The sequence below is a fragment of the Simochromis diagramma genome, unplaced genomic scaffold (genome assembly GCF_900408965.1).
Source record: "Simochromis diagramma unplaced genomic scaffold, fSimDia1.1 OVJJ01000421.1, whole genome shotgun sequence".
Taxonomy (NCBI): Eukaryota; Metazoa; Chordata; class Actinopteri; order Cichliformes; family Cichlidae; genus Simochromis; species Simochromis diagramma.
The window spans coordinates 10,267,817-10,503,081 of NW_024387250.1; the positions used below are offsets into that span (position 1 = coordinate 10,267,817).

At 39.6% G+C, this 235,265-nt stretch overlaps 6 protein-coding genes across 20 annotated transcripts; 1 reads left to right on the forward strand and 5 right to left on the reverse strand.

The window, feature by feature from the left end:
- Positions 1 to 364: 364 nt before the first annotated feature.
- Positions 365 to 18,037, reverse strand: wapla (WAPL cohesin release factor a). 2 transcript variants are annotated; one of them, XM_040001460.1, is made up of 20 exons: positions 17,672 to 18,037; positions 16,643 to 17,056; positions 15,773 to 16,481; positions 14,394 to 14,692; positions 14,066 to 14,196; positions 12,821 to 12,916; positions 11,430 to 11,591; positions 10,743 to 10,879; positions 9,207 to 9,318; positions 8,243 to 8,473; positions 7,623 to 7,734; positions 7,402 to 7,499; positions 7,022 to 7,098; positions 6,379 to 6,554; positions 5,936 to 6,051; positions 5,601 to 5,816; positions 4,701 to 4,902; positions 3,065 to 3,153; positions 2,855 to 2,950; positions 365 to 1,875 (listed from the first exon to the last, which is right to left on the reverse strand). In XM_040001460.1, exons 2-20 carry the CDS (start codon positions 17,028 to 17,030, stop codon positions 1,810 to 1,812), a joined length of 3,513 nt encoding a protein of 1,170 aa, XP_039857394.1. In that variant the 5' UTR covers positions 17,031 to 17,056; positions 17,672 to 18,037; the 3' UTR covers positions 365 to 1,809. The 2 variants fall into 2 exon arrangements, with proteins under 2 accessions (XP_039857394.1, XP_039857393.1); XM_040001459.1 differs by having other exon boundaries at positions 14,066 to 14,199.
- A 3,169-nt stretch (positions 18,038 to 21,206) lies between these two features.
- Positions 21,207 to 51,951, reverse strand: LOC120714827 (serine protease HTRA1A-like). Its single transcript, XM_040001330.1, has 9 exons — positions 49,195 to 51,951; positions 39,760 to 39,859; positions 38,981 to 39,185; positions 25,991 to 26,185; positions 25,870 to 25,902; positions 25,675 to 25,789; positions 23,773 to 23,836; positions 23,539 to 23,634; positions 21,207 to 21,899 (listed from the first exon to the last, which is right to left on the reverse strand). The coding sequence occupies exons 1-9, from the start codon at positions 49,652 to 49,654 to the stop codon at positions 21,731 to 21,733; spliced, it is 1,437 nt and encodes a 478-aa protein (XP_039857264.1). The 5' UTR covers positions 49,655 to 51,951; the 3' UTR covers positions 21,207 to 21,730.
- Positions 51,952 to 52,576: 625 nt separating this feature from the next.
- LOC120714825 (pleckstrin homology domain-containing family A member 1-like) lies at positions 52,577 to 72,786 on the reverse strand. 9 transcript variants are annotated; one of them, XM_040001326.1, is made up of 15 exons: positions 72,655 to 72,785; positions 69,836 to 69,914; positions 66,303 to 66,534; positions 65,169 to 65,225; positions 65,015 to 65,060; positions 61,938 to 62,035; positions 61,463 to 61,594; positions 59,727 to 59,867; positions 59,333 to 59,401; positions 58,704 to 58,768; positions 58,506 to 58,569; positions 58,213 to 58,302; positions 57,023 to 57,096; positions 56,167 to 56,241; positions 54,304 to 54,657 (listed from the first exon to the last, which is right to left on the reverse strand). In XM_040001326.1, the coding sequence occupies exons 3-15, from the start codon at positions 66,441 to 66,443 to the stop codon at positions 54,426 to 54,428; spliced, it is 1,284 nt and encodes a 427-aa protein (XP_039857260.1). In that variant the 5' UTR covers positions 66,444 to 66,534; positions 69,836 to 69,914; positions 72,655 to 72,785; the 3' UTR covers positions 54,304 to 54,425. The 9 variants fall into 9 exon arrangements, 7 of the variants coding, with proteins under 7 accessions (XP_039857257.1, XP_039857260.1, XP_039857261.1 ...); XM_040001327.1 differs by having other exon boundaries at positions 69,832 to 69,914; XM_040001325.1 differs by lacking the exon at positions 69,836 to 69,914 and having other exon boundaries at positions 72,655 to 72,786.
- A 1,509-nt stretch (positions 72,787 to 74,295) lies between these two features.
- phactr2 (phosphatase and actin regulator 2) lies at positions 74,296 to 120,873 on the forward strand. 5 transcript variants are annotated; one of them, XM_040001333.1, is made up of 13 exons: positions 91,845 to 91,857; positions 94,141 to 94,312; positions 103,918 to 104,103; positions 104,948 to 105,022; positions 105,265 to 105,405; positions 110,157 to 110,694; positions 110,912 to 111,093; positions 111,858 to 112,014; positions 112,380 to 112,435; positions 113,843 to 113,904; positions 114,215 to 114,352; positions 115,802 to 115,878; positions 118,586 to 120,873. In XM_040001333.1, exons 2-13 carry the CDS (start codon positions 94,270 to 94,272, stop codon positions 118,599 to 118,601), a joined length of 1,671 nt encoding a protein of 556 aa, XP_039857267.1. In that variant the 5' UTR covers positions 91,845 to 91,857; positions 94,141 to 94,269; the 3' UTR covers positions 118,602 to 120,873. The 5 variants fall into 5 exon arrangements, with proteins under 5 accessions (XP_039857265.1, XP_039857269.1, XP_039857267.1 ...); XM_040001334.1 differs by having other exon boundaries at positions 91,851 to 91,857; positions 94,264 to 94,312; XM_040001331.1 differs by lacking the exons at positions 91,845 to 91,857; positions 94,141 to 94,312 and adding an exon at positions 74,296 to 74,556.
- Positions 120,874 to 130,706: 9,833 nt separating this feature from the next.
- Positions 130,707 to 132,827, reverse strand: sf3b5 (splicing factor 3b, subunit 5). Its single transcript, XM_040001735.1, has 2 exons — positions 132,699 to 132,827; positions 130,707 to 131,342 (listed from the first exon to the last, which is right to left on the reverse strand). The coding sequence occupies exon 2, from the start codon at positions 131,314 to 131,316 to the stop codon at positions 131,056 to 131,058; it is 261 nt and encodes an 86-aa protein (XP_039857669.1). The 5' UTR covers positions 131,317 to 131,342; positions 132,699 to 132,827; the 3' UTR covers positions 130,707 to 131,055.
- An 11,889-nt stretch (positions 132,828 to 144,716) lies between these two features.
- oprm1 (opioid receptor, mu 1) lies at positions 144,717 to 186,639 on the reverse strand. Of its 2 annotated transcripts, XM_040001548.1 has the most exons (6): positions 185,931 to 186,638; positions 155,235 to 155,587; positions 152,012 to 152,187; positions 150,991 to 151,169; positions 150,594 to 150,777; positions 144,717 to 148,412 (listed from the first exon to the last, which is right to left on the reverse strand). In XM_040001548.1, the coding sequence occupies exons 1-6, from the start codon at positions 186,170 to 186,172 to the stop codon at positions 148,407 to 148,409; spliced, it is 1,140 nt and encodes a 379-aa protein (XP_039857482.1). In that variant the 5' UTR covers positions 186,173 to 186,638; the 3' UTR covers positions 144,717 to 148,406. The 2 variants fall into 2 exon arrangements, with proteins under 2 accessions (XP_039857482.1, XP_039857481.1); XM_040001547.1 differs by having other exon boundaries at positions 144,717 to 150,777; positions 185,931 to 186,639.
- Between the last annotated feature and the right edge of the window lie 48,626 nt (positions 186,640 to 235,265).

The following is a 235,265-nucleotide window of genomic DNA, read 5'->3' on the forward strand; positions in this document are numbered from 1 at the left end:
CGTTTCTCATTACGTCGTAGCTACTCGGTGCTTGCTTGGAAGTTTAGGGGTTTTTTTCGCTGTAAAAAAGTTTTCTTCCCACGCACGATGGACGCTAATGTTTTTGTCACTTTTTATGGAATTAAACTCAAAGTAAGGTCAGTACTTCCACGCTTTAAACGCTGCACGCTCATACTCTCTCTGCACTCGATATATGATCCATTGTTGATCTGCACACAGCTGTTGTCACGAACGTCGCACTCGCTTACGTCACTGTCATGAGACATTCTCGCAAAAAATCTTTAGTAACGCAGTAACGCAGCGTTCCTACGGGAAAGTAACGGTAATCTAATTACCGTTTTTGCAATAGTAATCCCTTATTTACTCGTTACTCGAAAAAAGTAATCGGATTACAGTAACGCGTTACTTGTTACTTGTAACGCGTTACTGCCCATCTCTGCCCCTAACCCCATCCCACTTAAGTTGATCAACATGTGCATAATATTTTAGTGATTGATGTTTAAAAACTACAATCTAAGCATAAATTTAGCCACTCATAGATGTGCTGTGCCCAGCCACACAGCTGTATCACAAGGGGTGGATTATAATGAGCCGATGTTGGACACAACTGGGATCTCATTACGTAGGCTTTGCATTTTACACAAGAGGAGAACGCATTAAATTAAATACATTAAAAATAACTTCATTACAAACATAAAGGAAGCACAACAATCATAATTTTGAGTAATCCATCACGTTATACCAGTGAGTTTAAATGCATACTCTAATTACACACGGCTGAATTAAATGAACTTTAAATAATCTAAACAAACTAAAATGTGAGCAAACAGACAACGGCTGAGAAGAATTCTAACTTTCAGAAAAGCTCGTAATTTTCCGAGTGCCGTCACCAGTCAAATAACGGACATCCTATTAAAAGTCAGTATGTCACGCAGTCCTGATTTCTTTAACAGTAACTCATAATTTTGGTAGAGAAATGCCCTCAAGGCAAAAAGAAAAATCTAAAAATATAATGAGCCAAAGCCTACAAAAATCAAGCTCGCAAAAATTACTCGGCACAAAATGAAAAGCTTAGAAAATAAGCTAGAAATTCGATTTCCCTTAAACATTCAAGCCAATTGCAAATGTGTAAGTCAATGGGATTTTGCATTCAAAAAACATTCCATACAGGTTTTACGTACAGAGACATCATTCAAACGTCTGTGAAAATGATTTCATGCTAATCTATGATTTCACCCTTGGCTTGGACGTGGACACGCACAGAAGAAAATGTAATGATCCATAAAATTTGATTCAGTGGTTCACACTCCAGCTAAGCAGCCAGAACTCAAGACCCGGCAGCAAACGGGAGACTCCTCCTCAGTGGCCTGCTACCGTCACACATCTCGGGACGATGTGTGAAGACGTCTGCTTCGTTTAACTTTCCGCGGATTACGGGGATGTAGCCTCGCGTCTGCCCGATTCTCACCTGAGGATGAATCTGGATCTGACTCTAAATGGGCTGTTAGCCGAGTGGAACTGAAGTTGTCTGCATGTCTGTCAGCTAGCAGGGCTTTGGTTCGGGTTGTGCTCCAGACAGGGAGTGAAACTTGTGTATATCTGTATGCGTGTGTTTACGCACATGTCAGCGTATGCCTTTTTTCCTCAGAGTTTAGAGTGATCGCAACATCTGCTGATCAGGTGAAGTCAAGAGAATGCTGCTAAGACTCCAATGGCCCCTTGTGGCTTCTAATGGGTAGTGGAGAACAAGAGTAACCTGGAAACCGTTTAATGTGCAGTCGGAGTAAGAGCTCGATAGTTTGCTGTCTGTTAACAGTGCTCCAGGTAGTCGATGACCCGTGAGATGGACTTCTGTCCTGTGGTGCCCATTGCACACTGTGTGGAGACAGAACAGGAAAAACAAAAACAAGTGCGTGAGGATGCCAACAACTTTACTTGTGAGGTCTCGATGCAAACACTGATGATAACAGGATGCTTCTGTTCAAAGGGGATGTTTATGAAACAGATGGTTCCAATCTTCAGCTCTGACAGGATGTGTCACAATCAAAGCTGCTGCAAAACACACATCTGTGGCGTGGTAGTGCTAGCATCACAGGAATCCTTGAATTATTTGAAAATTATGTTTTGCAAATTTTATCATTTCAATTATGCCTCTTGGACATAAAAAAATATTGAATTGTTAATAATCTGTTGAATACATTTAGTATTATAAAGAAGTAGTACTTCATAAAAGCCAAGTGCTACTATAAGCTTTTTATTTTTTGGAAGATGAGCAACAATCAGAAAGGCTTTCATTTATTCATCTTTCAAATGTTTTGAATTCCTAAGTCATTTCATTAATAAACAGAAATAAAGGCTCAGCATTTCACTCACGTTCTAGGGGGTTCTGAAAGGAGCTGAACTGAGCTATAGAAAAACTGCAATTATTTGAAACTAAAAGGGAAAATGTGGTATTGTACAGAATTACTGGGCCTCAAGAATGTTTATTTCATCCAAGCCACTTCACTGCACAAAAATGTGCTTTTGCTCAATGGGTCCAATTAAACGGCTTTTTGTATCTTCAGTTTAATTTGCCTGAAGCCAAGGATTGCATCAACACTGAGAGGCGTTAGGAGGAGGGGGGAAAAAAAAAAAAGGACGAAGACCTTCAGTGTCAGTATTTTCACTACACTGTCACTAAAATATAAGTATTTTTTGTTTGTTTGTTTTTTTAAGAAAAACACTTTGATTTGTTGAGCCTGTATAATTCATCATGTATTTGCATAACTGTAGATCATTTTAAACTTCGTCAATCTCAACATGCATCATCACGTAACACTGATAACAGAGGGCTGATCTGGATAGTCACACTCACAGTGAGGTTCATGAAGCTCAAGAACTTCTTCAGCATTTCTGTCATGATGGAGAAATCTCCTTTAGGTAGATTTTCTCTCACAGTAGTCACATTAATCTGAGGATGGCAAAAAAAAAGGAAGTGAGCAACAACACATATTACAGATTTTTTTAAATTATTTTTTTAAAGATATGGACAAAACAAAATGTATAAATCTGCACCGGTTCTTACCTGGCTGCCCTGACAGAGGCAGCCCAGCAGCAGGGCTGTGTATGAAGCAACAATGCTGTCCTCCATATGCTTGCCTGCGTGCTGCAGAGCTGCAGTAAGCACAAAGGAGAAAGACAAGGTTTCCCAATATATATTTAGCTGTAATTCACTGATCAGCTCACCCAACACTTCTACACAGCATTAAAAACAATGAGTCCATGATGTTCACAAAAGTAACATTAACTCCTGTTTTACAGTGCTCATGGAGGTCACATTCAAAGGACTAGCAAATACTAAAGAACAAAGGTTTGTATTTCGCAACCTAAACTTCAATGGAGCTGCAAAAACTAATCAACTGTAACAATAGCTGGACACAGGTTTCATTATTCATTAGCAAAGCCTGTTATGATGCAAAGCATGCGCTGTGGCAGAAACTAACGACGCAGCTGAGAAAAGCATCAAGGCTAAAGCTAAACAGATTAAAGTGTAGAAGTCAATTTGCCAAAAATCATGGCAGCACTCTACATCAAAGCCTGAGAAGAACATTGAAGGCAAAACAACAAGAGCTGTTGATCTTGCATGACAAACTGACACAACATCACTCAATGACCAGAGAAAGTATGGTGGAGACTTGTAACAATCCCCCCCCCCAGCTATACTTATGGGGTTTCCATGTTATTTTCAATAAAAATCATTGTTTTGTTTTTTTAAATGGCATAAATAAATAAAAACTAAGAGCAAGCATTATGCTTGTCCAAGCAAAATTATGTGTTATATTCAGGCTTTTATAAACAAGCTTAACTTGTGAAGACAGCACTTTGATCTGTGGTTTTAATAGTCTTGCAGATAAGAAAACAAAAAACACCCTCTGTCAATTTTCTTTTCTTTAACATTTTCTTTTCTTTGGAAAAAAAAAAGTCATGCAGCGAGATAAAATTCTACCAAAGACACAGACAGAGAATAATCAATGACATATTTTTAAAATATTGGGTGGATGTGGGTGTGCCGGGTGGGGAAAACCCCACTCGGCACACCCACACACGTCAATAGGGGTGCGACCTGGCCATCCTAACCCATAGTAATTTAAAGATCAGGAATCTACGAGTTCAAAAAAAGAAAAAGTTTTCTGCATGTCGATCTAGAAGTTTTAAAACTTTGGGAAACATTAAAAAGAAAAACTGGAAATGTCATCTCAAAGGAAACTCTGCCCTTCCTTTGTCTGCACAATTTCTTACACAGCTTATACACAAAACTCAGAATTTTAAGATGAATGGATTAATAAATGAAATTATTCCCGTTATGGATAAATGTTGTGAATCTACCCCCCCCCCTCCCTTACCCCCAATCATTTGGTGTGTAAAATTCAGCGAGAATGTCATTTGAAAAGCCAGAACTAAGCAATGTTGGATAAATTAGTTTTAAAAACATGTCTTTGTTATTGAAGACAAGTGTGGTCTCCCTTAATATCCTTATTAGAGATTTGGTTACTGAATTCTTAATAGGGATATTTTTCAAAGCTTTACAGTTACTGGTATCTTCATCCTTATTGCAGATATTATTAACTCATGCTTAAATTGAGTCAGCATTTATTTGGATTGTAATTTTACTCAAAGCTACAAACAGCTCCTCTTATATGCACAAACCCCAAAATATCTACCTTTATTTAGGTCCAACTCTTCATCCTCCTCCTCTTTCTTCTCAGGTTGGCTGTCATTTGTTTCGGATGCCACCCACTGGATCTCTCCTGATGTCTCTTGCCACTCTCCGCTTTGGTCTAGTGCCGGTTTGGGGGCCTCACTGATGAGGTCGTCAGTCTTTGCCTCAGCCAGGATGGCAGCACGCTCCCTCTCAAGGAAGAGCTGGGATTCCAGGGGAAATAAACAGATGTGAACTCCAAACACAAGCCAAAAAAACAGGAGCCAAGTAACACAGCAAATTTTTCATAATTCAAAGGGAATAAAAGAGTGGCAGTTTAGCTTGACAGCAAAGGTATTTCATCTTGGCAAAGTTAGGAAGAAAATAGGCATGCCAAATACTGTGAAACTAGCCTGTAATACTTGGGCATGAAAAGTAATTTTGAGGTTAATTGCCATTTTTTTCTTTAAAAGTTTCCAGACTTTTTGAAAATCTGCAAGAACTCTGGCTGAAGTGACATTGATTAAAAAAGAAAAACCTAAATAAAAACCTAATTTCGAAATTTTAATCCACAAACAAGCAAGCATTTACTTACACTTGCTTATTACTTAATACTGTGAGCAAACATAGAGGTGTGCATTTAAAGCAGTGAAGAGATGTTTAACACTCCCGAGAAAGATGTGTTACCAGGTAAATGAGTGGTTCACGTGTTCTATGATACAGACAAAAGAAATTGCAACACAACACCCAATCACTTTGTTTCTGCTTAAATTAAGAATAGGAAAGATGTATTCAGCTCTTTAAACTGTATTAAACTATTGTTTTGTGGGAGTTTGGTTTGTTTTTTTAAACAAAAAGACAAAAGAGAGCCACATCCAGTGACTGATAAATATTGATGTATGAGTTCTGGCACAGTTCCTACCTTCACCAGGGCAGCCAAAGCACCACAGGACTTGGGCTTGTCAGCCGTATCTGCCTGAGTCTCAGCTGACTCTGCCAATGTGTCAGATTGCGTTGGGTCAGCAGGCTGCATGAGGCTGTCTTCCAGACAGGTGTCGTCGACATTGTACTCCATGTCCACCAGACAGTGGCGGTTTCTGGAGCTGTACTCCACAAGGTTAATTAGTAGACCCAGACCCTGGTATACACCACAGAATACACAAATGAGAGATTCGCATACATACATAAACTTACCAAACAGTGTGTCAGCAACTGTGCCGTTGCGAAGATGTTTTCTGTTGTTGAAGAGAACCTTACCAGCACACGCACGTCAAATCGCTGCTCCTGGGGGATGTAGCGTGGGACTTGAAGGACACAATTTAGAGCAGTCACTATTAGCTGATCCTGTTCACCCGTCTTAGTGCTTCCCCACTCTGTAGACAAAAATAACCTTATTATTAACCTCTGCTCACACACGTCAACATGATTCCCTGCTAAGCACCTGAATATTATAGCTCACGGTACAGACTATAATCATACAAGATACAACTGAATTCTAGCTGACCACATTAACACGAATATATTCATTTTGTACAGAAGTACACAATGAGCCATTTCATCTTTGTATATTTATAGAACTACAATCCAAACAAAAAAACTACAGTAAATTGAGTTTTTGCAGTTTTCCATAAATAGCATAAGAAAAGAAAAAGGAAATTATAATTAATAATATTTTTCTTTAAGGTTATTAATGAGAATACCATTGTCATGGGTAAGGTTGAGCAGCACTCCAATAACAGCCCTCATACAGTCCTCCACCGCCTTTCCCACATTTGTGAAGCTGCAGTGAGGCAGTGCAGCACCCGATGAAGACAGAGAGGTGTTGTTTAATGCCCTGCTGTACCGCTGGATCATATCCTCACAGTATCGCAAAGCTCTGATAAAAGTAAGAAAAAGATATTGTTGACAGAAAGTAAAAAGTGACATAACAGAAATAAAGAAAAATATTAAAAGTGCAGAGTGGAAAGATAATCCTAAATGCAGAAAGTGCAATGAGCTTGAGCACAATTGATCTTCGATATACTGTGTTCATGAATGCAAACTATGAAGAATCCATGGTTAAAACTAAGATCTAACTTTTGCTATCAATTTTAGAAACCACAGACCTGGTTACCAGTGTGGTTACCTTTATCCAAATCTATTATCCTAGGATTATTTTTATTTGCCCTAATGTTGTTTTTGATGGGCATGAGAAGCTTTAGAATTGCCCCGAGGTGATGAGTAAAATGATCTTACAAAAAGTAAAAGAGACAAAGTGAAAAGGACCTGTCGTCACGATAGCCACTGTGTCCCAGTATGTCTGTAGACAGTCAATAATAGCTGTAAGCAGTAGCTGGTGCTCACCTGGCAGAGGAGACAATAAGCTGAGAGTCTTTGTAGGCAATCAAGTAACTCTGATTTTCAGGGTTCTGCACTGTAACCTGTTGGCAGGAGATGAAAGAGAAATGAAATCAATAGAGGGAAAAAGTACACCAAGAACCTTGAAAACAAGACAAGAAACACAAAATTAAGGGAGACCCTTTATGTTTGGCTCAGAAAGCTGAATGGCATTTTAAGATATAGCTGATAAAGACACATTCAGTGCTTTAAGCAGAGGCATTTAATCGGGTAACAAAAGTCACCAGCCAATTCACAGCTTAGTACTCAATTACTGTTGTCCTTGAGGCTCACTCTAGTGTGACTTTGGTGCAAGAGAGAATCCAACTTGACAGAACTGTACTTACACTTTCAAGCACTCTCAGACACCTCTCAGCCCCCCATAAAGATGCTACAAGGTTCTCCTTGTCATCCTCTTGGCTCAGGTTGTCAACACACTCTTTCACTGTGGCAATGCAACACACACGACATGTGGCAATTACAAACCGTGACAAACAAAATCGTTGCACAGGTATACACATATGCACTGTACAGCATGGCTTTGAGCACATTAGTATCCAACACCCACCTTTGTCAACAATATGGTCCAGGCCTCCCAGTAGCCGGAGCTCCTCTTTGAACCAATCACCAGCTCTCTTGGAGGTTAACGACAGAAGTGTCTCCATGGCAAGGTGCCCTGTCTGCAGGGATAGAGGACAGAAGCATGTTTAAAAAAAAAAACATCACTGGAATTTTATGTATGCTTGTATTACAAACCCACTATTGTAAAAGTCATCTACACTAAAACACACATTTTCCCCCCTAATTAAGCTTGATAAGAAGAAATATAAACCAGTTCACCAAGAAAACATTACTAGGTAGTAAAGCATATGTAATATTAATGCTGTCATGTTATCAAATCAGCAACTTTTCTGACTGAAATATTGTCGATCAGTTGTGACAGGTCAAAACTGACAGCTGAGCTGCAGTAAGATTAGTGTATTTGCATGCAGAAGGGGAGTGCATACAAAGAGGTCAGACTGACATATTATATTTTTATGAAAAACCTTTCCATTAAAGTAGTTTAAAAATGTACGTAGTGTTGCTTATTCAATAAATATATGAACAAGAGACTGTGGTTACTGATTAAATCCAAGATTCACCAGTTATGTGATGATGTTATGATTTCTTTATTGATGGACAACCTACCGTGATGTTTTCTAAGTCAAGGTGCTTGTTGTGCACAGTCTCGCACAGTTTCCTGATCTTCTCTTTGACCTTTGCCATCTCCTTTGCTGTGAGCTGATCCTGGTGACCCGAGTAGTCCTGGTCTAGTTCCAGCAGCTTGATCATTAGCTCCAGACATGCCCTGTCCAGATCCATGTTAAGACGATCCCGGCTCAAAATGTACATCAGTGCAGCCGTGCACAGAGCGAGGTTCTGATAAAATGACAGATCAGGTTTTACAAAGGGGTGCAGGCAGTGTAGATCATATGGAGAAAGCTCTGGATCAGTAAGAAAAAGCTTATTGTGTGTCACTTTCACTACATAGTTCTCAAAATTACAAAATTTATACTTAGATATATATAAAAACAACATGAGTTGATTCAAAGTGCTATTCAGTCAAGGATTACAACCAGAATACAAAGAATATGGTAAAAACAGCAGAAAAACAGAAAATACACACAAAAGAAATAAATAAAATAAAGATTAAGACAAACTGACATCAAAAAAGGTCCATCCGATCAAAAATACTGCCATATCATAAAAACATAATACCCACCACAAGCTCTTCGCTTATTTAAAGGAAAGACTAATATATTTTAAGACACTACATTAAAAACAGAAAACCTACTTGTTGAGCAAAAAATAAAATCGCAAACCTATTTATACGTGTGCATATCTAACCCTGGGATGTCATTTGAATAACTACTGAGGTCTCCTTGCACTCTTCTTGCATTTTGATAATTTAATACCAAAGAAACAGGGCTCGTGATTCAACACTTCATCTTAGATGGAAAAGTAATGGTTCATGTCACAAAATAAATTGTGAAAGCACAAGTTATTCAAACATTGTATTACCATCTGTCAAAACTTCAAGGGAGATGATAGAAAGAGATTCTAGCAGGAGGTGACAAAAAAATAATTAAATAAAAACAAAACTTTGACTGACCGGGTGTTGTGGAGCATCGTTGAGCATTTTGAAGACCTGTGCGACTTTTCCTCTTGCCCTCAGGTGCATCCTGAAACTGGGCATGGCACACCGTGTGGCCAGGCTGATTATACTGGAGAAATGAGGGAGGAAAGTGGAGAATAGAGGGAATGTTAAAGATAGATTTATGACAATGAAATCAGCCTACTTTTAAATTAAAATGTCACAAATGGCAAACTAAAGAAATATAGGGAAAGATTTAAAGACTAAGGCTTCAATGTTGTCCATGCTATGCATCAATCCAATGTTCTAATGGTATAAAACAACAACAGCCTGACTTTGGCTTTCTGCTGATGCACAGTATGGATCCAATGCAAGCATTAAATTATTAAGCTGTTTTTCTCAGTGTGAGAAAGAGACTGGGAATGATTCTTTTATGTGTAAGGAAATGTCAGTGTTGACTTAAACATCACCTTTTTAATTCTGTAACTTCATATATCACAAATAAAAAATGTCCAATTTATTCAATAGGTAGCAATAAGTAAAAACAAATAAATACAAAAAAAGACTATAGGACAAAAAAAAAAAATACAATGTAAAACTAATTTAGTTTATAATTATATTTAATTATAATTTATTATCATCATCATCATCATCATCATCATCATCATCATCATCATCATCATCTCAACTCATTATGACAGTTATTTGAAGCTCTTCAGTCATTACTTGACCAGTTTGATGTACAACATTGTAAACATACAGTGAAAACTTGTTGGGGTCCCAGGTGTGAGACACCTTCAAAAGTGCTAATGTTTTACATATATTAGCCCAGACATAATGTAAATATAGGATTGGGTGTGGTGTATCGCCACACATTAACTACCTGTACTGCATTTCTAGTTTCAATTATGAATAAAATCACTTAAATCCTATGAAAACATTGGATAAGAAGTGTGATTTACATCATAGTTTCAATGTTTTAACTAAATGTGATTTTGTTATCACATTTAGTTAATCAGTGACACATGATCAATAATTATTTTTCATGGTTTCAATGAGAGAGCAATACTGTGAAAATGAACGCAGAACAATATTAGTTTAATCTTGGATTTTTTTTTTTTATTATTCATAAACGCTGCAAGTGAAAAATCACAATTGGAAGTAAAATGTGATTAACAGGCTGAGGCACAACGGTGGAAGGGAGGCGAGCAAATGCAAAGGGACAGAAATGATTGAGAACTTTAGCTACACATGAAGTCTCTGGGCTGGAGTGCAATTCAATTAAAATTGATCATCTGTGCTTGTTTTTAAAGTATTAACTCTGCGTTTTCTACCTCCTACTACTTTGTTGCAAGAATAATAACTTACTTTATGAATTTTGGTTTTAGGTACTTTTATGAAATATTAACTGGCATATGCTTGTACCAGTCACTGAACTTTGTAAACTAAGTAACATTTAGCAAGTCACAACAAAGAAATTAAAATCAGACCAAATATAGAAATGTTCCTCTACAACACAACAAAGAAAAATTCCCAGCTGGTTATTAAACTTACCTAAGGCATCTTGTGTTGAGCGGCTGACTACTCTTGAGCCCCGTCTCCAGGTACTCAAAATCATCTGTGAACTCTTGATTCTCTCCAAACTCCACCACATCGTTGAAGTGTTTCACATGCTGCACCACAGTATACAGCTGGTAGAAGGGAAATGGGGTTAATTGTAGCTAATTGAGAAGCACTGCATCTGTCCAGACCCTCAAATTGCTCACACACACACAGCAAATTGCTCACATTTCTAAATTCCTCTATTGGTTTCACAGCCAGCAAAAGCTTCAGGTCAGTATGATCAGCAGTTGACACTGTATGTATATCTATATCAGCAGTCACACTGTGAGGGGGCTCAGCACGACACAGGATGGAGGACCTGGGTTTATAACAGAATCAGTGTGTGGTGACAGCTTAGTGTAGCTGAAGCCATTTAACCTCAGGGGATCTGTGGCTAACAGCCTGATCTGGGGCCAGAAGGCCCATCTGTAAATGACACAAGCTGTATGGGAGTAGCACTGGCACACATCAAATGAATGCCAACCCTTCACTGGCTGAGTGTTTAAAAAGGAAGGGGGGAAAAAGGGGGGCTAGGGGTAATTCATACTGGCAAGCAAACAAAATGTGAAGTAAAAACTGATCAGAAAGATTTATCTAACAACTGCTGTTACTCAGCAAATCTGTGTAACCTGGACTCACCTCCTTGTCTTCTTTTCTGCATTTGAGTGCTGTGACAATATCCTGGTTGAGTCGTGTGGGGATGGTCTCTGACTTAATGACTTTGGGTGGCGGTGGAGGAGCTTTGAACAAGCCGTCATCTTTATGGGAGTTGCTGTCCTTGCTGCTGCTCGATAAAATAGCCTAAGGACAAAAAAGAAGCTGAGAAACGGGGCTCATACCAAAGCAACAAAATCTGTTTAATGACATGTCCACAAGATTTACCACAGCTGAACAGTCTGTTAACCACACAAGTCTTTAATAAGTGCTGTTAACAGATGTCAGACGAGGTAGTGCAAAGTTAACAATAACTTTTAAATCCCAGTTGCCAGACTCTGATTAGCTAGTCTCTAAACAAACATTATTTCCATTGGGGTAATTCAATACAAAACATACAAGCAAACTTCACTTGCCTGGAAAAGTAATTTCACTTGAACAGCAATACTAATTAGAGCAATTAATACAGAAATTGTTGACTACTAAGAGACCAGTAAACAGTATCCTAATATGTGGACATTAAGAACACAAACACAAATAAATGGCGCTAGTTAATAGCATTTGCTTTACATAATAACCCAGTAATAGTGTTTACCCTCTCTGTGCAAAATGAATGTATACACCCTAATGAGAACTTTAAACATACAAATACACCCTTTACTCACAATGACAGATTTACATTTTTGTTCCAGTTCCTGACAAGTAAACCAAGCAGTAACCTTGCTGAAAAATTAAGACGAGGGAAAAAACTGTGGCTTCTCTTATAGCAATTTGAGTTTGGCTCCAAAATTAATCAATGTGTGATTGACTTGTGGTATTTTAAAATGCCTAGCTTCAGCCATGAAAAGAACACCTGGCACAAAGAACAGATTTAGTCTACATAGCCAACTTCCTCCCCCATAAGATCTGATTTTTTAATAGCTCACATTGACATTTTATTATAGCTTAAAACTGAAAGGCGTGCTAACATTAGCTACAGTGGATTTTGTGCAATACTTTACCTCCAGTACTCAACTGGACTAGACTGAACTTTTGAAGCATTTTTAATGTACTTATCTGATGAGTAATATGGCTTGCCAGGTGGCACAGCCCATCCGAAAAGTTTGATATTCAGTTTCAGTGACTGAAATTCAAGTATTATAATTCTGTTAATAAGCAGATACCTGTGTTTGTGCTTTGCTAGGATCAGCTGATGATTTAGCACCCCACCAACTGGCCTAAATATGGTCTCTACATCAACAAAGTCAACATACCAGCAGCTAAAACACAAATATCATGGCTTCAAAATGCAGGTTTAAGAAGCTAATAGATGATGCCACATTCTGTCCATCTTTTACTAACAGTCTACAGTCTACAGGCAAAATACAGTATCTTACTGGAGCAGTCTGAGATCGAGAGACTGGAGGCACAGGCATTTCTTCAGGTTCGGGCTGGTTCCAGTGGCGAGCATTGTACACAGCTTTAGCAGGAGACTGAAACACAGCAAGAACTTAAAAATTAGTCAGTTAACTAAACGGATACACATATTTAGTGATTACTAACGGCTAGCATAAGAAAATACTGATGGTGCTTTCAGATTGGTGCATTTCAGTGATGACAGTTTAAAAAAAATAAATTAAAAAAAATTACAACAACAACCTATATGCCAATATTTTATTCTCTAAAGAATACCACGTTCTAGCTGTAAATGAGCAGAACTGAACCCATAAACACTGCATGCTGAAGTCATGTTGATAGACTAAGACAACAGCAGCCTCAGTGTAGAACACAACAGTCCCCAAGCAGCACAAAACATTTCCTGAAAATGACAGATTGTGAAACTCAATTATATCGTACAAAGACAATGTAGGAAGTTTTGCTGAGGATGTAGAAAGAATAACTACACAGAATTAGTAAGACAGACTACAAATAACCCAAAGCCACTTCAAAACATGATCTAGATAAAGAGAGAAAATGTGGGCATTACACAAAACAGCACAGCATTACAAATCAAAGCAGAGTTATGAGAAAATATGTGCCTGATGAAGAGGTAATATCCAAATCCCCTTCAAAGTGGAAACCCATGCATGCTACTGAACGCACATTTATGGGATTCAAATGAGACTGCTGTCAAAAGTTATCACAGTTCAATGCCTTAAGTCTCCGACTGTAGTTCTAACCTGCATCACTGCTGAATCACAGAATTGGATTACATAAAATGACAACCATATAAATTTAGTTTTCAGTCGAGCCTCTTACCCGCCCACTTGCTCTATTTTTCTCTGATGCTCTCCTCACTCTCGTTATCTCAGGCTATTTTCAGACAAGCTGGGCATTCTGTTATGTAAATGTCATCTAAACATCAATAAGCCAAGACGTGTCAGACCTGCTTTAAACCCTGGTCAGGAGTAAGGTCATCAAAAGTGCTAGATGACTTGTACTGAGACACTTAGATTGATCCGACTGCAGTTAAAAGGTTTGTGCCTATCCCTCGTCTATGCAGTTAAAAAAAAAAAAAAAAAGAAAGAAAAAAAGTCTCATGGGCAAATATTCAAAGACACTGGATGGCACAGGACAAAGAAAACATTTGGTTGAAAGCGAGCCAAGAAACACACGGCCAATTTTAAAACATGCTCAAATACCTTTTTGGGTCCACTGAAAATCTTTTTCAGTCCACTGCCAACGTCCTTGGATTTGTCACTTGGCTTCCCTGAGCGTGCTTTCTGGCCCTCGGTGCCACCAGGACTTGAGTCATCGGAAAAGTCAAAGGCATCTGCTGGATAAACCAGATTGTTGATGATTAAAAGGAAAAAAAGCATGAGTTTGTAAATAGGTGGAATATTAACCAAAGTGGGTCATCCAAGCACTTCTAATTTAAAGAGAGGTTTGAAGTTTATGTCGTTACATTGGATCATGCAATAAAATGACAATTACACCAACACCAGATCTGTTTTTAAGGACTGCTTTTACCTGTATTACTGCTAGCATGACTGTCTTGAGAGTCACTGGTATGAGGGCTATCCACGCTGGAGCTCAAAGCAGCTAAGGCTGCGGCTGCCTTCCTGGCCTTCTTTTCTTTGGCTTGGGAGCTCTCATCATCACTGTCACTCTCACTCAGGTCATCAAAGCCAAAGTACTTGATCTTGTAGCTACTCTTGCCAGCTTCTGAACCCTCCTCCCCCTCCTGGTCCTCTTTGTCCTCAAAGCCAAAGAACTCTAGCTTGGTCTCGGTCTTGGTCTTCTTGGTCTTTGTCTGTGTGGGTCTGAACCTACAAACAAGAAGAATATTTTTTTTTTTAGATTATTTTGTTTTGAAGTATTGCGCCTTATGGGATTTTTCAAAGGAGATAGAAACTGAAGCAGGACAAAGAAAAAACTCTTTTGTAGAAACAAAGAAAAGAAAATGGGATGTCAAAGTGGGTGCCTAAAATTACTTAGCTGAGTGAATAGAAAGCTTTTTTGTCAATAAATGTTACTGTTTAGAGGTATCTAAAAAACTGTAGACTTTACAATATAGAACAAACACTAATGCACGTTTCTCCAAATAGTTGATGTCAATAGTTTCGTTTAAAAATAATTCTTATCAAGTTAATTCCATATAAATGGCTGACATGAGATGAGATCACACACAATGACACAGACAGAGCACACATTTTTGCCACCATCTGCCATTTTGACTTGTTAGAGGGGATTTAACATTAATCTAACAAACTAAAGGTTCACTCCCTGCTGCCTCTCTTGCCACTGGTGATTCAATCTGACCTGCCTCTCAAAAGCAATGAAATGAAAGCGCAAGAACATATCAAACTTCAAAGTATGACCCAAAACTTTGAATTTTAAAGCCAGGGACACATCAAGGTAAAGCACATTCTTTCAGAGCAAAAGTCTGGCCAATACTGTATAACAATACGATACATGAAAGCATAATCTAAGTGCCAATGAAATCCTTATTAAACCTGAACTTCAGTAGCGTCTGCACTTTGTTCCTCAGAATATGAATGAATGACATTTTTATAAGACCCAGTACTAGTGAGAGATGAAGCAAAGTGTGTATGAGCACACAATGAAGTAAGATATAAGGTAGTATGTATTATTATATTTAAATTACTAACCTACCACATGATGGCTGCCTTATGGTATCGTGTATACACGGTAATAAATATTTAACCTGAAAATATTTACTACAAAAACAAAATCTTGAATGACACAAGAAAATATACTCAAGTCACCCATCCATGTAATTAGCAATGGTGGATAGGCTACAATTGTTTAAATAAGAATTCAGAACATAGTATTTTGAGAATTCTCCCTGCAATGTGGCTTTTAAGACACAGAACTATCAGCCTTACCTAGTAGGTTTGGGTGGTGGTGCATCTGATTTCTTCTTCATCTGCCCTGCTTCTCCAAGGTCAGCTGGGGGAGCGAGGCTGACCAGTTCGTCAATGCTCCGCTCCATTGAGTCCTGGATGGTGACATTGCACACTGACAGGCAGGAAGGGTGGAGAACCGTGTAGTCCCGTACCCTCCCACCACCCCTTCCCACAGGCTTGGCTGCTGTTTTAGCACTGGCAGCAGTACTACTTGCACCAGCAGAAAGGGCACTGTTGGGCTTATCTTGGGCACTTGCACCATCAGTGGACTTGTTGGTGTTACTTTCTGCAAGTTCAGACGATGATTTGTCAGGACGGCCTGGCCGCTGGTATTTTTTGCAATTTGAGGCCCTCAGGGTAAATGGGGAAGGGGGAATGTTGTCCACTGGCTCTGGTGGGGCCTCCGCTGAAGGCTCCACCTCTGCACCTTTCATTTCATCTGACAGCAAGCCATCACAAGAAGATGAGGATTGGAAGTCCCTGCTACCACCTGGCACATCAGTGAACAGTTTAACAGATGTGTCTATATTAGGAGAGGAGGAGGTGGACCTCTGGGAGAAGTTCTGATCATCAGAGAGGACTGTGCTTGACAAAGAGGTCCCCCATGCAGGTTTCTGGCTGCTCTGTGATTCACTTTTGTACCACGGCTGGTTATTTTTACCTACTTTCTCCTCTGTTTTTTGTTTGCCTTTGAACAAAAGAGAAGATAAATGCAGGTTTGTTTAAACAAAAGACAGGAACTACTATGCTTCTATAATAGTTAGAAATCACTGTAAAACTTAAATAAGCAGGTTAAAATAAATTTGGATAAGGAGTTTAAAAAAATGCATGGAAAAACTGAAAACTTACTCGTGAATGTGGCTGTTGAACATGCAGAGGACTGTGCATAAGTCACAACAGCAGCTGTCCCAGTGCTTTGCACTGTGGTGGTCTTCGTCACCTCCCCTTCAGCAACTTTTGCCTGCGACACGTTGTGGGAGGTTACAGTCTTGGACTCTTCATCACTGTCAAAGCCAAACGGGTCTTCCTCACTATCACTGTCCTCAAGCCTGGGCCTTTTGGGGACCTCAGAAACGTCAGGTTTTAACAAAGGCCGTTTGGCTCCGAGCTGAGCCTTGTAGGTGGTCTCCCCCCATTTGGTGGTCAGAGTGGGCTTTTTATTGGAAAAGACCTCCTCAAATTTCGAGTTAGCCTCCCCACCTTTGCGGTTGTACGTTTTGCCGAATCTGGATGTCATGTTGGCTGCTCTATGTTACATATTCCCTGTGAACAGCAGCAGAGACAATAAAACATTTACTATACCAATAGATCATCAAGAACATTATAACCTGCGCACTTAAATTGATACGAATGACTTAGCAAAGGAGTGTTTAAAAAACATAAAACAAAAACAGGCTGTAATCGTCATGAGTGGTTTGGGGAATGTTATTTATATTAATCCGGCTAAGTTATGTTTCAGCTGTTAGATGGTATCGCACAAAGTTAGCATAGCTAGCTCAAGCGGTATAGCTTTCCAAACCATCATCGGTAAATGTGAGCAACACGACAGAAAGCTTGAACGATTTAGAGCAACTTTAATACAATTTGAAACTCTTTACCTATCAGCACATACTGACAGGACAGCTAAGTGCTGTGTTAACTCTAGCGCAGTCAGCCCCTGTTTCTAAAGTTAACTACTATAAAGTTAGCCACTAGCCATTAGCTTAATATGGCTAACTATGCTAACGTAAGTCTGTTTACATTTCTCACCTGGCTGCCTCAAATGTCGGAAACCTTGCGTTTGAAACAAGTTTTAGTCTTTTGACGTAATGGTCTGAATGGAAATACTATGGTGCAGAAATCGTCCGTAATTACAAATGAGTAATAATGCAGTGTTACCTTTTAACTCCAGCGAAAGGCTAACCGTCCGCTTGTTTTTTAGCCAGCCGGCTAGGCCTGATTTCCCACTCGCACACAAATCAAGCGGGTAAAGTCCGCTCAGCAGAGTACAAACACCATTACAAAGACATCTCTATTCCGAATATGTCCACGCAGCGATGCTTATCAACACAGAAATGCGTACTTAACGCATCGGTGCCTGTAACAGTCTATATATGGTAGATAATCCGGACTTTTTGCATTTTGTAGTGCTACGGACGGCCATTAAAATATCCCCTCCCTCCTCGATGCTTGGCAAGACCCTCATGTAGAGGGCTGGTCGAAGGCAATCGACCAACCAGCAACAGGAAAGGTTTCCTGTGCGTTGAGACTTTGTGAGCAAACGCGACTTCGATTGGTTTAAAAATTAAACCAAAACAAACAATAGGGGGCGCAAGAGGACCACATTAGTTGGGTTGAACTTGAAGACGTGCCAAAGAGAAGCTAAATGAACGGCCGTGATCAGCATTAGGTCTATCCATAGACCTTCTTTGGGAAAGAACAGATGCAATATTAAAAAATGGTCACTCAATATTTGCATCGGTCCACTCAATTTATACATTTGTGAACAGCTTAAAGGGTCTAATTAACGAATCTAATCTTCTTCTAATGAAACCCTTTACACATGCAATACTGTGTAAATTCCACCTCTCATTTATATTTGTGTGTTTTTCCATGCAAGTATGTTTTACTACATTAGCAGTGAGTTTGGATTGTTTTTATGCTGCAAAATTAAACAGTTATTTTTCATTAAACAGATGCTTTTCAGTATTGCAAGGCAGGTCTGCATTCATATTGTGATACATTTTGACAAGATCATTAACACCGCCGGGTTGCTGTGTCTGGTCTTTGCATATATATTGTTTCCTATTTCTTAAGGACATGACTTTCAGTTACTGTTCATTTAATGTAGGCAGTTTTTAGGCCAGCCATTTCTTTTGTCCTCCACTTATCCAGCTTTATCAATTTTTTAGGACACCCTTGACACCATGTTGAGGTATGCCAAGTTTTCAGCAAATAGCTCTTTGAAAATGAACGTTTTGGTTCAAAAATACAGTTTTATGTCTGTTGAACTGAGTTATCTTTCACAATTTTTAAAGGTTCTATAAAAAAAAGTGAAACAAAAGATGTTTTTGTGACCCGTTGCTCGCAACAAAACGCCCAAAGTTACAGTTTAAAATTATGTCTTGGCAAAATTGTCTAATATATGAAGATAAACACTGGCTGTTCCCTGCCCTTTTATGTTTGAAAGACCTTCAAATAGCCTGAAGAACTCATGAAGAAAAGAGTAGTGGCTCGAGACTTTTGCACAGCACTGCTGAGCCTTTTTAATTTTATTTTTTGCACCCAAATGTAAAAGTTCGTTGTGTTGAGGATGTGTTTTAATGGGGCCACTTGCAATTATGTCTCAAACAAAAAGGCACATGATGGCTACACACACTTAGACTTAAGTGAGAAAATTAAAAAATATATATTTGAAAGAGCCAATGCTTTAATCCAGGAAAAACAATCTTCTGTAATTACTTCAAATTAGGATACTTAAGGTAATACATCCAAACAAGAAGAATTCTAATTTTCACAGTATTTTTATCTTGATTTTCATATCAGACACATGGAAGAGTGTTATGTTACTTAAATTCTTCTAGTTGTTTTCTTAGCATAACATAATATCTTACACGATCAATATAAATGTTGTTGTATGCTGCCAAATCTGATTGTTCTATACCCAGTGGAGGGAATTTTTAAACACATCCAACATACTGTAAACAGAAATCATGTATATATCACCCACGCTGGCACTAGCCTGGGGCACAGATGGTGTCAAATGAATACATAGTTTGTTCCAACAGCCTGGGTCTTCAGGGCCAAGTGGTCCCAACTGTATCAACACTGAACTGAGCATTACTCATCCAGAACAAACCTCACAACATCTCCTTAAAAGCATGAAAATCTTTTGTGGAAATGGCTGGCCTCAGTTCAGAAACAGCAAGACACTAATTTCCCACAGGATCCGCCTGAAATGTTTGAATTTCAGATGGATCTCATCCATTTCACTTAATGAAAAAAGTAAATAACACAAATAGTGTTAATATAATATTGTGATTGGGAAACAGCTGTCACACTAATTAATCTCCTGATATAAACTATAAACTGTCAACATAATACACTGACATATTTTTTAGTTTATCAGAGGATTCATAGACCACAATTAGCCAAATGTTTAGTCACTTTGTTTCTGTGATTATTTTTGTAACATTTGGACAAACATAACATGGTTGATCATTAAGAGGCTGATAGATGAAACCTAATCACAGTTAAACATACAAACATTTGTATGTATTTGGGCCAGAAAAGAGACAGTCAGTCCACATCAAAAGCCCAGAGGTGGTGAGGTAATACGACCATGCCCTGTTTGACTGATGGTTCTGAGCTCAGGTCTTGGCACTCTGGCAGTCATGACTTCATTAACGAGCAAACTTTACAGCTCATTCAAATGCACCGTATGTATTCTGTAACCTCTGGATGTTTTGCAGTCTTGGAGCAAGTGAGTCACAAACCTGTGGCATCGCCAAGTGAAATGCAGACATTGAATTTCAATGCTGAGTGTAACATCTGTCCAAAATGTTCACAGCAAAGTTGGATTTTTAAACTAGAACGACAGACTGCAACACCGAGACAAATCCATGAGATGGCAGCAACACTGCTTAGTGCTTATAAATGTATTATATGTCATTATCAAATGTATTAAAATGTCCATTATGTCATTTAAATAATGTTTAATTACGTTATACACCTTTGGGCTACTTGACATTTGAAAGCATGACTTTGTAATATAGCTTCCATGTGCTTTGTGTAAATGGAAAATTGGGCAGTTGGCGAGATAAAGCTCCACTAGCTATTGGACACATGGTCTGCAATTTAAAAGTAAAAACTAGGAAGCCGACCACTGCATGACAAAATATGTTCCACTGTCATTTAGACTTACTCGTAAAGCTGTTGAAGTGCAATTTTATCTTCTAATACATGCAGCATAATAGATGGTGCGTTTGAATTTTTGGTCAAAGACTTTGTTTTGTATAGCTTGAAGCTGCAGTTGCAGGTCTCATGAGGTTTACTTCACTATATGTGGTAAACAAAAATCTCCACCAAAACATTAAATGTATTTATGCGAGCCCCACATCTGTGACCACTGCATCATGGGTCGGATCTCAGTTTGGCTCGCACTCCTGTCTCTGAGGTCAGTCTGTGGAGACCCTGTCCCAACAATCACACCAGACCACTATCAAGCCCATATGAAGGCAATAAAAGCAAATTTAAACCAGATCCCAACAGGCTCTATGTCCCTCTTTCTGTGTGCATATGCACGAGAGAAATTAGTTACTGATTACTTTTTTCAAGTAACTTGACCAACACTGTTTATGTGTGTATTAAACTGAATGAAAAAGAGCTGGAAAGAGCATTTTTTAAAAGGCAGTAAGCAGAGTGTCAAAGCAAATGGAGGTAAAAAACCTTTATTTTCTTCTCCAGTATACATCACATAAACAACAAAGTATTTCTACAGTACTTTAAAAAAAAGGGGGGAGTTTAGAAAACAACAATTTTACAAATATGATTTGCTCAGCAAGTCGCTTAAAATTGCTTCAAATTTCAGTCAGCCTGACTGAGCAACAGTCCATTAAAAAAAAAACAACAACAACAACAACAACAAAACAAGAAAGCAGGTGAAAACACTATGCCAAAGACTATTTTTTTAAGGTTTAAGAACACACAGTAGTAGCTTTGATCAAAGCATTAAAGTCTAAACATGAGAACACACAGGGAAAACAAAGTACAGCGCTGCTTTTAAAGCATCCGTACAGTCATTCCTATCAAGGCAATGCCAGAATTTTCCTGGATGTGAGGCACCACCGGCCTTTGGCCACAGGGAGAGGGCGCGCCAGTAAAAACCCCCTCCGATATAAGGTCCACTGGTGATAAGTAAAAGCTAGCTCCAGCAACTGTGGTGTGATTTCTGGAGGGTCAAGGGTCAATTTCAATGGGAACAACAGTGAGGATGGCGTCTTCATTGCCACGGCGCACAACCACTTTTAAGGTGTCATCTCTCTTGATGGCGGCGCTGACATCGGTTGCTGTTGAAATCCTGTGGCCGTTGATCGAGATGATGACATCATGCTCTTTGAGTCCAGCGCTGGAGGACAGAAGAAGAAAGGATGATTGAGGGGTTCATAAATGGAAAAACATGTGCGAATAGGATGATCTTTGTTTTCTGAGCCCGGCTATTCTAGTTGAGTTTTATGACATCAAGGCACAGTTTTAGCCTCTGAGGAGGTGTACAGATGTTTATCAAGTCCAGCTGTTCCATGTCACCTTCTATCACTGTATACACTATTTTTTTGTATGTTGATTAACAGAGCACAAAATACTGTAAAATCATAGGAACGTAGGAAATAAAAATGTCAGTCCACTGGTTTTATCCTATTGTTAATAAATCCCATACCAATCACTGAACTGATTGTTATTCTTTATTTCCACATATATGAACTGAAGCTTATATTTGGTCATCCTCCACTGTGTTACATTTTAAGAAAATCTGTGATGTTTTTAAATGAATTAAGCTATTAAAGTAATCTGAATGATCAAATGAAATAAATGTTCATGGGTGTAGATGCCTTAACACATTGGTGGTTTAGTTTTATGACAATTTATACATCTTCTTATGTAATTTAACTATAGTTCCCTCTTTAGATTTCAGTGGAAAGAAAATATAGAGGTGAAATACTCTTCATTTTATATAGCCATAATCAGCTATTGGTAGGATTGTTTCCAGGTCTGTGAGCCTCTATATCAACATCTGTTGACAAAAATAAAAACACACTGACTAAAAGAACACTTCCAATGTAAAAAACAAACTAGTAAAATGGGGATCACGCACAGACTGAGGCAGTAACCAGCAGTGATATCAAAAGCAGACTCTTAAAACAACCGCTTAATCATAGCCACATGTAAACATAGACCACCACACCTTCACTTGCAACAGCATCAATTAACGGAGCTGAAACTGGGATTTCAGTGCACTCGGTCGCCACAGAAACAATCCCTTCCCTACAGAAGAATCAAGATTCCAAAGTCCATAAACCAATATAACACAGAGTGAGATCAAAAGTGAAAAAAGCAGAGCCTAGAAAAAACAAAACAGAGAATATAAAAGGAACCACAGAAATGTTATAATGCAAAAGGGTGGGTTATTTAAGCAATGAGTAAACACTGATGAAACCTTGTAGGACAGACCACTATATAGTGGGATGGGTGAGCAGGCGCAGGAAAACCACAGTTCAGCTACTAACCTCCCTGCATGAGGTTTGAAGGAAATAGCTGACCTCAGCGTCTCCCGCGCCCTACTCTGCTGAGTTGTGGTGGTGGCTGATTGGAGTGGGCCGCAATTGTGGGAGGAGGGGGATATTTTAGAGGGCCAAGCACTCTAGACATGCTAGAGTGAGCCATTAATTCACATCCTAGTAGGACAGCTATGTAGGAAGCTCTGGGCATGTGTGCAACCTCTTGATGGTTAAACTAGGAAAAGAAAATTAAGAAAGGAAATGAAATATACTATCTATTTGCATTTCGAGAGGCGAGCAGGGGCTGCGTGGAGAGTGATGAGAGTCTTGTGTGAATTTAGTGCAGATGTATTGTATTACGAGCCAAAGACAATATCCCATAGCTAGAGTCAGATAGAACCTCCATTTGCACTTCACTGAGATCCATAAAGTTACAATCAAGTTAGCTTCTACAGAGCCAGTGTCTTTGGAAACTTATAATATATTGCTTACATTGCAGCTGGTGTCTTTGCAATGACCTCCATAACATAAGCTCCCGAGGTGATGTCAGGGAAGTCGCGGAGTCGAGTCTTCAGCTCTTTGGCTAGCCTAATGGTAGGGGAAAAAAGGAGAGAGTTAAACACAAAATTCTGCAATTCCCTGTGACCTGGGTATAATACAATGTTTCATTTATTGCATTCTGGGGATTGAACACTATGGCTATGTACATAAAAGTGTGCAACTTACCCTGGAGTGAGAGTCATCATCCTCACACCAATATACTTCTTCTTTGCTTCTGTTCTCCCTAAGGCTGGACATAGAATATTCAGTTATCTTCTAACCTCATATTAGGAACCATATTGGAACATCCCCCTTCCCCAATGCGCGCGCGCACGCACACACTCTAACAGTTCTGTTATAACCATTTGTATGTGCACTCCTGTGATTTCACCATAGTGATCAAACATTTCGAGGATCATCACTGGTGATGGGAGTTGGGTCTCTAGCTACAAACCAGAGACCAAACAGCACTTTTCTGTGTTGGAGTCTGCAGTTTCATTGCCCAAAGGCAGTGCTTTAGTAAAGGAATATGACCAGGGGAATCCTCATCATTTTTTCAAGCATTCAATGGGATGTGCACTGTGAATTCAGCTCGACCTCGAGGCTAAGACTGTCAAGTTGGAGTTATACTGCAACATCCTGGGGCCTCAGAGGGGAAACAAAGTGGCAGGGACTTTCCCAAAACTGTAGCATATGCACTTTATTGAAAAGACAGCACGTTTTCAGAAGGACTGAGACAATCTTCACCTTTCACCAGCCCTACTTGAGCCATATTTAGCTCCCAGTGTCTTTGTCCCTTTCATCCAACTAGAAGGTTCACTGTTTTTGACAAAGTGAGGGACAGCCAGCATACATTACAAGTGAGTGTCACAACAGGACTTCTAGAGAGCGATTCAAACGTAGCCGAATCTGTGAACAATCTCAAAGGGTATAAAGAAAATAAGAAATGCAGGTTTTGCGCTGTGAAATATGTTTCGAATCTTTGTTTGAGATCCTTTTCTCAGTACATCATTTAGAAAACCCGTGAGTAGCTTTCTGTTCTGGTTCACTGGTTTTACTTAGCGGAGGCATTAGTCATTTGTGTAACAAACAATTACATGAACTCACTTGTCCACCTCAGAATTGGTTCAGGGTATTGCATTCTCAAGGCAGTGGCCTCAGAACAGCATATGCTCAATACTGTCATCAGTGCCACCATGCTGCACCTGTGACCAAGGCAGGGATGCTGGCATGGTGGATGCTGGCATGCATGTCTGAGTTATTGCTGCAGCCTTGCATCTCCATATGAGCATCAACTCTGATCTGATTGGTCTTTCTGGAAATCTGGACAGAGATGCTGAGATAAGCTGTCCACCCTGCTAGTAGAACAATAGTAGAACAATGTCTGACACTGACACAGTAGTGCAGGACTTTCTGGATCAGGAGGATATTCATGCACTTTCTTGGCAAGCATTTAGTCCTGATATGTCTCCTACTAAACATGTCTGAGACAGGCTGGGTCTTCATGTCCACTGCACAGCTGCAGGCTGCACACATCCGGGAAAGGTGAACAATTTCTCAACAGCTTATCAGGATACTTTTGCAGTCAGGCTACTGCTGTCAGAGGAATAGCTGTATTATCAAATGTACTTACTATATATGTATTATAGTGCTGGTCTATAAAAGCTTTTGAAAACACCAACTTGCATTTTCCTTTTTGATTTGCATGGATCAGGTGAAGTCTGCTTTATATAGGTAAGTTTCTGAATTTCATTTCTTATGAAACACTACTCAATGAAAAGGGCAAAAAGCATAAAATAAAAACAAACAAACTAATATGCACTGGCACAGATTTTTCTTTTTAGTTTATTGTAATGTCAAAATTCTATTAGGTAATGCTGGGCATGGATTCTCATAGCTCTAAATATAGTGAACATATCGCAAGAGATCACACAAAGATGAAAACGAAAAAAACTCCTGAACTAGTGAGCTGAATTATAGCTCATTTAACTGAGATCACGGTCCAGCTCTCTTGGCTTCTATACTAAAAGTGATTGAAGAGAGCCAGTAAAATGAGAACATTAATAATGTGTCAGTGAGAGCTCATACCTCTGGACTGCCTGTCGTATGACTCGGCCAGGAACTGTCGAATCTTGTCCGAGGGTATGGCAAAGGAGATGCCCGCTGTCACCTTCAGCGTGTTAATCCCAATCACTTCACCATCCTATGCCAGTAAACCTCAACTCAGTGACTGTAAATGGTGAATTGTAGAAGCATAAAAACATATATATAATTCTGGCTTACCAGATTGACCAGAGGCCCTCCAGAGTTGCCGTACTGTGAACCAAAAAAGTAAATAACTTATCTGTAGTAATCCGAGAAAAGAAATTCAGTGAGAAATGACAATTCAGCTTTATTTATTTACGTTGATGATGGCATCAGTTTGAATGTAGTCCATGTCAGAGTTGCGAAGGCCTAGCTCTCTGCCCCCTCGCTGAGTAGTGCTAACAATTCCTGTAGTAACCGTATTCTGGAGGGAAAATGGGCTGCCAATAGCAACCACAAACTCTCCTGGCCTCAAATCTGATGAACGGCCCAGCAGAAGTACAGGAAGCTTGGTCTGCAAGTGGGACACAGAGGGTCAGTATGTTTATATTTGGAATCCAAGGCTTGCAGGTAAAGAAAGCATTTCTTTAGCATTGATAGGATAGGGTTTAGAGGCGCAATGTCAGCTCAACAGTATGGTCTGCAAACTAGTCCACTCATGTCTCAGAATAATTTGCATTCCTTTTAGTGATTACCTGACTTTATGGCCAAATATGCTGCAAAATCTAATAACACTTCCATCACCTTTTGTGTTTTGTGCTAATATGCGTATTAGCATTTTAGCAGCAAATGTAAACATGCTAACGTTTCTGTCCAGTCTCTCTGCGCAATAAGCTTACTGTAGAGTTATAGTCTTGAACCCCCCTCCCCCCAACACACACACACAGACACACACACACAGATATTTTTCTAGCCATTTGACAGACTCCATAAAAGGAATAGGGAATCATTTGTGAAACTAGCATCTACATTTAGCCTACGCTACTCTGTCATCTGCTATTTTTAACTTTTATCTTTGCATCTTTTCAGTTACAAGTTATGCACAGAATAACAGAAAACAAAACAAGTGATGCAGTTAAACTTATTCAGCTATTCTTATACTAACTTAATGCATTCACTTTAAAACTAAACTATATTTTCTTTGCTCCCTCAACATCCTCCAAGTAAAGTTGAGTAATATGTAAAAAAGTAACTCTGAAAGAAAATCACAAGTTCAGTGTTGCTTCATTTGCAGTCGCTCTGCTGAGCATTTCTCGTGATCAGGTGTTTTATAAGTGGACAGCAGAAAAAGAATTACAGCTAAACTGCAAGTCTTCTAAACATAACCCACTCAATGCAGCATGGTCCCGCTCCCACACAAAAACAATTACCACTTTAAAACCACAGGGGGAAGGGAAATTTATGCCAAACAACCTAAAATACTGATAATCACGATGAAAGGGTTATTTGAAAGGGTTATTCTCGGCTGAGAAATGATTCCTAATGGCAAATGTGTGCCAACAGACCACAGATGCTGGAAAATGGATAGATATTACAGTCAATAATGAGTACCTTAAGCTATGGTTGGGCCTGTTACACTGGGTGGTAGAAACCAGGCTGCTGAGTGCTTGCCTCAGACACCGAAAGAATATATTTATCCATCCACAGTGACAATTTCCTTCTTTATATGAAATCATCTCTGCTGGATAGTCCATAGTCAAAGCATATGTAATGCCACATCCACATGGGTCTGTATACAGTTGTACCCAATAACCTGCAGGGAGGCAACTTTCTTAGAGGGGAAAAAAGTACCTATCCCAAGAGTTCCTCTTGTGAATCCATTTTGTTTACTCAGGGTTATAAATAGGTGGCGTAGGAGGGTGAATGTTCACAGGGACAGTAGCACATCTTAGTGTACACAGACAAAGGGATCATGTAGGAAGCAATTTGCAAAATTATATCATTCCCAGCACTATATCGGGGATACCTAACTGCTAACGCATGCAAACACTTTCTCTGCATCGATGCATGTTTGCAGATGTAGATTAAATAAAGACATGCGACTCATAAGCGAATTGAAATGCATTTAGAAAACTGAGCTGCAGTGAAAATGTCAGAGACAAATCTTTTCAGAGATACCGTGTTAAAGCTTTCTGTAAATGATCTCAGTGCTCATGGTGAAGTTATTATTAGAACATGACAAAGATAGTGAGGATGAGAACCTTTCAATCTTACCTCACATGCTGACAGAGACACAGATATAGAAATACAAACACAACTACTATAAATGTCGCAGGATTAGTTCCCAATTAGTGTGAGTTTGTTTCAACATTGTAGGGTTTGTTACAAAAAAATATGGCAACACGCACAAGCTACATAACTGTACGCACAATCCAGCAAACAAGCATTTGGCATGCACAGGCACATACAGAAAGACACCTGACACAGGAGTAGCAGTCTGTTTAATCACTCCAGCTCCCCCCTCCCGTCACACTCCATGTGAGATAAGAGTATAACCAGATGGAGACAGGAAGAAAAAGAAACACACATGCTGCGGAGAGAGAGAGAGGACATCAGGTGGATTCAAGTCCCTGCCAAGGCATTTACCCACTGCCTGTCACCATGATTCTGATAACAGTTAGTGATACTGGTTGTGTCATGGTGACTGTTGCTACCTTACCACCTGATCTGACTTTATTAAATGCAAGCAGTTTGCGGCTTAAAAGTTTCTACCTAACCCTGGGTCTCACACACACTCGTGCAAAAATCACACTGCATTCACAAAAAGCATGCACATGCAGGGCAAAATGCAGAAGTTGGCTGACATGCAAACAGCACCTAGGTGAGAGGGCAGAGCAAACACAGAGCGAGTGGACTCCCCAAAGTTTCGAGAGACCCCTAGCTTACATATCACTTACTAATTGTTACTAGTCAGCAATCTGGAATCACTTGTGGAAAATCATCTCGCCATGTGAGTCCGCCTCGTCTGACCACCCAAGTGACTCACCGTGCTATTTCAAATGCACTGGTACTTTACCCAAAGACACTATAGCCGCACTTAAAGGAAAGAGACAAGGTGAAAGAAGGGAACAACAAACACCACAAACCACAGGAAGAGAGTCTGAGAATGTGAGACGAAAGAGTGAATCAAAGTTACGTCAGGAGCCAGCTTATTACCCCCAAAAATATTTTTGGCTTAAGATGTAGAAAGAAAAAAAACGACAGCCACGGTAACATTTATAGAACAAAAAAAAAAAAGAAAAAAGTCTGATCTGATGAGGTCTATGAGGATAGATTTTTTTTTTCTTCTTAAATAAAGGGCTCTTGTTTTGTTAGGCTTGAGACTGTTTCATTACCTCATATTATGGCAATGATGCCATAGATTATCCTCTCTTTTCTTGCCCAAAAGAATCTGTGTTTTCCACATTCTTGAGTGTTTAGATAATAGAGAGAAGTGGGTCATCAGATTGAGGAAAGGAGATTTAAACAGCTTTGTTTATGTTACCCAAAGAGGCAGCTGTAAGCGACACATTACTGAGAAAAATTCAAAGCTTTCGTAAAATCTGTTGTCGCCTAGCAGAGTATTTGTTCAACCGCCTGCACACAGAGAGGTTTGGCGAAAGGACAGTGAGAAGAATATGCTGGTTGACAACCCCACAGAAAGACTTGAAAATAGCTGTAGAGTTGCTATAAAGGGATGTATCAATGTTTGATGTTAAAGCTTGGGTCGTTTGGAGCCTCATTTAAAAGCCATTACACTAACTACCTTTTTATGACTAGACCAGGTGCAAACTTTAACTCCAGGCAAACTAAGATGGACTGAGGCTTAATAGTGTCTAAGGCACATGTGGACACACATATAATCACTCAGAGAAAGGGAGGAGGTCGCCTAAGCGTGAACCCTCACAAACTGAAGTCTGTAAATTAAATCCCACACACCTGGCACTGCTTAGATATACAGCTAGACCACGTCAAAATACACATATTCAGAAACAGAAGCTGGGGTTGGGTCAGTGCATGACCTGAACTGTATTAAAGCTCATATGCAGTCACATGGCCTCTAATGTTTCCTTCATGCAGGTGTCTTCAAAGCAAGGTGGGCATATTTTACAAAGCTCTACTTTACAAAATTCGTAAGTACACTAAGGTATAGGGTTTTACTTGCTGAACTTGCCCTCGAGGTTGTGCTGATGCAGTTAAAAATGTGGCAGGATTCAGCATGCTCATGCAGTACATAACATCAAATAATGGAATAAGAAGATCATGCTCAGGAGACTGAAAGAGGCTATGCTGACTGTGTTTGTGTGCTTGTGAGCCTGAGCGGTTGCACGGTGTACAATGGTGTACAATGGACTCATTTACATGAATGATAGCACAAGTACAAAATAAGTAAATAGGTAATTACTTCACTATTTATAATTTGAGAAAATTTTGTAGAAGAATGTAAAGTCACAATCAGCACATAAAATAGGCATTTCCCACTTTGTAGGTGTCCACGTCACACTGGGTGAAACCATATCCTTGCTGACACCAGTGCGGAAACCACTCCACTATAGGTTCCATATGTTCTTGAGAATAAGAGCAAACATATGTCTGCGAGATCTGGACACATTTCACTCTGTAGCATGAACGCTTACGAGCACTAAAGGACATCTCAGTTCTGGCTAGACACCGCAAAACTTCGAACTGTGCAAATCACAGTGATGAGAGCAGAGGAGGTCTAGTGGGTTCGTTTGCTCCAGGGGAGAGATCGGACAGCATAATATGGTTCATTTCTCTTTTACTTGAAGTATTTACATGGCGCTCAAGATGTTTCTGTTCTTTTAAGGCTGGTAGCTACTTTGGGGTTGAGCCAACCTCTTGGCCAGTATGTGCTGGAATATGCCATACTTGTGCTGACCCTGAGTATAACAGGAGATATAAAAAATGGATCAAGTCCTCAAGCTTCATTTTTTTAACCATCTATCTGCCCCTAACATTCTCCCTGACCCTTTCCACATTTTCCGACACCGTGTCCGTGTTGTTACTGTTATGGCTCGGGTGCCAGTTTTGCCTTTTGTCTTTGGAGAAGCAATCTACATTTTGATTAGATCGACAAGCAACATTATATAGCATTATGTATCAAAAGCTGGGGTAAAAAAGACAGGAAAAAAATCATGGCAAAAAGAATCTGCAGGTCATTGGCAAATTAACTACGATGGCACCTCCCAGAGCCACTGACATCAGTGTTTCCAACTTTGGGCTCACCCGTTTGATGGTAACGTGCAGGTGCTAGCAGTGCATGGAAATGGTTCCAATGAAAAAGAGGTCACTTTACTTCCTGTTTGCCTTTCATGCCAATTATTAGACCTATTAAAAGCCAATAAATAAAAGCCAGGAAAAACTAGCTAAAGGTAATGTGTCATCTATCCAGATTAAGAACCAAACAGTTATACCTAGATATATGATGCCTTAGCCTAATTTTGTACTGGATTTGAGATATCTGTCCCCGATAATGCAATAAATATGAGTGGTGTTTACATTTTGGAGCCTATAACTGTGCACTTTTAAAACATTTTTTTTCTGGTTCAGAGAGGGCCTTTGTCAGGTGACAACACAAATCAGCACAATCAATCTGACATTACATGTTACATCTCTGTGTTAGTGGAGAGAACCGAAAGCTATGCATTTTCCTACAATTTCGGGCTTCTTATTAATTGCCTGATATGTCTGAGGAAATGAAACTAACAAAACTTGTAAAAAAGATTCAAAATGCAATCTGTAGATTCATTTGTTTCCCGGAAGATGTGTCACTGCTGATTTATGAATGTAAAAACTCTAATTACACTTAAACATAAGTAGCGAGTGTGCTTGGTTTCAGAGCAGGGTTTTAAACAGGGCCAAAAGCCTGTGTCCTTGTTTATATGCCACTGGAGCAAATGTGACTTTTTAAAAAAAAAAATCTGAGTGGACTAACCTTAAAACACGGGTTCACTCAGCTGCCTTTAAAATAGCTTGCAGTTGTCTCATACTTACATAGCTGAAGATGCATCATACCTTGTGTCATTAGGGAAACAATAAAGGTTATTGATAATCAGCACTGAGTCAAATATGCCGGTAAATCCCGTGGGAAAGGCTGTTGCCAAGAAAACAATTACATATCAAAAAAGTAGGCCAAGACAATGAGTGTCAACACCCAGTCGGGTAAAACTATGTGTGTCTATGTGTCCATTTTCCTTGGCTCTTTTCCCATACTACTGCATCTTTAGGCCTGGGAACCTTTTTGGTTACAGAGGAGAGAGATGAAGGAGAATAGATAGCTCAGGAAGGGAGGAGGAAGTGATTAATTTCCTTTTTGCCTGTCTCCAAAGGCGACACACAGTGTCTTTCCACTGGCACTCCACGTCCCCGCAGTGAGCTGTCTTACACCCATGTGGACAAATGCGGACTCATACACTTTCATAATGGTTTGAATAACTGCTTTTGTCTATCACCTCTGTTAATTGAGGGATTTCAAATGAAATGTGGGCATCTTCTGCAGAAATATTTACCCAGTGTTACTAATATAAACAGACAAAATAAACAGATCAGTGCAGGCTGCTTTATGGACATTCACATAACACAGACACAGATGCACACAAAATCCAGCCCTGTCCAAACCAACACCAGGCAAATTTCCCAGAGAGACTGGTTAAAAATGTTGATCGCCAGTAAAAACAGTTCTATTGTTGCATGAGAACACATGGAGAATAAAAGACTTGTTTTACCACAATACAGCACTTGTAAAGCTGAGAAAAAGTTAATGACTGATTAACTTTGAATCTTTTTGAGTCATCTTATCTTCAAAAAGCTTTTTTTCACCCATTCTAGGATTTACACTTACAGTGATATTGATGGCACATTTATAGCTCAGCATTTAGCCTCTCGGTGATTTCAGATGTAAGTGGGCAAAAGCAGATTTTAATTTAGTATGCAGGGGTCAGTTTGCACTATCTAAAATCATGGCTGCTTGCTCTGTTGCCTACAAATAATACAAAATGCGATGGCCAGATTCAGCTACTTTGTTCACTTCTCTGGAGGCAGTGGCCTATTTTTCAAGGCCTAGGATATCCAGATAGGGGATAATGAATATCCCACCAAGACTTTCTATTTCATGCCCTCGCCATTGTTAACAATTGCAGTTTAAATTTTAATATACCTGAACAAAAAGCTCAATCACTTTCACAATATCTTTAGAAGATGACTATCATTGAAATTAAGGTAGAGTTCGGTAATTTTAACATTTTGTCCTCACTATTCCACCCCCTACGCAAATCACTACCTTATCGTGGTGGAGGGGTTCGTGTGCCCCAGGGATCCCAGGGACTATGTTGTCCAGGGGCTTCTGCCCCCTGGTAGAGTCTCCCATGGCAAATTGATCCTGGGTGAGGGACCAGACAAAGAGCAATTCAGAACACCCCCATGAGTAGAACACCAAGGGAACAGTTCACCCTGCTCGGGATAGGGTTACCAGGGCCCCAGCCTGGAGCCAGGGCTAGGGAGCGTCTGTTGGCCAGGCCTTAGTCCATGGGGCCCGGTCAGGCACAGCCCGAAAAAGGGACATGGGCCCATCCTCCTGCCGGGCCATCACCCACAGGAGGAGACGTAGGGGTTGGGCGCATTGTGTGGTGGCTGGCGGCCAGGAGCGGATGCCCTGGCAGACCGATCCCCAGCTACCAAGACTGGCAATAGGAACATGGAATGTCACCTCTCTGGTGGGGAAGGAGCCTGAGTGCATGAGGTTGGGAGGTACCAGCTAGATATAGTCGGGCTCACCTCAACGCATGGCTTGGGCTCTGGAACCAGTCTTCTGGAGAGGGACTGGACTCTGTCTCAATCTGGAGTTGCCCCTGGTGAGAGGCGGCGGGCTGGGGTAGGTATCCTAGTAACCCCTTGGCTTGCTGCCTGTATGTTGGGGTTTCTCCCAGTGGACGAGAGTTTGTTCCCTGCGCCTTCGGGTCAGGTGCTCTACCTGCACTGTGTATAGTGTGGGTGGAGTGCTGCTGACTTTGACTGAGAAAATTGTTGGGCGGTGGAAGGAATACTTCAAGGACCTCCTTAAACCCACTGGCACATCTTCTGTGGAGGAAGCAGAGTCTGGGGGCGAGGGGGATGATCGGCCAATCTCCGGGGGCGAGGTCACTGAGGCAGTTAAACAATGCCTTGGTGGCAGAGCCCCTGGGGGGGGATGAGGTCTGCCCTGAGTTCCTGAAGGCTCTGGATGTTGTTGGGCTGTCCTGGTTGACACGCCTCTCCAATGTTGAGTGGAGATCAGGGGCGGTACCTCTGGGAATGAGAATCAGGACCTACAAATCTGAGGCCATGGTCCTCAGCTGGAAAAGGTTGGAGTGCCCACTCTGGGTCAGGGACGAGTTCCTGCCCCAATGGATGGATGGATGGATGGATGTTCCTAACACACACATCACACACCACAGCCTTCCTGTGGTCAAGTAGAGCTCTTGCACTGGATTACTATACAGAGCTGCAGTCTTAAGGGACTTTGAAGTAAAGAGGTAAGAGGCTTTTTAGCTGCAGAGTCAAAGATAATGCATGGCAGTACATTTGCATTTTATTAAAGCAACCAAATCACTTTTTAATAACTGCTCAGGATTAAGCCATAAACTGAAACATTAAAAAATATGACATACTGCACGGGACATTTGGAACATTTTGAAGTTCTTCCGAGGCAGTCTGTGGGGCTCTCTATCAGCCTAAGTAAACAAATGTCCAACAGGCTTTGGAATCACTTACAGGTACAAGTGAACAGGGGTCTGAAAGACTTAAAAACCTGAAGCTTGATGGGCTCCATCACGCGCATCACACAGTGCAATCATTAACCTATTAGCTCACAAAGTCCTTCAGACATGTGGATCCATTTTCCAGGCCTTGGCCACATCACCCTCTCATTCTCTGTCCCTCTTGCTTTCTCTTTCCCCCCATACTCTCTACACAGGAACAAGTGAGCACAGCACTTTTTCCCCCTCTTTCCGTCCCCCTCTGAAGTTCCAGCTGCTGTAGACAGACTAATGTGTTCCCCAGAGCTGAGGGGCAGACCACAGCCCCAGGAACAGACTGGGCCCTGCTACCAATAAACTCTAGTTTCGCATAGAAAAAGAGAGAGAAAGAAAAGAGAAGAGATTCATTATACAGTCAGGGAAAACTTAACTTTAAACTTTTTCACTCATAAACAATTGTACCATTGTGGAGTTTTATTGATTATTTTTGGCTGCTTCTATACTGCTGACATTGTAAACAATTAGCTTTTATTTAACTGGAAGAACACTATTGGGGCTGGTAAGCAAAGGCAAATGATGACTGATGGAGGGGACGATGGAAGACTTTCAGCAACAAAATAGCTGAAAACTGACCTCTGTAGCTTTAAAAAATTAAAATCCCTCAAATCTTTCTGAACACAAAAAATAGAAAGCTTAAACAAGAGAATATTTGCTTTTTCTTACTTACTCTGAAAATGAATATGATATAGAAATAGCCAACATCACTTTTTGTTGATTTATTCATAGACAGTGAATAGGCATTGAATGAATCATTCTCTGCCAAATTCAGCTATTAACATCTTCAAAACTAAAAGTGTCATTTTAATGATATGGATTACAGACTGTATATAAAAGATGGATGTAGCTTTTGGATCTGAAAGTCAAACCATTCCTAACGTCCCTTTAAATCCTATTTTTAATAGCCACCAGTGGATGATCCTCTAGTTACAAAAATGTGTGCTTTCAGAGGAGTCTAGGGGAAAACGATCCTTTGGCTACTTAGTCTGTGAGCACAGACTCACCTTTACAGTAAAATGTAGTATAAAGCAGGATGTTCAACAGTATGAGTGGGAAGTCTTTGGTTTCATGGTCAGAACTGCCCCTTTACTCATAACATCCAGTTTGAAAACACTAAGATGCTGATGGTTAAGTTGCTGTGCTGGAGGCTTCACTAACCTTTGGCTACTATCACGATGGCTTATTTGAAGTCTTCCTATTCATACCTCAGATTTTATGTTGACATTACTCTGTCGTCTAAAACTGTGGTAATAAAAGAAGACTATTATGAAGTTGAAATATGTGGTTATTACACTTTAGGTGCTATAATTAAACAACCCGAGGTAATTATTCTGCATGGTTTTAATGTCCCTTTTAATGCAAACCAACTTTGCTTGCCCTCCCGCCCTCACATTATAACAGACTCATCGTCTAATTTTCCATCTAATAACTCTCACTAGTTCCACACACTAAGTTCTGCACATTAACAGAAATCCGAGTTCCAAATGAAAATCTAAATAATGGTGCCTTTGCAAAGTGACCACAGGTCTTCTGGGGCTTCATCGCTGACACATGGTCTGGATAACTCATTCTGGCTTCATATAAAACAAACACTTCATACTCATAGTGTTGAATGTCTTGAATTACAGCAAACCTACTCAAATTACCTGCTTCTTATTTTGCAGGCAATTTTTAGTAAAGCAGGTTTGTTGTTTATCAAGAAAAAGTCTGATGCATCGAAATGTTTCAAATGCATGTGCAGTGAAAGGTTTCTATGATGATGAAGATTCTTAAACGGCCTATATCTTTATGTTACTACATGTTATAAGTACCAGTCATTCCTGAATCTGCACAGCCACTGACCATGTGCTGCAAACAAACAGGGGAAATCCCCCTCAATAAAGACCAGACTGACTGTCATCAACAGACTGAACAGGTTTTATCATAGAATGAACAAACACAAAGCACATGTCACTGCTCTTTTCTGCACTCCTTGCTCACATTGTGGACCGAACAAAACCTGAATGCTTCAACCTCTTCAGACTTAAGGGTGGTTGGGGGGGTCTTTGTAACACACCTCACTCTGCAATCGTGACCAACTTTTCAGCTGTGTCACAGAGCCATGAGAGTGAGCTCCCTAATGCAGCTCTGCTATGATTCGCAGTCAATAGGCCGTGGCTCTCTGCCACACATTCCTTCACATGACTGGCTGTGATTAACATGCAACGTGGATCCCTCTGGTCCAGTAGACAGACAAAAACGCAGACAGATAGGGACATTGAGAGAACTGGAGAGAAAATGCAACAAACATATGTGCTACAAAGCAATGCGTTTTCCTTTAAATATCAACACCGTCCATAGATTTTTACCTGCCAGGAATAAGTGAGTGTCTCTGCAAATTGGTTGTGAAACGAGCATTGTAGTATCTGTTAGTTGTTTTTGCAGCTTGTTGTGTATGAACACTAACAAGATCTGGACTGACTGCAAGCCAGCTGTGTTTTAAAGACCCATCTGGTTGCACCTGCATGCTCACTTTGCTTCACTTGCACTCTGAGTACTAGGCTAAATTTGGAACACTGTCATTCCAGACTTGAATCGCCAAACCAACAAAATAGTTTTTTAACAGCAGTTTAACGGGAGAATTACAAAACCGTGAGTTAATATTTTTATTCTGTTGTGCTGGCTGTGACTTCAGAAAGCTTGGTCAAAAATACCTTTGCAGACTTTTTCACTTCAACTAACTCAGGACTCTTTGGATAAATGCTTATTTGTCAAGCCTTAATTTGGCCAAATGAACTCAGTACAGTACTCAGTGAAACCAATTCAGAGACTTGTACATACATGGCAATAGACACACAATGGTATGTCTGTAATTTTGTAAAAGCTGTTTCCCTTTACAGTCACTGCAGTATGGGACTAGATAAACAGATGTGGTGGGACATTTATGTACAGTCATCAAGGGCATGGAAAACATGCTAATATAATGGTGGAATAATTGTACAGCATTTTAAAAAACAAGAATTGGTTCAGATTTTATCACTACAGTCAAAAGTCAAATATATACATACATACATTTACTTAAATCATTTAATAAGTGACTCTGAAGGTTCTGAAGGATCTATTAACTTGAAAAGTTAAAGAAAAGGCCAAGGTCTACTAACTTCTCAGTGATCATGATTCATTGCAGCTGGTAGTTTGTCTTTGTCAGGATAAAAAGGATTTGTTTGACTCAATGATCAATGCTGACCAATACTCAGAACAAAAAAAAAAGAAAAAGAACAATGGGAGAGTCCAACGAATTCAGCAAAGATGTAAGAAGACGAATTGTAGCTTTACACAAGTTATGAAGGTGTCTTGGAGCCATTTCTAAAATACTGGATATTCAAAGATCATCAGTTCAAACAAATGTATAAGTTAATCAGAATTGTGACAACTTTGCCAAAGTCTGCAAGAAGAGCCAAAGTGTCACCCTCAGATGAGAGAAAATTGGTTAAAATGCTTAAAAACAACCCAGGAAATACCAAGACACAAGCCTGCCATGAACTGGAAACTACTGCAACACCAGCTTTACTGTACATAGAAAAGAAAGTTTTACACCACCATGGATCAATAGGGGGCTGACCAGGAAAGAAGGCCCTGCAACAACAGTAAGCATGACTAAAATTTGCAGCTGCCAACATGCACTAACCACATGTCTTCTAGAGAAACGTTTTACAGTCAGACGAGACAAAGACTGATATTTGGCCACAGCAGCAAGAGAACAAGAGGTGAAACTTGCTAAGGGAAATTAACCACATATTAATAGGGGTGTTTGTATATAGTTGAGCCTGTATAATTCTGACCCTGTGTGGATCACATAAAATCCCAAATAAATTCAAACTTGTGCACCAAATTTAAAGTCATTAAACATGTACATGTACAGTCATTGCACCCTGCAAAACAGATAGTTCAAAGAAATCATTAAAAACTTACCATGAAATTTTAGAAAATACTTCTATAGCTGAAAATTAGATATTGTTAGAAGTTCAATAACACCCTCATGTCTGCATGCTAGCTAAGAATAAAAGCCAAAAGGCAATTAGCTTAGATGCGCATAAAGACTGTCAGAGAAATACTGAAAGCATACCTTTGTCTCGTCTGTTTAATCAGTACATAAATAGAAATGTCAAATAACTATAAACAAGTAGTTAAATGCTCATATTATTTCTTGGCGAACAGAAGCCAAGTGCATGCCTGCTTTGAGTCTCTACTGCCAAGTCTTTACACTGAAAACAAAGCTAATCAGCACATCTGGCTCTTGCTTAATGTTTAATGTAGACAGATGTATGGTCTTATTGATCTTCTTATCTCACTCTTGGCAGGAAAGTGAATGAGGACTATTTCCAGTATTTAAAACTATTCCTTTTATGGTGTGCTTGCTTAGATACGAAGCAAGAAAAACAAAAGCGAACAAAAAATTAATGGTGTTCACTGAGAACACCTCTAACTACCACATCTTCTAAATTTTGCAAGATTTCTAGAAGTCTGACACTTTAACTAACCGGTGCGTCGATCTTAATGAGGGCGATGTCTGATTTCTCATCCACGTCTTTGATTTTGGCATCATAGGAGGCGCCGCTCTTTAGCTCCACTTTCACTCTGTGTTTATTGGCCACCACGTGGGCATTGGTCACAATTTGGCCATCTTCAGACACAACAAAACCAGAACCACTGGCCACTGCCACTTCACGCTTGGAATAAGTCATCCTGTGGAGGGAAGAAAGGGAGACATTAGGAAAGAGTAGGAAAAGGTTAGACTACTGGTATTCTTTCCTCTCCCCTTTAACAGTTTTTCCAGAATAGTAAAATAAAGCAGTACATGGTGTAATAGAAGTGTTAAATGCAAACCAAAAGTATGTATACTATATATATATATATATATAAACAGTAAGAAGGTGAGTATATAAAGCTAAGCTGGAGAGATGAATAAAACAAGAGACAGATCTAAGTGAAACAACGATGGATGAAGGAGAGACAGAAATCTGAAAATCAGAGGGTTTTGACCTTCAAAAAAAACCACTTCACAAGTGATGGTGACAGACAGAAGAGAGATGAGACAGATGAAGAATCAAAGTGTCAAAGAACAAGAAGCAGAGATTAAAAAGCACAAAAATCTGGTCGGATGATTTTTAAAAAGAAGATGAAAGACTAAACTTGAGAATAAGGTGCTCTACCAACTGGTGCAGTGTGTTTAAGTACACAGGTAGGTTGTAAATTCTAGGGTTTTTCGGTCTGCCCCTCCCCAGCACCGAGCACAGACACACAGGTACGCGGCTCATACTTGCGGTAAAGTTCAATGTGAACCACAGACGGAGCAATTTTCTCCACCACGTCGGCAATGAAGTTGTATTTGTGCCTCGGGCTGTCTGGATTGTCTTGAGCTGGAAATACATCATGCACACACAAATACACAAATAGGATGTCAGCCTGGTAAAAACAAACAAAAGATGCATGGAAATACTGCATGATGGAAGAGCTGTGTGAGGATAGAGAACCAACACATTAAACTACCCTTCATCATAACACATCTGGGAAAAGAACAGATGACAGTTCATCTGCGGTTGAGACTGTCTAGGTCTAGGTCTGACACACATGTACTCACTCATTTACAGAGTCTGGTAATAAACCTTACAAATAAACACTTCACACTGACATTTACCCTTATCTTACCCCATGGTTAAGGGTGAAAACAGAGCAGTTCTAAAACCATCCGCAGCTCTTTTGTCAAGTATAACACACAGACAGTGTGACACTGTATGTTAAGGGACTGCCAAATTCACTGAATCACCCATCCAGCTTTGGTAAGTCAGGAAATGCTGACTGACTTACCTGCTCATTAAATCCTACTCAAATGACAGTTTAAGCAAGGCTATGAATCAAGACGTCCCCAACCTTTCCCTCTTTGCTTTTCATCCTTCCATCCATAAGCTGTTATTTTGCCACGTACTTTGAACTATTTTGTCTCACAAGAACAATTTTCAGTCATTACTTTCTCCTAGATGACAGAAATTGCAAAAGTATAATCCCCTGGATATCAGTGATTGCACTGAAGGGTAAAGGAACAACAAAGAGACACTTGAGTTGCAGTTAAGCTAACACCAGCATTTAATGAGCATCGTGCTGCTGTATGGAACACCATTAAAAAGTACAGTCCACAAACATTTGACAAACTGCAGGAAGTAAATTCTTCTGCATGTGGTTGAAGTCTTGGTGGTCGCAGTGAAGCACCAAAATTTGTTTAGCGGGAGTTTGTTAGCTGTGAAAGTGTTCTGTTAGCTAGCAACCGTCATTATAAACTGAAGATAAAAGATGGATACAGATCAGTTCTGTATCTGAAAAGCAACGCCAATTCAGAAGTGACTTAAACCAGATCTCTTTCTAGTGGACTGTTGCAGTGGGCCACACTGAAAAGTTAATGAAGACATAAAATTAACAATGAGCAGAACTGAGTTTAACTTATCGGAGAGGCCCTTCACTACAGCTCACAACAGTTTCTCATGAGGCCCCTTGGAAAAACTAATTACCAACCCCTGCTGGAAGAAGTCATAAGGAAAATTACTTGGATTAACACTTTCCTGATGAGTATGTGGTTTCCATGTTGGACCCACCCCTTCCAGCACTTCCAGTTCTAAAAGCTAAAATGCTCAGACACTTCACAATGGTAGCTCAGGAAAAAGTGGGCCTTGGTTATAAACTGTTATGTTTTTAACTGAATCATAAACACAGAAAGATGCATGCATGCACACCTGCGACAAGAAGCTCACAGTAGTAGTGATTCTGGTAATATTGTCCTCCCACTTTCCCTCAGCTGAGCTGTAATGTAATTCAAATTCCTTTACACTGGATGTAGACAGAAAACAGTTCTACATGAATTTACTTGCAGTAAGGTTTATGGATTTTTTGCTCATATTATTAAATATTAACAACGGCAGTAAGGTCATGCTTTTTGGAAAGAGACACTGTTGTTGAGTTAAGCACAAGGAATATCATTTATTTCTAATAAATTAAAGTGAGGCGCCAATATGTCCGAAACTGGACACCAAAACAGTCTAGATGAATGAACAGTGCTACAGTCCGGAGGAAAACATATAAAGTACATTTGGGAGTGAAAATTCCTTCAAGATAAACCCTTTGAGCATCATGAATGTTTTCCAAATCAATAATTTTACTAGAAATTTTTTGAGTTGTGGAGTTTTTCACCTCACGGATTTATGTACTGAAATCCATTTCAGTCCTGCTAATAATTGTCAAGCTATTTCTCTAAAAAAATTCAGATGCCCACCTCATAATGTAATGAAAGGACAAACGAGGGGCTCACCAAAGTTAGCAGGTTTCTGGGCATCTGGCGATTAAGATTGCCTGTGCAGAATTTTACTATAATCCATCAAATGCTTGATGATTATTTCTGGGTATACGGTGTACCAAATGCTATTCTTAGAGCTAAAAGCCACTGGAAGAAAAAAGAAAACCAAGTTGCTCATAAATAAATGTAACCACTTTTTTTTCCCCAACCCCGACATATATTTTCCTGAACTTTAAATCAAGTATTAAACATTATAAAGGCCAAACAACCTTCGTGCAATAGTATGAAGAAAAGATGGAAATGTTGGAGTAATTTCCTCCCTGCTAGCTTCAAACCCGGGGGGTTTCGTGGTCAGCTCTGATAGGATTACTGTGAGAGAAAGCAGGGCCCGGGGTCCAGAATCTGTGTTGTTTCTGGAGTGCACAAACAGGCTCCCAGTCTCTTCCACTTCACCATGTTATAATGAGTGAGGCCTCCTTGCACACATGCGGAAACCAGGAACACTCTGCTGCCACTACAATGCCAGTGTGATGATAGCAGACTTATAGGCCTAGTGGTGGTGATTTGGTAGAGACGGGATGTCATGAATCAGCCATTTTCTCCTGAGTTATATAGTGAGATAGATCATTACATTGCTCAACTGAGCTTACAGCTGAAGCTTAGAAAGACTTTACTGTTGGAAAATTAAGTTGACTTATGAGAGAAACTGAAAAGAAGCGTCTAGATGCCAAAATGTGACTGATTCATCTTGATATGTGGCGAGAAAGTGGGATTTAAAGGCTTCTGATCACTGTCTCATCTAAGTATTGCTCACGAAAAACCTCTCCATCTGCTGAACTGCTGCTATAGTAAGATGGGATCTGTGATTGCAAGGTAATTTTCTAAACAGCTTATGTGTGTGTGACATTTATACATTTAATTAGAGTCATTATAAGGAAAGAAAAGAGGACATGCTTTTGATGGTGTGAGAAGTGGTGCGTTCAACTTCTTTTGAAAATGGGCTTGTTTAGGGTGTCACAGAGTACATTATAATAGACTCAGAAACTGCATGCAGTTTCAAAATAACTGCATGCAAATTTAATGAGCATAATTTGCCCGCAGGAGCTATTTGGAGATTACCTAAAGGCAATCATTTAGAAGCTAATGTAAAAGTAAGCTGTAGGTCACTAATAAACAAGGCAAATGGCTTTTTAGTTCAAAAAGCAGATTGAACTAGAAATCCAAGTAACGTAGCGTTTTTCCTCATAGGCGACAAAACCAACATAAACACATATAATAGGCATATAATAACAGAATGACCAATAATAGACTGAAAAGCATTTTTCATGCAGATTGATCATATAGAGATATATACTCACTTGCCACTTTATTAGGTATACCTGTTTAAGTACTTGTTAATGCAAATATCTAACCAGTCGGTCACATATCACGTGCACATGGTGATACCAGCTGAAAGTAATTCAACTTGAATATAAAAATGGGGGGGGGGGGGGATTTAAGAGACTTTGTATGTGGCATAGTCATTGTCATCAAATGGAGTGGTCTGTTTATTTCAGAAACTGCAGAATCTGCTGGGAAAAAAGAAAAAGAAAAAATCCAGTTCTCTGGATGAAAACATCTTGTTGATGGCAAAGCACAGAGAATGGCCGGACTACTTTGAGCTGATAGGTAAGTCAACAATAACTCAAATAGCCACTTACTACAAACAGAGTATGCAGAAGAGCATCTCTGAATGCACAGCACATTGAACCTTGATGTAGCAGATGGACTAGAGCAACAGAAGACCACACCGGGTGCCACTCCTGTCAGCTAAGAACAGGAAACTTGAGTCTACGGTTCAAATTGGGTCTTCAAAATTGGACACTGAAAATTGGAAAAATGTTTCCTTATCCGATGACATGTGATTTCAACATGTGGATGGTAGGGTCAGAATTTGGTGTAAATACCATGAAATCATGGATCTACCCTGCTTTCTATCAGTAGTTCAGGCTGATGATGTAATGGTGTGGGGGATATTTTCTAGACACACTTTGGCCCCCTTCATACCAAGGGGGCATTGTTTAATTGCCACACACTATTTGAGTATTACTGCTGACTATGTCCAGCCCTTTATGCCCACAGTGTACCCATTTTTGTTCCGGGCGCTTCCGGCGGGATAATATGCCATGTCACAAAGCTCAAATCACTTCAAAGTGACTTCTTGAACATGACAATGAGTTCACTGTACTCAAATGGCCTCCACAGTCACTAGATCTCAGTCCAATAGAGCACCTTCGCAATGTGATGCAACATTATTGATGTGCAGCCTACAAATATGCAGCAACTATGTGATGCCATAAACCGAGGAATGTTTACAGCACCTTGTTGAGTCTGTGCCACAAAGAGTTTAGGCAGTTCTGAAAGCAAAATGAGGCCCAAACTTGTACTAACAAGTGTAATAAAGTGGCTGGTGACTATATCTGTGTGCACCAAAGACGCATAAACAACTTTATAGAAAGTAAACTGGAAGTGGAGTATTTCACACTTGGTAAATTAAGAAGCGATATATTTGGTGTAACAGCAAGTACACACTCTTGTTACTCCGACTCACCCTGTCAGACACTTAGTCTAATTGCTTCGGTTTATAGGAAAGCATTAGCAGAAATAACTACTGACTATAAAAGTAGTATGATAATATGATAAACAGTAATACTGTAAATGTTAATGATTAGCAGCACACCACAAAATATCACTTGAGTTTCAGGGCAGTGGCAGACTGAGACTTATGAACAGTCTTGTCAATATCACAGACATTACGCTGCTATTCAGCAGATATTTTGGAGATGGCACTTAAGGTAAAAGTAGGGATGGGTCAAGTGAGTTGCATGTAATATAGAGTGGATGTGGTGTTTAGATTTTTAAGCAGTCCAAAAACAAAATTGTTCTTATGTGGGAGGGTGGCATTCCTACTAAGCAGTAACTTATCCTGACAGAGAAGCGTATACACACTCTCACCACACAATTTAAATGATATACTGACATAAAAACAGTAATAAACCTGCTTTAAGTTTCTGTGACCTGATGAAGTTAAGATTTCACCCATATGCAAGACATATTGAGAAGTGTGGTAACTGCTAATGAAAGCCTCATAATATTTAAGTATCTATTAACAATAATCAGATGTCGGAAAGAGTTTTTTGGAGTCAGTTCAAGCATTAAATGTGGGGAAAACCATTCAAAAACAACATTTATTAAAAGGAACCTAATTTAAAAGTACTCTCCCCTCCCAACATACACACTCAAAGCCCCCCCTAACCTCACAATCCCATATATCCATTACCCCTCCCCACTCAACACACGAGCTACAGGTCAGGGTGTCTTTTCTTCTTCAGCTTTCCCATGCATAGGACCCTTCGTTTTATTGGTTCCTGCAGACTAAAAGACGATTTGTGTTCTCCCAAGAAAAAACCTTAAGAAATGAAAAAACATAGATGTGAACAAAGTGGATTCAGTCCAGCTGGAATTAAGCTAATGCACTAGCAAATCTTTCAGATATGTTAAGAAGGAGGGGCAAAGGAAAGGATCGTTATCAGCATGGACATCCGGTCGGAATGCAAAGAACACAGCCATCAGTTATTCTCCGGAATTTTAGGTTTGTTTTCCTTTAGATCAAAGGGTATAAGCTCTGAAAGAGCCAAAATAAGTTTAGAGTAAATCATTAACTTAAAGATAGAAATGCTTAATAAATTAACTCTTTTCACTCCACATTAGCATGAGAATAGTGAGGGGAAGGGTGTATAGCCCGTATACAAGGTGTGCCAGGTGGAATAGAGGATTAAAGGAACCAGTCAGTGAAAAGAAAGTAAGGTCAGCAAGTAAAGCTACGTCAAATGGGCTGTTGTCAAAGGACAGTACTGATTGTTTTTAAAAAAAGCAAATAAAATGTAAATAGTATGGCCCCTCTTTGGCCTTAAAAAGTATGGCAAGTATGCGCCTTAGTGCATATGTTATTATAAAATTACTTCCAGTAGGTCATTGATTTTGGCTCGCTGTACTTCTTCAATGATTCAGAACATATGAGCTTGCTACAGTGTTAAGACCATGAATCATTTTGTTTCGATGGGGCTTTTTTCCCAGTTATGAAAGCATACAGTTGAGCTTTGCCGCTGTTTATAATACTACAATGACACACAGTGAGTCATTTGAAACAGCTGCCAGAGTGATTATAATTAACCCAATTTTTCCATTCCCAATATTGATTCAATTTACCCTATTTTAATCCAGTGAACTTAATTTTTTCCATTGTGAACTCCATCTAAGGTTGAAAGCACATAATGCAACCAGAAACACTCACACTGAGTTAGTAACAGGGCAGTTAGAGCAGCATGGAGAACCCATTCAAAACCATGTCCCATTTTATTGTTAGAAAATGATGTATGTCGATCAGTACAGCAGCTGCAAGAGCAGGTTTTAACCCTTTAAAAGATATTAAACCAATGCAATATTCAGTACAGTGTTTAATAACACTTATCGTGGCCCATAGACAAGAATGGAGGTACAGCAATTTGGTGTGGTGCAAAAGCATTACATTTCTCTAATTAGTGCAATTTAGGCAATTCGGACATACACAAATGTGCTTATGTTGCGGTCAGTATTAGATGACATTAAAAAGAGGCTGAGCACGGAAGAGGCTGCAGCAAATATAGTTTAGCAGAGAGAGGAATGAAGGAAGCAGGAGAATTACAGACATCAAACAGGAAAAAGAACAGATGAGCAAAGCAGACAGGCAGACATTCAGAACCAAAAGCAGACACTGACAAGTAGAACAACAAAAACAAGTCACGTGCATGTGCCCAAAAATGATGTTTTAACATCATGAGTGGCTGAAACAAGTTGCCGAAGAATGTGCGTATTCAGCAGATGTCACTCGCTGGAGTCACAGAGTACATTCTGTCTGCAACATCAGCTCTGAATTACCCATATGGAAAAGATATATATAAATCTTATAAAGTTTTTATCTGTCTTGTATGGAACTTGTATGAGAAGCATACAAGAGTGAAAACACATATAAGATCCCTTGAAAACTTATATAATGAAACTTGTATGTTTTGTTACTTACAAAAAAAAATATGAAAGTAATGAGGAAGTGGCCAATTCAGGAGGTAAAATCATGTAAGCCTTATATGATTTATATATGATTTACTCATGAAAGTGGCCACTTTCATGAGTAAATCATATATGTTTTTACTATTTCTTTTCCATATAGGGTAAAGAGCAGCACAAACTGTGTCGGGTTTTCAACTGGATTAAAGTCTAAACAGATTATAAGAAAGTCAGGCTCATCTTCACGTTCACACCTTCATGCAACCCCTCCATAGTTCTGGTTCACAGTTTGAGAGGCACCAAGTGATTCAGTTCTGATCTCCAATACTCTTCAGCAATTTTCCTGTCAGTCTGTGTCACATTAGTGCTTTTAAACTGCCAAAAAGTTTTTTTTCCTGCACTTTAATTAAAAAAATAAATAGATAATTTTTAACAACTATGACATCAAGGTCACAGTCAAATTTTGGCCTAGTTTTTTCTTTCTTTTCTCCCCAAAATGAGCTACGCCTTTACTGTCCAGACACGAAATGACATCATGCAACTGCGCTCACATGTTTTTTCTTAACATGAGGCCAGGTTGCGGTGTATTTCAAGGCACTCAGAGGGGTTTAAGTTTCTTTTCAGTGTCAGCTCTTGACATTCTGAGTCAACAGACCTGTTCACAATTTATGTTAAAGTTGACATTTCTTTTTAAAATATGTGCTTCTGTTACAGTCTTAGTCAGCACCAGCCTGGACAGGGACAAATCTAATGCACGAAATAAAATGCAACTTCCAGCTATGGAAATTCTCACAGGGTGTCTTGGAAAATCAATAGCACTCACCACAGTCTTGCTCAGTTTCAGACATGGTTAGCTGCTCGGGAATGACTTAACCATTTAAGCTGCTTACATGACTGACAAACAAATGTGGCGATGCAGTCTGCCCTTCCACTGTGCCCACATGGTTTTTGATGTACATGTACAACTTTCCCGAAAATATGGGTTGCTAATTTTGTGTTTTCCTCAATGTCTCCTGCCTGTTTTAAACAGTCTTCAACAGAGGTGGAATTTTGGCTTTGAATCAGTGCCAGGAATTCCTTCATGTGACTGTTAAGTGTGATTTATGAGTGACAACACAGACCAGGAGTGAAAGACACTTCCACACTCAAAAAGAGAAGAGAGGAAGAAGCTGGGGTGGTGGTGGGGGGCTGTGGCAGGGTGGATTCAGTAAGTTTCCAAGCCTTGAGGTAAGTTATAGATCTTTGATGCAACAGGTGTTGAATGTTGTCCTTTGTGTGTTTTTAAGTGCACATATGTTGCCAAATCTGAGGGGGGAAAAAGTACGTACACAGTAACAGTAAAAACCGTAAAGGACACAATGTTTTTACCACCTGCAGCCTCACTAGTGATCGTTTTTTCATTCCTGGATGTTTTATGTCATGCATAAATTGTAAACAATTACACTACTAATGATGATATATGACTCATTGATTCATTTTGTACAGAATGTGCATTCTCATTTGGACTGTGCTGTTTCACAGAGCAGCAGATGCAAAGAGTGAAGTCTCATTATAAGTGAGCTTCACTGATTAACACGAAATACCTGTCACATGACACTATGACAAAATGCAGGTCCATACTGAAACATTTCCATTTATCATTATCAATATATCTCCAGTTATATTTAATAGCAGTTTATATCATACATATCAGGTTTTGACATTCCATTCTATTCAGCTAATGCACATATTTCAGGCAAAGACCACATGGCATAAAGGAATCAACCAGATTATAGTCATGTGACTGCTGGTCATGCATGCCAGAGTAATCCTAAGGTTCACATCAAGCTTTATAACAGGGCATAACTCGTGGCTTCATTCAGCCATGGGGGGGGGAGAGAAAACAAAACAAAAGAAAAGCCCTCTCTGATCAAGTCTAATTGTAATGCAGGATCAAGGGCTGCACTTGAATGGCTGCTCTTGTGGTTCCAGACACATGGGGATTGTGTGCCACTGAATGCAGCGCTGAGCTACAACATCTGTGCGACCTTGAGACAATAAATGCCCAGTGAGGAATGATGGGATCACGTTCAATAACAAGTTGTAAATAATTAAGGTAAAACGGCCAAAAAAATTACACCTTGTTACAGAAAATGTGCAACGATTGGTTTCAGCTGCAAAACTAATGTTTTTGGCTCACAACGCTCAAAAGAGAGTAGCCTATTCATGATTCTTGACACTATACTGTAATCAATTAACTTTAAACGTCGGATCTACTCCCTCCTATTTATTATCAATATCTCAGTGTGTTTTGGGTTAAGGGTGTCTTGATCAAAACAGTGTGAGTTCTACCTTTCCCGCAGGCTCCCCGCTGAATGAAAAGAACAGGTGGCTGTTGCAATTTCTGCGCCCGTCGACTGACCCTCTTCAGCTCGCAGATATTCCGGTAGGACACCCCATCGCTTCCACAAACCGCTTCGGTGGTTTTGCACACGCAAATCCCACTCTTGCTTCTCCTCCTCACCGTCACAGTGTATGCAATCCCGCCGGAGACCGAGCACTCCAGCTCCTCTCCGCACACTGGGTCGCCGAGCTTCCCACTGCCGCCGCAGGCTTCGCCTTCACCGGAGGCGCACACCGGGCAGCAGTGGCAGGCGTCGAGGGTTTGTCCTGTCGGACAGTCCGCTGGTAGCCGAGGACACATCGACTTATCACACCGGGAAGGACATCCGACAACATAACGGCTGGAGATTTGCGCATCCGCCGGCACGGCTGCAAAGGCTACGATTGCGCATAACAGCAACCAAAACATGTTTCAGACTGAAAAAGAAGCTCCCCCAAAAATTCACCAGAAACTTTTAAAGAGTTCCAAAAGGTCGCTCTGTGCTAGCAGTGTTATGGGATGACAGAGCTCAGTGCTGAGGGGGGAGTCATCCCAGCTGGAGAGGCATTTAACAGAAACTCCACTGCGTAACCAATTACGCGATTTTACGTTTTTGCTGGCACCGCATCAAACATGCAACTCACTTTCTAGATAATAACAACAAGCAGGGTGATTGGTGGCTTTACGTGACGTACTGAATCGGAAGAGTTAAATTACTGACATGTCTCCAAAAGCGTGAAGATAAATAATCAGAGGAAAGAGCAGAAAATTGCCATGACTGGTGGGAGGAAGTGATTTAAAATATATTAGTTTTATTTCAGCCTATTACAAAACTTTAAATATCAAGGTCAACTTGAAAACAAGCAAGAATATTGAGAATATCGAGACTATTTTAGTCCACCAGTGTTTCCTGTCGATGACTGATGAAATGAATAATAGCAGAATAAGGATGCATGTAGCCCAGATGTTTTACGCTATACAGCCTTCCACACATCCAGCGTCACTATTTCCTTATGCTGTAGTTATTTATTTTCCTGTTCTAATGCTTCCTTGTGAGTCACTCCTGGCACCCGCACAAGCCTCATGGCTAATTAAAAAAAATCAGTGGTGGAACAATAATTGCGTGGATTGTGGGTTTTATGCGTTCATGTACACTTAATAAACAGCCAACTTTGCTCCAGTTGGAAGACTGCATGAGGACACAACTTATCTAGGCCTGTTTATCATGATGCAGGGTTAAGCACCCAGCAAGTAGGGGCATAACAAGTCTAGTACAGGTATCCAAATAAAGAATGCACTCAATTCAAGAGCAATCAACATCGTTTTGTACAACTAATCACTCAAAATATTTGTAAACATCAACTCTTGACACATTTCCAGCATCAGAGTAGCACATTTTAATTTTGGCAAACAGCAAACCGTTGTTAGATTAAGATGTCTGTGGTGAGCTGTAAGAGTCCAGTAAACTCTATAAATCAGCCTCATAAAATACCCAACACAGTTTGATAGACTGTGTTAAGACAGGCTTGTTTTTTCTCTTTATTATGTGCCTCTTGGTTTAAATGTGGTCGACAAATACAGCAGAATATTTCTCCATGCCCCTGCTTGGGACCCTGTGGTGTGCTGGGGCTCAGGAAACCCAAATCTCTTGTATCTTTGGGGCAATTAGAAGGGGGGCATAACGGAAACAGACTGGACTCTTGTATAGCACAGGAAACAGAGTCTACAATGTAGACTGTAACCCAGAGCTGATGTTAAGAGTTAAATGACAGGGTTCATTCATTTTTTTTTCGCAGAAAAAACAAAAACAAAAAAAAACAGAGCTGAAGCTGAACGCTCTTTAATTTCAGTCCAAGACAACACACATTGTTGGCTGAAGCAAAAACGGCCGAAACCCACGCAACATCATCAGCTCCATTATGTGGCACTACGTAGGCGCGAAACGGTGGGAAAACTTGCAGATGAAAGCAACCTCATTTATAAGGAACACCCATCCTCCAGCCGAGGACAGTGAACGTAGCCAATGATGGACGCCACTGAGGTCTGTGTGATCTTGCCTCCCAAGTTTGTCCAGGCTGTGAGTGAGGCCATTGAAGGACCAAAATGGAGCTGTACTTCCACATCTGAAGCCACACCAAAGTCTGGCATCCTCCAATGAGCATAGGAGTTATGGTATATATGGAATATCAAAGAGCTGTACATCCAAGCTCATACTTAAACACACCAGCTAATTATAAATGATTTTGCTTCTTCCAATGACACCATCCACATGTACCGTAAAATGTCCACACATACAGCATTCACAATTAACTGCACACATAGAGACGAAGCCCCTGAATATGCCACAACTCATTATCCAGCTGATTAAAGAGGCTTTAAATATTCAGTCCACACGTACCATATCAAGCTCAAGGCTGAATATGTAAGGAGCACCTCATTAAGAGATGACAAACGATACTCATACATACGCTTTATCATCGATGTTGGAGTGGAAATACTTGCTCCATGTACACCGACTGTTCTACAGTTGTTGGCTTACTTGTACAGTTTCCATTTATACTTTTGCTCCTCGATGAAGATGATTGCCTCTTTTTACTCAGCTGTAGTGTAGATTAGGTTTTATCATCAAGCCGTGAGGAAGAATTTAAATATCACGCACAATTTCAAATTCAACTTTAACTAGCAAATAGGAAAGGCCCACCTTAGTCAGATATAACGACAAATGGATTTTATAGAATTATAACAAAATAAAGTTGAATTATTTTTGCAATAGTTCTGATACTTTGTGTATTTATATTTTATTATATAAATTGTTAATGCAGGGCTTTTATATGGAGTGTGGAGTTGATGGCTTTTATTCAAGGATCCAAAAATGGTCAGTTTCTTATTTATTGTAATTATTTTGATGGCTTGTTCTGGTTGAGGCTAATATTTCTGTAAACATGGAATTAGGGGAAGCTCACAGACACACCCTCTTTTGTTAATGTGGCTTTTTGCATGCTTCTTACACGATTCTTGTTATGATTCTTGGCTGGGTCTGTGCTGAAACATCTGTTTCATGCTTCTCGTGTGTGGTGCTTTGCACTCCATCAACTGAAACCTTTGCAGTCATCCGTGATGAAAACATAACTGGTGGTTTATAGAGCACAGGAATGTTTTCAATGACAAAGTGAAGATTTTTCTCTTGCCACAAGAGGGCAGAGGAAACTCTCTGCAATCACATCAAACACTCAAATCAAACTGTGGATGCTGCCAAAAGTTTCTCTCTTTGCAGACTTTGTAAACCTCTTATATTCCACCAGACTCATCATGCTCTCCTGGATAAAGATAAGCACAATACTGAAACATGAGCACATTTTCAGTGTTTATTTCTTTCAAGTCATCCACATAATAAATAGAGACAATTCAAACCAATTACACTAGACTGAAAAGAGGGTGAAATAGCTTGGCTTTGCTAGGCTCTAATGCGGCAGGCACTTAAAAAAGATTAGTGTGTATTATTTAGAAGGATTACAGTGGAACTTTTTTTTTTTTTTTTTTTAAATAACACCATGAGGCAGCTTCCTGCTACTAGGCTGTCAACACAAAAGTGAAGAGGAACAGGACATGCCTAAAAGCATATAAAAAATAAATCTGTTTCTAGTCTGCAAACACGCAACAACCAAAACATCTGTAGATTAGAAAAAAATAATACAATTTTAGGTATTATTAAAACCTTAGCATGCAACATAAGTGGCTGAGCTTGAATACTTTTTCTGTTAAACTATGAATTAAAACGTATGCACTTGATCAATTCAGTATTATCTTCAAACTAGTAAACACAGGTTTAAGCAAATAATGTCTTTCAGGACCGAGCTAGAGCTCACTCTGCCATATTGTTGTTGCTTTTCTTTTTAAATCAATATTAATTACAAAATGCATAGAAGCATAGTCCTCATCGTCTTCTTGTTCACTTGCTACTTTAAGCCGTCATCAAGACTCCAATAATACAGAGAAACTATGATTCACCAGAAAGAGTGACTTGGGTTGTGACATGGTGCACACGCTGTGAAAGCTTTCAGTTTTTCTTTTTTCATCTGCACGGCACTTTGACTTTACTACCACAAGTGGATTATTGGTTAAAACTATTTACTGTCGTAGTAGTAGTAGTAGTAGTAGTACACAGAAGACTACTTTATTTTGTCAGTAACATCAACTCAATCAACCAAAACGTTGTTGAGGAAACAGTTGCAAAAAGAACAGACCTTAACCCTCCCCGTATATTTAAAAACAGATTCAAGTCAGTGGCTTGGCCACTGTAAAAAAAAAAAAAAAAAAAAGACTAAATACATTTCACCTTGCATAATTACACACATCGGATTGTACATAACTATTTCCATTTTTTATATATATATATATATATTTTTTTTTAAGTCTAGCCCAGTCCAGAATTGTCGACTTTTAATTTGCATTAAAGTGAGGATTTGATCTCTGACTTGGCCTGCTCCAAAAAATAAACACTGGCGATAGTACACAAATCCAGTGTTACAATAATGAGTATGAATGGATCACACAGTTTAGTACAAGTAGATCTGAGAGGTGACAAAATGCCAGTCCTCACTTTGAACACTCTTTTCAGATGTGAGGAATTAGCTAGCACCCTTAAAAGCTCCCTTATTTTCTTGGCACAAAGTGGTTTGCAAAATTCCTCAACACTTAAATGCTTTTAACACCTCTTTATGCCTGTACAGATTAAAATAAAGCTGTTATTGAGTGCTAATTGACACAAGTTAAGTAGAAGGTGTAAATTAACTCTTGGTAAATAATAACATCATTTGAACTATGACAGCAGGCGGGAAGGGGGGGGGGGGGGGGGCGGGGGGGGTAGAGCCTGGGTTGACTTTGGCACAAGAGTGCAGTTCAGAGGTGAGCCAACTTGTTTCTCCTGTACACCGATGGAGTAGTTCCAAAGAGTTTGTGACAGAGCTTTGACTGGGGAAAAAAAATTAATGTTGCTCACAGGATTTCTTCTTTATCTGAGGATCTCAGTCAACTTCCGCTTGACTTTTAATGTCCAGTTAAACGGGTTAGACCTCACTCACTGGCAGAACAGCATCCTCTAGGTTCAGGGGTGTTTCAGGCATGTGGGGCTCAAAGCTGCTCCGCCGGCGCCACGGTGACTCCTCAGAGCTGGCGACGTTGGTCACGGGAGCGTCGCAGGTCACTTTGCCAGGCGTGTTTCCTGCAGGGACAGGCGTGCTGGCGTGTGGCTGTGACTGGGGCGTGGCAGCAGGCTCATGAAGTGCTCGCTGTCCCACGCCAGACTGTGAGCGTGTGCCGCACGTGACAGCACTCCCCCACTCTGGGTAGCATGGTGGCACTGCAGATATGGGCGAGCGAGGGACGGGGGGACCCGTGGGGGTGCGGTAGAAAGTGGAACGGCTGCCGTGTTCCTGCAGCAGAAAAAGCACGAGGAAAGAAAGAGCAAGAATGAAGGAGACAAGAGGAGTTGTTGTTAGTGAGATGAGTCAAATCCTGACATGTGTACTTCATGTGAGAAGAGCCAAAGTTAGTTACAGACTTGGAATTAGCGCCCGCATTTGAGGCCTGATGCAGCTTGAAGTTGTAGGTGCTCAAGAATGAAGCATTGCTAGAGTATGGAGATGACGGCAGTAGGAGTGGTAGCAGTAGAAGTAGAGGTAGCAGGAAAAGTAGTGTCAGGAGGTTTTAGTTTTGGTAGTCTCAATAGGTTGCAGTAGAAGTTCAAACAGAGTGCAGTGGTTGGTTGTTGCTCATTATTTCACAGCTTTTCAGATTTCAATCTCTGAGAAAAAAAAAGATGTATCAGAAGAAAGAAAAAAAAACTCAGTACAGGTAGGGAAAAAAAAGGGTTAGGCAGCAGGAGGTGAAATGTAGGTTAGACAAACACTCTGCAATGCTCTGTAATGCACCAAAATGTGCACATGAAAGCACCACCTTTATGGCTGTATATTTTTAAACATAGCCTCTTCACCAAGATGCTTATTCACGGTAACACCATATGACATTGCAGGCCTGTGCAACTTCCTAACTATCACTTACGCGTCACAAAATTTAAGAGTAAAATTGTAGCACAAACATGACAGAAAACCACAGTAAGCGTCACAAGTGTATTAAAAGTTCTTTTTTTGTTCTCGTCGTTGAATCCAAATGTCCAAAATCAAGCTCATGTCGAAATTTAGCGGACAGTGGGAGGGGAAAGATTAGACAATCTAACAGTATGAAGGGTTGGGAAAACCCAAACCTTTACTGCAGTGCCAGTTGTCATCCATTGTAGGCATTTAAAGCTAACCTGCTCTAAATTTGACTTTTTTTTTTTTTTTTTGTTAAGAGTCGAGCCCAACCGAAACAGGATATTAAAGCCTGATGTTTTGTGATTTAAAAATTCAATATAGCCGCCGATATTTTCTTTTCATTCAGACACACAAAACAAACACTATTTATTCTTTTATGTGTCATTATTTATGATTACATACCAACATAATAAAACAAGATTATTTTTAAACGGCATCATTGCAACAAGTGTTGGTTGACCTGTGTTTGTGTGAATCCGCTTTGCCTACTGGGAAGTTGCAGAGTGCCTTCTGGTGGACAAACTATGTCACAACACGCCACAGTTGAAGGGTGTTTCCTTCTGTCCCTTTATTACTTCCCTTGTTTTCATCAACAGTCACAAATGCCAATACTGATATATCAACAAATAGCTAATATAGGCCAATATATCAGCCCAACCGATAGCTGTTTAAGAAAAAAGCCCCAACATGTCACTATGAAAACTGAGTTTGTGACTCTGGACCTGTGGATTCAGCTTTGGTGAGTTGTTGTTACACATTCACAACATTCAGAGATGTGCTTTCGGAAGTCAAGATGAAAACAAGGATTTTGTTGTATGGGAACATATGAGAAAGATAAAATAAACATACAGGCAGCGAACAGGAGGGAGGAGAAGAGACAAGCAGGATGTCACACATCTAAGACAGGTACACAGCTGCAGCAGACTGCAGAGATAACAGAGCACGGAGGGAAGAGAAACAGAAGGTGTGAAAGATGCAGTAATAAAGACACAGATACAATTAGGATTAAACTATTCATAGCTAAGCTGGTCAGACAGTTCATGCAGTCAGAGCATATTTGTGCATGAATACTTCCAACTTTGCACTGAAATGTCATCAGCAACAAAGAAAACATAAGAAAGCTGTGGATGAAGATGAAGGCTGCAGGGCCTTGTGATGGTCAGTTTAGAGTCATTTTGTACTGTGGCAGAAAAAAACCCCTTCATTTTTAGCATTTGAAAGACTTGAAGTATGCTTGATTTGCACTGCCATGCCTGTGACAACAGCCATCACATGCAAGAGAAGCAAGCACACCTCGACTCTTAAAACACCTGACGCACAAATTGCATCCCTTTAGCTGCAAATATTCTAAATGCAAAACCCCTAAACGTTATGCTAAGCTTGATATCAGAGAGCTGCAAAACAAAACAAACAATAAAAAAAAAGCAAAGGAGATTGAGGGGTGAAGATAAGCAGCGAGAATGAGGATGTGAAGGGAGGAGGAGCAGTTGTTGGGTAATCACAGCCATACGTAGGGTGTGGTTGGTTCAAAGCAACAAAAAAGAAAAAAGAAAAGCGCATCAGATGTGCAGTCGGATCTGATCTGTTCCCCTTCGTCCACAAACAAAAGGACCAGCCAATAAGTGAAAAAAAAAAAAAGTATTAAAAAGCTGAACCCAGAGCTTAAAAAAGGGGGAGGGAGTGGGATTTAGACGAGCTGACATACGTGCTGCTGCACTCCCCGATTCGGGACGTATACCTCTGTATACAAGGGTTCGACAGCCGTCTGGCCTGCCGCATCTGCAACAACACAGTGCAAAGCAGGATTAGAGCAGATGGGCCATCTGCCCACTGGGAAAGGAGAAGAAGAGGTGGAAAGAATGTGAAAGGAAGAAAGGGAGAAACGGATCGAGAAAAGAGGCACAGGGAAGGAAAGACAAGCTAGAGAGAAAGACACAGAAGGCAAGAAAGGAAACCACAGAGAAACAGACGCTTGCGGATAATGACTTCAGTCTAACCAAAAGGGCCCAAATGTGGCAGAGGCTGGTTTTCATCTGCAGTGAGGACAATGGAAGTGGTTTATTTCACTGCTCACCTACCGGGTCAAGCTGCTCGACTCCCTGCACGTAGACTTCTGAAAAGTAACTAATGCTCAACAAGTGGTGACAGCTGGTTATCCATTACCCACTTTAGCTAAATCAGTTCAGGGGCAACCCAATGGGACTGGAACTAAGTGGTAGCCATGAACTTCAGTGTCCACAGTTTGTTTCCAACTGAAGACTTTTTGCATGCCATCAGTCTCTCTATCGCTCTCACTTTGATGCAAATACATTTAAAGAAAATTATTTCAAAAAAGTAGTATTAAAAATAAAAATCAATCCTGTTTGTAGGTGGTAATGAAGAGGCTTGAGGAACATTCAGAACCGTTTTGAGCAAAGTTCAAGCTATAATTTGCCCCCCCGATTATAAACATCACAATCCCCTTTACAGGTCCATAGCTCAGGAGTTAGAAATTACAAGTCTATGTCATTCTGTACTATGCAACTACAACACAATATTGTTAAAATACTATTATAGGATGAACCAATGTCATGCGGAAAAAACGGCACAGCCAATTCTCCTATTATGCATTTGTTTACAAAGAAGTAAAAGAAAAAAAAGAAAAAGATTGCCACTGAAATTGCGTGAGGACGTGTAAGAATAAGAAAAAACAAGCGGCACAAGTGAAACAACACACAAATCAACCATATCATCTTGACTACTACAAACCACGTCACTCAGTAAGTCTCCCACTCTACTCATGCAAGTAAAATTCAGGGCTGACGTTACTTTCGATGTTAAACTTTAATCTAATTGCAGTGACTTATGTTCCCTCCCACGGTGGATTTGTGTTGTACCGTAGTAGAAGATACTTACCGTGGCAGCTGACCTCCCAGGGCCCCGCTGGGCCACAATGGCCCCCGACACAGCCTTGATCCAGCTGTGCATCTCCTCTGGACTGTCCGCCTAGTGGAGACAGACATGAAAAGAGGCAGAACGGAATGAAGGAAAGAATGAGAACATAAGGAGTGGAAATCAGGATCAGAAGTGGCGGGAAGGGTAACATGTAGTTGGTAAAGATGCAGACAGACAAGACTGAATACCAGATTCATCAACATTAGTAAGCACTCACGTCTGAGCCATTCTTTTCATCACAGAGAGTCGCATACCTGTATGTAAAACGTCCTTGACGTGGTGACAACTTCAAATAGATTATCTCTCATCATAATGTCACTACAATGAAGCAAAAAAAAAAAAACAGGATCAAATTGATCTCATCTCTATCTTTATCAGAAAAGGTAAGCACAAACCACCGAGACAAAGACATTTTTCTGTACAATGGAAAAATGTTGGGACTTGTTAGATACCTCTGCTTGCACTCCTGGACTTTGTGAACTTCTTTTAGTGGGATCATTCTGAGAGGCTCTTTCTCCTAAAAACAAAGAATTAACTTTTCATAACACAGGACAAATATTATTTATAATGCATTCACATTTAAAATGCTGTATCTAATGGGATAGCTAGAAAAGGTGCAGAGTTTCTGGTTCACAGGGGAAGAAGGAGGTTAACTTTCCAAGAAGTAGCAAACTGCAAACACTAATGGTTGCAACTTTCTTGACACAGCACTTTGATACAGCAGACAGAGAGTCTGTGTCCTTGAGGCCTGTTGATAGCCAAATAGACAGATAAAGTTGTCAAATAAGGGCAGACCTAGACAAGGACAGGGTAAGGGACGTACAGTATTATCCAGAGGACAGTCTGTGTGTGTGTGTGTGTGTGTGTGTGTGCAAGTAAGAAAACCCGGAGGGAAGAAGGCATGATCGGACATGTACAGTGAAGGCATTGAATTCCACAGGCTATGAATAAAGCATGTTGGAACTCGGGGTTGTGTTTGCAGATACTTCCCCCTCGGATTCTGGAGGAAAATCAAATGTGTGTGTACTACAAATCTAAACATTCCATAAAAGCTTCATGTAACTTAATCACAGTTAATTACCAAATCTGACTTAAAGTAACTCATTGAATTCTCTTCGAGAAGAAAATATCGCCGTTTCCAGTTCCTCATCTGGGGAGAAAAAAAAAAGAAAAAAAAAAAAGATTCAGATTACAGAAGCACATCTTTTTATACTTCTTACACATTTTACTTTACTGTTGGGTCTTTCTAAAAGTATAGAATTGTACACATAGGAGGAGCTGAATTTTCTTAGATTATCATTATATTAATTGTAATGGAGCTTACCTACTTTATTTTTTAATTGGGTCCCTGAGCAGAACTACTGCACAGGGGAACCCATCTGAACACCAACACAAGGACAAATTAAATTAACTAATTTTAAGCAAAAAAAAAAAAAATAACCAAAAACAGTGTCAGTGGTTGTGTCAGTGCTCACCACAGCTCCTTGCTTGACGCAGTAGCCTGACTTGATGACATTGTGGTCCTGAGCTGGCCTCCCCAGGAAGTAAGGCAGCTGGCTGTGTGAACGCTGCATGGCCTCACGCTCAGCTCTATCTGCGCCATCGCCTCCTTCGTGCTGGAGGGTGAAGGACATAAAATAATGTCAATTTGAAGTTCATTGTGAAAAGCAAACACCACAAATTGCCACTTTGGATTCTGTGATGACAAACGATCAGAAAATGATCCTAGTTAACTGAATTTTGAGGAAAAAGACATTGGTCAAGAAATAAAAATATTCACCAGTCACTTTGTTAGGTACACCTGTTCAACTGTTAACACTCATATCTAATCAGGCAGTAACATGGCAGCATGCATTTAGTCCTGAAGACACGGTCAAATTGAGCATCAGATTTAAGTAACTTTGAACGTGGCTTTGACAGGCTGGTCTGAGTGTTTTAGAAAGTGCTTATTTACTGAGATTTTCCCACACAACCACCTCTATAGGGTTTACATAGAATGATCAGAAAAGAGAAAATATCCAGTGAGTGACATTTCTCAGAGGACAATGGCCAGAGTGCCTGGAGCTGATAGGAAGGCAACAGTAAATTAAATAACCACTTGTTACAACCAAGGCCTGCTGTGAATACTTAGCTCATCTAACCATAAAGCAGGTGTGCTAAAGCAGCAGAAGTAGTCATGGATTCATCCCATTTTACATCAATGATCCAGGATGCTTCTGGCGGTGTAATGGTGTGGGTGATATTTTATTGCCCCATTTTGGGTTCCAGCATTTTCATATCACAGCCTACCTGAGTATTTTGGCTGACCATGTCCATCCCTTTATCTTTTAATGGTTACTTCTAAGATAACATTTTTTGAATATGCCAACGAGTTCACTGTACTCAAATCAACTCCAAAGTCCCCAAATCACAATCCAACAGAGCACCCTTGGGATGTGGTGGAATGGGAGATTCGTATCACGGATGTGTAGCAGACAAATCTGCATCTTTGATCCTATCACGTCAATGAAAACCTATGAGGAATGTTTCCAGCACCATGTTAAATCTCTAACACAAAGAATTAAAGCAGTTTTGAAGGTAAAAGGGCATCTAAAGTTGTACTAGCATGGTGTATTTGGTGACCTGACTGGTGAGTGCATAATCACTGTTAAAAAAACAACAACCTGTGATTAACATTACGACGACTGTTGCACAGATATTAAGATACAGCAGTAGTTTCAACATCAGAAATTAAGGATCATTTCCTTTATCAATAAATTATGGATTAAAGTAGTTATCAAATGTTATTAATCATTTATTGGTTCAACAATAGTTTTGCACTTTAGAACATAGAGATATCAGTTTCTCCAAGATCAAAGTGAGGTCTTTAAATTGGTCGATTTATCTGACAGGTTAAAACTGTAGAAAAACTGTTCTGTGTTTGAAGCAGAAAATTTCACACGTTTGAGAGCCTGAACGCAGCTCTCTTTGGGCACTTTTGCTAGGTGAAAACTAATGATCTAACAGTTGGAAATAGCTTGACTAAATCATTCTAACAGATACAATATAAAAGCAGCATTTTGGGAATAGTCTAGTTTAAAAACAAATTTACACATTTTCTTTTGAAGGATTTCCCAAAGGTGGGATAAATAAAGTACATGTTATCATATGTATACATGCAAATGTAATCAAATACAATATGTGGTTCACTGCATTCACGGGTAAAGTTTACCTGTGTTTGGGTGACTATGGGCACTCCTCCAATTATCTCAGTCTTATAGGAGACTTGTTTTTTGGGCCCTGCAACATCTGGCAAAGCCTTTTGGTTCTCTGAGTTCTGCTGGCCATCAGACAACTTTGGAACCTTAAAAACAAACAAACACATACACACACACAAAAGCTTTAGGTATAAATAGCCTCTTTTTTACAAACTTCAAGCCAAGCCTAATGAAACTTTATGCATGCAAACTCTGACAAGCCTTTTATCCCCATTTCCCCTCCACATGCCCAAAACTTCATTGTCCTTTATCCCAGAACTCTGTACAAAGCAGCATCCTGTTAGTCATGCTCTGACTAACTTCCATCTAGTTCCTTGAAAGAGGAAGAAATAAAAGTTTTTCCAAGTGATAAAACATAAACCAGAAAGAGCAGATTAGAAAAGCTGAATCTGGGATGGGTGTGTGTGTGTCTTTTGTTTATCATCTCACAGTGATCTTGGTGGCTTTATTGAGAGCGTTGACCCAGTCGACAAGGTCCTGCTGATCATTGGCCTGCAGGAAGAACTTCCTCATCCCAGCATTGATGACTTACAGGTGACAAAAAAAGAGCATTGGGAGCAAAAGAAAAAGTGAAAGTAGATTCTTCTGTCACAATCAGGCTACAATACACCCTCTGAATTACAAACAAATACACATACAAAGACATATTACATACAAAGACATATTGAAGTGTGTTTTCAGCCCTTTCTTGTATCAGTGTCAGGACACATCCACCGCCACAGATTTCTCTGGAAGTGGAAAACAACTGAGCCAAGGGACTCTCCCACACACACCCAGCAGCATTTTCTCTGCATGGCGATGATGACCCAGCTAGACTCAGCTGTCTCCGTCTGCCACCACCTACCCACGTCTAACCATGAGGGGGGGTACCAACAACCAAATATTCTCACACGGTTTTACAGCCATGAACATGAGAAAACTGCATTTCAATCATGAAGAAATTTTTGGGTCAAATGCTGATTAGCTATGGATCAGGATTTAGATGCTGAAAGAACTAAAGTCTCTTTTCTCTCTGGCTTTGCCATAAATCCTTCAGTTCTGCAGCTCAAACCGTCCCTGTGTCTCCTCTATTTCCTTCTGACACCATAGCAATAAATTACATTAAAGCTGGCCTGGTAAATCAGGCGGGGGAGAGCTGTGAAAGGCAAAAGGCAAACTCTGTGGCACAATGAAGATCATTCTTCCCCGTTCTGTGTATTTATTCCAGATCTTGGACACCTCAATACACTGTTCCACTACTTTCCTGCAAAATAATTCTGTCTATCTGGCCTCAAGCAGATGACCAGGAGGAAATTGTCCAACAGTCTTGAGCTAAAATCTGTCCACTGTTTGTGGGAGTGGTAAACTACTTGGCAGTAGTGGAATTGTAGTGGTATCTTTGGCGCTGGAATGAAATCTGGGAGAAGGGGTATCAGATCTGACTCATAGTTACACATAACAAAACAATGCATGCTGCTGGGAAATGCAGACAAAAGCCAAAGTTCACACAGTTGCTCTTAATCTTTCTCCATCGCATATGAGCTGCAAACAAAAGTCTGTTTGAGTTTTTTTAAACTATAAATTAAATGTCAACATTGCTTCACCCTATATCATGCCTTGGCTTGCTGGACACAGGAAAAGGGGAGGAGCACGATTCATGGATATCAGACAAAATTTAAAAATAGCTTCTCACGTCTGCGAATCAGGTTCTCATTAGGATGTCGGCATCCTGTCATAACTTCAACAAGGCAACTGCTGTGTACACAGCCAGATATACACATGCAGTGTGAACATATTGTCACACACTAGTATTTCCTGCTATTGAACTGGACAGATGAAGACTTAGGCTAGTAAACAAACACTGCGATGAAGGTTTACTCTTAAAAAATAAATACATCTGACAGTAGTTAATAGTTTTTATTAAATATTTTTTCCCCATCTTGGCCACATGAGGTAAGAAGACAAGTACAAATAGGGCTCTATGTATTTCTTTGTTGAAGGACATTGCAAAGAGGACATCAAACAATATTAAAAAGCTATCAACACCCCATAAATTATACCCAATCCAGGTAAAATACAAAGATTATATAATTCACTCATACAAAATGAGTGTCCTTATTACCCTTTTATTTTAACATATAAAATTAATTATCATATACCATTACCAGAAGTGTTCATATTACACAAAGTTTCAATTAATAAGATCAACGTATGGAGAAGTAAAAGCTCAGGCTACAGACTGCTCTATACGCTCATTTTCAGTTTCTTTTGTGGAGTTATTCCAAACAGGGTCATCTCAGTCACTAAACTGAGCACTGAAGCCCCCACACATTCACTGTTAAAACCTTCTGCCTGCAAGAGGCAGCCAATCAGCTTGCTTAAAGGAAGGATGGCTTTAAAGCAAAAGGATAGAAATGGAATAACTCTGGAGTTGTACGGAGGCCCAGAATTAGACAAATAAAGAATATTTTGTACTATAAATCATGCAAAACAACTCTAGTCTTCTTCTTTCCGCTGCTGCATATTCACAAGGGGTCGCCACAGCGGATGGATCCACATTTTTGATTTGGCACAGATGTTTACGCTGGATGCCCTTCCTAACACAACCCTCCCAGGGATTTCTAGACAAACGTGTTACCCACTACACTAGCTGCTAAAGCTACTCTTGTCAAGTCAAAAAATAAAACTATGGAGTTGGAAAAGAGCACAGGAGGTCCATTTTAAAGATAGTAAGTAAGAAAGTTCTTGTATAAGAGTCAGTTTTCTAATCACAGGGACCCACAAGCACAGAGTAATGCGACTCATTTCTAAAGACTGCAGAATCAATGTGCATCAAGATTAGCTAACAACGCACCAGAAGAAGACACCAGCAACTTATGCCTTTATAAAATGTTTTACTTATTGTAGTCAGCAATAGGTAATGCCCCAGGATATCCTTATTAACTAGTAGGTGAGAAGAATGAGATAAAACCTTAGCAATACACAAAAGACTGTTTTAAAATAGGACAGATAATAAATTCTACTTATAGAATAGTTCAACGTGGTCAAAAAAAACCCAGGCCATTAACTGCTGGAGCATCGTGCATTTTTCTACATTAACAAACCACGCAACGCTGAACAATGCTGCTTGATCAGTGGTGGAAAAAACCTGAGAAAAGCTGTGCTTGACCATGTTGAGAGAGCAGACAAGGACAAAAAATAGTCCTCCCTTAGGTTATATTAAGGGTATCCAGCTTAGTCAACATGTGGTTAAACTCACCATCATTGCTCATGTTTTCAAAGCAGTTCAGACATTTGTCAAGTTGTATTATTATAAAGACGCAAGATGTTTTCCTGTTTAGTATGAATAATACTATGAATCATATTATCCAAGGCTCATTAGTGACATCATTGGAAAATGTGTTCAAAATAATATTTGAAATGCAAGATGTTAAAAACAAGAGTGAAGTCTTCTGTCAAAAACGTATGCTTTTATTATGCTAATATCCTGACTGGAAGAACAGATTTGATGACGTGCATTTTCTTACCGAAGCAGAATTCTGCTTTAGGCCTCAGCTTGGTGGCATCGCTGACCTAAATAAGAACAAATCCCACAGACGTTAGTGTTCAAGCTCAACTAAAAAAAAAGTGAAGTCTTCCAATTGTATATAACCTTGTAGCTCCTTTGATGATCTAGCTTACCTTAGAGATGTATGTGAGCTTGAGGGAACCAACACAGACTGTACCAACAGGCAAGTTCTGTGGGAGAAGGTGGAAAAGAAAAATACTTGCAATAAAAAGGAAGCTCAAGCTAATGATGCAATTACGCAATACAATACACAATACAAGTGCCAGTAAGGCGGGCCTTTAGCCGTAGAAGATCAAATGTGATCTGGTCTGGGGGTGAAGTTCTGCAAAGCCAGTCGATATTATAGAGTAAGTACAGCATGTGTTGGCTGCACTCCATCCAGTTAATGTCAGTGCCTTCCTGTGTTTCTGAAACTGGGAGATCCAGATTTAACGTCATTAAAATTTAACTTTTTTCAATCTATAAAAAGAAAGAGACTTATTCAATTATTTACAATTTTTTTCCTGCTCTACATCATTTATGAATACTTGATGTAACAGGGCACTTAACAAATACAGCAAATCTAAATCAGATTATGTGCCAACAGAGGACATATTACACTATATAAAAAGTGACACTATGGGGCACAGAGTAGACACTGATGGCCAACCACTACGGTCAGTGCAAATATTACTGTAGTCTCTTTGGGCCCCTCTCAACAACATGAGTACATTCTATTCCCTATTTAAATGGATGAATACCTGCAGCCTGCATGACTGCTGCAAAACACACCAACCTCAAAACATGCTGATACTGATGCTGCACATGCGTGCTGGTTAACATCAGTTAGGCTTGCGCTGGGCATGTGTGAGCCACACAGCTTCTGCTGCAGGTAAGAAAAGCACCAAACACACCTCCAGCTACAAGTTACTCCCCTGTGTTGCAGTCCACAGACAGCCCTTTCTGACATGATTTACAGGAGTGTCTGCCAATAGTTACAACACAGACACCGCATTAGAACTGAGATCCTCCTTTGTCTGTAAAATGTGCTTTCCAAGCATGTTAGAATATAATTTTTAAAAAACATAATTTATAGAGGCGGCTCTGCTATCAGTGGCTCACAGTCAAGATACACCTGCATGAAAGCTAATCATCTATATGATAACTAAAATTTGCAGCATGTAGTTTCCCAGTTTGCCTGTACGGTTGCCCTGAGGACACCCTCCAGTAAAGCTAAGAGCTAAGCTAACACATCTCTGTGTCTTTACCTGTGGGTTGTCCATGTACCACACCAAGCTTCCCTGTTGTGTGTCCAGTATGAAGTAACGGCGCAGGAACTTGCCGCTGTTCTCATTCTCTTCGATGTCCAGAAAGCCACAGATGCGGTTCTGTCGGTCCACGTAAGGCATCGCGCCACCGGGACATTCCCTGGCCCGCTTAGGCCGGGAAGGGAGAGAGAGGAGCGGGAGAAGAGAAGGGAAAAGCGGGACGGAGGAATTCCTTAAGGACACATTGAAAAGAGAGGAAAGAAAAATGAGTGAAGAGGGTGCGTGGTGAATGGGGAATTTTAAGTTTTCTTTGTGCAGAGTCTTGCTCTCCCTTTCTTTTGCTGTCTTCATCTACTGCATCTATGGTGTCTCTGCCACCTGGATCTCACTAGGCTACAACCAGTGAGGGGATCATGTGACACAAACCACAACCCCGCCTTTATCCTTTTATATCAGCCTCACCCGCTCTCTCTTCCTCTTTTTTCCCCCTGTAAAACATACTCGACACTGTCACTCTCTCTTCCACCCAGCCTAGCTTGCCCCCCACCCCTTATCCCTCTTCCCTTGGTGTCTCTCTTTTCTCACTTTCTCAGTCATCTCCTCCCAAATTCTCTCTCATCCGATTTGGCAAGCCTCTGGCCAACCCCTTCTATCCCCTCCCTTCAACCCGCCTCCCTGCCTCCGCAGCTAAGCACCGCTTGAGTATTGCCAAAAAATACCAGTGAGCTCAGTCATGTTCGACACAAAGGAGAGACGAGAGGAAAAAAAAAAGAAAAAAAAAAGAAAAAAAAAACACCTAAAGGACCCACACAGGAGAGAGTGTGCAATATTTAACCTGCTGAGTGCTGCCACATCCCTGCTGCTCTCCTTTAATGAACTGAAAAGTAAATGTTTAGACCAACACGTCTGAATGTGCGCATCTCAATGTCGGCACTCGCGTGGGTGAGTGCAGTGTTACTGTGGGGATATTGTCACATTAGCCTGTTTAAGCTGCTGTCTTTCTGAACCAATCCTACAATATGTGAGATGAGTCTGTGGAAGGCCGAGATAAAGGCGCTCTTTTTCCAGAACATTATGAGCACTGTGTGGGTGGATGAGGGCAAGGAGGGGACAAAAGGCCCGCTTGTTGTGCATGGAGTCTAGGCTGTTAGCATCTCAGTTAGTTTCTGGATCTACCCGTAAAATCTGCATCTACCCATAAAAGTCAGCTTCTGAGTCATCCTATTTCACACACAGGCTACAGAAAGGAGCAGCAGTGTCAGAGACGACCATCTTAACGCTACGTACACACCGAACGTCAAGTGAGAGACGTTTCTGTGGAGACTGGTGACACTGTAAATAAAGTACTTTGCAAAAGTTCAGCTGAAAGCATGCTCATCCATTTTCGTGATGCAGAGAAGAATTTGACAAAAGATGAAATTAAATACACTTAAAGATAGGGAAGAGAAAAGGAGGATTATATCAAAAGTCTTAATGCAAACTAGATCTAATAATAATAATAATAAAATTAAATATGGATAACAGCTTTGTTAGCCAAGATATGTACTAAGTAGGGAATAAGGGAAAATTTTAAAAATGTATGTTTTTTTTCCTCAATACTATAACAATATAACATTAAAAAAATGATCACTCCCCTAGACTTTGTTTGACCCAAAGTGCCTTTCAATGGGGGTTTTAACATATTTAAATACATCATGTGGATTTATTTTGTCATCACAGCATCAGGTAGAAAAATGCTTTTCATTATTCTTAGTTCCTAGCTTCTGCTGAACAGGGTTGTTTTTTTGTTTTTTTACACTAGTAATACTTTTTTTAAAAAACCCATTTTTGGCATCTTCCTTTAGCTCCTACTTGAACATAGATATCCTCTGCAAAAAGATGTAAGAAAACACTGACTGATGAACCCATGGCAAGTACCATTAAAAACATGTAATCAGCAGCCGAAAGATTACAGATATAAAAACAAAAAGTGCAGTAAAGTCCAAAATAATTTATCAACCACATATGACCAATAAAAAGCAAACCAATTTTGACTCGTCAAACAAAAGCTTTGCTAGCACTTCATTTCCTCACAATTACTTAGGGAACCCAAACAGCCGAAGTGAATCAGCATCAGTATGGCTGATGCTGGTATAGATGTGGGAACATGAAACATACAAAGAAAATACAGACTGGGTATGCAGCTTAAGCTCACAGCATTGTTTTGTTTAGTTTTTGGAAGAATCAGGTAGATATTTGAGAGAATCTAATTTCCATGCTTTCTCAAATATCATCACAGGATTAACTTTCAATCAATCAGGTGAGTCCAAGGTTAATACATTTATTTAACCCCTAATGAAATGTAAAAACTCACAAGGGACTAGATAAATAATTGTATATGTTTTATATTATAAATAACTCTGTGAAATACAGCATTTCCTTCCGTTCTAAAAATTGCTGTAGGAACTCCTTTATACAAGGCAGGTGACAGACAGGAAGTAAACAATTCGACCTGTGCGCTTGCTTCTGTTTGCAAAGTTGCTGAAAAGTTTGCAAATGACCAGTTGGTAGAACACCTGAAAAGCACAGCCTACTCTACCCTATTTGAATTCTAACAACCATAGTTGTTAGGGCAAATTTAGAAAAAGGTGGGGTAGTGAGATGATTGCTTCTGGATCTACATAAAGTCTATGACACAGATAATATTATTTTAATTCCAACACACACAAGAACTTGTAACACGGGGGTCGTGCAAGGATCAATATTAGGGCTCTGTTATCCAGCTTGGGCATCAATGATGTTCCATCTGTGTGTGATGATGTAAATGGTAAATGGACTGGTTCTTCTATGGTGCTCATTTACTCTGCTTGAGCACTCGAAGTGCTTCATACAACATGTCTCATTCACACACATTTATAACAGTACTTTTTTTCGACAGCGTACGTGTATTCACAGCATAGTTTTTTTTTAATTTTTTAATACATCTGCAAGAATCTCAAGCAAACCCTTTTCACTTTGTAATTATAGGTAATGTGTGTAGAATTTTAAAGTGAAAAATGAATTTAGTCCATTTTGCAATAACATTGCAACATGACAAAATGTGGAACAAGTGAAGTGCAGAGAATACTTTCCAGACACACATGTCCAAGTGCTTTCTGACATTCACACTCCGGTGAACACATGAGGAGGAACTTAGGGTTCTATATCTTGCCCAAGGATACGTTGGCCAACCACCTATCTTCCAATTAGCAGGTGACCTGATCTATGTCCTGAGCCATTGCCATCCCATAAAAAAAAGGCCTGAGCAAGACTGCAGAGCTTGTAGTCAAGCCTTTAAATATAATGCAAAAACATTTCATATTGGTTTAAATCATGCCTTACACTCAGTATTGAGAAATCTACATTTCATTTACAGTTCGCATTTCACTAAGAAGTGTAAATAAACAGCAATATTGTTGATTAAATAAACAGTGTAGAGGAAGCATATATCTAGGTGTCACTTGAGTTCACATCAAGAAGGTGAGTAATACCAAGGCATATTAAAACTTACTCACTGAAAGCAGGAGGGACCTGAATGCACCCACTCTTCCTGTTATCTATTGGTTTATCTCTTGTTGGATCAGGTGAGACAACCTTGAAACCAATGAGATCATATCCTCAGTAAACACAGCAAATATCCAGTTCTCATGATCAATTAACAACTTTGAACTTTATGGTAGTTTACAAAATTGCACTTCCATCGATAAAAAGATTTGTACAACTTTGCTCAGGACAGAGAAGCGGCGCCTCAAGGTCAACTGTTTAAGTGTTTATAGTTCTTTTTTTTTTATAAAAAAAGTTTTTCACTACCACTGTTTTTAAAGTCAACATACATGCCCACCTCCATACTCTTAACATTAAACATTGAAGCAACAGTGGACATTTTATCAGTTCAACTAATCACATCGTATATGAAATAAAAACTGTATTTTGGTGCATAGCAGTAAGCATGACCCCCCCAAAAAAGACTGTTTTGTAAAATGGCTGATTAAAAACATGTATATGTCACAGGTCACCTGTCAATCTAGTGGGTCAACATTTAAAAACAAAACAAAACAAACAAACAACAAAAAAACAAACGCACACACAATGACAACACAGACTAAATTCCAATGCTGTTAACCCAAGTTCACATGAGGTCTGTAGACAAGTAATAGAGGTGGTGTAGCAAAGGTAGCACTATCAGACAGGGCTCAGACTGAAGATAGCTACATCCCTAACATCTCCTGCAGAGGAAAAATGTGCATGATTATTTATTAAAATGAGCCTTCTCCTTAAATACAGATGAAATTATTTACACCAACACATTTATGGGACTGAATCTGAACTATCTGGGCCCCCAGAAGAAATTTGTTAATGTAGACAATATTTTTTTTTTTTTTTTTACTTCAGTTTCATTTAAAGTTTGTGTTTGACTTCTTTTCATTAATAGTTATCACATCTTGAATTTGATTGACAATGTTTCTTAAAAGAGAATGCAGAGAGCTAGATCTAGGTCTGAGACTGCGGTTTGGGGAAGGCCTCGGTGAGGACTGGTGGCAGCTCCCGAGCCAAGTGTTTCCCAAAGAAGGCATTCCCCAGAAGCAGTGATGACTGACCGTTACAAAGATCTTGATGAATCTGTGATGAAGAGCTGGATTTAATATGGTCAAATATATTGCACTCCTTTCTACTTTCAGCTGCTCCCTTGTCAAAGGGGCTCATCACAGTGAGTATGTCTGCATATGGGGGGATATATAATCCCCCGCTGGGGATATACAGGACATATATAGAACATAACAGCACATCAGTAATTCAACTGTCAAAATAACAAATATAAGTTCATATTAACTCACCCGAGGTGGCTGTAAGCTACTATGTGTTACAGTGCAAGCTACCTCTTGTGCTTAGGGAAGAGCAAATACAGAATGGATAGAGTGCAGTTTTTGCACAAGTAGGTATTTTTGTGTCCAGGATCAATGGTCATAACATCCTTACGATAATTCAGCTCCCTCGCAAGTAAATCTTTGAAAATTTTCCTTACAGGACATGCATAATTGTGCCAAGGAAAGCAATCCACACATGGCAAGCAGTGATCAGTAACCCAGCCTCTATTTGAGTAGCATATCTGGGTTTCTCTAGTAAGGATTCAAAACAGATCACTACCAGGATACTTAGAAACGCAAAAATTCTGTCTGGGATCACACAGCACAGTTTTCACTGTAAATTGAACGAAGGAAAGCTACAAGGAAACATTACAATAAATTGTCGAAAGTGCTAACCAGACTACAGTGAAGATTTACAAGTTTAAAGGTCAACCGCTTAAGATAAGATGGTGATAACAGCCCACTTCTTTCTAGGTCAAACATTTCCCAGGTAGACTGACTCTTTACATTTGCTGGAAGACCTCACTAACACAAACACTGTCACAAGATACCCAAGTCATAAGTCAACATTTAGGACTGGACAGTCAGTATTTTGTTTTCATGGTCCTAAACTGCTGCTGTAACATCTAAAGTACCACAGCAGCTGGAAATAGTAACTGCAGAGTAAAAGTTTATGCTGCTTGTGTCAGGATGTGGATTGAAAAAACGCAACAAATGAAATAAATAAAAGGGAGAGAAAACAATGGTAAGGGATTAAAGGTAATTAACTAAAGGGGCAGGGGACTTCACTTGCTCTTTGTGGGTCAGGCCATTCTAGTTCAAATAAAACAAATAATTTCTCACCAGAAACCTTTAAATAGAGCCCGGTTTCAGCCTTAACAGTTACTTGGTCACCCAGGTTTCTCGCACCACAGCAATGCCTAGTCTAGATTTTTCTATTTCCAAAGTAAGGCAAAACGAAGATGCTCAGTGGGTTTAGTCTACTAGCTGAGTCCTGCGCGTCTAAACCAAAGGATTTAGGAAACAAGAGTCCATAATCCCAGCGTAAATATAACATCACAACCACAAACTGTTAGCTAACGTTGGGTATTCCAGCTTACCACAACACGCTGAAAACGGCTGTGTTAGCAGCATCAGCAGCTGTGGCTGTGGCTCCCTGGCCTCAACTTAACTGAGAACGATATGGTTCATGTTAGCTTGTACTTAGCGTGCCGCAAACTTGTAAAACGATTCGCAAGACACGGAGAATTACAATATATCTCCCTTAATACTGCTTTTTCTTTACTGCTCGACCGTTTATAACTAGCTGGGAGAAAGAAGTTTTGTCACAAACGTTAACCTAACCCCGAGCTAACACTGGCAGCTCCTGCTAGCCCGCTTCGTTAAATATTAAACGGACAACTTCAAGTGTATGAAACAACAAAGTTAGTAGCTTAATTCGTTTAGTTTAACGACCCATGTCAGCTTACCCAAGTCGTCCCTCCTGTAAGTGGTGCGCTGAACCGCCGTGGATCTCGGTTGCTGTTGGGTCTGTGCTCTATACCTCAGCCCATCTCCTCCGATCCAGGACAGGGATCCAACACTGCTACTGCTGAGCGACGACCGCAGATCGTCTATTATGAAGATGATCACTCTGACGCTTAACAAAAACATCGATAGAGCTATGTCGTTTAGATTTGTATTTGTGTTTTTTAAAATATAATTTTTATATGAATCCATGTGTAATAGGAGTATAATACAGTACAATTCGTCATATATTATTATTTCGATTAAATAATAAATAAAAACTAACACTAAATACTTAGTTTGTATCAGACGTTTGAGCAAGTATTTTTTCAATAACATGTAAATATATGTGTATGTTTATAGGTTTGATTTAATTGCAATCTGCTCAGTATAAATGTCAGGGTGACCAGATGTCCCTCTTTATGTGGGACTGGACAGTATTTTTAAGCCTTGTCCACTCGTCAGAAATCTTGGCACAATGTCCCATATTTTGACCGCTTTGCGGGACAAGCGTTGGCACTTACCCCAGTCAATGTGAAGGGAAGGCTTTTTATTACAGCCTCAGCCTGTCTAATGCTATGCACAACAGGGAAAGTGACAAGGTACCAAAAAAGTCAAGTTTGACAGATTTTAGTAAAAATGATGAAAAATATGATAAATAATATGAAGAGGCAGTACTGAAACCCAGAGACTGTAAGCTGGCAGTACAGCAGCTGAAATAACAGTGTAAATGGGAACATAAAAAGATTATCACATGTAACCACAATAAAAAAAAACATCTTTCTTTTCAATTATAGTTGGAGGAGCTGGGAGAGTTAGATTCAAATATAATATATCTGACTGTAGCATTGTGCTAGCATTGTGTACCACTTTCTGCCATATTTAAAGATTATCAAAATATTTGGTGCTTGAAAAATGAGTGCAGAGTGAGAGATCTCTACATAATAATGTAAAAATGAAGCACTGGGTGTAAACCTGGACGGAAATCAGCAGAGTAGTGATTTAGCGACATCTTACGTTTAAAGCCTGCATCGACCGAGTCCTGCGATTATCCCGTGGTGATAAATAGAAATTTGTTATTGCGTAAGATGTGTAACAAATGTGTAGAGGAAGCATATATACTATGTGTAACAAAGAAACCTTTTTTATGCAAAAGCGCCTCATATTTTCTGTTTTTAGTTTATTTTTAATAAATATAACTGTCTGCTGCTATCTGTCCATACGGTTCACTCATGCAGGAGAAAATGCATGCAACTCCCAGGTCCTGCATCCAGATGCAGTTTCGGTAAAATGTCTTATGTATGACTGTAATGGAGTTTCTGTGCACTAAAGATATTTATTTTCCATGCATGCCGCCTTAAGTTACAGCTAAGAGCTGTGTGACGCAAATGCATGCAATAATGTGCATTGCTTAAACTCCGTCTTCTTCTTTTAAGTCATGCAAAATGGAAACAGCTTCAGCAGTGAGTGGGATAATGGGTAGGCAGCTGCCACTGCCTTTCACAATTGTTCTTAGTCATAACAGCAAGCCAACCTGTTTGCAGCGGCAGATGATGGGCGTGAACAAACACAGGAACACGTACTGTCTGCGGGCTAAGAAAACTTTGAAGAGGAGGAGCAGGCGGTATGCTGATGTTCAGCAGGTTCCTGTGAGGTTTCTCGCTTTCTCTTCACTGTGAACTTGTTACTCCCCTGGCCTGGCGGGTTGACAAACGAGGCGACAATGGCCGACGAAGAGGAGGGGGATACCTACCGGGAGATGAAGCTTTTTCCACAGCTGTGGCCCCGCCACAGGTGCCGCTCTCAGAGTGATACCTCCGGATTTCGAGCTAGAGTTTTGTTCAAGCTCCGGGGAGCCCGCTCAGGTAGGAGAGACCTCTCACGAGTGGGCCAAGAAAAAAAAGAATAAGGAAGTTTGAGACAAAGGTGCTTAATAAGCACAAAACAGGCTTCAGCTAGCTTTCTTTAATCAACAGTTAAGGTTATGCAAGTTATAGCAGTTACGTCTTGCTAGACAACATCTCCAAATTGCTTCCTCTGATTTCCTGTTCTCCAACCCAAAATAGTCGTCGTATCTCTTCCTCTCACATTTTGGGCTGAATTAAAAAAAAAAAAAAAAAAAAAGCAAAAAAGAAGCCAGTTTTTGTTTGTTTGTTTTGTTTTATACTTAATTCTGCTTTCTTGTTCATACAATTCATACAGTTCATACATAGAACACAATAATTACCGTAGTAATTCATTGCTTTGTTGTGACACACTTGTAATTCATAACCATATAGTGGATACACCTATTTTTTCTTCTTCTCAAAGTTACACAATAAATTGCACGGAGATCGTCTTTGTCACGTCAGGGTGTGACACATAATTAAATTCACCAGTAACTGAAGTTAGCAAGTGTGCAGTTTCAGTATAATAACAATATCGGTTATTTCTTTGGGTATTAGATATCGAAAGGTCTCAGAGGTAAAATGTAAAACCAATACTCGGGGCCAGGGTGTTAAAATGATGCAGTGTGAGACCTCTTTCACTGTGTTAACCATGTGTCCACGGTGACTTTCTTAAATGTCACTGTCAGGGTTTTGCTGCCTGAAGCCCGTGGCTTGCAGGCCTATATACTGCTTTAGTGGTTTGAACCACTTCCTATCAGTCATCTACACTGTTTTCACTCGGGCCGTGCTGTTTGACCAATTCACACGCCTCCCTCTGCTCTGACACAGTTTGCAGACATAACATTTATTAATTCACTGTCTTTTGGTGAGGACTTTTTTTTTCTTCTTAAATGGGATCAATTCATTATAGCATACAAATAACATTTGCGTTAATAGTTAATAGTTATATTGCTTGTCTACAGTTGCCACAGTAAGTGTCCTGTGTTTACAGTTAGGCTGTAATTACAGGAAATGATTGTGGAGTGGAGCCGTTAGGAAAATAGATGCCCAAAGTTATTTATGTCTCCTGCCAGTTTGCATTTTGAACTTCACCAGTTGCAAGATTATTAAATATCTCTTATAAGTGCCCGTACATATGTAATCTTCACTCAAATCTGTTAAACATATGTAAGGTTCCAAACAACCGGTTTAGACTATACAATGACTGTAATGTGTACAAAACACACTATATTGTAAACTGAACGATTTGTAGCAACAGGGGGCGCTATTTCACCTTTCCTAACAATGATCCTTAAAAACAGCACACATCAACTCAAACGTATTACGTCACCCAGGTGTGGACTGATGGTGGGAGGCTGGGTTTATTTTGACTGAGATGATGTGAGATTAGAAATAGTGTAGTACACATCGCAAATGACACAGACCATATCTGTCATTTTACAGGATCATATTTTTTTCTTTTCTTTTTTTTTTGACTAGAAGGGATGAAGTTTATCGAGCTTCTGAGAAATGTCCCTTCCCAATATAAAATTGCTCCGGTGGGGAATATTAGCATGATTAATGGCAGAAGGGAGGGATGTTCTTTTCATGCTAAGTATGGTTTGTTTATAAAATATATGAGAATAAAAAGGAAATGCCGCCCACATACTTGAGAACATGCAAGGCAACAGGAAACATAATTAAATGATAAAACAAAATAGGCTCTTTTAAATAAAAGTGAATTATCTAAGCATTCCCTTTAAAAATGAATAAGAAACCACAGTCTTGTGAGATATTATGTGGCTAAATTGTAACCGGAGCAAAATCAAGGCAGAAAGTTTTTGAGTAAAGTGGGTCTGAATAAAGACTGGCAAAAGATTCAGTTTAATTTTTGGTGTAATTTTCTATCACTTCCTGAATGTGCATAAGAATAACAAAGCATGTACACCAATGCACTTCATGGCTCTTAGGTTACTGTATATGTGGATAATGCGCATGCTAAGATGGCCTTTGATGTACTTTGTAAATAATATGTTGTCCTCCAGATGGGTACTGTTTCGCTGTCCTAATTAGAGAGGGATAAAGTAGAGGAGGAGATAAAATGGTACAAGAGGCCAGAAAATAGAGGAGAAAGATAGAAGGAAAGGCCAAGAACAAAAAGTACGAATTAAGACAAAGAAGAGCAACAGTGAACAAACAGACCAAAGAGTGGAAAGCAAGTGAGGCATTTGAATGCAGACAAGGGAACATTATGAAATCAGCGAAGAGCAGAGAGGAGGCAGAAAGGGATGCGAGGACTGGATGATTAAGGAGGAGGAGAGGACCAAAGCAAAGAAGACAACAGAGGAGTGTCAGCTTTCTGGTAGCTCGGCTTCTTGCGGGTACTTGCCTCGAAATTACATTGATTACAGACCCTTTTAGCCTGCGATAACTGCTTGTTAAAATGTACTGAAATGCAGTGAGCTGCCCTTCCCCCTTCACTGCCCACACATCTTTAGCTACCGATGTGGCTTCTGCAGCAGCCACTGACATACCCCAAAAAAGTTATGGTTTTGGTTTTTGGAGCGAATAAAAACACCATCTATGTTGCAGTGTTCACTTATTATAACCACATTCGACTTTTTCTTTTCAAAAGTCTCAAATGGAATTGGAAATCACTAAATCATTAATTTTTAATGGATTTTGTTGAGAGCTCAATTTCTAAATCCTGGAGATAGACGATTCAGAGAAAGGATTTTTGGTTTAATATTTGCTGTGTCAATTGAAAGCTTCTAAAAAGAAAATATTTAATGTGAAATGTATTGTTTTTTTATTCCAATCACAACGGATAGATGTAGCGATGTCATGAAATATGTGCCAAGTGATGGGGCAGCAGAGGAATCTGTCTGTAACCAAATGTAGACCACAGTTTAGGATCTATTAACTTATTTGACTATGGCTAGTATGTAGCAAAATACAACCACCTTGTTTCAGCTACATTTATGATGATATATGTTTTTTACATAATACCATCACATTTGAATTTATCAATGACCCTGCTGTGAGGCAGTAATTCCACCCCTAAAAATAACACGTCAGCGAGCTCTCAAAGGGTCATTGTGATTATACCTGTTTTGAGCAAAGCAAGACATTAGGTAATGGTTAACTCTGGTTTCTGGTGTGGTGATGTTTAAAAATATTGAAAACCTAGCCTACAGCTCTGGAACCAGGCTTTATTTTAACATATGATATCAGTGGCAGATTTTTAAGAACAAATTTATATCTTTTATAACTTAAGATGCCTTTTGACCCATTTTCAACAAGCCCCCTCAGGTGTGACATCCAGTTCAAGCGGTGAAACAGTTTAAATTTGTTCAGAAAAGTCACATAGGCGATACTCCCATACCAAGGATTGCAATGAATGTTAATCTTGGAATATTAAAAATAAAAATAAAAGGTTACATTAGCTAACATGCTAGCAGAAGAGAAGCTAGTTGTAATGCCTATATACAAGCTCTCCATAGAAGCCAATACAGAGAATGGATACAGAACATACTATTTTAACTAACAGTCAGTGTTTGCTTTTAACAGTATCAATCACTGACATTTGGCCCACCCTTTTACTAATAATTTAATACCAAATCACCAAGTTTGCCTAATCCCTGATCAACTTGAGTTTGTGTTTAAATCTAACCAAACCTTGACTGCAGCAATGTCAGATGCACAACCTATTTCATTTTCAGTAGTGAAGTGTGAGTAAGCCATACGTTCAGTAAACTCTCCTATGTGTTGCTCTACAGGGACATTCCGAACGCAATTCATCAGAACCTGTTGGCCTGCTGTTGCTGCATTTTAAATGACCTCATGATTATGCCAGCAGACAAACAAAAGGCAACTCCAAATCCAATAATTATTCTGGATCAGCTCTGTTGTCTTGGTTTTTTAATACACTCCCTGAAATCTTCATGAACACTCTTTGAATGCTAATTCTAAGAAACTGATTTTCTTTCCTTTTTAATAATCACACTCAGCCTTGGTAAGGTTTTGGATGGACTTTATGTGTTGCTCTCACATTAAACTGTGAAAAAGAGAATAAGACTGCATCTCTTTTTGATTATCTTGTTAGATACTGGCACTTTAATGCTTTTTTTAATCTATTCGCTTCTTTTCCGTGTGATCATGCGTGTGCCTGTGTGGGTGGGTGTTACTGGAGTTGATGAGCCAGTTTCTGTTCTTCTCGCTTATTGGGAGCCCTTTCATTGGACTGAATCAAAAGTCAAAGTCTCACTTTCTCTGTTTCTTACTCCCCCTCCATCTGTCTAACAGTAACTCTGTGCAGTTACTTAATAAGCCTTTAACTTTATTAATATATGTTGAAACGCCTCGGCTGAAAATGAGCAGGATGATTACTCTGCACAGCCTCTAATAATGATGTTTACATACAGCAAGTGTATGTTTAAGCATGAAGTGGGAATTACATAATCACTCTGTATGTTAATTAAAAAATCCAGCAGAAGAGAGACACTAGTGATAAAAAAATACAGGTATAAGATAGATAAATTATATGTATGTATAAAAAAATATCATTTGAGAACAGAATTAAATAATAATAAGAGAGTCAAATACAATAATACAGGAAAATACTGACACTTGACACGTAGCACTAATGTTTGTGTGTGGACACCATATTTGTTCTCAGTCCACTTAACTTACATTGTTTACACTGGCTTACACACACACACACATACACGCACACACATGCACACATGCACACATGCACACACGCACACATGCACACACGCACACACACACACATATCTGTTAATCTGTCCATCAGCACATTTTATCGTGCTCTGACCCATTTTTTCTTTCCACAGATTGGACTTTAATGTGAAATAGATATGCTTTATAATGAACAGAAAATTAAAAATCACCTGAGCTTAGTAGACGTGCACAGCCAACATAAATATGCAGCAGATATCTAAAAGAGACACGCAATAATCCTAACTTTTGTTGATATAAAACTTATTTAATTATTTAGTGCACGCGCCTGTGTGTGTGTGTGCGTGTGCGCGCGCGCGCGTGTGTGTGTGTGTGTATGTGTGTGTGTGTAAATGGGAGAAACGAAGAGAGAGGAAATAACCATCTATCTGGCTCTTAGTACCACAGAAAGCGATGAGGAAAGGACCCAAGCAGGCTTGGCAACAAAAGGCTGATAAGAAACTTGAACATTAACAAAGTCCCAAAAGGCACAAATAGAACCAAAGTGGCATGATGAGCACAGAGACAGAGCACACTGAGGAGCATAACAGATGAACTAGCAGACAAAGGAGGAACACAGGGCTATACAGGGAGTGCAGAATTATTAGGCAAGTTGTATTTTTGAGGAATAATGTTATTATTGAACAACAACCATGTTCTCAATGAACCCAAAAAACTCATTAATATCAAAGCTGAATGTTTTTGGAAGTAGTTTTTAGTTTGTTTTTAGTTTTAGCTATTTTAGGGGGATAACTGTGTGTGCAGGTGACTATTACTGTGCATAATTATTAGGCAACTTAACAAAAAACAAATATATACCCATTTCAATTATTTATTTTCACCAGTGAAACCAATATAACATCTCCACATTCACAAATATACATTTCTGACATTCAAAAACAAAACAAAAACAAATCAGCGACCAATATAGCCACCTTTCTTTGCAAGGACACTCAAAAGCCTGCCATCCATGGATTCTGTCAGTGTTTTGATCTGTTCACCATCAACATTGCGTGCAGCAGCAACCACAGCCTCCCAGACACTGTTCAGAGAGGTGTACTGTTTTCCCTCCTTGTAAATCTCACATTTGATGATGGACCACAGGTTCTCAATGGGGTTCAGATCAGGTGAACAAGGAGGCCATGTCATTCGTTTTTCTTCTTTTATACCCTTTCTTGCCAGCCACGCTGTGGAGTACTTGGACGCGTGTGATGGAGCATTGTCCTGCATGAAAATCATGTTTTTCTTGAAGGATGCAGACTTCTTCCTGTACCACTGCTTGAAGAAGGTGTCTTCCAGAAACTGGCAGTAGGACTGGGAGTTGAGCTTGACTCCATCCTCAACCCGAAAAGGCCCCACAAGCTCATCTTTGATGATACCAGCCCAAACCAGTACTCCACCTCCACCTTGCTGGCGTCCGAGTCGGACTGGAGCTCTCTGCCCTTTACCAATCCAGCCACGGGCCCATCCATCTGGCCCATCAAGACTCACTCTCATTTCATCAGTCCATAAAACCTTAGAAAAATCAGTATTGAGATATTTCTTGGCCCAGTCTTGACGTTTCAGCTTGTGTGTCTTGTTCAGTGGTGGTCGTCTTTCAGCCTTTCTTACCTTGGCCATGTCTCTGAGTATTGCACACCTTGTGCTTTTGGGCACTCCAGTGATGTTGCAGCTCTGAAATATGGCCAAACTGGTGGCAAGTGGCATCTTGGCAGCTGCACGCTTGACTTTTCTCAGTTCATGGGCAGTTATTTTGCGCCTTGGTTTTTCCACACGCTTCTTGCGACCCTGTTGACTATTTTGAATGAAACGCTTGATTGTTCGATGATCACGCTTCAGAAGCTTTGCAATTTTGAGACTGCTGCATCCCTCTGCAAGATATCTCACTATTTTTGACTTTTCTGAGCCTGTCAAGTCCTTCTTTTGACCCATTTTGCCAAAGGAAAGAACGTTGCCTAATAATTATGCACACCTGATATAGGGTGTTGATGTCATTAGACCACACCCCTTCTCATTACAGAGATGCACATCACCTAATATGCTTAATTGGTAGTAGGCTTTCGAGCCTATACAGCTTGGAGTAAGACAACATGCATGAAGAGGATGATGTGGACAAAATACTCATTTGCCTAATAATTCTGCACTCCCTGTATATAAACACAGAGCACTAATTGGGGGAGCAGGCAGAACACTAGAGGAAACCATTAACAGCAGGTACAAACAGTCAGGGAAAAAGAGAACTAACCTTCAAAGTAAAACAGGAAATAGCCAAACACAAAATTTAATAGAAACATTTAATAAGAAGTCAGGAACAAAGGCACACAGAGGGAGGCATAAACATAGACACTAGGGAGACTACTACTAATAATAATAACGATAATAATCTAGATGAAATAAAACTTAGACTCCTCAGTGGAATACAGCAAATACACGAAACAAAGATAAAGAAATGTTGAATTTAGATAAAAATCAAAGCAAGAATCAAGAGCACACAATGAAAAATGTAAAGCGCTAGAACAAGAGTGAAAACAACAAAACCACCCCAAAAACCTTGTAACCAGACCAGAGGCCATGGCACTTCATCTTTCTTGCATTTTTTATTCTACCTGCCCTCACCGGACTCTCTCTCATTGTGTGTGAGTATGTTTGTTGACTTTTATAGAGATATGATTCTCACAAATGTTATGTTTATATTCTTGTCGTTGGGCCACAGTCTTCAGCTGTCTTCTTAATTAAGCAGTAATATTCAATAAGCCATAAATGGGGTTAAAACGAGGAGGGGGGAAAAGGCCACTAGACAGCTGCAGTTTACGTCCGTGTCTTTTCAGACTCAGTGTGTGTACTTAATACTTAGTAATTAATTAAATTAAGAGGTGGACAGTAAAAATTCAGTATCTGAAAACCTTGTGAAATATGACCACATCTGTCTTTCCATTCCTCCGTTATAGTGTGGAATTTTTCTTTTTCCATTTTTAAGGGGATTATAACAGTGTGTCATGGTCACGGTCCCTGTTCATTTAACTGAAATCCATTCTTGGGTTTCTGGTTTTCATATTTTCCTAATGTCTCCTGGTGTGTTTCCTGGTTTTTGTCTAACTCTGTTTATGTGTCTGTTTGTTTTCTTGTTTTTAATCATTCTCAGTTCCTGTTTTATTTTGGTAAAGAGTTTTTTGTGCATCTCTGATGTTTTTGCTTCATTTCTCATTAGTTTCACCTATGCCCTAAGACTTGTGTGTTTAGACTCCTCTTTCCCCTTTCAGGTTTCATATGTGAGTTCAGTTGTGACTCTCGTGTATTAATGTTTTGCTTTAGGCTTTACTGTATGATTTCTTGAGTTATGGCCATGGTGGTTAAGCTGGTATGAGGAAGTGTTTTTTTCTTATTGTTTTTTGTTTTTATGGGTAGCACATGACGTGTGCTTGAGCTATGCAATTTGTGGCTTTTATGATGCTTTATATCACTGCATTTGAGACATATTTATATACACAATACATTACCTTTTGTTTATTTTTATTTTATTTTCCTTTCAATTCAACCATTTATTATATTAACTACTTGTTCAACTCAGAGTCACAAGCATTGGAGCCTATCCAAGCTGATATTGGGGTACACACTGGTTCATCATCATGAAGCTAAAACAGAGAGACTGACAACCACACACTTACAACTTACAATCACCAAGAAATTCATTTTCCCAAGGGGCCACGTAAATAAAAAACTGGGACTGTTGTGGAGGAGTGCACCCATTTGGTCAATCCAATTTTGCGTAATATCAATTAAGCAGAACTGAGTTACCTTATTCTGCTTAATACTAATTTTATCTCTTATAAACATATAGGCGCCCTCCAAAACAACCCCAGTTTCTTATGTGACCCCTTGAGAAAATTTAATTGCCCACCCCTGAGTTCAGCTCTTGCAGTTCATGTCTTTGACCTGCAGGAGGAACCTAGAGAAAACCCATGCAGGTATTCAGTTCATATTGGTTTGAGTTACTAGCATGGAAGTTTAGGTATGCAACTGCCAAAGCATTAGCAATTTCAACAAACAGCATACAACAGTAAAAATGCATTAGATTATTAGGACTGGCGTGTGTGAATTCTATGTCGTTTTTCTACTATGCGAGTGTGTGTTTGAATGATTGCATCTGCTGTGCCATATTTTTCTTCTGCTTCTTCTTTTTCTTCCTTCCCCTTTACGTCACTGTGGGATTTTAACCCATGGGGATGGGGTAGAGTTAAAAAAAAACAGATGAGCATGGAGCCAGACTGGGTAGCCGTAAGAAGAAGGAAAAACCTGACTGGCAGGTTGATGGAGATAAACGCAGGATGGGACTGGGAGAGAGAACGAGGACCTGAGATGGAAACAAACATTAACTTTTAATGGTCTTTACTGGAGCGAAGGGATGCAGATGGGAGGGAGGGAGGGAGGAGGAGCAAGTGAGTAGCAGACAGTGTAGAGAGACTGAGAGAGAGAGGCAGAGAGGGTAATACAGGAACAGAGAGAGAGAGAGAAAGAATAGGAAAAGCAGGCAGACGGTGAGAAAGAGGGAGGGGGAGCTGGCAAGGGGGAGGGCTTGAGGCAGAGAGGCTGTGTGTCTGGAAGAGGCAAGGATCAACTCAAACTGCTGATAATATTCCCTGGGTCAAGTCATGGAACATGACAGTAAGTTTCCTCCTTATATAATAAGCTGTACTTCCTTGTATATCTTTCTATTTTTTAAATGATCCAGTGTCTCTCTGACTTTGTGTGTCTGTGCAGCAGTAGCAGAAGCTACTGGGTCTTCACCTAACATGCTGTCCTTTGCTTTGGTTGTCACCTGTTAGCCTAGGATTGCTTTACATGTTAAGTGTAGGCATAGGCTGTAAATCCTGGGTCTGTATCACCTGAGTTATGAAACACTCTGGTTAAAATGCTCGTGTTTAGCCTGAAGAAAGAAATGAGCACACAGTGGGGGAAATAAATGGGGGTCATATAGCGCTTTAATGTCCCCATTATTAAAGCCTTTAATTATTTTGCAACTTTTGTATGAGAGTCTGACTTTCTTCAGGCTCGAGCAGTTTTTCTGGTAACACTTTGCATTGTTTCATTATTTAAAATAAATATGCAGCGCATACCAGTGACAACACCCAGTCATGCAGTATATGCTTGAAAACTTGAGACTCAAGCATCTGTTTGGAATATTAATAAGATCCTATTGTTATTGAGTGTTGTAGAGGACTAAATGACATTAAGGGTTTCCATATCTTCACTTAACTATACCTCTAGTGTCCTGGTAGGTTCAGATTTGTTGATGACAGAAAGAGTTTTTGGCAGTGCTCATGAAGCACCGATCGTTGTGTACTTAATGTAAAAAGAAATGATTGCTTTTGAAGTCTGTTCACAGTTGCATTATAGCATTAGGGTTTCTCATATGACTGAGTGAAGACTGCATCTAATGGCTGTAACTTTGTTATAAATATTTCTATAGAGAATAGAAAACTTATTAAGGATAATAATTCCTAATGTGCTTGGCTGGAAGCCATCTTGGGTGTGCTAGCCAACATGACAATGGTAAGTCTGTACATTGGTTGGTGTCACACACAACACGAGGGGGCAGGCAGGCTATATCAGTCCCATGTTATCTAATGTAGTTTAATTACTGTTTGCTGAGGTTGTCATAACATATCACAGTGTTTAATAGCCAAAGCTCCTGCTGTCACGCGTCAATAAATCAAGACAGAAATTTTGAACAAAGACGATTGTTGCTGTCCTAGGTAAGCTTTACAATAAACTGCTTTAACCATCCTTTAATTCTGTGATTTTGCCTTCACTGGCAGACTTGTGCTGAGACCCAAATGAGTACACAAAATATTATTGCTGCGGTGAATTTGTAAAACAGTGTTTTGCAATGCAAAGCAGCATCTGCGTGTGTGCGTGCATTCATATGCATATGTTTGCACAGACCATAGTTGGTCATAGTGCTACTGTGTGGATATATTTCCTCTGCCCACTCTTGAATGCATGTGTTTTAGAGAAAACACAAGGTCAGTCTGCAGATTTGCACACGCTTGTATAACATGAGTCATTTACTACTGCGTCTGCAGTCTGCACTATATCGATGCAGGTTAGACTCCTACAGACTGTTGATAACACAACAACCTCTGCACTCAGCTGCTAAAGTTGTGATGACCTTTCTGAGAGGGGAAACCACACACACCTAACTTCAGTTATGCCACAAATGCCACTGTGCTTGTTTGTGTTTCTCTCTCAAACATGAATATTTAAATTACAGAGGAGACTTGACCTGGTAAAACAGCATAGTTTCAGACTGACAGATTGACGTACTTGTTTGACAGGTACACCAGATAAATCAGTACAACTCTCTTAAGTTTTTAAAGAGAATGATCCTCATGTCACTCTTTGAGCCACTAAGATATCATCATAGGGGAGAAGATGTTTTATTATTTATTCTGTATTTTAAACCTAAACTGTTTTATGGTATCTAACCTTTTTAAGTAACCCTTTTCAAAACAGCTCTTACTCTCAGTAAGAGCTAGCATGACAATGGCCAAAGGATCATCGTCAAGCGGCGAGTCTACTCTAAAACAAACCATGTTTAGCCTTCAAAAGAGAAGCAATGTCCTGACTAACAGCCACACAACACAACTGAGCAAACATGACTGACGTGCTTAGGACAGCTGTTTTTGTAATTAACAGCAGCTCTTGGGTAAATCTAGCCTTATATAGTTAGACTATTGTGTCCTCTTAAGCCTTCACATCACACATTTTTAAAACAGTCGTGCCATTGCCATTTTCTCTTATGTGCAGTTGCTCTTACATTTTCCTGCCACGGTGGCCATTATTTTATGGTTATTATTAAAGACCCCACAGGACATTAATGGTCTTTCCTTCAGCTCTTTTGGTCCTCATCTGTGCCTCTTTCTCAGCCTTTCTCGCTCTCTTTCACCTCTCTCAAGCTCACGTTCTCTTAAGCTCTCCGGCTGCCTGTCTGGCAGGATGTCAACTATTGATTTATACAGGCAACATTTTAGCAGTGATGGCGGCTTATGGGTTGTGCCAAACAGAATACAACAAACAAGAGATCAGATTTCAGACAAGCCTGCTGGCAGATGGAAAGAGGGATGACAGTAGCCTTTACTGTATTGTTGCATTATAATATTATACAGTTAATATTACCAGTTAAAAATGCTTTTATTAGGTACATAAGAGGGTTGAGAGTGGAGAGAATAGGCAAACTTGTGTTTATAACACTGGATATTAGTTAGATTCAGATACTGTATTGAGACTTACATCCGTTGTGTAGAGATGAGATGATCATGAGCAGAACTACATTTGTCCAATATTAAACTATGATTTTTTTTTATTATCAGCAGGAAAAAAACGATAAAACTGGAAATTCTTTCTCAGTACTTAGTGGCTATGTACTGTAAAAACCTAATGAAAGAAGAAGTAAGTTTGAAGTGAAAGTTCACTAAAGGCCTCCCTCTACCGACACTAAAACTGTATCCACACTTGGTGCTGACCAAAAAGTTGGCATTTTGACGGAATCAAAATGTGTTACAGTGCAATGGAAACAGTCTTAATGGGTAAATGCTGACATACACGAAACACGTGACTCAAAAGTCCAGCTTCCGCTGCACCAAACTGATGAGGCAAAGGCTTTCTCAAGTTATTACATGAAACAAACGCAATTACCAAGTTTCTTCTTAACCACTTCTTCTACTTTGTTTTCAACATTGATGTATTAGAGAGAACTGTTTTCCATCATTTGAGGTTTGACTGGCACTTATTCAATCAACAATGAGATCTTATCATACTGTCAGTTTCTGTAATGTTTTAACGATCCATTTGGAAAATAAGTGTGCCCAACCCTTAATATTATTATACAGCAGAGCTGCACAGTATTTGTTCAATAATTAAGACTATCTTTCATGTTTTTTCTGGAAATTTTATTTAAAAAAATCTAATTATGCATGAAAATCTGGCTATAGTAATATGCTGAATGAGAAAATGATTTAAGGTGGTTTAATACTGCAAAATCTCCTAGTCTATTACTGAATTCTACTGAATATTATCAAACCTGGCAAAGATGAATAAGATACTGTAAATGTTGCTGATCATATATTTTACAGACACTATTTTAAATGAATGAAACATCACAGAACTACAGAGATTGACTAGTTTTACACTGAGACCATTTAAAATAAGTTCCTCTCTTCTCAGCTTAGTTTGCTTGTATAACAGGGCCTGTTCCTTGCTGAGTCACAACTGACTGTTATGACAGTTTGCAGTCTGAATCATGATCCTGGTTCAGACAAGTCCCGTCACTGACTCTTAAAAAGGTTAGTTAGTTCATAACACAGAAAATCCATTAGGTGAACTTCACATAGAACTCCTTAAACTGGTTGTGCTGTGCATGTAAAGGACAGCCACATATACAGAGTTATGAAAGCGCAAAATAATATTAGGTTAGGACAATTTTCTTAGACTGTGCTCTGGGGGGAAAAAAAACTTTGTTTAATAAATAAATCAAGGGGAGGGGAGAAAGGCTCTGAAAAGAAGCACTTAAACAATTATTATCTCTTGTTCTGCTGAGGCTACTACTTAATATTTGATGACTCTCTTGCTTTCCTCTGGCCCCTTGCCCCCTTCACCTCTCTTGTCTCTCCTTTTGCTGTTCCGGTTAGAGAATTGGTCAATCTCCCTCTGTTAATCTCAGTTATTTAGTGTCAGGACAAGCAGAGTCCATTTCCTGAGGTGTTACCTTGAGAGATTCATTCTCATACTCTAAGCTGAGTACTCTTGATTTCAAATAAATCCCTAAAAATCTTGCACAGATTTACAGCACAAGTATTAATTTCATCTAATCAAAATCTTGCGTCTGGCTCAGCCCAGATCTCGACTTAAGACTAGAGGTGATCGATCGTTTGCTCTTGTCGCACCTGTGCTGTGGAACAATCTCCCGATTGGCATCCGGGCATCTGATTCTATTCATTCTTTTAAATCTCAGCTTAAAACATATCTTTTTAAACTTGCCTTCTCCACCTTTTAATTGCTGGTTTGTTTGTTTGTTTGTTTGTTTGGTTGCTGTGACCTATTGACCTCTTGTATTAATTCCCTCTTATCTTTCTATTGGTGTCTTTTATTATGGTGGTACAGCTTTTATCTTGCTATTACCATGTGCTGTAGTCATTCTTATTGGTTGCTTTTATCTATGAACATAACTTGTTATTTTTATTTATCCGTTATCAATGTTTGATCCTTTTATTGTTTTATGTAAAGCACGTTGGTATGCCCAAGGCTTTTAAATGTGCTCTATAAATAAAGATTGTTGTTGTTGTTGTTGTTGTTGTTGTTGATCAGTAATCTGTTTTTCAGGTAGTTTACGTGTGAAATGTGGTGATGCTGCTTTCATGGCATGTTTTGGTCATTTCACTGCTCAGTTCAGTTCATTTTATGTTCACAGCAAGGCCTTTTATATTGTAAAATAAAGGCCTTACAATAATAGAGAGAAAACACCAACAATTAGACAAATCCCCAATGACTAAGCGATTGGCAACAGTGGGAAGGAAAAACTCCCTTCTAAGAGGAAGAAACCACCAGGAGAACCAGAGGGACAGACATCTGACATAAGCAGTTGGGGTGAGGAGAGGGAAACAGGACAAAAGACATGCTGTGGAGGAGAGCAAGAGATTGATAATAACTAATGATTAAATGCAAAGTGGTGTATGAATAGAGAGTGGAAAGAGTTCGATGAGGAAGAAGCGCTGTGTCATGGGAAGCCCCCAGGAGACGAGGCCTATGGCAGAATAACTACGGGTGAAAAAAGGAACAGTATGCATGCGGGCGTTTATGGGATGCTCAGATTAAGCCAGCAGTTTGGAAACAAGTTACAGGAACGCAGTCTGATTGAGATCTGGTTACTGACACTTTGACTTGATAGTGATACTTGCATAAAACCAAACATAAAAGCAAAGAAACCCCACACTTAAAGCTGAAGAACTGAAAGTGGCAGCACTGAAGGCCTAGCATTAACAGAAAAAGTACAAATATAGCCACCAGGCCAGAGAAGTGAAGCCCCTGCAGAGGTGCCTCGCAATCCCTTGAAATAGAGTCACTAAAAAAATCAGTTTTCATGAAACACTAAATCAATATAATGTAAAAAAAAAAATCTATATAATGTCATTGTCTGAACTCACTCCTTAAGTGAACTTGTGATCCTTTTGAAATGAATCCCATCAGTAAGTGTGTATTAAACTGCAAAGAAAGGTATATACTTCGAATCAGGTTTCCAGGGTCACCAGCTCCACCTTATCCAAATACGGTCACTTCTGACTCCAGAATTCAAGTGCACATGGTAGTCAATAAACCAGCTGGTTTGACATCAGGATGAGGGCATCTCTATTGGAAACATACATAATGTCTGCTATTGTCAGCTGATATTTATCTGTCTGGTTCTAGAGGCAACACAAGCTCCACTCTTTGTCATCATGGTGTCTTAATTGTACTTGATGGTTTCAGGCAGGGTCAAGGCTCTGTGCATCAATATAAATGATACCCAAGTAGTGTGTGAGCGCACGTATGTGCGTGTGTGTGTGTGTTTTAAGGCAGATGGGCAGTGAATGATAACGCTCATGAAATTCAAAAATGAAAATTGTCCTGCACTGAGAACAGAGACACCCATTTGAAAATATAGCATTAAAAATAACTATACATAAAAATGCATAAAGGCGTACATTAAAATATAATATCCCACCATACATGCTAATATTAATCTATGTAACCTTGTGTGTAACCATAAAACCACGCACGTACAATAAACTCAGTAGTCAATGTTTAAAATGACATCATCTTTATCCTTTTAGACCTCTCATGTCTTTTTGTTGGGATGAGCTGAAATCAAGCTTGTTTCGGGTAAGGATTCATTATCTTCAAATCTTTTTTGGCTCAGTTTTCATTCTTTTTTTTTTTTTTTTTAAGCTAATTAGCTAATGCATGTCTGACTCTGATCCATTTTGGACAGAGTCCATATATGTGCATCTCTGTGCATTATTTCAGTTATTCTGAATCTATGTGGATGGCTCCACTGGTGGAGCATAGAGCCTCTGTGGGTGGATGGCCAAAGGGAAAATACTAAGTTCAATGAATATCATTTATCTATGGAAAAAAGTTACCTCATGCTATTGTGCTGACATTTAACTGAAATGCAACACAGATCTTTTTCACTGTTAATAATTAATTTAAAAAATGTGGTGTAGGCAAAAACATAAGAATCTTTGGATTATGGGAACCAAAGGAACCAGTGAAAATACCCTCTGAGACTGAATGTTGTGCTGTCTTGTCTGGAAATCAGTGTGTGTGTTCTCAGTGGTATTATCTCTGTCCTTTAACATGTGTAAATGTGCTCCAAATTCAGTATGTGTTGTGGGTACATTGTGTAAATGACATTACCTCCCAGTAAGTGCTAACATAGTCATATTCTGCTGTTAACCTCTCTAAGTACTTCCATTCTCATTCTCAGTTTTTATCCTCCCACCTCTTTACCGGCGTCCTTCCTGTTCAATTATCCATTTCCATCTGATTCGCTAATGACAGCCCCATAACTGTGTGGTTGACTTGGCAGCTCCAAAGCTAAATGTATATTGAATGGTAACACTGCATGCTACTAGCACAAAAGCAATTGAAAGGGGTCAGTTGTTAATATGGTGGATCAAGAAAATGTCACATATTCTTTGGACTTGATGGCATCCGTGTCACCTTAAGAACTGAGTTAGAGTTAGGTTGAAATAAGCCACAATCAAGGTAGCAGGTAATTGGGTTTTATCGAATCAGAGCAGACAAGAAGTGGTGAGTGAGTCTGCACACACACACAAAATCCATACACTGCTTCGTTTTTGTAACAAAACTTCCAAAATTAGTTTTGTTTAAAGGTCAATGTTGGCTTTATTTTTCATTCTGCCACAATCCTTAAGAACAATGTTCTCTGTGCTGTGGCTGCTTAAATGCCAGGACTGCATGTGGCTTCCTGATGTTTAATGACTTATGGGGAAATGGGATCAGGGAGCGAGGGCAGCACTGCCACATAGAAACAGAATTATGAATGGAACAAGAACAACTTTGTGACAAATCATCTCCCAGTTAACCTGAAGTCAGTTTGCTTATGCTAACTTTGCTTAACACTAGATGGCAGTCTTGGCCCAAAGGGTAAGTCATTTCGTGTCCAGATCAGGCAAGTTTAATTTGCTCATGCTGCTGCTGTGTGTGTCTGTGTGTGTTTGTGTGTGTAGAGAGTGGGAGGGAGCGTGTGTACTAATGGCTTATTTCTGTCAAGCCCTGTTCTGCAAGGTCTCAACTGACACTGTGTTGACAGTAATGATGGCCAAAGCTCTCTTTCTCTTGCGCTTTCTCTTCTATAAACACAAACACACACACACACACACAGTCACACATGCATACACACACACACACACACACGTTAGTTGACTCTCGTGTTGAGAGTCAGTGGCAGCGTTTGACTCAGTTTGCCACAGTTGTCACTGAGCAGTGATGTGTGCTCTTGTGTCTAATATTAAACAGATATTACTTGTGCGTGCTACAAGTAGAGCACCTAATGACAACACTAGACTGACTTTGCGCTCTTTTGAATGACTCACTGCTGGGTTGGTTCAAGATTCACTACTGTCATCTTCCTTTTTAATAATAAATTGCCTGCAGGGTAAAGCCTACTGCTTTTCCTCTGGAGCTGGACTGTAAGCTCATTTATGTATTAATTATAGACTGTAAGCTAAATATATTGTCATTTCCCAAGCCTGGTTTCTGAGATAGGCTCTCAGATGTTTAATTATTGTGCTAGATGGTACTATTGGGCTGCTGGAATGTCAATAAAATAATATTTAGACAGTATGACTATAAAATACAATGTGAGTGGATTTGTTGCTAAGGAGGACCTTAAATTTGGTCTAAAAACAACTGATATGCACTGCCACACAGGTTTTAAATGATACTGTATGACGTATTGTGCAGTAAGTACACTACATATCATATTAGCTATGCAGCAACTTATTAATTATTATTATCTTTTTGTTTCTTGTTATATATTTTTAATATTGGGTAATATTGTAAAAGACCCATCACAGGTTCCAGAAACACTGTACTTGCTTAAAATTCACAGGCACATCCAGTAGAAAGAAAATCTGTCATAACTCTTTGGAATTACCTGTTTTTCTAGATTCATTGGTTCATGAAATGTGATCCTTGAGTTACTAACACACACAATTTATACATATTTATAGAGCACACTCATTTGAGGTCAAAAGATAATTTAACCCTTGGATTTAATACCTGCTTCAGCCTCCTTTGTAATCTCAAACCTCAGGCTTTAGAGGAACCTGCAGGTCAGAGATGGCCGATGATCACAGGGGGAATTTCGGACCATTTTGTACTTACAGGACTCCTTCAGCGGAGTCAAATTTCAGGATGTGAAAGGCTCTAATGAGGTCATGCCACCACATCACCCATTTATGGGAAGTACTCTAGGTTGAAATAAATTGGATTTGATATTTAAGGTAAATGTCCTGCTGCAACACACAACTTATTGTGCACGCCCAGACAAAATTTTGCATGATACCAGCTTTTCCCACCCCTGACTCTAATTGCTTTCTGTTGCTGTCATTAGCTTAGCTTTAGCTGGAGACGTTTTCCAGCCTGCTCTGTGAAGAATTCACAGATGGAGAAACAAGTTAAAATATTTATATTCAAATACACAACATACACGAACGTACTGGGCCTCCTACACATTACACCTTACACCTATTCAGCTCAGCTTATTGGACTAAGAAAGTGTAATGGGTTTCCGTGATTGTTTGTCCACGGAAACCTATGCCATGAAGCTCCTGGTGCACAGTTTTTGTGCTCATGTTAATGCCAAGGGAGGTTTGTAACGCTACAGTTATTGAGTCAGCAGCATTTTACGCACAGCTCTCGGTAATCCCACTCTGTAACTTTACGTGGTATGCCAATCTGTGGCTGAATTGCTATGGTTCCGAAACACTTTCACTTTGATAAAGTAACACTTACAAGTGATTGCGGAATAGCTAGGATGGAAGAAATCTCACAAACGGACTTGTTGTGACAGTAGAATGATAGCTCAAATTCAGGGAGCTCTTTAAAACTATGTCTTCTTCCACAAATGTCTGAAAAACAGACCAAGGGCTGAACATACAGAAATTGTGAAATTGCATCCAGGAACTTCTTATGCAACAGTGCTAACCACCATGCCACCCTGCTGCCCAATGATAATTGTAATACTCTATAAAATTGCAATTAAAAAACTTAATTTTGTATTTACTGGCGTTATTTTTTTCTCTAATATTAAAATTTGTTTGATGATATGAAACATATAAGTGTGACAAGGATACATGTGTGATAATACTGCAAATGACTGCATAATGTGGTTAAAAAAAAGAAGACAATACACAAAAGTTAGATAGATACAATAGTTACAATATGAATTTTAACAAAAGCTGTGTAATGCACTAAGGCTACAATATTGGTTTGTGAAAATAGTTATGTAATTGAGTCACATTCACCTCAAGTTTCACTGGAGCGCAGTTCTAGGTTAGTGCCATCATTTCGTGATCTGGGCCGATGTAAACCAGCGGCTGAGAGTGTCGGACCCCTTCGCCCTTTGACCCCAGCAGCGTCCCTAATCTGCATAGAGGAATGAGAGGCATTTTCAGCCGCTCACAGGAGGAGGAGGCGGGGAGGAGGTGGTGGAGGGAGGGGAAGTTACGACGTAGTAGAGAGTGAGTGAGAGAGTGAACCAAGTTTCCAGTGACTGAGCCATCACGGCGTAAAAACTTCTTTTTTTGAAATGAACTTGCTTGGCGGCGGAGGACGGGGTTTATGCGGAGATAGAGAGCCGTGATAGCGGGTTCGGGGGCCCGGTCCGGCCCGGTGCTCAAGCCGAATATGGGTCAGACCGCCGTGTCTGCCGTGTCTCAGACTGCAAGCGGTGAGTGTGTGTGTACATGTGGTGTGTGTGTATACGTGCAGTGTGCAGTCTCCCTTCCTCTTGTCTCTCTCACACACAATCCGCTATCTTTATTCAGGAAGTCTTCTCGTTTTTTGTTTTCGTTCTTTCACATTTCTGTCGCATAACTTCGACACAGTTCAAACAAAGCGCAGCGCTAAATACCGTTAACGCCAGTGGAAGTTTGCTAAATAGATGTGTGTTCATTTTATTCTTGCATCATTTTACGCCGTGTGTGTGTGTGTGTGTGTGTGTGTGTGTAGGGGGTTTCTAAATTTATCGCTGGCTCTGCCAACCAACTGTTGTATAGCAGAAAGAAAAACTAGTGAAACAGCCTGTCTTAAAACAGGATGCAGTGTTGTATAACCCAAGAGCTGTTTAAAAGGCTGGCTTGTTGTAACTAGGTAATGAAGACTTTATGTATTTAGCAGCCAACTTGACATTGGTCGAGATGATCGGAAGGAGCGCAGATTAAACTTGTAACCATTTGCCCCTACAGTAGACCCCAGATCGAGATGTCTATCTGAGCACAGTAAATACAGTCACGAAGCTGTTGAGCAGCACTCAGTGAGTCAACAAGTAGGCCTGGTCATTTTTATGAAGAGCAGCAAGAAATGCAATATTACAAAAGATATTAATTTTGGATAAATGAGAAGTGCTGGAGTTCTGAGCTACGTTTAAACCAGTTATTATTTAAATTATGGATTAATGTAACTCCTTAGTGAGTTAATTATCTCCTTAATGAAGACTTCTTCAGATTTCTTTCTAGTTTTTTAGGTGCACCATGCTAGTACTGGATTTGACCGCCTTTTGCATTTACAGCTACCTTAAGTCTTCGTAGCATAAATTCAGCGAGGTGCTGGAAACATATCTTTGGTGCATAATGACATGACAGCATCATGCAGTCATCATGAAGATTTGTCAGTGATGTGGATCTCCTGCTTCACTGTGTCCCAAGACCTCAGTTGGGTTGAGATCTGGTGACTGTGGAGGCCATTTGACAGTGTCATTGTCATGTTCAAGAAATCATCTTGAGATGATCTGAACTTTGCAGCGGGGCATGCTTACACTTTGGTTATAAAGGGATGTACATGGTCAGCAACTATATTCAGGTAGGCTGTGGCGTTTAAATGGCGCTCAGAGACCCAAAGTATGGACTGACATTATACCACACACTATTAGACCTCTGTCACTAGCCTGAACTATTAATACAAGACAGGCTGTATCCACGCTTTCAAAGTTTTTAAGTTCTAACCCTGCAATCAGAATCAAAACGTCTTCAGACCAGTTAATGTGTGTCCGATCTTCTCTTGGTGAGCTTGTGCAAACTGGAGCCTAATTTTTCTGTTCTTAGCTGGTAAGAGTGGCACCCCGTGTGGTTTTGTGCTGCTGTAGCCCATCTGCTGCAAGGTTGCATATGTTGTACTTTTAGAGATGCTCTTTTAGATACTTGAAGTTAAAACAAGTGGTCATTTGGGTTATTCTTGCCTTCCTATCAGCTCAAAGCAGTCTGAGGGGCAACACCAAAGGCCCTGAAAAAGTGAAGTTATCATTTCAAACTAGGAATCATGCAGATTATGAAGCTGAAGCTAATAGAAAGAAAAGGAAAAAAATACTCTTAAATGAAACAGTCTAACCATCAAGTGTTTATCAGCTTTATAATGACATTGAAGCTTATTATGAGCTACAGATTGAACAAAAAGAGTAGTTTGTGTTCTTTCATCTGCATACTAAACTGCAGCACTGATTGTTCATTGGTTAATCTGTTGGAGTTCTTTGTGTATCTAATTCCCAGAGTCATTTTAATCAGCTTTTTTCATATGCAACACTGGCAAATACTGAACCCGAATGCTTTGTTTTTACAATCAAAGCCTTTTTTTTCCACCTGTAGACCTTGGTCGGTTCGTTGAGCCATAAAGGTAGGCACTTCACGTTCAATCACACTTTTTATGGGAAGGCTTAAAGGCAGTGAGGTAGAGGATGAGACACATGACTCTGGATGAAAACAAAACTAAATCTGTTTTATGGCTCTGTCAGCATTTAAACTAAAACTCAGACTCAACTGTAATGCACTTTAGTCAACATGCAAAGGAACCTGGTGGCTATAATAATGATCTATACGTCCTGCATGGTTACATTACGACTTCATAATGAGGTGGTGTGCTTTAAATGCTGAATCTACAGCACTAAGAGCAGAAGTGGAATTCTTTCTCTCAGGGTCTTATTGAAAGATCATTAACATAATACTGAGATCTCTGAGCTTCTCTACCGAAGTTAAAACATGGTCGGTTTCCTGTTTGACTGCTTTTTGCTCTGTTACTCCAGACTTAGCCTGAGCTTTGAAGTCGTGCAAGTATCATGAGTTGAGCTCTATAATGCTTCTCCAGCCTTTGCTGGAGAAAGATTTGGAAGAAATGACCCAAGTGTTAAAACTGCAGAGCCCAGCGCCCCTCCCTCCCTCCACTCTTGTCCAGCACCTCTTGTTGCCTTGTCTTCTTCTCTTCCTTTCCCTGTTCCTTCTTTCTTTAATCCCACATTTTCTCATGCCCCACCTCAGTGTCCCTTTTCCCCTGTGTTTCCCCTCTTTCATCTTTTCTTCTTCCCTTTGTTTCTTTTTGCCTCTTTCTCCCCCTCCATCCCTCTTCCTCTGTTTGTGACGCTTGCTTCTTCCCTCCCCGGTGACTTGGAGTGAAGGAAGGAAGCCTCTCCCTTTTCCCTCCTCCTTAACACATGTTCAGGCAATAATGTCTGAAAAGAGTTTGCTGGCTCTGTCACAATACATCTCTTTTACCCTTAAATATTATATCAGGCGATACATATAAGACTTTGCAGTTTGTCAAGGCAACTGGCAACTGAAGTCTCTTTTATTTGGTCGTCTGCTGTCTCTGAAGTTGTTTCTAATTATCCCACCCAGCTGCAAAATATCCAAGTCCTGACTCACCCATTTTGCATGACATTGCATTTCAGCTGTTTCAGTGTAAAATTCATTGTGGAACAATGGAGTGGAGTCAGCATCTGTAATGTGTAACAACGTCCCAGAATTAAACTGAGATTTAGAGGAGGTACACAGTTTAATTTCAAGAGATCAAATACAGCACTATTTTAAAGCAACTGTCAGTTACAACAAATACTGACAGCATAACATATGTTGCTGTTAAACAGCAGATTGATGAACTGAAGATCTTAATTCCTCTGATTTGGTTTCCTAAAACCTGATTTTGTTGATTTATGATGGTGTATATTTTTCTTAATAGATACAATAGATTAAGGCCTGGCAAGATTGACTTTAAAAAAAACAAACAAAAAAATTTTTTTAGTTGAAAAGAAGTCAACATGTTTAAAGCTGTTATCTGTTAGTACTTACCTTGTTGACAGTGTTCGACCTATTGGCAAATAAGATTGGCAGTGGTGTTTATCTGTTTGTGTAATGTAATGAACAGCTAAAACGTTTGCTGTGTTTGATGTAGCAGTCGTTGAGCATTATTTCTGCACATACAGTAAACTAACATTGTCTGCCTCAATGTATTATATTTGTCACCGTTATATTTGACTATGTAGACGTGTCAGTGGGCTTGAACAGGAATGGGACAACTGTGGTGTTCACCACAAAGAGGAACAAGCGCGAAATAAACAATCAAACATTTAAAAAGTAGCAAAAGAAGCACATACAGTGGGTGCAGTGGAGAGTTTTCATATTGTTTCAAATATTGTTTTCATTTTACCCAGTGTCACTTCACAATAAAGAAGTTTTATATATATATATATATTGTGTCTTCTGGGGCATAGGCTAAGCTAAAAAAAAAGCAGCACTAACACAAGCGATAGAGTCCCAAAGACTGGTTATTCCAACTATTTTTAATCCTGCCTCCCCAGTTTACAGTATACAGTATAGTACAGCGGTCCCCAACCCCCGGGCCTCGGACCGGTACCGGTCCGTGAGTCGTTTGGTACCGGGCCGCGAGAGTTGAGGCTCAAGTGTGAAATGTATGGTTTTCAGGGTTTTTACCGGTTTTCAGCGTTATTTTGTTATTGTTTTTATCGTTAACTCGGTTTCCTGGGTCTTTTCACGTGTGTTATGAATAAATCTTCTTTTTTTCGGTACCGGTACTAGTTTTATTTTGTTGTATTTATCCGCGACACCTTAAAGGCCGGTCCGTGAAAATATTGTCGGGCATAAACCGGTCCGTGGCGCAAAAAAGGTTGGGGACCGCTGGTATAGTATACATCGCTAGTCCCATAAGGTGCCGTCACAGTGTTCACAAACCTAGAAATTCTCAAACTGTGCTGAAATGAGACAAGTACAGATAAATGAGATCGTCCTCTTTTTTTTAGCCGTTTTATTTAGAAGTTGCCAAATCAGCTCACTGACAGATTATCAGATCCATCTCGGACACAAGCGAGCAACTTCTTCTGTCACACTAACACTGTATGTCCTCCTTCACTACACCCATGACTCTTCTGAGGTTTTCCTCTTTTCTGTCTGCATGGCAGCTCCATATTCAACAGGCTTTGTCCAGTGTCCTTTCCCTGCACGTGTCAGGTCCATCTTGTTCACAAACAGCTCAAGCTGGATTGTCCCTCTGATATACTACTTTCTAATCATTTCCCTCTTAGCCACTCCCAGTAAAAATCTTAGCATTTTCAACACCGCCAAGTCCAGCTCCACCTCTAGCGCCACCTCTGTCTTTTTGTTAGTGACATCTAATGACATCTAATTTCATATTCTGTATAGTTTTTCATATTTATATCCTGTTCATATCCTGTACATAGCTTGTACTCACTACAGCCTGTACATACTTATAGTTATAGAATATTCACAACATACCATTTCTGTAATATACTCACATATCTATATTATTGCTAATATATATTGTAATATATCTATATCACTAAAGCACTTCTGGATGGATGCAAACTGCATTTCGTTGCCCTGTACCTGTGCATGTGCAATGACAATAAAGTTGAATTCTATTCTATTCTATTCTAACCGGAACAGTGCACCCTTAGGACTGGTTCCTATACATTTTGAATCCCAGTGAAAACATAAAATAATCAACCATCATGCAATCTCTCACTAAAGAACAAACAACAACCCTGCAGCTGCAGGTTCAATTACTGTGGAGAAATTGTTAAAGTAGCTAATATCGACCGTATATTCACTATTTTCTGTTCCACTACAATGTAGCTACAGTAAATCGCCAAGTTTTTTTTTTTCTTTAAATGTCGATAATAGTCGTATACATAAAGATGGAAATCAAGAGTTATTTAACGGTTGCCCGCCTCCAAGCATCAGCCTCTGGTCAGTTGTTTGGGGGACGGAATGATTGGAATTTCTGCAGAGTGAGGTGAGAACAATAAATTAACTGTAGGTGTAATTTTCTCGGAAAAGATGACGTATTGTTGTACTTGTGAGATCTCTGCCGTTGAACACATTCAGTGTAAGTGTAAGCACTTAAGGCTTTAGATTCCCTGCATTGCTACACGACACAGCATGAATCTCAAATCTTCCCCTTTCCTTATGATAATTACATAACTGTGAAACCAGAAATTTGAAAAGACTGTATTACAATCGGCTCCGAAAAATGGGAAGCAGATGAATCTCTTTTGATGATTTTCTTTGTTTCTTCTCTAAACTAAGCAGTGAGTTTTCTTTTGCCTCTTCGTTTCATTTTCTTTTCTCAGCAAGTAGTCAGTCAATCCATTGTCCCTGTTTGGTTCCCACTGGAAGTTTGATAGTTGGCCTAATGGTGATGATAATCGCTGTTACCGATTTTCCCATCGTTAGCGGTACAGAGTAGCTGCTGAAATGCACCTATTGTTGTGATTTGATATCAACACAGGAACAGGAAATGAGTGTGTGTATGCAAAGTATGTGTGTGTGCAAAAAGAGGGTGCTACATTGGTCTGAGGGGAGTTGTAGGGGGCTCTGTGCTGCACTTCTCCATGTCTTCACTCTTTACTGCCATTGTTTTTATGTACATGTTTGTCCTTGAGCACTCGATGTGATAAAGGTGATCACAATACTGTTGGGAGCAATAATGAAACTATGATTTTACGAGCATTCTTTAGCAAAGCAGAGTGCTTTGTTATGGTTATATTGCTCTAGTTATATTACTTCTTACTATCTGACCCTCATTTTACACTTTAGGCTAATGACACATTAGCCTAAAGTGTTACCCTAACCCTAACCCGAGAAGAAACGATAGACGTTCATCATTTTGTTATAATAATCCTACTTTATTTAGTTTAGATCTGCTAAAGACCACCAAATGTTTTAAAACCTGCAAAACTGTCTTTAAATTTATAGACAGAATAAGAAGATTCGATATTATTTGTTAGATATTAAGAGTTTGTTAGTTGTAAACCTGTGTGAATTTGGTTTAATCATATTTAATTGACAGTGTTCCAACAAATATTTTGATCGATGCACATTTACGTTAGCTTCAGTAATGCAGGGGAAAAAGAGAGACTTTCTCATCACCGTGTGAAAATAAACAACACTAGTAGAAAAAAAATGTACACTTATGTAGACTTTAATTACTCACAGCGTGTGAATAAACAATGCATTGATCCTTCATCAGCAGTAAGCAGCAGTCAGAGATAGTTTACACTCATCAGTTTTAGCCCATGTCCATCTGTGCAGAGTGCGAATCAGCTATCTGCCAATGCTGGTGAGAGCCAACCAATCATCAAGGTATTGATAGTTTTCAATTGAGCTGAAGGTTATGAAATGGATTTGACCCACTAGATCTGCTTAGCCAGGAAATGCTTGACTGAGTGACTTTAGTTGCTGTTAGGCAAATGGTTACTTAACTTCTTTACTGCCAAAATGAACATCTGGATCATCTGGTCAGCTAAGCTGAGTGTTTTTTAAGCTTTGGTCTGGTGGAAATCTGGCAGATTTCTTTTTTTTTTTTTTTTGCTGACAATGGGGCTGCATAAGCATCTTAAACAGTACTGACACTGCACTGTTCTGTTTTCAACCAACTTTTATTGTTTTCTTGTCAGCAGGTATTTAGAGTGACATGAGCTGAGTGGGAATGCATTATTATTTTTATTGAGCAGGCATAGTGATTGCCTCCATGTGTAGCTAGCATTTGCAAATTTAGGAGTTCTCTAAGAATGCACTTGAAAGAATGAATTAATGAATTCCCTTGAATCGTCTCCCTTGAATAATTGCGTTTATCTCAGTTTGCAGATGACATGAGAGTCCCTGGCCTTCGGCTATTGAGGTTTTGCGATGATTCTGTATTTTTTTTTTTAGTTTTTTAAACCAGGCTGCTGCCATGTCAACAAATGTAGGTTGCGCTCATGAGTATATTTCCTCTTGCCAATCAGAATACAAATTGTTATGGATTAGTGTAACCAGGATCCTGGATCGTGCACTTGATCTTGCATCTTTTAAAGTTTTGTTTTCAGAATTAATTGAAGCTGTCCACATAATTGGAGAAAATAACCACCATGACTTCATGTGAAAAACATCCAAGTATTGTGTTGAAGACATATCAGCTGAAGTTGAACTTGAGCCAGGCTTTTTATGTAATGCAAATTGTAGGTGTGATGTTTTGTAATTACTTTTAATTTCTGCACATGGCTGATTAATGTTCCAAACATCTATTATTACTTAGTCTGACTGCATTTAAATATATTAATATAATAAAAATAAAGTGTTCAGCACAGTGTCTGTGAAGGCTCTCAGTCAAATGATGGAGAGTCCCAGATTTAAGCTCTGTGGGAGTGTCCCTGAGAGGGTCATGGACCCCCTATTGATCCTCGACCTAATCACACGAGCCAAGGTGTGAAAACGAGTGTAGGTCACAATCAGCCGAGGTTTCGGGTGAGCTCATCGTGAAACTTAACCCCACCCTATCACGTGATTTCCTGAGGTCAAATGGCACAGGATGTGAATGGTCGTCAAGGTGTCTGGGAAGGGATCTCAGAACTGGATTGAGATGGCAGTCAGTTGGTGTCATAAACCACCACCTCTATTCAAAGATGGTCGTTCACAGTGGACATAGATGGCTTCTTTCACTCCTCATTTAAACTGTCCAAAATGTGAACATTGGCATCTTCAAAAAAGTGACCATTTCCCTTTAGATGCAGATGGACGGCCGAGTTAGTCCCGTGGAACCGGCTCTTCTATGTTGCGCCATGCGTTCATAAAGGCATGGTTTTGGGGCTGTTCTGTCATTTAAGAGCACTTCTGTGCTCCTTCAAATACTTCCACATCGCTGAACTTCATTTCCTACAAGCAGCAATAACTTGACCTTTTCTTCGGGAGTGCAAATATGAAAAAAGACATAAATTACTCAAAAGTTTTTTGCGGAAAAAATGATACACATTTGCCGCTAGCTGAGCTCCATAGAGTCAGCGGTGATTCAGCAGTGTTACGTAGCTGCAAAAACAAAAGCCTTCCTCTGCTTAAATCTGAGGAATCACACACACCACCTCTCTTTCCTCTGTAAGCTTCCTGCACACACACACACACACACGCACTTGCACACACTGTCGACATTATCCCAGAAGTTTCACAGCGCTTCTAATCTTTCAGCAGGAAGAGGAGGAGCTGTGGGAGGACAAGGATCTCGCCAAGACACACACACGAGCGCACGCACTGCAAATACTGTTAAAAACAAATATTCGCCCCTGACTGACCTGTAGAGCGCGACAAATATGACTATTTCTCAGCATTTTTTTAACACTTGCTGACTCCATCTTAAAAACGTGTGTGGATCTGTCTTCATTTAAAGCTTTTAGTTTCCTGATAATATAGGCGGTCGTTATCGGGAAACTGACAGGAACAAGCCTTCAGCAGTAAACACCAGTAATCACTTGTTAAAGAGATGTGTATAATACTAAATAACACTACACTATTAAAATATAAACACAATTCCAGTAAATACAGACTGAAAATATAAACACCGCTATAATCCTGCACATAAAAAATGCAAACTATAGAGCCAGATAAAGTCCTGTGGAAGCTTCCATTATGTTAAGAGAGCCATTTTTCCTGTCGTCCTTTAAATGGCTACAGGAATAAAAATGAATCTTAAGTGCTATGACTCTATTTTGAGCATCATGTTGCTGTGACCTGAAGGAAGGGGGTCAGATGATTGCATATGTTTGAGAGCACTTCAAGTAAAGAGGGTCCTTCACCTTCTCGGATCATTTCAGTTGAGTAATTTGAAGGGTGGGATTCAGGCTGTTCAGTATATCACAGAAGAAGAAGGAGTATTAGAAAGGCAGAAAAATCTGTTTTATAACATATAACACATGTGTACATCATAGATGGCCTATACTTGTAGTATTGTGCAGTATGAAGGAGTTAAAATAAACTAGTTTGACTGAAATTAAGGTCCAGTATTATTATTTTTATTTAAATTGGAAGTGTTGGTCTTGAGAATAAGAATCTCCTGTGCCCAGATGGCAGGATTATCTTTGCATATTCGTTGTAGGAGAGACCAGCTCTCCTAGAGAAAGGCTGCAAAGGCTTATGGATAATATGCAAATATAAGGGCCCTGCCTGGGTTGCACGCTGATATTGCTTTTCTCTTATTTACATGCATTTCTGCTTTCGTGTCTTCTAGTTGAGGGACTGGAGAAATCAACATCTCTGGCCAGCTGCGACGTGGCGGTGGACAGCTCTGCCAATGCCCAGAATGCCCATGCATCACGGCAGCAGCGAGGCAAGCTGTCAACCCTGGGCAAACTTTTCAAACCCTGGAAGTGGAGGAAGAAGAAGACCAGCGACAAGTTCCAGGATCTTTCAAAAGGTAGAACGTCTTGTGTGTCCGTGTGTGGATGTGTATGTTAATGACACTGTATCAACAAGCTGATGAGTCGTTTCTGATTTGTTCTCCTCAATCAAGTGTCTGGTCAATATCTCAGATTGCATTTTTGGATTTGTGTGGAACATTACGCGTGAAATGGAGCACTGTTGCTCCCAGAAGAGCTTTAAAAGGAAAAGAGTGAATGGTTTGTTTGTAGTTCTTGCTGATTGATTCCTCAGGGGTTTGGCTGGGAAATAAAGAGAGACAGAGGTAAATACAAAAACCAGAGACTCTTTTTCCTGAAAGCTGCTAGGTTTTATCTTTTGCTTTTCCTGTGTTTGTATGAAAGTTGTGTTCCTCTATGTCCCTTTAATGCTAGCGCTCAGGACAGTTTAGAAAACGGTAGGGGATATATAAGGTGCTAACTGGGAAGTAGAACTTCTTTCTTTATAATTAGATTATTTATTGGTGTCAAAGTTTTCGGGGGGGAGGGGTCTGAGATCAGTACACAACTACATTTCCATGTCAGTAAAAGCAGATTGTGGTGATTTACAAGTAATTTAAACACCACATTTATTAGAAAACAGTATAAAATATATTCACACAGTTGTTTATATATAGGATTTCGTTTACTTAACATTATGTGGTCTCCTTTGTCACATTTTTCTTTTCTTAATGTGCAAAATGTTTACATGGGGTGACAGGTCTGGATTGTTGGCAGGCCCGTTCGTCACCCCGTCTCTTATTTCAACGTCACGCAGTTGCAAACTGTGTAAAATGTGGTTTGGCATTGTGTTGTTGATGTGTTCGAATAAATATATTGAACTTGAGCTTGTTGGTCTTTCAGTTCTAGAGAGAAAAATCTCCACTAGACAAACGAGGGAGGAGCTCATCAAGAAAGGAGTTCTCATCCCAGACCAAGGTTTGTCCTATGTCTCAGTCAAATCCATGCTCAAGAACACATTGAATGTAACACCTCTTCTTTCCCAAATTATGACATTTACTTATTACAAAGCAAAGCAATTCACCTTGTAAGACACATCTTAACATGTTTTTTATTGTTCTTTACACTTCAAAGCCTTTTTACTTTGTCACATGTTGTTTGTGTCATATCAGGAGATGGAGAAAATGACTAAAAAGCAGCTTTTATTTCTTCTCCCCTAGATGAACCAGTCATCAGTGAAAATCTGAACGGCCATGCCACATCCAGTTTGACGCCAGAGGAAGTCAAAGTCGACATTGAGTCTCAAGAAACACTGCGGGAGGAACAGGCAACTGGGCCGGTCAGAACTGAGGAGAAACCAGGTAACCTTTGGACCAGTCACAATATAACCTTTGTCATACTTTGGCCTGTAATCCAGGGCTGGTTGGAGTCTCTAACCATCAGATTCCTGTACTAGTTGAAGTTACAAGCCCAGGGTAACAGTCTTCCACCTGCATATACTGAAGAATTATATATAGATGCATTGTTGTTATTTGTTTGAAAATTAAAGCAAGAAACGGTTGTCGCTAGAGACCTGCTAAATGCTGAGAAAACTTTACTCTTCTACAGAGAACTCACATTTTGTGGAATGTGGGGCTTTTTCGGCCCTTGAACTGTTCCATTTTTATATACTGGATCTAAATATTGTAGCTTTTTTTAGGTGCTTTGATGTCTTTTCCTCTGGGCTGTGGAATGCATTAGTATCTGCAGCAGCTTTCTGGTTGACATTGAACTCGCTGTGGGATCAATGAGCGGGTCTAATGTGTTCAGATAGATATTCCCATTATATCAGCCTGCAATAGGCATTCACAGTTTGAACAGAGCTGTATCTTCTCCTCCTAATGCCTCTCTCTCCCTGAGGAGACAGGCCACTGTTCTTGTGTCTGATGCTGCTTAAGTGTTGTGCTGTTTTCAACTCAACCCTGTTAGCATTGAACTTGTAGCCATTTGTTTGTTCATTTGTCAATAATCAGAAAGGCAAAGGCAACAAACTCTGTAAGTACAGCAACTGAACACACATACTATCGCCTACCCTGGAGCCTGGGAAGGTTAATGGGTACATATTATCTATCAGTTCTCTGGAAAAGCTGTACAAGAGCCCTTCATCATCAGCTCTGTCATACACTTTCTGTATCATTCATTTTCTCCTCTGTCTCTGCTTGTCCACCTCTCTATTTGTGCATCAGTTTGCACAGATCAGCAACTTTTATCTTGCTTCCAGCCTTTATATTAACCTGTTACTGCTGCACTTTTCCTTCCTACTCCCTCTCATCTATTTAGGTTTAGTATCAGACCTTTCTAACACCCGGGCAAATCAGGCGCGACCTCGAGAGACTCAAGCTAAAAAACAGCCAAGCGCCACTCCGCCCGCATCATCCAAACCTGCCGGTAGGCACCGCAGCCACGGCAAAGCACAAGGATGGTGCCTCTGGGGCTAAAAAGACAACTAAAACCACTGTCAAGACTGGGTCGTCCACACAGGCTAAAGCTAACCCCCCACGGAACACTAACACGACTGGTCGCGGGACTGGTAAGTTCAGATAGTTAGAACCGAAACCAGCTGGCCTGTCAGTGTTCATCCCTTCCCTCATTCCCGCATGGAGAATGCCCTTCTCTCACTGTTGGAAGGAAAATAGGAGTCACTATTAAGCAGTTTGTTCCTTCTAAGCATGGCTTTATGTGCACACTCGTGCAAATGTTATTGAAGTTTCTGTCAAGTGGTTAGTATTTCCCCTTTTCTCCCTCTTCACGATGTGCTTTCCTTATAAAAAGCATTTCATTTACAATATCTGCCTGTTTTCTAAGAAAGCAGAAGTAAAGATTTATCTGTGAACCTCTAGAAATGTCTGCAGTGTTTGTGTGTTTGTGTGTGTGTCAGAGGGGCTGAGCAAGAAAAGTGAGTGAGGTCAGTGTAGCATCGCCACTTTAACAAGAAAGAGAGAGAGAGCAATCTGACGAGCTTGTGTGGTTTCACTAGCATGATGCCAGGGCATGATCATCCCCCTGCTTCCTGTGTATATGTGTGTGTGTCTGTGCTGCAATATATAGCATGGTTAAACGAAACTTAGAACACCGCATGTGATGTTCATGCAGTCCTTTCAGAGGATATTTGTGTCTTTTGTGGTGTGTTCAGGAAAGTGGCACAAACGTTGCTTCATTAATGTTTGAATAACTTCGAAATCCTAAGTTCACCCCCTCTCCTAAGGGTGTTTTTACCAGCACACAAAGACACTTCACATAGACTTGAAAAGATACTTTAATAGTCAGTATATCCTTAGGTATTCTGTGTTTGTCACAGTTTTAATGGAGAAGATATGTTTAGTAGGGGTGCAACGACACACAAAATTCACGGTTCGGTTCGGTTCGATACTTTGGTGTCACGGTTCGATATTTTTTTCGATACAAAAAAAAATGTTCATGCCTTTTTAATTTGTCATTTATTAAATTTTCACGGCACATTCCGCACCACATCTCTGTGCGTTCATCATTTGTTTGAAGCCAGCTCACCTCCTGCAACTACTTTTCCGAGAATACGCGCTTCTTTTGTGGTTCGGACTCCTGACATTTCTTTGGAGGTGGAGGAACATCACAGTAATTGCTTAAAGGAGCTTCTTCGACATCTTTAAGAGTTCTAAAGAAATGTCTGTCCTCCTCCTGAAAATCTTATGTACGCAAACACGCGTTGCAACTTCTTATCTTGTGCGCGTTTTTTATTTTGACAGCGAATGTGCACCTGCGGACCACTTATGTGCAGCCCTGGTTATTTAGCTCGTCATATTGCAGCCACAGAAATTCTTTTGTCCATGAAACCATAAAGCTGCACTTTCTTTTTGCCTTATAGTCTGATTTGTCATAACTTTTCCGTTTTGTGGTAAGCTTTTCTTTGGCTGTCACTTCTTCACCCTGACCTGTCTTATTTGGCTCAGCAGAACTAAAATATTGTGGCGAGCTCAGACAAGGAGGAGACGGAGGTGTCGTTTGGTCTTGCTTCCCGTGAGCTAGCCAGGGAGCACAGCCGTTTATTGACATCTGCAGAAGAACACTGCCGCTAGCTAACTGCTCAGCGCGGCAACCGCACAGCAACAGCAACAACAACACACAGGGCGCCCTCTGACCCCGGAAGGACACACCGTCGCAGCGAGAGGGCGTCACCCGTCACTATGGCAACATAAACAAAACATAACTGTACAAACAGAACCCCGAACAGCCCTGACCCGCTACAATATATATCCTGCTGCTTTTACACACGCACTCACATAACGCTCAGTGATTCTCTGCGCGATCAACCTCTCATGTGTTTAAGCTTGCTGCGGGAGATTTCACTTGTCATGTTTGCATAGTAAGCTAACGATTGATAAGACGATGTCAGAGGAATTGGTGCGCAAATTATCATCACTCACCAATCAGTGCTGTCGCTCTCTATACACAGTTCGCACGATTGCAAAGTGAAAGCAAAAAACAAGCGCAAATTCAAACGCGATTTCAATATGTCACATATTGACAGTGGCTCACCGATGCCAATGACATAATTACCCAGCTACATTTCCGAAAGAATGCAAAAGCATTGACATATATTTTTCCTTCCTACGATAGCCCGACGGGCAGGGCAGAAATAGATTTTGGTAGCCCGACTGGAAAAATCGCTAGCCCCAGGACGTTGGGCAGGCGATTTTGCGAGCCCTGTATCTGATTGAGGAATCACTCATCTTTGGAAAAGAGAGTTTATTACAGAGAAATGGCTCTTTCCAAAATAAAAGCTATACTATACGCTTCTTCTGGGCTATATTCTCAGCAGCATATTAAACATATCAGGTCCCCATAAGGAGGATCATGTGCTAACGGCTGTCTAAATGACTCCGGTAAAGTTTGTAGCATGCATGCTTGTTGTTTTTGTCTGCTTCCACTTGTCTTTGCACTAGGATGATGTCGGTGTAAATGTGCAGTCATATTTGTTGTGTTCCCACTAGTGCTGTCAGTGTAAATCTCGTTGAAGTGACGTTAACGCCACAACACGGCAAATCTCCGTTAACGAGCTACTGCAGATCGCCCGTGCGTGGGGCTGGACGGCCAACACCGTTAACGAGCTAACTGCGCTAACACACTAGCTCCCACCCATGTAATTGAGCATTGCGTGGCACATCCAACATACTGTTTTACTTTAGTCCATGCCGCGCTTACCTTCAGGGTCATACCTCACATGAAAACCAAAATAATTCCAAACGCCAGATCTGAATGAGGGTGGGGGAGGTTCAATTTGCCATGTTGCAAGGAGAGCTTAACTTCTGTCTCGCTAGCTTGCCCTGCGCTCAGTGAATCTGCGTTCGACTACTCCGCCTAGGCTGCACTGTCAAGCGCAGATCCACTGAGCGCTCAACACAGACAGCATCGTCAGAAGGAAAGTTGATAAGATAAATTAAAAATGTATTTTGTATTGTTCGATACATATGCGTACCGAACCGAAAGCACTGTATCGAACGGTTCAATATCGATACGAGTATAGTTGCACCCCTAATGTTTAGATAGTTACTCTATTATGTTTAAGTTTAAGAGTTGGTAAATATTGGAATCCATATGTGCTGCATACACTTGGATTATGTATTAATCAAAAATGGCTACGTTTTCTGGCATTGCACAGCCTAGACAAAAAACGTGATACATTTGAAAAATAAAATTCAAGGCCGATCATACTTTAGGTGAAACTACTTTGATTGAAATAAAGAGCAAAAGTGAGACATCGCGTTTTATACGCTTCAGTTTTATCCATGCAGCCAATCAAAATGTTTCACTTGAACAGAAGGTGTAAGACTACTAGCAATAGTTCCCTGGGTTAAGTAGCCAACAGCCATTAAACAGAATATAAACATTGCTTATATTTTGGAATGATTCTCACATTATCATACACATGTTATTAACTACATATATTACTGATGACATTTTTACTTTAAAACACATAAATATTTGTCTTTTACAACATAGAATATGTATAAGCATATTATTAGGAGGTTTTTGTGCATGTCTTCAGAAAATAGAGCATCTAGAAAAACACAAACGTCTGATTTTCTGTCCTCCTCAGCCAAGTCCTCTCATCCAAAGAAGACGGGATGCACAACAAAAAGCACCACCACCTCCACCTCCACACCTCGTTCTCGTGCGTCAAAGGACACTGGCTCTGCAGCACAGAATGAAAGGACAGATGCAAAGGCCAACCGGAAATCAGACACTCCGACTTCATCGTCTGTACTTCAAAAAGCCTCTGCAGAGACTCTTAACCCACCTGGAGACTTAAAATCTTCTCGCCTTTCCTCAGACACCAAACCTATTTCATCTAAAGTCTCAAGCAATGACACAGGGGGAGCTCAGGGGGACTCTGTCCAAGATCCCAAATCTTCACCTGACGCATCGCGTGCAGGTGACGATACCCATAAAGGTGCAGTTCCTGGAACCACAAGCCAGTCGTCTCATGTCAACACTGCTACAGAAAACACATCATTCGCAGATGGAGAGGCGCGCGGCAGCTCACAGAGCGATAAACAGGAGAGGACAAAAGAGGAGGGAGGAGGAGGTGGAACGAAGAAAGGAGAAACAGAGAATGTTGTTGAAAATAGCCGGAGGTACTGTAAAAATCTAGTTGGTACATGCAAGTTGCTGATTGCTTGAATTCCTTATGTTCACTTTGACTGTATCTAAGTTTGATAGCATGCATTACAGTAACCTTAACGAAGTCACAAATTAATCTTTATATGATTTGCTGTTATATGAAATTAGATAATTGACAATAAATCTATTAAAATTTGTTTAGTCACACTGTTGTGTTATTGATTCCTGCAGGTCAGCAGAGGATGAAGCGGAAAAGCCGCAGCGACCCAGGGTAAAAACAGAGCAGGCCGAGGTGACCGTGATACCCGATAGGCCGAGAGACAGCCAAACTAGTGACTCTGATTCTGACGGACCAATCCTGTACCGGGATGAGGAGGAAGAAGAGGAGGAGGAGGAAGACGAGGACTCAAACAGTATGTCACACAACAATGAAAAAAACAGTATGTTTGACAACAGTCACGTCAGCTGCAGAACTTAAAGAGAAGCTCACCTAAACAACTCAACTTCGACATGTCAGTTAGCAGGCGGGGTGTGATGTGTTTAAGAGGATGTAGTGCAGTGGGTCAGTGGTTAGAACTGTTGCCTCACAACTAAAGAGCCCTGCTAGTCCTGCTACTATGGTTAAAACATATTTATTTTGCAAATAAATATGTTTTATATATATTTTACCTAATGACACATGACCTTTGGTTTTAATATAAGACAGCGTATCCTGATTCAGAGTTGTGGAACTGACCAGTAGGCCAGCAGCTCATGGCTACTGAATAGACACTTCCAGTAAAAGAATATGTCATGTCACCAGATGTGTATAAACCCTTGAATGGTTGCAGAAACACATCCATAGCTTTAACATCCTGCTCAGCTCAAGGGCTCATTGCTCCCAAGATGAAGTGAAAGAACCGTTTGCAGTCAGACTGTGAAGCCACCCAACTTGCTGTGACGGTGCAATGTTTGCTTCGTGCAGTCATGCTGTTAAAAATGTCAAAGATGCAACTTTTGCTTGCAAAACTAACCAGCACTGGTAAACAGCATTTAATCTGTTTATCATTACAATGGACTTTCTGTTGATGTTTCAGGTTTTTAAACGTCTCATTTTCTTCATTGCGTGTTCATTATGATCCACAGCTGACCCCCCGGAAGACTGTTACTAGCCGTGCCTGTTCTCTCTCTGTTCTAGCCTCTCTTGCCAGCAAGATCCGCCGACGAGACACCTTGAACATTAAACTGGGGAACCGACCCAGCAAGAAAGAGCTGGAAGAGAAAAACATTCTGCCACGGAGTTCAGAGACGGAGAGGCACGAGCTACGCCAGCAGATTGGCAGCAAATTAGTCAGGTACACTCAAACACACACATACAAAGTGGACTGTGAAAATGTGGCTAGGTGTTACTTTTTTCTCAAGCTTGGCATTGCTTTAGGATAACAACAGAGATTGTTGTTTATTATTTTGGTGTAGCTGTGGGTGGTATACTGTTACAAATGATGCACATTAAAAATGTGTCCTGAAGTTTGGCCTTTTCTAACAGATGAGCCAAATTGGCTGGTGTTAAAACAGCCTTCAGATTCTCAGCAACAAAAGGTGTAAACAAAAAACAACATCTTAAGTGTTGATAATTTTGGATTTTTCTCTGCACGAGCCTGCAGAATTATTAAATCCATACCTGCTCGTAAAAAGAGTGTAAACAGTTTTCTCTTTTTAGACGCCTGAGCCAAAGACCAACCACAGAGGAGCTGGAGCAGAGAAACATTCTGAAGCGTAAGTGCACTCTTCGACAGAGGTGTGACGTGATACACCTTTTTTTTATGATCGTCATAATGCTTTAAAGCCCGAATTATGTCATTTATCTACCTGCAACCATATCACAAGAGCTATCATGAGGATGGTCACATTAAAGCCGGTATTGTGCTGTTTCAGCTGCCCAGCCACAATCTGTTACTGCCACTTTCAGATCTTCAGATACGACCTTGCGTGTCTTATTAATCAGATGGATGAGACAGATATGTCTGTCTAAATTATGAATTACTGCCTTTTAGCAGCTTTGTGTCTCCCACGGTGGAGTGATGTGTTCAATCACACTGTGAGGGGATTTTCTTTGGTGATCATATACCGAAGTGATAGAAGCTAGTCTGAGTCATTCGTTTTCCAACGCACACTAACGAGCATGCTTGTCATGCTACTGAACATGAATAAAATAACTCTGCTAGCGATTATGGTCTCACCTGTTTAGTTCAAATTTGTCATTCGTGCAGGCTTTTATGGATTTAAGAATTGCCCATTGCTTCAATCAGTATATTTGTTCTTGGTCTAATTGCACAAATGCATGATACCTCTTTCCCTAATATACAATGATAATACTGCTTTATTGTAGGTGAAAAGAATGCCTGTATTCCCAGTCAATAGAACAGATATACACATAGTCCATACGTGTAGTGGTTATATCCACATACATAACAGCGGTAAGGAAGTTCCGATATATTGTTTCTGGTGTTCATCCCTTTGTGGGCAAGAATTTATCTACAAATAGATTTGGTAAAATTATATAATACTGTGTGTATAATGTAATGTAATGTAAAAGTGTCAAGAGCAAGAGCAACAGCTTTACTGGGTATCTGTGTAACTTTATCCTCTGATTTAATTATTTTATTTAATTTTTGAAAGGTTGATTTGCAGACTTTAAAATGTTTCGGTCTGCAGCACACAGCCTCAGTGTCATCATAGCACATGAGAAATAATGCAAGGCTCTCATGTGTTCCTTTAAACACAGGAAGAGAAGTAACACTGTGTATGTGTTGTGCTAGGAAAGAAGGATTAGGTGTCATAAATCCTGCATGACTTCTGTTTCAATCTGGATGAGACCACTAGATGTCACTGACTTCTCCAGTGCCCCCTCACCAAGCTGTTTATATATATGCATGTGTGTGTGTATGTGTGTATATATGGTGCAATTCAATGAATATTTCACAAGAATATTTGCCGTTCAGATTTCATCTGATTTCCCTTTTTTCGCCTTTTTGCTTTTGTGTACGTAATGGCAGCCACACTGCTGCATAGCCATGCACTTGGCTTAATATTGCAAATTATAGCTTGTGTATATAATTAGATGCAGTAACTTGTTGCAGACATAGTAGGTGTGAAATCAATCTGCTGGTTCTCTACATGCAGAAAAGAATGAAGCAGAGGAACAAGAAGCTAAGCAAGAGATTAAAAGGAGGCTCACGAGAAAGGTACTGTAAATTTCACACACACACACACACACACACACACACACACACATACACACACACACACACACACATATACATACATAAGAGAACAGAAAGTACACAGCACGTCTATATTTAGCTACTAATATGTTTTGCCCCACCTTATGAGTCATGGTAGTAGAAAGAAACTGTTTTATATAGAGAGATCAGGCCATCTAGTGGACTCAGCTGGAACTGAGACATTAACCAAAATACTGGGAAGATCATTTTGAAGTTTAATATTTGATTCGACTGACTGTCTACTTTCTCCTCCTTTCTCATCTGTGTGTAGCTGAGCGTGAGGCCGACGGTGGCAGAGCTCGTTGCTAGGAGGATTCTTCGTTTTAATGAATATGTGGAGGTAACGGACGCCAAGGATTATGACAGACGAGCTGACAAACCCTGGACACGGCTTACTCCTGCTGACAAGGTACTGCTCTTGTAGACTGCTTTTTAATACCTGATATAATTTAATTTATTAGGGCTTTATGAAACCTTTACAGTTTCTATTCAGGGTGAAAATTTTGTGAATTTGTGATGTTGATTACTTTGATGATTAGAGACTTAAAATATATGTTGGCATGCAATCACACATATATGGCGAACAACCATCTGCTTTTGTAGCGGCCTCGACTTCTTGGGAAGACTTTAGAAAACATTTCAGATCTTGGCTGCAGGAATTTGAACCCACTGGGCCGTAAGAGCATTATTAAAATCGGGCACTAAATGTTTCCTGGCTTGCAGTCGCTGTTCCAGTTCATCCCAAAGGTGGTGGATTGGGGTCAGAGCTTGTGCAGGCCAAAATTCAAAAACCCATTTATGTATGGGTCTTAGTTTGTTGCAGGTTTTTTTCTAGTTTCAACAGGACGGCCTTCTGCGTACACAGTTGTGTTTCATATTATGGTCTTAAACGTCTCTGTGTGTTTATGCTTGATGATATACATGAAATTCACCTAGCTCACACTAAGTCAGTATGTAACTGCATATATGTGCCATCTGCACTGTATGAATATTTAGCATGGCTTAACAAAATATCCTGACAGACAATAAAGACCCTCAAAGTGTGCAGTTTGTCAAGGTTTCCCTCTGCTGTTGATGTTCAGAACTGCACAGCACATAAATACAGACCTTGAGACTTCCAGCCCACATCCAGTATATTCAATTTTAGGATATCTTCTCACATTCAGAGGGCAACAGGGAAAACGATGCATGGACAAACCAAAGTAAACTGTCTGCTTGCACATTTGTACAGTAAAATCTCTGTCACCAGTCACACCGCAGACAGCCTTGGAGACATATAAATTATTTCTGATCGCACAAATCTAAACTCATTACTGTCAAATAAAAGAATGGACAGGCAAATAAAGCAAGCGACGTCTAACTAAATCCTTAACAGCTTTAAAAATAAACCTCCGACTTCACAGCATCACCTGCACAACCAGGTCAAAAAATGGATGTACTTGATGTTACTGACGACAGACAAAACAAACTTTTCATGTAAGGCTTGAGGGAAGAGTCGGTTACAAACATTACAATAAATCCCTTTAAAATCATTATTTTATAAGTTAAAATGAATGAGAATAATCATTTGTGTTGCTGTGTAATTTGCTCGTATTTTTTAACTCATATACTATTAGTTCCGACTACTTCCCCGAAGCAAAGACTGTAGCTGTGCAGATTTATGGAAATTATCTGTAAACATCTTAAAAGCTCCAAATGAGAGCCCTTAAGCATCTGAACATTTCACATTGAAACAGCTCAAAGGCATCATGAGCTTACTTGGAAAAGGTGATTGGGGTGGGGGGGCACAGTTGGCCTTGGTCTTCTAATGATGTTATTTTCTGTGTGTGTCTTTGTATGTGTGTGTTCTGCCCCCCAGGCTGCTATCCGTAAGGAGCTGAATGAGTTTAAAAGCCGAGAGATGGAGGTTCATGAAGACAGCAAACAGTTCACCAGGTACTTAAGCGGTCAATGGCATTGACCATTTAAGCCGACTCTGAAGCTTTATTAGCGCTTTATCACAGTAAATGCTGCTGTTTATTAGTCACATTGATCAATATTTATATTGTTCTAGTCCCACATTAAAGTCACGATATACTCCTGGGTCGACTCCAGTTTATTTACCTCAGGCAATAATTGACAATAAAGGTTAGGTTCCCTCTCTCATTTGTTATTTTATCGCTGTGCCGAGCCCACCAAAAAGAACTAATAAACCTTTCAATAAAAACACAACTAGCGCAAAATTTTTCAATATTTGTTTACATCCTCTTTCTGAACTTGTGAAATTACATAGTTGTTGATGTTTTTGAAAGAGAAGAGATGTTACTGCAACTCATGCAGAACAGAGACATTGAGTCACCGTTATTTCCTCATATCTTATTATACTTTGTTTTATGACTTTAGAGAAAATAAGAAAAAAAACCAGCAGTGGCAGCATTATGTCTGGCAATGTTTTTGCCTCAAGACTTTATTAAATTGTTAAGGGCTGAGGGGCAGGTCATGCAACGGAGAAGAGTATAAAAGAGAAAGAAAAGTGCTTCCAGGGTGCAATTTTCCCTATCTGACTTTAAAAATGCTATTAAAGGTGAGCCACAGAAGTCAAGATAACATTTAGGAACAAGAAAACTTTGATATAAAATGTACACGGGCTGGAAATGGAGGAAAAGCAACTTGTGCACAAACATAGTCCACATGCAAAAGTCCTCAGAGGGGATGCCTTACCTGCAAATTCATTACAAAAGTCAATATAATGAGATGAGAATGAGAACACGTGCTTTAAGAAGACAAAGTTAAAACTGAAATCTTTCCAAAAGTATGTTTTGTAAAGAAATTAAAAAAAAAAAAAGATGAGCAGAACGCTTCCTTTCTTTTGAGTCTGACAATGGAAACATTTGAAGGAAGGTCCACGATTTTCATTTTCCTTTGAGAAATCAATGAAATGCGTCATTTGTTCTACGATGCCCAGAAATGTTTTTCCTTTGTGCCATATTTTTGAAGAGGGAAAAAAACCCTGTAGACTTATGCTTTTCTGCAAGATTTAAATCTATTGTTAAAACACTTCAATTAAAAGCACGATTAAAATGCACCACCGCCATTTTCGTTCTAAAGCCAGCAGCCGCAGCTCAAAGATAGAGGAAACTCGTGTTTGACTGTTTTTGCCTGAAAACACGCTGAAACGTAGCAACGGTACATGATAAAACAATGTTCATATTATAATCTGTCTCACTCACAGTGATGTGAATAAGTTTCTTTCTAGAGTCCGGTGAAAAACTATCTACACGATTACTGCTTCCTTAGGAATTTAGAGGGTAAGGAGCAGCCAGGCTGAAAATCAAATGCACTTGATGAATTGATCATCAACAAAGCAGAAGTTTGCTGGTGTGGAGCATTCAGATGTGTGTTAATAACACAATCTTTCATAGAAATTCACCTGAAGATTCACATGAAAAGACCCAAGAGCTACACCTCAGACTCTACAGGTCTCAGCATGTTAAATGTTGAAGTTCATGACAGTACCTTTAGATAAAAGCTGAAAAAGTATGGCTTGTTTGGAATAGTTTCCAAGAGGAAGCCTCTAAAAGAACATGGCTTAGGTTTCCAAAGTTGCATCTGAACAAACCAAAGGACACACTGTCTTTTGCAAGGGAGCACAGTGGCATAGATGTTTGGATACATACGCAGCACATGTTTGTAAAAGGAATCTGAACCAGCTGTCCGTCTCAGCGATGGAGGAGTGAGAATTTGGTCTTGAGTTAGCATTATAGAGTCAAATGTGAAACCATCTGTCTGGCAGTGTAATTGGGTCAATGCAGCAAGACAATGATCCCATAAAATTCCTCCACAATGATGTGACAGATTGATAAAGTCATACAGTAAAACAAGTGTTCAAGTTATTGCTTCTAGGTAAGCATCAGGATAAGTTCAATGACGTTTAAAGATGATTTAAGATGGTGATTTGCTTATTGAATGGTTAGTTTTTCTATAGGACTGCACATAATCCTTTTTCTCACATGACTATTTTTTGCTTTGTGGTCCTTCCCATATGCTTGTTTGCCATTCACCTAGAGACCATTTTTGATCCGACGACACCACAAGGGTTACGCAGCTCAGTGCAGCCCTGCCAACTTAATGCTTAGCCATGTCTTCATTTCATTCTCATTCTGTTATTTGATGCCTCGACTATGTAAAAAGATATTACTATTAAGTGTCTACACTCAGCAAAAAACTCACCACAAACTGCTGTTACTGACTGTCTTTGATCACACAAACTACTCACAATGTAGTCTGACAAAGCATTTTGTAAACACCCACCTCCTGGAGTTAAAGATGTGGTCTGTTATGTGTGTTGGTTGCTTTGAATTCAGATGAGTAATTTATGTTTCTGTTAAAAAAGAAAAATACAAGTTTGAAATTCAAATGAAAATTGGCAGCCCTAGTGTTCACTGAGCTTTGGTTTATATCGACAGCAGTTGGTTTAGTGTTTGAGGATTTTTCAAGATCTGAAAAGTGATTTCAGATGCAAGTTTATTCCCAGGTACTGTGCAGGTCACTCCTCGGAGTGTTAGTAGAAATTGCTAATAAATGACAATACATTCATGTATTTCTATTATACTGTCTGTGTGTTTCTTCTGTTGTAAATAAACCTTTGTGTCTGTGTTTTCAGATTTCATCGGCCCTAAGTCTCCTCAATGCCCCGTCGACGTCAGCGCCACAAGCTCTCTGGTCCACATCTCCCAGCAGGCTCCGCTCAGTCCACTTCACTCTGGAACTCAGTCGACCTTTTTCACAGCGGACTTTTTGTCTTGTCACAGCAGGAAAAGCACAGGTGTACTTTACAACATTTAAACGTGGCTGTGTTTCATTCAGGTTAACCAGTTCCAAAACCTTGGATGTGCGCTCATACTTTAGAAGAGCGATTGATAGGAAGGTGACACTCGCTTCACCTGCATTTTTCCTACTGAAGCACATCGGAATATCTTATGTAAAAAAGCTCTGTTGCCCCCGATGAAACTTTTAAGTCTATCATAACATTTGTGTGTGTTTCTTGGCACCCATAAAACATTTGCACATATCCAATGTCAGGATAGTGGCGTGTATTGTGCTCAGAGTAGATTTATTTATTGTAGAGTATCAGAACCAGCTGGTACACAAAATATTTTGTGTATTTCTTTTTTTTTTTTTTTTTTTTGTATGTTTTTGGTCAGCCCTGTAGTAGTGAATGTGAGTGTACTGTAGAGTTTGTGTCCTTGCCAGGGTATGCCTTGTCAGTAACTGACAAATGGCCAAATATGGGCAACTTCCTAGTACAGGAAGTGGGGTTGATTGGATAGTTTCATGCTGATGTCAGTGCCTATGTCACAGATCACAGGAGAGGAGAGGCAGTTTCCTCTGCTCAGATGTTCCCCTCAGAGATGAATCAGAAATACTGCAGTTCATTTTTTTAAAAACATGCTTTAAATTCTGCCACTAGAGGTCGCTGTATCCTAAGAGTTACAGAAGACGGCGGCGCACATAGCTGAAGAATAACCACAAGTGTTATATTTAAAACTGCTAAAGCTGAGGGAGCCACCTGAGGCTTTAATATTGAAGTGCAAATCCCATTCTGGCCACTTCTAATCCCTCAGCACACTTTCCTGATGATACATGATGATAACATATCATCATGTATTCTCTGCTGGGTTATGAACCTCTAAGCACAAAGTGCTGGGCTAGCTGTTTAGGAGATGTACTCATTGTTTTCTTACTAGTTCTATTACAGGCTTTTGGCTGGGGTGCTTTACTTGGCTCTTTATTTGGTGCCAAAGATAAAGCAGGAACCTGATCGTATGTAGGTGCTCTAAATTGGAACGCTTACAGGTTTCATTTTGTTGGGTGGACTACGTAGAGAACAGGCACTGAGAGGTTCAGCACTAGTAACGAACTGCCCTCTTCTTTCAGAGAGTGAAAGAGTGCTTTAATTTTCATTTCCTTGAACATGCTTTTGCAATTTAGTCAAGTGACTTTATTTTTAGAACACATTTAAAAAGAAGAAATGTTGACATGAGTGCTTTGTGACTTTTGTGATTATATCTTTACATCTAGCTTTAACATTCATCTTGAATCCAGCAAAATTACCTGGTGTCATTACATGTTTTTTTTTTTTTTTTTTTTAACCATGAATCAGATTTATTCGATGGATTTGTTCCACTTTTTGGAAAGTTAATCTCCAGCCATGTTAATTATTTCAATAAGAATCATTTTAGATCATTTTACAGTTTTGGTCAATCATTGGGAAAATGTTTCAACTTTCATGTGGTTGAATAGATGCCATATTTAACGGAGTCAAGAGGATTTCCTTTGTTTAAATGTGGAGCTATGAAGCATCTAGTGTGTGGATTTGTGATTTTTTTTTTTTTTTTTTTTTTAGCAATCTGGCTCGGGTGGTTTGGTAACTATTGGATTTTGGGGGATTTGTGGATTTGCTGACTTTACGTGCACTGCCAGATACTTGAGATGCATGTTTCGGAAAAATGTAGAGGATCCATTAAAAGTGTTTCCTTTCTCCGAGAATGCCAGAATCTTTGTCTGAGCTTTAGTAATATTTTTGTCCCATGCCTACTCGAGAAGAGCGGAGATGTTGGCTGTCGAGTGATTGACAGATAGAGCTTGCTGACCTCCAAAAGACGGTGTTCTCATAATAGAGCCCCAACCTCCACAAACACTCGTCATTCTTCCAAATAGTAACTGAAAAGGGCAGATTGATTGTTTCCACTTCTGAATGTGCGGGGGTTGTAAAGTGAAAAGATGTATAGCAATGAAAAAGAAGCAACAGTATTCATGTTGATGTCTAAGTTGTTGTTCATATATATATATGAATATACATATATGTGTGTGTACTGTACAGAATGTATATCAAGCATGTGCATACATTGGTATGACTTTTACTACCAATATAATATGATACAACTTTTATGTGAATGTTTTAAAATCAAATTGTGTTGGGGTTTTTTTTGTTTATATATTTTTTGATACCATCTCCAGACACTGATAAAGAAGTGATTACAGCTGACCTGAAAGTGGTGCTTTTTAATCAATTTATCAAGCACAGTCTTTAATAATAACCTACCTATTTCATACGTAGACAAAGATAATGATCTCTGGGAATATCCGGTTTTGGATTTATTTCTACAAATATCCACAGTTCTAATATGCACAAACTAGAAATCCTTTACATAGGAATAATAATCATACTTGGTTTTAGATATTTATATATAAAGAGAGAAAGAGTGTATTATATATGTAAAGTTTACATATGCTAATTAGTTTGGAAATAAAAACTAGCAGCTGAAGAAAGGAAGTAAATATGAGTTTGATCCCTTACAGTCTGCCTGGGTGTGGCTCCAGCACAGGTGAACACGGTATACACCGTCAGCCAAAGCTGCTGTCAAATACCCAGGAAGTTTGAGCTTTTATTACAAATTAAAAGTCATACATCCAGTTGAGTTAGAGGCAAATTGATGTTTTGGTTTTTTCTAGGTTCATAAACATATATTATCTCTCGCATGAGAGGCGTCTTTGGAGGTGGTCCTGAGAGTCTTTACTGCTTTCCATTTATCTCAGAAGTTGGATTTGCATCACTCCCGAGTTGAGCGTGTTCCAGTAGTAAAGTCGGAAAAAACAGGATTTGTGATCAACGCATTCGTTCTGAGTTGGAAATCCGACTTCAGGAGAAATTCCATTTTCCAACTTTAGCTTGAACATACTATCTAACCTACCCTGCCATCGGAGGTGTTGGTAGGGTAACATGAGCCAAGATGTGAATCAAGATGTGGTTCATTGGGGTCACAAGTGTGTCAAGGTGTGAGTGGCCCAGGTGAACTTAATAAATTGCGTAATGGGAGGGTGGGTCAACAACTCTCACGACTATCTCCTAGGTGATGACCTCGGTAGGGGCACACTGCTGCCCATCCCACCATGGTTGAGTAGCCTAACCCACGTTATTAATCATTTACAGCCTGTATACAGTCGAATAAAATTACAATTAAACTGGTTATTCAGGGTTATCACTCATTATGTACCAATTAGGAAAAGTTTTAACTGTTATCAAAATAAATTAAAAACTTGGAATTTCTTAGCATTTACTCAAACCTCCTTCTGCTGCCAAAACAGGTCTGACTCATCAGGGTATTGACACGGGACCTTTTGGGATGTCTTGTGTTGTCTGGCATCAGAACATTGGCTGCAAATCCTTTAGATCCTGTCGGTTGCAGGTTGGAGGTGCCTCGTTACAACACACCCCACAAAGGTCCTGTCGGGGTCTTGAGCTCTTCGTTGTGTTCCTGTAATTAGTTTTTGTTGAGTTGCAGGGTGCATTGTTCAGCTGGGAGAGGCTCCTGGCAATAGTGGGTTGTGAAGGCCAGAGTCCAATATTTCCCAGCAGTACATTGAATTATAACAAGATGATCAGTATTATTCGCTTCACCTGTTAGCAGCTTTTAATGTTGTGGCTGATAGGTGTACATATCAGTGCTAAATATAGAGGTTAAAATGAAGCATTACCAAATGAGAATATTTAGAAACCTTCTCCAGGCAAAAGCTTAGTGTTATCGCTTTTAGAACGGCTTTTTAATATTGAAACCGCTTCCACCGAAATACTTGCGTGGAATATCAACAGCATTTATATCGTGCAAAAATCCATATTTCTATCCGAAATTAGGAATGTGGGTGTTAAGCTATAACCACTTAATTCATCAGGATTCAGAACGAATCATCTAAAAAACGTTGATGGGTGCCATCTGTTTCATCTCATCTGTACGGCAGCTGTAAAATAAACAGTCACGTTACCCAAAGAAGCTGCAAGCCTACCCCACATTTCCCAGTGTTAATAGTGATCGTGGAAAACGTAATAATAGTTAGACTGCATTTCAGAAGGTATTTCTCTATTTCTCTTGACAGCCATAGTGGCACTTGTTTTTCCTGAGCTGCTACTGTTTATTTGTAATGCTGTCTACTTCCCCCAGTTCATAAAAATGTTTACATTGAGAATGTCTCCTGCTGGTGGTGCTTGAAGCTTCCTTTATTGCTTCCCGAATGTAAATCTATACTTCAGACTGGAGCCACAATCAGACTGCAGTCAAAACCACCCCTTTTTTCTTGAACATGTAATCTTTTCTTGACCATGTGAAAATAAATTGTAATTTGCTGCAGTTTAGCAAATATCATGCTATAAATCTGATATACAGTAATGTCTAAACTGTCAGAGTAATGAATTTACTTTGTGCTCAGAGCAGCAAAGGCTGAGGAGAGGATATTTCACATGAGCTCCAACCACCTTTACTCTATGTTTGACATTAATAATTCATCTTTGAAGTTGTACTACAATGTTATATATCCCAAAACAGCTACTGTTGTGTCCAAACTGTGTATAGTGTTTTTGTATATAAAGACTTAAACAAAAAGGGTTTTTTTTGTCATTGTCTTTTTTTGTCGTGAATAATTTTATCACTGAAGTAAGATCACAACTGTTTTTTGTCTGAGAACAGGGACACCCAATACTTTAGTTGGTATATCTATTATTTATTTGGCACTGCCTTAATTCTTTGTGGCATAGATGTAACAAGGTGCTGGAAACAGTCTTCAACTGTTGCCTCAGTTTTCTGTTCTGGTCTGACAGGAAGGGCCCTCAGTGAGGTCTGCTGCTGCTGTAGCCCTTCTGCTTCAACACTGGCTTCTCCCTTCAGAGATACTCTTCTGCACATCTTGGTTGTAACCAGTGGTTATTTCAGTAATTACTTGAAGCAGTGTGGCCGTTCTCCTCTGACCTCTGGCATCAGTAAGTAATTTCAACCCAGAGAACTGACGCTCACTGGATATTTTCTCTTTTTTCGACCATTCGCTACATCCTAGAAATACTTGTGTGGGGAAAAAAGCTAATCTGAGAGAAATATGAAATTTCTTTGCCGGAAAGAAAATAAATGTCACAGGTTTGGGATTTAAGCATGTATGTGTTCATACATGCAAAAGTTTCAGAGTTTTTAATGAAGGTATAATTCATCCACTGGATATGAGTCTAAATAAGAGACAGCAAAGTGGTGCCAGCTGAGAGAATTACACCCTGTTGGTCAGTAACCGCCTCCTGCTCTCTGACCATGAGCTTTCTCGCCAGCATTAAGTGATGTCTGGACCCAGACAGCCTGCCCTGCAGGGAAGGCTTTTAGATGTTGTATATTACAGGGAAATGTATGAATAAAGAAGCGTTATGCAAACTGTGCATACAAAGTGGAACAGAGGAGCTCGGAGATGCATCAGCAATAGGCATCCTAAAGCAATGCATTTGCACATACCTCACAAATATATTAGGATAATATGTAATTTCATTGAAGCCCCATAATTTTGCATTGCTGTCCTCTTGCCAGCTGTAGTCCCTGCAGGTGCTTTTTGGCAGCATATTTTCAGAGCCCACGAAGGTTGTGTCTCCTAATTAACTATTCAGAGACGCAAAACGCAAAGAGCACAACACTCAGTGGGGTTTTATTTTTGAATATGTTACATAATTTGTGGCAGATTTCCTAAAGTAATTGAAACGCTGACTGCCCCCCCCCCCTCCGTTTCCATTAAGGCTACAAAGAGCAGCACTGAGAGAAATTTACCATCTATGATGCACCTAAAAGTGTGGCAATTAGTGCCAATTAAGCTTTTTTTGGATATAAGAAAAAAAATATAGAAAGCTCAGCTCACCTCATTTCATCATCTTTTATATGGCTTTGTTTGGATAAACTGCCAAAGATGACAGCATAATTACACTGACTTAAACTACTGGGTTACAAAAAGGTCCCATCCATCTCAACGACAGTATGTGCTTTCAAGAGTTTAAATATGAAGTGGGTGTAATGAAGTTGGATGTGCAGAAGAGGACAAGAAAATGAGAACTGGTGATGGAAGGAAACTGGGGTCAAAGAGACCTGGATGACAGAAGTGATAATTATTTTTATAGAGCACAGGAGGGCAGCAGGAAAACTGTATTACCTGGTGCCTGTGTTTGAAAGATACTCCTGGTACACAGTGATCATAAACCTCCTCTCGTTTTATCTTAGACACACACACACACACATTTGTCTTACTCATGAGAACTGATGCTTGTCTCTAAAATCCCTGCTTTTATCTTAGACTTCTTTATTCGCCACAGCTGCATTTTTTCAACCTGAACTTTAAACCTAAACCATAAATCTAAACTCAGCCCTGCTTTCTGAGAGTAAAAAGTTTCCACTTTTTACTAGCTGTAAAATACACACACACACAACAAACAGCCCACTTTAATGAAGTTTCCCAGCCAGGACAGGAAGGCACTTTTATCCCTGGCATACCGCCTGGAGGTCCTGACTGTAATGCAGTCTGCTCAATTGGAAGTTGGTGGATTAGTCATCGGTCTAACACTCGCTGACGTTTCAAAACATATGATTTTGTTTTTGTTTTTGCTCTGTTATACTGTTCATATTACAGTCATTCTATTTCTCAAAGTATTTCCATTCCTTTCAAAAATGAGGGAAATGTTATAAAAGAAACATCACTACAGACTTGAAAGTAATATGAGCAATCCTTTTTGAAAGGGTAAGAAGTGTAGGTGACAGGTGAATTGTAATTTTCTTCAAATTGCATTTAACTAAAGGATGCTTTAAGGAGAACTTTCACGGCACAAAAGTGCCTCCAGAACTGTGCAGACCAGAGATCTTTAATTATTTTCTTCATACAGAAACCCCTTTTTTCTTAGTAGTGCCATTTTTCTGGGTGAATTCTGTTCTGCATTTATTTTTTGAATATGATTTTGCACCACATTCGTGCCTTCTTCACACAAAATATTCATGTGTTTTTCCACTGCTGGAGAGTCATTAGTTGCTGTGTTTCCACTCCACTGGTAAGCCTATCTGAGAGGGCAAAGACGAAGAAAGAAAAAAATGGAGTGTAGTAGAGGAGAAGGGGAGGATGCGATGTAGTTTGCAGGAAGGGGTTCGAGCAGTAAAGTAGAATCGGTGAAGAGTTTAGTGAAGGAGAACAAGATAGCACAAGGGTTAGGTGGTGGGTGGCCATGTGGACAAAGATAATTGAATTTGTGGAGAATTTATATTTGACGAGGGTAATTGTGCTTCCTGAACCTTTGCACCGGTGTGTAATCAGAGGAGAGAGCAGATATGGACGAGTGGCCAAACGAAGAGCTCACATCAGCATGAACACAGAAAGGCCAAGTGGTTTATTAACAAATGCTATTCAATGTGTCAAGCTCCATTTGTAAATGCAAACACACGGTGCTGCCAGTTTCCACTCTGTCTGTGATTTGCAAAGAGTCATAGGGAGTAGAATTAATTGCCTCAACTAGACCCTGCAGGATCTTGAAAGGTTACCTAGCTGAGGCAAAAACGAGCGGCCGCACGAGATTCGATCAATTGATTAGCTGTTTAGTTGCGGAATGTTCAAGTGGGCCTGCATTTATTGATCAGTGGCATGGAAGCTCACCATAAAGAAGAGAGTTATTGCAGCGCAACTGCATTAAATGAAGCAATTATTTGATAATCTACACCAATCAGTAGCCCATTGTAGTAAAATCAACATAACAATGGGTTTAAACACCGGTGGTGGTGACGCTGTATGATGGAAGTCTGCATGCATATGATGTGGAACAGGACTTCTGATGAGCTGGCTCTGAGGAAAACTGGGGGTGAATGAGGTGGAGGAGGACTGCATCCATTGACACTGAAGTGACAGCTGACAGCTCGACAGAAAGAAGCCGTTTTAAGATTTGACAGCAGTGCAGTGACTTGCTCGTTGACAAAATCGAATGTGACGAGTTAGGTGTGGGAAGAGAGAAAAGGACAATAAATAGCTTTCTTTGTGTATTTTCACCAGTTACTTGATAAACAGAAATAGTTTTGCATTTCCAGCATGATTAGCTTAAATAAAATAAATCAGTCCAGTTGAAATATTATTTGAGAAATACTTTCAAAGGATTTGAATCTTTTAACTGAAGCTTGAATAAAGTGAATATAAAGCAACACAGGGGTTCTGGTTCTTCCTTAAGAACTGTTTCCAACAGTATGACTGCCCCATCTGCCCAATATACATGCAGATTAGTCTGGAGAAAAATCAGTGCTTCTAGTCTGGTAAGACATATAATAGCATGAAATAAAAGAACCCTTAACTATTTAGGCAGAATGGGTTTAGCTATCACAGCCAGTTATGTGTTTGGGTGATTACACTAAAAGCATTAGTGTCTCAGTTTATGGTGTGTTCTGCCAGTTTCTTTTTCTCTTTCACATTTGGACTTTTGGGATCAACAGAGTAATTTTCTGACAGGTGTAAAATATACTGCTAAAAATAAATAAATTTAAAAAATATCTGGACTGGGTAATGTGTTAGGAATAAAAGGGATGCCACTTTCTTTGTTGGAAATGAAAATTGTCAGCCTACAAAGGGTTGACAATGTCAGGTCATACTCCTAATGAGACAACAGACGGCATCCTGGGGGATCTCTTCCGAGTTGTGGACCAGGGCATGGCTGATCTTCTGTGGGTGCAACCTGGTGGCGTCGGATGGACTGAAACAAAATGTATTATTGGATGCAGGTCAGACGAGGAAGGGGGCCAGTCAATGGTATCAATTTTTTCATGCTCCAGGAACCGCCTACTCTCGCGGCGTGAGGCAGGCTGTTGTCATGCACCAGGAGGAACCCACAACCCACTGCACTAGCACAGGGTCTGACGATGGGTCCAAGGATTTCAAGAATACCTAACCAAAGTCATAGTGCTGTTACCTAGACTAAGGTTAGTGCAACCTTCCATAGATATTCCTCCACAGACCAATACTGACACACCACCAAACAATCATGCTGAATGGTTTTAAAGACAACAAATTAATGAATCCAAATCGGCCATCCTCTTCTTTAATCATTCTGAAAGAACTTTCTACCACTCTTTTCAGCTCTCCCAAAGTAACTACCCATCTCCTGGAATCTCCCATGTGCTTTTGAGATTGTGCTGGGGGACACAGCAAACCTTCTGGAAATTGCACGTATTGACGTGTTGGATGCTGGAGGAGTTGGACTACCAGTAGAGACAGTGGCCCTAGTGCACCTGTTGTTAATTTAATGAACACAAAGGCAGCTGAAACTGATTAACAACACTCTCTGCTACTCAACTGACCAGATCAATATGCGAGAGGTTTGATTGAATTGATGCTACACTCTGATTAAAAAGTGTTCCTTTTATTTTTTTTTCGAGCAGTATATGAAATATTTCTGATTTAGGTCAGCTGGGGGATTTTTGTGTGGAGTCTGCATGTCCTGTCTGTGCCTGTGGCCATGCTGTCTGGGCACTCCAGCTTCCTCACAAAGTCCAAAAACAAGCATGTTAGCTTAACTGGTGATTCCAAATTGGCCATAGGTCTGAATTTGAGAATAAATGTTCATCTGTCTCTATGCTTTAGCTCTGTGATGGGCTCAGTGTCTAGGATGTACCCTGCCTCTCTCACTCCCTGTGACGCTAGTTGGCTAAGAAGTGCTGGATGGAAGTCTGAATATTTTATTTGTCCAATAAATCATCCAAGTATTTTATTTTTTTAATATTATGCTCCATTCATTAACTAGAGGATTTATATGAGATCATGAGAGACAGTTTTTGCACCTTGTTCATAATGAGTAGAAGATGAGTGTTCATTATGACCTTGTAGCTGTCATGGTGAGGATTTAAGACTGTTGGCAGGCAGGCTTGAGTATTTATGGTCACTGTGACAGACTTGGAAAAGAAAAACAGTACACAACAGCTGTATGCTGCTTTCACATTTTCTTACTGTGTGAACAGTTTTCATCTGTGCTTCAAAGCAATTTCTTACACAAAACTGTAGTGACGTAATGGTACAAGAAAGGCTTTCTGTTAAATAACATGTTTTTCTCAGCACTGACAAAAAACCTTGTGATGGTGCTCAGTGCTTTAGAAGATGCTCTGATAATTTCTCATAGCTGCTGGTGATTTAAAAAATAAAAATAAAAAATGAATGTGTCATTTTTATAATTGAAAACAGGGCCTTCTTTCAGGGTGCCTCAGATACATATTCGATATTGGCTGTTCTTGAGATCACACAATCATATGATACAACTAAACAGAAAATTGAGAAGCAGACAATTATTTATGGGCTCACGTCTTGCATAGTCAAGCATTTTATGTGTTTCGCATGCGTGTGTGTGCGAGACCGCATACCAACAAAACCTCACGCAGCTTTCTCGCCTGACTTGGCAGCGCTGTCTCCCCGAGTCTGACAGTGAGGACAGATGGCAAGGACTTACCCCACCAAGAAAGCCTCCAACACACAATCTCAGCCATAATACACGACACAAAAACTTCCCTGGCACCTCCTGACTAGTATCGCAGTCCAACAATGAGTCATGTTTAGCGTCCTCTCCCACCAACTGACTGTGTGCGCAAATTTGGATGACAGCATACTTTCATGAACCACCTTAAGTCAGCAAGTGAAACCTCAGCCCCTGCTGTGCCTTTCTGATTGCTCCCCAAGCAAAGTCCTTGTATCGACCGCAGCATCACACATAGACTCGACTTTAACAAGCCTGAGGCAATTAGTTTTATAAAAAACCTGATTTGTTTTGATTTTCAGATTTGTAAATAAAAGGTAGCAGACAGAATTTTAAAGCTCAATTAACTATGAATATCACATATGTTCATTGACAAAATGTTTATATATATAAAATATATATAAAAAAAATATAGCATGCCAAGTCTCAGTCACGGACAGCTGATCTTTGTCGGCTCAAGTGTGTGTGCGTTGAACACGAATTAGAAAACTGGTCAGTTCTGTTTTTGTAGGCTATTTATCACCAAGAATATTCAATCAAGTCATTTTGAGCTCTCCGATTAGGCTTTGGTTGTGTAATACTTTGGAAAACAGCTACATTGAGTGATTAAACATCAGGAAAGGATGTTTGGAGAAACTTGGCTGAATCTGAGCACACACAATGCTCTTGTACACTTCTCCATTCACCCTGTTGATTACAATACTATTGTTCCAATTCTACTGGCAACCATGCATGCTCGTCCCATAACGCGGTTTACAGATAAGGAGGGTGCTTTGCACAATGAGCTGCTTGTTTTTCGCTTCACTTTGTTTTTACAATTTTATTCCATTTTAATCAAAGCTGACTTTTCCTTCTTCACAGTGCAAATGCTCCCCCACAAGATCTGCCAGCTTGTTCTCTTTGTAAACCGGCTTACCTTTTCATATCTAAAACTTTTTTCCATGACTAGGTTTAGTCAAATATCTCCTGTGCACACATTTTTCTTTTTAATGTGAGTGCCAAAGTACAAAAAAAACAAAAAAAACAAAAAAAAACCTGATTCAGTGGAAACATAAATCCTTCCACCAAGACTCTGAATGACTTGGAATGAGCTGGCTTTCACAGCAACTACTTTCTATCCAACAGAACAGCTACAGGTGGTGTGGGAGTGTAACAGAAAGCACTTTCAACCTGATGAGCAGATATTCTTTTTGCACAAATTGTTCTCACTCCCCCTGTGGTGTCACAGGGATGAGCGGTAACCATGCCAAGAAACATTGGAACTGCTGTCCCTTTGTTGCTGCCCAACACTGTCAATACTAAATCAGTTTTTATTGGGTACAAACTTTTTTTCATGATTTTTTTTTTTTTTAAACTTACTGTATAAATTACTACATTGTAAATCACAACAGGTCAATGAATCCGAACCATTGGCCATTAAATCTAAATTCATGTAAATGCAATCAACAAGTGCTAAAATAGAAAAAGACAAATTTTAATGAAATCAAGAATACATCTCCATCCTTTAATGCAAACACATGCAGATGAAAGTACACCAACTTATACCTGCTTTCTATTATGTCCTCTGGTACATGTTCAGCTGTTAAAGCACTTTCACCTTTAAACAACTGTTTAGAAAACTGTGCTGGGCAAGAAAATATTTTGTTCTGGTCCATATAAAACCAAAAAATGAAAAAGTCTTCTCTTCTATAAGTACACAACGAATCCAGTAATGGTGGAGTCAAACAAGGACGCAGCAGCAGTTTTAGCTGGAATTTTTTTTGTTTCTAACAAAAAGCATCCACTGCTCACTCCAGTGTGATCTAGGCATCATCAGGTTTATCTGCTGGTGGTCCACATGGCTGAAGCATCTTCTCCATCAGGTTGAAACGAACACGCGCTTTGCTCTCGTTCTCAGCCACAGCAAAGTAATTCAGCAGGTCAAAATGTCCCATGTAGGAACAGTAGGAATCACGATGCTGATTGACCAGCCATTCCCACTTGCTGGTGTCGGCGTGTCCTGTGCCGATATACTTTGATTGAAGATGCTCCAGCTGACTGTGGATGTTGTAGCGGTCTGTCATTCTTGCTGAGATGAGTCCTGGAGGCTCTAGACAGGGGAAGAGATGAGAAAGAAGTTAGAACATAAATACAAAATAAATAAATTAAAAAAAAAATATATGCAAAGATGGATCACACAATGAGATAACAGGCTAAAGACTTTAAGATGGGCTATTAATCAAAGTCTGTATTCAATTAGAACTATAGCTTTTAAAGAAATTAATAGAAATGACTGCGACTGTGCTTTTTGTCTTTTAACAAAGGGTGAGGGTTCATATTTTGCCCTATTCTATAAATCCAGTGAATCCCCTTCCTTTGCACTGACACAATTTTGCCTCTCACTAAACACCCAGTGTTCCCTTCAGGTTTTGGCAGGTCAGCTCAACCAAAAATGATATAAAGAGAGACTTTTTGGTCATCAAAACGAAAACCAATTCAGCTGTTTGGAATAACTTTGATTTAAAAAAGTGACAAAGAACAAGCAATACATTTTCATCATTGTTTAAAAAGCTCAAAAGTCTTACCAAGTTAAAGAATCGCAAGCTTAATACTGAGCTAAAATAACCATGATTATTGTGTTACAGTATTTTTATCCCTTATCCCACATATTGAGACTGTGTCCCACATTTTCACTGGCTCTGGTTTTCCAAATATAACACAGACAGTTTTCTAAGGTCTGGTTTTCATCCAGTGGTTGTTAAGAAATAGGAAGAGGCTGTCACCATCGATGAAGTGCAGATAAAGGTCCGATTTAGACTTCTGTGGGCATTCTTTTTAACGTCTACGACACAACCTACGTAAGTCGCCGACCTCGTTGCTGTCACTGTGAATTTTGTTTTAGTAACAGTGTGGTCGTGTCCTGATGTTTTATATTTATTGCCAGCCATGGTAGAAACAAAGACTCGTTTTCTTTACCATCCGTTGTGCTTCTGAGTAAAGTCACATACCAAAAGCCGATTGATTCGGAGCCAAAATAAACACAAATTTAACCCGTTTAAGGGCTTGAAAGTATAGGGACCCATGAATGAAACGCTATCTAACAGCAACAGCACATGTGGACATCAGAAGAAGCGTGCAACTAAAAAGGAGACGTTCAGACGGAGAAGTTCAGTCATGTAACCTGAATATTTTTCTTGTATTTTGTATTTACGAGTCAAGCAATGCCACAACAAATGTTGACCCGATGAGTGATTATACTACTCTGAAGCAATTCAAACTTTATTTAAATTTGAAGTAAAAAGATTTCTATGTAAACAGAGAAATTCCTGCTAATGCTAATGTGAGGCTAATTAGCCAGTGTTAGCCTATTCACCGTATCTGTCAACTGCTCTGTAAATGTTCCTTTTAAAGTTAATATAATAACAAGGAAGACATATTTTAAGTTGAAAATAGAAAGGATACTTACATAAAATGTCAGGAATTCAAACACGAAGGTAGGAGATGTAAATAAATTACACGACCGTCTCCAACTCAACACAGCACCACGGAGCGATCACTTCCGGTTGGTTCGCCCAGTAAAATGAACCGGAAAGGAACACAGACTGTAAACTCTGCGTTTCTCGTGTACATCTTAAATCTTAATTATATATATATATATATATATATATATATATATATATATATATATATATATATATATATATATATATATATACAAATATACAAGTACGAAGGTGCAATCCATTCACTTAACAGAAAAAAAACTGTTGTTCTCTTAACCCGCAGGTAATTATATAATTTAGGAAATACAGAGAATAACAATAAATACATGCATACATACATAAAGAAACAAAGCATCAAAACGAGCTGCTCGTTCGTGACCTGTGTGCTTCTATTGGGATTTCTGAAATTTTATACAGTATGTGAGGCAACGTTTATTTTACAAAAAATAAACAGCGGGGCACTGGCTCAGGATCACATGTTGTGCAGCTACAAACAAATGAAAACATCTGCTTATCATAGGTTTAAGCCTAACATTTAGTATGTAGGGAATAGTAAATAATGTGCACATTTGCAATGTAATGCACGCACATACACACACACAATTAATATTACATAATAATAATAATAATCAGTCATATAATAGGGCGATCGTGGCTCAAGAGCTGGGAGTTCGCCTTGTAATCGGAAGGTTGCCGGTTCGAGCCCCAGCTTGAACAGTCTCGGTCGAAGTGCAAGACACTTCACCCGTTGCCTACTGGTAGTGGTCAGAGGGCCCGGTAGCGCCAGTGTTCGGCAGCCTCGCCTCGCCTGTCAGTACGCCATTTACCATTTCACTTTTTGGTCAGTCTGTGGAAGTCATTAATAGCTTTAAGTGTCCACAGTATATATTGATGACAAGATTAATATTATGGTTAATGTTGACCCCATTTACAAGCAACCTAATCATTGTTTCTTATTAGGATGTTAAGAAACTTTGGTTTTAACCACAACGTTTACATCACCTTGATTGAAAGCATCATTATGTTCAATATTTCAATAACCTGACTGTGGCAATTTAAGAACAAACTACACATAATTTTCAGAAACAAATTATTGATCGACAGACAACAAATTAAACTGGATAAACGATGTCATCAGTCTGTTTAAAGCCCGGTCTATTATTACTGACCGTGACCCCCCTCTCTATTCTGATTTCAAATTAATGTCTTTTAAAACGACATTATAGGACACCTCCAGGTAGCAAAGAGGTGTATAAGGGATGATTTGCACCAAGAGCAATCCATACTCTCAATAATGAGATGCTGTGATGTGTTTTTATCGCTGTATTGAAGTGTTGTATATGTATATGTATGAATGTGGGTTCATTTGAAGCAACTTGATTGGTTGATTTATGACTTGGTGAAACAAAGACAATTTTCCATTGATTTGGTTAATAAATTTCTATTCTATTTAATCATATAGACTGGGCTCTCGGGCACGGACACCTTTGCTAGAATGTCAGCGATGTAGTAGCTCATCCACCTCATGATCCATCATAATACAGAGGTTATTGTATTGTGTGAGGTGCAGAAAGAAAGTTTTGTTGTCACTGGCTGGCTTTATTGCAGAAACTCATAAGAATTGAAATCCACTGAGAAGTCAAGCAGGCTTATAAACATGTGGATCCAGGACAAATTAATGTCATTTCACTAAAACTAGACCTCCAGGAGAAGCAGTAATTCTTGTGAAAATGGAAAAATGTCCATAAAACAACAACTGTAACCTTGACATTGACAATGAGAACAGTTTCAGTGAAGAACCATCAGGTGATCACTGTTTCACTAAAACCTGACCAATAGTTCAATTCAGTTTATTTATGTCATGCCAAATCACAATAGTTGCCTCAAGGTGCCTTTTATTGTAAGGTAAAGACCCTCCCACAATACAAAGAAAACAGCTTTATCACAAAGGAAAGTTTTAAGCCTAACCTTAAAAGTAGAGAGGGCATCTGTCTCTCGAATAGTCGAATGGGAGGAGTGATTCTTGTGAATTGTCGGAGCGAAGGATAACAGGCGCCTTGCCATTAGTTGTTTGACCCAATTAACTCAAAATGTGTCTGTCTCTGTTTGTGTTGCCTGTTTTCTGTTAAATTGCCAAATTTGTCTGTATGATGTTCTGTGGCTAGGTGCAAAGCAGTTATAGCTTAACCACAGACATTAGCGTTATGGCACTCATGGGTAGGATGATGGGCAATATGCTAGGCTCACCATTTAATTTTGAGCCAAAATCACCACATTTCTGAAATGTTTACTTATATTTTTGTGAACAGTTGGGCTCTATTCTCGTTATATAACATTAGATAGCACTAGTGTGCCAACACATGTGGCACAATAGTGCATGGTTTGCCTCACGGCAAGAAGGATTTCAGTTTGAATCCCGTCTGGGGCTGTTTTTGTGTAGAGTTTGCAGGTTCTCCCCATGTGGGTTCCTCCCACAGTCCCAAAATAAACATGGAGTTAAGTATACTGGTGCACAGCTGCAGTGCTAATTTTTTTTAACACAGTTTTGAAAATAAATCTGAGAGCTGCTGTTTTATGCTGATATTTGGACAACTAAAAACTCAAGGTACAGTTTAGGGTCATATCTACAAGTTGCTGACTCTAACTGACATTCCTTGGACTTTGGTGCCTGTGTTACTGCTATTTTATTCCTGGGGAATGTTAGTGTTTAGTCACAATGGTATTGGACCCTTTAACTTTTTGACCTGACAATAAATGGATACATTTTATGAATACATAACAGGCTGTAATTTATCCCAAGGGCAGTGTGAATGTCATTAGGGTCCCAACTAAAGAAACAGAAAGGAAATAAACGTCGAGACTTCTGGTATCTGTCGCATTCAGATCATTTTCTGGGAGCCATGAAGGTCTAGTAAAAACTATTACTACATCTACTATAACATTTTACTGTCTGGCTGAACATTGTAAAATGTTTCTTTGGGGAAAACAATTTCAATCCAACATTTCTACAGAAACTATGAGCACATGACTCCTCGGCTTCATTAATTTTAATAGTTTTTGTGCATCTCATAGACTGTGTTCATCTCTAAGGTGCGATAACAGAAAGATGTGCGTTGAGGTTACCCGAAGGTAATTTTAATTTTTGCAAACGCATTCTCCCGAGAGTTATATTTATTTTTATTACCAAACTTATTTTCAGTCCCAACCCTTTTAAGATAACATACTGCACTTTGGATGATTACCTGAATTTTGCATGTTCTTTATATTTTCAGTTTGGTTGATTGTTTATAGAGCTGAGTCATCTCTTTATTACTGTTCTGACACTGCCGTGGTCATCTGGGTAGCTGCAAAAATTGGTGTTTGCTGGTTTTACCCAAGAATGTTTCTGCTTTTGATCCCAGGAGCCGTATATGCAGCAATGAGTTGGAATTCGGCAACATTTAGAAATAATTAGAAATCTGGAAGAAATCACTGGAAAAACAGAATAGTGCCATCAAAGTTACATTCCTATGATGTGTCAGATCAGATCAGTATTTAGATACACAAAAGCGTTTTCCATGTTTTAGGACCATTTCATTAAGGTTTATTTTTACATTTGATTAAACTACAGAAGACAACATACCACATTGAATTATGTCCCATGAGGACTGCTCTTCACTATCAACAGTCTAGCTCACTCGTTCTGTAGAAAAATATCTGATGAAAATAACGTGGCATGATGGATTATAGCAATAAAACAGGAAGGTGCATTTATCAAACTGTCTGTCCCGTTTGGCTCTTTTGCCATCAGAATTATTGTCTAAAGGTGAAGAAAGATGCCCAACGGATTTACTTTACCAAATGGACCATCCCAGCCTTGCCGTAATGGTCTATTTGATTCACCTTTTATTGTTTATTTTATTTTTACTTGTTAAAGACGGGACAGACTGGGGAAAAGAAAGGGGAGAAAGAAAGAGGGAAAGAAAAACAGCGGGGAAGAGGGACGGGGATAAAGGGCAAAAAACAAAAAAACAAGAAAATAAGCAGACAAAAAATACAAATATCAATCACCTGGATCACCTGTTGAGAAAGAAAAAAGAGAAAACAAGCAGAAGAAAGAAAAAAAAGAGCAACATAATAAACAACATCACGATGATCTATGGGAATGTAACAGTAAATACTAAATATTAAACATTATTGTGCAGCACGTAAGATCGACAGCGCACAGTGTGCTTTGAGGTAGGAGCCAAAAAGGGTGTAGTTTGTGTGTGTGAGCACCCGTGTGTACACCTGTGAGCATGGACGCGCTTGTATTTAAAAGGTTCCTTTATGTAATGATCTGCTAGAGGGTGTGGGGAGCCACAGCCCCGTCCTCCAGGGCATGAAGCAGGTATCGAGGAGATCAAGACTCCAGACATCCAGAGGCCCTCAGAACACAAGAGACGAAGGAAGACCAACAGAGGGGCAGCCGCGCCACTATCCCAGAAAGAGCTGAGGAGAGCCCCAGGCTCCAGGCCCCGACAAGCAGCCACCAAGGAGTGAGCCGGTGGGTACCCGGATGCCCATCCCCAGACACAAAGAACCACCAACGCACCGATGTCCGAGGGCGTCTGCCACTGGCAGGGGAAGTGGTGGGGGGAGATAGACCTCCATACCTTGGAAGGCCTGAGATGTCCCCAGAGAGGTGGCATCTGATACCCGACCTGACATATGGACACAGACAAACAGGCACACACAGATACAAACATCCATTCCCACCCTCATGCTCTCATATGCAATTACTCAACACTCACCCAACGTGGAGACAGACATAGAGAGACACTGTACACACAATCACACTCCCCAAGCGTACTCTAAGCCCCAGGTCTAGGTACCCTTGCCCCCGGAGGGGGAAACTGCACCAAGACCCAGGAAGTGTTACCCTTTTCCCTGGGGTGGAGAGAAGCAGACCGCCCCGGCTCGGCAGCAGCAGGGAGGCCCCACATTCCAGATCCCAATCGGACGGCCAACTCCTCCTCCTAGCCCCCCCGCTCCAGCAGGCCGCAGAGAACAGGGTTGTGAGAAGACTCCAAACCTCCCTCCGCCCGCTCATATGTAGTGTTGATGCATGTGTGTTCTAAGTGCATTTAAAACCCAGGAGGGCATGGAGCTACCTGCCAGAGAGCAGCAGGTAAGCGCATAGCCCCTCCTGATAGCCCTCAGTGTCTACATGTATTTAAAATTGGGAGGTGGGCAACGACGCCAGGGGTGAGGTGTACACCCTGATGGTCTTTTGGAGTCCGTGTAGCGTGCCCACCCCCAAGATCCTATATGTATGTGTAATGAGAGTGTGAGTGATGTGAATGTCTAAGTTGTGGGATAAAATTGAGGCACAGGCAGCCAGAAGGGGACAGAGGGGGGTAGCCTCCCCTGCACCCTGGTGACACACCTTTACCCCAAGGCCCTGCATGTGTGGGTGATTGTGGTGGAGCAGGAAGAGGGAGGCAGCTGGAGATGGGGAGGGAAGAAATGGAGGGGCAAGTGAACCCTCCCTGGGGCCAGCTCCCCCGCTGAACCCCAGGGATGATATTCTCAACAGCACATCCTGGCAGAAACCACTGGTACGGAAAACAAAGCCAGGTGACACCTTAGCTGTGGTGGAGATGGGATGTTGTTTACATTGCTTGTGGCTTTGCATATAACAGAGAAGCATGCAGAGTTTAGCAAAGCTGAAGGATAAAAACTCTCCAGCCTCTTGAGACTCTAATCCCTCGGTATGAGCTGAATGCAAAATAAGTGCAGCGGACTGTTAAAAGGGTTTGGCAACAATGTGAATAAAGGCATGATTATTATGCTCAGTCTTCTGGTGTCCGCTTGAAGGTGCAACAGTGAGATAGAAGGTGTAGAAAAATAGGTGCCCCCAATAAAGCCTGTTAAATTATTCCAGTCTGTAGCACTCTGTTGTTCAGTATTCAACAGTTTTCATAACCTGCACTGCATTTTAAGTGGACAACATACAACTGAATATAATATAATATTTATATAAAAAACTTTGTCTGCAAAAAAGAGCAGAATTTAATAGAAATAGTAAAGAGGTTTAAGAATTTTTTATTTTAAAGAAATTCCTTGGTAATCTTTGTTGACTGGCTGGCAGAGTGGTGTAGTGGTTAGCACTGTCACCTCACAATAGCAAGGTCCTGGGTTTAAATCCATTCTGTGGTCTTTCAGTGTGGAGTTTGCATGTTGGAGAAGTGGAAGAAGATGGTGGATAACAGACCTGTGTTACCAGAGGATAAACTTAGACTGCAATTAGTATGAGAAATAAACAAGCTAAATCTACTAATAATAAACAAGCCTCAAAGCCCAGTGCCATAATTATAATAAACTGGGATCTGAAAAAATGAACTGACAAGCAAAGCAATCATTTATTTGACTTGTCTGATCTTGATGTGTAAGAAAATGCAACAAAGCTTTTTCTAACCTCAGTCCAAGTCACTCACTTTTATCTCTTCATGTGTGAATTCCAGAAGTGCTGGAATGATTTTTTGTTGGAGGGTCTGGTTAGAGAGCAAACCTGCACAATTTATGCAGAATTTCTATGTATGCACCAGGAAGACCTTGATGTTAGAAAGTGTGTCAAGTAGTGTTGAAAGTTTCTTTGTAGCTGGTATTACAACATCTGCTGAAAAGCCCTTAATAAAAGTCCCAAAGTGTGTAACTGTCTTGCAATGTGTGGAAGAAAATGTCATGCAAGTTTTAAATAATGGGTGCTGTAAATATATGAAAAGAAATGATATGAGTACAGACAGATTATATATGTGTTTCCAGTAGTTTTATGGGGTTTTTTGGCTTTCCAATCAGAAACAAAAAATATGTAAATTTTTATCTCACTCTGAGAGAGTTACACCTATGGCAAAATAATAGCTGCTGGGATGTGATAATCAAACTTTGATAGCCAATCTTTTAGTGAGCTAGGACCTGAGAAGTGCAAAGCAAAGCACTAGCGGAGAACAGGGTAATGAAATCAGGTGGATTGATGGGAATATTACCTGACTGGATGGTTCCCGTGCCCCACAGTCTCGTTGAGTAACAGCATAGTAAGAAATGGAGTCAGCGATATTTCCATTGATTTAAACCCGGGCCCATTCCCAACCACCGTGCACTGGAGATAGACGGGGAAGCACAAGAAAACTACACCCTGTTGGGTACTCAGAGTCGTGGTTGGTTGGAGGACTGACAAACGGAGGCAACTTATTGGTCAGATGACAAACTGCCCACTTTTTGCTGGATGGCTGGTTTATTGGCAACTAGAGCCATAAGGTGGTGGCAGTTTTGTGGGACTCAGTGGTCTGTCACGCTGATTTGCTTAGATAAGCTCGACCAGCTGGCTGTTTTTTTGCTGGCTTGCTCTGTGTCTTTCCTCCATGACTTTCATTTCCTCGCCACACCTGAGATTCTGACTGTGGCATCTGGCTCTCACCCTCCCCATGTGCTGTGAGCCATTGCAGTAAAATGCTATGTTCCTCTCCATCAAATGAGGAGAGCCAGCTAGCCATTTATCTAAGTGTGAAATAGCCTGAGGAAAGCACTGCTCTATGAAAGCGCAGAGGAGCGCTGGGGTATCGAGGCCTGAAGGACTTAAATTGGATTCGACACAGCCCCGAACACACAAACTCACTCCTTTTTGACCCTCCTTGTTTGAGATTTCATAACGGATTTATGTTTTTTGCTGCTATAAAACAAATGAAAAATAAAGTCATTAGTCGTTCTATTTCTTACATGCTTCATGCAGGAGTTTGTTATTAGAAAGCAGCACATGGTTTTCCCACCAGGTAAGCAGGTAAGACTGCATGACTCTGAAACAAATAGAAGCCGTATTTAAGTAAGTAAAAAATAGTTTATTTCACTAATGAAGCCAAGACTATTGGAGATGATGCGATGCAAGTCTTTAGTCTAAACAAAGTGAAGTTTATTAATGAGACCATAAATCTCAGTGAAGGCTTCCCATATGGAAAAGATATATATACAGTGGGGCAAAAAAGTATTTAGTCAGCCACCGATTGTGCAAGTTCCCCCACCTAAAATGATGACAGAGGTCAGTAATTTGCACCAGAGGTACACTTCAACTGTGAGAGACAGAATGTGAAAAAAAATCCATGAATCCACATGGTAGGATTTGTAAAGAATTTATTCGTAAATCAGGGTGGAAAATAAGTATTTGGTCAATAACAAAAATACAACTCAATACTTTGTAACATAACCTTTGTTGGCAATAACAGAGGTCAAACGTTTACTATAGGTCTTTACCAGGTTTGCACACACAGTAGCTGGTATTTTGGCCCATTCCTCCATGCAGATCTTCTCGAGAGCAGTGATGTTTTGGGGCTGTCGCCAAGCAACACGGACTTTCAACTCCCGCCACAGATTTTCTATGGGGTTGAGGTCTGGAGACTGGCTAGGCCACTCCAGGACTTTCAAATGCTTCTTACGGAGCCACTCCTTTGTTGCCCGGGCGGTGTGTTTTGGATTATTGTCATGTTGGAAGACCCAGCCTCGTTTCATCTTCAAAGTTCTCACTGATGGAAGGAGGTTTTGGCTCAAAATCTCACGATACATGGCCCCATTCATTCTGTCCTTAACACGGATCAGTCGTCCTGTCCCCTTGGCAGAAAAACAGCCCCATAGCATGATGTTTCCACCCCCATGCTTCACAGTAGGTATGGTGTTCTTGGGATGCAACTCAGTATTCTTCGTCCTCCAAACACGACGAGTTGAGTTTATACCAAAAAGTTCTACTTTGGTTTCATCTGACCACATGACATTCTCCCAATCCTCTGCTGTATCATCCATGTGCTCTCTGGCAAACTTCAGACGGGCCTGGACATGCACTGGCTTCAGCAGCGGAACACGTCTGGCACTGCGGGATTTGATTCCCTGCCGTTGTAGTGTGTTACTGATGGTGACCTTTGTTACTTTGGTCCCAGCTCTCTGCAGGTCATTCACCAGGTCCCCCCGTGTGGTTCTGGGATCTTTGCTCACCGTTCTCATGATCATTTTGACCCCACGGGATGAGATCTTGCGTGGAGCCCCAGATCGAGGGAGATTATCAGTGGTCTTGTATGTCTTCCATTTTCTGATGATTGCTCCCACAGTTGATTTTTCACACCAAGCTGCTTGCCTATTGTAGATTCACTCTTCCCAGTCTGGTGCAGGTCTACAATACTTTTCCTGGTGTCCTTCGAAAGCTCTTTGGTCTTGGCCATGGCGGAGTTTGGAGTCTGACTGTTTGAGGCTGTGGACAGGTGTCTTTTATACAGATGATGAGTTCAAACAGGTGCCATTCATACAGGTAACGAGTGGGGGACAGAAAAGCTTCTTACAGAAGACGTTACAGGTCTGTGAGAGCCAGAGATTTTCCTTGTTTGAGGTGACCAAATACTTATTTTCCACCCTAATTTACGAATAAATTCTTTACAAATCCTACCATGTGAATTCATGGATTTTTTTTTCACATTCTGTCTCTCACAGTTGAAGTGTACCTCTGGTGCAAATTACTGACCTCTGTCATCATTTTAAGTGGGGGAACTTGCACAATCGGTGGCTGACTAAATACTTTTTTGCCCCACTGTAAATCTTATAAAGTTTGTATCTGTCTTGTGTGAAACTTGTATGAAAAGCATATAAGTGTGAAAACAGATATAAGATCCCTTGAAAATTTATATAATGAAACTTGTATGTTTTGGATACTTACTAAAACAATGTATGAAAGTAATGCGAAAGTGGCCACTTTCATGAGTAAATCATGTAAGCCTTATATGATTTACTCATGAAAGTGGCCACTTTCATGAGTAAATCACATATAAGTTTTTACTATTTCTTTTCCGTATGGGTTATTAAAGAGTAAATGTTTGTTTTGCATTTATTTTGTCTTTCATAAATCTTCTATTTCTCATAATAACAACTCATAAAAATGTCCCCTTGTTTATGTTTCTTGTTCACTATTAATACAAAAGCAACCATTTTCATGGGTGGATCACACATGAGACATATTTCTTTTGGATAATCTACAAACATAAAGGTTTAGTATTCAAGAGAAAGAGAAAGCTTTCTGTTTGTTTTACTAAATTGAAATGTTCGCGTGCATCACAAATATCTTATCAAATTTGTCCAGTTTTGAAAAAAGATTATCAGAAAGAGTGCATTTGCATACATAACTTATCAGCTCTCCCCTGCATGCACAAGCGCATATTAAGTTTCCAGACTGGAGCATGAAATAGGTCACAGTATTGTGTTTCTGTATTATTTTATACAACAAATCTCCTCACACAGACCCTTGATTTTGTCCCCAAGACAAAGGTTTAACCTTTTAAATATCAAGTTATTAAACTTGGATTTTGGGGGATTAGGTTTGTTTTGGTTGATTGGCTTTCCATATGGAAAAGGGCAGATTCACAACATCGGGTCTGGGTGAGGTCTCGGTCTCTGCAGGAAGACGGGACAATCACTGTCACTTCGTAATAATTGCTATGACAGGATAAATCATGCTGCCAAGTCCAATAAGGCAATGTCTGGCTCCTGAGCAGCCGCTTACATGACAAGATGGGGTTTGAAGCATCTATGCAGCAAATACATGCTGTGAATACTTCCATGCACTTCTGAAACCACGATAATGTGTACAACCCTCGTGCACATTACACAGACATGCTCAGACTGAATGGAGTCTATATTCATAAACATTATAAGTTTTGAGCGTAGCTGTATTTTAGACAAAAAAAAGTGATGTGGCAATCTGGGACATCTTTCCAATATGTTTGGAAATAGCCTCTCTAAATCATCTTTTTTCTTTTTTTTATGCAGCTATCCAGACAATCAGTCCCAGAGTGAGCAAAATGAAATGCTGCTGAAACAGTTTTCAGTCCTTTTAAAATGCCCTGTTTTACTTTCCCTTGACACTTGGTAACACATATTACGCCATACTGCACCATATGTCAAGCGTGTGCCCTCTTGCTGAGTGAGAGCACTGCAAACGAAATGCACCTGGCCATAATCAGGCCCAACAGCTGAGAAAACTATCATTTCAAATATACAAGGGAGACACAATAGATTTTAGATGGTTTTCATTTGCATGTGAATCCTTGAACATTGAATAACATTTAAGAGAATTACAAGCAGAATTGTTAAAAAGAAAAAAAAGATTAAAAAAACTTTAACAGCACTTTTTATTGTATTGGAGGAAAAAAGAACAAATACATGACCACAACACGTGCTCGCTGAGTGTTATTAATATGTCAAGCTTGCAGGGCACTTGTGGTGTTATTACAGCAGACTGAAGGAACATACCAAAGAAAAAAAAATGCACCACATAGTTTTTAGCCACTGCTGCAGTGCACAGGTGCTCATAGGGGACTCATTACCCATTCCTCACATACAGGTACAAATTTGGCAGCAGTTCCAGACTTTTGAAAAATGATGACGCATGATGACACCCACGTTTGCTTCCTGACTACATGTGCTTTCCTGACTCATCCCCATTTTCTACAACCAGCCAATCCTCTGCCTTCTGCTTCCACTGGCACGTGCATGCCCAGCATCCGCGAGTGGTCCTGGCATAAGCGTTTTCAGGCATGTTAGTGAATGTAAATTTCTTCTGAATGTGTGGATGTATAGCCTTAATGTTGAAATCTTGTCATTTTTAAAAGTTAACATCACTCTGAGGTGATGCAGCACCCAAAGGCTGACATGTGAAATTTCCAAATGTCGCAGCAATATGTTTATAGATTATCTGGTGATAAATTATAGTGGTAGGAGGTAATGCGTGATTAATGGGAGAAAACACTCAAGCTGCTGAATGTGAGTAAAGTCTGCCTGAAGGCAACAAAATGTATTTTGTATAGTTCATTTTTCCTCATGATCTGTTTCTGTTGTCAGTATTTGTATTTGTCTCTGGGTTCACAGACCAGCTGCACTGTGTTTAATTTGAGCGTGGAAAACATTCTTGTTTTTGAATACAAGGAAGACTGGAATGTAGATAATGTTTTATTTAAATGCAAGAATAAAGGTAGTTCAGTTAGATTTAATGACACTTTATTCCATAGACAACAACCAGATAACTGCAATATTACATGTACAGTGTTACAGAGAGCCATCCATAAATCATAAATTCTTATTTTTAACATTAAATCACAAGACATGTCACTTTAAGACCAGAATACATTTTTTATAATTCTCATAAATAACAAAATAAAGAAGAGAGAGTTTCATGGCAGCACATGTACAGCTCAAGGACGGTAATGACTCAGTTCTAGGTGCACTCGGAGCCAGATGTTGCATCTTGCACAAGTTAAATGTACCTTGCTGAGCTTCAGGATGGATAGTGTAATGTTTTTCTTCATTTGAATGGAATTAGAGTATCATCATCTTATTGTAGCTGCACACATGCAGTTAGAAAACGTAAAGGTGAAAGACGTTTCACCTCGCTACTTTTTGTTTTTCGAGTTGTTCAGGCAAGAGTCAATTTAAAATTGCAGGATAGGTTATTGGTTTTGGCGAATGGTGTGCTCTCCAGAGAGGCTCTCTAGTTATTACTGAATCAATGGATCCTTGATTTTTAGCAGAAGTAGATCAAAGCAGGTTTCTTGTTTGTAGCAGCAACCTTCAGTTTTGTGGACTGAAACCATTTCACCTGCAGTTAGCTGGTTAAAGTAAGCTAAAGAATATTGAAAACAGGGTCTTAAAAATGAACTTTAATGCTACATATATGATCAAATATCTACGGAGCTTCTAGTACTTGAATTCTGAGACCAGCTTGAGTCTTTTTAGCTCTATAAGTGAGTTGAGGCTTTTAAGTTGGTAGCAGATTACAAATGTTGTGCTATTTTAGGTAATATTAGTTTGGTTTGCTTCCTCTTATGTTTCTTTTTTCCAAGACTGTTTGTCTTCCTCTGATTGCTCCTGTGAAATGATTGCAACAATTACTTCATACAAACACAAACAAACGCATGAAAGACAACTTTCAAATACAACAATGCCATGCATATAGCTTCAGCATTGGAGAAATTTAAATAGATTGCCTGGCTCGCTGATATTTAATTATTTGCAACACTAGACTAAACCTAAACTTTTCTAGCATGTATGCTTTTTCGGCATAACAAATTTTCTTGTTATACAATGTGCAGAAGGACATCATTCACCCTGAGGAGATCATTAATCTACGACACAGTTAACAAATGTGGCAAACTCTCAGCTCTCACACTCAGCTATAGCCACTCTTCAAGTTATCTAAACAGGAATTTCTCTAGACTTCAGGTGGAAACATAGTCCGATTAAAACCCTTCCTCCCTTTGTTTGCTGCTACAACTGTTCATTCCTTCTCTTCATTCCTGGCCTGAAACGCTGCACAAAAGCTGACATTTGACTCCTTTGTTTACATGATGTGTTTTGTGAAATGAAACATAATGTTCTCGTTGCCAAATGAAGAACACATTGCGCATGAGATACAACATTTGACAGCTCATGCACCACAGAGCAAATTTTGCTGCTATTTTGAAGCTTGATGGGCTGCGAAGAATCATCTACAGTTTAGTCTTTCACACTGAAGCAGTATGCACAGTGTGCCATCCTCGTATAGCACTTTTCATCAAAAACAATTTGCAAAGTTAAACTCTCTGTGTACAACAATTTACATACACAGTATTCTGATTTGCACACGTCCCGATTAAAAGCAGATTTAATAAGATATATATATATATATATATATGTATATATATATGTATATATAGTGTAGGACCACACTGATTTTAATAATTTCACATTCATTAAAAAAAGCGACAGAATACTTACAATATTTTACATGGCAGATTAATACAATCATTTACTTTTACAGATCCTTAGAAAAAAATACCAGTACATTGAATATCGCGTAGAGCTACTATGAAAAAAGGCGCTCAAGTTTGGCATATGGCACAACACGTAGGCACAAGCAATTCTAGTGATTACAACAGGTGTTACAGTCCCGCTTGGCTAAACTTTTTCAGAGAAGTGACTCCACTTCAACCCATACCTGTTGTAATGGCTGCTTAACTATACACTGGTAAAAGCATACGTCTGCACTATTTGCTGCAACAGCACACACTGAAGGTTGTGCAGGACAGGCTGATGAAAGTTTTTTGCTGGTTTAGAGCATCCACAAGGATGCACTGTGGTAAACAAATAGACATTCGTACATATGTCAGATTTTGCAGAGAAAGTACAATACTGTACTACATCTGTGCTTCATGGTGAAATCGTTGCTGAGTGCAGTGCAACTCACAACTCATCTTCTTGAAGTGGCCAAAGTTTGAACGGCACTACGTAGATCACTCGACGGAAAATTCTGCTAATCAGGTGTAAAAGTGAAAAGCTGCTGATCTGATATAGAAGCAGTGTGAGGCGCTGTAATTAGCTATGAAAGACATTTTCTCTACGATCATGTCTTCATGCTGTGACAGAGGAAAAGAACCAACGATAAGCAGATCCTGTGCCGCGCAGCAACACGGTGATCTGTTTCTTTTTAGACATCTGGAAAAAAAGTGGCAGACTGGTGTGAAGCCATATGAGCTTGACAAATACAATTAATTGATTTATTTTTTACACTATAATGAATTCGTTAATACGAGAGACTTTGATGAACGGGGCAGCTCTGTACAAAGCAGAAAGAACAAAACAAGACACATATACGTATCGGTGGCTTTTGAAAGTGGCTTTTATAGTTCTGTCAGTATATTTTTATGTTTACCACACATATTGAATCTGCGTAGTCCATACAATACTAATGTAACACAAATAGTTTTACCTCTCAACTTAGTGCAGAAACTTCAATTCAGACACCCTGATGTGGTAATGACTGGTTTTCTTTGAGTATAACTTGTATGAGTTGAGTATGACTACACGGTGGAGGTCCCCCCTGCAAATGTTAAAAACAGGACCGTTCTTCTATATACATTTGTATGTGAGGTATGTGCATTCCTTTTAATCAGATGTGGTGGTGGGGGGGGTTGTTTTGTTTTAAAATAACACAGTGAAGGCTCCTGTACTGTCAACAGTCCACATTAAAACAAAACCTGCTGCCATTTTAGGTTTCCAGCTACCTCGAGGCCACCTGGGCTGTAAAAAGGGGATTCAGCATTATAGCATTGTTATCTCCTTTGACAAATTTTGTTGCATCTTAGTTGAATCTTTTGCAAATCTCCTTTTGGCACAGTGATAGGCTAAAGACGGCTTATTCTCCCACGTGTCTCCTAATCATAGATCCTGAGGTCTATCATTTTTTGGCCCTGCAAGTGTGGAGCTGTTAACAGATTGAATTTAGGGATTGTTTTGGCTTACATTTGAAACATGTGCATCCAGTAAAAAAAAAAAAAACATGCCACAAATCCACTTCACAAACAGTCCGGATGTGCTACCCAATCAATGTAACCAGTGTGTAAAAAAGCTTGCACAGCCATGTAGGTAGGTACACTAGCTGGCAGAGTAGTGGCCTGATGCAGTTACGCATTCTGGCTAAAATGTTCTGTGCTGTTGTGTCTTAGCCGTGTCCTGAATGGTTGTGTGAATGTGGCTTATGTGTACGTGGATAATCAGAGCCCCGTGGTGACCTGGGTGACTTCTGAGTTGAGATCGTCATTGGGAACACTGCCACAACAGCGAGAGTCCACTGACGACCCCTCCAAGGCTAGTCATACCTGCAGAGAAAGAAAGGATGTTTATCTTATTACACACTTTGTGAACCCATGGCCATGAGTTCACTAGAAATTCTTGGATAACTTTGAGGTTTGGCGATAAATTCATTATTGCTTTGTTGCTGAGAGTTTGATACTGCTTTCATCTTTGTAAAGCAAACATGACTGTTTCATTTAATGGTAGGTCCGGACATAGACACAAATTAAATGTAAACAAGAAGCACTGCAGCGAAGTGCAAGAAGTGCAGTCAGAGCTCAGCTCGCTAAATATTATGGAGACAAATTTACTTTTGTGGAAATGTTGTACATGCTTTCAAAAAGTGCATTGTACTTTGTTGTTATTAATGTGCTTAATAAAGAGCCAAAAAAAGAATTATAAGAATTATAACAAATACATTTGAACCGAAAATGGCATATTTTTGAGTAAGGACTTGATCCTAATAGGTCCATCTGATAGGAGGATAAACTGAGATAGATGAAGAATCTTAACAAAGTGTACCCTACCATTGTAATTTCGAGACCCTTCAGTAGTCATATTAGTAGCAGTTATACACGTCAGAGTGGGAGCATAGAGGGCTGGGCTGGAACTGGGTTTAAAAGCCCACCAGTGAGTGGAGCATAGTAAGAAACAGGTGAACTCAATCAGACGTTAATGAAGATAGTGAGAGAACAATGGGGGGAAATAAAAGCACCAAACGCCACATGAGAACGTATTCTTCAAAATGTGTCACACGAAATGAACAGAAAACACTGAAAGGGGGAAACGCAAAAGGCACAGGAATAAAGGAAGGGAAGACATAAAACAAGGAGCTGCAACAGAAACCAGGTATTTTCAAATGTCATTTCCTTTAACTACATAATGCTGTGTTCAATCTGAGACAACACTGTGCTGTTGAAATTCGCCCTGTTATGCAGTAGACATAGTTCACGGTATGAAATGATGCTACAGCCTTAGCTTAAGTTAGCCTAATGCTACAAGCAGGAATAGACATTTTTAACTTGGTTCTGTTCAAAATTAAGACTTGAGCCTCCCCTCATTTTTTACGGAAAAGAGAACTGGGTGAAGCAAATTTGTTGAAAAAAGGTTTAACATACGCGGAAACACAGTATTTAAGGCAAAACAGTGTGTTTAGGAAAAGAAAATGAAGCTATCACCGGTTAGATGCTTTGTGGTTTTACAAAATCTGACAGTACTTTTCTACATTCATAAAACCATCAGTTTGACAAAATCCCCCACTGGGTGAAATAAGCCTCAAACCATGGCAGAGCCTTCACCATGTTTATGCTTTGATTTTCACACTGCAGCCAGTGAGAAATGACTCTTTCTCTCTCTTAAGAAAGGCTTCTCTATTGCCACCCTTCTATAGAGACCTTTACTGATGAGGCTACAGTGAAGGGGCGGATGCATCTCTCAGGTCCTGTGTCACGTCTTTGCTAGAATTTTTTTGTTTCCGAAGAACATGACTTTCACATGTTGTTCATCTCCTTTTGTCCAGTTTCCTCATTTTTTTTAAGGACACACCATACATGCAATAGCATTTTGAGAATCACCTTCTTGGTGAAAAACCAGAGCTATTTTCTGACTATCAAACTGTGTCATCTTCCTTTTGAAACTCGCTATTATTATACTATTTAAAAGGTTGTCTATGACTTGTATTCATGGCACTAGTTTGTCCTTTGAGTTAGGTGTCTTTCTAATGCTCAAGTGGTTCATAGGTCAGTGTTAACAAGCTTACCAAAAAAACCTCCACCAACACTAACAAATAAACCGCCTTGGAAATTGTCAGGCATAAGAGCTGGACTGAAAAGCAGCATATCCAGAGAAAATCTAAGAAAGACCTTAAAAACAAACAGGAGAACTGTTGTTAATAAAAATGTCAAGAAAGTCTGGCTCCTGGAAGCAAGATATGAAAAAATGAAGGCAGGCTCAAGACTTCTGCACAGTACTGCATGTCAGTTTAGATTGCACATACTTTTGAGGGAGCACAGTGACTTTCATTATCTCTGCTTCTGGCAACAAAAATTATGCAAGCCAAGCTTACCAGCTGTGCCACCAACTGTACAGATATTTGAAAGCTGTTGATGTTCTCCTCTAACATTGAAACACAGAGTGAAAGACTTCCACTAAATGCTCCTACCTAACCACTCCTTTAAAAACATTCAAGTAATACAGACACTGGTGACCTGTTGATTGGACCTTTCTCCTGTGTTTGCGCTGATGTGTTCACGCTGTGGGATCTTGCGGCTACTGGCTCCAGTCCTGGATGAATTCTGTATCTCCAACACTGAAGGACTTGGGGTGCAGAACTCACGGAAACAACGCTTGAAGTTCTCATCCAGGTAGCCATAAAGGATGGGGTTCAGACTACTGCAGGAGACAAAAAACAGGATCAAAGCTTATAACAAGCACAAAAATCAGCCTAAAGCTAAATTCAACTTTACTATATAATGTGGTTTCCTGATAACATTCTCCTATTATCCCGTCCTGCACCATTTTCCTTTTAAATGAATAATTCTAAAAACAATTATCCAGAATTTTGACGAAAAACAAAAACAGTGCATATTTTTCTCTGCTAGGCACCTGTTTGTGTAGCCGAGAGCGATGCAGAAATGCCAGGTGATAGTCTGGAAAGTGGAGTTGGGGATGGTGATCAGAGCTGAGATGATGACAAAGATGTGGATAGGAGTCCAGCAGACAATGAAGACGGCAACCACTACGAGGACCATGCGGGTGATTCGACGCAGATTCCTGTCTTTCTCCTGTGTGTGAAAAAGTTAGGCAGATTAGTGATGGGTACAAGACTGGTGAAAAGATGAAAAAGAAAAAAAACTGGAGAAGGCAGGATGGCAGGGAAAGATGAATAATAACGAAAGAATGACAGAGCAGAGAGGCTAGTGTGTGAAAAGGATGGAGATTAGAGAATGTAATCCTGAAAGGGAGGATGAGAGAGTAAGAGGAGAGAATTAAGAGCTATAGGCAGTAACAAATCCTGTGTACAAGAATGTTTGCTCTTCCTTTTATTTCTGCTTTAGGATGTTTTCATTATGCAACAACTCAAATACTTAGTGAAAGGTTACTGTCGTGCATTCCAGTGTGGTGTTACCTTACCATTGATCTCCCCCCTTTGAATAAAAAATGACAACTAGCTTTGAGGCATTTTATCATTAGACTCTTGTGCTGAAAAAATTGTGATTTGCCTTTGTATGTTTATGTTTTTCATTAAATCGTTATTCATTCAGAGAAAGCTGATGCTTTTTTTAAAACATGGCAGCAGATTTTTCATTCTACCCATATTCATGCTAGTGAGCACTAAGAGGTTAATTAAAACTAAGCCGCAACCTCAGGCTTAAGTTGATTTTCCCTAATTACTTGGACTTGAGAGTGATGAGAGCACCATATTTGCAAGCATGCTCTGGGCAGGTTGCTATTGTGCCTCATTATTCTGAAAAATAAAATCAATTAGGTTTATACCCAAGGTTTAATAATTTTAGAAAATGCACAATTTGCATCTAATTAAAACCCCTTGACAAAATGCAAAAAGAAAAAAAAGAAATTATATATGCAATTTTGGGGCTTTTGAAATAAAATGCATTTTTCCAACCTGGGAGCCCGACAGCATTCGCACGCTCTTTAGCCGCAGGATCATGAGGCCATAGCAGACAGTGATGATGAGGACGGGCATGATGAAGGCAAAGATGAACACACAGATCTTGAGCAGGGTGTCCCAGTACCAGGCGGGGTGGGGGAAATTCAGCTTGCAGTCCACTATGCCTGTGTCTGTGCAGGTTGAGAAGACACAGGATAGAGTCATCATAAACATTCATCATATGCATGTGTATGTATTTAACAAACTCTATTTTTGCTTACTGCCTTTTTTTTTTTTTTTTTTTTTTTTTTTTTTAATCATCATTGAAAACTATTTTAAAAATTACTGATTAGAAAATGAACTGTGGAAATTACTTTCATAAGAGTCCAAATTTTCCATTCTTCACTTTATGAAAAGGGGTTGATTATAATCACTTTCAGTTGTAATATTTTATTATTGGACTATTATTGGACTAATGGTTAGATTGCAGTTCAAAATAATACCTATTATACTAAATAAACCCAGGCTGGGTCTTGGTGCAGCTCCACAGTTAATCAGCTGCCTAAAATATGGTGTTTTACGACCCCCACCCCCCTCACATTAAGGTAGCTTTCTTCTAATTGGCTTTCTCTTGTAAACAGAAACGTTGAACAGAAGGTGTGCTCGCAGACAGAGCAGCATGCTCGAAACGACCATATAAAGAATCTCCACTTTCACTGACATCATACAGAGCCAAGAGCAGCCTGAGCTTTTGGGCTTGTAGGGCTTACGTATATAACCTGACCTCAGTATTTGAAACTTTGGGTATGTATACTATGAGCTCTATAGTCTCAGCATACACATACATAAGATAGGATATAAACAGATCTATTTTAACTGCCTCTTTAAAATATGAAAATGCAGAAAAATAATTTTTCAGAGGGCAGTGTGACATCTTCAAATCGTGTTTTTTCTAAAACTAATTATGGAAAGCAAACATAACCAAAGAAGAAGCAATATCCCACATTAGAGAATGCTGTGGCTCATTTAGTGCTATATGTATATGTGCGTGCGTCTGTGTGTACACAAAGACAGCAATGTCTCCCTGAAGCTGCTCGAGAAAAACCTTTTCACTGAAAACTGTTATGTCAAGGTAAAGCAATCACATCTTAAAGAACCTTGCCCCCACAGCTTTGCAGTAAATCTCCTTTTACTCTCTCTTCTTAAACAGATTGAAAGAATGCTTGAGTTTCATTTTTATTCAGTTACCGTCTTTACCACTGCATTTGCTCCTGTATTTGCTCCTGGATATGCTTCCTTTTTTCCTTGCAAGCAGCTTTTTGGCTGTGAAGACGGCTGTATTTGACAGCAGCCAGAACTAGTTATTTGTGCAGTTACACAATAAATATTGTGATTTCTCTTCATTTACATGTGCTGGAGTGTGTAACTGCTTTTTCAATCAAAAATGAAGAGACTGAACTGAATGAGTTCATTATTGTTTTGTAGTTTTTGTGCCATTGTTAAAATGCTGTTTGTAAAAAGAAAAATTGCATAGGGTGTGTGTACATTTTCCCACACAACATTAGTTAATATTTAATTCCAAATTTGGGTAACTCCTAACAACTTGACTAGTTTACTAAACGTATGATGAATTTTGAGGTGTAAAATACAGCGAAAGAAAAAAAAATGGCCACATATACTTGCAAGGGTTCATTTTGACTTCCCATTGAAAAACTAACAGCTTACTTACAAGGGATCACCACAGCGTTTTGGCTTTGGAAGATTTTTATCCTGGGTGCCTTTCCTGACACAACACTCAAGGGGTTTGTGTCTCCTCTCAGGATCAAGCCAGGGATCGTTTGCTTATTAGGGAAATGTGTAAACCACTACAATACACTTATGGAAATTAATGAGAGAGCATACTTGACAATAACAGTACACTTGATTGCCTCGCGACATATGTTGTTTACACACTTTTTGATGTGAGGACTTCCGTATCATGAGCCAGAGTGAGCTAACAGGCAAACATATGGGGGGCTGGAGTTAGATAAGTGGTGAATAATTATTAGACAGAAGAATGGGGTAGGGGTAGAGTATTGAGCCAAGGTAGAGTGAGGCAAAGTAGATGTGTGCAGAAGTGGACAAGTTGATAGCTGTGCAGATCAGTGAAGGAACCTTAATTGAACTGAGCAAAGAATCCAGATTGTGGCAAACTGAGCTGAGCAAGTAACTAGAGAGAGCAAGGGAGCAGAGGATGTAAATTGGACAGGTTTCAGCAGAGCTGAGGAAGTGAAGGGCTGCAGATAGGATGGAGTTTGAAGGGATGAAGGCTGGCTGCAGGTGGAGTAGAAGTGGGTGGTGTGACAAACTTCCACTCTTCTACTTTTAGAATATGAAATTTGCTGCAAAGTGTTCCTTATTTTGTTGTCACTGTGGCCAACTGTGTGGTGAATTTTGGAATTTAGACAAAGGCTGGATCAGTACGCGCTGGCCAGCAATCTGTTCTTTATTTTGGCGCACCCAACATCACTTTATTGTCGAAAATTCATTTTTAAATTTGTAATTTAATGTTCTTCTTCTAAAATAAGTGTGTTTTTTTTTTTTTTTTTTTTTTTTGTTTGGTGGATTCTAGAGTTTTTTTTCCCCTTTTGCCAGTTCCAAACATGGATAAATGGGAGGTTTGTACCATCAACTTTGATAAATCAAATATGCAGATTCATCTGCTGTGGCAACCGTTGGGAAATAAGGGAGCAGCTGAAAGTAAAGCTAATGCAATAATCTAAGTAATTTGTAAAACTGAATCTCTACTGTTTATTTTGCCACATCTTATTTATAAACATGGATGAAAACAGACAACTTCTTCAAGAAATTAAATGACCTTTGCTATTTGCACGAGGGATCACAAAAACAGTTTTAGGGTCAAGGATGCTTTTAGCGGAGCTTTTTCATTTAACTTTAAAGTTGTCCAAAGCAGCACATCATCATACCTAAGGGGCAGAACAGGCTGATTGCAAATGAATCCAAAAATGACATAATTGTCTGCAGAGAGAACTAGCTGTTTCACTAGATGCTAGCATTTCTTGGGCTAATGTCTTACTCACTGTCTATGCAGCAAAACTTTAATCATCAAGATTATTGTGATAAGGTCAGGCTGCTAAAACAATATGTAGTGTATTTACTTCCGTTACAATTTCCCCATTCATGCTAAAATTGAAGTGCTCCAAATCAGGATCAGCATTAGTGGTACATGTGTTCATACTTAAAGTGACAGTAGTGGAGGCCATGAACATGACAGGCAACCCAATTGCAGAGGAAAGAATCCAGTTGCAGACATTGACAATCTTGGCATTGCGTGGCGTCCTGAAGTCCAGTGCTTTGACGGGGTGGCACACAGCGACGTAGCGGTCGATGCTCATGGTGGTGAGTGTGAAGATAGAGGTGAACATGTTGTAGTAGTCGATGGACATCACCATCTTGCACAAGACGTCCCCAAAAGGCCAGGTCCCCATTAGGTAGTTAACACTCTGGAACGGTAGTGTGCTCGTCACCAAGGCGTCAGCCAGAGCAAGGTTGAAGATGTAGATGTTGGTGGCTGTCTTCATTTTGGTGTATCTGCACAGAAGACACATACTGTATATGTAAAAGGTCACACATGTCGCATTATTATGGGGTTTTTTTTGTATTTATTTGATCCCTTTTTAGCTGTTCTGAGTGTTTTTATAGGTTTCTTGTCTTTTTATTTGCAGTAGAGAACATGACCAAGAAGCTCTGATCCACTACTGCGGTTTGACTCTGAAGCACAAACTGGTAACAGTCACTTCAAACAGTGGCTCTAAACCATTAGCTCGGTGACCCTTTGGGCTCAGCAGCTCTGTTCAGTAATTACAACTTGACATTTTAAACACATACTGAGAATTTTTCTCATTTTGTGAAATGAAAACAAAAACATATGTGAAATTCCCAAAACTGACAAAGGCCCTTTTTTTTCCAGTCTTTACTTAGAAAGAACACTACTTCAACTAGTGTAAGAATAAAGAGAGAAAGCATCAGAAGGATACACATAAATAAAATGCAAAATTTACAGATGGAATCACACAGGCGTGACCATTTGCTAAATATACCCAGCTTGCATTGTTTCCTTGTGACGCAAGAATACTGTATGATCTAGGCAAAGTATCTTGAAATGATTTCTGAATAATTCAGGCCTCTTCTGTGAGCTACTAGCCCATTTTGTGATAGAAAACTTTCAGCTCCATTTATTGAAAAGATTACCAGATATTACAGAATACAAATTAACCATAGAATGTAATCCAAAAATATTTAAAGAAATGTATAATTAAAAAATTCCAGTTTCTTACAGGCAGATAGGAAAAATCGTTTCTTGTATGTTCCATATTATATTCATAGAGTGTAGAAATAATGATAACAGAGGGCCATTAATAAGGACTCAGTAGAAAGGTCAAGTGAACAATATTGACTAAAAAGACATTGCTGAAATAAACCTTTCCCTTAGGCAGCAGTAGCTTTTCTGTGATCTGAATGAAGAGTGATCAAAGCATTTCAAGGATGGTCCTTGTCATAGTATTTCAGAAAAATGTCCCTTCAGCCAGTATGGTGGAAAATGGAGCAGAGAGGGGTAGTTCAAAGAGAATGGAAAATGGTGGAGTGTTTATAGAAAACAGAAGAAAGCGTGGATCCATTTCCACAGAATGAAGAGGCCTGAAAACAAGTGACTGAAATGGCTCCACTGTTTACAGCTCTTGTCAGCAAAGACATATTCTGTGTTTATCGCTTCCTATCGTTGCGATGAGCCGAGGTTAAGGCTGGATCCCATCAAAAAGATCTAAAATCACATATCTTTTATCTCATAAACTCAGCACGCAAGACCCAAATGAATTATTAAAAACCCTGTTATATTAGTCATCCTTTCTAAGTGACATCTGGTTTTCATGGTAAAATTATAATGAAATTATATAAAATTCATGGGTGAAAATACTGTGAAAAATTCAGCTCCAACCTGCAACTTCAGACCATGTTTAAGGCTTTAAAGAGTGAAGCCTGGCATATTTAATCACGCTGCTTTAGTCTCTCATAATGTTAAACGTTAGAGAGTTCCCTGGTGATGTCGCTATGCCTGCGAGGTATTACAGAGTTCAATAGAGTGGTATTAGACAGTAAAGAGGTAATTGACTCAAATAATGACGCTATAATGAAGCTGTCTAGGAGTTAGATTTTCCCTGTGAAATACACTTTAGTTCTTGTCACTCCTCATTTTTACTATTCCAGCTTATTATTATTATCTTCATTTAGATAACAGATGATTCAGATGACGCCTAATGGTGGTTTAATCTATTTTTAATTGTTCATTATTATTCTTATTAGATAAACCAGCAGCATTACCGTAAAGGCTAGACACAGGGGGAAACAGCTTACCCGTTCATGTAATCTGTTTAACAAGAGAATAAAACTAGAGCTCAACTGATATTGGTGCTGTTTAAAAGAATAGTCTTGTTTTATTGTTACAACAAGATTGAGAATCTGCCCGACTCTTCTTATATCAGCTGGTGGTTTTTGCGCCCAGGGAAGCTGCATAGTTTCCTCTGGCGGACAAACTATGGAGCATAATGTTGGCTGAAGCTATACGTTGCTTCTCCCGCTAATATTGGCCAATATACCAGTCCCCTTGATGTATTGGTCAGGCTTTAAAGGTTACCTTTTTTAACCTAAATTATACCAAAACAAGTAAAAATGACAACAATAGTTGTGAGTTAGATATGAGGCTTGTGTTTCTTAGGCTCAACAGATGCATTAGATGCACTGCCAGCTGTATCAGCCAGACATGAAGGAGAAATCAATCTTTCATGCCTAATTCTCTTGCCATAAAGGGAGCAAGCACATCTCTAAAAAATGTCTTAATATCCAAAGCACAAGAGGAATCGTGCTGTTCCGACACTATTCCATGTAAAGACTACTTAGACACATCCCTGCTGGGAGGTTATTAAATTAATAAATGAATACACAAAGTGACAATGATACATTGCACCCACCAGTCTTAGCTGTATTAAATCTCAACTGTCACATTAAGCCAAGGTAATTTGCATCGTTTTTGTTCTAGCACTGTCCTCACTAATCCCAAATCCTCTTAACAACCAGAGATGACAGTTAGTTCATTAAATTCTGATTAACTGTAACTCAGACAGCTTAGTGTGTTTGTTATTTCAGACTTTATTTGCACTGGGACCGACGAGACACCTTGTGATGCAGTAAAAGCTGTCATAGTAGCTCGATAGAGCTCGAGGTAATGTCAGCATCCTCTTATTGAATTGGCGACTCCTCCAGCTAATAGCGTTCTCTTCCTGAGCGACCTGACCGTTTGCCACAGTCACTTTGAAATTGACCAAAAATAGCCTCCACAAATCCTCACACATTTGAATTTTTACGTCCACTACTGGCAGAGCTACAGAGCACTTGGCTGCTCTGGAGTTTTACAGGCTAACCAAGTCTGATAGGACTCCTTACCTTGATGGCTCCTATCACTGCTGGCTTCTACCATCTGGTTCAGTGATTACAGCCGCAACAGGCCAACAACCACCATGCAGACACAGCTCTTTACAGCTGGTCTGCAGATCTGATGATCAATTATCAATCTGTGCGCTAGGGCATTGGTCCCCAACCCCCGGACCACGGACCGGTCAATGAGTCATTTGGTACCAGGCCGCGAGAGTTGAGGCTCGGGTGTGAAATTTACGGTTTCCAGTGTTTTTATCGGTTTTTATCATTATGTTTTATTGTTTTTATAGTTAACTTGGTTTCCCTGGGTCTTTTCCTGTGTGTTATGAATACATTTTCTCTTTTCTTGGTACCAGTACTGGTTTTATTTTGTTGTATTTATCTGCGACACCTTAAAGGCTGGTCTGTGAAAATATTGTTGGACATTTACCAGTCCGTGGCACAAAAAAAGGGACCACTATGCTAGGGTATCTCGTTGCTGCGCATCTATGAACATCTTTATGCTTGAACATGGTGTTTAGTATGGACGAACTGAGGTGACAGAAACCCACTGGGGTTCTGATCAGGCAGGGATTTCCTCCCAGTTGTACCCCTCTGGATCTCAGAGTAATTGCCCGTGTAAGTCAGAGTAAAACAATGGAGTCGTCACATGGGGCACCCTCCATCACCCAGTCACTCCAAGAAGTTGGCACCGAAACAAACACCTTTTGTCCACCGGGGAAAACCCCAATATACAGCATTGAACTGTTGGGGATACCATGATACTCCCTCCAGCCTGTCACCTATCATCAAGGACAATTCTAGATTATAACAGAGTCCAGGGCCTCTGGTTAGAAAACATGGGTCCAGGCCTATGTTACCTCTAGAGGCTGCATCCAACAGGGTCACATGGGTGAAAGCCTCGCCACTAAATGCTTTCTAAATTAAGCTCCCTCCCAAGGCCTGGCTCCAGGATGAGGGCTGGGTAACAGTATCCCCAGGAGGGTAGAGTGGTCCTCTGTTCATTTATTCTTCTTATGAGTTACCTGAATCATTCTTCATCTGGCCCCTCAACTAGGACCAGTTTGTCTATCAGTTTGAGAGATCCTAATAGGGGTAAAAGCCCCTGACAACAAAGCTCTGGGATCCATGGGACACACAAACCCCTCCACCATGATAAGATGCTCATTATGGAGGGCACAAATTAGATTGCAGAATATGTTTTCGTGAGTGAAACTGTGTTTACAGTTTGTAAAAAGGTTAAATGAAATCTGTAAATTATGTCTGTCAATAAAACTGCTTAAGGTTTTGCCATGTGTGATTGATTCAGTAAACTGGCACTGACATATATCACAGACTGAAAACTCAGTAAAGCTGAAGTATGTGGTCCCTTCTCACAGCAGCAAAATAACTGATCTATAGTTTCTTCAGTGTCCAAAAAAAGCAGACAATTGATCTTATTTTAGTCAAACCTACATTTTTAGGTTTTTTAGTAGGTAGAGTGGTCACCCCATGATTGGAAGGTCGGGGGTTCGAATCCACTGAACAGCTACCCTGAGGTACCCCTGAGCAAGGTACTGTCCCTACTCACTGCTCCCCGGGCGCCTGCTTAGTGGCTGCACACTGCTTCACTGAGTGAATGGGTCAAATGCAGAGAAAAACAAGTAATTTCCCCACGGGGATCAATAAAGTATTTATTATTATTATTATTATTATTATTCCACCTTACAACAGTTCTTGTATAAGAAAGGGACAAAAATGATAGAGTACTCTACATCTTTGGAAGGGTCAAGACTTACCCATAACTTATTGGTACACAGCAAATCCAGCATGTCCAAATTAACACTGTCGGATTTGATTTCAACACTATTAAAGTGTCTATATGGGTCCACACCAGAGAGTGTTAATTTAACTCTTTTTGGAGAGTTGGTACGTTAACTCTGATTTAGTGTTAAACACCAAATCTGTCTGGAGTTGATAATTTAACACTTGGTGTTAAGAGTTTATATATTAACTCTCAAAGAGTATTTTAGTTTAACTACGTAAGAGTTATCTTCTAATTCATTCTAAAAAGCGGGAATTTTACTGTTCTGAACTTCTAGAAATTTCTTTTGGAAATAAACATTTACTAAAAAGACGCAATGGTTTTTGAAAAACATTTATTCTGAACTGTGCACCACAATTTCAAAACATTTTCTGAAAGATGTAACAGTGTACATGTTCTCACTTTCATTAGAATTTTGTTTATCAAAAGGTCTGACATAGGTGAGCTGGTAAATGCAAATAACAGCATTCTCATCACTTATTTCTTCAATACAATATGCATGTCCTTCATTCATCCCTTTGTGGAACTTCAACGCACTTCTGCTCTCCCCCATATTCCATCTTCACAAGCATATCCTGTGCGGAGATTGAATAAAAATTAGTTGACACTAATTAATGGCACAAATAATCCAGTAAACAATTGCAGCACAGTAAAAAAAAAAAAAGGAATCCTCTTTGAGCCATTACTTGTGTAAAGTATTTTCCCAAAAGACAAGGACACAGGCAACAGGTAATACTGAACTAAATGTAAAACCTCAACCTTTTTCATTTTTACCTAAACCGTGTGCACAAAACTCTGGAGGGATCTATGCTAACGTAGAATCCAGTCAGGACGCCTGCTACTGCTGTTTGCTCGTTTTTTTTTTTATCGATCGTTTTCAGGCTTCAAGTAGCACCATTATACCAACATTTCACATTCTAGACATTGTTTTAGGTGTATTTGACCAAAAGTTTGACTGAAACTTCACATGCAAGCTTTTTTTCAAGGCTGTGGTATTTGCCCGCAAACAATACCTTTCAGCTAGCTAAAACAGAATATTATGCTATCACCGAGCAACATGGCTAATGCCTTTCACACAGCTTTGTCTCAACTCCAAAGAGCCACAGAAGTAAAAGATAATAATAATAATTGAAACAATCTTTGAAAAAATGACTTACCAAGCATGGCAAACAACTCAAATATGTAGAGCAAAATGTTCTGAAACGGCTTCACTTCAGCTTCGATTGGAGCCGTGCTGGGGGCGGAGTCTGTGAATTTACTCTATTGGTGTCATAGCCCCTGTAGGAGTTCAGAGTTAAGAGGTCAAGAGTTAATGTTTCCATTGTAACACCTCCAGATTTGACATAGAAACACTCATTTTTAACACTCGATTTTAACTACTATCATTTTACACCTCAGAGTTACATTAAAAGAATGTGACTCTACTTAGAGTAAAATTAACTCTACTTTTGCAAGAAGACTATTAACACCAAAACATTTAACACTTTTGAATTTGCTGTGTAAGACAAGAATGTAACAGTAAAGTGTAATCTGTGTCCAGGCCGGCAACAGCTACCCAGTGGTCCAATAACAACACTAAATCTTTCCAAGCACCTGCAAAGGCAGTAAATTATTAACACAAAGCTAGAAGCAAAAGACCTGTGCAGCCAGAGTGCATGCTGATACACCCAAGGAGCCAGAGCTTGATGTTCAACAGGTAACAAACATAGAGATGAACGGGCTTGTGAGTTACATATCAATAAAAATGTTCTAGGTTTCTAGAGCAGACTTCAGCCTGTAAACTGCTCCTTTTTCTCTGGTTTTTGTCAACTTGTCAGATTTATTGTAATATTAAAATACTAAAAGAAAGCGTGTATATTCTTATGACAAGGTTAGGGATTTACATTGACATGGGCAGATATAACTTAATGTTTGCATCTCAGACCATGCTCTTTTAAGGGGTTGGAAGCAATATGTTATGCATCACTTTTGTTTGAAGACTTTTTTTTATTGTACTATCACTTAAGTTTGCGAACAATCTCTGGTCGACTTTAGCTTTGTGCTTTAATTTTTCCTGCCCTAGGCACAGCATAATGTGGTCACTGTAAGATCCTTCCATGGCAGTAGTGCCCTGAAGTTATTTAGTATAAATCATACTGTCCATGATAAAACAAGAGGGAGCCAGAGAGAGACATCTGGGAGTTTATTACATCCCATTTCAGCCATGAAGAAAAGGTAATGTGTAGCTGGAGAGCACCAAATCATATTTAGACTTGTTCACATACAGCAATGACTGATTTACCCTACTTTAAGCTACTGCACACACAAGCAAAAGCAAAGGTACCACAAACAAAATTATTGTGATTATGTGTATTGAGCTTGTTACCTTTTGAAATGGTGGCTTCAAAGAAAAGAACCAGGGCTGCAACTACACGCAATCAGTCAATCTTCAAGTGACTTTGGTGCATCGAGACGGTGACAAAAGGGGAATGAGCCAGAGTCATTCTATCATTCTTATCAGTTCTGCATCAACTTGCAATTAAATGAGGTGATTACATATATTTGTTTGTGGTGATACAGTGATTCATTTGGTAAATTAGTGAAAATCACAAATCTGTATAATATAATAATGATTTGTCAACTCCCACGGTGTTGCTGAGGAACGCGAAAGGTGACCTTCCACGTTCTTACGCTACGCACTGGGTTATGGATGAAATCCAGTAGAATGATGCTCCCGCGGTAATACAGCCATGTATTCCAGCCCTAACCCTAACCTTATTCCTAACCCTAACCAGCAATTTAATGATGTTAGATAGTATTTTCCAAAGTGATTTAAGTAAAACAAACGTACATGTGTAGATTCATTCCAAACGGTTCCTTATGTTTCCTCATTTTTCCGATCTCGTGATCTAGGGACATGTTGGGTGCCTGGAAGCGTAATATATTGACGATTTGTCACCTAGCGTAAAATGTTATGCTTTGGGAATGAGAACGTTTCGCAGAACGTGTTCCAAGTTTTCTAATCTTTACCACTATCCTATCAAACTGTCAAGCTTCTCACCTTGAATGAGTGTAGGTCAAATTTGTTTTACCAAATACACAAATAAGCATTCAGCTAAATGCTGCTTACATTACCTTGTGTAAAAATGAAAACACGCTGCACTTAGTCAAACGTAATCTTGAATACTGTTAGTCACGCTTACATTATAGTGGTTGTATATCAGAAGAAAATGAATTAATCTGTTGTTTCTGTCAGTTTTGCAACCCTTTTTATTAAATTGTCTCATTGCCCCGCAGCAGACTTGCAACCTGTCACAGGTGCGCCCAGCCGTTTGCCCTATGACAGCTAGGATAATGGCTCATGTCTCATTAGCAAGGTTATATTATCAAGTGGCATTACACTTCATTAAATACATATTTACTTGCAGTTGCAGGTTTATCAGTATTTACAGGCTGGGGGAGGTGTGATACTGAAAATACCAGCAGGTATAATCAAAATGAAAACCCTTTAGGCTTTGTGCAATGCTTGAATGACTTTTGTGTTATAATAATTGGCAACACAGAGCTACAAAATGGGTATCTACGGAGAAAATTACACACTGTTACTTTCTAAAGTTTAGAATTCATTTTCATGCCAGCAGCAATTTTTTGATAAATATCTTTCATAAAGAGGATACAGATCTCCCACAGAGTTCTCATTTTGGAAGTAAAATTTGACAACTCGCATAAACAGAAGATTAGAACATCATCTTGTTGTATGCCAGTAAACAGACTGCAGATAATGGAATAAATAATCAGTCCGTTATTGACAGAAAGTGACATTAGAGTCACAGAGAGACAAGGCAGAAGTAATCATCGGAAAAGTAAAAACCTTTATTATGCTTCTTGTGTGAATAAACAGCACTCAAAAATAATAATAAAAAAAAAAAAACTAACGGAAACTGCTTCATCTAACTGTAAAAAAACATTTAAATGGAATTCTCCTGGACCACTAAACCACACGGACAGCAGATAAAAAGATAGATGTACAGTAATGGGTCTTAAACCCATCCACAGCAGTTCTATCTGTGAAAAATGTATAATTCATAGCCTTCCATCAAGTCAATAGCTGTGGTTCCCTCCTACGGGGAAGAGACTCTGTCATTCTTGTTTCACATCCATCTTCACCTCTCCTTAAATGAGAAAAATAGATTGTGTAATGATAGCAGATTATCCCTGAAACAATTTTGACATAAATTACATTCTACAAACTCATCACACCTAATATAGTCAAAGCAAAGGAACAAGCTGTCCTTGAGGATTCATTATGTAAACATTCAGATCGTTTGACAAATATGTAGATGTCTTACTGTGCCATTCGTTTGAATAGTTTTCCAGAAAGGGTTCTTAAACAGGTGGCAGCTGAGGATTGGTTGGTTTAATATACACTAATTCAGCAAGTCATTTTAATATGCCAACATTTGAAAAAAATTTATTATGATAAAGCCCTCTTTTTTATTCATACGCTCTGTGACAGCCTAATATAACATAAATTATGTTGGTTGACAGATTAATAAAAAAGAAAATTAGACTAACTTCAAGCTTGGCTTCCTAATTAGTCCCATTTGTTGTTGCAATGTAGGGCAATTATTTATTGTTTGTTTTGGGCTTTTGTGATACGGTAAAGTTAATCTGGTTATACATTTAGACATTCAAGTTTCATGGCACAACATTGAATGGATTAGAGGAAATTGGTGGTAGAGTATACATCAGGCATAATAGCACTGCCTATCCCTTCACCATGGCACCTGTTAGTGGATGGTATATATTGTATATAAATTTTGTCATCAAAGTTGATGTGTCGTACCCAGGAAAAATAAATGTAAGGATATGAGTGAATTTTACATGGGCTAAATTATGATTGGTATATGACTGGGTCATAGCATCTTCAAACTCTTTTTGGGGTTAGCAACAGTGATGAACAGGATCATGAGTAGACAAGCCAAGGCTGGCCCATGTGGTCTAACAAGGACGAGATACAGTAGCTCTAATTGCTGAAAACTTATTGATTGATTGATTGATTGTTAATTTATTTCAAACATGTAAACAATATACAGGTACATTTAGAAAAGAAAATAAGAGAGAAAAAAAATACTATACAAAAGTCAATACATTTCAATATTGCTACCGTTCTGATTCATTTACGTGTTGAAAGGGAGTGGGAAGAAGTAAACACTTGTTTAGTTCTGATAGAAAGAATTCAGAACATACAGTCCTTTGTAGTTTGGCGTATGGAGCCCGGTATGAAGGTCAGCTGAAAGCACCAGCGCATGAGCATCAGACCTGGATCACGGTGGTCTGATGAATCATGTTTTCTTTTACATCATGTGGATGGCAGAGTGTGTGTGTCGCTTACCTGGGAAACACCTGGCACCAGGATGCGCTATGTGACACGTACCAACTACCTAAGCATTGCTGCAGACCTTTCAATCAAACGGTATTCCCTGATGTCTGTGGACTCTTTCTGCAGGATAATGCGCCTTCCCACAAAGCAGAATGAGTTCAGAAATGGTTTAAGGAGATCATCAATGAATTTAGCGACCTTTCCCGGATCTCATTCCAATTGAGCACTGGTGGGATATGCTCGAGAAGTCTAATCCATGGAGCCCCATATATATAGCATATATATGCTATATCGATACAATATGCATGACTGTGGGATCATTTTTCCTTACCAAAAAGAAAAAAAAATCATCATAAACAAACCTGCTTTAAATCACATCATGAGTCATAATTATTATTAGTAATAATAAAAACCATGCACTGAGAGCACACTCACCGCAAAAAGTAGCCACAGTAATAAAAGTGAGAACGTACGTGTCTTTGATGGCATATAGTGTACAAAGCAAGAGCGACATTGTTTCTATACAGATTGACGAACTCTCCACACACACTCCGAGACAGCTGCGGTAACCAAGTGTGAATCCAGAACATCTACAACACATTTCAATGTGTTTTTGTAATTTTCTACTGTGATTATGTGATTATGTGATTATTGATAGCTGATGATTGATATCTTTTTAGTTCCAAAGTGTCTGGTTAGACCCATACATTACAACCCCCTAAAAAAAGGCACAGGGAGAACAGCAGACTCCACACCCTCCACGCCCCAGCTGCCCAGGAAGCTCAAACCCTGATCTTTCTTGCAGGGAGGAAAGAATACTGACCCCTGCACCACTGTGGATAAAATGGGCCTGAAAACTAACGGCATATGCACAAATACAAAAACTCTCCATTGTTGCGAGTAATTTTTTGCATGTGCTGCCTGCGTGATTACACTGAAGCAGTCTAACCCCAGGTGTTCAATAACAAAGGATGAAAATTGGACCATTATTTCAGGCTACCAATAATCTACAAGCCTTCTTTTCCCTCTGGTTCAACAGAAAACTAAACACTGAAACAGTAACAGACGTGAACACATATGAGCTGAACAGGCAGGAGAGAAAAAACATTCTGCCCTCACAGCATGTCCCTATGAAAGTAAACGGCATGGAGCCATTAAAATGTCCCTGAATGTTAATTAGTCAATAACTGTGCATTTTCACATGTGAGGGTCGCTCTTCACCATGGCAACAACTGTGACCAGGGATAAGACACTCTTACGGTATATCAGGCCCGATTAAATTTAACGTACCATGCTGTAACATTCATTTGCTTTAATGTTTCTGTGTGGGTTGAAAAATAGACTGAAAAGAGAAACAATTTACTTGCCAAAAATGGCATTATCTAGAAACTAGAAAACTAATGCAGCATATATATTTTTCTTCTCATTGCCATTAGCTGAAGATATGTAATGGGTTCGGCACCAGAACATTATCACTCTTGTATAATTCACAGGAAGTAGGAATGATTGAAAATAATTCACTTTAGCTTCATTCATTTAATACCGCAGTAACAACAGAAAAACAGACACTGAAAAAAGCTGTGGAGATTACCTTGTTAAGATACAAAAATACCCCATAAAACAATAATAATCATTCAATATTATCATAAAATTTCTGTTTTGAAAATATAAGAAGGGTTCATTCCAAGAACAAAGTAGCCAAACAAAAGCAAAAGAACATCATGTGTGCTTTGCAGTGCCTCAGATATTTATATACAAGAAACAAAACATCCATTCCACAAATGCATGGGACAAGGAGAGCTACCTCAACAGAACAAGACTCAGCTGTACACTTACTTTAAAGGAGAAAAGACAGTCTTTTGAGGATGCCAGGGTTCACATTTTGGAGGAGAGACGGCTTGAGAAAACAGTAAAGGAGGGCATCTACATCCGCTGTGAATGACCCTTGTTTAACAGAGGTTATCACTAACAGCTATCAGATTCCCTTCCCAAGCATCTCAACCTCGACTCACACCTTTCTTCAAGAGATCTTAATAGCTCACATGATAGCGGGGAGAGAGATTTCACACCTTGGACCAGGTGTAAAATCTCCAAGGGGACAACCGGAACTGGGGGTTAAATACTCTGGACTTTCCGACAGTTGTTTTGAAACTGAACAAACCTCTTGGAAGAGAGACACAACATGCACATGTACCTAAAGGAGTCCAGTTGCCTTCTTTTCAAGGCAAGCACTCAAGACTACCATGACCTGGATGACTAACAGGCTATATTGACACAAAGTAAACATTTCCTCAATGTTTTGGTTGCCTGTTATCTTTGATGTGTAAAATGGATAATCTTGGAAAGATAACAGATATTAGGAGACTAATAGCTAAGCAGATATTAAATAATTTGGGCACAACTATAAGCTTTGATTTGGCTGTAGTGAATCAACCGTCTTGTCATCGTATTTCAGTAAACGTCAAAGTAAAAAGCCACACACTCAACCGTTTGGAACAGATTCCGATTACTTTTTATGGCTTTTGTTACACAGCAACCTAAACATAATCCATCATTAGCCGACGAAGCTCGAATGCATGTTTGCAGCCCTGTGTAAGATTCATTAGCTGCTCATGGCTACAGATAAACCATTAAGTCCTGGTTGCTGAAACAGAGGCTGCTCATGTGAACAGACATCTGGATGCCTCTGGCTCTGACCAGTAACACAGTCCATGCACAGTGTGAGGAACATGATGGATATGGGTGCACAGGGTGTGACTCTGTGCATGTCTGACTCACAGGCATGTGTTAATGTGGTGAGCAGTAATAGGATGTTGAGACTGGAAGTTAGAAGAAATTGATGGGGTTTTTTTTCTATTTAGTATATACCAGGACTGTTACAATATCAGGTTTTCACTATAAGTTACACAACTACTACAGCCACAAGGACTCGCATTAATGACACTGTGATGTCCACCGAATGTATGAAATTTACCTTTGGTTACTGTGTTTTGTTTATTTGTTGTTGCATTTTTTTAAAAAGAAAAAGAAAAAAGAAATGGTTTTGCTATTTTTATAGTGGACGTGACTGCTCTGATTGACAGGTGTCCTACACATAGACCTGAAGCTGATGTCTGCATGGCCTCACCTTCGCTAACGGGGTGGCTGTGGCTCAGGTAGTAGAGCTACTATCAGCTACTGATTGGAAGATTGATGATTCGATCCTTGGCTTCCCCAGTCTGCATGCAAAATATCCTTGGGCAAGATACTAACCACACGTAGCTCTTCGATGTATTCATTGGAGTGTGAATGTTGGTTCAAGTATAGAAAGAAGTGCTTGTATGAGTGGGTGTGAATGAGGTATGTTGTATACAGTGCTTTGAGTACTCCGGAAGAGTAGAAAAGTGCTATATAAGAATCAGTCCATTTACCATTTACTAACTGGATTCACTAAACTGGAGCTCCTGATCACGTCTGTTTTTTTGATGCATTCGGGGCAATTTAATGGATGTATCTGACATGTAATGGCTTACTCTGTAGTAAAGCCCATACGAGAGGTTTCTGCTTCAGCTTTGGTGACTTAAATTCTTGTGTTTCAAGAGTCCCTTCGCATGTAGATTACATAGTACAGTTTGTGGATGCAACATGCTAACAAAGCTTGCTAGCATTAAGGGGTAACTCAGCATTCCAATGTCTCATTCATATGAGGTAACTCCTGACTTAAACCAACATTGAGGATTAGAAATATCCAAAATTAATGGGTGACATTACAGTATGTGCATGAATCTTTTATACTAAAAAGCTACTTTGAGCTTCTCCCTTTGGACATTTCACTCTGCATATTTGATTTGGCAGCTTTTTACGTTTGATGCCCTTCTTGACACAACCCCAAAGGGATTTGTGTTTCCTTCCAGGGCGGAACCAGGGAGCTCTTACTTGTTAAGCAGCTGTATAAACCACTACATCAGGGAACTATCAAATCCATCTTTCACACTAAGGGAACCAAAGTGTACCAATAACATACCCCACTTCCCCAACATCATTACACCACCAAGACCACTGATGTTGCAGCACAAATTGAGACTCATCCAAAAATGCAGCATTTTTCCAGCCTTATATTTTCCAACTGGTGACTGTGTCTGTGAAGGCTCTCAGTCATCCAGATCATCGTAATCTAAGGAGCTTGGAAAGAAAAGCGTCTGGACTTCTTTAAGTTGCTTGAAGACGTTTCACCTCTCATCCGAGAAGCTTCTTTCACTCCCATCACCCTCTGGAACACAAACTTGGAGTAATTAGGACCCTACACCGCCGGGAAAAACATGTTCCCTCTAAGCCTGAAGGGAAAAAGAAGGAACACACACATGTAAAGGAAGCATTTAAAACATGCAGTTATCCTAATTGGGCGTATATAAAGTCAGCAAAGATGCACAGAAAAGAAGATCAGACACCAGCGAGGGAGGATAAGAAAGACAGACGCAACAACATTGTCATCCCCTATGTAGCCGGTGTATCAGAGAAACTCAGGAGAGTTTTCTCCAAGCATGACATCCCGGATCATTTCAGACCCAGCAACACACTCAGACAGAAACTGGTTCACCCGAAAGACAAAACTCCAAAACACAAACTTAACAATGTGGTGTATGCTGTACAGTGCAGCGAGGAATGCCCAGACCTCTACACTGGAGAGACCAAACAGCCACTTCACAAGCGCATGGCACAACATAGAAGAGCCACCTCCACGGGACAAGACTCAGCAGTCCATCTGCATCTTAAGGATAAAGGTCACTCTTTCAAGGATGCCAACGTTCACATTTTGGACAGAGAGGACAGATGGTTTGAAAGAGGAGTGAAAGAAGCCATCTATGTCCACTGTGAGCGACCATCTTTGAACAGAGGCGGTGGTTTATGACACCAACTCTCTGCCATCTATAATCCAGTTTTGAGATCCCTTTCCAGACCCCTTAACGCCCACTCACATCCTGGGCCATCTGACCTCAAGAAATCACATGATAGGGTGGGGCCAGGTTTCACAATGAGCTCACCCGAAACCCTGGCTGATTGTGACCTACACCCACTTTCACACCTTGGCTCATGTGATTAGGTAGAGGATCATCAGGGGGTCCTTTGTGTGCATTGAGATGACCAAAGAGGTCCTTTTGTCCCTCTTTGGGGGGAAACTCCCACTGGGTTTAAATCTGGGACTCTCCACCATTTGACCTTAGAATTGAAGAAGCTTCTCGGATGAGAGGTGAAACATCTTCAAGAAACTCAAAGAAGTCCAGACGCTTTTCTTTCCAAGCTCCTTAGACTTTGGTGACTGTGTTTAAATTGTAGCCTCAGTTTCCTGATCTTAACTTATAGGACTAGCATCCAGTATGATCTTCTGCTACTGTGGCACATCTCCTTCAAGATTCAGAAATGCACATATGCATACCTTGGTTGTAACAAGTGGTTGTTTGAGTTACTGTTGCCTTTCTATCAGCTTCAAGCAGTCTGGCCATTCTCCTATGACCTCTGGCTATTGAGTTACTGCTGTATGATTTACTGATCAGACATTTATGTGAACAAAGAGTTGAAAAAGTACCTAATGTAGCAGCGAGTGAGTGCATATGAAGAGTGAAACTGCATCCAGTAGGTATGCTTAATATAGTTGCCAGCTGCCTGCACAAGAGGGAATTTTCCCTGAAGCTTTTTACTGAAAGCTGCAGGGAACTTGCATTAGTTGCTCTGATATATGCCATGTTGACTCTTTGTTTCTATAGCAGGGGCAGAGAATGCAGTGACGGCTGGATATAATGGCCTAATAACCACATTAATGGGAAATAAATTGGAATTATCCTTTAAATTACTCACAGCACTTCATCACAGCATTTATCAATTACATGTCAGCTCAAATAAGCTTCTGAAATAGCTCAAGTAATTACATTAGCACACTGGTTAGTACTGTTCTTCCCCTCTTTAATACAATACAAACATTTAAAATGTGCCTGTTTGACATAATGGGCAGAGTTTTTGCCATATAAATTCTCCAGAGCTAACATTTCTTCAGGGATCAAGCGTTTAAGTGTTCTTTTTAATTTGGCTTGCAGGAGAATCATGCAAGTTTTATTTAATGTGACTATAAAAAGAAACCAGTGTCATGTAAGGTGTATCATTAAAGATGAAGTTAGTTATGATCTATGAAACACCTGATGTAGTAACCTTGATGAAAAATGTATTAAAACTGCTGAATCCACAGCTTGCACAGAGTTTCACTATGCAATAATTCATCTTCAGAGTCACAAAACCCAAGGAAGTGTTAAAGATCACCTCAGTGTTAACCTTATACATTTTTTATGCGTGAGCTGCCTGGAAGATCCCAACAGTAACAGCTATAAGATGTGTATATATAAAAGCAGGAACATGGCATTGAAAAAAGAAAAAAATACAGAAATGTATTTTTCCTGCGTCCCTTTAATGAGCACTGGCTTTAGCAGCTGCTCCCTTTTCACATTTCACTTTCAAATGTCTTTTGTGTGCATTGAGATGACTGCACAAAAAAGAGAAAATTTGTCTTATTCAGACTGGATAAGTGTGAATGAATGGCTGCAAATAAAGCCAAGGTGATCCAGACTAAAGTTGTGGAGCTACCAGAAGGTAGAGTAGTAGATGTATAGGACAGCTGGTAATCTCACAAGTCAGAGGGAACCATGATAAAGATGTGCAAGATAGGTTGTGAGAAGCCAACCGGATGGAATATGATCCAAGCCATCAATACAGAAATTGTACTGGTTATCAGAAAACAACCTGGAAAAATAAGATGGCCACAGGATGAGACAGATGCCAGTGATGTAAAAACACAGAATCTCACAATGGACAGAAGTCTCCACGTAAAGTGGGTGTCAGAGCCACAATCCAGGATGAAACGCATCCATAAATATATCAGGAACCTGCCAGAGGAAGTGTCTGATGTCAAGAAAGTGTCTAGAAAATACCTTGATCATTGAAGCACAAGAACAGACCTAAAGCACCAGATCCATACAGGCAGGACCCAAGTTGCAAACTGTGCAAAGATGTCCCAAAGACCATCCAAGTAGAGAGATGTAAGATGCAAGCTGGGACAGTTTACACTGAGAAGCACAACCAAGTGGCTGGGATAGTGTATAGGAACGTTTGTGCTGCATATGGACCAGAAGTCTCCGGGTCCTGATGGTTAAGAACAACAGACCTAAGTCTTTGTAGGTTTTCTAGTTCCAGACAGACAAGCAGCTGTTGGCCAACTAACCAGACAAAGTGGTAGCTGAAAAAACCCCAGAAGACCGCACTATGATAGATGTAGCGATTTCAGTGATCAGCAACATCAAGAGGAAGGCGCATGAGAAAATAGAGAGGTACCAGGGGCCAAAGAAACAACTGGAGCAGAGGTGGAAAGTATAATCCAAAGTATTCCCAGTGGTAACAGGAACATTGGAAGCTAGAAACTAGAATAGTTGCTCCAGCAGATTGCAGACACAGCATCTGAGGTCTCTGTGCAGATACCACACAGAACCCCAGCAGAAGTTAATTGGCAAGCGGTCTCTATAAATTCTATGGCTGCCATTCAAAGATGCACAAATCTACTCATTAGTGCTTAATAATACACAAATAAAATACTATAATTTCACTCACCAAAACTGAAGCAGAAACTTTTTAGACACCCTAAGCCAAAATACTGATAATATTCATCACATAATTGTATTAAACATGTTCCAAAAGGCACCAACAACACAAACACAGCTGTTCTGTGACTTTTAATAATTGCCTCCAGATGAACTGGAGTTTTTGGAACTTCTGCATTGGTTGGCGATTGCATGTTGACAAACAGTCATTTCTGTTTTAGAAATTACACAAAGAAATCAAATACAGAACAGCTAACAGCCTCAAAAGGAGAAAATGGTGAAATATGTTATTAAATGTTCAGCGTGCATGACCTTCTAAAACTAGCAGGAGAACAATGATCTTTGACAAATGTAATATGTTTGGTTGTATATACTGAGGATTAGTAATAAGGAAGGAAGCAGCAGTTGTACAGTAGGCGGTAGAAACACAGAGGTAACTTAAAATGAAGGTGTTAAAAAAAACCTAAATACCCAAAGCACCTTCTCACCTTCTGCTTAGGCTGCAGCCCCCGCGACCCGGCCTCGGATAAAGCGGATGAAGATGGATGGATGGACCTTCTCATTGCTCCTTTCCATCAATACAGATTTAATTCATAGCCCAAATATGACACTTGATGATACTAAATAGGAGTCTTGATAAATAGAATAAATATGCATCAACAAATCCTGACAACAGCGTAACCTTGACTAAAAAGGAGAATAAGAAAAGCATGGAATGAAAGCACATAAAGAAATATGAAGCACTCCCAAGGAACCACTTTGAATAGCTGATAACACATTCTCGTCGCAGCCTGAAACAGTGGGATTCAACACAAACATGCAGTGAGAGATTCATGAATTTTCTGCCATCAAACAGCGCTTTTGTGTCTGAGCCGGCTGCTTAATTAAACACTTTCACCTTTCACCATTAGTCGTCATAGAAACTCCCAATGGGTGATAAATTGATGATAATACTGAAGCGACTATCTGAAATGACTTTACTGGGGTTTTGTGTGTGTGTTTATAAGAAAGAAAAATGGCATTTAATCATTAATAGGTTTATTACACAGGGCTCTATTTTACCAGAGTCATCACAAAGACAAGTAGGGAGTCGTGTCTGAAAGTTCGGTGATGGTGCCAAGTAGCAGTGATATGCACAAAAGGACAGGGTGACGAGAGTAAAATAGGAGGGTGCTGCTCTCACAGCCAAAAATACCAAGACAACAAGTAATAATAATAATAATGGATTGCATTTATATAGCGCTTTTCGGGGCCCTCAAAGCGCTTTACAATTCCACTATTCATTCACTCTCACATTCACACACTGGTGGAGGCAAGCTACAGTTGTAGCCACAGCTGCCCTGGGGCAGACTGACAGAAGCGAGGCTGCCATATCGCGCCATCGGCCCCTCTGGCCATCACCAGTAGGCGTCAGGTGAAGTGTCTTGCCCAAGGACACAACGAGCGGCTCGGACAGTCTCGCTCGTTGTGTCAGAAGAGTTGGCAAGACGAACTGCCAACTCTTTGAGCCACGATCGCCCACAGTATGTTTTAGTATCAGTAAAGTACACACATGGAGCTTAAATGAATTAATGCCCCTTAATCCTGTTCTTCAGCTAAAACTTTCCTATCCCCACTGCATTAAACTTACCAGTGACATGTAAACTTTGAAACTACCGTTAACGCTCATAAACTTTGTGTATGTGTGTGGATTGTTATACAAAATAGAGGCACAGTTCTCCCTGAAATGGACTGAAGAAGCCATGATTTAGCATGAAGATTTCCTGAGCTGTCAAGCAATGTATGCAGGTACTCACGTGTACACAGGGAAACAGATGTGTAAACACAAACACACACACACATACACAAAAGTGGCAGACAAATAGAAAAGATGAATAATTACACATTTACTGAGGGAGTAAACAGCTCAGCAAGTGTGCCGTGGTGGTCACACTGTGACAGATGGACATTGTTGTGACAGATGTGCCTCTGCTCAAGCTGAGGGTCAATGCTCACAGGCTGCCAGTGACACATACACATGACAACTCACACAAAACATCGTTCCTATATTCTAAAATGATAACTGCTGCTCCACTTAAGCACTTATGATTTTACAAGCTGCAGGAGTTATGTGCGATTTATTTTTTAATGACTGAAATAATAGAAGTATTCCATTTCTGTGTATTTTCTGCTTTTCCAATTCCACCCCACACAAGCCATTTGAGAAGTCTTTTGCTTTTCATAGTTATTTTGTAAATATTGTTAAACTGTCTCGCAGCTAAAACCTTCCTCTCAAGAGTGTCGAGAGGAAGCTTTTTATTTTGTTATAATACTGCGAAGCCTGTAAAGTTAAGACTACAAAAGACTACAAAATCAGCATTTTTAATAATATTCAACTAAATTAATGAACTCAGTACCAAGCTGGAGTTTCAGGCTTTTCTACATCAAACACACCACTGTAGGTGTTAAACGTCCCTAGAGATTTTTTTTCCTTCAAAAAGTATAATTCTATATTTTCATATTTAAATGTTCTGGCACATATTTTTATCTTACCACACTGATGGCAACAGTTTCTCTTCTGTACACATGCTCAGTTATGGAAACATTTAATAAAAGCACCTATCAACAGAATGCTTCTGACCTGACTGCAGTGTGATACGAGGAGATCGATATCCATGAACAATCAGAGAAAAATGGTGATGAGGATAGAACTGCTGTGCCTTTTATCTTCTTTTAGACACGCACTCCTTTCCATTAATGTGACGGCATGTGAACATGTGTAGGCTTCATGTCTGAATAAGCACCCTGGTCACTTTTTTTTTATGTCACCTTAAGTACACTTTCAACTGGGCATGTCCCTCCTGCCAGTTGTTCAGTTCAATAAAAAAATATGATTGTTTGGGCGAATGCTTTGAACAGTAATAAGAGACATTATAGCATTTTATCACCTCAACCCCACAACTAATTTGCATAAAGATTAAGACATCCATCTATACTCCATTGTTACTGTTCCCATTATACAGCAGTCTTTCTTGAAGCCATTGTGCAAAGGATAATGGTATCACATGCACACACACACACACACACACACACACACAGGGATTTTGCTCTTAGTAATAGCGGTGATTAAGATTAATAAGTTTAATTATATGGTTATTCAAAGCAAGTGTTTTGCACAAAAAGAAAGCTAACAGCAAAGATTAGCAAACAATGACTATCTCCCTCACTAGTGACATCACTCACATCACTAGACGTCATACTGAAGGACACCTTTCTAATACCGTTCGATACTGAAATCCTGAAACACAAAGGTACTTGTGTTATTCAGTATCCTAGATGAGGTACTGTGTGTGTACTGAGCAGTGTTGGTTAAGTTATTTAAAAAAAGTAATCTATAACTAATTACTGATTATTTCCCCCAAAAAGTAATCCCGTTACTTTACTGATTACTTATTTTCAAAAGTAATTAATTACTTAGTTACCTAGTTACTTTTTAAAAACACAATTTTCAACCTGAATAGGTGATAAAGCGATAGATCTTTCAGCCCAATTCTACTTTTTCTGCATAATCCATCATACAAAATGTTATCAAATGGAAAAGTCTCTTTTTAAAACTTGTTTTATTAGTTTTAATCTTTTAACTTTATGCATCAAGCAAACATTAAATTATATGCAACATTCTCTGACTGGAAGAAATTTGTTTAACATTTAAACCTATTTTGTGCACATTCCAGCACATAATATAAAATATTTTTTGTGTTTACACTCAGTCTTTCAAATAAATGTAAGTGAAACACAGCAGAAAATAAATCAAAGACTAGTGGTCCTGTTGCTCTAGTTTCACCTGTAAAGCAGGAGTAGGGTAGGCGGAGGTTTGCCCTGGTGCAGGTGTGCCACAGCGGTCAGTGGAAGAATCCGCGAGTTTCTCTGTGAATTTCCTATTACGTCGTAGCGCACTTGGTGCTTGCTCGGAAGTTTAGGGATTTTTTGCTGTAAAAAGAAGTTTTCTTCCCAAGCATAAAGTACTTCCACGCTTTAAACGCTGCACGCTCATACTCTCTCTGCACTCGATATATTATCCTTTGTTGATCTGAACAGAGCTGTTGTCACGAACGTCGCACTCGCTTACGTCATTGTCATGAGACACTCTCGCAAAAAAATCACGGTTTTAGTAACGCAGTAACGCAGCGTGCTTACGGGAAAGTAACAGTAATCTAATTACACCTACAAGTGTTCTAGTCTATGCTTACATGTTGAACAAGAAGAAGAGCTACTAGCACTTGTCTGACTGCTGTGTTCCAAGTGTAAAGTTTGGTGGAGGGGAGATTATGGTGTGGGTTTGCTTTTCAGCAGTCCGGCTCGCCCCTCATTTCCAGTGACAGGAGCATATCAATACATTTTGGACAATTTTGTGCTTGCAGCTTTCTGGGAACAGTTTGGGGATTGCTCTTTCTTGTTTCAACATGACTGCACGCCAGAACAAAAAGCAAGTTCGATAAGGATATAGAAGAGGGGGATTGGTGTGGAAGAACTTGAGCAGCCTGCACAGAGTCCCGACCTCAACCTGAGAGAACACCTTTGGGATGAATGAGTGCAGAAACTGTGTGCCTGTCTGACCTCACAAATGAACTTCTGGAAAGCCATTCCATCCCAGAAGAGCTAAAGCTCCTATAGCTGCAAAGGGTGGGCAAACATCATGCTAAAACCTATGGATTAAGAATGGGATGCCACTCGAGTTCACATGCGTGCGAAGGAAGATGAGTGAATACTTTTGGCAATATATATTAGGGCTGCAGCTATTTTAGTAATCGAGTAATCTATTGATTGTTCCATCAATCAATAATTGAATAAGAGATAGTTTTGCTTTCTTAATGAGTAATAACAAATATTCAAAAGAGGAAAACCACTCACTGGTTTCCATTTTAGAACTTGCGGTGTTTTTAAGTTTAACTTCATGCAACAGCTGTCAAAAAACAAACAACTAAACCCTTTGATTGTATGTACGTGCCATATTGAAATGTAATAAAATGCAATGCAAAAGTATATAATTAATCTCAAGGTAAAATAAAATAAGATATATGTGCAATCTAAACTAAGTCATAAAACATGTACCTTTTCTCTGTCTTCTTGGAAGGTTTTCTGGCATAACAGGAGGCAAGTTTTTGTGCTGCTGAAATAAGATGTTATGCTGGTGTAGACATCAATTCATATTAATGATAATTCACTGTCTAACCTAACAACTCTTAGGTCAATGACTCACTGAAAAGATAAGTAAACGAAAACTATTGTAAAATCATGAACAAGTGCAACACTTAGGCTAAAATAATGTAATTAATGTTATACTTTGTATCATTAGCTTGAAATCTGTAAGCACTTCAGTCTTTGTCCTGTCAGCAAAATATAATGTTAACATTTTGTCATTAAAACTACTTTTATTAAATTAGTTTGTTTTTTAAAGCACTGAAGCCAAGAATTTAATGAAACTAATTTAATGCAAGCGCTTAATTAGCCTGTAAAATATGGCATCAGGAATGGAAACTATCCAATATGGGTGCAACAGAAAACGACATAAGTTTATTAAAACAGTTAAAGCTGTTATCAAATTATAGCTGAGCTGAAATTTGGCAGCTCTGACAGGTATTTGCAGACATTAAATTCATGTGTTAGGAAAATATTGTCCATCTTGTGATGAAAACCACAATGAGAACTTGGCCTAGTTGGGTATGCTTGCATTTAGTTTGCAAAACACTTCAGACAATCTCCAAATATGGTTATCTGGACCACAATGACATAAATCACACAAACTGCGTGTATTCAAAAATGTCTGTATTGTGCCCTGCTCATGGTTTTTACAATTTCTATACACTTCAATGTGATTCACTCTGGTAATGGGTTTCCATCCTGAGAAATAACAAATATGGAAATAGATAAAATAAAATCCAAAGTCTGTCCTTTAGAAACAACCTTTTAAATGTAAAGCGGATCTTCTGCTTTACGTGAAGTACTTGACCTCTATCAGGAAGTGCGACAGAGCTGTGAAAATATTTGTCAACTGTCAACCTGTGATGAATTTCACTTCAGATGAGGTCATCGCATGCCCTCTTTGCTTTGTTTATTTTCTTATCTTTTTGTGAGTCGTGGCAATAAATGAATTTAAAGGCACGTCATACTTTTTAAAAAATAAAAAGATAAAGAGCTACAGAAGAACAGATCCTTCCAATCTCATTAAAAAGTCAGCCTTGATGAAAAGAGACGTGTTTTACAGCACCTGTCATAGAGTATAAAGAGCAGAGTTAGGGTAAGAGAGTGAGTCACTTTAGAAATGACAGATGGACAAAAGAGCCAAGAGCTCCCATCAATCATCGAGTACAGAAAGACGCAAAATCAGTCTTTTGTTTCCTCTTAATTAATCATCATTCCTTCATCCTCTCAGTGTTTACAGTAAGAGCCTGTCATTACGTTACTCAACAAAACCCCATTTTGCTTTCTCCACAGTCTGGTGAAGCGCTCGCCGTTGTCGTCTAACTCCTTCGTTTCGTTCGGTCTTTAAATTCAACAGAACACCTGCTCCTGGAAGCAGACTGACAGAGCTCTAATTCTCCAGCAGTGTCCAGTGGTGTTTGGGAACTCATCACTCACAGACACACACACAGGAAGGACAGGCTAATTACTTCTCTGCATGCTCTACCCACAATTGTCTCCTTAGCAAGATATTAGACTCTGTACCACCCTGTTGTGCGCACATACACAAATTTAGCATGACGCAGCAAGCTGAATTTGTGTCTCTCTGAGGTTCATGCTGTGCTGTCAGTCTCCTGCTCATCGATTATAGCAATGATCACTGAGGTTCAGACGGCGTCTCGTAAATGCACAAGTCAAACAATCACTCTTCATTTGCAGCTGATAGTTTTATTGTTGCCAAGGATGAATGTTACTCCATAAATAAATTTGTCTTCACTCGTTTTGTTCTAGGTGAGTTTGTACTCAAAGGCAAACAAGGTAATTGCATGCAAGAGGCAATTATCAAGATGTTCCGTTGTCATTGGTTATCAGCAATCAAAGCCATATAACATGATTGCTGCATGTCCAGCTGTTACAAAAAAGAGGTTGAAACACCATTTCTCAGATGCTGGCTAAAGAAGAGAAGTATGTGCCAAGTACAATCACGGAGGAATACAAATGTGCTGGTAGCTTTGGGAGTTACGAGTGTCTGCTGTTGATTTAGTCAGTTTACGATCTCATGGCTGTACCTGGAAAAATCCGTGCACTGCAGAGCAACTCTAGAAGGGGTTGTTTATAGATTTAGAACGGCTCCCATTTGATTCCAAAAAGATTAGCGAAACAAAAACCAAGTCTATAAATATTGTAAGTTGCGCAGCTCTAATCTGTAAATCTTAAATCAGCCTCAACTGACAGCATCTGAATTATGATTTGTTCTTATATAACATCAGCCCAAATATAGCCATAAACTAAAACGAGAAGAAGAAAAAGCCAGGCAACACATACCATTTAGTGGGAGAAAAAATATTTGGTTAGATAAACGAAGCTAAATATCAAGCTCATTAGAGCGTCCCTGAGTACAGTTCACCACAGGCTGGGACGCATATGCAATACCCCTACGGAGATTTTCAGATCAAAGTGCTTAAAATTTTATATGTGGTTTTTGTGCTTAAGTTACAGGAAGATCAAACGTTCTCACAAATCTGTTTTATAAAGAGGCCTTAGAAGTCACATCTATCATGCATGAGGATGCTCAAAAATTCACATGAAAGGTGTCTGCTTCCCAAGCCACCACAACCTACCGACACTCATCAGAGAGAACATTTAAGATCTAGAGAAAAACAAGTCAATCTTGAGGGCTCCTGCAGTTTTTCGCCTTTTTCAGTATGCATACCCGGCAACCAACTTGGTATTAATGAGGTACAGGTCATTCTCCTCCCATACAATCCACTTCCTGCTAATTGTTGGTTACTATCTGTAACACAATGTCAGATTTTTATTCTGCACAAAATGCAGCTGTTTTAAAGGAGCTGCTGTGTCCACAAACATAGTGCATAACACATTTATTTGGCCACCATCAGGTGCAATGGTAGCTCTACCAGTATGAACAAGCTCGTTAACAGAAAGGATTTTTAAAAATGTAAAATATCATTATTATAATAAATAATCTCTGAATTTTCAAACTCATAGTTTCACAAAAAAGAACACATAATAAAAATTTCAGTTATTTATTTGCATTCCTGAACAGAAAAATTAGTTGTAGTGGTTGAATGCATTGCTTGACTAACTTCTGACTTCTAAGAAGCTGAAATTTGATGATAAAAATGTAAACTCAGTTTGTTATTTATATAATAAATAAGAATGAAATGATTCGTTTTAAACGTGCTTTTCCTAGATTTCTAAAATATTTGTGTTTTCCAGTTTTATGACAGATGGTCTAACAAATTTGTTAAGCACTGTACATTTAAAGCTTAATTATCTAACTATTCCACCTCCCCATACTACATTAGACTTCAAGTAAAGGCCCCCGGGATCTGTTTAGTTCAGATAAAGTCAATATGAAGCTAGTCTTGTTATACACATCAAGTAGTTCTTTTGAACTGTAGTTGTTTTGGGACCATTACCCTCTTGGCCCTTCCCTACAGTGCTTCTTGCTGAGAGAAGATTAACACAAAGGGGATTTTTATTACAAAAAACTAGACTTACTTGTCTAACTTATTCTGAAACAGACATTTAATCTCTCTGGAATAACCAAAGTGAAATCTTACATAAGGCCTGCGAGGCCAAAATGCATTTTACAGACTGAATTTAAAAGGTAATACCATTTAGATTTTGAAAATATGCTTGTTAAGCATATCTTTTTGACCGTTGCTTGCTCAGCAATAAAGCACATACCAAGGTGTGTGTTTCTTATCTTGTTTTAGCTTTTCAGGTAGCTATGAAAAACCCATTAGCAGGGACCCAAGCAATTCGTTTTTTATAGATTCTTCATGTTTCATGTCACTGGAGAGAAGCTCTTGTATGAACGGGGATATGCAGAACTTAGAGTGTTAGAGTACCATCAGAATTCTGCCATCTGTTGTGGAGCTATATGCAGTACAGAGGAAGCAGCAGTGGTTGGATGCATGCAGGTCAGCCTGTCAGCCTGCAGATGTTCAATCGATTACAGTTTAGGAAACACTGAAAGCTGATAAATGTGCCCAACTAGGTCTAGCTCCTCGTGAGGATAGATGGGGTTCGGTTTGGTGGTGATGGAGTCACTTTGCACTCATCACGCTCAAAACACCTCCTTGCGTTTCCATGGTAACAGGAAGCACTCAGCGCCGGCAGCACACTCCTTGTGGAGCCCAGCAGTTTCTGTTCGTCCGCAATCGATTTTCCCGATTGAGCGTGCGGATCTCTGTTAATGTCTGTTTGCTTGCGAGAAGTTTGCGGATGTTTGCAGATGTTTGCAGAGTTTTGTGAAGGGCCATAAGAGTCAGCAAAAGGACAGAGAGATAAAGAGTGAAAGAGAGATGTTTTATAGCGTTAAGGTTATCATTATTCAGACTGCAAGCGGGAGAAAATATCCCTCAGCAGCTGATATCTCTTTTTTAATTTCAACAAACTACTTTCAACTACGGCTCGATGGGGACAGAGAATTCAAGACTACATTTCTGTTTGCAAGTAAATATCCACAGTGTATCATTAGCTAAATGGCAGTTCACTCTCAATCTGCTGACAGAAAGAAAAGAGCATAAGACATGCAGAGAAGGGGAGAAAGACAAAGAGAATAATGAATGCTAATGACCCTGGTGGACTGTGGTTTTTGTGAAAATTAAACATATTTTCTAGCGTCCTTGCAATTCCCACAAAGTCTCATTTGCTCAAAAAGTTGCACAAATCCTTAAAACTTTTTTGGTCACAGAAGTGCCTGCGCAGGCTCCAGGCTGCCTGTCAGGATTAGGACTTGCAGCCTTCTGATTACTATGGAGAGAAGCCAGGGATCATTGGGTGGGTTCCTTTTTATTATGCTTTGGTAAAACAGCCAAGGATGAGAAAGTGATGCCCTTCACCATATACAGTCTGTGCTGATGGCTTTAACACACCAACTGATAAATGCCAGACATCAGAAGACATTTTACAGTTTTGCATTGTTCTTCCTTTGTTTTTCACTCTGGTTTGTTGCTATGGAGGCAGAAGGGAGAAGATTCGCTGCAAGTGATTTGGTGCAGGAAACATCCGGCACAGATGTGGAAAAAAAAGGGAGAGAGGAAAAAACATCCGGCGTAGATGTACGCATTCTTTAGGAAAACAGATGTATTTCAGGAAGCACTTAGACTGCAATTAGTGTGGGGATGATGTGTGCATGAGCCTTCACCTGTCCTTGAATTAGTGGACAAGTGAGGAGAATTATAAGTGTTATATATTCTATTAGCGGTGAAGGGAGTCAACATAGCCAGAGAAGTCACCTCGGCAATCACTTGCATGAAGGCAAATTCTCTGCACTGTCACACTTCAATAACTCTACTGGACCAATTAAGCAGGCAATCACACCTAACTTTCACCACTGGCTGCCAAGCAGTTTTTGTTCCCTCAGCCCTTAAGGTATTCTTGCTCTTTACATCCTCATCCTGCTCCACCAGTCCAGCTTCTTTTTATTACCTAAACGAGCCTCGTTTGGAATAAGATAGCATTCCAGTGGCTAGTGTTGAGTTGCAAATTTTAAAAGATGGCATCTGACCCATCATTTCATAGGGTCAGTGACCGAATTAAATTTAAACTAATAAGTATTTTCTAACTCTACACAACACCCCCAATTATTGATGTAATATATTTGTCAATACTTTTCCCCAATCAGTTGTCAATTTGCACTTTGTCCCTTCTTTAATCTCCGACACTTGCATTACACAACTTTCTGGCACTACTCCATAACTTTCTGAGCACTGTTCCCAGCATCTATCATTTTTAATTGGGTCCCTTTGACAGTTTTATGGCCAGATCGAGTCCAAAAGTCAGCAAAACTACAGATATCAAACCGATTGCAGAGACAAAACAATGAATCCTCCTGACAACTTTGTCAGGTTTGCTGCCTGGGGTTTGCCACTATATCCGTTAAGGAGGTTTTTCACAACTTCGAGCAACGGAGATGGGCAAAAAGTGTCCCAGGTGCACTCTCAGCCGGGCCAAGTTTGTTTACCATATTGGTTAAAGATGGGCGGTTCACCACCTTCTGGCAACGAAGACGGGCAGAGAGGCTCCCAGGTGCATCTTCAGCAGGGTCAAGTTTATTTAACCCTATGCTTGGACTTGTCACCGTTGGCCATAACACAATGAAAGGTTACTTGTTGATCCTAATTACTTCATTTCAGACAGTATTGATCACATATGCTCATACAACAAGTGGCACAAACTTCATTAATATAATTGTGGATAATATTTGACCCAGATGTGTGGGTCTTGTGATTTTAAACATGTAGGTTAAATGCTTATCACAGTGATTCCATTATATAAAAACTCCAGTGCAGGTATATACGGTATATAAAATGCATACAAGTATATATTTTGATATATATGTGAGTATATGTCTGGTCTATACAGGTATATATATATATATATATATATATAAACAAATCCACAACACCAGGGAGCATTTAACTGACATAAATGTCAGGGGTTCATGTGTAATTAAAGACCAGTGAAATCCTGCTTCTGACAGTGAGGTCCACTGAAGTAGGTGGAAGTTTTTTTTAATCAGTGGTGAACCAATGAACACAATGAAACTAAGACTATTTCTGTTATTCCAGTTGGTCTACACTGACAATAAAAAGGCAAGTGGCCTCGGATTTTAAGTCTGTAGGACTAAACATGTATGATCACCCTGTGCTTCTTGTACCAAGTGATTGAAATGATAAAAGCTGACCCCGTGAAGGGAAGGCATTTTAGATAGATGTATCAGTGAGATGTGAACATGATATATGAAATTTGGCAAGAAGGTTGGTTATCTATACGTAAGAAGCAACATGCTTGAACATATAGCTTATGTCTGTTTTTAGAAAGCAAATATCCACAAATCTGCTCATCTAATGTGTGGATTCAGAGCCGGGCAACCTGTTTAACTTTTAGCACTTGCAGGCTTTATATTAGCAGGTGTTTGCTTTAACACCATTCCCAACTATTTCTAGACTTTCGTTGAATTTGCTCAAACACAAGACACCGACGCCTTTGCGCACAAGAAGGCAGCAGCATTGAACGGGGAGTGTGCGTTCGCACGAGACTTACATGGCGCGTGCTGTCATCACGTCACAGCATCACATCATTTTTGCTCGTGGTTAAAAGCGACAGATGAAGAGATGTCAGCTGCCACTGTTTTAAAGTGAAAAGTGTGTTTTGTGCACACCTCCTCTTCCCTTCACTCTTGCTCTTTCCCTCCTTTCCCTTCGCTCAGCTCGGGTTTTGGCGCTGTAGCAATTTGCTGCGTTGTTGGAGGCATTTTTACGCACGAACGGCAGCTGTGCTCGCAGCGCTGTCAACACCGCAAGCACATGGTTTCCCACGGCCTCATAAAAACACACGACGAAAACACACACCCGTGAATTAATGTTGGAAGTCATTTCTGATTGTGTGCAACAAGTCTGAGAACAAACATCCACTCAAACCAGTGTAAGAGTTTTTTCTTTTCATTCTTTTTTTTAATCGCCTTACCTGACAATGATATACATGACCAGCACGTTTCCAACCAGCCCCACGACGCACACTATGGAGTAAAGAGCGGTGATGGCAATCGCTATGATAACCGGATTGGCGTCGATTTCCATGTTGTTCCCTCTACTCCCCTCGGCGAAGCTTGTGTTGTCGGTGAAGTTCCCACACAAGCTGCTGCCATTATAAAACGAGCACAGCTGGCTCCTTTGATCCGCTTCTGAGCAGTTGCCGGCGCTGTCCATGGTCCTCGACCGGTACGTACCGCAGGCGCGTTTTTCACTTCCCCTCAGGTGCCTGTCGAGCGCACTCGGTGCCTGTGATGCCCCGCTGGGTGCTTCTCTGTCGTGTGCTCGGGGCAGCTCTGCCTGTAAGGCGCGGGATGGGCCGCCGGTGGCGTTAAACCTCAGCGTGTTGAAGAATGTGCCGTGCGTATTGACGGTTTGAGGGTTAACGGCAGCCTGAACGAGTTTTCTGACGATCTTCGCGCAGCCCAGCGAGCCTGCATGGGACAGAAGCGACGACGTGAAAATGAATTAGTTCGCTCCCTTTCTTCTTTCACTCTAGGGTCTTTCCTCTCTTTTTTTTCTTACTGCCTCTTTCCTATCCTTTCATTCCCCCTTTTTGTTCGCACATGTCTACTCATTCGTTCCTTCCCACCCCTTTTCGCATGCCTTGTTGTGCTTCCTTCAGTCCCCCCTTGCTCCGTCCTTCTTTCCTTTTAGTCTCCTTACTTTCGTTCCTTCTTTCTTTCTTTCTTTCTTTCTTTCTTCTCATTTTCCACCTTTAACCCCCCAGTTGTGTTTTCCCTTCCTCCCTTGCTCCATCCGTTCTTCCTTCTTTTCTTTTCCCCTGTTCACTCTTTTGACCATTTTGGGTTTAAAACACATTTTTTATAATTTTTTTAAATAATTTATATTTTTTCTTTCATTTCTTATATACTTTTTGATCACTTCCCCTTCCTTTTAACTTTCCTGCTCCTTTATTTTTTCATTCTACACGTTAACATCTCCTTTCTCTTACCTCACTTTCCCCCCTCTTCTTTTAGTTTTCTGTCATTGGGATTTTTTTGTTGCTCATCTTTGTTCCTTCAGTACTTCAGTATTTTTTCTTTACGTTCTTTTCTTTCTGTTTTCTCTGCATTTTACGTATTACATTTTTCTTTCCCTAATTTTTATTTACTTTCCTTCTTCATTCCCATCCCTCTTCCCTTATTTCTCTTCTTCCTTCCTTTTTTCAGCTCTTCTTGGTTCTTTCTTTCTTCATTCTGACTGGACATTTTTAAAACGCAGCTAAGAAACAGGCTATTGTTACCACCAGAAAATGCTTCAGCTTTGGTATCAGTTTCTATGAGCAGCAATTTGCAGGACATTTACTTTGTCTGTCACCACATTTGTTTTAAAGTGAAGCATTACAGTGATAGTCTTTGCTTCTGTAGTACCTGCAGGATAATACAATGCTCACATGCATTGTCTGAGGACACAAAGAGAACACTCGTGATTATGTGTCAAGTCACCCATGCCTGCACATGTACCGCTTTGATGAGGCTTCTCACTTCTGATTTCCGTTTCTGTGCTTTATTCTAATTATGTGAGCCGAGCAGGGGAATGTAGCATGGCATAATCCAATAGGAATTGATTTTAATCGAGATAATGTCCCCACTTGTCTCATTACAGTTTCACATAGCTTCAAAAATGACAAAAGATCATTGAACAAATGTGCCAAAGGCTCCAGAGTAAAGCTTTTCAACATGATCATTACTGGTACTCAAAGTCACTGCTGTAACATTGTTACTTGCAAATACTTTAATCAACACAAATTGCACAGTAAGAAGAACTTGAAAGCTTAATTCATCTGTGTGTTAAGTGATTAAAAAAGGGAGCATTAATGCTATTTTTGTGAAAGAACAGTTTTATCACTTTGGCTAAGTCTGACAAGCTCAACCCAGTATCCTTCTGTTATCCTGCTAAAGTGTCTTGTTGATTGTGATTAAAAATTCCATTGATGGCTGAACAGTGGGAATTTCTTGGAAAACTTGTTTTTTTATAATACAAGTATTTCTGCAGTTTTGATAGAATGAAGTGCCAAAGTGATGTTTAGGGTGAATGGTGGACGTAATCACCGTAGTCCATGGTTCAGATGCTGAATCCTGTTCATATACATATATATGTTTATGTTTAGACAGCAAAAGCACTCTGACTAAGACCAGTTAAAGACTGCTTTGGTTTGTAAGTGTTTAAACATAATCATTAATGCACTGAATAATTCTGCAGTTGATTTAAATTCATATGCATGGGCAGATATGTTTGGTGCATTAGCACATTTGCAAGCAGTGTTGGTCAAGTTACTTGAAAAAAGTAATCAGTAACTAATTACTGATTATTTCCCCCAAAAAGTAATCCCGTTACTTTACTGATTACTTATTTTCAAAAGTAATTAATTACTTAGTTACTTAGTTACTTTTTAAAAACACGATTTTCAACCTGAATAGGTGATAAAGCGATAGATCTTTCAGCCCAATTCCACTTTTTCTGCATAATCCATCATACAAAATGTAATCAAATGGAAAAGTCTCCTTTTAAAACTTGTTTTATTAGTTTTAATCTTTTAACTTTATGCATCAAGCAAAGATTAAATTATATTCTCTGACTGGAAGAAATTTGTTTAACATTTAAACCTATTTTCTACACATTCCAGCACATAAAATAAAATATATATTTTTTTGTGTTTACACTCAGTCTTTCAAATAGATGCAAGTAAAACACAGCAGAAAATAAATAAAGTCAAAGACTAGCGGTCATTTTGCTCTATTTTCACCTGTAAAGCAGGAGTAGGGTAGGCGGAGGTTTACCCTGGTGCAGGTGTGCTGCAGCGGTCAGTGGAAGGATATGGCAGTTTCTCTGTGAATTTCCTATTACGTCATAGCGCACTCGGTGCTTGCTTGGAAGTTTAGGGTTTTTTTTCGCTGTAAAAAGAAGTTTTCTTCCCACGCACAACGGACACTAATGTTTTTGTCACTTTTTATGGAATCAAACTTAAAGTAAGGTCAGTACGTCCACGCTTTAAACGCTGCATGCTCATACTCTCTCCCGCACTCGATATATGATCCACTGTTGATCTGCACACAGCTGTTGTCATGAACGTTGCGTCACTGTCATGAGACATTCTCGCAAAAAAATCATGGTTTTAGTAACGCAGTAACGCAGCGATCCTACGGGAAAGTAAAGGTAATCTAATTACCGTTTTTGCAATAGTAATCCCTTACTTTACTCGTTACTTGAAAAAAGTAATCGGATTACCCATCTCTGTTTGCAAGTTTAAATAAGTTAACTAACATCAAGTCCTATTTACATATTTGAAAATCATTTATGATGCTACAAATGTTATAGTTATATATGAAGACTCTTGATGATGTTACATTTCTTTGTTTCCACACTGTTTGGTTGTGACATTATAAAAACTGTTTCCTTTCAGCTCTGACTTTAATAGTAGAAACAGGTTTACTTCTGTGGCCACAAGGCTTCTGTGAGCTTATGGCTGAGTGCCCTTTTCAAAAAGGTCAGCTTCCTTTCTAAATGTGTTTTGCAGTGATATGTTCATGATTCAGCGGCGCAAGACTGAGAAGTGTTGCACCAAGAGATGCTACACTCATTGCTATGACAGAGCACAGATGGCAGCTAAATTTCATGGACAGACTTGTCATGTCAATCTTAATGATAGTAATTCATTTAAAGAAAAAGATTTAAAAAAAAAAAAAAAAGCGACTGTTAGCCTTATTCATATGTCTAATTCAGGACTCTTTTTTTTGGTCTTCAGATTTTGTTCCCTGATATTCATGTGGGAATCAATTTAGGAATGGCTCACTTAATTCCAGAGCTGTACTTCTGAAAGAACACGACTTCATGTATTGAGTAATGTTTCTGGGGATTTGGGGGTTTCAGCAACCTGACCAGAGTTCAGGTTATAAATACAAAGTCGACTTTTAAGGAAACCTTAAGCTTTTTAAACCCAGTATTTTTCCACCATCATCCAGCAGAAAGCTTAGAATAAAGAAATATTGAGGGTTTTATGTAAAACAACAAATAAAATAATATTAAGATTAAAATAAAATTTATTTAGTTCTATTTATTAACCAGACATAAGAGCAATGAGCCGATCAACATTACTAATAGGTAACTACATGTGGCTGCCATGCAGTAGGCTATTTATGATTGTTTACTTTCTCACAAAACAGTTCCTAAGTGGAGGAAAAAATATATTAACACGTTTAAACCGTTTTTAAAACAAAGTTGATGTCAAGCTATGCCAACCACTGCTGATTCAGTTTAATTTTATTTATATAGCACCAAATCACAACAACACTCGCTTCAAGGAGCTAAATCCTTCTTAATCCCACCTGTGTTTGTGATGAAACTAATTAAAGGAGCCTACTCTGATAATAAATAAAATTCATGGCTGCTTAATATCGTTTTAAAAAAAACCAAATTAATTTGTCCTGTTTATGACTTTATGAGTTTCTCTGACTTCTCGTTAGATTTTAATTCTTATTAGTTTGGGCAGTGCAGCCAACCAGTGATGAGAAACCGTATCACTTTCTTTCTGTCCTTCACAGATTACAATTATCTGATCATAAGTCGGATCAGCCGATTTTCTGGTTTTAGAGGGATTTCTGCAGGCACTTAGAAAAGAGTTAGAGGAGCCTATCCCAGCTCTCAGCTCTGTGATAGACTGATACCCTGGATAGGCTGCCTGTCAGAAAACTGTAAAAGGTACTACAGAAACTATTAGCTCTTGTAATATGGATTCCAGTATTGTTTCCACAATGTGTTATAAAAACTTCTTAGCTCATTTTGAATTTGCTGGCAGCAACGTGTGTCAAAAAGTTGGGATGGGGCCATGTGCTACTCCTTCTTTAAACAACAGTCCATAAAACAGAATTTGCTGGACGTTTGTAAGAGGAATCTTGTCCCACAGCTACTCAGTAGTTGCTCTTTATCGCATTTTTCATTTTGTGATGCTCTAAATGTTTTCAATTGCTGAGAGGTCTGGACTGCAGGAAGGCCAGCTGAGCACCCGGACTCTTCTACTTGGAAGCTGTGGGGGATTTTTCTTTTGGCAAAAAGCAGTCCCCGAGAACAAACTCAGACAGCAGCTGGCAGGTTTGGAGTGTTTATTGTTAAGGAGTGATTGGTTTACGGATAGAGGGCATTTGGCTTGGAGATTCAACAGCACTACATGCTTGAACATGGGAGTTCCATCAGAGACGAGACAAAGAGCTTAACTGGAGTCTTAAACAGGAATATGATTCATGTGAGAAATCCAGGTGGTTATTAACAGTTTCACTTGAGTTAGGAGTGAATGGAGGTAGTTTGTGGGCAGCTGGTGGGTATCTAAGAGTTAGCGGAGATGGCAGATGCAAGCAGGTAGAGCTGGAGGTTTCCACAGACGACAGTTGAGGTAGTTTCCAGGTGAGTGTGTTTTCTGTGGGTGCACAGAGCAGGTGACAAGGAGAAGCGAAAAGAGACTGAGTAAGAATGAGCAGGTGATTACAAGCAACAAGAAAACAAGCTGGATGGCCCCCCACCTTTTTAGTACAGAGGATGGAACATCCGTGTTTTTCAAAAAGAATTTTGACTTTTGATTTGTCTGACCAGAGTTTTCCACTTTCCTTCAATCCATTTTTAATGAGCTTTTTTAAGAGATGGTGACATTTCTGGATAGTGTTCACACATGGCTGCTTCTTTGGATGATCAAGCTTCAACCTGCATTTGTGAGTAGTACACTTCTGGAAGGGCAGTGCAGTGATTTCTATGACAAAATAAAGCCTTTTTTAATGCAGTGGTGCCTAAAGCCTGAAGATCATGGGCATACAATAATGAAATGTGTTCTTTTCCCTTGCACACAGAGATTTCTCCAGATTCACTAAATATTTTGATGTAGATGATGACATAGTCTTCATAATTTGAAAAATGTTCCTGCAGCTGTTTCTTTGTAGTCTCACTTTTCCATCCTTTCTTTGTGCCCTTCAAAATGTTTGATATATTACTACCATCAAATTCAATATGACCTAATATCTTTCTTAAAGTTCTCAGTTTTAACATCTGATATGTTTTCTATGCTCTAAAATATGGGTTTCTGAGATTTGCAAATCATTGGATTCTGTTTTTATTCACATTTCACACAACATCAGTTTTTGCTGTTGTTGTTTGTTTGTTGTTTGTGAAATGCAGTTGTATGCACTTGGCTTCTGTGGCAGAGCCACTTGAATAAATGGTTTGAAGAATTAAGTTTCTGATGTTGAATGTGTTATGGAAATTTTAACAATAACCTGCAACACACTCAGTGAACTTGATTTGAAGTGGGTTTAATAAACACATTGCAATGTGGAGAGAGCATCCCAGTGAAACACCAGGACTATCTCTGAATTGTGGCCACCGGCCTTACATCTTATATACAGAGACACAGACAAAGAATATTCCTCAAACTCTTACATGTTGGCCCCTCTCATGGGGGGCTATACCTCCTCCCTCACAGAGAGAATTATGACCTTGTGTTCTGCTTGGCCGTCACGTAAGGATTTACATCCCTGATAAGCAGAAGGAGCCTCACTATCTGTTTAACGTCTCCCATTACAATGGCCTCACTGTGTTAACTTTCCACATGCATGTAAAGTAGTGGCAGGAGTGCTCTTACTATGGTAAAGTGAGAAAGTGATATTACTATAACTAATGTGATATAATTAAATATGTGATTAATATATGAGAAAATAAATCTGCCACCACAAATGCTTTTAGAAATTCTTACACTGCGTAATATTGTAATTCCTCTGAAGCAGTGCTGCCTCATTTATGCATCTTGGGTGAAGTGGTTGGTGGTAGGGGCTCTGTCCTGTTGCCATGGTGAGAATTACATTGCATCTCACAGAGAAAATACCCTCATATGCTACACAGGTGGTTGTTGATCCTGTAGTGCAAGTACATCAAATTCACAGCACATCACCTGCTTGTTTAAACAGGATGTAACCACATGGTGCAGTGTCAAGCAATCGAAACTATTTTATTTTATTTTTATTTTTACGACTCCTCCCAGCCTCATTAAATCCCTCAAATCCCAGGTTCTTTTCACAAGTTTATTTTTCTTAAAAAAGACACTTAGGAGAAATATATACTGAGAATACTGATATTAAAACACATAATATGTTTCAGCTAACTAATAAAAGTCATGCTTAGACACCAGTATAGCTCAATTGGTGCTGTCTGTCTGTCCTATCCAATAAAGGCAAAAACACTAAAAATGTGACATCCTCAGCACCTCAGGAGGGTACACGAAGTTTGACCGCTGTCCCTGTGACACTTTTTATTCCGTACTTGTCATCTCCATCTCTATTGAAATAATATGAATGAAGATTGAAGACAGGACGGCAAAGATGAGGTTTGTGGGGAAACAAAAGAAAGAATGGTATGTTTAAAAATCATTGAATCCTGAATAAAAAACTTATGACAAATCAAAATACAGGTTTGTAATTATGTTAAACAGAAAAGAAAACACACAAAGTAAAACTGAGACTGACCGACACTGGAAATGTTTCAGCCTACCATTTTTATACAAATTGTTTAAAAAAAAAATTAATGCAACATGCCACTTAACAGAGTGCAAAATATCAGATTTTTGTGGAGTGATGAGATTTCAGCTGTATGAAACTGGCATTTTAAATGAACATTGAGATCATAATTCCTTAAGATTGGTTGTTCTTTTAATTGCGTCATTTCACGGTTTCCCCTTTTCTGGAGTCGTTTAAAGGCTGGAGAATTAGCACCACCATCTGTTTATCCCAATCGAACAAGATGCTAATGGGTGGGTGGGTGATGGATGCATTCATCATCTTTGTGCAGATTTTCTGTTTAAATTTGGCCAAAATTTGAATGGAAATTTGACCACAGGCATCAAACACAGTCAAACAGACCAGCTGCATTTCTTTCTTCTACCTTACAGATTAAATCTCAGCTCAAAAACAAATTTGTATGGTGCATGTGTTTTTTCAGGGTTTTTTTCTTACTCCACTTGAATGCATCGTTCAGCCCAGTGTATAGAGCAGAACTCTAACTGACTTCATTGTAGGTGTATATATATATAGAGAGAGCGATAGATAGAGAGAGATATATTTGACATTTCTGTCATTCAGTTTGAAATGCTTTAGTCCTTTTTGATCTGGAGAAATCGAAGTTATACACAACTCCAACAACTTTTACTGCAAAGTATTAATGCAATGCTTTTTCAGCAAGCTAAAAATACCTTAAACTGCCTCCTGTAAAATCTTTAGAAGGACGCAGTCATCCTGTGATTGGTATCTGTTACCAAGCGCAGAAGGGGATACATGCATCACCGGGCAGACGCATTCCTCTTACGACCTCCAGTGTTTTCTCAGATATCTTCTTACCATACTCAGACTCAGATCTGTTTATACCAGACAAATGTTTATTCATTCTAGCTGGCTACACCTATTTGTCATCTTGAATTTGAAGAAAGAGGCTTCATCCTTGCAGGTTTATGTAACCACCTAAAGGCATGAGGCATTTGAGTCTGCACAGCACATGGCTATTGTGATGTAATCTCAAGTGAATGCTGTTATGTATTCAGAACAAACACTTAAATTAAACTATGTTTCTTCCAACTAAAATGGGTGTTTCAACTGTGGAATTATTTTCTTTTTTCATAAATCATATTGCAAAGCAGGGAGAGGATTTTTAGAAGCAAATGAATAAAAAAACACATTAAATACAAAAATGAACTCTAGATGCTGATTAGCAATCTTTGTCAGGGATAAAGTCTGCAATTTAAACAGCATCTAATACCTGAAGTAACTGAGCTCTAAGCTGTTCCCAGTCTGTATGTCACTTCAGTCAAAGCTTTAAAGGCAGATCAAAATACTGATTTGTTCAGTGGGTCAAAGGAACAGAATCATGACTGCATCTTACAAACTCAGAGAGTGCAAAGATTGTAAGTTGTCTAATGAGCAGCGGAGAATCATGTGAATGTTTGCCTGCACTGCACATTAATATTGTTTTGCAACCTGGCTCACGGGCTGCAACAAAAGAGACAGAGACTGAATGAGGTGGTAACTAGTAAAGGTTGATGTATTTGCAGAACATAATTAAAGTGAATGTGTGTGTCAGCAGTTCAGCTGTGTAAAGCGTGTATGTGTGTGTGCAGAGTCTGTGGGAAACACAAACAACTCAAAAACACCTGCTGTAGCTGAGCTGATCCAGCCTATGAAGCTGGTGTCCAAATCAGGCCGGTAAGCAAAAAGAATCAGAGAGCAAGTGAGAGACCCGCTGCAGAAAGAAGAAAGCTTTAACAGCCAGGCTCACTGGGCCCAGGTGTAGGTCGTGCAGCCAGTTACCTCAATCAGCTCCTGCAGAACAAAGCACAGCACAAACCACAACACAAAATCCAAAAGAGACACCTAATGCCCTGGGGTTGTCACAATACATATTTGGAAAAATAACATATGAGGATGAAAATGCTTTTATACTGATGGAAGTCCATAAATTCATATTCAGCTTGATACACAGAGATGTCATACCTTGCATGTGAGAGCATGGTCTTTACTGGCTTTGTGATCATGAGTTAAAAATGACAAATAGATTCATAAAAATGAGAGCGTTCACTTTAAATTAGGAAGAATTACTATTAAGACCAGAATGTCAGATTGACACAATCCAACACAATGCAGTGTTCTTTCTTCTTTTGTATTCTCCCTTTCAAAAAATATCTATATATGACAATTACCACTGGGTTAGAGGTCTTGTTTATTGCATATATAATAATTGGGCTGGAAGAGGAGATAATATGCTTTTCCTGTACTGAGCAGTCTGCAGGTTTTTCCTCTCAGGCTGCATCCAGCTAGTTCAATTAGTCAGACAGTAAAACCTGAGGCAAGAAGAGCCACAAAACGCTGGCAGCTGCTAATAAAGATTATTGCTCCAAGTGTACGGTAAGAACTGAAGACAATCCATGATGAGTTTTAGTAATTTAATTCCCTTCCTCTCTTTTCTAATCTGGATAATGAACACTGATAATGAAAGGCAACTGTGTGAGATTTTTGTGGTGCTATCTGAAGTGTAATCTTAAAGTTTGAAAAAGTTCTCGAGCCTTGCAAAAACTCCCTTGTTATAAAGTGTTTTTATTTATTATGCTCACACAGACTATAAAGAAAATGTATCAAAGGTAAACACCATAACAAAGGGAAGGAAAGGACAAAGAATATAATTTCACACTTATCTGCACTTTACATAATAGCCAGTGGACAATCTTTTCCATCTCACAGGTTTTTCTAAATAAAGTTACAAAAGACTGGACTAAATGTGCACCCATTACCTCATCATTAACATTAGCATTTATAGACAGTTATGCTATTAAAATTAAATGCTCTGAAAGAGATGCCCACTGTTTTAACTTTGTAGGCAATTCCATCTTGACTTAATCTCTTAGCCCCATCCACGATGGATGAATAAACTGAGTTAAATACGCTCTCTAAAACCGACTTGAAATTAGATGGATTTCCTCTGAATTATTTGTTTTAGGTGACATCGAGTATACATTTTTGTTAATCAGTCATGCCACAGTATCCTAGGAGTGACTATGCAGAAATGTATTAAAAAGTAATTAACCTGAAGCTAAAGTCCTTTTGGGAAGGTCTTTCTGTCTCTGTCACAGGCAGCTCTGGCTAACACTCCCTCTACGTCAACTCATTTAACACCTTTAGCGATTGTCACTATGATGAATATATTATTGTCTTCAAAGAGAAGACAATTAAACCTTTTGACAGTGATAGCCACTGATGATGCAGCAAGCACTATGAGCAAACCTTTGATAAAAGAAAGTCAATGAAAGAGAAAGCAATGCGGTAAAAAACAAATATTACATTGTCTGGAATTTCTAATAAGAGACCAAAAGCAATTGACATAATTCATCCACGGGGGCGGACAGCTTTACACCTTGGTTTTGCTGTTTGCTTTGTTTTTGTGGTTGTTTACATTTAGTCTTTTTTAGTTGAGCCTGGTACTATGGGAGCAAGTTAAATATGCCCAGGATATCTTTCTGTTATTTAGCTTCACTTACCCTGACATTAGCAGTCAGGCTAAGTGGACATATAAAGGTGGTTATCAGCTCAGTGCATCAGCTATGGATTTATCAGTCTAGTTCCAAGTATTCACAGGAAAGGGGTCACACTGCAAACATCACAAACACAGAGTGGCAGAGGAGTGTCTGATGTTAGAAAAGATAGATCAAACGATGATATGAGAAAATCATGAAAAGGTTAAACACTTACATGCAGGCCGAAAGCACCGCAGCAGCTGTGGACAAAGCAGCAGCGGTGCTTGTGTGAAAGCTGGAGTTTACTCTTAGAGTATAGAGAATATTTTAAAGTGTTGTAAGAATGTATATGAATACTTTGGCCAGTAAGAGGAACAAACCAAAGTGTCCTTTACCAGGAATTGTGCAATCATCCACTTTAACTGTTTTCTGGGTTTTCCAGGCCTTACTGGATGGTACATCCCTGCTTTATGGGATTTTTGGGATCGCTTTGAACCTAAATATCTGAAGCTGCAAGTTTAATACTTGTAATCAACTCCTGATCTTTTGCCTACTTGTGATGAAATCATGAAGGAAGCTGCCTTACCTGTTTCTCAGTCAGTTGTCCAAATCTTTGGTTGCTTTTGGAAATGGAGGACAAATTGCAAGACTATAAAAGCCAATAAAAATTGCTGTTATTCTAAAACAGTAAGTAAACTTCTTGAATTAAAGCTGAAAGTTTGCACTTTCACTTAAAATCCACTATGGTAGTATACAGAGGCAAAATTACAAAAAGATATTTCGGTGCATTCTTCATAAGGGCCTAGCTGTATGTGCACTGTTTTAGAATCATATATTCATATAGTTAAAAAAAAATCCAACAGAAATAAAAGAAGAAATAAAATTGCTTCTAATAGGAAGAGAACGCATTTAGACTGTTTAAAAAAATCCTTGGATCCTCCCACTGGGCCAAGGGATCTTTCAGGAAGGGTGATGTTATTATTAAAAAAAAAAGTAAATGGTTAGCAGTTATTGATGATAATAACTTCATACAGGTTACATTAACAGTAACCCAGTACCAAGTGAGCCAACCCCACTCAGCCACCTTTCTAATGTAGGGTTAACCTTGAACTTAACTTGCAACAACAAACGCTGCTTTGTCGATTGCTCTTTTTGGCACTTGAGTTTCCTAAAAATGAAGCCACTGCTATATTCATCCCTGCTAATAAAAGACACTGACTGGACTTCGCCACCGTGTTTGTGATATCGGTGCTGTTCGGCATATTTGAAATGATCTGACGAATAAAATGGCTTGCTATGTGGCACAACATGTAATTCTCATATTTTTGAAATTCTCATGTTAGTCCGTTACTTGGTACTAACAAGCAGGAATGTTTATGCATTGCACCCACATTGTTAATGCATGCAGATTGCTGCCCAAGCTTCTTATATTAGCTAATAACTTGTTGAACACTTCGGTGGTGGTACTAGATGACTTCAAAGGACTGAGATACATTTTCTACAACCATCAACTATCAGACAGTTGATGAACAATTTCAAGCAGTGCCAAAGTGGGCTGACTGTGATGCTGTGTTTGCCATCCTCAAAGCATGTAGCATAGATAAAAAGTAAACCTAAAACATATGTTTCCACAAGAGGTACAAGCACTATTCAGACTGTGCACTGACACTTCTCATAATTTTCCTTTCATTATTACCTGAATCTCTCATTATGTTAATGTCCCTCATAGGGACACACCATCTGCCATGCTTCTAACAAGTGTAAGCACTAAATCCCTACAGGAAACTGCTGCATCACTCTGCACACAGCCTTTGTCTTTCTGTGGTGTAAATATTGTCAAACACAGCTAGGACTGCCAGAAGAACGACCAGAGCATTACATGTTACTTCAGCTTCCTTCATTAAACTTCTTGCATTAAATTCAAGCAATGCAACCGTCTTCTTTTGCCTTTTCTTCTACTGAACTTGGTTCGCTAACTTAATTCATTTAACCTCATTCACTTTAATAAACTTCCACTTATTTGCATTTCCCTTCAGTTAATTTCAGTGGACCCCATTCGAATGCAGTTTAGTTCACTTTAATTTTCTTGTGTTAATTTTCTGTCTTTCTTATTTCAGTGTTTTCTTGAGTGTTTTTCCTCTTATTTGATTGAATCTAGGGTCTGAGGACAAGGGCAGTCATTTGGTGCAGTCGCTAGCAGTATTGTCCACAGCAACAAGGCATTTCTGTGTGGAGCTCACAGTCCCAAAGCATGCATGTTCAGTAAATTGATCCTTCTAAATTTCTTATAGGGTGAGGGTAATCTGTAATGTTATCTACCTCTCTGTGTTAGACTGTGATTGAATGGCGAGTAGTTCAAGTGTTTAGCCCTACAACAGCAGCTAGACAAGAAGCAAGACAGAACAAATTGCAATTCCTTTAAACGAGTGACATGACGTATGACTGAAAAAAGTGTGAAATTCAAATCAAAATTAAAAACACAGTCACTTTGAAGTTACACATTACTTTAACTTCAGACAATTTTGAGACAATCATGTCAGGATGTTTTCTACAGTTGTTCTTTCTCGCATGTAGCAGACAGCAGGAAATAATCGGCTTCAGAGGCGTTTACGCTACTGGAAATATTTAGTTTGATTCTGTGGGAGGAAGCAGAAGACATCCAATTCCTGGCTGTAAATGCACCAGGCTATTAACTGTGCTATTGGCACATCAGTGCATCACGCAGAGTTTTCGCTAGAGAGTTGGCAGATTAAAAACCGGGTAATGTCTGAACTAACAGCAATGAGCATTTATATTCTCACACGCACCTCTGTTTGGTAAAAAAGGTTTAGGATTTCGGGAAAAAGTGGCGTAAGAGTCGTTATACAGTGACTCTCTATTTTTTAGGAAATTACCCTCCTGGTAAAGGAGGATATATTGCATTAAATTATCTGAAACCGCTGTTGTTTTTGATTCTATTTTGGTAGCACTTAATTGAGAAGGCAGCGATATCTGTCTGGCTTTTTGCTGCTGCTACTGTAGCTTGGATGACTCTCCAGAGAAGTGAGAGCATTTTGTGGTATCTGTTATTTGTTCTCTCTAAAAACACGAGTAGAGGGACTGGAGGGATTGCTGCTTGTGAAAGCACTGTTGACATTTATTATAATAGGCCTCTAAAGGTGATGAAACACAAATGATAAAAAACCAAATGTGACCAAATTTGAAGTATATATAAACCCTCACTGAACTCGCTCCAGACTGTTAGTTGTTTGTTCAGTGTTTTTATCCCATTAGGTGCGAGATGAAGGGGAAGGCAGCTTTGACAAACTGGAAGTAGTGATCATCAAAAATAGGAGAACAATCAAGCATTTAAAGGTGGAAGTGAAGTTTATAACCTTTTTACCAGCCTTTTCACTCTACTACTTCTAAAGAAGGTAAATTAAGTAAATCACTAGATAAAAACACTGACATTTCTTTTCTGCCATGGTTTTGAGTGAGGTTCAGGGACGCGGTGAAGCGTGGAATATTTAAAGCATAAATGAGCAGTTTACGCACATTGTATTATTAGAAAAATGAGTTTGAAATAATGTCTGTACAGCTGCCTTGAGGTATAACATAATCACAGGATCAGAAGAACTCAGCTTGTGAATCGCCTTTGGCACAGGTATCCTATGACCTTGCGCCCACTGATACTGCAACATTTGATGGAAGTGACAATTTTGACAGTAGCTCTAGGGAACTGTTCAGTTTTAATTATTTCAGATATCATTGCAGCCTTGAGCTACTTCATTGGCTGAGTTTTGAGTAAAGGATGAGCATCACCAGCCGTGCTGTTGGCTGGTAGTTCATGTACTTTCAAATGAATCATCCTCTGCAATCACAATCTGGCAAACAATTCTTTGTTCCCTTCTAACTACACCTGCTCCCATGTGTCCAGAAAAAAAACATTCCTTCCACTATACAATACAGGAGTGGGCATCTTGGATCATTATTATCAATTTTGAATAATTATAAACATATTAATGAAGTCCAGACATACAAAATAATCAAAAGCTGGGCAAGTCTACTTTTTGGGTTATGTGTAACCAATCTGCATATGCAAATAAACTTTAAAAATCAAATGAACACACTGCCAAGCTTCTCTTCAGACTGTTTGCTTTTTGTATTTTACCTCTTTAGCTCAAGGCAGCTAAAGCATGTTTTATTCATCAAATGTCTGCTGCTATTAAAAGGCTCCTGCAGAGTTTGTTACACACATATAAATATATAACAAACAGTAGAGTTTTTTAAATCGTTTTTTTTTAATAGTTAGCTAAATGGATATGTTAGGGTCAGACACAGAATGACTTTGACAATCATTTGTGTTACTTGCAAAATACTGAAAGAAAGAAATAAAAGTGAAATGCGGATATTCGGCGTGTTTTATCAATGGAAAATAACTGAAGATGGTTGAAATATTTGAATTGGCTGTGGCTCAAATGGTAAAGTGGATTGCCTACCAACTACAAGGTCTCAATCTCTGGTTCTTCCTGTCCATGTGTCGAGGTACCCTTGGGGAAGATATAAATCCCCTCGATCCATCAGTGATTGTGTGAATGTAGAAAAAAGTGGGAGCAGCATGGTAGTTACCACTGTTGCCTCACAGCAAGAGAGATCTCACCTGATGCCTTTCCGTGGAAGTTTGTGTGTTCTCCCCGTATCTGTGTTGGTTCTCTCTGCTTATTCTGGTTTCCTCCCACCCCCCAAAGACATGCATGGGGTTAGGTTAACTGATGATGCTCAAATTAAGTGCAAATGTGAGTGTTAATGGTTGTTTGTCTCTATGTGTTAGCTGTGCAACATATTGTCAACCTGTCCTGGGTTGAACCCTGTCTCTATGTTTATGACTGCTGGTACAGGTTCCAGTACCCCCCCAACCCTGAACTGGATAATGAGAAGAAAATTGATGGTTGCATGGTTGAACTATTTTAGTGTTTGCATTGATTTAAAAACAGACTGCAGCACAACCTGACAGATAGCTCAAAGTACTTGTAGTTGTATAAAGACATTTGGTAGGAGTTAGGCATATGTCTGTATTGCTTCATATAATTAAATTTGAGTTATTTTTGGAAAATAGCTCATTTATATGCATCCCCTAAATCTAAGTCCTTGAGCTCCACTCTTTTTCACAAAAACAACAACAGTCACCCCTGGGACTATAGATCACATCTGTTCAGAAAAACAACAGAGGCAAACATAGATAGATGAAGAGAGACAGAAAGCGATAATCTGCAGCAATCTGCTAATAATTATGAACAAGCAAGGCTAGTTTCACAGTGCTACACCTATCTTTTGTCCTCCCATCCATTTAGCCATATGCCAGCTGGCTTATTTCTTCTACCTCATCCATAGTTCTCTGTATTCATGTCATCACTGTTTTGTCCATCCATTCCATCACTTCAACCCTCTGCCTTATCGTTCTCAATGGTTCTGTATGGAAGCGGAGCATGTAAAGGATGGAGGTGAGTAAATTCTCTATTTAATGGTAATTGTGTGTGAAGATCACTTAGAGGACACCCAATCTGACTCCGCAGCTGTGAAATACAGTGACAAGCCTTGTACTATTCTGCTGCTTAAAATAAAGCAGTCTGTAAGCTATCATTTAAGTACAACTACGCATCAAAATATACTCCACGTGTAAGGGCATAATTCCCCTGTAATTAAAAGGAACTGAAAGTGTAATATAATTATATTTACATTAAAATAAAGCTAGTACAATAACATAAGGAGGTAATTAAATTAAGTAAAAAGTAAATTAAGTAGTGTGTATATTCCTGGTAACTTAGTGGGAAAACAAATCAAACATGTATAGTGCTATGAAAGGAAAGCATAGTGCTGTGTGATCTGAAATTGTGCAATTGAAGACGCTTACATTATAAATTTATGACTAAAAACCTCTTCTTCCTGTTTTTTCTCAAATTATTAGTTTCAGGGTGACAAACGTGCAGCCTTTGGCACTCGTATCTACCACTGAAATATTGTCTCAGTTATCTGCTGCACTATTAGGGCAACTGTATATTCATGTGTCGTGCTGAACAAATGTTGTGTCACTCTTATTAAGTATTGTATTGCTTGCTATTGTCAATATATACAGATTATGGTTTTGTTATTCCTCAGAGACGAATGTCTATTATTTGAACAATGTCATAAAACTATCACATTTTATTAATGTGAAATTTGGAAGCAACGTCTGTTTACTCCTCACTGCAGAAGCTGCTGACCATCTGTTCTTTTGTAAGTAAGTGAGTGATTCAGTGAGAGACTCGTTCAAGTGTTCGGTACTGACCGCAGTCACATTTTCTGCAGTAGCTATTACTTCTGTACCTTGTGTGTTTTTTATTCAGAGTACTCGTCACGATTCTCCACTTTCCCCGTTTGTTTGTTGTTGTTGTTTTGGCTTCTTTTACTTTAAAATATACCCACAGTTTGATTTTTAATTCTTTTTATGGATTTTTGCCTCTTGTGCGCCTGCCTGAGAGGTTTGTTTACCAAACTCGTTGCCCTGCTGCTATTGATTAATAGCCTACCAATTAATGATTTGGATATTGGACTTGATCTGTCTGCAGTGCATTTGAACGCTCTCCTCCTCTGAACTATAACGCATGATAATTATAGTCGTGTCAACAAAGAGAACACCAGATCAGTTTGCTTTTAAATGTTTATTCAGTGTAATAAAGTTCAAAGAGGCATTCATTATTTTCTAATTTACTATATTGTGCAAATGTTTAACAATGGAAATTGCTTTGGCTGAAGTCAGTGCAATGATTAATTTGGGGTTCAAAAGACAAAGTTTAAAAATATGGCATTTTGTCAGCTCTCATCTCTCAAGCATTTACTGTCTGCATTTCGACCTTGAGCTCTTCTCCCCTCATTCTCTCGGTCTCTCATCATTCACCATGGCTGTGTCATGTCTTTGATGTTGCTCTGGAATTTTCTTGCAACAATGACACCGGTGAGTGAGCTTCAAATGGCCGATCCAGCTTTACTGCGGTTGCACACAAGCTTCCTGCATATATATTAGTATTACGTAACTCATTTTTGAGGACATTAGTGATATAATTGATTTACCCTACCCTTACAGATCCCAAGTAAGCCCTTTCTCAAAGTCCTAGTGCTGAAACAGGAATTTAAGCAACTTTTAAATAGGTATGAGAAATGAGGAAGAAACCAAAATGTCCTCACTTTTAAACAATATCCTCACTTTAATAGTGAAAAAGTGAAAGAGGTCCTTGCTGAAACGGTGGACAAATGCACACACATGCAATATATACAGTGGGGCAAAAAAGTATTTAGTCAGCCACCGATTGTGCAAGTTCCCCCACTTAAAATGATGACAGAGGTCAGTAATTTGCACCAGAGGTACACTTCAACTGTGAGAGACAGAATGTGAAAAAAAAATCCATGAATTCACATGGTAGGATTTGTAAAGAATTTATTCGTAAATTAGGGTGGAAAATAAGTATTTGGTCACCTCAAACAAGGAAAATCTCTGGCTCTCACAGACCTGTAACGTCTTCTGTAAGAAGCTTTTCTGTCCCCCACTCGTTACCTGTATGAATGGCACCTGTTTGAACTCATCATCTGTATAAAAGACACCAGTCCACAGCCTCAAACAGTCAGACTCCAAACTCCGCCATGGCCAAGACCAAAGAGCTTTCGAAGGACACCAGGAAAAGTATTGTAGACCTGCACCAGACTGGGAAGAGTGAATCTACAATAGGCAAGCAGCTTGGTGTGAAAAAATCAACTGTGGGAGCAATCATCAGAAAATGGAAGACATACAAGACCACTGATAATCTCCCTCGATCTGGGGCTCCACGCAAGATCTCATCCCGTGGGGTCAAAATGATCATGAGAACGGTAAGCAAAGATCCCAGAACCACACAGGGGGACCTGGTGAATGACCTGCAGAGAGCTGGGACCAAAGTAACAAAGGTCACCATCAGTAACACACTACAACGGCAGGGAATCAAATCCCGCAGTGCCAGACGTGTTCCGCTGCTGAAGCCAGTGCATGTCCAGGCCCGTCTGAAGTTTGCCAGAGAGCACATGGATGATACAGGAGGATTGGGAGAATGTCATGTGGTCAGATGAAACCAAAGTAGAACTTTTTGGTATAAACTCAACTCGTCGTGTTTGGAGGAAGAAGAATACTGAGTTGCATCCCAAGAACACCATACCTACTGTGAAGCATGGGGGTGGAAACATCATGCTATGGGGCTGTTTTTCTGCCAAGGGGACAGGACGACTGATCCGTGTTAAGGACAGAATGAATGGGGCCATGTATCGTGAGATTTTGAGCCAAAACCTCCTTCCATCAGTGAGAACTTTGAAGATGAAACGAGGCTGGGTCTTCCAACATGACAATGATCCAAAACACACCGCCCGGGCAACAAAGGAGTGGCTCCGTAAGAAGCATTTGAAAGTCCTGGAGTGGCCTAGCCAGTCTCCAGACCTCAACCCCATAGAAAATCTGTGGCGGGAGTTGAAAGTCCGTGTTGCTCGGCGACAGCCCCAAAACATCACTGCTCTCGAGAAGATCTGCATGGAGGAATGGGCCAAAATACCAGCTACTGTGTGTGCAAACCTGGTAAAGACCTATAGTAAACGTTTGACCTCTGTTATTGCCAACAAAGGTTATGTTACAAAGTATTGAGTTGTATTTTTGTTATTGACCAAATACTTATTTTCCACCCTGATTTACGTATAAATTCTTTACAAATCCTACCATGTGGATTCATGGATTTTTTTTTTTCACATTCTGTCTCTCACAGTTGAAGTGTACCTCTGGTGCAAATTACTGACCTCTGTCATCATTTTAGGTGGTGGGACTTGCACAATCGGTGGCTGACTAAATACTTTTTTGCCCCACTGTATACAAATATACAGACCTCCATCCAGTGTGTGTGTTTTATTACTGTTTGTACAGGCATGCTATTATTGTTATTATTATTATTATTATGAATACTGCCAGTTAATTGTTGTTTCAGAATTACTGACATACTTATTTTGTGGCACTTGAAACTTGACCTTCCTTATTACCTTTAACAACTTTTCCTCAATTCCAGGCACGCCCACATCCTTGTAGAAACTCAGCTCCGCTTCCTGTGACTTATCAGTTTTTACAGCCTAATGAGTTTAATTAATAACCTTTAAGAGAGTTTGTCTTTTCTTCCCAGACGTGACGCTCATTGTTAGCAGAAAAGGAAGGACACCGCTAATTAAAATCAGCTTAATATCAACTCTAATCTTTTCATTAATTCACTTTAATGTTTGTGTTGTCATCAGTCACTGGTAGATAGCAACTGCACATTACACAGACACCAGGGGGATTTTATGATTTAGCGCTAGCACTAGTCAGACAAGGCCAAATAGTTTTATAGATGAAAAATACTTTTTAAATTCATAATAACTCCTTTAGCCAACACCTGGTCTGAGCATCCAACCATCCCTCCATCTTCTTCCACTTATCCGGGGCCGGGTCGTGGGTGCAGCAGCCTCAGCGGAAAAGTCCAAACTCCTCACCCTATGGGGAGAGATAAGATGAGCTTGTATCTGTGATCTTGTTCTTCGGTTACTACCCAAAGCGCATGACCACAGGTATCCCAGGCAGTGTGAAGTGTTCCCTAGATCTTTCACTTATATCGTGGCGATCGTGGCTCAAGAGTTGGGAGTTCGCCTTGTGATCGGAAGGTTGCCGGTTCGAACCCCGGCTTGGACGGTCTTGGTCATTGTGTCCTTGGGCAAGACACTTCACCCGTTGCCTACTGGTGGTGGTCAGAGGGCCCGGTGGCACCAGTGTCTGGCAGCCTCGCCTCTGTCAGTGCGCCCCAGGGTGGCTGTGGCTACAATGTAGCTTGCCATCACCAATGTGTGTGAATGTGTGTGTGGATGACTGGGTGTGTAAAGCGCTTTGGGGTCCTTAGGGACTAGAAAAGTGCTATACAAATACAGGCCACTTACCATTTATAGGGGTTTTTGAATTGCTCTTTGTCACCCAGGACCAATTTGCAATGGGAGACCCTATTAGAAGGGAAAAAAGCCCCCCCCCCCCGACAACATAGCCCTGCGATCCCTGGGACACACAAACCTCTCCACCACGATAAGGTAGTAAGTCACAGAGGAGCTGGCCTGAGCAGGCTGTTTATATTCTTAGATATGCACCATCTTTTTCAAAGTAATTGTATATTTCTATAATCGGTTGTATTCCAGATGTGAAAAAGGCATACTTTAACAGTTCACTTAATAAAGCAGAAATAGCAATTTCGAAATACCAAAACATAATTCCAAAGTTTGAGGTAAGGAAAGAAAACTATGTTTCTGTCCATTTATTGTACTACCACTACTACTACCTACTGATATATTTTATCTATTCCAGTAACATAAAGGAGACAAGCAGCTTAGCAGCCAATTCCACAGAGACACTAATCGGTTTATCTTTAACAAAAATCAAGTGTCTGGTGGTGACTTTTAAATAATAAGCTTTCCTCATGAATCCTAAGCAGGCAGCTTTTGCAATCAACAGAAGTGTCGGTCACCAAACAATGTCGTGATTTTACAACTATTTATTATTAAGTTCAGTTACAATATTTTAAGTTTTTAACCATCTTACTTTTCATCATTTGTGCCTGCCAGCAAGACTATTTTAATTGTTAGGGAAAGATTGTGATTTGGAAAAATAAAGACGTGGCTGGGGAGCCATGTTATAGCTAATAAAACCTAACTAATTTCCCTCTTTCAAAAGTAGGGCAGTGACTAAGAAATGTTTAAAAATTAGTTTTTGCAATTTAGCTACTGCACATGTGTCACAGCTGCGAAGCCTTTGTGTTTATGATCCGAACTCAAGTACAGACGTACAGAAGAGACGGAGCTGCACTTTAACTAAAGGTGCGTCGTTTCTTGGCCAAAAAACATAAATACAAAATGAGGCAAAAGTGAACAGAGGCGAAAACTAAAACTAAAACCTAAAATGGGAAAACTAGACTGTGATGACTATGACGAAAGGACATGAACTCCTGAACTCCTGAACATCATTAAGGGCAGGAGCCCCGAATGACGTTCAAGAGTGCGAGAAACTATGAGAAAAACATGAACAGAATCATGAAGTACCTGAAAGTTGGAAAACAGATGCACAGACACTGAACAGAGGACTTAAATACACAGAAGGGTAATGAGGGAGGTAGAAACACCTGGAAACACAGCTGACACAAATGAGCCTGAAAGACACAGGGGAAGCAAAAGTAAACACACTGAACATGGAACGCGAGACTTTTCAAAATAAAACAGGAAACATAATGACGTACTGGGGAGACACGGAACAAGGAGAACCCACATAGACAAGGAGGCATAGAAGAAACGTCAACCAGACTAAAAACTCAACCAAGACAAACTAATAATAATACTAGATTTGTATTATTACTAGATTATATATCGGATGACGATATTAAAACGTCTATCGTTTCATATTAAGCTATCATTTGTTTCGTGGTGTCGCAAAATAAACTGCTTACGGCAAATTTTTTCATCATTTTGATGGTCACTGTAGTGGCTATATTAATTTCTTAAACTTCTCTCTTTCTCTTATATTTAAAATAACTACACTACGGATGGACAAGTGACTATTTTTACACGTTGTTGTAAACCCAGCGTGTGGCTCCGCCGTCTGCTTATTTCCACATAAACCTTTCACAATAAAGCTGAAAATCATGTTGAGATTTTTCAAAATAAACTGAAATGATGACAAAACACATTATTCTCAAACATCAAATTTCAGAATATGTAACAAACAAGTTACATCAAATAAAAACATGAAGTAACTATAAATGGGTGCTTACAGTCACCACGTGGATGCAGGCACAGGGAATACCAGCACGGCCAGCGAGGATGAGGCAGAACGAGGAAGCTCCAAACAGAGAGACCAGTCACAACAAATCGAGGACCTTATTCCTAAACGAGCGAATAGCATGGAAATGGTTTCATTATGAAAAGTCTGACATGGACCAGAAAACTGTACTATGCAAATTATGCAGGAAACCGGTCCCCACCTCAGACTCAAGTTTTATTACTGTTTTACTTGCATCTATTTGAAAGAGTGAGTGTAAACACAAAAAAAAAAAATTTATGTGCTGGAATGTGCAGAAAATATGTTTAAATATTAAACAAATTTCTTCCAGTCAGAGAATGTTGCATATAATTAAATTTTTGCTTGATGCATAAAGTTAAAAGATTAAAACTAATAAAACAAGTTTTAAAAAGGGACCTTTCCATTTGATTACATTTTGTATGATGGATTATGTAGAAAAAGTAGAATTGGGCTGAAAGATCTATCGCTTTATCACCTATTCAGGTTGTAAATCGTGTTTTTAAAAAGTAACTAAGTAACTAAGTAATTAATTACTTTTGAAAATAAGTAATCAGTAAAGTAACGGGATTACTTTTTTGGGGAAGTAATTAGTAATTAGTTACTGATTACTTTTTTCAAGTAACTTGACCAACACTGCTCATAAGTAATAAAAAATACGAAATAACTCAACTACATTCTTAAATTAAGAATAACACATAAATTTGATATTATTTTAACATAGGAAATCAGCAATACAATTTAAGCACAGTATGCTGGGTGACGGATCTAGCCCATGATGACATGATGTCACGGTTCTGGGTCAGTTTGACCCAGTATTTTGAGTTATGTTTCGGTTTATTTTTGAATGATGGATTGTTCTTTATGTTTCTCTGGTGCTTTGTTGGGTTTTATGATGAATCTGCGTTTCAAGTTACTTTGGTGTGTTTGATTGTTTTCTTATTCTCTTAGTGCTTGTGATGATGATGATGATGATGATTATGATGATGTTCTATGTTCCAGCTTATTCTGGTATATTTTTAGTTCTCCCCGTGTTAAGTCTGTGTTTCTTAGTCTGCGCCCTTGTGTCTTATTTCCTGTTTTATTGTGAAAGTCTATGAAAGTCTATGTCTTATGTTAGTGTGTGCAGCTTTGCTCCCCCTGTCTCGTTAGTCCAATTTCTCCCAGCTGTGTCTCCCTCCTGTTGCCTATTCCCTGATTACCACCCTGTGTATATTAGCCCTGTGTTTTCCTGTGCTCAGTGTCGTACCCTCAGAATTATGCCTGTGTGTTCAGTTCTCAGTGTCATTGTTCAGTTCATGTTTTCGTTTATCACCAGCAATAAAGCTAAGGTTCTCAGTTTCAATTCAGTCTCAGAGTCTCGCATTTGGATCCTCCTCTCCATCCGCCTGCACACAGAACCCTGACACATGAACGTTTTGGATTTCCAGCAAACAATGATGGAAGTATTGCATCATTGCAACAAGTTTAAAAAAAGTATTGTATTAACTGTTTTTTATTTAAAGCCATTTTTGCACATTTTCAGAGGCTAAAAAGTTATTTAATAGCTGACTGGTAAACAGTTTTATGGCCAAGAAAGGGCTAATCCATCATTAAAGGGAAATTTTAAAAATCCTTATTTAAGTATTTGTTTATTTAAAGAATGGTATGATGATGCTAATGTCTTTATGCTTTCAGCAAATAGTTGTTATAAATTCCTCAAAATGCATATGTATACCTTTGCAGCAGACAGTGGCAAATATGATTCATCAGCTTTGAGGAAACAATTTAGGGAAACTATATCAGTGTGCACAAGTCCAGAAAGAAATGTTTTCAGGTTGAAACACTAGTGTTGCTTTCAACTTAACCCTCTCCAACACCAGCCTAGGGTTAGGCTGTGACTGTGAGGGGAAATTGGAGTATTCAGGGAAAACCCACACACAAGGAGAGCACGCAAATCCACGGAGAAAGACTGGTGGCAGCTGGTGGAGCTTCCTGCCAATCATTGCACCACTGTGCTGCCCAGTAGATAGCTGTAAACTGTGTTATGTATCATTTACCTGTTTGGAGCCTGCTTGGTTTAAGTGTAATATTATTTTTGTGCTTTTTTTGTTGTGATTCATTTGTACTTTTTGTTTGTTTGTTTGTTTGTTTGGGGTTTTTTGGCTGCGGGAGGGGGGTCGATTTTGATATTATACTTTGTTACCTTCTTTAAAAGCATATCTCCCTGTCAGATTCGAGACTGGAAATTTCATCTTGACGCAAAAATAAATGTTACAGCTAAAAATCTTAAAAGCTGATGTTTTTGTACCACACGGTATTTGAAGTGAAGTGTACTTCTTTCTTTAGCCACTGCATCATTTAACAAACAGCGTAATGTAATATTCTACAAAAAATCAATACAGATCCATTTATACTATAATCACCACTTTAAATGTACCCATTTTATAGAGCTGCATTATACTTCAGTAAACTGCTTGAGTGCAAACTGAATATTTTGTTGATTCATTTCTAATATCATAGAAAAAAAATCTGCAAATGAGACACATTTATCACTGTTGTTTTCTCCATCATCCTTGCAACGTCTATAGTATCTTAATGTCTTCTTGTAAGCACTTTCTTTCCTACTCTGGAAATTCAATTTCCTGTTGAATCTCGCCAATGTTTTTTTTTTTTCTGTCATACCAAGGTTAATGAATGACAATCACTTATCCTTTCCTCTAAAATGGTGTTTCTAAATGTGTCCTGATGTTGATTAATTTGTGTTAAATTACAACAATATCCTCTTTTCCTTGATAGATTAAAAAAGCACACAGTAATCTTTACCAGCAGAAGAGAAAAAAAGTCATCGCCCGAGTGACGTACAGTCAGCGTGACTTCTCTTCACTAGGGATGGGTACCGGTATCCGGTGCCATAATGGCACCGGTTCTTACATAAACGGTAGTAACCAGACAGAAAAGCAGCGCACATTTCGGTGCTTTATTTCGGTGCTTTTTTTCCTGAGATATCATACACTTTGGATTCTAGCCAATCATTTTACCTTTCCGAGGATAGTAGGCGGGCCCAGGTACGTATGTTCTTTTAGAGCAGACGGATGATGATGGCAGCAACAGCCGTTCTTCTCTGCGTGAGTAGCTTAATGTTGTTCGTGTGTAAACTAAGCACGTTTATAATTAACGCATGTAAGGTGAACTAGCAAACACCGTCGTAGTTACATGCGGCTGTCTTCTTGTTTGATGGCAGATACTCCCTTCACCCTGGCCAAAAAGGCTAAAATGACCAAAGAGAAAGTGGAAAACAGCTAAACATGAGAGGTTTTTGGACAAAGTTTGTGTTTTTTCCATTGTTTAAGCACTGCTTCCAGCCAAGAGTGATACCATGAATCCCCTATAGCTGCAGAAAAGACTAACATTGTTATCTTTTTACAAAAAAACAGCTGAACATGAGAGGTTTTTGGACCAATTTTGTGTTCTCCATTCTTTAAGCACCGGTTCGGGCACCGTTTCAAAAGTACCGGTTTGGTCCTGGTATCGGATAAAACCTAAACGATACCCATCCCTACTCTTCACGCCTACAAAGGGAGATAACTATGTTCGCCATTCTGTAGCTTTTACTGAAATAAAATTCTCACATAACGATTCAGAAATGTCACTGAGTTACAAGCATGAACTGCTTATCTGTTAATTTGTGCTTAGCTATGTGAAATTTAAAGTTTGTACTATACAGAGAAGAATCCTTCAATCAGGATACTCCTCACTAAAAAGCATGCTCCTCTGTTTTATATCTCTTCTCATTAATCAAATTAACAATGTCATGTTCACTCCAATGTCAATTTTCTTTTCTTCGCTCTTGTTTCTGGTGTTTTTTCTTTCCGGTTACCACTGAGCTCCCGGTCTGTGTCTGTTTTTTTTCTGTGCTGCACTCTTGTGCCTTTTGTGTTGTCACATTATATTCCTGTAATCACAATCTTGGTTTTGGTTTGTTTACCCTAATGTGTTTTTCCACCCTCTGATTGTCTGCTCTGCCCTAATTTTTTCCATCTGTGGTAGTTTATCCCGTCAGCTCTAAATGCACGTATAGTCCTGCATGTGTCTCCTGTTCTGTCTCCCAACTGTTAACTTTTTTAAACTTCAACCTTTTTTTGAATTATTCTTTGTTGGAGTTTTTTTTTTTTTTTTGCTTGATTGTCCAGCTGTTATTATCTTTGCCACCAGCAAATTTGTATTTGATTTAGTTGTGTTTTTGCTATATCTCTCCCACCCACCGTGAACTGAATGTTAAACCTGAACAGGTGTTCAGCAGACTGTAACAGGAAAGCAGGATAAGGGCAAAGGGAAAATGCCCTTTGCCCTGGAATCAGTGGAGAGTCAGATTTACTTTGTCTCTGGCCGTGTTAATTGTCTTACTAGCTTTAACAAACTATAGAGAAAAAAAATTTGTTATCATAAAAGAGCATGGCATCTATACTTACAGTTGTGGTGTGAGGTCTTCCTGATGGGGTATTGTCATCACCCACTGGGCAGATGGCCGCCCAGGCAGGCAGGCATGACTGTGATTACTCGAGAAGGTGGCGAAGTAGGATTTTCAAATTGATATCATCATAGTTAAAATCTCTGACAAATTCAAATCTCAGTGAGACATCAACCTAAAGGTCAGATATCATAAGTCATGTACTCTGAACTTCTTGTGACTGGATTACCCAAGAAAGAAGTCACCTAGGATTTTCAATTTGATACCATAGCTGTGTCTACTAGGAGGCTGGGGGTAGCACTGGCAGGTGGTAGTGTTTTTTTCTCCCTGCAGGTGGTGATAGGTTTCATCTCCACCCGGTGGCCTTCTGAGGTCCCGCATCTCACCTGCCACAGCTGCTCTCCACCTAGCAAGTAGTGGCCAGCTTTTTAAGGACCAGATAAAACCACAACTTTCCTAGGCAAATTCAAGCTCCTGGGGTTTTTATTGTTTGACTTGTGTTAATATCACACCTTCTCTGTCTTAGAAGCCAAGTTTATCTTTTGTGCAGCTTAATTTTTGTGAGTTCCCTTGCTGAGAACTGAGCTTGCCCACATTCCCGGAGGAGAGAACCGAATACTACCGAGTAATCCACACTTCACCTCTACTATGACTCCAACTTTTCACTCTCTCCTCTTCCAACAGAAACAGTCAGTTGTCCTGCAAATTTTAGTCCCTGTGGGCTTGATACTATCACGTGTTTGCTTTAGATTTTTCAGCTGCACATCCAGGATGACAATGTCTGTTTCACCACATCCCAAAGTTATTGGAGTGAATATGGAAGCCACTTAAGTATGGTGACCCATTGCCATTTTCAAGAAACAAGTCAGAGATGATTTAAGCTTTGTGAAATCCTGCTGGAAGCAGTCACCAGAAGATGGCTGCACTGCAGTCTTAAATGGATGGACCTGGTCTGCAATGATACTTGGATAGGCGCTGACATTTCAGTGATGCTCAGTTGGTAATTAGGGGCCTAAAGTGTGAAAAAATATTCCTCACTCCTTGGATTTGTACAGCCCATCTGAAAAAACAAAAGAAAAGGTAGGCTGAGGCTTGTAGTTCTCATGGAATCACTCATCAGTTTTACATAACAGCATAACTAAGCATAATGTTTAGTTGGTTTTTGTTATAATTATGCTAGAAACTGGCCTCTTTCATTGACAAGTATTTTATGAAACAAACAATCCTTACGCACATCTTTCGTTTCAATTCAGGTTGACATCAGTCTTTCCCAGTAAATGTAAAACAACTTACATATTTAAAATTCAAATTTTACAGATGCTTATGTTTACATTTACAATATGCTTTATTTTGTGCTTTATGTGAATGAGGTGACCGACAAACCCTGTTTTTTGGAGAATTGCAAGTGAGCCACATGAGGTTGGAAAGACTCGAGTTACATGTCCTGAACATAATGTTTTCAGTCTTTTGAGTTTAAATTAATATGTTGATTGGTTGTGTATATAATCTGATGATATTGTGTGGCTTTGTGAATATGACTTAAAACATTGGATGTTGCATTTACAGTTTCCAGAATGTGTCTTAGTAATTATGAAAATTGGTTCAAAGCTTTATTTTTTGAAAAGTCTGTGTTTTTGATGGACTAACTCTAGTCAAACGAGGGAAGCTCTTTTTTTCACACAGTCTTAGCCGTTGCACAGAGCACTTATAAATTAATTCTCCTACCCTTGCAATATAGAAGCTTATTTCCCCTAGCCTGACAGGTCTCTTTTGGAGACTCCTAGGTCTCCTGTGTGCTTCAAATTTAATTTGTTGTTGTCCAGAGAGTTCATAATAAGGCTTATGTCTCTGCCTTCACTTCATAGCCATGAATTGTCACCAATTAAGCCAGAGTCACCCAGAGAGAAATGACTCCCATATGAATTTTATTTTCTGTTCCTGGTGCAGCCTAGTTGTGCCACTAAATGGACAGTGCTGTTGTGCTGGCCTTGCACTTAACTTATTCTGAATATATAGAAAGAATCAGAATGAGTTTATGGCATATATAAGCTGTTCCAGGTGTCATAAAGGCAAAGTGCAGGGTATACCCGGAAGAGACTGACAATCAATCACAGAGCTTTCACAGGGAGACAAACAACCATCCATGCTACATTCACAGCTATCGGCACTTTCAGGGCCCAGACACAGGCAGTCAGCAACCCGCTGGCAATTAGTGGTGGCTAGGATGAAATGTATATTCCTGACTGCATGGCAAGATTTTGCCAGTAGGTGAAGTTTGTCAGAAAGAGGTACGGTATGTGGAGCTACATGAACAATCTCCTTGTGATTGCTCTGGTTACCAGCAGGTTGTCAGAGTCACACATAGTTTACAAAGAAGTGACTTTTGTCACGAAGCAGAAGTTGACACACTATAGTAGGGACATTGTAGCAGTAATTAAAACTTGTTAAAGTCCCTTTAGCTGTTTCAGTACCTAGTATGCTGGCTTAGTGGGACACAGTAATTAAATTAAGGCTATGACTATAACAACAGAACCAAATTTCATTGCATGAAATGATAGTCAAAAAAAAAGTTTGCTTTATACTTCCCACTAAATTGAAGCAAGATTGTAGTTGTATGTATGTTTTCTTGCATCCACCCTTAAAAATCCATGGTGAGAGTCAGAGAGTCAAATTGTTTGTTTGTTTTATCAGGTAACAGCAGCGATGATGGAAGCAACTGATCATGAATTACAGTAAAATAAATACACAGCACCACAACACTGCAAAAAGAGCTATGCAGGAGGGAAAAATACAAGCTGGGAGAACATATATGGAGATACCCAGTATTTGCAAACAGAATAGATATCTCATCTGGCGTGGTGGCACTTTGGGATGCCTAGACAAAACGGAGAGGGGGGAGAAATGGGGAAAGGAATGTCCCTGCTCAGCTTGCTGTTACTATAATCCATGGATAGATGAATGTAACCATGTATGTAGCATGTATGCATAAATGTATATAACCATGCATGTATGTAACTATGTATGTAATCATGTATATATATATATATATATATATATATATATATATATATATATATATATATATATATATAGAGAGAGAGAGAGAGAGAGAGAGAGAGAGAGAGAGAGAGAGAGAGAGAGAGAGAGATATGTAGCCATTAGGGGTGCAACGATACACAAAATTCACAGTTCGGTTCGGTTCGATACTTTGGTGTCACGGTTTTGATATTTTTTCGATACAAAAAAAATGTTCATGCCTTTTTAATTTGTCATTTATTAAAATTATAAATATATATTTTAACTCAAAAGTACAGTTTTTAAATTTAATGTTGCTGAAACAAAAGTAATTTAAAAAATAAATATATCTCAGGGCTCTCAAAATTTCAAAATCCCTGGTAGCCCTTCGGGCAGGGACTCTTCAGTTTTTGGTAGCCCAAAATAAATTTAAGTAGCCCGAATAAAAAAGAGAGCAATTTTTTGATTGATGTTTTGTTTCCTTTACAATATTATACTTTAATGTATAATATTGTAAAGGAAACAAAACATTAATCAAAAAATTGTTGAAAAACAAATTACAACATTGTATAAAAATTACAATCATCAACTCAAATACTTGGTTCTAATTGAACAGAAATTTCTATGAACTTGTAAGAACTGTGTAGGACATGAATCAGTCTGTGTCAGATCCTGAATTTGAAATTTCCACTGAAGTCACGGGTAAGAGACAAGTGGAACCAAGATCTAGGCCATTTGCTTTTTGAAGTTTGCAAAGACTGCTAAATTTTGCCAGTGGTAGTTCACTCTTTGCAACATAGTACGCTGTTCTAAACAGATTTTTCAGGTTTATTTTTAGTATGTTATTTGCAATTGGTGTTTGTTCTGGGAAAGATATTGCAGACTGAGCAATAATGCATTTCTTGCATTTCTCATGGGTTCTAATGGGGGCCTTTCTTAAAATGACTGGTCCCAGTAACAAAGGCGCTTGTCGACTCAGAAATCGAGAGAAAACCAACAACACACCCGGCAGAACATTATGTTATTTGCACATAAGTGGTCCGCATGTGCGCATTCGCTGTCAAAATAAAAGACGCGCACCAGATAAGAAGTTGCAACGCACGTTTGCGTCCAAATAAAAGGCAGTGTTTTTGCCCGCTAGAGTGGGATTTTCACGGCACATTCCGCACCACATCTCTGTGCGTTCATCATTTGTTTGAAGCCAGCTCACCTCCTGAAACCACTTTTCCGAGAATACGCGCTTCTTTTGTGGTTCGGACTCCTTCTGACATTTGTTTGGAGGTGGAGGAACACCAAAGTAATTGCTTAAAGGAGCTTGCTTCTTCGACATCTTTAAGAGTTCTAAACAAATGTCTGTCCTCCTCCAGAAAATCTTATGTATGCAAAAACGCATTGCAACTTCATATCTTGTGCGCTTTTTTTTTTTTTTTTTGACAGCGAATGCGCACCTGCGAACCAGTTATGTGTAGCCCTGGTTATTTAGGGCTGGTTATTCTGGGCTATATTCTCAGCAGCATATTGTAGCGGGTCAGGGCTGTTCGGGGTTCTGTTTGTACAGTTATGTTTTGTTTATGTTGCCATAGTGACGGGTGACGCCCTCTCGCTGCGACGGTGTGTCCTTCCGGGGTCAGAGGGCACCCTGTGTGTTGTTGTTGTGCGGTTGCTGCGCTGAGCAGTTAGCTAGCGGCAGTGTTCTTCTGCAGATGTCAATAAACGGCTGTGCTCCCTGGCTAGCTCACGGGAAGCAAGACCAAACGACACCTCCGTCTCCACCTTGTCTGAGCTCGCCACAATATTAAACATATCAGGTCCCCATAAGGAGAATCATGTGCTAACGGCTGTCTAAATGACTCGGGTAAAGTTTGTAGCATGCATGCTTGTTGTTTTTGTCTGCTTCCACTTGTCTTTGCACTAGGATGATGTCGGCGTAAATGTGCAGTCATATTCGTTGTGTTCCCACTAGTGCTGTCAGCGTTAATCTCGTTAACGCCACAACACGGCAAATCTCCGTTAACGAGCTACCCCTCATCGCCCCATGGGTGGGGCTAGACGGCCAACACGTTAACGAGCTAACTGCGCTAACACACTAATTCCCACCCATGTAATTGAGCATTGCGTGGCACATCCAACATACTGTTTTACTTTAGTCCATGACGCGCTTACCTTCAGGGTCATACATCACATGAAAACCAAATTAATTCCAAACGCCAGGTCTGAATGAGGGTGGGGGAGGTTCAATTTGCCATGTTGCAAGGGGAGCTTAACTTCTGTCTCGCTAGCTTGCCCTGCGCTCTTCCTTCTGATGATGCTGTCTGTGTTGAGCGCTCAGTGGATCTGCGCTCGACAGTGCAGCCTAGGCGGAGTAGTCGAACTCAGATTCACTGAGCGCTCAACACAGACAGCATCGTCAGAAGGAAAGTTGATAAAATAAATTACAAATTTTGTATTGTTCGATACATATGCGTACTGAACCGAAAGCACTGTATGAACGGTTCAATATCGATACGAGTATAGTTGCACCCCTAGTAGCCATGTATGTATTTATGTAACCATGTATGTATGTGACCTTGTATATAAGCATGTAACCATAAGTAATTACATATAACATGCTTTTTTGCCGTTAAATCTAGTTTCAATGTGCCCAGCATTAGATGCTTCTTACAGTATATATTCAGCACAGTTAAATTATCATCTTATATTTATTTTTTCGTTGTGCTCGGAGGTTGGTTAGCCAAGGTGATGCGTCATGAAATGAGCAAAAGATGAGTCTCAGTATCCAGCAGGAGATGCAAAGTAGAATGTGTTGCCACATTGTGGAGACTCAGTAGAATAGTTTATGTTAAATATGTTTTTGGTTTTATTGGACCTTTAAGTTTGGCATTTTGTTATTTTGGATTGACGTAATGTTAAGTTAAACTAGCTGCTTTAAAACCATGCACTGGCACTGAAATTAAGCTGCCCTGTACAGTCGGAAGCTGATTTCAGCCCCCTCTGATGGACACTGTAAGAAAATTAAATATGTAAAAGCAAATGACAGGATGTTTTAACTGTTCAACTAAGACACACTTGTCCGGTGTCTTCTATATACACAGCAAAGATCCAGCATTATGATGAAAAAAAAAAACGGATGTGCTGAGATTGCCCTGCTTCCCTTGTGTAGAAAAGAGCTGTAGTTCTATGTGCATAACCACACTAGTTTAATTTACATGTAAAATTACTGTTCTTGACCTCGCTCTTTCTTGTCTTCCTCCTCTTCATCTCTGTTTCCATCCATTTTCTGTTGTCATATATCAACTCACAATGCTGTGCACTGTGAACTAGCTTATGCAGTTTTCATCATATCAAGTGTGGGTAATTTGGACTTGTGTATAGAAAATGTAATCTATGCATTATGTAGTGGTGTTTATCTTCTGCTTACTTGGGCAAGCATTAAACATCACAAATGAATCACTGTGCAAACTGTGTTTCAGTGAGTGTTTTTAGAATTATTTCAAAGAATAAAAGAAAATAGTAATAAAAATGTGTTTAAAATTATTTAATTTTACCCCAAGTGGGTGAATGAATCAGTAAATTACCTCAGGAAATGCCTACAGAATGTAGGTTCTGTTCATTCAGAACAGAACTAAATTGCAATATATTTGTAGTTTACAATTTGGAGAGTGTAATAATGTCCCATAGTCATACTTTAGTGAGTGCAAGAGAAAACAATCATAGTCTTTCGTAACTGGGCGAGAAAAAAATAAAAAATCAGTTAGGCAAGGTTTGCACCGTGTGACAAGATGTATTGTCACCACTGCACTATGAAGATAGAGTGTGAAGTTGGTGGTTGGCACGACTTTGCTCTACTGCCTAATGACAAAAACATAATTCTTCTGCTATAGCAAACAATAGTTAAAGGGCAATGAACTGTGCATTTATCTCAGCTGTCTTACATTAGAAATACAGTTCACTGACAAACACCGTATTTTCCTATTTTTGATCCAGTTACAGTTCAAACCTGCAGTTTTTCTGCATTAACGCCAGAAAAGCAAGAGAAGACTTTTTTTTTTTTACTTTTTTAGTGCAATGTCATACCGGCAATAAGCTATTCATCTGTGCCAGAATGTGCATCTCTTTAAATTAATCTCATCAGTTGCACTGCAAGAAGCATTCCTGGATAAAGGGCATGCACGGAGCTTAGACAGATCGATACTACAGCAGAATGTGGGAATACAAACCAGAGATGGAAGAAACCAGTTCAAAAACTCTTATGTTTTACACAAATTATGCCTCTATGCAGTGTTAATGAGAGGAAATGCACTTTATATTTAAACTGTACCAGCTGTGCTCAATATTTTTAATCGTGGTAGTAAAACTAACTCTTACTTGACTTATTATTCACCTCAGTGCAGCTCTTCACCCTTCCTCTGCTGCAGAGATTCCGAAAAGAAACTTTAAAACTACTAAATGAAAAACAATTTTTCATTCTTGATCGGAAATGCACAAAAAAGCACATAAATGTCCACAGCACAACAGTATGGAACACGTGACAAGCCACAAGGTCGGGTGGGGGGTGAGGAGTAATCCGAACCAAACACAGCAGCCATCCTTCCCAGCGCTACCATTCCAGCGCGGGCTCAGACCCGCCGTGTTACCAGGAGGGAACAAGCATCGAAGGCGTTTGGAAAGGGAGGGGGGATGAGTGTGTGCATATCAGTGTATATGTATGTGTGTGCGTGTCCAGAGTTCAGCTGAGACAGTGTCCTTCGCCCTGCCAGGCTAAGTAAACAGTCTTCCAGCCAACCCAGGTGGCCTTGCATGGAATGGGAAGGAACAGACTAAACACAGTCGTTATCAGGGTGTTTTTGTTCGGCTCCAGCCTTGCGACCGCAGCTGGCGCCGAAGGGGTATCCGCATGAAGTGATGGTGCTTTTTACTTTAGTGTGAACAGCTCATATGAATTTCAAAGCTGTTCTAACAGTCCAACACTGGTCTCTCAATCTCCCGTTGGAGAGCCGTGAGCTTCTCCATGATGTTATCAAACTTGCGCTCTGTGATGTTGTCATTCTTGTGCTCAAAGAGCCGATTCTGAGACCACAGTGAGCCTCCCTAAAATGTAATCTAATTTGCGCTCAGAGATGTTGTTCCGAGCGAGCCCTTCCGAGATATAATCCAGTCTGCACTCAGAGATCTTATTCGGAGCATTCACGGCAGCCGTAGCCTCTCCAAGATCTTATCCATGCTGCACTCAATGAGCCCATTTTGAGAAACTCACGCCTCTTCCCATCGTTTCAATCCCAGCAGGCAGCCTTGTGGGGGTTTCAACAGCCGGTTCCGCTTCCTTAATTCTTCGATAAGTCAGGGCCAAGCCAGCTCCGATCAGCAAGAACCCTGTTACCATGGTTCCGAATAGGTAGATATCTTCAGCACTCAGGCTCACCCAAGCCCAAACTTCTCGTTGAGAAAAGGGTGTCAATTGCATTTAGGGACCAGTTGATCAAATCCATAAATCCTCTTTTAGGTTTTAGAGAACAGACTGTGAGAGAGTGTTCCAGGGAAAAGTAATACAAAAAAACACGAGACTAGACAAGGACATAAGAGGCTAAGCAGGGAAGCTAAGGGAGAGGAAGAGGAGGAGAGGAGAAAAAGTGCGACCGCCTTCGTCAAGAGAAAGAGCAAAATCTAGATCACAGCATTACCTGTCTAATAATAATGACTTGACTTCAAGCTGGTCGGGGTCTTCTTACTATATTTTCCAGTGTGAACATGTTGTCAAATACAGTGGGGCAAAAAAGTATTTAGTCAGCCACCGATTGTGCAAGTTCCCCCACTTAAAATGATGACAGAGGTCAGTAATTTGCACCAGAGGTACACTTCAACTGTGAGAGACAGAATGTGAAAAAAAAATCCATGAATTCACATGGTAGGATTTGTAAAGAATTTATTCGTAAATTAGGGTGGAAAATAAGTATTTGGTCACCTCAAACAAGGAAAATCTCTGGCTCTCACAGACCTGTAACGTCTTCTGTAAGAAGCTTTTCTGTCCCCCACTCGTTACCTGTATGAATGGCACCTGTTTGAACTCATCATCTGTATAAAAGACACCTGTCCACAGCCTCAAACAGTCAGACTCCAAACTCCGCCATGGCCAAGACCAAAGAGCTTTCGAAGGACACCAGGAAAAGTATTGTAGACCTGCACCAGACTGGGAAGAGTGAATCTACAATAGGCAAGCAGCTTGGTGTGAAAAAATCAACTGTGGGAGCAATCATCAGAAAATGGAAGACATACAAGACCACTGATAATCTCCCTCGATCTGGGGCTCCACGCAAGATCTCATCCCGTGGGGTCAAAATGATCATGAGAACGGTGAGCAAAGATCCCAGAACCACACGGGGGGACCTGGTGAATGACCTGCAGAGAGCTGGGACCAAAGTAACAAAGGTCACCATCAGTAACACACTACAACGGCAGGGAATCAAATCCCGCAGTGCCAGACGTGTTCCGCTGCTGAAGCCAGTGCATGTCCAGGCCCGTCTGAAGTTTGCCAGAGAGCACATGGATGATACAGCAGAGGATTGGGAGAATGTCATGTGGTCAGATGAAACCAAAGTGGAACTTTTTGGTATAAACTCAACTCGTCGTGTTTGGAGGAAGAAGAATACTGAGTTGCATCCCAAGAACACCATACCTACTGTGAAGCATGGGGGTGGAAACATCATGCTATGGGGCTGTTTTTCTGCCAAGGGGACAGGACGACTGATCCGTGTTAAGGACAGAATGAATGGGGCCATGTATCGTGAGATTTTGAGCCAAAACCTCCTTCCATCAGTGAGAACTTTGAAGATGAAACGAGGCTGGGTCTTCCAACATGACAATGATCCAAAACACACCGCCCGGGCAACAAAGGAGTGGCTCCGTAAGAAGCATTTGAAAGTCCTGGAGTGGCCTAGCCAGTCTCCAGACCTCAACCCCATAGAAAATCTGTGGCGGGAGTTGAAAGTCCGTGTTGCTCGGCGACAGCCCCAAAACATCACTGCTCTCGAGAAGATCTGCATGGAGGAATGGGCCAAAATACCAGCTACTGTGTGTGCAAACCTGGTAAAGACCTATAGTAAACGTTAGAGCTCTGTTATTGCCAACAAAGGTTATGTTACAAAGTATTGAGTTGTATTTTTGTTATTGACCAAATACTTATTTTCCACCCTGATTTACGAATAAATTCTTTACAAATCCTACCATGTGGATTCATGGATTTTTTTTTCACATTCTGTCTCTCACAGTTGAAGTGTACCTCTGGTGCAAATTACTGACCTCTGTCATCATTTTGGGTGGGGGAACTTGCACAATCGGTGGCTGACTAAATACTTTTTTGCCCCACTGTAATATTTTAAAGTTTGTTTTTCCTTTTTTGGTCAACTTCTATCACATGTGCACAATATTCCATGACATTACCCTTTTGCTGATGAGATGATCGATGTTCCGGGCGCACCTCATCAGAGCATGGAAAAATAGCTCATTCGTGTTATTTACACTTACCTACCTACATCTTTATGATGATAATTAGAATGCCTGTCACGATAAGCTGAAGCCTTAGCTGTAGCTAACGTCATCAATGTGTTTGCGTCGTGCAACAAAATAATTGACTTATTTGTGTCCAGATTTGATTCTGGGTCAGTTCTTTGAGGAAATCAACAGGATAGCCACACATTAACAAATATGACTACATAAATGACGTGTTTGCCTGCAGACTTGTACACTGAATGCGTCTTTCATTATCATTTACTCAGAAATAATCACTGTCATTTTAGTGGAGTCATTACACCCAATGAGGCAAATTTCATTGGCTGGCTAGGCTCCATTTAGCTTGAATTGGGTCCCATAAACATATAACTCCTCTCTCCTGTTTACAGGGCTTTATTTAATTCTGCATTCCCAGCCCTTCCTGACTGTGGCTCAGTGTCCCTTTGTGATGTCAAATGATAATACTGTTTACTGCTTCGTGAACTGAAAACCCTCTAGATAATGAGACATACCAACATGGGTCATCTGCTGCAACAACATCCCTTTGAATTTTATGCTTGTGTATCCATGGAAACAACACTCCACAGTCTCGTAAGCTCTTTTTGTTTTTTACTTACATGGTACATCGATTTTTGGCCAGCCTTGTGTTAGCCTGGGTGTCAAAGTGTGTGCGGTGTGATAATCATGTGTGACTCTTTTTTTTTTTTAACACATTCCACATACACACACACATTCCCAGATAGTGTTTTCCACAAAGCTTAACGGAAGAGCTCCCAATATCTCATCTTTTTCTGACAGATGTGTCAACATGTCAGTCTGTCCTGTCGTTGATAAGAGCTGTCACTGAGGGGAGATAGGAAACATGGTAGGAAGCCTGGTAAGATTTCCAATAGGTAGAGAAATTAGTTTCTACTCCTCAATGTCCTTTTCTCAATCCCTGGGCATTAAACACTGAAGTATTGGCAAAGCCGATGGCATCTCACAAATACAAGGTGCCCTTTGGGATCAGTGCTAAGATGCCTTAGCTTTATAGCAACAGTGAGATGAGCCTATCACTCTCAACTTATCCATATGGACACTTGTAAACAATCCCTTGGTGTCAAGTTCACAGAGTAAGCATCATTTTTCACTGTCCCGGATTAATGTATTAGATTTAGGACCTCTTTCCTTAAAACAGCCAAGTGTTTTTTTCAAGTCCTTAGATCTATCACTGGTAGTAAAAAGCATGTAAAAGAAAAGGTCAAAAAACAAAGGTTTCAGACTAGACCAGGGGTGGGCAATTCCAGTCCTCGAGGGCCAGTGTCCTGCAGGTTTTAGATCTCACCTTGGGTCAACACACCTGAATCACATGATTAGTTCATTACCAGGCCTCTGGAGAACTTCAGGACATGTTGAGGAGCTAATTTAGCCATTTAAATCAGCTGTGTTGGTTCAAGGACACATCTAAAACCTGCAGGGACACCGGCCCTCGAGGCCTGGAGTTGCCCTCCTAACATTTATACTTGGGGGGGGAAAGTGGTTGGACGCAGAAATTATTGCAACCATGTGCTATGAATTTGCGATGTTGTTGCCTTTGAAATGATTGCGTCAAAGACAGGCACTGAGAACAGAAATTCACATTAACTTCTTCAGACTCCAACCTGAACCTCATAGATTAGAAACAGAACTTCAGAAATTGCTCTGCAAATAGTGACGTAGTTGCTTCAGGATGGTAATTTAAGTGAAAAATGAGATAGTTTTATCTCTGAATATAACCAGAATAGAGCCACTTGGCAGCCAGTTCAGTCAAGTCTCCTCTTCCAAAGAGAGGCATCCCAGACGAGGTCAGCTTATCAGTGCAGACTGACTCAGACTAATTGCAACATGTTGAAAATTTGTCTGTATTTATAAATCAGATATGTTATTGACAGACCTTCATCAGTCTGTCTGAGAGGGATTTTAGTCAGACTGCAAATGAGACAGGTTTGAGACGGGTTGCCTCCCAGCGGACACCCAAAGGCTGAGCGAGCAACACCCTAACCACTGCACAACCAGATCGAGGGTCAGCACTATTTTAACAGTTTACTAAATATTTACAATCACAAAAAAAATCTTTAGTTCAGTCACTGGACCAATTTTTCTTAGTTGCAAGATGTAACTATTTTTACTCCAGTGTGACTGAACCAGAGCCCAGTGACTATATTATATTGATGAATAAAATATCCAATTGTTAGTAATTTCTGTCCCTTCTGTTGCAAATTCTGCATAGGACTTTTTATTTATTTATGAGCTATGAATTTGAAGAAGAACCATTACTGATATTCCTGTATTTGAAATATTTGCAGTTAAAACACAAACATCATTTAATTCCAGCATATTCCACTTACCATACAATTTGAGCAAAAACACTGTGTTTTTATTTCTTTTCCTATTTGTCTTGATATGTTTGAGCTAAATTTTCAGAAATGATGTTCCACCTTTACAAAATGATGCTAGTCTTTTTTCAAGTTTTTCATTTTCAAGTTTCAAGTTTTTACATTAGTGACCCAAAAGGGATCATCAAATTACAGTGATTCATTGGGAGAGGGCATACAAGATACTTTAGATGGAGTTGTGTCTGTGAGCATATTAAAATATATTTATGAAGATTAATAGCTGTGACTTTTTATTATTTCAGTCCACTGTAATTGTCATCCATTTGTTCATCTTATTTTGTTCACAATGTGCGTTAAAAGATAAAGTTATCAAAGATAAACACAAATGCGCTGCACACATTCAATCACTTAAACTTTATTTCTACCGGACCTTTGACGCAGACTGGTGCTGTTCACGGAAGACTGGTAAACTGATAATAAGACAGACTGACTTTAATAAAATCAAACAAACAAACAAAGATACTTTACTTTTAAGAAATTATCTTTATCTAGAGCTAAATGCACACATGCCTGTTCTGGCTCTGGTACAAAATGTGCTGCTGTTTACTATGTGTGATGCTGGCCAAAAAGCTTTTTTCTTTTACTATTTTGTCTTGGATTACAGACCAAAGCCATCAGCTACAATTGTTAGGTGAGCAGTCATTTCATACAAAACAGCCATTACATGTTTTTTTCTCAGGGACAGAAACAAAAAAAAGAAAAGAAAAAGCAGTCAGCGAGCACTCAGAAAACAAAATACAGACCAAAAAAAGACATATTTCTGCAAGGCCTAATAGAGTGTTCCTGTCTTGTACCTCACAGTCATCCCTATATGAACAAACAGCAACCCTTTTCAGTAGATAAACACAGACATACACAGAGACACGCAGACGTACTGTGTTCCAGGAAAACTGCTTCGGGGAATCTCTCCTAATCACCTACACAGCCAAGCCGAAGTGATGAGGGTAATAAACCCCAAAGGATGGTGACTCATTTTATCGATGAGTGTATACACACATACAGACGATAAACATCACTCTTTCTTCCTGCTGATATTTAATCAGAATATTCCAGCTCACTTATCCAAACCAGTTCAGTCGTATGGGTGCCGGGGATTTCCTTTAATGTCCCTGAATGCACGCTTATACTTTCACCAATAAAAAACATCATTATTCCTGAAACAAATGGCAGCATTAATGTCCTGGGAATAAGATGTTTCATAACATCTTATTGGATTTAATAATGTTAAGGTTCAAATCTCTGAAGAGGGAATCAAAATCAAGATCCTGTTGATAGTGAAAGGTTTCTTTGAGTCTCAGCAAAACTCTTAGTCGTATTTTCAAAAAAAACAAAACATGTGAGTCAGACAAAGATAATTTATCAGAAACTTTGCAACTCAAAGATAAGGAGGGGATAAGTCTGTGGTGGAAAAGTGATTGCAGTAGAGGAAACCACCTCTGATAAGAGAGACTTTTTAAGATAAGACAGATCAAAGTAATATAAATCTAATGCACAAAACTGTGAAAAAGCTTTAGAGCCACTGAAATTATACTGAGTGTATTCTGATGTTAACTATTAATCTATTAGGCTGAAAAGTATAGTAAAGAGAATGCTATACCAAAGTTCAGTGTAATCAATTTTACCTTTAGAGCATCACTTATTCTCACTGGCACATTTGTTTGTTTTTTAATATTTTGCAAATTGCCTCAATCTCTCTGCTGATTTTGATCATCTCTTGATTTTCTCATTTTCCACGAGCCCAGACTGACTTCATGATTTGAGATCAAGGCAGCAAGGTTCCTGCTCCCCTTTTGTTCTTCTTTCCACTTAAGACAGGTGAACTGGTGTGTTTGTAATCATTATTTTACTACAACATAAATTTTATGATCAATAAAAGCAGTCTCAAAAACCGAGACCGCTCTTTGTCAGTGACTGCCTGTTAGCAACTTTCCTAGGGGCCTCGCTCATTGTTGAGTTTACTAATATTTACAATTTATACAAGATCATTCAAGTTGGCGGGACTCTTGCTCTTAGTAAAGTCAACACAAATAGTCACAAGCTGTAAAAATTCAAAAAGATATCCAATCATCTGCTTGTAGTTTATTATCTGAAAGTCAGAAATAACAAAAAAAGATGAATAGACACTGAATGGCTGATGTTTTCCAGCATTCGACAACCCAGAAAATCACCCAAAAATTAATTATCTTGCATGGGTCATGCTGACATCTTGGACAATGCATGGACTTAAAGTTTATAAAACAAAGCTATAGGTTATGTAGATCTATATTCTTTACTAGTGACACTGGAACAAAGTGACCCATGTGGTCTATTTTTAAAATTTTGTATTTCCACAAGTTAAACAAGATCTATAACAATTTCATGCCAGTGTTCTGACAAACATCCTACTTTGGCAAAATGTCCTACTGTAAGTAGTTTATGCACATTTCTGTTGTCACAGAGTAATTCCAGCACAAATGTAAGTAGGTATGACGGTTTGCCACGTAACTTTGCCCATCAGAGTATGCTTGTAGGTAACATTCACAAAGGTAGCATGGTTTGGCACGTAATTTTACCCGTCAGAGTATGTTTCTAGCTCTTATTAACAAAGGTAGGATGATTTGCCACTGAATTCTCGCTGTAAAATTATGCTTCTAGCTCATAGTCACAAAGGTAGGATGGTTCGCCACTTAGTTTTAGCTGTTAAGGTATTCTTCTAGCTCATATTAACAAAGGTAGGATGATTTGCCACTTAATTATAGCTGTTAAAGTATGCTTGTACGTCACATTTACAAAGGTAGGACGGTTTGGCACCTAATTTTACCCATCAGAGTATGTTTGTAGCTTGTATTCACAAAGGTAGGACGGTTCGCCACTGAATTTTGTGTTGTGCGCATGTGTAGAAACAACGGGTAGGATGGTTTGTCAGGTAGGATGGATTCCCAGAATCAATCATAGTGAAGCTATAGTGAGTAAACACTTAGTTTAGCTTGAAAAAGCAATGTTCCTGGCTGCTCCATATTTACTATACAAACTAAGTGAAAGGCCTAAGTATATTTCCAAAGTTATCACACTTTTTCCACAAACATATTACTGAGTATCAGTCACAAAAAACATAATCATTTTTAAATCATTTCAATTCCTTTTAAAGAGATTTCTCTTTGATATTTTAATGACATGTTTTCAGCATTTTAGTTTAAATGAATGCTATGATACAGCTCTTTTAACCACACTGAGCCTTTTGATCAGTTAAAGTGGATGATTTGTAAATAAGCCTTTCAACTTGCTGAAGGCACTCAGCAGGAAATTAAAGCCCACTGCTTGTAATTTATTCCTCTTTTGCTCTGAGACTTTCTCGTGACATGTTGAGGTTTTGTATTCATGAGCCCGACTTAAAGTTCTAATCCACATTTCTCATCTCATTTCATGGAGATGAATTCTTAGCTTGTGAGGTCTGCGCTCTTTTACTTAATAACCAAACACTTGTGTTACTAAATGCAGATGGTTGACATGGCCTGGGGTTTCTGATAGAGTTATTTTCCTTTCACTTACCTTTTGTGTTTTTCTTTCTGTTTCTGTGTTTTTTGTCTACTGTGCTCTTCAGTATCTTCCCCGGGCAGTTGTTAATATGCTACATTTGTCCCTTTGTTTGTCTCCCTCTATCCTTGTCCCCCTTTTCTTTTACCTTCTGGATTTGTTTGTGTTTGTTTGCAGCACTTTACCTTTGTTGGGATTATACCTAATTGGATGGTGTTTGTTTTATTCATCTGCCTCTTTGTGTTCTGGGGCTTATCTGTTATCTGTAAGACTGAATAAAACTAAGCCTGTGTTTATTCAAACTTCCTGTTTAACATAATACTGCCCTTCACTTGAACAGAGACAAGTAACAGTTGTCTTAAACTCATCCACAACTCCATACACAACTCAGCTGTTGAAGACTTATTGCACTTTCACTAACTGGGCCCACGTCCTCATTTTAGGTTTGACAGTGTTTTAGTAGGGAAAGGTGAATGGCTTGGACAGGAATTGAGCTGCAGTTTAGGGAAGGCCTCGAATTGGACTGGCGACGACTTCCGGGCCGGGCAGATCCCCATGTACTAAATAGAAGTGAAGAAGTTAAAGAATTGAAAACAAGGAGGGAGAGAGGGTGGGGCACATAAACGAGAATGAAAAGCTTGCAGAACTGGGGGGACCTATATAGATGACAACCGGAAGGAGCGTGTTTGGAGGCGTGGTCCCGCTCCTGAAATTCCGATACATAATCTCCAATTAGAGTCACTTTGCGTGAGTTTTAAATCAAATGAATCCATATTTACCTGCTTATCCACTAAAACAAGCATGCTCGTCTCCCTTTAAACCAGCTTTTTAATATTGGTTACCCTTGGATCACAGGAGTTATTTGCCCATATTTTGCACGCCTCATTATTTTAAAGGTTGGGTATATTTAATTTGAGCTAAGAAAGATTGTCGTATTTTTAAGGAGGTAATTAAAATTAAGTTGCATATTTTACTGGGTAGCCTCGATAGCTGGGGATCAGACTGCCAGTGCCCCCGCCTTTGACCGCCACATGACACAGTGCACCCCACCCTTATGGCATTTCAGGAGAATGCGGTGCATGGCCCGTTGCTACAGATTGCTAATATGTGGGACTCATTCCCAGCACACGTCGGCAGCACAAAGGCACACCCATGACACACTGGAGAGATTACATCGGCTGGCTGGTGTTCCCCTGGATAAGCTGGAGAAGGTGGCTGGGGAGAGGGAGGTCTCGGGTCCAGCTGACGAAAACTGATGAATGGATATAATTAATTGTAATTTGCTGCCTCAGTCATTTTAATGAATACAAAATTAGATTGTGAGATAAAGGTATGGACAAACAGCATGTCAACGTTTAGAATTCTTTATTAGATTTTAAAGCTGAAATTATACATTTCCATCCTTCTATTCAAGTCTGCTTATATGTATGTGACAATAAGCTGAATCAGAGAATCTGCTCCTCCAGATAGGAAAGGTCTCTTTTTTATTTATATTTCCATATGGAAACTGACAATGTGACTTTTCTTCCTTATCTCCTCCAGACTGCATTCAAAGCCTGCCATTATGTGCTGCTCCAACCATTTTATCTTTTTTGGACCACATCACATGTTTGAGTTTCTTCATCTGATTTTTGAATGTTAAAAATACAATTTCTGACATTTCCAAACATCTATCGTTTCAGCTTTACTGATGCTGCAACAGTTCCAGATGGGTTTGTTGGTTAGATAAACTAGTTTGAGCCAAGATGAAATATGTGCATCGTTATCAAAGTTTCCTTTGTCAAGTACAAAGTCAGAAAAAAGCTGTGGATCTACTTAGTGGGTTGGCGTATCATGTGGACTTGAAAACAGTTAAAAGCTATATATTAATAATAATAACATTAATCCATCAGCGCTTGTCACACAGAATAACTCGTCACTTTCTGCTGCTGACGTGTTTTGTTTTTTTTTTCAATTCTGCAATTCTGTTATATTATTCATCTTTTTCTGCTAGTGGAAAACAGGATGGACATTATGTTGTTATACAATTTGAAGAGGATGTTGTTATACTTGTTTGCACAGACAAGAACTTAATTTGATTGATCTTCATCTAATTCTTCGGGAAACCAGAATGAAACCAGCAAAAGCAAAAATCATTTCTATTGCTTATTCATTGGAGATTTCTGTGCAGTGTACAGACGATAAAAAGATGTTTATTGTGAGGGTCTTACACCACCAGCCCACCAGCACTTATAGAGGGATTTTTTTGTGGCTTTACTGCATTATGTACACACTCTTTTGTATGCACACAGTATTCTCATGTTTTGATTATTTCTTCATCACATTTTTTTTGCAAATGATGTGTGTCAATAAATCGGACGCCACACAGCATTCTGATGGCTGTTTATGATTTTTTTTTATTTGTGAAACACACAGAAGCGCTCAGCTTTGGCACCAGTGTCCCGGCACAGTCAGCTTTTCAGCATGCGTCTCTTTCTTCTGGTCTCCGACGTCAGTATAAAGACCAGGAAACCTCGTTACATGGATCACCTGTTCCTTCAACCTCCCTGGTACTGCAGCTTGAGCTCACCGCACCACGCCTCCTCTGCAGCTGAGCCAGGGACCACACCTCCGCCACACTGTGCTAATTGCTACTACTCAAGAAAAAATAAATAAAAATCACACCAACATTCTGGTGGCACTATTTATTTATACCTTGACCAAAAAAAAGCAGCCTCACATCAAGACAATGTTGGGGCTTTTGCTTAAGGAAACACTGATCAACAGTGACAGTCCTGCACCAAAACTTCAGCACCACAGACAGTGCCCTGGATATCAAACACAAAAAAGCAAGGAACTGGCTGCAGTGTGTGAGATGACAGATGTCACTTAATAGCTCAGACATAGAAGGACTTGTTTCTGTAAGCTGAGCAGAAAGGTCCCTTCTTAGTTCAGGTTAACCAAAAACCTCTGATCTGAGGGACACGTGTTGCCCACTCACCACTAAAATACTGTTTTTAACCACTGACAGCAGCTTGTTCGGTTGCGGCTCGTGGTCTATCTTACTAAAGTTGGAAACAGGTATGATTTGTGTTTTCACTGACATGTGATACACAAAGTATGAACTCTGCTCTACATACTTAGTGAATAAACTAGCAGAGCTCTTAAGTGCTTAAGAGGAAAGGCTAGTCTGTTACTGGCTTTCTTTATACCTATATAACCCAATGCACATCAATGCACCTTTTATTCTCTTTTTATTCAAGCAAAAAATGTTTGTAAAACTCATGAAAAAACTGGATGCAACAATGTTCAATACAGGAACATGCAGGAATCAATTCATCCACCTTCTTCCATTTATCCGGGGCCCGGCCGCAGGGGCGGCAGCCTAAGCAGAGAAGCCCAGACCTCCCTTTCCCCAGCCACCTCCTCCAGCTTGTCCGGGGGAACGTGGGACCTGGCCGAGCACAGCCCAAAAAAGGAACATGGCCCCATCTTCCTGCAGGCCCACCACCCACAAGAGGCTCTGTAAGGGTCAGGACAGGAGCAGAGGCCCTGGTGGATATATCCCCGGCTACCAAAACTAGCATGTAGGAATATGTGGCTCTAAAATATTTTTCCTCCTAGGTTTTAGACACACTGTGAGATTTATAGTGACATAGCATGGCCTGACATAACAGTTCTATCAAGAGAACATTCAAACAATATTTTGGTTAGGACAAATCACAATAGCCATAACTGAAATGTCAGTAAAACAACATTATTTTTAAAACTCATAAAGTGAAAAAGTAACAAGTAATAAAAAAAAAAAGTAAAGACAGCTTTTGTTTGTTTCTATGCATGAACCAACAATTAAATTGCTTTGTGGAATTTCTTGAGAAATATATCAAGCAGCACAGTTCAGACAGCTTCTGAATTAATATTTTACACATCATCAACATCTTCAGCAAAACTGACAAGACGGACTCCTGAGGATAGAGTTTAAAGTGCACTTTGATGCCACTGTCTAACCAGTAAGCTATGTAGTAAATCAAATTCCCTAAAAAATAAAGATTTTCTTTGATGCACTTACCCTACAGTCGTGTAAAACATCTCAAATCAAACAAATAATGAGCATTTCCACGTAACATTAAAATTTTATCGTTCTTATTTCAATTTTCCGCTGCCCTTTTCCAGAAGCTGAAATGCTTATCAAATTCAGAATCAGGGAGCTGGAGTCCATTACAGCTGCTATAGGGCAGAACATGTTGTGATTCACGAGTCTAGTGACTATTACTCACAATTCATAAAACCAGTGACATTTTAACACAGAACAGAATGAACTTTTATGGCTTCTTGGTACTCTCAGCTGATATGTATTTGTCCTTGTTTTGCTGGTTTCATCCCAATAAATCAATTCTTCTCACTCCTGGATGAAATGTTATTTGCACAGAACAAGACCACACCATGAGCATTTAAGCCATTTTAATTGTTACTAATAAGGGACGACCATGATTTGTTTATTTCATCCAAACTGTGAGGTGAGAAGAAGACAAACACAGAACTCAGTTTAAGGAGTGTAAGATCTGCAAGCATGGTTTGGACTAACTGGGCCTTTGGGGGCTGCTGTGCTGCAGGGCAGCAGCTGGCTACTGGGCACAATTTACTCATTTCAAACTTCCTTCACAGGAAATGTTTTCCACATAAAGTAGCTGATTAGTTTGTTAGAATATGAAGAGGCTGTTACAGTAGCATTCCCGACGACAACGCTCATCTCAGTGCCGCCTAGCTTAGGCTCCCAGTGGAACGTCAGTCTGTCACACTCCTGACAACCTCACCACGAGAGGTTTCTCATGGCTGCGATTCACTGCCTCTCAACCCTCCCTCTCTCTGTTTTGAGTGGGCAGACGGGACTAAGAGGAAGATCATCCCTCTGGTTTTAATTAGGCTTTTTAATTAGAGAGCTGAGATGCTTTTCACACAGACTTGAACTGACGTAACACATGAGCAGAGGTGATAGCAAAGGGAGGGTGAGTGTGTCACGGCCAGCGCCTCCAAGATCTGCCAAACTGAATTCCCACTAACTTTTTGCTTTGAGCGAAAGTCTGCAAGTGAAAATAGATTTTCAACTTTCCTCAAGGGACATTTAAAAAAACAAAAGACACATGATCTAAAGTTGGGGAAGTAATCATTTGATCCCTGCTGAATTTGTAAATTTGCTCACTTACAAAGAAATGAATTGTTTGATATGTTGATCCAAAGAACACTGTCGTCACACTCAAGCACAGAGGTGGAAACATTATGCTTTGGGGCTGTACATGTACTATAAAATCTTGGACGAGAACCTCCTTCCTGCAGCTACAAGACTGAAAATGGGTCATGGATGGGTCTTCCAGAATGACAGTGAACCAAAGCATAGAAATAGGAAACAAAGGAGTGACTAAAGAAGGAACACATTAAAACAATGGAGTGGTCTAGGCAGTCTCCAAACCTCAATCCTATAGAAAATCCTT

Coding starts and splice junctions, on each gene's coding strand:
- LOC120714827 (XM_040001330.1), bottom strand. CDS start 49,654: ATGTTTTGGTTGCTGTTATGCGCAATCGTAGCCTTTGCAGCCGTGCCG. Junction 23,635..23,772: donor ATGATGACTCTCACTCCAGG/GTAAGTTGCACA, acceptor CCCTACCATTAG/GCTAGCCAAAGAGCTGAAGA. Junction 21,900..23,538: donor GCAAAGACACCAGCTGCAAT/GTAAGCAATATA, acceptor TCTGTCCTCCAG/CGCTGGACTCAAAGAGCATG.
- sf3b5 (XM_040001735.1), bottom strand. CDS start 131,316: ATGACAGACCGCTACAACATCCACAGTCAGCTGGAGCATCTTCAATCA.
- phactr2 (XM_040001331.1), top strand. CDS start 74,415: ATGGCCGACGAAGAGGAGGGGGATACCTACCGGGAGATGAAGCTTTTT. Junction 110,695..110,911: donor GTTGTTGAAAATAGCCGGAG/GTACTGTAAAAA, acceptor TGATTCCTGCAG/GTCAGCAGAGGATGAAGCGG. Junction 111,094..111,857: donor GGAAGACGAGGACTCAAACA/GTATGTCACACA, acceptor TCTCTGTTCTAG/CCTCTCTTGCCAGCAAGATC.
- wapla (XM_040001459.1), bottom strand. CDS start 17,030: ATGACATCCAGATTCGGCAAAACGTACAACCGCAAAGGTGGGGAGGCT. Junction 6,052..6,378: donor CAACCTTACCCATGACAATG/GTATTCTCATTA, acceptor TTTTGTCTACAG/AGTGGGGAAGCACTAAGACG. Junction 1,876..2,854: donor TGAGCTTCATGAACCTCACT/GTGAGTGTGACT, acceptor GTCTCCACACAG/TGTGCAATGGGCACCACAGG.
- LOC120714825 (XM_040001322.1), bottom strand. CDS start 66,653: ATGAAGACAGCAAAAGAAAGGGAGAGCAAGACTCTGCACAAAGAAAAC. Junction 62,036..65,014: donor TAAAGCAGAATTCTGCTTCG/GTAAGAAAATGC, acceptor GTCACCTGTAAG/TCATCAATGCTGGGATGAGG. Junction 58,769..59,332: donor GTTACTTTAAGTCAGATTTG/GTAATTAACTGT, acceptor CTTTGTTTTTAG/GAGAAAGAGCCTCTCAGAAT.
- oprm1 (XM_040001547.1), bottom strand. CDS start 186,172: ATGGACAGCGCCGGCAACTGCTCAGAAGCGGATCAAAGGAGCCAGCTG. Junction 152,188..155,234: donor CTCCACTACTGTCACTTTAA/GTATGAACACAT, acceptor CAACCTGCACAG/ACACAGGCATAGTGGACTGC. Junction 150,778..150,990: donor GCTCTCGGCTACACAAACAG/GTGCCTAGCAGA, acceptor TGTCTCCTGCAG/TAGTCTGAACCCCATCCTTT.